The following is a 284,553-nucleotide window of genomic DNA, read 5'->3' on the forward strand; positions in this document are numbered from 1 at the left end:
CTGGAGATCTGGGAAGGAGTGGCATGGTCCTGACCCAAGGGAAGACCTATTTCTTTTATGGTATTTGTTATGCACTTACTATGTACCAAGGACGGTACTAAGCGCTGGGATAGATACAAGCTAATCAGGTTGGACACAATCCATGTCCCTCACAGGGCTCACAGTCTTAATCCCCATTTTACAGATGAAGGGAACTGAGGCATAGAGAAGTGAAGCGATTTGGTTAAATTCACACCACAGACTCTTGGCGGAGCTGGGATTAGAACTCAGGTCCTCAGATTCCCAGGCCTGTGCTCTTTCCACTAGGCCACGCTCTTTCTCTAGCTTGAGAAAGGCACTTAACTTCTCAGTGCCTTAGTTACCTCATCTGCAAAATGGGGATTGAGACTGTGAAGCTCCATGAAGTACAGGGACTGTGTCCAACCTGGTTAGCTTGTATCTACCCCAGCGCTTAATACAGTGCCTGGCACATAGAAAGAGCTTAACAAATACCATAAAAGAGGAGTGCTTTGGAGATCCAAATCAGAGGTGGAAGGTCAGACCCCCTGACCCCAACTTAACCTGGCCCATCCGGATTTGGCAAGACCTCTGTGGAGATATGGACCACTGGGTATTTGCATTTGGAGTTCAGGTCTCCCCGGACTATTCCTGTCTCTGCTGTGCAACGGTGGGCAAGCCCCTTGCCCTCTCTGGGCCACAGTAGTGCCCCATCTGGGTATTTGCATTTGGAGTTCAGGTCTCCCCAGACTATTCCTGTCTCTGCTGTGCAATGTTGGGCAAGCCCCTTGCCCTCTCTGGGCCACAGTAGTGCCCCATCTGTAGAGTGGGTTTGATGATCCTTGCTGCACCCTGAGTGAGTGACGGGAGATAGTCAGTCCATCAGTCAGTCAGTATTTATTGAGCACTTACTGGGTGCAGAGCACTGAACTAAGCACTTGGGAGAGTATAATGTAACAATATAACAGACACCTTCCCTACCCACAATGAACTTACAGTCTAGAGTGAGAGACAGACATTAATATGTTCTCTCCCAAGTGCTTTGTCCAGGGATCTGCACAGAGTAAGCGTTCAATAAATACGACTGATTGGATGATGGGAAGGAGGTGAGCACCTGGATCCCAGCAGAGGTGGGATAGGGCTGCAGGGTCTTGGCTAGAGTGGTCTAGGGTAGTCCTGTGCCCACCCACCCACCCACCCAGCCACTTCTGCTTTCCCGTCCCCGGGGAGGAAGCGGCACGGTTCCGAGCCTGATGGGTAATTCCTCTTTACCAGGAAGAACAGAGAAACTATGCAACCAGAGGGTCCCCACCCTGCCCCCCCACGTCTGTCTGGACCCCCTCCTCCTTCCCCTTGGCCACCCCACCTGCCGACAGACAGAGCTGAAGCTCCCTGTTTCCAGAGAATTGCCCAGGAAGACGGGGTCGACCAAAGGTCGTCTCATCCATCCCTCTGTCCCCAAGCAGGACCACCCTTCCCCCCGGATAGATGGGAGGGGAGTCCCTCACGCAGAGAGAGCCCCTGGAAGGTGACTCTGTCAGCTTTCTCAGTTACCTGTTTTTGTCACAATTGGAAAGTTCTTCCTGGCCTCTAACCTCAACCTTTCCTGCTTCAACATCCATCTTCTACTGCTCTCTCTGGCCACAGCAGAGATTCTAAGAAAGAAAATGGTCTTTAGACATGATGTGGCTTTGGATGCCTTCGCTGCGTCGTTTCCCCACGGGGAAGGAGGTTGGGGGGTGTTGAGGGGGTCGGGGAGAAAAAGCTTGGGCAAACTTTGGATGACCTTCCTGGAAGCAGTGAGGCCTTGGGAGGGATTGAGGGGAGAGGAGGCTGTTCCTGGCATTTTGGGGTGGTGGGGAGGATGAGGGGAAGGGGAGGGGATGAGGGAGAAGAAGAAGGGAAGGAAAGGGCCCAAGAGGGGTAGTGACCTCAGGGGGCAGAGGATTCAGGAATGAAAGTCACCCTTGCCCCTTCCCTTCTGATTCCTGTCAGTCCACCCCTTTCCCCTGCTCCCTCCCCCACCCACCCCACCAGAGGGGAAAGCAGTGAGGTAGCCCGTGACTCAGAGCTTGGGGGCTGGACAAGGAAGGGAGGAATGAGGGCCACAGTTAGGAGCATTGGGAGGCACTCAAACTGGGAAAGTCTCAGCCTCTGAATCGCTGGGAAGGACCGGGTGGGGGGGGCGGGGGGAGTGTTTCTCCCAGAAGAGCCCTAGGCCCCAGGAAGAGCAAAGACCTCCATCCTACCTGGAGCTCCCTCCCTCCCTCCTTCACATCCAATACACCACCATCCTCAAAGTCCTACTAAATTCACACCTCCACCTGGGAGCCTTCCCTGATGAAAGTCATCTTTCCACCCAATTTTCCCTCACTCCTGTATTACCATGGTATTTGAATTCATATCCCCTAAGCACTTGGGTACTACTTATCCTACCAAGCTTCCCCAGTGCTATGTATATAACCCCTACCCTCAGTTGCCTCTCTGTCCTGTAATTTATGGTCATGTCTATCTCCCCCACTAGACTGTAAACTCCTCAACAACAACAATTATGCTTACCAAATATCACTATACTCTCCCAAGTGTGTGGCCTAGTGAATAGAGCCCAGGCCTGGGATTCAGAAGAACCTGGGTTCTAATCCTGGCTCCGCCACCTGTCCGCTAAGTGATCTTGTGCTGGTCATTTCACTTCTCTGGGCCTCAGTTACCTCATCTGGAAAATGGGGATTAAGACTGTGAGGCCCCCAAGGGACATAGGCTGTGTACGATCTGAGTAGTTTGTATCTACCCCAGCACTTAGGACAGTGCCTGGCACGTGGCAAATGCTAAACAGATAGCATAAAAAAAAAGTTTGGCACAGTGTTCTGCATATAGTAAGCACTCAGTGAATACCATTGACCGATTGATCTGGGAGTTGTGCAGTAGAAATAGTAGTTGTTGTAGCAGCAGCAAGGTATTTACTGAGCAACTACTGTGGCACACTGTACTAAGCATTTGGGAGAGTACAAGAGAAGTGCAAAGCCTGCCCACAAGGAGCTTATACTTTATAATAATAATGATGGCATTTATTAAGCGCTTACTATGTGCAAAGCAGTGTTCTTAGCGCTGGGGTGGTTACAAGGTGATCAGGTCCCACTTTGGGCTCACAGTCTTAATCCCCATTTTACAGATAAGGTAACTGAGGCCCAGAGAAGTGAAGTGACTTGCCCAAAGTCACACAGCTGACAATTGGTGGAGCCGGGATTTGAACCCATGACCTCTGACTCCAAAGCACACTCTTTCCACTGAGCCACGCTGCTTCTCATGTGGGAAGCATGGGCATAGAACTATTTACAAATGGTGGGAGCAGAATGCAGAATGCCACTCACTCCCGGAATCCCCAATCCGGGCTGGAAAATCAGGCAAATTGTTCAGAAAGTTTGGACTAATTGCAAAATCATCTCCAATCAATCAATGGTACTTATTCAGGGCTTACTGTGTGCAGAGCACTGTACTAAGCATTTAGGAGAATACAAGAGAGTTAGTAGGGTTATGCCCTGCCTACAATGAGCTTATGGTATAGAGGTGGAAAAGGACATTAATATAAACAAATGGTTTAAAATGTATAATTTAGGGACCTGCATATAAGTGCTGTGGGACTGAGAGCAAGGCAAAAATCAAATGTCCAGAGGTCTCCAGTGCGAAGCTCGTTGTGGGCAGGGAATGTGTCTGTTTATTGATATACCATACAAGTGCTTAGTACTGTGCTCTGCGCACAGTAAACGCTCAGTAAACACTATTGATTGAATGAAGGAAGGAAGGAAGGAGGTGTGTCAGTCATTCATTCATTCAATCGTATTTATTGAGTGCTTACTGTGTGCAGAGCACTGCCCAAGTCGGCAACATATAGAGACAGTCCCTACCCAACAACGGGCTCACAGTCTAGAAGGGGGAGACAGATAACAAAACAAAACATGTGGACAGGTGTCAAGTCATCAGAATAAATAAAAATAAAGCTAGATGCACATCATTAACAAAATAAATAGAATAGTAAATTTGTACAAGTAAAATAAATGGAGTAATAAATCTGTACAAACTTATATACAGGTGCTGTGGGGAGGGGAAGGAGGTAGGGCGGGGGGAGGGGAGGAGGAGAGGAAAAAGGGGGCTCAGTCTGGGAAAAAGGGGGCTTACTCTGGCCTTAGTGCCTGAAGGCCTTCTCCACAGCCTCTATAAAACCCACCTCATCCAAAACTGACCATTTCCGGCCTCCCGCTGGGCATTTAGGAATGTTTAATGAGTTTCGATCATTTGGGGGGTTTTGGCGGGGGGGTTCTCACGTCCTGTTGAAAAGCTGTCAGAACGATTTAGGTTCATTCAAATCTCCCAGAGTTGAGCTTAATGAACAGAAAGAAGGTTGTCTCATGCCCTTTGGTCTGGCTATTCAAGATTGGGCTGCGGTTTCTGCTGATTATCTTGGTTAACCTCAGTCCAGATAACTGGTCATTGAGAGAACAGAAGCTCGACCACTAACTTTCTGCCGTACGTGTTTCTGATGGGTGTGTGGGAGTAATCTTACTTAACGTATCTGAGTATGCTTGGCCACCATGCCCATTTAACTACCAGCTTCTGGGAGGGCAGGGCCAGGGTCTTCTCCTTCTTCCATCCCTGTTACAGTGCCCCTTTTTTTCAATGGTATTTGTTAAGTGCTTACTGTATGTCAAACATCGTTCTAAGCACTGGGGTAAGTACAAGTTAAGTCAGACACGGTCCCTGTCCTGCATGGGGCTCACAGTCTCAGTAGGAGGGAGAACAGGTATCTAATCCCCATTTTGCAGATGTGGGAACTGAGGCACAGAGAAGTGAAGTGACTCGCCCAAGATCACACAGCAAGTAATTGGCAGAGCCACGATTAGAATCCAGATCCTCTGACTCTCAGGCCTGGGTTCTTTCTACTAGGTCACACTGCTTTAACCTCTCCCCCTCTCCACAGCAACCAGAAACCCTGAGATCGTCCACCCCCCGGGTCTTAGCCGCAGCCAGCAATCACCCTCGGCCCAGCCTCGTCCCGTTGCGGGACGAAGGACCAGGGGGCAGCCGCCCTGAGGTCTCTCCATCCTCAGGGTTCCCAACAGTACCCACAGGGGTCCACCATGGCCACCCAGAAACCCCTGGCTTCCCCTTTCCCCACTCCTCCCACCCCCTGGCCTCTATCCTTCACTGAAACTAGCCTTGGCTGGCCCAGAGAAGAGAAGCACCAGTCCCCAAGGTGGGGCGTGCCCTGTGCCCCCCTGAAAACCTTTAATCCAACCCTGGGCAGAAATCCAGGCCAAAACGAAAAGGCAGAGAGGATGGATGGAGCCAGGATGGACAAACAGGCTGGCAACGTGTCCCCCACCTCCCAGCCCTCCAGCTGGCAGAGGCCTCCTTCAGAATAATAATAATAATGATGGCACTTGTTAAGCACTTACTATATGCCAGGCACTGTACAAAGATCTGGGGTAGATAATAATGAAAATAATGGCATTTATTAAGCGCTTACTATGTGCAAAGCACTGTTCTAAGCGCTGGGGAGGTTACAAGGTGATCAGGTTGTCCCCCAGGGGGCTCACAGTCTTAATGAGAAGCAGCATGGCTCAGTGGAAAGAGCCCGAGCTTTGGAGTCAGAGGTCATGGGTTCAAATCCTGGCTCTGCCACTTGTCAGCTGTGTGACTTTGGGCAAGTCACTTCACTTCTCTGGGCCTCAGTTACCTCATCTGTAAAATGAGGACTGTGAGCCCCCTGTGGGACAACCTGATCACCTTGTAACCTCCCCAGTGCTTAGAACAGTGCTTTACACATAGTAAGTGCTTAATAAATGCCATCATTATTATTATTATTATTAATCTCCATTTTCCAGATGAGGTAACTGAGGCACAGAGAAGTGAAGTGACTTGCCCAAAGTCACACATCTGACAATTGGCATAGCCGGGATTTGAACCCAGGAACTCTGACTCCAAAGCCTGGGCTCTTTCCACTGAGCCACTCTGCTTCTCTAATACAAGGTTGGACACAGTTCAGGTCACATGTGGGGCTCACAGTCTCAATTCCCATTTTACAGATGAGGTCACTGAGGCACAGAGAAGCGACTTGCTCGAGGTCACACGGGAGACAAGCGGTGGAGCCGGGATCAGAACCTTCTGACTCCCAAGCCTGTGCTCTTTCCACTAGGCCGTGCTGCTTCAGCTCTCGGGCCGGTCCCCCTCCACTCTCCCGTCCCCCAGGGTGGCAGGAGAAGGAGCCGGGCAGGCTGGACTTGGTAAACAGCGGGCAGGCCTCTGGACGGGCAGCCGGGTGGGCAGTGTGGTCAAGTCTTGGGGTTGCTACATCCAAAGAGATGTTGCAAGCTCGGGGCCGCCTCCTGCCCAGGCATTTATCTGTGGGAAAGTACCCAGGGTCAGCCCTGTGGGAAGGGAGGGGCTGGAGAAGAGGGAGGGGAGAGAGGAAGCTCATCTTCTAGTCTGTAAGCTTGTTGTGGGCAGGGAACGTGTCTGTTTATTCTTATATTGTACTTTCCCAAGTGCTTCGTAGAGTGCTCTGCACACAGTAAGTGCTCAATAAATGCCATTGAATGAAGTGAATGAATGAGAGAGGAGGGAGGAGGGAAGGAGAGGGAGAGAGGGATGGGAAGGACAGCAGCCCTATAAGCTCCTTTCATTCATTCGTTCATTCAGTCCTATTTATTGAGCCCTTACTATGTGCAAAGCAATCAATCAATCAATCAGCCAATCATATTTATTGAGCGCTTACTGTGTGCAGAGCACTGTATTAAGCGCTTGGGAAGTACAAGTTGGCAACACATAGAGACAGTCCCTACCCAACAGTGGACTCACAGTCTTAAAGGGGGAGACAGAGAACAAAACCAAACATACTAACAAAATAAAATAAATAGAATAGATATGTACAAGTAAACTAAATAGAGTAATAAATATGTACAAACATATATACATATATGTTTGTATATATACAATACTTATATTGTACTTTCCCAAGTGCTTCGTAGAATGCTCTGCACACAGTAAGTGCTCAATAAATGCGATTGAATGAAGTGAATGAATGGGAGAGAAGGGAGGAGGGAAAGAGAGGGAGAGAGGGATGGGAAGGACAGCAGCCCTATAAGCTCCTTTCATTCATTCATTCAGTCCTATTTATTGAGCCCTTGCTATGTGCAAAGCACTGTACTAAGCGCTTGGGAGAGTACACTATAACAACAGACACATTCCTACACCTACTCCTTTGTATTGTGCTCTCCCAATCGCTTAATACAGTGCCCTGCACACAGTGAGCACTCAATAAATACCCTTCATTGATTGATTATGGGTAGATTTGCCAGCTGGAAGAACTTCAGAACTACACAGGGGAATGAACAAAATCTAGAGATCCAGATGCTGTATGAGTCGAATCAAAACTACTACACAGCGGCCTCAAGGCTCTCCAACCCTCCAACTGTGCAAATTGCTCTGGTCCCCCCCACCACCCTGCCAGCATCCCCAACTCCAGTCAGACCCCACCTCGCTCTGGATCCCCTGCTCCAGCCCTCCCAACACTTCTTCAACAACCACATCTCTCCCCGCCTTCACAGCTCTGCTAAAAAACTACCTCCTTCGCCGACTCTTTGGGGGCAACTTCTCATTCCAGCAACTCAAATTACTCCAAGCTACTCTAAATGATAATGTTATTTATTCGTGCTTACCAGGTATGAAAGCATCAGATCAGGTGCAGATCTAAGATGTAAGGGGGAGCAGGGATCTTAACCCCATTTTACAGATGAGGAAACTGAGACCCAGAGAGAGCGACTGGCCCAAAATCATTCATTCATTCATTCATTCAGTCATATTTATTGAGTGCTTACTGTGTGCAGAACACTGTACAAAGTGCTTGGGAAGTACAAGTTGGCAACCTATAGAGACGGTTCCTACCCAACAGTGGGCTCACAGTCTAGAAGGGGGAGACAGACAACAAAGCAAAACGTATTAACAAAATAAAATAATTAGAATAAATATGTACAAATAAAATAAATAAATAAATAGAGTAATAAATACGTACAAGCATATATACATATATACAGGCATACACAGTGATGCTCCAGATTTCTGGGGCCGTGTTCTTTCCGCTAGACCAGGGTGATGAATTGAACTGAAATTGAACCAGGGAAAGTGGAGGCCACAGCTATGGCTGTCAACTTTCCACTGTGAGGGCCCGGGAGAAAAGGGGATGGGGATTTTAGTGGGAAGGAGACTGTTCTCTCCCCTTCTAGACTGTAAGCTCTTTGTGGGTAGGGAATGTGTCTACTGACTCTGTTATATTGTTGTACTCTCCCAAGCACGTTGAACAGGAATCTCAATCAGTCTACAGAGTTGGTAGACATGTTCCTTGCCCACAACGAGCTTATAGTCTAGAGGGGGAGACAGACTCGCTACATTGCTTTCCCAGTCTGTTCCCGGGACCACCTCCTCCCCCATCTATAGATATAATCGACCTCTTGCCCCCAGCCCAGGGTCGGAAGGGGGTCCTGGGGGCAAGAGAATTGGAGAATTGGAGGGTTGGAGAATTCCAAGGGCTGCAGAGAGGAACTGCCCCAATCACAGAGAGGTGGAAAGGGAGGAAGATGGGGTTTCCTCTTGGGGGAGATAAGGTGGCTATGAGGTGAGGGCCCTTTTTTTTTAAGCGTCATTTATTAAGTACTTAACTATGTGTCGAACACTGTCCCAAGTGCTGGGGTAGATCCAAGTGAATCAGATTGGACACAATCCCTGCCATGAATGGGGCTTACAGTCTAAAAAGGAGGGAGAGGCTTGGACTAGCCCAAGGCCACCCAGCAGATTAGTGGCAGAGCTGGGATTAACTAATACTCTAATTAATAATAATTAGAACCCAGGTCTTCTGAATCCCAGGCCCGTGTTCTTTCCACTAGGCCAGTGTGCTTCTCATGCTTCTCTGGTAGTTCACGGCCCTTATCTCTGGCTCTCAGCCTCCTGAGACTGCCCTGCCTGTGGAGGAAAGGCAGAGAGGAGAGAAAGCAAAGCCCCTGCCACCCTGGCAATGGCTACTTCTTCTTCTCCTCGTCCACGATCCAAGGGGGGCTTGCTCTCCCTCCCCAGGTCAGAGTGGGGAGAGCCACTGTTTGGAGACGAGGCAAGACGTGGAGAGCTAGCCCTAAATTCCCGAAAATAATCTCATCATTGGGGCAGAGCTCCAGTTCCCTCAAGGAAGACCCCTTGGTGAGCCCCAGACCCCCCATCCCCACCACTCAGCCAATCAGTCAGTGGTTTCTACTGAGAACCTTCTTTATGCAGAGTGCTGGACCAATCACTAGGGAGAGTACAATATAATAATAATAATAATAATAACTGTGGCATTTATTAAGTGCTTACTATACTCCAAGCATTCTTCTAAGCACTGGGGTAGATACAAGGTAATCATATCAGATACAGTCCCTGTCCCACGTGGGGCTCACAGTCTTAATCCCCATTTTGCAGATGAGGTAACTGAGGCACAGACAAATGAAGTGACTAGCCCAAAGTCATATAGCAGACAAGTGGTGAAGCCCAGATTAGAATCCATGAACTTCTAACTCTCAAGGCAGGGCTTGTATCCACTATGCCATGCTGCTTTCGCCACTTGTCTGCTGTGTAACCTTGGGCGAGTCACTTCACTTCTCTGGGCCTCAGGTCCCTCATCTGTCAAATGGGGATGAAGACTGTGAGCCCCATGTGGGACAGGGACTGTGCCCAACCTGATTACCTTGTAACTCCCCTAGTGCTCAGAACAGTGCTTGGCACATAGTAAGCGCTTAACAAATTGCCTTGTCTGGTCTTATGCTGTCTAGTCGTCTCCAACCCATAGGAACTCCATAGACACACCTGTCCCAGAAAGTCCCACTCTCCATCTGCAATCGTTCTGGTAGTGGATCCATAGGATATCATTATTATTACTATTATTACTTTATTCCAGCCCTAAATGAACAATGGGGATCATTTTGTAGACAAGACCATGGACAGTTTTAAAGACAGGCCAGGAGCGCAACTTTGGAGCCAGAGGTCATGGGTTCAAATCCCAGCTCCGCCAATTGTCAGCTGTGTGACTTTGGGCAAGTCACTTCACTTCTCTGGGCCTCAGTTACCTCATCTGTAAAATAGGGATTAAGACTGTGAGCCCCTCCGTGGGACAACCTGATCACCTTGTAACCTCCCCAGCACTTAGAACAGTGCTGTGCACATAGTAAGTGCTTAATAAATGCCATCATCATTATTATTATGTCAATAAGTCAGCAGCATGGGGCACTTTCTGTAAGTCTACCACCCAGCTCAGCCACGCCACCCCCCCCACTCTCCCCTTTTGACCCCCCTCAATCCTGTAAACACCTGTTTGCTCAATCCGCTCATCACTACTGGAGGGCCCTTGTGCAATTACCTGTTTGCGCAATGACTACAGAGAAAATCATGTTCCAGCCATGACGGGCCAGAGCTTCCTAGCAGCCGCTCAGCCGGCTAGGGCGACAACCGTCTCTGACCCCGCCTTTCTCCCAACCCCAATCTCCCTCCTGGGTTCTCAGGGCCTCCCATCACCAGGGGGCCTGAAGCCTCATCTCCTGTCAAGCCTGCTGTGTGATCTTGGGCAAGTCACTTAACGTCTCTGCACCTCAGTTCCCTCATCTGTAAAACGGGGATTACGGCTGTGAGCTCCATGTGGGACAGGGACTACATCCAACCCGATTATCTTGTATCTACCCGTGCTTGCCACATAGTAAGCGCTTAACAAATACCACAATTATTATTATTATTCCCCTGCACGAACCCGGGGGGGTCTCTCAACCTCACTCTACCGGCCCGCTTTCTGCCTCCTCCGTGCCAGATTTTGTCTTCCCCAGGAGAAAGGTTGAATTCCCTGGTGCTCAGAAATCCCCCAGGGGGCTTGGGTGGGGCAGAGGTTCAGGCCTGCAAGACCAGTTCCCCATATTGTGGACATCCAACCAGATTGTAGCCTTGAGTTTTCTCTTTCTTCATAGAGAATGAAAGGTGCCAGGGCAGCTCTGATTCCCTGGGGCTATGTAGCTGGAGGGGACCCTCCAGTTTGGGGGTGAGGCAGAGGGAAAGCCCTTTGGCTAGCTCGTCTCTTCCCGGTCCGGTGGCCAGAGGGACACATCTACAGTGGCCCAGTTCTTGGATTTTATTCCAGGCAGGCCAGTTCTCAGCTAGTCTGCTCCGTCCAGAACAGGAGATCATGAAGGGGTGTCTGGTTTTCTTGGGCAATTGGTGCTCCCTGCTAAGCCCATCTCCTCCAGGAAATCTTTCCAGATTAACTGGGGTGTCATTTTCATCTCGCACTTGGACCCCATTTGACTAAGGACTTGTTCCATGTCCCAGGTGGCCCAGCATCTTTCCCCTGAAATGTACTGACATGTGTGTCCTGGACTGACCACCTGTGGCCTGAATCTCTTTCTGTCTGACAGTCATCCGCTTGAAGGCAGGCATAGTGACTTTTCACTGCACCTGTCTCAGGGCCCAGTATCCCAGAAAGCACTCAATATGGCGTATCCAGACTATTCGGCTGAATAATAATAATAATAATGACTAACAACTGCAGTATTTGTTAAGCACTATGTGTCAAGCACCGTGTTTAGCCCTGGGGTGGTCCCTGCCCCACACACGGATGACAGTCAAAGAGGGAAGAAGAACAGGTATTTCATCCCCATTTTGCAGATGAGGAAACTAAGGCACAGAGCGGTTCAGTGACTTGCCCAGGGCCACAAGGCAGGCAAGTGGCAGAGCTGAGATCAGGACCTAAATTTCCTAACTCCTAGCCTCTTGAGTTTGTCCTATTAGGCTGTGCTGCTTCTCAACAGTTGAATAATCTAGATGATCAAAGTGAGCAGCTTATCAATCAAGTAGGCGGTATTTATTGAACGCTTACTGTAGGCAGAGCTCTGAAGACCCCTGCCCCTCCCTCTCCCTGTCCCTTCTCCTCTAAGGAATGGGCAGAAGGGACGCAGCTACGAACTCACCCCAATCAGAACCTACTTAAGCCTCGAAAAGCTCACCAACCGTAGGCCTGAAGCCAGAGGATTTAGTCGCCGAGGTAACTGACTCCCTGAGGAAGGAACTACGGTGCTATGACTTTGCAGGGAAAGACAGGGATTAGAGCTGACGGCACCGTGGCCACCCCATCCCTTCAGGTCAACCTCGAGGACCAGAGGGGACAGAGGCCAGAGCCCCAGGGACTCAAAGTGAAGAGACAGAAGAAAACTGTGGTCCTCTGTGAGCCCTGAGCCTTCGGGGCCTAGCGTCTGGGACAGCAGGAAATCCGGGGGAACTGCTTGGGGTTGCGACACCCCAAGGTTGACGCCTTTAAACCCTGGTGGGGGGACAGGAAGAGGGGCCAGAGCTGCAGCCCCCTCGCCGGCTAGAGGGACCGCGAGCGTTTCTCTCTCCCGGGACCGCCTTCCTGTGATCGAGGGGCACAGATAAAGGCTCCAGGGAAGTGTTGCAATCCTCGATGTTCAGAAAGTCAGAGCAATTAACGACACGGTGTGTGTGTGTGTGTGTGTCCCACTCTCGGTTTCTTTTGCCCTTTTTTTTTCCTGTTTGAGGAACTATGCTGGGGGCCGGGTTGGGACCCAGGCTCAGTCCACCGACGGAGCAGAGCGGCCGGGGGGCCGGGGGCCTGAGGCCTGGCCATCCATGAGGTGAGTCCTGGGACCCCAACAGAGAAGCCGGTCTCTCTTCCCAGGTCCCCTGAGGGGACTACCCAGGCCTAGGGCTGGGAGAGGGTGAGAGGGAAGGGGATGTTGGCAATTCTTCTGACCTTCTGAATCAGGCCCCCAGATGCTTGGGCTGGAGCCAGAAGGAAGGGAAAGGGAAGAGGGGGAGAAAGACACATACTCTACTAAGAGAGAGAGATAGAAACAAAGAGGCAGAGAAAGACAGAGAGATAGACAGAAAGACAGACAGAAAGAGAGACAGAGAGGGACAGAGAGTCACGGAGCCTGGGGCGGAAAACAAAATAGGTAAGGGAAATCAAAGGCCCCACTTTGTGAGAGAAACTGGGTTCTAGTTTGGACTTAAGGACCGAGAACCATAGCTGAACTGCAGGGGCAGAGCTGAATGAGTCGAGAGCGAGAGAGCAGTGTCCGGAACACAGCAGAGGGCCCGGAGATGCTTCAGACTTAGGTCAATCAATCAATCAATCAATGGTATTTATTTTCAGGTGTTCAATCAATCAGTGGTATTTAGGTCAACTCTTGGGGTGCAGGACTCATCCTCCGGTTTTGTCTCCACCAATTAGAAGACCCATCAGACTTGGAGAATTGGGCACCTGGGAGCTGGAGAGGCTGGAGGAGGAGGAGGAGGAAGAGGGAGAACACAGGAGGAGATGTAGTTTAGAGATGTCCTTTGAGCTCTGGAAACATACTTGTGAAAGAGCAGATTGATGCAGAGGTCTAGGTGCACAAATTAATAGGCAGAAGCACAGACAGGCAGTCAGACAGGTAATTTATAGAGAAGCAGTGTTGCCTAGTGGAAAGACCAGAGTCCTTGGAGTCCGAGGACCTGGGTTCTAATTCCTGCTCTGCTACTTGCTTGCTGTGTGACTGGGCAGGTCATTTCAGTTCTCTGTGCCCCAGTTTGCTCAGCTATCAAATGGGGAGTCAATAACTGTTCTCCCTGCCCCTTAATCTGTAAATCGTATTTATCGAGTGCTTATTGTGTGCAGAGCACTGTACAAAGAGCTTGGGAGAGTACAGTAGAACAGACACATGAGCCATATAGAATAGGAGTTGCGTCCAATCTACTTATGTTGTATCTTCCCCAGTGCTAAGTACAATGTGTGGCACATAGTAAGTGTCTGACAAATCAGTCAATCAATCAATCAATCAAAGACCACAGTTATTATTATTAGATAGGGACAAAGACAGAGCTATAGATTCACGGACAGAATCACCAACATTCAGGCAGAGCTCTGGAGCTCTGGATACCCACAAGTGGTACGGACACTTCGGATTCAAAGGGAGAAGCTACCTGCCAGACGGTCAGGTTGTGGGGGGTGGAAGGAGGGAAGAGTCTACCCAGCTATTCCTCCAGCCCTCCACCCTCACCGTCTCGCCTTCCGGGAGTGAGCAGGAAGGTGATCCTGAGGAGAACATGGAAGTCTGAGCCCAAGCTGGGAGCCCCTGGGAGGTGTTGGTGCCGGGGGGGAGCAACGGCAGAAGCCGGGGTCAGAGGAAACCCATGGGAGTCGGAAGCTTGGCCGATCCTGAAAGCCCTCTGACCCCGTGGCATTTGGGCTGCCACCCGGCTAGTATCACGTGGAATACCTCCATGGCAGCAAGACCCAGAAAGAGAGGGGAAGAGAGAGGTGATAATGAGTGGAGGACGGTGGATGCGTGGATGTCACTACTGGAGGTACGATCGAGCGTGTGTTGCGGGTGTGCTTGTGAGCGTACCGCACCGCATTTAGTACGTAGATTGATTTGTGGGCAACACTGTGGTTGGATAAAAGTGTGTGTGTTTGGGTGAATATGTCCGTGGGGGTGCGATGCTGGGACGATCTAGATCGACAGAACGCTGTGTGTCTAACACTCGTGCGTGTGTATGTGTGTACGTGTGTGTGTTCCAGGTGAGTGGGAGAGTCCGGGCCATGGCCTTGGGCCCTGTCATAGGCCCCGCTCTGCTGATCCTTCTGCTCCCAGCAGGTAACGGGGCCGGTTCCTGAGGAGGGGTCTTGGGGGAGCGGGGGGCAAGAGGGAGTCAACCAGTCCCAGACCAATCAGCGGGAGGCATCGGGGGCAGATCCCAGACTCCCAGGAAAAACTCGGGGATGAAGACAGGGAGGCCTGGGGGTCGCCAGGGGGTCGGACCTAATGGGGAAGCCCCTCTAACCGTCACCAGCCTGTGCCACACATCCCTGGAGTGAAACGAGGGAGCCTGGGGAAAGAGAAGGCACCGTCTCAGCCCTTTGGGGAACTCGAGTCCGCGGGGGAAGACAGGGCAGACCCAGAGATACAGCCCAGCGAAGAGGCCCGAAGTCCATGAGATGGAGACAAAAGCAGAAAAGGAAGAGTCCAAAGCCCAACTGTCATTCCAGGCGAAGGCAGGAGATCCTAGGGAGGATCTGACACTGTGGGAGTGGCCAGAGGCAGGTGGATTTCAGCTGGGAAGCCTTGCTGATGGCTTCTTGGCAGTTTCAAAGGAAGGGGGGGAAGAGGTGACCAGGTGAAGAGGAGAAGGGGGGAATTCCAGATGGGGCGGGGGGACGACGTGAGCGGAGGCATCAAGACAGGAGCCCCCCCCCCCCCACCGAGTCGGATGCAGTTAGATGGGCAAGGAAGAGGGGCCCCCTCTGACCCCCCGACTCTCCCACAGGCCCACAGGCTTGCGGCCACATCTCAGTGGAGGCCCTGATCGTTCCCCTGGGCTCCCCCGTCCACGCGTCTTGCACCATCCCCAACAACTGCAGCCTCCACAAGGGGGATGGGGCAACTCAGATCGTGTGGAAACTTGAGCGCGAGTACCAGGCGGGGGACAGACAGTGGCGGCGACCCGATGGGACCCGGGAGTCCACGCTCACCATTGCCCAGTTCAATTATTCTGAGGCTTCGCTCTTCTGCGGGGTGCTCTGGGCCGGAATCCCGCAGATCATGGCCCACGTGGACCTCCAGGCGGGATGTAAGTGACCCCTCCCCAGCTCTGGCCCGGGGGGATGGGGGGCGGTAGGGTATCGCAGAGCAGGCATGGCTCAAGGTGGTCAGGGTAGGGCCAACCCTCCCACAGAGAGAGGAGACGGGCGTCCTTATGACCCCTTCTAAGAAAGTTTCTCGGCAGACAGAGGAGGTACGTTCTACATGAGCGAGAGGCCCGTCTGTCTACATTTTGGCGAAATCATCTCACTTTCTCATCCCCCTCCATCCTTGCAGTCGATCAGTCGACTGTAAGGAGCACTAGCAAGATGCCCTTGTGGAAAGAGTGCGGAATAATAACATAGGGATGAAACGTCCACTTGCCCTCCCCTTTAGACCATGAGCCCTACGTGGGAGAGGGTCGGCATCTGATCTGACTTCAACGTTTCCACCCTAATGCTTAGCACGAGGACTGCGTCCCATCTGATTGTACTGCTTTTACCCCAGCCTTTAGCACAATTCTTAGCCCACGATAAGCATTTAACAAATACTGTACGATTGGAACAGGCCCTTAGTAGCAGGAATGAGGATTCTTTCTCTTCCCAACCTCCCAAGGTCAACATTCAGGGTGTTAAGATCTCCTCTCTCCTCCCTGCCGCCTCACAGACTTACCCTTCCGCCCCAGCAATCTGTCCTGCATCATGAACCTGACTACCGCCAACCTCACCTGTTGGTGGGACCCGGGGCCAGAAACCTTCCTGCCAACCAACTTCACCCTGAAGAGCTTCAGGTGAGTGGCACCCACCCTCCCCCTCCCCAGCAGTACTCAGGCCTGCGTCTTTATCCTCTGTTGCTTCTGGTACCTGTCATTCAAGCGCTTAGTGCAGTACTTTGCACGTAGCGCTCAATAAATACAATGGAATGGATTCATTTTAATGTCTGTTCCTAGGTCGTAGAGCTAGAGCTAGATCGTAAGCTCCTCGAAGCAGGGATCATTTCTATTTATGTTATCGTATCAAGCAATCAGTGGTATTTATCGCACACTCACTGTGTGCACAGCACTGGGCTGAGCGCCTGGGAGAGTACCCTCCAACAATCCCTGCCCACAAGGAGCTTGTATTCTCCCAAACCCTTACTACAATGCTTTGTACATGGCAGACTAATGTTCCTTGAGGGCAGGGATCTCCTCTGCTTACTCCTTTGGACTCTCCCAAGTGCTTAGTACAGTGTTCTGCACACAGTAGACTGTAAGCTGATTAAGAGCAATCATTGAGGGTAGGGATCATGTTTGCTTACTCTTTTGTTCTCACTGAAACACTTAGTACAGGGCTTCTCACACAGATTGTCATTATTAATAAAAACAATAATAATCTCATTCATGCATTCATTCAATCATATTTATTGAGCACTTACTGTGTGCAGAACACTGTACTGTGATCTGTCAAGTACTCAAGTTAGTGCTCAGTACACACCTTTAATTGATTAGTGTGGGGAAGTCAGGGTTCAACAGGGCCAACTCAGAACTGGGTGTAAGCTCCTTGTGGGCAGGGACTGGGTCTACTTGCTATAGCTTTAATTCTATTCGGTCTGATGATTATGACACCGGTCTCCATGTTTTGTTTTGTTGTCTGTCTCCCCCTTCTAGACTGTGAGCCCGTTGTTGGGTAGGGACCGTCTCTCTATGTTGCCGACTTGGACTTCCCAAATGCTTAGTGCAGTGCTCTGCACACAGTAAGAGCTCAATAAGTACGACTGAATGAATATTATGCATAGTACAGTGCTGTGCACACAATAGCTGCTGAAAAAATACCTCTGATGGATTGACTGGGCAGCAACTCCTGCCCTCTCCCTGTCCCCCAGGCCCTCATGGCAATCCCCCCAAGATGCCCCACTGACCTCAGCACTGATGTCAGAAGCAGCGTGGCTCAGTGGAAAGAGCCCGGGCTTTGGAATCTGAGGTCAGGGGTTCAAATCCTGGCTCCACAAATTGTCAGCTGGGTGACTTTGAGCAAGTCACTTCACTTCTCTGGGCCTCAGTTCCCTCTTCTGTAAAATGGGAGTGAAGACTGTGAGCCCCCCGTGGGACAACCTGATCACCTTGTAAACTCCCCAGTGCTTAGAACAGTGCTTTGCACATAGTAAGCACTTAGTAAATACCATCATTATTGTTATTATGGTTGGGGGAAGGGAGGGTGCTTTCTGTGGAAAGAGGGGAGCTATTTGCAGGGGGAGGAGATAAGTTCTGTGGGAGGAGACCTCACCAGTGTTCCCCAGCCTCCCACCTGGTCTGGTCTCTCCCTCGTCGTTCCAGGAGCCGCGACCAGTGCCGTTCCCAGGAGGAGCCGGTCCCCGACTGCATCCCCGAGGCCGGGCTGCAGCGTTGTGCCATCCCCCGCCGGCACCTGCAGATGTATCAGAAGATGGAGCTTTGGGTACTGGCGCAGAACGTGCTGGGAGCTGCCGAGTCTTCGCACCTGTGCATCGATCCCGCCGACCTGGGTGGGTCAACGGGGGGCTCCGGGCGAGCTGGGGGGACGTCGGAGCCAGGGGCAGGGGAAGGGGATGGAGCCCGAGGGCCCTTCCAGAAGAGGGGGAGACACACACACAGAGAAGACGGGGGGTAGAGAGCCCCCGCACCCGTGGGCCTGGGCCTCTGGGCTCCTGCTTCCCCAGCAAGGCTGTCCTCCACCCACGAGGCTAAGGGGCCTTCTCTGTCCACAGTGAAGCCTGACCCACCGAGCCTCAGGAAGGCCATCTCCATCATGCAGCGCCCCGGCTGCCTGCGCCTCGACTGGAGGGGTCACAAGGCCACCGACCACATGGAGCAGGTCTGCGAGCTCCGCCATCGCACCCACGGGGCTCCCGCCTGGACCGTGGTGAGAGCTCTCCCTCTGGCCTGGGGCCGGGACCAGGCAAGGCGACCCCAGGGAGGGAACCCAAAGATGCCCAGTCACTGGGACCAGGTGCCCGGTGGGGCCTGCGTGGCAGGCAGGGACTCTGACAGATCCAGGGGACTGCCAGCCCTGACCTCTGCCCGCACCCCATCGCTCTCAGGTGTCACCCTTTCTCACCCACGGCCCCCCCAGCGATCCCTGTGGCTTCCTCCCCTTCACCACTTACCTGCTGCAGATGCGCTGTCGGAGGAGCCAAGAGAGCCAGGGGGGCTACTGGAGCGACTGGAGCCAGGGGCTGTGGGTCACCACTGCCCAACAGGGTGAGTGGGTGAGTTCCCCGGGAAGGGCTGGAGCGGGGTGGGAAGTTGGGGGCTGGGGCAAGGGAAATGCAGGAGAAGAAGTGGGTTCCCATCCCGGCTCTGCCACTTAATAATAATAATAATAATGGTACTTGTTAAGCACTTACTAAGCACTGGGGTGGATACAAGCAAATCAGGTTGGACACAGCCCCTGTCCCACGTGGGACTCCCAGCCTCAACCCCCATTTTATAGATGATGAAACTGAGGCACAGTGAAGTGACTTGCCCAAGGTCACCCAGAAGACAAGTGGAGGAGCCAGGATTAGAACCCATGGCCTACTGAGACCCAGGCCCGTGCTCTTCCCACTAGTCCACACTCTTGAGAAGCCGCACATTTAGGAGCACCCGCAGTAGAGTGCTCACTTGTCTGCTGTGTGACCTTGGACAAGTCACTTCACTTCTCTTTTCCCAGTCCTGTTTGTGTCACCCTGACTTGCTCCCTTTATTTGCCACCCACCTGCCCCCCAACGCCATACACTTATGCACACTGACATAATTCACTTATTTATATTAATGTCTGTCTTCCCTTTTAGACTGTAAGCCCTTTGGGGGCAGAGAATATGTCTGTTATACTGTTGTGTTGTAATTAATTAATTAATTAATGATGGCATTTGTTAAGCGCTTACTATGTGCAAGCACTGTTCTAAGCGCTGAACTTAGCTCATTGGGGGCAGGGAATGTGTCTGTTAAACTGTTGTGCTGCAATTAATTAATTAATGATGGCATTTGTTAAGCGCTTACTATGTGCAAGCACTGTTCTAATCGCTGAACTTAGCTCATTGGGGGCAGGGAATGTGTCTGTTAAACTGTTGTGTTATAATTAATTATGGCATTTGTTAAGCGCTATGTGCAAAGCACTGTTCTAAGCACTGAACTTAGCTCATTGGAGGCAGGGAATGTGTCTATTATACTGTTGTGTTATAATCACTTAATTAATGATGGCATTTGTTAAGCGCTTACTATGTGCAAAGCACTGTTCTTAGCGCTGAACTTAGCTCATTGGAGGCAGGAAATGTGTCTGTTATACTGTTGTGTTATAATTAATTAATTAATGATGGCATTTATTAAGCGCTTACTATGTGCAAGCACTGCTCTAAGCGCTGAATTTAGCTCATTGGGGGCAGGGAATGTGTCTGTTAAACTGTTGTGTTGTAATTAATTATGGCATTTGTTAAGCGCTTACTATGTGCAAAACACTGTTCTAAGCACTGAACTTAGCTCACTGGGGGTAGGGAATGTGTCTGTTATACTGTTGTGTTATAATTAATTAATTAATGATGGCATTTGTTAAGCACTTACTATGTGCAAAGCACTGTTCTCAGCGCTGAACTTAGCTCACTGGGGGCAGGGAATGTGTCTATTATACTGTTGTGTTGTAATAAATTAATTAATGATGGCATATGTTAAGTGCTTACTATGTGCAAAGCACCGTTCTCAGTGCTAAACTTGGACTTAGTATTATGTTGTACTCTCCCAAGCATTTAGTACAATACCCTGCCCACAGTAAGTGCTCAGTAAATACTGTTGACTGATACTCTGTGCCTCAGTTAACTCATCTGTTAAGTGGGGTTTCAGACTGAGCCCAATGTGGGACAGAGACTGTGTCCCACAATCAATCAATCAATCAATCAATTGTATTTATTGAGCACTTACTGTGTGTGGAGCACTGTACTAAGCGCTTGGGAAGTACAAGTTGGCAACACATAGAGACGGTCCCTGCCCAACAGTGGGCTCACAGTCTAGAAGGGGGAGATAGAGAACAAAACAAAACATATTAGCAAAATAGAATAAATAGAGAGAGCTGAGACAGAGACCACAGAGACCTGACAACTTCGTATCTACCCCAGGGTTTAGTATAGTGCTTGGTACATAGTAAGCGCTTAACAAATACCATTTAAAAAAAGGGGGCAGGTAGACAGAGGTCTTGGGAAAGTTGAAGATTGGGGGCTCTTGGAATCCGACCTCAGATTTCTTCCCAGCCCATCTTTTTCTGTTCTTCCCTCTCTTGTCCTCCAGCCCCCACGGGGCAACTGGATGCCTGGTGGAAACTGACACCTCTGAGCCATGAGATGTTAGATATTCAGCTGCTCTGGAAGGTAACCTGTCCCCAGGGTCAATCCACCAGGCCCACCTGCTCCTAAAGCCTCCGTCCTGGCAGAGAATCCGAGAATCTCTGGGATGGGCACGACTCACATCCAACCCGCTCCTTCCGGGTAGATCAGCACCCCCATCCAGGCTGGGAGACGCTAGGATTTGGAGGAGGGTGGGCAATGGAGTTGTACATCCCAGCCCGCCCAAGCTCCTGCTCTCAGGACGTCACCCCTGCCCGGCCTGGGGAGACAAGCCGAGCTGAACTCCCCTCTCTCCGTTCCGGGGCAGCCGATGCAGACGAAAGAAACTCACGGCTGGATCTTGGGGTACCGGGTCTCCCGGAGGCTCCGGGAGCCAGCTGGGGACACTGAGACCCTCTGCAATACCACCGAACTGGGCTGCCACTTCTCCCTGCCCGCGGGGGTCAGGGACGTCTTCATCACGGCCTTCAACGCCGCTGGAGATTCTCCCCCGACCCACGTCACCTTCTGGGAGGTGCAAGGTGAGGCCTGGACCCCTCCACCCTTCCCTGGGGACTTGCCCTCCCTGGGAGCCAACCCTGCCCTCTCCCCAAATCCCTCCCTATGATTCTTCCCCTACCACCTTAAGTAACCTTTGCCGCTAACAACCCACCTCACTGCCAGGACCGCTGCTCCCAAGCCCCCGGCTGAGAACTTGGAAGATGGGGAGAAGTTAAAGGCTGCCCGGGCTGACTGTCTGTGGGCAGGAGGGGCCGGGAGGGCCAGGAAAGAGCTGTCTGTCCTGCTCTGTGTTCTCAGGTCCACCCCTGTTGGGCCTCCACGCCTCCCCTCGGGACCCCCACAGCCTCTGGGTCCGGTGGGAGCCCCCCCGGGCCCCCACCCACGGATACGTGCTTGAGTGGTGCCCGGCAGTGGCGGTGCCCTCCCCCCTGAGCTGCAACACCAGCTGGAGGATCGAGCGGGATGGGAGCAGCAACCAGGTTCTGCTGGACGGTGGGTACCCGGGGTCACAGGATGGGAGGGTAGAGGAGAAGGAGTTGACCTTTGACCTCCAGGACACGCCTGCACACTCCCCTCCCCCCCCCACACACATCCCTTAATTGGGATGTCAAGATCTTCGGTTCATAATTCCTCCAGGACATCAGGGACTCCAGGGGTGCATTTCTCTCCAAGTCACAGGGCCGCCCACGTCACCTTGTCCATTCCAGGCTTCTCAGCCCAGGCAATCTGGGTTCTCTCCTGTCTTTAGAGGCACGCGAGGAAGGGAATTCCACAGTGTTCCTCTCTCCAGCACTCCAGTCTCACATCCCTGCCAGAGAAAGTTCTTATTGCAATCTAATCTTGCTCCCGCCCACTGCTGCTTTAGTACGGTTTTTTCCAGGGACCCCGCCGGGGCCAGGAGTGGGAGGAAGGGCGGGCAGAAGGCCCCGTTGTATGTCGACCACAGATTTTCTCACCTCCTGACCTCCGGCCTGCCTGGTTTCTCTATCCAGAAAACATCGAGCCATTTCAGCTGTATGAGATCTCCGTGTTCCCCCTCTATGTCGGGGGGATGGGGCCGCCCCAGCAAACCCAGGCCTATTCCCAAGAGAAAGGTACGTGATCGCTGCCCTGACCAGCCCTCGGTGTGCAGTGGCAGGGGGCGGATAGGGAACGAGGCCATTCCATAATTCAATAGATTTTTGCAGAACCCTTCCCTCTACCCGCCACCTTCAGCCAAATGGACCCAAATCCAGATTCCACCCCTGGCAGACAGATCCGTGGCTCAGTGGAAAAGAACATGGGCTCCGGAGTCAGAGGTCATGGGTTCAAACCCCGGCTCTGCCAACTGTCAGCTGTGTGACTTTGGACAAGTCACTTCACTTCTCTGTGCCTCAGTTACCTCATCTGTAAAATGGCGATTAAGACTGTGAGCCCCAGGTGGGACAACCTGATCACCTTGTAACCTCCCCAGCGCTTAGAACAGTGCTTTGCACATAGTAAGCACTTAATAAATGCCATTATTATTATTATTATTAATTCCCCACCGGTCTGAATTCAGACATTCCCACCAGCAGGGGGGTTTTCTAGGAACAATAATAACAATTGTAATATTGAAGTAGTTATTTTGGGCTAAGCGCTGAGGTAGACACAATCAGATCAGTCACAATCCCTGTCCCTCACAGGGCTCACGATCTAGGGAAGCGGGAAAACAGGTCTTGAATCCCCATTTTCCAGATGAGTTACCTGAAACCCAGAGAAGTGAAGTGACTTCCCCAAGGTCACACAGCAGGCGAGTGGCAGAGCAGGGATTAGAACCCAGGTTCTGTGACTCCCAGGGCCGGGCTCTTTCCACTAGGCCATGTTGCTTCTCTGGAGCAGATGTAGCACTGGGGTCCCAGGAGCCTCCAGGGATGGATCCAAGGATCCATCCTTGGCTGCATCAATCGCTCCCCACCCCAGGCCCCCATCTTATGCCCCAAAGCTGTGTCCCCCTACCTCCTGACCACCCCTTCTCCTACCCACAGCCCCGTCCTGTGCCCCAAAACCACAGCTCAGAGAGATTGGGGAGTCCTGGGCTGAGCTGATGTGGGAGCCAGTGCCCCTGAGGCTGAGGAATGGGATCCTAACCCATTACACCATCTTCTGGACCGACACGCATGACCACGTGGCCTGTGAGTGACCGACCGGCTCTGCGGTCCTTCATTCCCTAAAGAGACGCAGCTCTGACAAGAGTGCAGGGAGAGAAGCTCAGATCCTCAGGGTAACGTGAGGGTCCCACATCTCCCGCAGGACCCGGAACCAGGTTTGGGGAAATCCGAATCAATCCATAGTAGTTATTGAGCACTTCCTGTATGAAGAGCACTGTGCTAAGCGCTTGGCGAGGAGAGGAGAGTTAGTCGGCATGATCCCTGCCCTTGAGGAGGTTATTATTAGCTATGATAACAATTGCGATATTTTTTTTAATGTGCTAAGCAATGGGATCGATATAATCACATCAAAGTCCCTATCCTCCATGGGGCTCACAGTCTAAGTGGAGAAAAAGGAATGAATGAATCCCCATTTTACAGATGAAGAAACCGAAGTCCAGAGAAGTGAAGTGATTTGTCCCAGGTCACACTGCAGGCAATGTTTGTACAGATTTATTACTCTATTTATTTTACTTGTACATATTTACTATTCTATTTATTTTGTTAATTATGTGCATTTAGCTTCAGTTCTATTTGTTCTGATGACTTGACACCTGTCCACATGTTTTGTTTTGTTGTCTGTCTCCCCCTTCTAATGATGGCATTTATTAAGCACTTACTGTGTGCAAAGCACTGTTCTAAGAGCTGGGGAGGTTACAAAAGTGGTCAGGTTGTCCCACGGGGAGCTCACAGTCTTCATCCCCATTTGACAGATAAGGGCACTGAGGCACAGAGAAGTTAAGTCACTTGCCCGAAGTCACACAGCTGACAAGTGGCGGAGCCGGGATTTGAACCCATGACCTCTGACTCCAAAGCCCGGGCTCTTTCCACTGAGCCACCCTGCTCCTAGACTATGAGCCTGTTGTTGGTCTCTAGATGTTGCCAACTTGTACTTCCCAAGCTCTTAGTACAGTGCTCTGCACACAGTAAGCGCTCAATAAATACGATTGAATGAATGAATGAGTGAAGTGGCAGGGCTAAGATTAGAACCCAGGTCCTGTGCCTCTTAGGTCTAGGCTCTTTCCACTAGGCTATGCTGATTCTCTCAGTATAGTGAGCTCCCCCAGCACTCCTTCCCCACCCCTGACCCCCTGTCTCTTTTCCCAGACATGGTTTTGAACGCCTCTTCCCGGACCTGCGTCCTCAATGGCTTGGAGCCCGGCAGCTTGTACAGGGTGCACATGATGGCTTCCACGGCCGCCGGCAGTGTCAACAGCACCGACCTCACCCTGGCCACCGTGGCCCTCAGTAAGAGTGACCCGGGGGTGGGGGGCCGGGAGGGGGACGGGAGGTCCACCAGGCCGGGGGAGGGATCCATTAAGTCATGAGGTCAGGGGAGCGGAAAGGGGACGAAGTCTGGCCTGTAATACTTGTTCCTATCCCTGTGCTTAGCACAACGCTTTTTTTTTGCATTTGTTAAGCGCTTACTATGTGCAAAGCACTGTACTAAGCGCTGGGGAGGATATAAGGTGATCAGGTTGTCCCACGTGGGGCTCACAATCTTAATCCCCATTTTACAGATAATAACAATAATAATGACAGCATTTGTTAAGCGCTTACTATGTGCAAAGCACTATTCTAAGCGCTGGGGGGTATACAAGGTGATTAAGTTGTCCCACGTGGGGCTCACAGTCTTAATCCCCATTTTACAGATGAGGTAACTGAGGCTCAGAGAAGTTAAGTGACTTGCCCAAGGTTACACAGCAGACGTGGTGGAGCCGGGATTTGAACCCATGACCTCTGACTCCAAAGCCCGGGCTCTTTCCACTGAGCCATGCTGCTTCCCAGAGAATGCGAATTTGCTAAATGCCCAAACTAACTGAAGGGGCTAGGAGGTCAAAAGGAGCGTCTGAGGAGATGAACTGTATCATTCGCAGGTGGGAGAGAAGGTCAGGAAGCATGCTTCAGCACCTGGAGATGGGAAGGGTGTCTGCCTGGGAAAGAGTAGTGTTCCGGAGATATAATAATAACGATGGCATTTATTAAGCACTTACTATGTGCCAGGCACTGTTCTAAGCACTGGTGAGGTTACAAGGTGATCAGGTTGTCCCATGGGGGGCTCACAGTCTTAATCCCCATTTTGCAGATGAGGTAATTTAGGCACAGAGAAGTTAAGTGACTTGCCCAAAGTCACACAGTTGACATATCTGTCAGGTGGAAGGTTTTATTGGGGAAGAGCTCTGTTCTAAAGGGATTAATAGGGAAGATGGACAGGGAAGAGGTCTGTCAGGTGGGAAGCTCTTTTGGGGAAGGGGTCTTTCAGGTGGGAAGTTCTCTGGAGGAAGGGGTCTGTCAGGAGGGAAGCTCCTTTGGAGAAGGGGTCTGTCAAGCAGAAGGAGTCTGTAGGAGGGGAGAATCTGTCAGGGAAGAGGTCTGTCAGTCAGGAGGATGGATCTGTGGGTGAAGAGGACTGTCAGGTAGATGGAAGGATCCATTGGGGAAGAGGTCTACCAGGGAATCAGAAAGATTGCCTGGGGAGAGGTGAGGCAGGTGGAAGGACCTGTTAGGGAAGAGGAAGGATCTATTGGGGAAGAAATCCGGGAGGTAGAAGGATCTGTTAGGGAAGAGGTCTAGTCAGGCAGGTGGAAGGATGCATCGGGGAAGGAGACCTCCAAACCCATCTACTCCACAATGAGGTTCATTCATTCATTCATCCATTCAATCATATTTATTGAGCGCTTACTGTGTGCAGAGCACTGGACTAAGTGCTTGGGAAGTACAAGTTGGCAACATATAGAGATGGTCCCTATCCAACAACGGGCTCAGAGTCTAGAGGGGGGAGATGGGCAACAAAACAAAACATGTGGACAGGTGTCAAGCCATCAGAATAAAGAGAAGTAAAGCTAGATGCACATCATTAACAAAATAAATAAAATAGTAAATATATCCAAGTAAAATAGAGTAATAAATCTGTACAAACATATATACAGGTGCTGTGGGGAAGGGAAGGAGGTAGGGCCGGGGGGATGGAGAGGGGGAGAAGAAAGAGGGGGCTCAGTCTGAGTTGAGGTTAAGGTTAGGGTTAGGGGTGGCCCTTGTCATGTCGTGCCCTTTGTGGGACCAGTGAAGCTGTCTAATCATCAACCCCTCACACCAGGGCCAACCAACGGCCAAATCCAGCGCCAAGTAGCTACCCCGCAGGCCTTCCCGACATGGAGGGACTGCCGGGGGCAGACAGCCTCCCCTGACCCCCACAACCTGGTGTTCTCTGCAGATGAGAAGGGGATGCACATCCTGTTCATTTTGTTCTGCCTGTTCTTCCCCCTGCTCGTCTGTATCACCGCTACCTGCTTCCGGGAGAGCAAGAAGTGAGTGTCTAGCTGGCAGAGGGCAAGGGCTGCTCCCTCTCTTCCCCGCCAGACCCAGCTCCACTTTAGCCCCTGAACTTCCCCAGGGTAGAGACGGCAGCAGCCACTCAGGCAGCTCTTCCTCGGCTCCAACTCTTCGCTGCAAGTTGGCATTCAGGACGAGGGATGGGTGTTGTTGATCCCGAGGGACCACTTGATAGGGGTCTCTGGAGCAGTTTCCCATCCCAAATCGCTTGACAGGTCTTAGGCCTCATTAGAGGGTTTAACAGAGGAGCAAATTTCCAGAAGCTAAGGCTGGGGATGGGAAGGATAAAGGCAGCCTTGGAGCGGCCAGCAGGTGGGCGGAGGGAGAAAAGGGAGAGGAGGATCCCCTGGAAAGCCTCTAAGAAGCTTGTTTTGTCCTTTTCCCCCCAGCCCCTTTGGGTCCCCCAGCCCTTCCTCCCTGTTGCCACCTCCAAAGCAAAGCGAGGCAGTCAGAAGCCATGGCAGGCAGAGGGCATCTGAGGAGGTGGGGGAGGTGAGGAGGGGTTCCTTCCTTCCAAGCTCCTTCCATCCCAGTCCAGGCCCTCACTCCACCTTCTCCTTCAGAATGAAGAATCAGTTGTGGCCGAACGTCCCGGACCCAGCCCGCAGCAGCCTGAGGGGCTGGCTGCCCCAGAGCCCGGAGGAGGTAAGAAGGACAGAGGCCAAGGGCAGGGGAGTTGGGAAAGGGAAGGGCAGAGCGGGAAGTGGAGGAAGGCGGATCAGGAAATGGAGGTTGTCCCCCAGGCGGCAGGCTGCCAGAGCTCACCAAGTCTCAGGTCAGGCCTGGGTTTAGGGTGAGTCTGGGGGCTCACCTGCCCTCCCCCGCTCTCTTCCCCAGCAGGAGAATATCCAGCTGCCCAATCTGCGTGACTCCGGCCCCCTGCCCATCTCTAGCCTCACGGTCCTGGAGAAGGAGACGGAAAAGAAGCCGTCTCCCTGGGGGACGATGGAGGGGGCGGGCATCCCAGCCAGGGATCTCCCAGCCCCGGCCCGGGCTTACCTGCTCCAAGCTGAGCCCCTGGCAGCCAGCGCCCTGCCAGGGGAGACTCAGTCCTGCCCCTACATGAACGAAGTCCAGTACGCCAAGGTGTTGGACGCCTCTAACTCCCGGGGCCAGGCGAAGACTCCAGCACCTCTCTACCTGCGCTCTGACTCCAGCCAGCCTCTCCTGGGGAATCTGACCCCCAGCCCCAAGCCCTACGAGAATCTGTGGTTCCAGAGTGGTTCTCCCAGCAGCGAGGGAGACCCTGGACCCTTCTCCTTCCGGGAAGCGCCGGCCTCTCTCGGAGGCCTCGAGGAGCCACTCGTGGACTTTCCCTTCCTGCGGGGCCTGCAGCTCGGAGGGGCTGACGGACTCGGGGGCTTCTAAAGCTCCCTGGTTTTCCGGGTTGGGGAGAGTCAGAGTCAGGCCTGCCCCCCGCTCACTCTCTCCCTCCTTCTGTCCCACCTCCTCGGACCCTGCCCACCCAGGGTCCAGGGAGGGGCTCCAGTCCTGAACGTTGGAGTAGGAAGGGTCCTCAGGTTGACCTCAGAGGTGAAGCAGGACTCTCCAGAGGGGAGGGGTCATTCAGCCTCCATCCTGACTCCTGCCCCCTCCCCAGCTCTGAACTGAAGGGGAGAGGCAACTGGACATCGCTGCCCTGCAGGACCTTGTGGGGGGGGGGGGGGCAGCGGGAGCACCCCAAGAGCATCTCCAGCCTGCAGCGATTCCCCTGGATTTCTGCAGTGGCTTATTCTCTCCATCTATTCTCTGAGGCTTCTCCCCCAGGGCAGCCACCCCCTCCCCTCACCAACCCTCCCCACCACCACCCTACCTCTCTGGGCTGCATCCAGGCAGCCGCCCCTTTGGGGCACCGTGCACACTTTATATACCAAAAGGTCTTCCCATCCCCTCTTTTGTACATGCTACAATCGGCTTCCATTTCCTTAAAATGGTTTTCCCAAGAGAGTGCTGTGGCTGGGACCAATGTCTTTACTCTCGCTAGGAAGTCCAGTGGAAGAGGTAATCGGGAGGTGCGAGGGGCTGGGGCTTAAGGATTCAGAGGGCATGTCAAGAGAGGGGTTGCCAAATTACCAAAGAAATAAGGAGAGCATCACAAGCAACGGGAAGAACACAACAGGAAGGGGAGAGTGGAGGGATTCAGATGGTGAATCAGCAGCAAGCCTTGTTCTAATCCTGGGGGGGCAGGTGAGGAGGCAGTGCCACAGAGTTAGAACAAGATACAGCTCTTGAGGGACTGGCTTAAGGGAAGGCAGGATAGACACACACGCAACATATATGCAGCTCTAAAAGGGGCACCTATTTAGCAGGCAAAGAGCAGAAACAACAGGGACGTTAAGCATCCTCATAGCCGTGAGCATCTGCCCACTGAGGTCCATCATAAAAAGGGACGGGATCCTGAAGGGAGAAGGGAAGAAACCCCAAGTCACGGGCAGAGTTTAAGGACGCGGCGGGGACAGCGGAAGATGGAGGCATCCGGGAGAGGTTGAAGTCAGGCGTGGAGGCATCCAGTAGCTCTGGGAGGAGAGAGGTCCTGAACCCAAAGCGGTGAATGGAGGATGGGCCCAGAAAGGTCAAGTGACTCGTCCAAGGTCATACAGCAGTCTAGAGACTGAGCTGGAACCAGAAACCAGGTTTTCTGACTTCCCAAGCCATACTCTCAAGATTACACCATACTTGCCCCGAGGAGATGGCAGCAAGGAAGAGGTAAGATTCACAGCTGCCCGAAGGCAAAGCACAGTGCGGGTCAGTTCTAGTGGAACTGGAAACAGATATGGAGGGGGAGAGGGAAACAGAGCAATGGGAATAGGGAGGAGCAGGAGGAAGAGAGGAGAGGTACAAAGAAATAAGAAACATGGTAACAGAAGGAGAACGGCAGGGGACAACACTCCATACAGTGAGCAGCACATAGCTGGTGCTCAAAAAAAGTGATCAATTGACTGATTGAGAGAAAATGAAGAAAACAGAGGGAAAGATGAGACCTGACTGAAAAACTGAAAGGAGTCAAGTAAGGCGAAAGGGAGAATACAGGCCAGGAAAGGATGGAGAGAGAATGGAAGTCTGAAAAATGTCAGGGATCTCAGCTGGAACCAGATATTGATCATCCCGAGGCAGACATCAATGGCTCCCCTAATGGGGTCTGGGAATGTTGAGGGAGGGAAGGTAATACAACTTGCACAGGACACATTATATAATAATGATGGCATTTATTAAGCGCTAACTATGTGCAAAGCACTGTACTAAGCGCTGGGGAGGTTACAAGGTAATCAGGTTGTCCCATGGGGGGGGTCACAGTCTTCATCCCCATTTTACAGATGAGGTAACTGAGGCCCAGAGAAGCGAAGTGACTCGCCCAAAGTCACACAGCTGACAATTGGTGGAACCGGGATTTGAAGCCATGACCTCTGACTTATATGAATGCAAAGAGGGTCTGACCCTTTGAGGTGGCCAACACAACCCATTCAACATAAATATTTCCCAAAGAAATGGGGGGAGGGCTCATCTGGGCACCGGAATCATGGCGTGGGGGAAGGAGAAGGAGGAGGTTCATCCTGCTCTTGGATTCCATTGTGGGCAGAGGCTTCCTAAATAAATGATAAAAGGGTGCTGTGGCCCTTGGGGGACTTCACAGCCTTTAGAGGAGTCCAACAGCAGTCCTCCTCTCCTCCTCTGCAGCTTCTCTGCTCCGGCAGCCCTGGGAGTTAGGTGCATTCATTCATTCATTCATTCAATCGTATTTATTAAGCGCTTCCTGTGTGCAGAGCACTGTACTAAGTGCTTGGGAAGTACAAGTTGATGCTTCTAGGAAGGGCAAAAATTGGTCTTTGCGGGCAGGAAGCCAAAGCTTCCCCTGGCCCGGCCCCACCAGACCCTGGCATTGTGAGTGGGCATCGTGAGGAGTGACTGACTGCCAAAGAGAGTGAGCGGCCGGCTTGGCATTTGGCATAGACTGTGAGCCCACTGTTGGGTAGGGACTGTCTCTATATGTTGCCAATTTGTACTTCCCAAGCGCTTAGTACAGTGCTCTGCACATAGTAAGTGCTCAATAAATACGATTGATGATTTGGCAACGAGCATGCGGGACTATGGATCAAGAGGTCAGAACCGTAACACGGCCCCCCAAATATCCGCTCATGGCCTAGTGACCAACAGCACGGCTTAGGACTCAAAGGTTGTGGGTTCTAATCCCAGCTCTGCCACTTGTCTGCTGTGTGACCTTGGGCAAGTTACTTAACTTCTCCATGTCTCAGTTACCTCATCTGTAAAAAAAAAAAAAATGGGGATTGAGACTGTGAGCCCCAAGTGGGACAACCTTATTACCTTATATCTACCCCAGTTTTTAGAATAGTGCTTGGCACGGAGTAAGCGCTTCACAAATGCCGTAATTATGAGAAGCAGCTTGGCTTTGTGGCGAGAGCACGGGCTTGGGAGTCAGAGGGCATGGGTTCTAATCCCTACTCGGCCACTTGTCTGCTGTGTGACGTGGGGCAAGTCACTTCACGTCTCTGAGACGTGACATAGAGGGCCTCAAAAATGTTCAGGACATGTCACTACCTCCTCAGAAAACTCCTGTTATTGCCCATCCACCTCTGTATTAATCAAAAAACTCCTCACCACTGCCTTTAAAGCACTCCATCATCTAGCCACTTCCTACCAGGAGAAGCAGCGTGGCTTAGTGGAAAGACCACAGGCTTTGGAGTCAAACGTCATGGGTTCGAATCCCGGCTCTGCCAATTGTCAGCTGTGTGACTTTGTGCAAGTTACTTAACTTCTCTAGGCCTCGGTTACCTCATCTGTAAAATGAGGATTAAGACTGTGAGCTCCCTGTGGGACAACCTGATCACCTTGTAACCTCCCCAGCGCTTAGAACAGTGCTTTGCACATAGTAAGTGCTTAATAAATACCATTATTATTATTATTATAATGTCTCTGGGGCTCAGTGGAAAGAACAGGGGCTTTGGAGTCAGAGGTCATGGGTTCAAATCTCGACTCTGCCAATTCATTCATTCATTCATTCAATCATATTTATTGAGCGCTTACTGTTTGCAGAGCACTGTACTAAGCGCTTGGGAAGTACAAGTTGGCAACATATAGAGACGGTCCCTACCCAACAACGGGCTCACAGTCCACAAGGGGGAAGCCAATTATCAGCTGTGTGACTTTGGGCAAGTCACTTAACCTTCTCTGGGCCTCAGTGACCTCATCTGTAAAATGGGGATGAAGACTGTGAGCCCCCATTGGGACAGCCTGATCACCTTGAAGCAGCATGGCTCGGTGGAAAGAGCCCGGGCTTTGGAGTCAGAGGTCATGGGTTCAAATTCCGGCTCCGCCACTTATCAGCTGTGTGACTTTGGGCAGGTCACTTAAACTTCTCTGGGCTTCAGTGACCTCATCTGTAAATTGGGGATGAAGACTGTGAGCCCCCCGTGGGACAACCTGATCACCTTGTTAACCTCCCCAACGCTTAGAATGGTGCTTTGCACATAGTAAGTGGTTAATAAATGCCATCATCATCATCATTATTATTATTATTCACTCATCTGGAAAGTGGGGGTGAAGACTGGGAGCCCCACATGGGGCAAACTGATCACCTTGTAACCTCCCCGGTGCTTAGAACGGTGCTTTGCACATAGCAAGTGCTTAATAAATGCCATCATTATTATTATTATTATTCCCTCATCTGAAAAAGTGGGGGTGAAGACTGGGACAACCTGATTAGCTGGTTAGCTGATTCAAAGCCCTACTGAGAGCTCACCTCCTCCAGGAGGCCTTCCCAGATTGAGCCCCCTCCTTCTTCTCCCCCTCCCCCCACCTTACCTCCTTCCCCTCCCCACAGCACCCATATATGTGTACTTATGTTTGTATGTATTTATTACTCTATTTATTTATTTATTTTATTTGTACATATTTATTCTATTTATTTTATTTTGTTAATATGTTTTGTTTTGTTGTCTGTCTCCCCCACGTAGACTGTGAGACCGCTGTTGGGTAGGGACCATCTCTCTATGTTGCCAACTTGTACTTCCCAAGCGCTCAGTACGGTGCTTTGCACACAGTAAGCACTCAATAAATACGATTGAATGAATGAATGAATAAATACGAGTGAATGAATGAATGGTATCCATCCCGTCGTTTAAGAAATCCCATCATTACTGTCTCCCCCTTCTCGACTGTGAGCCTGCCGTTGGGTAGGGACTGTCTCTATATGTTGCCAACTTGGACTTCCCAACGCTTAGTACAATGCTCTGCACACAGTAAGCGCTCAATAAATACGGTTGAATGAATGACTCTGCACACAGTAAGCGCTCAATAAATACGGATGAATGAATGAATGAATGGTATCCATCTCAGCGTTTAAGAAATCCCATCATTACTGTCTCCCCCTCTCAACTGTGAGCCCGCTGTTGGGTAGGGACCGTCTCTATGTGTTGCCAACTTGTACTTCCCAAATGCTCAGTACAGTGCTCTGCACACAGTAAGCGCTCAATAAATACGATTGAATGAATGAATGCCATCATTATTATTATTGTTATTAGGACACTGTCCTGCACACAGTCAGGGCTCTCGCTGTTGGGTAGGGACCATCTCTCTATGCTGCCAACTTGGACTTCCCAAGCGCTCAGTCCAGTGGTCTGCACACAGTAAGCGCTCAGTAAATACAATTGAATGAATGAATGCCATCATTATTATTATTGTTATTAGGACAGTGCCCTGCACACAGTCAGGGCTCCCGCTATTGGGTAGGGACCACCTCTCTATGTTGCCAACTTGGACTTCCCAAGCTCTCAGTCCAGTGGCCTGCACACAGTAAGTGTTCAATAAATACGATTGAATGAATGAATGCCATCATTATTATTATTAGAACAGTGCCCTGCACACAATCAATCAATCGTATTTACTGAGCGCTTACTGTGTGCAGAGCACTGTACTAAGCGCTTGGGAAGTACAAGTTGGCAACCTATAGAGACGGTCCCTACCCAACAGTGGGCTCACAGTCTAGAAGGACTAGACTGTCACAGTCACGGCTCCCGCTGTTGGGTAGGGACCGTCTCTCTATGTTGCCAACTTGGCCTTCCCAAGCGCTCAGTACAGCAGTCTGCACACAGTGCGACTGAATGTATGAATCTATTATTCTAACTCTAGTCAGGCTCGATGGGCGGGGGCTTTGGGCTATTCTATTTATTTTATTTTGTTAGTATGTTTGGTTTTGTTCTCTGTCTCCCCCTTTTAGACTGTGAGCCCACTGTTGGGTAGGGACTGTCTCTAGATGTTGCCAACTTGGACTTCCCAAGCGCTTAGTACAGTGCTCTGCACACAGTAAGTGCTCAATAAATACGATTGATTGATACGTATGTACCTGCATATATGTATATATGTTTGTACATATTTATTACTTTATTTATTTTACTTGTACATATCTATTCTATTTATTTTATTTTGTTAGTATGTTTGGTTTTGTTCTCCGTCACCCCCTTTTAGACTGTGAGCCCACTGTTGGGTAGGGACTGTCTCTAGATGTTGCCAACTTGGACTTCCCAAGCGCTTAGTCCAGTGCTTTGCACACAGTAAGCGCTCAGTAAATACGATTGATTGATATGTATATACCTGTATATATGTATATATGTTTGTACATATTTATTACTTCATTTATTTTACTTGTACATATCTATTCTATTTATTTTATTTTGTTAGTATGTTTGGTTTTGTTCTCCGTCACCCCCTTTTAGACTGTGAGCCCACTGTTGGGTAGGGACTGTCTCTAGATGTTGCCAACTTGTACTTCCCAAGCGCTTAGTCCAGTGCTCTGCACACAGTAAGCACTCAATAAATATGATTGATTGATACGTATGTACCTGCATATATGTATATATGTTTCTACATATCTATTACTTTATTTATTTTACTTGTACATATCTATTCTATTTATTTTATTTTGTGAGTATGTTTGGTTTTGTTCTCCGTCTCCCCCTTTTAGACTGTGAGCCCGCTGTTGGGTAGGGACCGTCTCTAGATGTTGCCAACTTGGACTTCCCAAGCGCTTAGTCCAGTGCTCTGCACACAGTAAGCGCTCAATAAATACGATTGATGATGATGATGTTGCCAACTTGGACTTCCCAAGCGCTTAGTCCAGTGCTCTGCACACAGTAAGCGCTCAATAAATACGATTGATGATGATGATGTTGCCAACTTGGACTTCCCAAGCGCTTAGTCCAGTGCTCTGCACACAATAAGCGCTCAATAAATACGATTGAGTGAATGAATGAATGAATGAATGAATGAATGAATGAATGAATGAATGAATGAATGAATGAATGAATGAATGAATGTATTATTCTAACTCTAGTCAGGCTCTACGGGCGGGGGTTTTGGGCGCAGGCCGGGCGGCTTCCGGCCGAGCCGCTCGGCGTTCGGCAGGCTCGGCCCCGAGGCGGCGCCCCATTGGTCGAGGCGGGGCCGGCGGGCCGCGATCGATCCTCTCGGCGTTCGGCGCTCGCCCCGAGGCCGCTCTCCATTGGTCGGGGCCTGGCCAAGATGGCGGCGCCCATGCGGGCGCTGGGGGCGGACATGTTGCGGGCGCTGGGGGCGGACATGTTGCGGCGGGCGGCGCGGCCGGTCCTGAGCGCGGTGCTGGGCCGCGGCCTGCCCGGAGGAGGAGGTGCGGGGGGCAGGAGGGAAGATCTGCCGCAGGGGGATGGATCCTTTGAGGAGCTGCTTGGCTCGAGAGCCACAGGTTCTGGGTTCTAATCCCGCCTCCCCCACGTGTCTGCTGTGTCACCTTGGGCATCTCACTTCTCTGAGCCTCAATCAATCAATCAGTTGTATTTATTGAGCGCTTACTGTGTGCAGAGCACTGGACTAAGCGCTTGGGAAGTCCAAGTTGGCAACACATAGAGACGGTCCCACCCCACAGTGGGCTCACAGTCTAGAAGACTGTGTGCAGGGCACTGTCCTAATAATAATAATAGTGATGGTATTTATTCATTCAGTCGTATTTACTGAGTGCTTACTGTGTGCTGAGCACTGGACTAAGCGCTTGGGAAGTCCAAGTTGGCAACACATAGAGACGGTCCCTACCCCACAGTGGGCTCTCAGTCTAGAAGACTGTGGAGCCCTGACTGTGTGCAGGGTACTGTCCTAATAACAATAATAATAATGATGGCATTTATTCATTCAATCGTATTTACTGAGCGCTTACTGTGCGCAGAGCACTGGACTAGGCGCTTGGGAAGTCCCAAGTTGGCAACACATAGAGACGGGCCCTACCCCACAGTGGGCTCACAGTCTAGAAGACTGTGGAGCCCTGACTGTGTGCAGGGCACTGTCCTAATAACAATAATAATAATGATGGCATTTATTCATTCAATCGTATTTATTGAGCGCTTACTGTGTGCAGAGCACTGGACTAAGCGCTTGGGAAGTCCAAGTTGGCAACACATAGAGACGGGCCTTACCCCACAGTGGGCTCACAGTCTAGATGACTGTGGAGCCCTGACTGTGGGCAGGGCACTGTCCTAATAACAATAATAATAATGATGGCATTTATTCATTCAATCGTATTTATTGAGCGCTTACTATGTGCTGAGCACTGGACTAAGCGCTTGGGAAGTCCAAGTTGGCAACACATAGAGATGGTCCCTACCCCACAGTGGGCTCACAGTCTAGAAGACTGGAGCCCTGACTGTGTGCAGGGCACTGTCCTAATAACAATAATAATAATGATGGCATTTATTAATTCAATCGTATTTATTGAGCGCTTACTGTGTGCTGAGCACTGGACTAAGCGCTTGGGAAGTCCAAAATGGCAACACATAGAGACGGTCCCTACCCTACAGTGGGCTCACAGTCTAGAAGACTGTGGAGCCCCTACTGTGTGCAGGGCACTGTCCTAATAACAGTAATAATAATGATGGCATTTATTCATTCAATCGTATTTATTGAGCGCTTACTGTGTGCAGAGCACTGGACTAAGCGCTTGGGAAGTCCAAGTTGGCAACACATAGAGACGGGCCCTACCCCACAGTGGGCTCACAGTCTAGACGACTGTGGAGCCCTGACTGTGGGCAGGGCACTGTCCTAATAACAATAATAATAATGATGGCATTTATTCATTCAATCGTATTTATTGAGCGCTTACTGTGTGCAGAGCACTGTACTAAGCGCCTGGGAAGTCCAAGTTGGCAACACATAGAGATGGTCCCTACCCAACAGTGGGCTCACAGTCTAGACGACTGTGGAGTTCTGACTGTGTGCAGGGCACTGTCCTAATAACAATAATAATAATGATGGCATTTATTCATTCAATCGTATTTATTGAGCGCTTACTGTGTGCAGAGCACTGGACTAAGCGCTTGGGAAGTCCAAGTTGGCAACACATAGAGACGGGCCTTACCCCACAGTGGGCTCACAGTCTAGATGACTGTGGAGCCCTGACTGTGGGCAGGGCACTGTCCTAATAACAATAATAATAATGATGGCATTTATTCATTCAATCGTATTTATTGAGCGCTTACTATGTGCTGAGCACTGGACTAAGCGCTTGGGAAGTCCAAGTTGGCAACACATAGAGATGGTCCCTACCCCACAGTGGGCTCACAGTCTAGAAGACTGGAGCCCTGACTGTGTGCAGGGCACTGTCCTAATAACAATAATAATAATGATGGCATTTATTAATTCAATCGTATTTATTGAGCGCTTACTGTGTGCTGAGCACTGGACTAAGCGCTTGGGAAGTCCAAAATGGCAACACATAGAGACGGTCCCTACCCTACAGTGGGCTCACAGTCTAGAAGACTGTGGAGCCCCTACTGTGTGCAGGGCACTGTCCTAATAACAGTAATAATAATGATGGCATTTATTCATTCAATCGTATTTATTGAGCGCTTACTGTGTGCAGAGCACTGGACTAAGCGCTTGGGAAGTCCAAGTTGGCAACACATAGAGACGGGCCCTACCCCACAGTGGGCTCACAGTCTAGACGACTGTGGAGCCCTGACTGTGGGCAGGGCACTGTCCTAATAACAATAATAATAATGATGGCATTTATTCATTCAATCGTATTTATTGAGCGCTTACTGTGTGCAGAGCACTGGACTAAGCGCTTGGGAAGTCCAAGATGGCAACACATAGAGACGGTCCCTACCCCACAGTGGGCTCACAGTCTAGACGACTGTGGAGCCCTGACTGTGGGCAGGGCACTGTCCTAATAACAATAATAATAATGATGGCATTTATTCATTCAATCGTATTTATTGAGATCTTACAGTGTGCAGAGCACTGGACTAAGCGCTTGGGAAGTCCAAGTTGGCAACACATAGAGACGGTCCCACCCCACAGTGGGCTCACAGTCTAGAAGACTGTGTGCAGGGCACTGTCCTAATAATAATAATAGTGATGGCATTTATCCATTCAATCGTATTTATTGAGCGCTTACTGTGTGCAGAGCACTGGACTAAGCGCTTGGGAAGTCCAAGTTGGCAACACATAGAGACGGTCCCTACCCCACAGCGGGCTCACAGTCTAGAAGACTGTGGAGCCCTGACTGTGTGCAGGGCACTGTCCTAATAACAATAATAATGATGATGGCATTTATTCATTCAATCGTATTTATTGAGCGCTTACTGTGTGCAGAGCACTGGACTAAGCGCTTGGGAAGTCCAAGTTGGCAACACATAGAGACGGTCCCTACCCCACAGCGGGCTCACAGTCTAGAAGACTGTGGAGCCCTGACTGTGTGCAGGGCACTGTCCTAATAACAATAATAATGATGATGGCATTTATTCATTCGATCGTATTTATTGAGCGCTTACTGTGTGCAGAGCACTGGACTAAGCGCTTGGGAAGTCCAAGTTGGCAACACATAGAGACGGTCCCTACCCTACAGTGGGCTCACAGTCTAGAAGGGGGAGACAGAGAACAAAACAAAACATATTCATATGTTTGTACGGATTTATTACCCTATTTATTTTACTTGTACATATTTATTCTATTTATCATGTTTTGTTTTGCTGTCTACAGACTGTGAGCCCACTGTTGGGTAGGGACCATCTCTATATAATAATAATAATAATGATGGCATTTGTTAAGCGCTTACTCTGTGCAGAGCACTGTTCTTCAAGGTGATCAAGTTGTCCCACGTGGGGCTCACAGTCTTAATCCCCATTTTACAGATGAGGGAACTGAGGCTCAGAGAATAATAGTAATGATGATGGCATTTGTTAAGCGCTTACTCTGTGCAGAGCACTGTTCTGCAAGGTGATCAAGTTATCCCACGTGGGGCTCACAGTCTTAATCCCCATTTTACAGATGAGGGAACTGAGGCACAGAGAATAATAATGATGGCATTTGTTCAGTGCTTACTATGTGCAGAGCACTGTTCTAAGCACTGAGGGGGATACGAGGTGATCAAGTTGTCCCATGTGGGGCTCACAGTCCTAATCCCCATTTTACAGATGAGGGAACTGAGGCACAGAGAATAATAATAATAATGATGGCATTTGTTAAGCGCTTACTATGTGCATTCATTCATTCATTCAATAGCATTTATTGAGCACTTACTGTGTGCAGAGCACTGTACTAAGCGCTTGGGAAGTACAAGTTGGTAACAAACAGAAACGGTCCCTACCCAGAGCACTGGGGATACAAGGTGATCAAGTTGTCCCACGTGGGGCTCACAGTCTGAATCCCCATTTTACAGGTGAGGGAACTGAGGCCCAGAGAAGTGAAGTGACTTGCCCAAAGTCACACAGCTGACAAGTGGAGGAGCCGGGATTTGAACCGATGACCTCTGTCTCCAAAGCCCGGGCTCTTTCCACTGAGCCACGCTGCTTCTGCCCAAAGTCCCACAGCGGACATTTGGCGGAGCCGGGATTTGAACCCATGACCTCCGACTCCAGAGCCCGCGCGCTTTTCCACTGACCCACGTTGGTTCTCGTAATAATAATGGTATTTGTTAAACACCTTGGGGGCAGGCCAAAACGCTGGGTTTGGAAGGGAGGCCTCTAATTCCTGCCTTTCTGACTCTTCCAGGAGGCCACCTCCTCCGCCAGGCAGTCCGGAATTTCGCAGCCAAGAAACAAGGTAAGGACCCCGGGACCTGTCCTCCCAGTAGGAAAAGAAGCCCAGTTGGTTGTTAAGTTCTTACTATGTGCCAAGAACTGTCTAATCATCATCATCATCATCATCACAATGGTATTTGAGTGCATAGTATGTACCAGAAGCTGCCTAATAGACTGTGAGCCCGCTGTTGGGTAGGGACTGTCTCTAGATGTTGCAAACTTGTACTTCCCAAGCGCTTAGTACAGTGCTCTGCACACAGTAAGCGCTCAATAAATACGATTGAATAATAATAATAATAATGATATTTGTTAAGCCCTTACTATGTCCCAGGAACTGCCAAATCATCATAATAATAATAATGACTGAGCCCCCTCCTTCCTCTCCCCCTCCCCGTCCCCCCTTCCCCTCCCCACAGCACTTGTATATATGTTTGTACGGATTTATTACTCTATTTATTTATTTTATTTGTACATATTTATTCTATTTATTTTATTTTGTTAGTATGTTTTGTTTTGTTGTCTGCCTCCCCCTCCTAGACTGTGAGCCCGCTGTTGGGCAGGGACCGTCTCTATATGTTGCCAACTTGGACTTCCCAAGCGCTTAGTCCAGTGCTCTGCACACAGTAAGCGCTCAATAAATACGATTGAATGAATGAATGAATGAAAGTACCAGGAACTCCAAATCATAACAATAATAATGACTGAGCCCCCTCCTTCCTCTCCCCCTCCTCCCCACCCCTCTGCCTTACCTCCTTCCCTTCCCCACAGCACCTGTATATGTTTATATATGTTTGTACTGATTTATTACTCTATTTATTTTATTTGTACATATTTCTTCTATTTTATTTTGTTAATATGTTTTGTTTTGTTGTCTGCCTCCCACTTCTAGACTGTGAGCCCACCATTGGGTAGGGACCATCTCTATATGTTGTCAACTTGTACTTCCCAAGCGCTTAGTACAGTGCTGTGCACACAGTAAGCGCTCAGTAAATATGATTGAATGAATGAATGAAAATACCAGGGAACTGCCAAATCATCATAATAATAATAATAATGACTGAGCCCCCTCCTTCCTCGCCCCCTCCTCCCCACCCCTCCGCCTTACCTCCTTCCCCTCCCCACAGCACCTGTATATGTGTATATATGTTTGTACGGATTTATTACTCTATTTTATTTGTACATATTTCTTCTGTTTTATTTTGTTAATATGTTTTGTTTTGTTGTCTGCCTCCCCCTTCTAGACTGTGAGCCTGCCATTGGGTAGGGACCATCTCTATATGTTGACAACTTGGACTTCCCAAGTGCTTAGTCCAGTGCTCTGCACACAGTAAGCGCTCAATAAATACGATTGAATGAATGAATGAATATCCACCATTTTCTATTGCAGTCTATTTTTAAAAGTAGCTGCAGAATTTGATTATGTGCTACCTCCTTCCCCTCCCCACAGCACCTGTATATATATATATATTTGTACAAATGTATTACTGTATTTATTTTACTTGTACATGTTTACTATTCTATTTATTTTGTTAATGATGTGCACATAGCTTTAATTCCATTTGTTCTGTCGATTTTGACACCTGTCTACATGTTTCGTTTTGTTATCTGTGTCCCCCTTCTAGACTGTGAGCCCATTGTTGGGTAGGGACCGTCTCTCTATGTTGCCGACTTGTACTTCCCAAGCGCTTAGTACAGTGCTCTGCACACAGTAAGCGCTCAATAAATACTGTTGAATGAATGAATTATGTCTGTGGCTACAGTTTAAATCAGTAATTTGTGAAGTGTCCAAAGTTTGCAGTACTGAGGTTACAACTGGTGTTGACCTCAAGGAACCTGCAGTCTGAGAGAATTGAGGAGAGGCCACGCTTCAAAGAAACACTCAATTTTAAAAACGAATATACGATGCATAGGATCTCGTCAAATAAGTCTGTGATCAGTACCAGTCATGATTAGTGCAGACGTGGTTAAATCGTCGTTTAGACCAAGGTTCAGGGATATCAGGCTTTTTGAAAATCTGTAAAAGCTGACAACTTCTGTTTTCCTCTAGTACTTCCCAGTCAAGTGGACGATCTTCCTTCCTCCATGCTGCGGCAGGATTTCCGCAACGTCCCAGGAATCGACAAGTACGTGGAGAGGAAGAGGGACGTGGGAGAGTGGAGGGGACTCAATAGTGGGAAGGGATCCGTTTCCCTAAAACAAAACCAAAAAAAAAAAAAACCATATACACACAGGATGACCCAACCAATCCATGAGTCATTAGCCAAGCACTGTTTTCAGCACTTGGGAGAGTACAGCAGAATAATTTTACGTGATCACTGCTCCCAAGGAGCTCCAAATCCGACAAACCCAAGCTGGAGAGAGCTCAGTCTGGATCAAAGAAGTTGAGGCCACGGGAGCAAGAGAAGCAACGTGGCCTAGTGGCTAGAGCACAGGCTTGGGAGTCGGAAAGATGTGGGTTCAAATCCCTGCTCCGCCACTTGCATCCTGGGTGACCGTGGGCAAGTCACTTCACTTCTCTGGGCCACTGTTCCCTCATCTGTAAAATGGGGATTAAGTCTGTGAGCCCCACGTGGGACGGTCCAAACTGATGATCTTGTATCTACCCCTGTGCTGAGTACAGTGCCTGACACGTAGTAAGTGCTTAAGAAAGGCCATTAAAAAATAAAATGCTGTTCCTTTTACGTCCACAGAAGGTATTGTTGTTAGAGGCGGTCGAGGAAGGGATTGGGCATACACCTGGAATTTGGCCTCCAGCTTCTGCTGAAGTCCCCTGACAAATACTGATAAGTAATTCTGAGAGGAAGGGGCTCCAGATAGTCTTTCTCCTCAACCCTCCCCTTCTCTCCTTTCAACCTTTTAGCCTCCCTCAACTTACAGTTCTTCTAAACTGTGAGCCCGCTGTTGGGTAGGGACCGTCTCTATATGTTGCCAACTTGGACTTCCCAAGCTCTGCACACAGTAAGCGCTGAATAAGTACGATTGAATGAACGAATGAACTCCCTCAACCCCACAGCACACCTCTTTACGTTATATAGTATAAATCATCGTTTATATAATGTCTAGTCCTACGAGGGGAAATCTGAAACAATGGAAGCCCAGCAAAGAGCAACTACAACAGACCAGCGAAGAACCCCTTCGACAAGAGTACCAAGTAGAAGAAACGGCAAGTGGAATCGGGTTCTTGTCAGCTATCTGCTGTAGCTTGGCTAAGATTCCCTGTGAGCATCATCTCTGACCACAAAGGAAGATGGGGTATATGTCCTTTAATCTTTTGGAAACAGATCTCTCTCCTCCAGGGACACTCTGTTTTCAAAATAATCCGTTGCACCTTAGAAGTCAAAGCAGGTGGAATTGGGTTCTTGTCAGCTATCTGCTGTAGCTTGGCTAAGATTCCCTGTGAGCATCATCTCTGACCACAAAGGAAGATGGGGTATATGTCCTTTAATCTCTTGGAAACCGATCTCTGTCCTCCAGGGACACTCTGTTTTCAGAATAATCCGTTGCATCTTATAAGTCAAAGCACAAAGCTGGGATTCCTCCCCTCAACTTTGGTGTTCCCCACGGTAATCTCTCCCTTGTCCGCAGGGTCGATGACCTCGTGAAGAGAGTGTTGTCTTTGGAGATGGCCCCCATGGTGAGTTGGCCTCTTTCTTGCTGGGATCTCTGGGGAAGCCCGCAAACGTACCCCAGAGGCGTTGTCTCAGTACACAACTACCACCTGCTGGAGTTTTCTCCTGTTTTGGCCTTTGCCCTCCTGGAGTTTATAACCAGCCCTCAGATCTAGAAGCGATAGTATTTAGCCAGTCAGTCCGTCGTATTTATCGAGAGCTTGCTGTGGGCAGAGCACTGTACTAAACGCTTGGGAGAGTGCAGTGTAAGAATATAACAGACACATTCCCTGCCCTCAACAAGCTTATTTATTAAGCGCTCACTGTGTGCAGAGCACTGTACTGCGTGCTCGGAAAAAACCCATCATCAGGCAGGGGTTAGACGAAGTCCCTGGCCCTTGAGGGGTTCACACTGTAAGTATAAGATGTGCATGGCCTAGTGGAAAGAGCTTGGGCCTGGGAATCAGAGAACTTGGGTTCTAATTCTGCCTTCCACTTTTTTTTAATGCTATTTGGTAAGCGCTTACTATGTGCGGGCACTGTTCAAAAGTGCTGGGGTAGATTGGTTGGACATGGCACGTGTTCCCACATGGGGCTCACAACCTTAACCCTCATTTTACAGATGAGGTAACTGAGGCACAGAGAAGTTGTTTGCTGGGTGGCCTTGGGCAGGTCACGTACCTTCTCCGTGCCTCACTTTACCTCATCTGGGAAATGGAGAAGAAGACTGGGAGCCCCAGGCGGGACACAGGCTGGCAGGCGGCAGCGCCGGGATTAGGACACAGGTCGGGCCTTGTACTGGTTTTTGTACACAGGGTAGCCAGCCCTGTCAATCAGTAGTATTTATCAATCAATCAATCGTATTTATTGAGCGCTTACTGTGTGCAGAGCACTGTACTAAGCGCTTGGGAAGTACAAGTTGGCAACATATAGAGACAGTCCCTACCCAACAGTGGGCTCACAGTCTAAAAGGGGGAGACAGAGAACAAAACCAAACATACTAACAAAATAAAATAAATAGAATAGATATGTACAAGTAAAATAAATAAATAAATGGAGTAATAAATATGTACAAGCATATACATATATACAAATGCTGTGGGGAAGGGAAGGAGGTAAGATGAGGGGGATGGAGAGGGGGGCGAGGGGGAGAGGAAGGAAGGGGTTCAATCTGGGAAGGCCTCCTGGAGGAGGTGAGCTGTGTATTCAAGAGGAGGCCAGGGCAAGTGGTGATGATTGAAGTTTGGGGTGACTCTGGGTTGAAGGAGACCGCCACCCACCCCCAAAATCCTCATTTGTTTCCTCCTTTCCTCCTTACAGAAGGAGAAGCTCAAGATAAAGAAAGAGCAGATGGTAAGCAAGGTCTCAGCCAATCCAGAAGACACGAGTTCCCTCGAAGCCCGAGGTCAGTTAGAAGATGAACAAAGGGTAGATTTGCATGGGGTACTGAATTTTATGGCATTGCCGGGCGTGGGTGAGAAGCAGCGTGGCGTGGACCTGGGCATCAGTAGGATCTGGGGTCTAATCCCAGCTTTCCCAATTGCCTGCTGTGTGAACTTGGGCAAGTCACTCACTTCTCTGTGCCTCAGTTTCCTCAACTGTAAAATAGGGATACCTGTTCTCCCTCATATTCATTCACTCGATCGTATTTATTGAGCGCTTACTGTGTGCAGAGCACTGTACTAAGTGCTTGGGAAGTCCAAGTTGGCAACACATAGAGACGGTCCCTACCCAACAGCGGGCTCACAGTCTAGAAGGGGGAGACAGAGAACAAAACAAAACATATTAACAAAATAAAATAATTAGAATAAACATGTACAAATAAATACTTAGACTGTGAGCCCCATGTGTCTGACCTAATTAACTCGTACCTACCCAAGTGCTTACAACAGTGTTTGACACATGGTAAGCACTTAACAGATACCATTAAAAAAAAAAATCCAGAGCTGCCAAGGGAGGGCAGAACCCAGTTATATTTCAGTGATTGGAGTTCCGTTTGGAAGTGGAAACTAGAGATGCACCCTCAAGACTGGGAAATCTCAGGACCCTAGGCAAGTCCAAATTCCTTTCAACAGGGGCCCCATAGTAATAATAATTCAGTCGTATTTATTGAGCGCTTACTGTGTGCAGAGCACTGTACTAAGTGCTTGGGAAGTACAAGTCGGCAACATATAGAGACAGTCCCTACCCAACAATGGGCTCACAGTCTAGAAAGGGGAGACAGACAACAAAACAAGTAGACAGGTGTCAAAACCATCAGAATAATAATAATAACTGTCAAGCACTTAGTAATAATAATAATAATAATGGCATTTATTAAGCACTTACTATGTGCAAAGCAGTGTTCTAAGCGCTGAGGAGGTTACAAGGTGATCAGGTTGTCCCACGGGGGGCTCATGGTCTTAATCCCCATTTTACAGGTGAGGTAACTGAGGCACAGAGAAGTTAAGTGACTTGCCCAAAATCACACAGCTGACAATCGGCAGAGCTGGGATTTGAACCCATGACCTCTGACTCCAAAGCCCGGGCTCTTTCCACTGAGCCACGCTAGTGCAGTGCCTGGCACATAGTAAGCACTTACTAAGTGTCAGGCACTGAACTAAGCACTGAGACTGATAAAAAGTGCTCAGCGCTTAGAACAGTGCTTTGCACATAGTAAGCGCTTAATAAATGCCATTATTATTATTATTATAAAAGATAATAATTATGGTATTTGTTAACCACTTACTATGTGCCAAGCACCGTTCTAAGCTCTGGGGTAGATACAGGGTAATAAGGTTGCCCCACATGGGGCTCACACTTTTAGTCCCCATTTTACAGATGAGGTAACCGAAGCCCAGAGAAGTGAAGTGACTTGCCAAGGTCGCACAGTAGACCAGTGGCGGTGTAGGGATTAGAACCCACGTCCTCTGACTCCCAAGCCCGTGCTCTCTCCACTAAGCCACGCTGCTTCCCTATCAGGTCCCACGTGGGACTCACAGTCTAAGTCAGAGGGAGAACAAGTATTGAACAAATGTCGTCCCCCTCTCCATCCCCCCCCATCTTACCTCCTTCCCTACAGCACCTGTATATATGTATATATGTTTGTACATATTTATTACTCTATTTATTTATCTTGTACATATCTATTCTATTTATTTTATTTTGTTAGTATGTTTGGTTTTGTTCTCTGTCTCCCCATTCTAGACTGTGAGCCCGCTGTTGGGTAGGGACTGTCTCTATGTGTTGCCGACTTGTACTTCCCAAGCGCTTAGTACAGTGCTCTGCACACAGTAAGCGCTCAATAAATACGATTGATTGACTGAATCCCCATCTTGCAGATGAAGAAACTGAGACGCCGAGAAGTTCTCCTCTTCAACTGGGCTCTTTCCAGTTGGCCAGGCTGCTTCTTTTACTTGTACATATCTATTCTATTTATGTTATTTTGTGAGTATGTTTGGTTTTGTTCTCTGTCTCCCCCTTTTAGACTGTGATCCCACTGTTGGGTAGGGACTGTCTCTATGTGTTGCCAACTTGTACTTCCCAAGCGCTTAGTACAGTGCTCTGCACACAGTAAGCGCTCAATAAATACGATTGATGATGATGATGATGACTTCATTTCTCAGGCTCCTCTTCATCTTTCCTATCTACGTCCCCAGCCTCAGGCGAAATCTGGTGACTGAGAGAATGAGACCCAAGGTTCAGGACGAGACCTCATAGGGGCACGTGCTTAAGGGAAAGATGACACCCCAAACCCACCCGTCCCTTCTTTAAGAAGTCGCGCTCGGACCGTTCTAGGCTTCAGGACGGGGAGGGAGGGGGCAGGAAACACATCGCTTGAGCTGACCAGAGGCCAGTCACTCTCTTCTTTTGCCCCAAGGGTTGTAAAAGCCACATGAGCCTGTTTGAGATAGTTTCCGCCTCTGGGTTGACCGGGAAGCTGAATCGGCATACAACTTCTCAGAACCCAAACATTGCATGTCCTGTGCCTCGAAACTACTACCCTCCTTGCCGTTTTCAGAGTACAGAAAGGCCTATAACCTTCATCTTCTGCTTCCTTTTCCCCACTTCCTTTCCTCCTCCCCCACCCCAACCTCCCTCCATCGCAACAATAACTGTACGGGGTGAAGCAAGAGCTTGACATTCCCGCAGAGAGGGGCCTTGTGGATTCAGATGTCCGAAATGAAAACAAAGAGCCCCAAACTAGCTTGAGACATACTCCAGGGTGGACTTGAGATTAATCGGTTCATTAAGCCTTCGTTAATTTAGTGGCCAGTTACCTCATGGTGTATTTTTAAATGAAGGACTGTAAATAAGTGCTTAATAAATGCCATTATTATTATTATTACTGAGCACTTGGCAGTTATTATTATTATTATTCTGACGGTTTTGACACCTGTCTACTTGTTTTGTTGTCTGTCTCCCCCTTCTAGACTGTGAGCCCACTGTTGAGTAGGGACTGTCTCAATATGTTGCCAACTTGTACTTCCCAAGCACTTAATACAGTGCTGTGCACACAGTAAGCACTCAATAAATACGATTGATCAACTCGTGGGCAGGGAATGTGTCTGTCGTACCGTTATATTGTACTCTCCCAAGCGCTTAGTACGGTGCTCTGCACACAGTAGATGCTCAGTAAATGTGACTGATTGATTGATTGAAGGTTGCCAAAGGTCTCCTGAACCCCTTTGCTGCCCTAACAACCATATGGTTTGATTTTGCAGTTGCTGCCTTGACCGTCAAAATCCGCAGCTATGAAGAACACATGCAGAAGCACCACAAGGTGAGCCGTTTTTATTCCTTCCTCCCGCCCTTTGAGAAAGGTCACCTTCCCCAGGGAGAGCAGGGCAAAGCTGTTTCTTGTCCAGCTCTGAGGACTCGGTAGAACCGAGGCTCAGACACGACCGCATGCCAGCAGAAAACGGGGAGTCAGCCGCCGAGGGCAGACCTGCAGGATGCACTTCGCCAAGGAGGGAGTCGCCCTCTTTGAGGAAATCTTTGGGTGGAAAGAGACGAGGAGAAAACAGCACCAGGTGCTACAGACATCTGGGTTCTCGTCCCGGCTCTGCCACTTGTCTGCTGCTTCACCTTGGGCAAGTCACTTACTCCTCTGTGCCTCTGTTCCCTCATCTGTGAAATGGGGATTAAGAGTGAGAGCCCTCTGTGAGAAGCACATACGAGAAGCAGCGTGGCTCAGTGGAAAGAGCACAGGCTTTGGAGTCAGAGGTCATGAGTTCAAATCCGGGCTCCGCCAATTGTCAGCTGGGTGACTCTGGGCAAGTCACTTCTCTGTGTCTCAGTTCCCTCATCTGGAAAATGGGGGTTAAAACTGTGAGCCCCCCCGTGGGACAACCTTATCACCTTGTAACCTCCCCAGCGCTTAGAACAGTGCTTTGCACATAGTAAGCGCTTAACAAATACCATCGTCATCGTCATGTGGGACACGGACTGTGTCCAACCTGATTGGCTTGTATCTACCCCAGTGACTGGCACGTACTAAGTGTTTAACAAATGCCGTAAAAAAGTAAAAGAGAATACCTCTTCTCCGTCCTGTTGAGACTGTGGGAACCGATTATCTTGTGTCTATCCCAGCGCCTACCACATAGTAAGCACTTAAATACCACCATTATTATCATCGTGATTCCTGCAGGATAAAGCTCACAAGCGCTACCTGTTGATGTCTATCGACCAGCGAAAGAAAATGCTCAAAAACCTGCGACAGACCAACTACGAGGCCTTTGAGAAGACGTGCAAGGAACTGGGGATTGAGTACACCTTTCCTCCCCTATATTACCGGACCGCCACACGTCGCTGGGTGGCCAAGAAGGCTTTGTGCCTCAGGGTGAGGAGTTAGCGTTCGGCCTCATAGAAGGAGAGGAGAGGGAGGGGAGAGGATGGAGCACTGGGGATTAAGGTCCAGATGATCGTGCCGTCCCTTGTGCGCTGTGACAGTGGGGACATCTGAAGGTCTTCCGGGTCGAGTGGTGGTTTCACCACGTCCGAAGTTGGAAAGTTGGTGCTGGGTTGAGGGGGTGAGCCAGGCATCTAGATTCAAGGCCTGTGGGGCTCCCAGTGTCAACTTGGCCCCTCAACACCCTTCTGGTGTTTTCACCTGAAGAAAGAGAAGCGGCATGGCCCCGTGGGCAGAGCACGGGCCTAGGATTCAGAAGAACCTGGACTCTAATTCATTCAATCGTATGTATTGAGCGCTTACTGTGTGCAGAGCACTCCGCCACTTATCTGCCGGGTGACCTGGGGTAAGTCACTTCTCTGGGCCTAAGCTGGAAAATGGGGATTAAGGCTGTGAGGAAACTCCCTCTCAAACTCTGGCAGATTTTCTTCTCTTTCTAGTAAACAAGAAAGGACTTCAGACTGCGAGCCCACTGTTGGGTAGGGACTGTCTCTATATGTTGCCAACTTGTACTTCCCAAGCGCATAGTACAGTGTTCTGCACAAAGTAAGCGCTCAATAAATACGATTGATTGATTGATTATTTCTATGGATTTGTCAAAGGCTTACCGAATGCCAGACACTGTGGAACATACAATATCTGCACATCAGACTCAGTCCCTGCCTCATAAAGTGGAGGAAACTGAGACAGAGAGAAGTGAGTCACCTAAGTCACACTGTAGGGAAGGGGCAGGGCTGGGACTGGAACCCAGGCCTTCCGGATTCCCAAATCCATGCTTTTTCCTATGAGGGTAAACTGCTTTCTTTTGTGTCCTGCAATGGGATAATAATACTTGTTCACCGCCGTGTACTTCCCAAGCGCTTAGTACAGTGCTCTGCACACAGTAAGCGCTCAATAAATACGATTGAATGAATGAATGTGGGACAGGGACTGTGTCCAACCTGATTAGTTTGCATCTACTCCAGTGCTCAGTACAGTATCCGGCATATAGTAAGCCCTTAACAAATACCATTAAAAAAAAAAAAGAACAGGTCTGAGAGCCTTCTGAATAGTCTCTGTCAGAAAATAGGGGAGCGAGATATCTAATGCAGTGGTCTTTGGGAGAGTTAATTGCAAGAATAAAAATGTATTTTCTGTCTTGTCTCTTTCTCTTATCCCACACCGTGTAGGTTTACCAAGAAACACAGAAGTTGAAGAAACTGAAAAAGCAAGAAGCGACGTTAAAAGCTGCCAAGTCTGAAGTGTCAGAAACCCCAGTTTAACATGGCCCCGATACTTTCCTAAACCGATCTGTGTTCAACGTTGAATTCATATGAAGAGCTGCCTCTTTTTGCAGAAATTGAATAAATTGTTTTAAAACCCCTACACCTTGTGTCAGGGGAAGGGCACTGCCCCAGGAGAAGTGTGAAGAACGGAAGAAAGAAATCTCTGGCCAGTTTTTTCTCAGCGGCCAGTGTGGGGTGGTTTCCATTCGCATGAGGTGGTTTCCAATTGCATAATGTCGCACCATAATCTGAATGATGTGGTGCTCTTTTTATGTTTATTAAGTTTCCAAGAGAGTACAGTGCTCTGTATACTGTGAACCCTTTGGGCCTCTGCAAAACAAGTTTGTACATCCATTAAAAAACATTATCATAGAGTTCTAAATTCTCTAAGTTACTGGAACTGGGAAAATGCTATTACATTTAGGGTTTATTGTAAATGGGCTTGTTAAAAAATACAGTTTAATATAATTCTGTGTGAAATGCCTTAACTTAAGGCAGATGGAAGGTAAAAAAAGGCCCTCTATTTTTTCCCAGACAGGTTTTCCCAGCTATTAATAGTTTGTTCTAGATTCCATCCCTCAGGGAAAAGGAAAGTAGTCCTTGGGAGAAACAGAAAGTCCCCATTTCTCAATTTATCATCAGGGAATAATTCATTCTATTTTCCTATCTATGGAATAGGAAATTATTGAGTCTTGAGGGAGGCATTCATTCATTCAATCATATTTATTGAGTACTTACTGTGTGCAGAGCACTGTACTAAGCGCTTGGGAAGTACAAGTTGGCAACATATAGAGACGGATTCTAATCCCACTTGAGCCACTTGTCTACCGTCACCTTAGTGCCTCTGTTTTCTCATCTGTAAAATGGGGATTAAATGCTATTCCTATTTAGACTGAATGTCCCATATTGGACAGGGAATGCGTCCAATTCGATTAACTCTCTATCTATTACCAATGCTCAGTATAGTTCCTGGTACATTCATTCATTCAATCATATTCATTCATTCATTCAATCGTATTTATTGAGCGTTTACTGCGTGCAGAGCACTGGACTAAGCGCTTGGGAAGTCCAAGTTGGCAACATAGACGGTCCCTACCCAACAGTGGGCTCACAGTCTAAAAGGGGGAGACAGACAACAAAACAAAACATATTAACAGAATAAAATAAATAGAATAAATATGTACAAGTAAAATAAATCAATAAGTAGAGTAATAAATATGTACAGTAATAAATAAATATAAAGTATTTAAAGTAATATATATAATATATATTATACTATAATATATTATACTAATATAATATACTAATATATAATAAAATATATATTTTTATGCATTATTATATGTTAGTATTATATATTCGTATGATAATATAGAATGTAATATATATTATATGGTAGTATATAAAGTAATATATATTATATAGTATATAAAGTAATATTTTAAGTATATAACGTAATGATAAATTAAATGAATAAATATAGATAAACATAAAAGTAAATATTTATATAAATATAAATATAACTTTATAAGTAATAAATATATACAGGTGCTGTGGGAGAGGGAAGGAGGTAAGGTGGGGGGGATAGAGAGGAAGGAGGGGGCTCAGTCTGGGATTTATTGAGCGCTTACTGTGTGCATCGCACTGTACTAAGCGCTTGGGAAGTACAAGTTGGGTACATAGTAAGCGCTGAACAAATACCATTTTTAAAAAAGGGGAAAGAAAACCCTCAGTCCTTAGACGTAGTGGCCGGAAGGTGGGGGTTGCCATGGAAACCAGACAGGCCCAATGCTTTGCTTCCCCGCCGGGGGTCGCTCCACTCCCCGCCCGCTCCGCAAAGCGGTTTGTTTTTTTTCTGTCGGCCAAAAAGGGTCCTCGGCCGCCGCCTTTAAGGCCCCCCCGACCTCCCAACAAGCGGCTCGTTGATTGGCTCCGGCTCCTCTCCCCCGCCGTTGCCTTAGCAACCGAGGCGTCGGCCGGCGGCTGTGTGGTCCAGGCCGGGCCCCGGGCCCCCGGCATCCCGAGCATCATGTCGGTCCGGACGTTGCCTCTGCTCTTCCTAAACCTGGGAGGGGAGATGCTGTACATCCTGGACCAGCGGCTGCGGGCCCAGAGCATCCCCGCCGACAAAGCCCGCAAAGGTGAGCCGGCAATCCATCAATCAATCCATCCATCAATCAACGGAGCGCTTACTGTGTGCAGAGCGCTGTACTAAGCGCCTGGGAGGGGACAGTGCAACAATAGACACATTCCCTGCCCACAACGAGCTATAGTATGGGAGTGGAGGAGACAGACATCAATACATCAATCAATCACTATGATCAATCAATGGAGCGCGTACTGTGTGCAGAAAGCTGTACTAAGCGCTTGGGAGGGGACAGTGCAACAATAGACACATTCCCTGCCCACAACGAGCTATAGTATGGGAGTGGAGGAGACAGACATCAATACATCAATCAATCACTATGATCAATCAATGGAGCGCGTACTGTGTGCAGAAAGCTGTACTAAGCGCTTGGGAGGGGACAGTGCAACAATAGACACATTCCCTGCCCGCAACGAGCTATAGTATGGGAGTGGAGGAGACAGACATCAATACATCAATCAATCACTATGATCAATCAATGGAGCGCTTACTGTGTGCAGAAAGCTGTACTAAGCGCTTGGGAGGGGACAGTGCAACAATAGACACATTTCCTGCCCGCAACGAGCTATAGTCTGGGGGTGGGGGAGACAGACATCAATGCATCAATCAATCACTACGATCAATCAATCAGTGGAGCACTTACTGTGTGCAGAGCGCTGTACTAAGCGCTTGGGAGGGGACAGTGCAACAATAGACACACTCCCTGCCCGCAATGAGCTCCAGTCTGGGGGTGGGGGAGACAGACATCAATACATCAATCAATCAGTATGATCAATCAATCAGTGGAGTGCTTACTGTGTGCAGAGCGCTGTACTAAGCGCTTGGGAGAGAACAGTGCAACAATAGACACATTCCCTGCCCGCAACGAGCTACAGTCTGGGGGTGGGGGAGACATTCATCAATACATCAATCAATCAATATGATCAATCAATCAGTGGAGCGCTTACTGTGTGCAGAGCGCTGTACTAAGCGCTTGGGAGAGAACAGTGCAACAATAGACACATTCCCTGCCCGCAACGAGCTACAGTCTGGGGGTGGGGGAGACATTCATCAATACATCAATCAATCAATATGATCAATCAATCAGTGGAGCGCTTACTGTGTGCAGAGCGCTGTACTAAGCATTTGGGAGGGGACAGTGCAACAAGAGACACATTCCCTGCCCGCAACGAGCTACAGTCTGGGGGTGGGGGAGACAGACATCAATATATCAATCAGTCAATACAATCAATCAATCAGTGGAGCGCTTACTGTGTGCAGAGCGCTGTACTGAGCACTTGGGAGGGGACACTGCAACAATAGACACATTCCCTGCCCGCAACAAGCTATAGTCTGGGGGTGGGGGAGACAGACATCAATATATCAAACAATCAATGGAGCACTTACTGTGTGCAGAGCGCTGTACTAAGCTCTTGGGAGAGGACAGTGCAACAGCAGACACATTCCCTACCCGCAACGAGCTATAGTCTGGGGGTGGGGGAGACAGACATCAATACATCAAACAATCAATGGAGCACTTACTGTGTGCAGAGCGCTGTACTAAGCGCTTGGGAGAGGACAGTGCAACAATAGACACATTCCCTGCCTGCAGTGAGCTACAGTCTGGGGGTGGGAGAGACAGACATCAGTACATCAATCAATCAATCAATGGAGCGCTTACTGTGTGCAGAGCGCTGTACTAAGCACCTGGGAGAGGACAGTGCAACAATAGACACATTCCCTTCCCGCAACGAACTACAGTCTGGGGGTGGGGGAGACATCAATACATCAATCAATCAATCAATGGAGCGCTTACTGTGTGCAGAGTGCTGTACTAAGCGCTTGAGAGAGGACAGTGCACACAGTAAGCGATCAATAAATGCGATTGAATAATAATAATGATGGCATTTGTTAAGCGCTTACTATGTGCCAAGCACTGTTCTAAACACTGGAGGGTGGTACAAGCTAATCTGATTGTCCCACATGGGGCTAACAGTCTTAATCCCCATTTTATAGGTGAGGTAACTGAGGCACAGTGAAGTTAAGTGACTTGCCCAAAGTCACACAGCAGACAAGTGGCAGAGCCTACAATAGAGTTGAAAGTCATGATCCCAGCTCACAAGGAGCTAAGTCTACAGGTAACGATAGTCATTACCACATTCACTACCATTTTCAACGAAGACTTCCGATTTTTCACTCAGATGTCCAGTCTAAAAGACGAGCAGCAGTGTGGCTCAGTGGAAAGAGCCTGGGCTATGAAGTCAGAGGTCATGGGTTCAAATCCCAGCACTGCCAGTTGTCAGCGGTGTGGCTTTGGGCAAGTCACTTCACTTTTCTGTGCCGCAGCTACCTCATCTGTAAAATGGGGATTACGACTGTGAGTCCCCCGTGGGACAACCTGATCACCTTACCTCCCCCGCGCTTAGAACAGTGCTTTGCACATAGTAAGTGCTTAATAAATGTCATTGTTATTATTATTATTATTATTATTATTAAAAAGTTAGCTAGTCTCAGAAGCAGCCCCACTAAAGTATCATTGAATGGTGTCTGCCAACTTGACTGGGCTCTCCCAACCGGTTAATACAGTGTTCTGTCTGCACAAACCGAGCATTCAGTAAATACCACTGACTGATTGACAACCTCGTCTCTAAACTATAAACTCGTTATGGTCAGGGAGCGTTTCCACTAGTTCAGTTGAATTGTACTCTCCCAAGCGCTTAGTACCGTGCCCTGCACATAGTAAGTACTCAATATATACCATTTATTGATTGACTGAGAGCTCTACTCTCTCCCCCTCCTCCCCCCACCTTACCTCCTTCCCCTCCCCACAGCACCTGTATATATGTATATATGTTTGTACGTATTTATTACTCTATTTATTGATTTATTTTACTTGTACATATCTATTCTATTTATTTTATTTTGTTAATATGTTCGGTTTTGTTCTCTGTCTCCCCCTTCTAGACAGTGAGCCCACTGTTGGGTAGGGACCGTCTCTATGTGTTGCCAACTTGTACTTCCCAAGCGCATAGTACAGTGCTCTGCACCCAGTAAGCGCTCAATAAATACGATTGATTGATTGATTGATTGATCTACTGTCTCTTAGCATTATTCCAAGATTTGAATTGCAAATAGAATGGGCCTTTTTTAGGCATATTTGCATCGGTGGATTTTTTTTTATTATTATTCAAACACGTTTCACATATTGGAAGTCAGGTGGCCTCGGAATGGAATCTCAGACCTGGAAAGTTGGTTTCTTCCAGGTTTTGAGATTGGAGTTCTGGGTGTAGAGCAGCCTTCCTGGGCAAGTCACTTTCCGCCTCTGTCTCGATTTCTTTTTAAATAGCGTTTGAGTCACAGTACTCTACTACTTCCCAGGAATGTCTTTGCTCCGGCCAAGCAGAGCGCCCTTGGTTATCGAATACCCCTGGAATATTAAATATTAAATAGTAAATCCCCGTCTGTAAATTGGGGATTAAGAATGTGAGCCCCATGTGGGACAGGGACTGTATCCAACCTATTAGCTTGTATCTACCCCAGGACTTAGAAAAGTGCCTGGTACATAGTAAGCACTTGACAAATACCATAAAAAACAAAAATCGAGGGACCTGTCATTTAGAGCCAGTGAGTGAGACTAACTGGGCCCATCAGACTTTGACAAGATAACGGAATAAGGGCTGGGGAGCAATGAGGGAGCTGGAAAAATGTTAATTTTGTAGCTCTGAAATGAGAAAGCCAAATTAATATCCAAACTGTAGCTGAAGTGGCACTCTGGGGAACTTGAGTGCTAAGAGCAGAACAGAAAAGCATCAACCATTTTGTCTCTTCCGATCTTTGTGTTGGCTGCCTTCTCCCCTTATGGAGTACGTCCTGTATATACCGTGTTTAATTCCCACTTGTGTATTCTCTCCCAGCACTCAATACAGTGCTCTGCACACGGTAAGCATTTAATAAATGCCATTATTATTACTGGTTTATTATTACTTATAAAATTATTACTAAGTAATAAAATTATTACTTATTTTGCTTGTACATATTTATTCTATTTATTTTATTTTGTTAATATGTTTTGTTTTGTTCTCTGTCTCCCCCTTCTAGACTGTGAGCCCACTGTTGGGTAGGGACCGTCTCTATATGTTGCCAACTTGTACTTCCCAAGCGCTTAGTACAGTGCTCTGCACACAGTAAGCGCTCAATAAATACGATTGAATGAATACTGGTCATTTGTGCTCACTGGCCAGTGCTCACCCTGAGTTCCCCTTTGGCTAAAAACCCAGAGCTTGGAGCGTACTTTCCCCAGAGCAGAGATCTCCACTTTTTCCTTTGCCAGAAGAGTTAACACGTCACCTCAGGTATCCGTTTCCTCCCGTTGGGTTGCTTTGTTCTTGGATCCAGGCTATTTCTCTGAGTTCTCGCTAAAGATTCAGACCCAGGAGGAACAAAAATAACATAAGGTTGGCTGCCAGTTATTCGGAAGGATCAAAGGAAGCATCTTTGAACTTTTTCAGATGAATACATTATGCTTTCTAGCATCCTTCTAAAGAGTAGCATATTGATTAAGAGAGCTTCTGGGCATTTTCTTTTGGCACAACTAACGTGAGGCGTTCTGCCTTAATCTTTCCCACTAGGACTTCTTTACATCATTCATTCATTCAGTCGTATTTATTGAGCGCTTACTGTGTGCAGAGCACTGTACTAAGCGCTTGGGAAGTACAAGTCGGCAACATATAGACGGTCCCTACCCAACAACGGGCTCACAGTCTAGAAGGGGGAGACAGACAACAAAACAAAACATGTGGACGGGTGTCAAGTCATCAGAATAAATAGAAGTAAATAGAAGTAAAGCTAGATGCACATCATTAACAAAATAAATAGAATAGTAAGTATGTACAAGTAAAATAAATAGAGTAATAAATCTGTACAAACATATATACAGGTGCTGTGGGGAGGGGAAGGAGGTAGGTCAGGGGGATGGGAAGGGGGAGAGGAAAGAGGGGGCTCAGTCTGGGAATGCCTACATCATCTGAAGTTGGAGGAGAAATGCTGAGGTCAGATTTTGTTTCCGATCAGGCATTTGCTTGTTTTTTTATTATTTCTGTCCAGCGTTTAGGTAAGGAGGAAGCCGTCCGTGTACGTGGACACTAAAACCAACAGATATAGGAAAACTCGAAAAGAACAAGTTCTAAGCTGGGGAGGGCCGGGAGGGTGGGGTGGATTTAGGTTGCATTGCAATGAGGGTGGAAAGAGACATTTTAAAGAAGGGAATCTTGGTTGGGGGAGAATTCAACCAAAGGAATAAGGTGGCAGCTGCCAGTTTTTCGGACTGTGAGCCCCATGTGGGACCATGGACTGTGTCCAATGTGATCATCTGGTGCCTACCCTGGGGCTCAATACAGTGCCTGGCACATAGTATGTACTTTAAGAAATACCATTTAAAAAACAAAAAAAGAAAAAAAAAATTACTCCCCTGCGATCTGGTGTTTTGGTCCCTGAAATTCCTCGGGGCCTATGAATAACTGCAGGTGCTTGCCCTCCCCTGAGTATACGGTACCTCACCCTCCGGAGAGAGCTGGCCTTTAATCATTCAGAACATGGAAAGCCGAATAACAGTGGTGCTCATTCAAAGAGAGGAAAAAAGCAACACCCTCCCCTCAGGCCCGAGCTGTCCATAAAAGACATCTTAACCCACATTTTTGACAACGATGAAGGCTTTCTAGATCTCTACCGGAGCCACCCCTGCACAGCACAACCACAACCCAGGCCTTCCATCCTCAGAGGGAAACAGGAGAGAGAGTGTCCTGAATGGAGTTCCTCGGGCCGGCCATTCAGCCAGATCCTGTTCCTTTGTCTTTACAGTGATGAATGATATCATCACAACTATGTTCAATAAAAAATTTATGGAGGAACTCTTCAAGCCCCAAGAGCTGTACTCCAAGAAGGCGCTGAGAACCGTCTATGACCGCCTGGCTCACGCTTCCATTATGAGGCTAAACCAGGCCAGCATGGATAAGGTAAGCAGGATGGTAATCGGGGGCCCTGTTTCAGCATTGCAGTTCCCCCCCAACCCCAGTCGACATCCCGCTGCCCCCAATCCCTCCGCACCTTCCCGGGGCCTGCCTGAATGGGCAGCCGGTTTTCACGGAGCCTCTGGGCATATCACAAAGCACTGGCTCATCCTTTCCAAATCTGACCTCACCGGGGAACCGCCACATTGCAGGAAGCAGGACATCTGGAAAAAAACTCGGAAAGGAAAACAAAGTTAAACCCACTCGTTTCTGCCCGGTCACGTGGAAACACTGAGTTTTCAGGAGTACGTCGAAGGGAAGAATGGTCTGATTCTGTTTTTTGTGGGTGGTTTGGCGGAGAGTCATTTTTAAAGGCATAAGAATAGCCTGTGGGGATGTCGTGTTCTCCAGACAGATATTTCCTGGTTTCAGGTAAGAAAGCATATGATTTCCAGGCTTCCTCCCACACTCCATGTTTTGTGGCCTTTTGGGGCCTCGGTCCAGTCTCTAGGCTTTGATTCTACGTGATAGAAGCAAGGTGGCTTGAACCTCTGCTCTGTCTTTGCCTCTTTTTGGTGTCCTGTGGGTGTGCAGCTGTATGACCTGATGACCATGGCTTTCAAATACCAAGTCTTGCTGTGTCCCCGGCCCAAGGACATATTGCTGGTCACCTTCAATCACTTGGACGCCATCAAGGGATTCATCCGGGATTCCCCCTCCATCCTGAACCAAGTGGACGAGACCTTCCGGCAACTGATCGACGTAAGGACCCGTGGCCCTGCTCCTTCTCGTTTTTGTGTATGGACCACATGGCTCGAGGAAGTGGAAAGGAAAGGCTGCCAGTCTCCCCGCTGATTCTCAGGAGCGGAGGAGAACCAAGCTGAGAAGCAGCTTGACCTAGTGGAAAGAGCACGGAGCTGGGAGTCAGAAGGACCTGGGTTCTAATCCCGGCTCCAGAATTTTTTATGGCATTTATTAAGCGCTTACTATGTGCAAAGCACTGTTCTAAGCGCTGGGGAGGTTACAAGGTGATCAGGTTGTCCCACAGCGGGCTCACAGTCTTAATTCCCATTTTACAGATGAGGTAACTGAGGCACAGAGAAGTTAAGTGACTTGCCCAAAGTCACACAGCTGACAATTGGCGGAAGCGGGATTTGAACCCATGACCTCTGACTCCAAAGCCCGGGCTCTTTCCACTGAGCCACGCTGCTTCTCTATTTCCCTACATTTACCTATTTGCCTACATTTATGTATTTGGCTACATTTACCATTTGCCTACAGGGCAATCTTGGGAAAGTCACTTCACCTTCCTGTGCCTCAGTTTCCTCATCTGTAAAATGGGGATTAAGACTGAGAACCCCATGTGGGGCAGGGACTATGTCCACGCTGATTATCTTATATCTGTCTTAGCACTTAGTACAGCACTTTGAACATAATAAGTGCTCAACAAATGCCACTAAAAAAAAGTTAATTTGGGAAAATTTAGGATTTTGAGACCCTTGCTGTGCTGTGGCTGTGGGCATCAAGAGACCATTTTCCCAGAGCCTGGCAAATGTTTGTGTTGGTAAAAGCACAAGGTTTAGTGGATTCATTCAATCGTATTTATTGAGCGCATACTGTGTGCAGAGCACTGTACTAAGCGCTTGGGAAGTACAAGTCGGCAACATATAGAGACGGTCCCTACCCAACAACGGGCTCACAGTCTAGAAGGGGGAGACAGACAACAAAACAAAGCATGTGGACAGGTGTCAAGTCATCAGAATAAATAGAAGTAAAAATAAATAAAGAATAAAGAGAAGCAGCGTTGCTTAGTGGAAAGAGCATGAGCTTTGGAGTCAGAGGTCATGGGTTCAAATTCCGGCTCTGCCACTTGTCAGCTGTGTGACTTTGGGCAAGTCACTTCACTTCTCTAGGCCTCAGTTACCTCATCTGTCAAATGGGGATGAAGACTGTGAGCCCCCCGTGGGACAACCTGATCACCTTGTAACCTCCCCAGCGCTTAGAACAATGCTTTGCCCATAGTAAGTGCTTAATAAATACCATCATTATTATTGTTATTATTATTAAAGCTAGCTGCACATCATTAACAAAATAAATAGAATAGTAAATATGTACAAGTAAAATAAATAGAGTAATAAATCTGTACAAACATATATACAGGGGCTGTGGGGAGGGGAAGGGGGTAGGGCGGAGGGGATGGGGGGGGAGAGGAAGGAGAGGGCTTAGTCTGGGAAGGCCTCCTGGAGGAGGTGAGCTCTCAGTAGGGCTTTGAAGGGAGGAGAGAGCTAGCTTGGCGGATGTGCGGAGGAAGGGCATTCCAGGCCAGGGGGGGACGTGGGCCGGGGGTCGACGGCGGGACAGGCGAGAACGAGGCCTAACGGTGAGGAGATTAGCGGCAGAGGAGCGGAGGGTGCGGGCTGGGCTGGAGAAGGAAAGAAGGGACCTGGGTTCAAAGCTGGGCTCTGCCACTTGCCTGCTGTGTGACCGTGGGTGAGTCCGTTCATTCGTTCAGGTGTATTTATTGAACACTTACTGTGTTCAGAGCATTATACTAACAGCTTGGGAGAATACAGAATACCAATAAACAGACGTATTCCCTACCCACAACGAGCTTACAGTCTAGAGGAGGAGACGGGCATTAATATAAAGAAAAAAATTACAGATATGGACATAAGTGCCCTGGGGCTGGGAGGGTGGATGAATAAAGGGAATAAGTCAGGGCGACACAGGAGGGAGTGGGAGAAGAGGAAAGGAGAGCTTAGTTAGGGAAGGCCCTTGGAGAGGTCAATTTACTTCTCTGTGCCTCAGTTACCTCATCTGTAAAAATGGATATTGAATCCCCCTCCTTTCAATTTAGACTGTGAGCCCTAGGTGGGACCGGGACTATGTCCAACCTTAATATCTGCCCCAGATTTTAGTACAATGCCTGTTACGTAGCAGATGCTTAACAACTACAATTAAAAAAAAAACGGCAGGTGACTGTGTAGGGTAAGCCCTTTGTTGAAAGCTCCCAGGGAAATCTGGCCTCTGTCCTTTTTTGCAGATGTACGGTAGTCTCTCTGCTGGAGAATTTCAGCTGATCCGCCATACGCTGCTCATCTTCTTTCAGGACCTACATATTCGGGTAAGTCTGCTGCCTCCGGAACAATGACAAAGCCTAGCAAGTAGCCCGAATGGCCCCCGGGGCAAGGAAGCTGGGGGGCTTTCTGGTCCCTTTCGGGGAAGAGGCCCAGCTGCCTAGGGTACAGTCAATCAGTCGATCGATCAGTGGTATTTACTGAGCACTTACTGTGTGCAAAGCTCTGAACTAAGCGCTTGGGAGAGTATGGTATAACAGAGTAGCCTAGAGAAGCAGCATGGCCTAATAGATGGAGTGTGGGCTTGGGAATCAGAAGGACCTGGGTTCTAATCCAAGCTCTGCCACTTGTCTGCCATGTGACTATTTATTCTGATGACTTGACACCTGTCCACATGTTTTGTTTTGTTGTCTATCTCCCCCTTCTAGACTGTGAGCCCGTTGTTGGGTAGGGACCATCTCTATATGTCGCCAACTTGTACTTCCCAAGTGCTTAGTACGGTGCTCTGCACACAGTAAGCGCTCAAAAAATACAATTGAATGAATGAAAGCGTGACCTTAGGAGAGTCATTTAACTTCACTGTGCCTCAGTTACCTCATCTGTAAAATGGGGATTAAGATTGTGTGCCCCAGGTGGGACCTGGACTGTGTCCATCCTAATCAGCCTCTAGACTGTGAGCCCATTGTTGGGTAGGGACCGTCTCTATATGTTGCCAACTTGTACTTCCCAAGTGCTTAGTACAGTGCTCTGCACACAGTAAGCGCTCAATAAATATGATTGAATGAATGAATGAATTAGCTTGTATCTACCCCAGCACTTACTACAGTGCCTGGCACATAGTAAGCACTTAACAAATACCATTTTAAAAATGAGGCTTTCTAAGACTGCTCGTTGGAAGACCGTGGGTGGGTGTACTGTCATTTTAAAGGTAACTCGGGAGAGGCCACGAGCAAAACTCCCTTTGCTGCTTCCAGAAAGAAGCATTAGTGGTTAGATTGTTCTTTTGTAATTTGATATTTATTAAATGCTTACCATGCACCAAAGCACTGTGCTGGAGGAAGATCAGTCAGTCAGTGCCTCTTATTGAACACCTACTGAGTACAGAACACAGTAGTAAGCACTTGGAAGAGTACAATACAGTAGAGTTGGTCAAAATGTTCCCTTCCCACAACCGCTTACAGTCTAGATACTGTCTGGGTATAAGGCAGTCGATAAGACACAGTCCCTCTTTCCATACGGAGCCTGTAACCTAAGGGTTTGTTCTTGGTCTTTGGGATGAGACAGGCGTTAAAGTGATTAACTCAGCAGGCTTTTTCTGAATGTTTTCTTAATCCCCCAAACCCAGCCCAGTTGAGACATGCCAATGGCAGTTGAAAGCCCCCGAGCCCTTGCTCTCTTCAGATATGGCATCAAAAGGTTAGAATTTTCCATGTGCCTTTTGGCTCCGACACCAGAGATAATCCGTACTCCACTGTGTTTTTCCGCTGCAGGTCTCAATCTTTCTAAAGGATAAAGTACAAAATTCCAACGGCCGTTTTGTGCTGCCAATAACCGGTCCTGTTCCGTGGGGAACCAAAGTCCCCGGACTCATCAGGTAAATGGGAACGACGCTCTTCTGTCGGTCCCAGAGTTCTTCGACGCCGAGAACCCAGGATCTCCTGGATGTGGTATCCTGTGGTTGTCCATGCCCTCCTCCGACCCTCTCCCTTCTTTATCTGCCCATCATCCTTTTTTTGTTTTATTTTGTTTAATGGTATTTGTTAAGCACTTACTGTGTGTCAAATTCCGTTCTGAACACTGAGGGTAGATACAAGTTAATCCTTCAACTGGGAAATGTAATTAAGACGGAGAGCCCCGTGTGGGAAATGGACTGTGTCCAACCTGATTAGCCTGTATCTACCCCAGGATTTAGAACAGTGCCTGGTACTAGCTTACTAGTGCTTAACAAAATCCATTAAAAAGATTCCCTAACAGTTAACATTCCCAATACACATAGTGAACCCATGTGCTAAGTGTGAACTGAGGTTTTTTTTCCCGGTATTTGTAAAGCGCTTACAATGTGCCAGACGCTGTACTAAGCACTGGGGTATATACAAGATTGGACACCATGGCTCAGTGGAAAGAGGACGGGCTTTGGAGTCAGAGGTCATGGGTTTGAATCCCAGCTCCTCCACGTGTCTGCTGTGTGACCTTGGGCAAGTCACTTCTCTGCGCCTCAGTTACCTCATCTGTAAAATGGGGATTAAGACTGTGAGCCCCCCGTGGGACAACCTGATCACCTTGCATCCCCCCAGCACTTAGAACAGTGCTTTGCCCTTAGTAAGCGCTTAACAAATGCCATCATCATTATTATTATAATTATTATTATTATTATTGTGTCCCTCAGGCGGCTCACAGTCTTATTCCCCATTTCACAGATGAGGTAAGTGTGGGCGTGGAGAAGAGAAGTGACTTGCCCAAGGTCACACAGCGGACAAATGGCAGAGAAGGGATTAGAACCCAAGTCCTTCTGACTCCCAAGCTTATGTTTTACTTATGAGGCCACACAGCTTCTCACCTCTGACCCTTTTCCCATGGCTACGACTGAAAGCCCTGACAGAGTCCAGACTCTTCCTTCCCTCAACCTCCTACTCACCCAAGCTCCTCAACTACGAGCCAAATCGCACCCTTGTTCACCCCATTAATCCCTGCGCCAAAGGAGATGGGAATCCGCCGAGCTATACTTTATGCCGTCCGTGGGAGATAGAAAGAGGCAAGGGCTATCTCCATTTTACAGATGAGGAAACTGAGGCACAGAGGTTTGAAATGACTTGCCTGAGGACAAGTGGTAAGGCCAGGCCTGGAGCCCAGGTCTTCTGACTTCCCTACAGGGAAACAGTGTGACTCAGTGAAAAGAGCCCGAGCTTGGGAGTCAGAGGTCGTGGGTTCAAATCCCGGCTCTGCCACTTAATAATAATAATAACAATAATGGTATTTGTTAAGCACTTACTATGTGCAAAGCACTGTTCTAAGCGCTGGGGGGGATACAAGGTGATCAACTTGTCCCACGTGGGGCTCACAGTTAATCCCCATTTTACAGATGAGGTAACTGAGGCTCAGAGAAGTTAAGTGACTTGCCCGAGGTCACACAGCAGACATGTGGCGGAGCTGGGATTCGAACCCATGACCTCTGACTCCAAAGCCCGAGCTCTTTCCACTGACTTGTCAGCTGTGTGACTTTGGGCAAGTCACTTAACTTCCTTGGGCCTCAGTTCCGTCATCTGTAAAATGGGGATGAAGACTGGGAGCCCCCCTTGGGACAACCTGATTACCTTGTATATACCCCAGCGCTTAGAGCAGTGCTTGGCACATAGTAAGCGCTTAACAAATTCCATTATTATTATTATTAGTAGTAGTAGTAGTAGTAGTAGTAGTAGTAGTAGTAGTATTACCCTTCTCTTTCAACTAAACCACGCTGGCCAAATGAGGTTGTCACAAGTTGATTCTGGCACCCTGAAGCCAGCATTCTTCAGTGACATAGAAAGGACTGCTTTATTCCTTTTATTGTGCAAGAAGGTTCCTTGGCGCCTTAGAATAAAGAGATCTCATTGTGTTGTAGAACGTTTAATAGCAAAGGAGACGAAATCAAGAGGGTCGAATTCACTCACGGGGGAAATTACGTCAGCGCACAGAGAGAAGGCTCTTTTGATCTTTATGGAGACCGGGTCCTCAAACTAGGGATGAACATGTAAGTAAATTTCCCATTTCCTGAAAGAATTTCATCCATCAATCAATCAGTAGCACTTATGGAGCGCTTACTGCGTGCAGACGGCTGTACTTAATGCTTGGTAAAATATAGTGCAATCAGTCAGTGATATTCATTGAGCATTTCCTATGTGGAAAGCATTGCACTAAACATTTGAGAGATTAAAATGCAGCAGACTTTGGCAGACATTCATTCATTTACGCCCACCAGTCTAGTAGGGGGAGACCGACATGAAAATAAATCACAGTTAATGTACAGAAGTGCTGCGGGGCTGAGGGTGGGGTGAATATCAAGTAAGATCCTTTGATGAAAAACATGCTTGAGGTCTGTAGTGAAAACATCTCCTGAAGGGACAGTAACTGCTACAAAACGTCTGCAGAGTTCTGACATTTTCAAAAGCCAGAGAGGAAATGAAAACTAGAAGCTGTTACCGCAGGTCAACGAAAAGATAGAAATAGCCCCAAACCTCTGTTCTTGCACTTAGCAGGCAGGCAACAAAGAGCTGAAAATCTTGAGGCATTTTTCTCAATTGTGGGTAATTATCGTGTTGCGCTCCATCCGGGAAACACTTGAGAAATCGTACGAGGAGTTCCTTCCTGACGGCTTCTTCCACAGAGTCTGTTGCTTGCGGGCTGGGCAATGAGAACACAGAGTCCTTGACACCCAGTTTCTCCTATTTTGGGATTCCCAGCAACTTTCCCATATTTACGCATCCCACCCCGCCGCCGCCGCCAGTCCAACCGCACAGTGTTTCCACAGGAGAGAAGTCAGCATGCTACTTAGCTCTGTCTTTGTTCGGTAACGTATTTGTTGTTTTGTTTTTTCCCAACCTTTCCAGGTACAGTGCAAGTCGGCCGGTGGAAACACACATGTCTGGAACATCAAAGAGTTTAGCATCACACACCAAGGTCAGAGAGCCTCTGCATTTGGGAGCTATTGGGTGGAGATTTCATTTTCTTTCTTCACTGGCCTCTGGGAATGCAACCAGCTGCAATTATGCTTAGAACAGTGTCTGGCGTATAGTAAGCACTTAACAAATACCTTAAAAGAAAAAAAGAAAAATTGAGGTGGGGAAAGGGAATGGTTCAGGAGCAGATCTTAATTTATCCCAATGCACATAACTATCTCATCTCTATCTGAGGCTCAAGTAATAATAATAATAATTGTAGTATTTGGTAAGCACTTACTACGTGCCAAGCACCATACTAAGCACTGAGGAAGATATGGGATAATCTGGTCAAACACAGGCCCTGTCCCACGTGGGGTTCACTAAGTGGGAGAGACACAATAGGCAGATGAGGAAACCGAGCCACAGAGCCATTCAGTGACTTGCCCAAGGTCACCCAGAAGGCAAGGGGAAGAGCTAGGATTATAACCCAGGTTCTCTGACACATGTTTTAGAGCCAGCTCTGCATTTCTCGTGCAGCTTTCTTGAAATCTGAATGAGGTCATTTAGGTCTTGGTTTGGCCACACTAATTAAGTAAGGATACACAGTAGAGCTTGGGAAGTGGCCTTGTGCAGCCAACAGAATTAGACTCGCCTAGCTACTGCCGCATTCCAGTCCTGGAGAGCACAGTGGAGATTATGGTATTCGTATTTGTTGTTAAGCGCTTACTATGTGTCAAACACTGTTCCAAGCACTGGAGTGGATTTAAGGTAGTCAGGTTGGACATACTCCCTTTCCCACCTGGAACTCACTGTCTAAATTAGAGGGGGGAGGATTAAATCCCCATTTTACAGATGAGTTAACTGAGGCACAGAGAAGTGAAGTGACTTGCCCAAGATCACACAGTGGACAAATGGTGGAGCTGAGATTAGGACCTAGGTCCTCTGATTCCCAGTCCCGTGTTCATTCCACTAGGCCAAGCTGCTTCTCTTCTTTTTTGAAGACTCTCTTTGTGTTTTTTTGCTTTTTGTATGGTTCACCACTCCATGATGTGTTTTGTTTTTTATGTTAATGGCATTTGGTAAGGCCCTACTATGTGCCAGGCACTGTACTAAGCGCTGGGGTAGTTACAAGCCAACAGATTGGACACACTTCACATCCCACATGGGGCTCACAGTCTTCATCCCCATTTTACTGATGAAGGAACTGAGGCCCAGAGAAGTGAAAGGACTTGCCCGAGGTCACCTAGCAGACAAGTGGCAGAGCTAGGATTAGAACCCAGTTCCTTCAGACTCCTAGGCCCGTGTTGTAGCCACTAGGCCACGCTGCTTCCTGAGTTCCAAGCCAAGGTTCACATTATGGGAATCCTAATAGTCAGTTAGGCGGTGGACGGGGTGGAAAGAGAGGATCATTGCTCTCTCTGTCTCCAGTCTCTTAGTGGGGGCCCACTGAATGAGTGGAAATCGACCCAGGACCTGCAGGGAACGGGGCCAACAGGCTTCTTCCTTGTTGGCTGTCTTGCCCCAAGGAAGGAAGAGCTGCCTTGCCTGCCTTGGAAATCAGGACAACAATCCCTGGGGGCTTCGTTCCAGCTCCTGGCATCCCCCCATATTGAATACATTTAAACTCATTAAAATCTGGATTTCCGTTTTGATGGAGTCCTTCCTTTGGCTGGGACCATCCTTTCATAAGGCCAGGAATTTACTTCTGGAGGCAATTAGAAGGTTGGTTAAGATGATTTTTTCCAGATTTCTAGTGATCCTGACATCCATTCTGCTGCACTTTAATTTAAACTACTATATACAAATAGTAATATATATATAATATATATATATTTACACATACATACTAATATATACATATATATATATATATATCTTTGCCAGGCACTATACTGAGCACTGGCATAAATAAAAGTTAATCAGGTTGGACACAGTCCCTGTCCCGTACAGGGCTCACAGTCTTAACCCCCATTTTACACATGAGGTAACTGAGGCACAGGGAAGTGAAGTGACTTGCCTCAGGTCACACAGCAGTCAAGTGGCAGAGCTGGCATTAGAACTCAGGTCCTTCTGACTCCTAGGCCTGTGTTTTATCTACAAGGTCCCGCTGCTACTCTTATCTTTCCTTGCTGGAAATATCCTAAATCTATATCCTCATGAACTCTGGCATTGGCCAGGAATTGGGAGCACTGAAGTGTGGCTAAAAAAGTAAAACCACTCTTTCTTCAATAGGAGAACACTGCTCCAAACCCTCTTGCCAAAGAAGAACTGAATTTGTTAGCCAGGCTGATGGGAGGATTGGAGATGAAGCAGTCCAGCGGGCCGGAGGCTGGATTCCGAATAAATCTGTTTACCACCGACGAGGAAGAGGAGTATGTTTTATTCTCACTCTCCCAGTCAGGCAGTCAGTAGTATTTATTGAGCACCTACTGTGTGCACAGCACTGTACTAAACCCTTGGGAGGAGCGCAATAGAATTGGAAGACATAATCCCTGCCCTCAAGGATCTAACAGACTAATGGAACAGGACAGACAGATAGATGGACAGGTTTACAGAGAGAAGCAGAGGAAGGAAAATTAGGTAGGTAGATAGGGGGGTGCTTAAATAGCAAGGTGTATGTAAGTTGATATGTACAGACAGGTGCGAGTGTGTGAATGCATAATTGTCACAGGAGCGTGAGGCAGTAGCTGGGGGAAAGTATGACCTGAGGAGAAGAAATTCATCATAACTTTAATTATTTGACAGACTTTCAGTTGGTTACAGTGCTCCATTCTGCATGAACACTCTGCTCCCTCCAAAATAAAGAAATAAACGGTTCCCCTGACAGACTGTAGTTATCCACGAAGTGCTGTTGAGTGCGAGGATCAGTTATGTGATGAAAAATTTGTGGGAAATAAAAGGAACAAAAGTAGATTTTAAGCTTGTTGATAGAGGTTTAAATCACATTAAGAGATACCGTTTATCTCATGTTAAATCTAGAGATTTTTTTTTTAACCGTGGATTTGTTTTACCTCCCAATCCAGGCAAGCGGCACTAACCAGACCCGAAGAATTATCGTACAAAGTTATCAACATTCAAGCAACACAGGTACCTAGAAGGCATTGATTGGAGTTTGGCTCAGACATTTTCATTCATGCGTTTATCAGCATTTATTGAGCACCTCTTGTGCTCAGAGCACTGAACTAGGCGCTGGGGAAGAGAGCAAGAGGGGTCAGACGGGTAGCTCCTTGCGGGCAGGGAAAATGCCTACCACCTCTATTATACTGTACTCTACCAAGCACTTAGCTGCATACAGAAAGCACTCAATAAATACCAATGATTGATTGATTAGTTTTCATTGTTTAGCATCTTGAGCTCCTGGGCTGGAGCCAGTGAAACCGCAGGGCCCTCAGACTGGGAATAAGAGAATGTAACAGACCAATCTATCAGTCAGTGGTATTTATTGAGCACTCACTATGTGCAGAGCACTGTACTAAATGCTTGGGAGAGTACAACAGAATTAGCAGATAAGTCCCCTGCCCATAACGAGTTTACGGACACAGAGATAGGTACAGAAGATTGGGGAGGGAAATGGGGTTTATACCAGTGAGCATCCTGACTCGGAACCCACTGAATCAGCAGAAGCTAGGCCTCACCCAAGCCCACTCCATGACACCTCCCAAGTGATTCAAAGCTTTCTTCTCTTTTTTTTCCCCCACAGGACCAGCTAAGAAACGAAGAGTTGGCTCGAATCATGGGAGAGTTTGAGATGACAGATCAACAGAGAGAGAGCTCAAGCAAAGGGGATGATTTACTGGCTATGATGGATGACCTGTGACAGGCTGCTCCCCCCGCCCCCTCCGCGCTCCACCCACGGGATGTCAATCATGGCTCGACCCTGATCAAAACGTGGCCGCCTAGTTTTCTATCCAGTCGAGTCTTCACCGGTAGTTTCCGTTTGTGTCGTGACCTCCGCCCCTGGACAGAACTCACACGCCCATTTCGCACTGTACGAGGGAGGTTCCAACTTGACCTCTCTCGAGTTTCCTCTTTGGGCATTTTGGTAACGTCCCAAACAATAAAGAGCCCCAAATGGGGGCCCTTTATTTAGCTGCTATTAATCTGTCCCGGGGAGGTGGGGGAGAGGGAGGTCTGGAGCCGGGAGCTGGGCGAGAATCAACACGCTTAGCCTTTTAGGTGGGTTTGGAGAAGGTGGGACTACGTCTGATGAGGAGAACAGAGCTATCTGTTATCAAGTACTCAACTCCTACCCCTAGAAGAGGTCAAGTCATCAGGCTTGTGTCTCAAACAGTGGTTGGGGTGGTTGGGCTTGTATGTAAGAAGCAGTGTGGCCTAGTGGAAAGAGCCCAGGCCTGAGACTCAGAGGACCTGGATTCTAATCTCTGCTCTGCCATGTACCTGCCTGTGACCTTGGACAAGTCAACTCACTCTCTGAGCCTCAGTTTCATTGTCTGTAAATTGGGGAACCAAGACCTATTCTCTCTCCTATTTAGTCTGTGAGCCCCATGTGGAACCTGATTATTTTATATCTATCCTGATGCTTAGTACAGTGCTTGGCACCTAGGAAGCACTTCAATACTGTTATTATTATTATTGTCATTACTTAAACTGTGAGCCCTTGCGTCTAACTCAATCATCTAGTATCCCAGCTTAGTACAGTGCTCGGTACGTAGTAAGCACTTACCCAATATCATATTTGTCATTATTATGCTCTTTAGCATGGCTGTTGTTCCTCTCCTAGACCCCTCCTTCACCTCCTTCACAACCTAGCCTTTTCCATCCTGAAATCCCAGAGGACACCGATGTTGGTCTAATTCCCTTTTAATGTAATATTCCTGTCACTAAATGGCCCCTGGACGGGTATTAGGTTGTGGAATTCCTTCTGCCAGGTATGGTGTCTGCCTCCCATCTAAGTTTCGGAGCCAAATTAAGGCCAATTTAAAGGATCTGCTGCACCCACTGTATTCTCAAAACGTAGTTCCGTTTCCAGAGCCTGTGTTCTCTCAGATGAGAAACTGGTTGGTTTGAGGGCAGCAAAATGTCTCCAGCCATCTTAAGGCCATCAGTTTTCTTCCGAGGAGAAGTCAGATGGACCAAGCAGGAAACCGTTGAAGAACCCCATCATGTGTGATGCAAGCGTTGGAAATCTCGGGCCCAGGGGCACCAAGCAGCTTCCTGACTTTGCCTGTCCTAAATCGGAACGTCAACCCCAAGTGCTACAGAAGCTGGTGGGAAAGAGAACTCCGCTCAACCCCTCCGAGAGACAGGGACCATGTCTAATTCCCACTTGTGTATTCCCTCCCAGTACTTAGTACAGTGCTCTGCTCACAGTAAGCGCTTAATTTTTCTTAGGGTATTTGGTAAGTGTTTACTTTGTGTCAAGCACTGTTCTGAGCACTGGGGTCGATGCAAGTTAATCAGGCCAGATGCAATCCCTGTCCAAATATGGGGCTAGGGTTAGGGTTAGGGTTAGGGCTCAAGGAAGGGGAAGTGACTTGCTCAGAAAAGTGAAGTAACTTGCCCGAGGTCACACAGCAGACAAGTGATGGAGCTGGGATTAGAATTCAGGTCTTCAATTCAAGTTCAAGTGCTCCTGCGTGGTTCTCCCAGCATTGTATACAAGCCAGAAAAGTGCCCTTTCCAAACCCCAGCGAGCTCTGCTGACCTTTCTGAAAAGGACCTTCTAGGCCTTGGAATTGAGGAGAAAAAAAAAATCTGAGCCCAGTTCAGAGTTCTGCACAGATTGGCCGCTCATGAAATAGGAAAGAATGAGAAGAGGCTGCCCAGCCTATATCAGAGCACTGCCAGAGATTCAGGTGCATATGTACTCTTTTAAAAAACAAAAAACAAAAAGCTTTTCATGTTAAATAAATGTATCATTAAAGAGGTACTTCATTCCTCGGGGAAAATAAAATTCCTTTGCACAGTAATGGAAAGGGAACAGAGAGATGCAGAAATAATAACAATGGTGAGGTCAGGGAGGGCCCTGGGGAGGGGAGTATCACCTCCACTCTGCCTGCCTAGAACCGTGGGGAATATTTTCTGAACCCCAACTTTGGGCTGTGGGGTCCTTTTAAAGAAAACTAAGAGACTCTATACAGCAGGGCCCCTTCCTCGAGCCCCCCGGCTCTTTTTCGGGTTGGTTTTGAACAGTCGGTGATAGTGCAGTCCCCAAATCTCACAAGTAATAAATTCTAAATAATGACCTACGTCCCATGAGGCGTCCCATGTAGCCCCAAAATATTATGGGATCACCAGCATTGCAGGACTCATACCTTTAATGCATACTTTCTGTGTTACAGCTATTGCATTACAGAAAAAGGCCAGCAGAACTGAATTTAGAACTTACATGTGCCAAAATCCTGATTTCTTCCCTTTGGATTCTGCTGCCTCTTAAAAGTTCAGTAAAAATGATTATATATCGTATTGCCCTGGAAACTCCACCCTGGAAAAGCTCACATGTAACCCAGGGAGAGAGGTTACGTGAGAGAAATCTAAGGGAGAGGTTCCCGGGCACAAATTTGGCAAGAAAAGATCAAAACAGTGCTATTTTTCCAAGCACGTTAAAGGGCAAGGGCAGAATAAGGCCAGCTTCCCCAGGGAAGAGATTCAAGCAGAAATACTAATTAAAAGGAATAGGTGAAGAGAAGGCAGGAAAAGGATGAGAAGCAGTGTGGCCTAATGGATAGAGCAAGGAATCAAAAGGACCTGAGTTCTAATTCCAGCTCTGTCTCTTGTCTGCTGTGTGACCTTGGGCATGTCACTTCGCTTCTCTGGACCTCAGTTCCCTCATCTGTAAAATGGGAATTAGGACTGTGAGCCCCGTGTGGAACAGGGGCTGTGTCCAACCTAATCACCTTGTATCTATCCCAGTGCTTAGAGCAATGCCTGGCACATAATAAACACTTAACAAATACTATTTTTAAAAAGGGATGTTGTTCGATTGTCCTATTCTTCTTCTGGTTATTAGGAGGAGCCAATAGCTAAAAGGTTAATATCTGGAAAACACAGAGTTGCTATTCTTTTGAGTCCACAGAAGACACGACTCAGTGGAAAGAGCACAGGCTTGGGAGTCAGAGGTCATGGGTTCTAATCCCGGCTCTGCCACTTCTCTGCTGTGTGACTTTGGGCAAGACACTTAACTCCTCTGGGCCTCAGTTGCCTCATCTGTAAAATGGGGATTAAGACTGTGAGCCCCATGTGGGACAACCAGATTACCTTGTATCCCCCCCAGTGCTTGGCACATAGTAAGTGCTTAACAAAAGCCATCATTATTATTATTATTATTATTATAAATTGAGAAAACTGTAGTAAAGGAAGACATTGATGGTGGCAAGTAACCAAGGGAGGTGGGAGAGTGTCCCTTCATGGAGATTTTCATAAGCGATTTCCTTGGAGGTGTGGAACCAAATAACCTTTTGCACTCCTTCACAGTTGGATGAGAGAAGCAGCATGGCTCAGTGGAAAGAGTACGGGCTTTGGAGTCAGAGGTCATGGGTTCAAATCCCGACACCACCAACTGCCAGCTGTGTGACTTTGGGCAAGACACTTAACTTCTCTGTGCCTCAGTTCCCTCATCCCTACAATGGGGATGAAGACTATGAGCCCCACGTGGGACAACCTGATCGCCTTGCATCCCCCCAGCGCCTGGAACAGTGCTTTGCACATAGTAAGCGCTTAACAAATGCCATGATTATTATTATTCAATGAAAACCCCGCAATTTCCCTCAGCCATGTGGGGAAGCAGCGTGGCTTGGTGAAAAGAGCACGGCTTTGGAGTCAGAGGTCATTGGTTCAAACCCCGGCTCCGCCACTTGTCAGCTGTGTGACTTTGGGCAAGTCACTTCACTTCTCTATGCCTCAGTTACCTCATCTGTAAAGTGGGGATTAAGACTGTGAGCCCCATGTAGGACAACCTGATCACCTTGTAAATGCCTCAGCGCTTAGAACAGTGCTTTGTGCATAGTAAGCTCTTAATAAATGCCATTATCATTATTATTATTATTATTATTATTCTCTATGCCTCAGTTACCTCATCTGTAAAATGGGGATTAAGACTATGAGCCCTACGTGGGACAACCTGATCACCTTGTAATCACCTTGTATCCCCCCCAGCACTTAGAACAGTACTTTGCACATAGTAAGCACTTAACAAATGCCATCATCATTATTATTATTATCATTATTATTCTCTATGCCTCAGTTACCTCATCTGTAAAATGGGGATTAAGACTGTGAGCCCCACGTGGGACAACCTGATCACCTTGTAAATGCCCCAGCGCTTAGAACAGTGCTTTGCACATAGTAAGTGCTTAATAAATGTCATAATAATAATGATAATGATGATAATAATAATAATAATTATTATTATTATTATTATCATTATTATTATTATCTATGCCTCAGTTACTTCATCTAAGTGGGTACTAAGACTGAGCCCCACGTGGGACAACCTGATCACCTTGAAAACGCCCCAGCACTTAGAACAGTGCTTTGCACATAGTAAGCGTTTAATACATGCTATTATTATTATTATTATTATTATTATTATTATTATTATTATTATTACTACAGCAGTTGCTCGCAAAGCAGTCTGGGACTTGTAGTTTCCTGCGGGGGGGCACGCACCCGGACGAAGCGCCCATGTCACGTGACCTGACGTCATCAGCCCCCCCTGTGGTAACTCTATGACCCTGGAGGACCAAAGAGCGCGTCGAATGTAGCGCCTCTAATGGCAGAGAAGCCGAGCCTAGACGGCCGGGTTCGGGCAGCGGCCGTTCTAGCCTGTGCTGTGTCTCTATGGGCCTTGGAGGCCGGGGAGGGAGGAAGGAAGGCAGAAAAGGGACCAACGTGGTGGGCCCAGCGTGGTGGGTCTATCAGGGGGAGGAAAGGTATGGGAGACGAGCAGGAGGACACTAGGGAAAACTGGGGAGCATCCTGCAGTGGGTTGAGGGGACGAGGGACAGAAGCCGGGCTTGGAAAGGGAAAAGAATGGAGCCACTGAGAGGCTGCTTGGGGGTGGAGAGCAGAGCCAGGGCTGAGGCGGCCCCCATCCCCTCAGAAGGCAGGGAGCAGACCTAAAAAGGGGCTCCCACAGATCGACCACCTTTAAAGACACCACCCCCAGCCTTGCCTCTATATCCGTGCCTCAGGCTGCCCTCTCCTAGCAAGGACCAACAGGCCTTCGGACTCAGGAAACTGGTGGGGAGGAGGAGTGGGCAGAGTTGGGTTCCATCATCGTGTCGGGGGGATGCGTTGTAACTATGTCCCAAATGCCCCCAGCAACGGCTGGGCACGCCTCTGTCCTGTGAGAATCACTTACAAATCTGGTGTTGGTCAGAGAGACTAGCCTGACTTCAGCCCGTCCCTTACTGCGGCAGGAAAGTTGCAGAGAAAGTTCCTGAAGTAGAAGCAGCTGAGGAATTCATGCTGTTGCTAGAGAGGTGGTGCAAGATGCCTTTAAAAAAAAAATGGTATTTGTTGCGTGCTTACTATGGGTCAAACACTAAGCACTGGGGCAAGAACAGTTTAATTAGGTTGGACACAGTCTCTGTTCCACCTGGGGCTCACACTCTAAATAGGGAGGACAGGTACCTCCATTTTACAGGTGGGAACTCTGAGGTGTAGAGAAGTTAAGTGACTTGCCCAAGGTCCCACAGCAAACAGTTGGCCCAGCCGGGATTAGAAGCAGTTTTGAACTGGATGGGCGACCTAGAAATAATCTTGAGCAACTCACTGCCTCCCAGAAAGATGTGCCTGTCCTGGTCTCTTAGGTCCCTCCCCAATTCCCATGCCTTAACCCTCTCAATCAGGTCCTCCCGTTGTCTATCTTCAGTCCCGCCTGCTGCAACGTTAACCCATCCCCTTCTCTTCTCAGAATCAAGACCCTGCGGTCTGCGAGAAGACACTGCCTAAAGGACCCCCCCGTCCAGTCCCAGTGAGATGGAGGTCAGCCACTCCATCAAGGAGCGCACCATCGCCGAGAACAGCCTTGTCATCCTGCTGCAGGGCTTGGTTGGCCAGGTGACCACGGTGGACATGCGGGACGAGAGCCTGGCCCGGGGCCGCGTGGCCAACGTGGACGCCTTCATGAACATCCGCCTGGACCAGGTGACCTATACGGACCGGTGGGGGCGAGAGGCGCAGCTGGACGACCTGTTCGTGGCGGGCCGCAGCGTGCGTTACGTCCACATCCCGGACGGGGTGGACATCGCCGCCACCATCGAGCGGCAGCTGCAGGCTATCCGCCGGGTGCGCAACTTCGGCAGTGAGGGCAAGGGCAGGCGGGAGTTTGCCACCAAGAAGGGCAAGTGAACTCCCCTCCAGGCCCCCAGAGTCCTTGCCAGCCGCCATGACCTCTTCCCACCCCCTCCCCAGGACTCCCTCCTAGCCCCAGCTGACCGAGCTGCCTCCTCTGGCACAGGAGGCCAATGTGAATGACCTAAAAGCTACCAGCCAGCCACATCTCCCTTTCTCGAGCCCCAGACCTGACCTTTGAACCCAAAAATCTGTCCGCGGGTCAGAGTCTGGAAGTCTCCTTAGGTTAGGTCCCTGGAAGTCCAGATTTTTCCACCGATCAAACCCCTGTGTGAGAATCCTGAAGCTCCCCAAATCTTCTCTTCGGTTTTGAAGTTCATCCTCACCAAGGCCCCAGTTTCGTGGCACCGTTGATACTCCCAGCCGATCCGTGTGTCCTCTCGGCGTCTTCTTGGGAAGCCGAACCCTTCGGCCCCTGGCGATTTCTTCAACTCCGGAGTTTCGGTTCCTCCATCCCGACAGACCGTAGGATTGGTCGGGGCAGATCTGCTGTTCTCGGGTGATTAACTGAGGTGGCTACCGGTGTATTTCCTCTGCTTCTCCCTCCCCTCTTTGGGAGCCAACCCAGAAACCACATGGACAGTGATGAGGTGAAATACAGGGGTGGGTGGATTGTCTGTGCCCTCTGATGTGCCCGTGGAGAAGAAAGCAGCTCACCCGGGGTCAGCTCATTAGATCTGTGGCCCAAACGCAGCTGGGGCACTGCTGAGAGGGGAAATGGGCCTGATAGAGAGGAAAGCTGGACCCAGCTGCAACAAACAAAAGCTGCTGAGCTGGGCTGCCTTAGAAGCGTGTGCCGGGGCGGGGAGGGTGCGGTGTCACTCTGCCCCTACATCCACCCCAGCCGAGAGAGGAAGAAGCCACAGCTGGAGAGCAGGCGGGCCCGGTTGGGGCCGGACTACACAGACCCCTGAAACAACCACTTGGTCGCCATTTCCACAGCTGGCTGGGAGAGGGGCCGGGAGGAAACGGATGCTCCAGGATCAAAGCACCAACAGGAAACTACTCCAAAGCAGAGAGAGGGTGCGTTATTTTTGCTCACTGTTTTGGGGCAGCCCTCTGGAGAGCTTGATCCTTGGCACAGGAAGGACCCAGCCCCCTGCCCTGACCGGAGCAGGAGCCTAGAATTAAAAGGGGTCATCTGTTCCAGCACCCTGCCCCTGAGTGGGAAATGCCCAGCTCCATGGGATAAAGTGACTCCTCTCCCTGGAAAGCGGCCCTTTCCTGTTGTCCAGTGGCTCTCCACCCCACCCCGACCGCCTGCTTAATCACAATTCTGGTCTCTGCGGCAGGTGGAAATTGTCCGGGAGGGTGAGTCAAGGTGACAAGCTGAAACGAAGAAGTTGCCTGGCCGTAGTCCGTACCACCACCCCCCATAAGCATACACGCACATAGAGGCAGGCCTCAGGGCTTACAAACAGAAAATGGCGGGAGAAGAGGAGGCCAGGGCTGAAGGCATTCTGGGGACATAGAGGCTGGAGGTTTGGACTTCTGGACCGTTCGGATTTTCCCCGGGCTTCCGAGGGTTGGCTTGGTCCCTCCTCTTTATGTCCCCGTCTGTGATGGGGTGATTAAGTCACCTGGGCTTGGGCAAGGGAGTGGCCGAAATCAGTGGTCTGGGAGGTGGGAGAATCAACTGACTTTTTGTATACTTCCCTCCCGAAATTAACCCTATTCATGGAAAAAACCCAGTTGGGGCTCTGAATTAATGCCGAGAAAATATTGAAAAGCCAAAGGAAATGACATAAAGCCATTAATGGGTTCCCAAGAGTCAAAAAGGACCAAAATAATGTGAATATATTTGTGGGTTTTTTTCAAAATAGTCAACATTGATTTATTAGAAATGTTGACATACAAATAATAAAAAAATGATTAATTTAAACAATTATTTGTGGTTATTCCTCATCCTTGAGAAACGATAATGGTGATAATAATGCTATTTAAGTCCTTACTATGTGCCAAGCATTATACTAAGCACTGGGAGACAAAAGTTAAATCAGGTCCCACATGGGGCTCGTGGTCTAAGTAGGAGGGAGAAGAGGAATTGAATTCCCACTTTTGCAGATGAAGGAAATGAGGCCCAGAGAAGTTAAGCGGCTTGATCCAGGTCACCCAGCAGGCATGTGATGGAGCAGGGATTAGAACCCAGGTCCTCACTCCCAAACCCGTGTTCTTTTCCACTAGGCCACGCTGCTCCTTAGAAGAAGACACCACTGATGGTGAACTACACCCATGGGTCCACGTGGGATTGAAAAGCAACTATGAAATCTTAAAACATACACATGAAAACGGCTGTCCTCACCCAAATTTATGCACATGTTCATTTGACCCTCAAAAAAGTATAGACACTTCAGCCCTGCTACCTTAATTGCTAAGCTCAATAAATAGCATTGATTGATAGACTTAAAGCAGCCTGTCATAGTGGATAAAGCACAGGCCTGCAGTCAGGAGGTCATGGATGCTAATCCTGACTCTGCCACTTCTCTGCTGGGTGACCCTGGATGAGTCACTTCACTTCTCTGGGCCTCAGTTACCTCATCTATAAAATGGGGATTGAGACTGTGAGCCCCACCTGAGACAGGGACTGTGTCCAACTTAATTTGCTTGCATCCACCAAGGCACTTAGTATGGTGCCTGGTACATAGTAAGGGCTTAACAAATACCATTATTATTATTATTAAAGCATCTAAAATGATTGCTACTTACAGCACTGGACACTGGTCCCAATTCCACCTGTTAACCTCTTGAGGGTCATTTCTTTCTCTTCCTACAGCCTCTCCTAAATAACCCTGTTGCTTCCAAGCCGATTGCTACCATTCTGGATCGAGTGTGGACCTGAGGGGAGGTTTGGGGTTCTTACTTTCTGCCCATTACCAACAGGGAACATCAGCCCAGAAGTCCAAGGATTCCAGACCCTTGCTCTGGGTTGAGCATTGAAGCTGCCTTAATTGAGTCCTGCAGATTAGCCCATGGACCATTCACTCATTCAGTCGTACTTATTGAGCGCTTACTGTGTGCAGAGCACTGTACTAAGCTCTTGGGAAGTACCAGTTGGCAACATATAGAGGACCAGGGGTCTGAAACACAGCAGGCTGTCGTGACACCAGACATCAATCAATCAATCATATTTATTGAGCGCTTACTGTGTGCAGAACACTGTACTAAGCGCTTGGGAAGTACAAGTCGGCAACATATAGAGACAGTCCTTACCCAACAGTGGGCTCACAGTCTAGAAGGGGGAGACAGAACAAAACCAAAAAGACTGTGAGCCCATTGTTGGGTAGGGACCGTCTCTGTATGTTGCCAACTTGTACTTCCCAAGCGCTTAGTACAGTGCTCTGCACACTGTAAGCGCTCAATAAATTGATTGATTGATAGGAGACAGAAAACAAAACTAAACATATTAATAAAATAAATAGAATAGACATCACGAAACAGCAGACCCTAGAGGAGAAAACACAGGCCTGAAAGTCAGAGGACCTGACTGCCACTTGCCTGTAAGTGTGACCTTGGATGAGTCGCTTCACTTCTCCGGGCCAATCTGTAGAATGGGGATTAAAATCTGGTCTCCCTTTTCTGAAGACTGTGAGCCCCATGTGGGACAAGGATGGGGTCCAACCTGATTAACTTGGATCCACCCCAGCACTTTAAACAGTGCTTGACGCAAGGTAAGTGCTTAACGAATACCATGATAATAAAATAATAATGATAAGCCACCATACATGCCACTAGAGGAAGTAGTCCTCTACCTTCTCACTGTCCCTGGCTGGACTCTCCTTGGTTCAACGGTCAGAACTTCTCCAATGCTCCCTAAGTGGAGGAGTAGCAGGGGAAGATTAGCTCACATTTTATCAGGGAGTTTAAGGTGCTGGCAGCCACAAGATTTGCTTGAGGTAGGAGGAGATAAGAGATAGCAGAAAAAGCTGCTTAGCCTAGTGGCTAGAGCACGGGCCTATGACCTGGGTTCTTACCCCAGCTCTGCCATTTTGCTGTGTGACCTTGAACAAGTCACTTCACTTCCTTGCTCCTTGGTTACTTCATCTGTCGTATAGGGATTAAGACTGTGAGCCTCATGTGGGACAGGGACTGTATCTAACCTGATAACCTTGTATCTGCCCCAGCACTTACTATGTTTCTGGCACACAGTAAGTGATTAACAAATACCATTAAAAAAAGTAATACGTCAAGGCCAGTGAGGTCGATTTTGGGCTGGGAGCTGCAACCACGCAAAAAGTTTAGTGTTGAGCGCCGTGAGGCCCGGAGACGAACCTCTCCCTGTGTTTGTAAGCTTGGAGTCCGCAAAATAGCCAGCTCCAGATATACGGCAGAGATCCTTGGGGTGATGAAGAGAAGCAATGGAACCTGCTAGAAAGACCACAGGGCCTGGAAACCAGGAGACCTGGGTTCTAATCCCAGTTTCACCACATGCCTTCTCTGTGACCTGGTGCAAATCATTCAACTTCTCTGGGTCTCAGTTTCCTAATCTGTAAAATGGGAAGAATAATAATATTTGTCAATCGCTTAGTCTGCGCCAAGCACTGTACTGAACGCTGGGGTAGATAGAAGCTAGTCAGGTTGGACGCAGTGCCTGTGCCGCTTGGAGCTCACCATCCAAGTAGGAGGAAGGAAACAGATATTGAATCACCAAGTCACAGGAGAGGAAACAGAGGTACAGAGAAGTGACTTGCCCAGGGTCACACAGCCAGCCAGGGGTGGAGCTGGGATTAGAACCCCGGTCCTCTGATTCCCAGGCCAGGGCTCTTTCCACTAGGCCACACTGCTTCCCTGTTCTCCCTCCGCCTTAGACTGGGAACCCCAGGTGACTTTGCGCTGTTTTACAGTTAATAACTAATAGGACTAATCATCAAAATATTTCTTTAAGAACCCCAAATGCTTTCCCTGCTCTAATCTCATTTAATGGTCATACCAGTCCTGTGAGGCAGCAATTACTATCTCCATGTTCAGAGGCCCAGAGAAGGCGAATGACTGTTTTTGATCTGATTTAGCCCAGTGCTTGTCACGTAGTAAGAGCTTAGTAAATACCACAATTACTTTTTGTTATTATTAAGAGTCTCAGCTGTCATCCCAACCTTCAGGATCCCAATCTGCTTCTACAGAAGCAGTGTGGCTTAGTGGAAAGAACACAGGCCTGGGGGTCAGAGGGCTTAGATTCTAATCCCGGCTTTGCCATTTGTCTGCTGTGTGACCTTGGTCAAATCACTTCACTTCTCTGTGCCTCGGTGACCTCGTCTGCAAAACGGGGATGAAAAGTGTAAGCCCGATCTGGGATAGGGACTGTGTCCTAACCCAATTATTTTGTACTACCCCAGTGCTTAGTGCAGGGCCTATCACGTAGTATGGGCTTAATAAATGGGGGAGCAGCATGGCACAGAGGACAGAGCACGGGCTTGGGAGTCAGAAGGTAATGGGTTCTAATCCCGGCTGAGTGACCCTGGGCAAGTCACTTCACTTCTCTGTACCTCAGTTACCTCCTCTGTAAAAATGAGGATTGAGACTGTGAGCCCCACACGGGACAGGAACTGTGTCCAATTTGATTTGCTTGCATCCATCCCAGCGCTTAGTAATAATAATCATAATAATAATGATGGCATTTGTTAAGCACTTACTATGTGCAAAGCACTGTTCTAAGCCCTGGGGAGGTTACAAGGTGATCAGGTTGTCCCCCGGGGGGCTCACAGTTTTCATCCCCATTTTACAGATGAGGCAACTGAGGCCCAGAGAAGTTAAGTGACCTGCCCAAAGTCACACAGCTGACAAGTGGCAGAGCCGGGATTCAAACCCATGACCTCTGACTCCAAAGCCCGGGCTCTTTCCACTGAGCCACGCTGCTTCTCTAAGTTCTCTTAGTACAGTGCCTGGCACATAGTAAGCGCTTAACAAAGACCATCATCAACAAATGCCACACCCAAGAAAATCTAGACTGTAATCTCCTTGTGGGCACGGAACGTGCCTACCAGCTCTGTTACAGCATACTCTCCCAAGTGCTTAGTACAGTGCTCTGCACTCGGTAAGCGCTCAATAAATACCGCCGATTGACTGACTGACTGATTGATTGAAAGGATTGTTCTCTGTCTCCCCCTTCCAGACTGTGAGCCCACTGTTGGGTAGGGACCATCTCTATATGTTGCCAACTTGGACTTCCCAAGCGCTTAGTACAGTGCTCTGCACACAGTAAGCGCTCAATAAATATGATTGATTGATTGATTGATTGATTGATTGGCAGCCCCTGGGCCGGCTTCCTCAGGAATCTGCTCTTCCTGGCGGTTCATCAGTTGGCAGTCACCGGGATCCAATAGGAGCTTCGTCAGAGTCAGCTAACCCCCTCACGCTGCTGTGACATTGTGACATCTGTTGTAACATTGTCACCTGCACCTTCCAGAGCCGGAGAGTCAGCGTGTGTACTTTTCTCACGTCGCACCCATTTCCCATGGCCCTGTCCCGGGTGACAGGCCTTCACTTCCTCCCTCCTCCGCCCCATCCTAGGCTACTTCACAGCTTTCCCTCCCACTTGCCCATTTATTCTCCTGGTCTCTATCTACCTCAAAATTGTCTTGAAATGAAGAGAATGAATCAACTGAGTGACATGGGTGGGGACTCATTAAGCCCAAAGGCATGTGATTCATTTAGTCAACGACCTGTTCCCTGGAAAACACCAGGATCCAGCCCTCAGCAGGAGCCAGGAAGATTGGAGTTCTCAGGGGCTTCCCACCTCCCCGCGGACATTTGCAAGACCAAACTGACTTCCTCAGGACAGGGATTATTATCTTCTTGTTCAGAGGCCTAGAAAAGGTGAGTGACTTGGCCACGGTCTCAGTGCATGTCAAATAAATAGTGGCCATGGGAGGGTTCAGGTCAAGTTTACCTAAAATACACCGGAGCACAAAGGGAGTCTGTGCAGCTGAGAGATCGGGTCTTTAATTCCTTGCACCTTATTCTCGGAAAACTTGGAGGTGTTAGATGGATTTTTTTTTTTAATGGCACTTGCTATGAGCTTATCACTGTACTAAATCCTGGAGTGATAATAGTGGCATTTGTGAAGCACCTGCTGTGTGCAAAGCACTGTTCTAAGCGCTAAGGAGGATACAAGGAGATCAGATTGTCCCACGTGGGACTCACAGTCTTCATCCCCATTTTACAGTTGAGGTACCTGAGCCACAGAGAAGTTAAGTGACTTGCCCGGAGTCACACAGGTGACAATTGGCGGAGCCAGGATTTGAACCCATGACCCCAGACTCCCAAGCCCGGGCTCTTTCCATTGAGCCATGCGGCTTCTACTAGCAGTGTGACCTAGTGGACAGAGCAGGGGCCTCGGAGTCAGAAGGACCTTGGTTCTAATCCTGGCCTGCCACTTGACTGCTGGATGACCTCGGGCAAGTCACTTCACCTCTCTGTGCCTCAGTTCCCCCATCTGTAAAAATGGACTGTGAGCCCCACGTGGATCAGGGACCCTGACCAACCTGATTAGCTTGTATCTACCCCAACGCTTAGTACAGTGCCTGGCACATAGCGCTTAACAATTACCATAATTATCATTAGAAGGCTCAAGAAAGTTTACATAGATTCATTGACAGTAGGTCCCAGATAGGTTATAAAGGGAAAAGTTAGGGATATGGGAAGAGACATTCCTAACCACGAGGTTGGGTATCAAACAGGAATCAACTGATCGATCGATCAATGTTATTTTCTGAGCAATTACTGTGTGCAGAGCACTGTACTAAGTGCTTGGGAAAGTACAATGTAAGAGTCGGTAGACATGATTCTTGCCCACAGGAAGCAGTGTGGCTTAGTGGATAGAGCATGGGCCTTGGCGTCCGAAGGATCTGGATTCGAATCCCAGCTCTGCCACTTGTCCGCTGTATGACCTTGAGCAAGTCACTTAACTTTTGTGTGCCTCAGTTACCTTATTTGTAAAATGGGGATTAAGACTTTGAGCCCCATGTTGGGCATGGACTGTGTCCAACCCGATTAGCCCGTACCTCCCCCAGGGCTTAGTAAAATGCCTGACACAAGCGTACAAATACCATTTAAAAAAAGGAGCTTAAAAGCTTCTTTGTACGATTCTTGGTGCCCCTGTCAAAAAAGAACAGTAGATTGGGTAGACCATATCTCTGCCTCTGAATGACATTGTTTGGGTTCTTTGTATGTATTTTAGGCCAACTTGGCTTGAATCCTTCTATTACCAATACTTACCGGACATGCTGTGTGACCTTGGGAAAGTCATTCACCTTCTCTGGGCCTCTGAATGTGGAGATAATAATCGCTGCCTCAGAGGACTGGTATGAACATTAAATAAGATTAGAGCAGGGAAAGCCTTTAGGGTTCTTACTGAAATATTTTATGATTTCTATTAGTTATTAACTGTAAAACAGTGGAAAGGATAGAAGCTGTAGCTCTCCCCTCCTCTCCAACCACTTTTTTCAGGGACACAAGCCTCTAAGGGAGACAGAGCCTGTGGGCATCCTTAGACTGTAAGCTAATTCAGTTGTATCGTACTCTCCCAAGCACTTAGTAGCTGACAGACTTTTTTTTTCCCTGGCGCTTCCTCTCCCTTTTTCCACATCTAGTCCTCCTCATAAAAAAAGGAACAACTGTAGAAGGCTTTTTAAACCAAAACCCCACAGCCTCCCTATTTTTAAAATGAAAATCACTCTCCCCAACTGGAGCCTGCAAGAGCAAACGCTTTGTTGGTGTGCCCGGCAGAACAAATCTGTTGATATGTGCCCACGATCGCAAAACCGATTTTCAGGTGGCTACAGGGTCCAAAAGGATTTCTGGTGCCCGTGGATACCCTAATGAGTGCTTTGGGCACCAAGGGGAGGAGTGAGCGTCGGTCGAGGGTATTGTCGATGCCCACACATGCCCCAAAGTGCTATTGGGGGCCACAAGTAAACCTTAAATAACAGTTGGGGGGGGGGCGCCTAAACAGGTTTTCGGTCCCCAGCGGAGCCCAAATTGAGTTTTGGCTGGTAATTTGGTTTTCCTGACGTTAGGATAAAGGATATCAATGTTCTGGATGTCCAGAGGTACTTTGATTTCCTTGAAAATTGATGGAGATCACTCTGGAAAATGGAACAGACTCGGGTGGGCTGCCCGGCTAGCCGTGTGTCCACCCCAGTGCTGGAAGGAAGGTGGATGTGCCGTTAAAAAAAATCTCCAAAACACGGAAAAAGTTTTGGGCCGGCAATTCCCTTTGTCCATCAATCAATCAATCAATCAATCAATCAATCAATCGTATTTATTGAGCGCTTACTGTGTGCAGAGCACTGTACTAAGTGCTTGGGAAGTACAAGTGGGCAACATCCTCTAAAGGAACCACCTCCCTTCCCGGGACACCATGGATATGAATAGTCAGATGATGCATTGGCTTTCTGACTCGCCCAAGGTCAAGCAGCAGACAAATGGCAGCAAACCTTCCAACTTGTACTTCCCAAGCGCTTAGTACAGTGCTCTGCACACAGTAAGCACTCAATAAATACGATTGATTGATTGATTCTGACTCCCAGGCCCGTGCTCTATCCCTATGCAGCAGACAAATGGCAGCAAAGCTTGTGACTCCCATCATCATCAATTGTATTTATTGAGCACTTACTGCGTGCAGAGCACTGTACTAAGTGCTTGGGAAGTACAAGTTGGCAACATATAGAGACAGTCCCTACCCAACAGTGGGCTCACAGTCTAAAAGAGTGGGCTCACAGTCTAAAAGTCTCCAAAACACGAAAAAAGTTTCGGGCCAGCAATTCCCTTTGTACATCAATCAATCAATCAATCAATCAATCGTATTTATTGAGCGCTTACTGTGTGTTGAGCACTGTACTAAGCGCTTGGGAAGTATGAGTTGGTAACATCCTCTAAAGGAACCACCTCCCTTCCCAGGACACCATGGATATGAATAGTAAGTTGATGCATTGGCTTTTGGACTGGCCCAAGGTCATGCAGCAGACAAATGGCAGCAAACCTTCCAACTTGTACTTCCCAAGCGCTTAGTACAGTGCTCTGCACACAGTAAGTGCTCAATAAATACGATTGATTGATTGATTCTGACTCCCAGGCCCGTGCCCTGTCCCTATGCAGCAGACAAATGGCAGCAAACCTTGTGACTTCCAGGTCCGTGTTCTAACCCTATGCAGCAGATAAATCAATCAATCATATTTATTGAGCGCTTACTGTGTGCAGAGCACTGTACTAAGCGCTTGGGAAGTACAAGTTGGCAACATCCTCTAAAGGAACCACCTCCCTTCCCGGGACACCATGGATATGAGTAGTCAGATAATGCATTGGCTTTTGGACGGGCCCATGGTCATGCAGCAGACAAATGGCAGCAAACCTTCCAACTTGTACTTCCCAAGCACTTAGTACAGTGCTCTGCACACAGTAACCGCTCAATAAATACGATTGATTGATTGATTCTGCCTCCCAGGCTCGTGCTCTATCCCTATGCAGCAGACAAATGGCAGCAAACCTTGTGACTTTCAGGCCCGTGCCCTAACCCTATGCAGCAGACAAATGGCAGCAAACCTTCTGACTCCCAGGCCCGTGCTCTAACCCTATGCAGCAGACAAATCAATCAATCGTATTTATTGAGCGCTTACTGTGTGCAGAGCACTGTACTAGGCTCTTGGGAAGTTCAAGTTGGCAACATCCTCTAAAGGAACCACCTCCCTTCCCGGGGCACCATGGATATTAATAGTCAGGTGATGTATTGGCTTTTGGACTGGCCCAAGGTCATGCAGCAGACAAATGGCAGCAAACCTTGTGATTCCCAGGCCCGTGCCCTAACCCCATGCAGCAGACAAAGGGCAGCAAACCTTGTGACTCCCAGGCCCGTGCCCTAACCCTATGCAGCAGACAAATGGCAGCAAACCTTGTGACTCCCAGGCCTGTGCCCTAACCCTATGCCATACTGCTTATCTATCGATGGTTATCTAATGATCTCTGGTATGTACTGAGCGCTCCCTTGCTTTGTGGAGAGCCCCGCCCAAAACGCTCGGGAGGGTACACTCCAACAGAGTTGGTAGATGGGACCCCTGCCCACAAGGAGTTTAGAGGAGGAGTTGGGCGTTAAAATCAGATTATTGGATTGGTTTCATCACACCCCGCAGACAAACGTTTTCAGTCAGTGCCTGCCAATGACAAAGGAAGAAATCATCCAAAGGAGGCGTGAAGATGGAGCCATCTAGTCTCGGCTTGCTCTAACCCTATTCAGCAGACAAATCAATCATCATCATCATCATCATCATCAATCGTATTTATTGAGCGCTTACTGTGTGCAGAGCACTGTACTAAGCGCTTGGGAAGTACAAGTTGGCAACATCCTCTAAAGGAACCACCTCCCTTACCGGGACACCATGGGTATGAATAGTCAGAAGATGCATTGGCTTTTGGACTGGCCCAAGGTCATGCAGCAGACAAACGGCAGCAAACCTTCTGCTTCCCAGGCCCGTGCTCTATCCCTATGCAGCAGACAAATGGCAGCAAACCTTGTGACTCCCAGGCCCGTGCTCTGTCCCTATGCAGCAGACAAACGGCAGGAAACCTTCTGACTCCCAGGCCGTTGCTCTATCCCTATGCAGCAGACAAATGGCAGCAAACCTTGTGGCAGCAAACCTTGTGACTACCAGGCCCATGCTCTACCCCTATGCCGCAGACAAATCAATCAATCGTATTTATTGAGCACTTACTGTGTGCAGAGCACTGTCTTAGCGCTTGGGAAGTACAAGTTGGCAACATCCTCTAAAGGAACCACCTCCCTTCCCGGGACACCATGGTTATGAATAGTCAGATGATGCATTGGCTTTTTGACTGGCCCAAGGTCATGCAGCAGACAAATGGCAGCAATCCTTCTGACTCCGAGGCCCGTGCTCTGTCCCTATGCAGTGGACAAATGGCAGCAAACCTTCTGACTCCCAGGCCCGTGCCCTAACCCTATGCAGCAGACAAATGGCAGCAAACCTTCTGTCTCCCAGGCCCGTGCTCTGTCCCTATGCAGCGGACAAATGGCAGCAAACCTACTGATTCCCAGGCCCGTGCCCTAACCCTATGCAGCAGACAAATGGCAGCAAACTTTCTGACTCCCAGGCCCGTGCTCTGTCCCTATGCAGCAGACAAATGGCAGCAAACCTTGTGACTCCCAGGCCTGTGCTCTAACCCTATGCAGCAGACAAATCAATCGTATTTATTGAGCGCTTACTGTGTGCAGAGCACTGTACTAAGCGCTTGGGAAGTACAAGTTGGCAACATCCTCTAAAGGAACCACCTCCCTTCCCGGGACACCATGGATATGAATAGTCAGATGATGCATTGGCTTTTGGACTGGCCCAAGGTCATGCAGCAGACAAATGGCAGCAATCCTTCTGACTCCGAGGCCCGTGCTCTGTCCCTATGCAGTGGACAAATGGCAGCAAACCTTCTGACTCCCAGGCCCGTGCCCTAACCCTATGCAGCAGACAAATGGCAGCAAACCTTCTGTCTCCCAGGCCCGTGCTCTGTCCCTATGCAGCGGACAAATGGCAGCAAACCTACTGATTCCCAGGCCCGTGCCCTAACCCTATGCAGCAGACAAATGGCAGCAAACTTTCTGACTCCCAGGCCCGTGCTCTGTCCCTATGCAGCAGACAAATGGCAGCAAACCTTGTGACTCCCAGGCCTGTGCTCTAACCCTATGCAGCAGACAAATCAATCAATCGTATTTATTGAGCGCTTACTGTGTGCAGAGCATTGTACTAAGCGCTTGGGAAGTACAAGTTGGCAACATCCTCTAAAGGAACCACCTCCCTTCCCGGGACACCATGGATATGAATAGTCAGATGATGCATTGGCTTTTGGACTGGCCCAAGGTTATGCAGCAGACAAATGGCAGCAAACCTTCCAACTTGTACTTCCCAAGCACTTAGTACAGTGCTCTGCACACAGTAAGCGCTCAATAAATGCGATCGATTGATTGATTCTGACTCCCAGGCCCGTGCTCTATCCCTATGCAGCAGACAAATGGCAGCAAACCTTGTGACTTCCAGGCCCGTGCCCTAACCCTATGCAGCAGACAAATGGCAGCAAACCTTCTGACTCCCAGGCCCGTGCCCTAATCAATCAATCAATCAATCAATCAATCAATCGCATTTACTGAGCGCTGACTGTGTGCAAAGCACTGTACTAAGTGCTTGGGAAGTACAAGTTGGCAACATCTAGAGACAGTCCCTACCCAACAGTGGGCTCACAGTCTAAAAGGGGAAGACAGAGAACAAAACCAAACACACTAACAAAATAAAATAAATAGAAGAGATATGTACAAGTAAAATAAATAAATAAATAAATAGAGTAATAAATATGTACAAACATATATACATATATACAGGTGCTGTGGGGAAGGGAAGGAGGTAAGATGGGGGGATGGAGAGGGGGGCGAGGGGGAGAGGAAGGAAGGGGCTCAGTCTGGGGGAGCCGGGGGACCGCCCCTGCCCCGCTGCCCCCCACCACCCCCGGCCCCGCGCCCCACGCCTCACGGAGAAGATGTGAGGGGGAGAGAGAGAGTGAGAACGGGGGGGCGAACCTTCCAACTTGTACTTCATCATCATCATCAATCGTATTTATTGAGCGCTTACTATGTGCAGAGCACTGTACTAAGCGCTTGGGAAGTACAAATTGGCAACATATGGAGACAGTCCCTACCCAACAGCGGGCTCACAGTCTAAAAACAGTGGGCTCACAGTCACAGTCACTTCCCAAGCGCTTAGTACAGTGCTCTGCACACAGTATGCGCTCAATAAATACGATTGATTGATTGATTCTGACTCCCAGGCCCGTGCTCTATCCCTATGCAGCAGACAAATGGCAGCAAACCTTGTGACTCCCAGGCCCGTGCTCTATCCCTATGCCATACTGCTTATGTATCGATGGTTATCTACTGATCTCTGGTATGTACTGAGCGCTCCCTTGCTTTGTGGAGAGCCCCGTACAAAATGCTCGGGAGGGTCCACTCCAACAGAGTTGGTAGATGGGACTCCTGCCCACAAGGAGTTTTGAGGAGGAGTTGGGTGTTAAAAACAGATTATTGGATTGGGTTCATCACATCCCACAGACAAACGTTTTCAGTCAATGCCTGCCAATGACAAAGGAAGAAATCATCTTTAGGAGGCGTGAAGGTGGAGCCATCTAGTCTCGGCTTGATACCGCTTCAGCAGTACCCTTTCATTCTTGCCTCGTGCTGGCTTCTGCTTAGTTACTCGGTTTTATGAAGAAAAATTTAATCTTGCACCTGCAGTATTGGGGAACATCCAGATCCTCAATTTTACTCGCTTTTGGCCCGCTACACATCCGCCATACACCCCCTGGCCCGGAATGCCCTCCCTCCCCACATCCGCCAAGCTAGCTCTCTTCCTCCCTTCAAGGCCCTACTGAGAGCTCACCTCCTCCAGGAGGCCTTCCCACACTGAGCCCCCTCCTTCCTCTCCCCCTCTCCATCCCCCCACCTTACCTCCTTCCCTTCCCCACAGCACCTGTATATTTGTATGTATGTTTGTACGTATTTATTACTCTATTCATTTATCTATTTTACTTGTACATATCTATTCTATTTATTTTATTTTGTTAATATGTTTGGTTTTGTTCTCTGTCTCCCCCTTCTAGACTGTGAGCCCATTGTTGGGTAGGGACCGTCCCTATGTGTGGCCAACTTGTACTTCCCAAGCACTTAGTACAGTGCTCTGCACACAGGAAGCGCTCAATAAATACGATTGATTGATTGATTGATTGATTAGTACAGTGCTCTGTACATAGTAAGTGCTCAGTAAATACCACTGATGGAATGATTGATCCGGCCGAGCTGCACACACGTGGTGGAAGTTGGGGAGGTGGACTGCCCCATGAGAGCTCTCATCTTTCGCTGCCAGCCCTGGCTCCTGACCCTTTTCTGCGTGGGACTGTCTCTATACGTCGCCAACTTGTACTTCCCAAGCGCTTAGTACAGTGCCCTGCACACAGTAAGCGCTCAATAAGAATGATTGAATGAATGAATGAATGTGTGCAGAGCACTATACGAAGTTTGGGAGAGTACAATGTAATAGAGCTGGTAGACCCGTTCCCTGCCCACGAGTGGAAGCATCGTGGCCTAACGGACGGAGCACAGGACCAGGAGTCACGAGGTCCCGGTTTCTCATCCCAGCTCCGCCACCGGTCTGCTGTGTGACCTTGGGCAAGTCACTTTGCTTCTCTCGGTTACCTCAGGGGATCAAGACTATGAGCCCCACGTGGGAGGTGGGCTGTGTCCAACCTGATTAGCTCGGCTCCCTTTTCCACCCAGCTCCATCCAGGCCTAGCCACCCCAAATGTCCCCATCTCTGCTTTCGCCCTCCCCTTCGGCCCTGCAGTTTCTCTCCCGCTCCTCGGTCCCCCGGGTAAGGGGGGCGGTCACCAACAATGGGGCTTCTCCCCCTTCTTTATTCTCCTTGAGCCACGACCTTGGAGGCAAGTTGGCTCACCGGCTCCTTCAGTCAGCTCCCTGCTGACTCAGCATCCTCTCCCTTCCTCCCACCCTGGGGTGCCCACCCTCGGACGCGGCCTACGCCCACCCCCCAGCCCTGGGAATGGAGCCGGGTGGCTGCCAAGTGTGCCCAGGGGCTGAGTCAGGGCCCACACAGCGGGGTGGGGAAGGAGGCAGGGAAGGGAGCCAGGCCTCTTTCTCTCTCTCTCTGCCTGTCAGCCCCTGGGCCGAGGCCTGAAAAGCCGGGGAACCGTGAGGGAGACATGTCGGCGAGGGGGAGCCTTCCCAGAAATAGCAGTGACGTCCTGGCAGGAAGCGGCTCCCGAGGCCGACCACACACCAGACACCCACATGGAGTCAGATGGAGAAGCAGCGTGGCTCAGTGGAAAGAGCCCGGGCTTTGGAGTCAGAGGTCATGGGTTCAAATCCCAGCTCTGCCACTTGTCTGCTCTATGACCTTGAGCGAGTCACTTAACTTTTGTGTGCCTCAGTTACCTTATTTGGAAAATGGGGATGAAGACTGTGAGCCCCATGTGGGACAACCTGATCACCTTGTAACCTCCCCAGCGCTTAGAACAGTGCTTTGCACATAGTGAGCGCTTAATAAATGCCCTCATCATCATCATGGAGGTACAGACTAAGAGGCAGACAAGGACACACACACATCCGCACACTACCACCTATTATGCTCTATTACGTTGTACTGCTTTGGAGAAGCAGCGTGGCTCAGTGGAAAGAGCCCGGGCTTTGGAGTCAGAGTTCATGAGTTCAAATCCCGGCTCCGTCACTGGTCAGCTGTGTGACTTTGGGCAAGTCACTTCACTTCTCAGGGCCTCTGTTACCTCATCTGTCAAATGGGGATGAAGACTGTGAGCCCCCTGTGGGACAACCTGATCACCTTGTAACCTCCCCAGTTGCACATAGTAAGCGCTTAATAAATCCATCATTAGTATTAGTACCACCACCTCCCCCCAAATAATAATAGCAATAATAATGATGGTATTTGTCAAGCACTTACTATGTGAAAAGCACTGTTCTAAGCTCTGGGGAGGTTGCAAGGTGATCAGGTTGTCCCACGGGGGGCTCACAGTTTTAATTCCCATTTTCCAGAAGAGGTAACTGAGGCACAGAGAAGTTAAGTGACTTACTCAAAGTCACACTGCTGACAGTTGACGGAGCCGGGATTTGAACCCATGACCTCTGACTCCAAAGCCCGGGCTCTTTCCACTGAGCCATGCTGCTTCTCATATCATCGCTCCTCCGGAGGGAATACAAACTGGGGGGGATACAAGCTGATTAGGTTGTCCCACATGGGGCTCACAGTCTTAATCCCCATTTTACAGATGAGGTAACTGAGGCTCAGAGAAGTTAAGTGACTTGCCCAAAGTCACCCACCTGACAATTGGCGGAGTTGGGATTTGAACCCATGACCTCTGACTCCAAAGCCCGGGCTCTTTCCACTGAGCCACGCTGCTTCCCAGTAAATAATAATAATACTGATGGCATTTATTAAGTGCTTACTATGCGCAAAGCACTATTCATTCAATCGTATTTATTGGACACTTACTGTTTGCAGAGCACTGTACTAAGCGCTGGGGAAGTTACAAGGTAATCAGGTTGTCCCACAGGGGGCTCCCAGTCTTCATCCCCATTTTCCAGATGAGGGAACTGAGGCCCAGAGAAGTGAAGTGACTTGCCCAAAGTCACCCAGCTGACAAGTGGCAGAGCTGGGATTTGAACTCATGACCTCTGACTCCAAAGCCTGGGCTCTTTCCACAGAGCCACACTGCTTCTCTAGAGTGCTTACTGTGTGCATAGCACTGTATTAAGCACTGGGGAGGTTACAGGGTGATCAGGTTGTCCCCCGGGGGGCTCCCAGTGTTCACCCCCATTTTCCAGATGAGAGAACTGAGGCCCAGAGAAGTGATTTGCCCAAAGTCACCCAGCTGATGAGTGGCAGAGCCGGGATTTGAACCCACGACCTCTTACTCCAAAGCCCGGGCTCTTTCCACTGAGCCATGCTGCTTCCCAGTAAATAATAATAATAATAATGAGGCATTTATTAAGCGCTTACCATGTGCAAAGCACTGTTCATTCATTCATTCATTCATTCAATCGTATTTATTGAGCGCTTACTGTATGCAAAGCACTGTACTAAGCGCTGGGGAGGTTACAAGGTAATCAGGTTGACCCCCGGTGGGGGGGCTCCCAGTCTTCATCTTCGAGAAGCAGCATGACTCAGTGGAAAGAGCCCGGGCTTTGGAGTCAGTGGTCATGGGTTCAAATCCCGGCTCCGCCAATTCTCAGCTGGATGACTTTGGGCAAGTCACTTCACTTCCCTGTGCCTCAGTTCCCTCATCTGTAAAATGGGGATTGACTGTGAGCCCCCCGTGGGACAACCTGCTCATCTTGTATCCCCCCAGTGCTTAGAACAGTGCTTTGTAAATAGTAAGCGCTTAACAAATGCCATTATCATTGTTATTATTATTCAGCCCCATTTTCCAGATGAGGGAACTGAGGCCCAGAGAAGTGACTTGCCCACAGTCACCCAGCTGACGAGTGGCGGAGCCGGGATTCAGCTTGTACTTCCCGAGCGCTTAGTCCAGTGCTCTGCGCACAGTAAGTGCTCAATGAATACAATTGATTGATTGATATTGATTGATTGCACACAGTAAGCGCTCATCACCCAGCTGACGAGTGGCGGAGCCGGGATTCAACTTGTACTTCCCGAGCGCTTAGTACAGTGCTCTGTGCACGGTAAGCGCTCAATAAATATGATTGATTGATTGATTGATTGCACACAGTAAGCGTTCAAGTCACCCAGCCGACGAGTGGTGGAGCTGGGATTCAACTTGTACTTCCCGAGCGCTTAGTCCAGTGCTCTGCGCACAGTAAGCGCTCAATAAATACGATTGATTGATTGATTGCACACAGTATGCACTCAAGTCACCCAGCCGAAGAGTGGCGGAGCCAGGATTCAGCTTGTACGTCCCGGGTGCTTAGTACAGTGCTCTGCACACAGTAAGCGCTCAATAAATACGATTGATTAGATTGCATACAGTAAGCGCTCAAGTCACCCAGCCGACGAGTGGCGGAGCCGGGATTCAACTTGTATGTCCCGGGCGCTTAGTACAGTCAGTGCTCTGCGCACAGTAAGTGCTCAATAAATATGATTGATTGATTGATTGCACACAGTAAGCACTCAACAAATATGATTGAATGAATGAGTGCATGCATGAGTGCATGAATGAATGAATGAATGAATAAGAATAATATTGATGGCATTTATTAAGCGCTTACTATGTGCAAAGCACTGTTCTAAGCGCTGGGGAGGTTACAAGGTGATCAGGTTGACCCACGGGTGGCTCACAATCTTAATCCCCATTTTACAGATGAGGGAACTGAGGCACAGAGAAGTCAAGTGACTGGCCCAAAGTCACACAATGGTTCAACTTGTACGTCCCGGGCGCTTACAGTAAGTGCTCAATAAATATGATTGATTGATGGCACACAGTAAGCGCTCAATAAATACGATTGAATGAATGAATGTATGAGTGCATGTGTGAATGAATGAATGAATGGATGAATGAATGAATGAATGAATGAATGGATGAATGAATGAATGAGTGCATTCGTGAGTGAGTGAATGAATGAATGAATGAATGAATGAATGATTCAACTTGTACGTCCCGGGCGCTTAGTACAGTGCTCTGCGCACAGTAAGTGCTCAATAAATATGATTGATTGATTGCACACAGTAAGCGCTCAATAAATGCGATTGAATGAATGAATGAGTGCATGCGTGAGTGAGTGAATGAATGAATGAATGAATCAATGAATCAATCGTATTTATTGAGCGCTTACTATGTGCAGAGCACTGTACTACTAATCAATGAATGAGTGCATGCGTGAATGAATGAGTGTATGCGTGAATGAATGAGTGCATGCGTGAATGAATGAATGAATGAATGACGACCTGTGACTCCAAAGCGCCCCCCCAGCCCAGGCGGTCCAACCTCCCCTCGCAACTGTCAAACGAACCCCCCCACACACAGGAAGGGGCGGATCCCCTTGGGCTCCCCGTCTTCCCGACCCCGGCTGGTGATTGGTTGCCTCCACGCCACTCATTCTCGACATCCAATCAGGAGCCGGATTTCTGTCCCCGCCCCCCGGCCCGGGCGCGGACGGCTTCCTCCCGGGACCAAGATGGCGGCGAGGCGGGGGCCAATCAGCGGGCGGCGGGGAGGGGGGAGCGGCGCGCTGATAGGGCGCGGGGAGGGGGCGCGTCACTTCCGGGGGCAGGTGGAGGCGCCGCGGCCATGGAGCGGGGGGGGAGGAGGAGGCGGCGGCCGCTCCGGCTGCTGCTGCTGCGGGCGGTGGCGGCGGCGGCGGTGGTAGAGACGCCCCCGAGCCCTCCCCGGGACCCCCGGGACGGACCCCCGAGCGGCCCCCCGCCTCCGGGGTGCGGACGATGGGCGAGGAGCGCTGAGCGCCGGCCGGAAGGTGAGGAGCGGCCGCTGAGGGAAGGGGGAGCGGGGGAGACACCCCCTGCTCTGGGAGGAAACTTTCGAGGGGCTTGCTGAGGGGGGGGGCGCATGCGCACGCCAGGCGGGGGGGGGGGGGCGCGCATGCGCACGCCAGGCGGGGGGGGCGCGCGCATGCGCACGCCCCCCACACACCTGTCAGCTCGAGCGCTCAGTAAAAATACTGCCCAAGCGCTTAGTCCAGTGCTCTCCACACAGTAAGCGCTCAATCAATAATAATAATAATAATAATAATAACGGTATTTGTTAAGCGCTTACTATGTGCAAAGCACTGTGCAAGCCGATCAGGTTGTCCCCCATGGGGCTCACAGTCTTCATCCCCATTTTACAGCTCAGGTAACTGAGGCCCGGTGAAGTGACTTGCCCGAAGTCACACAGCTGATAAATTGGCAGAGTCGGGATTTGAACCCACGACCTCGGACTCCAAAGCCCGGGCCCTTTCCACTGAGCCCCGCCGCTTCTCTGTCAATTCATTCAATACGGATGAATGAATGAATCAATCAATCAATCAATCGTATTTATTGAGCGCTTACTGTGTGCAGAGCACTGGACTAAGCGCTTGGGAAGGACAAATTGGCGACACATAGAGACAGTCCCTACCCAACAGTGGGCTCACAGTCTAAAAGGGGGAGACAGAGAACGGAACCAAACATACCAACAAAATGCGAATGAAATGCTATTGAGTGAATGAATGAATGGATGAAGGGTTTAGTCCAGCGGTGGGCACACTGGAGGCGCTCAATAAATACGATTGAACGAATGACTTGACGGGTGAAGGGTTTAGTCCAGCGGTCGGCACACTGGAGGCGCTCAGTAAATACGATGGGATGGATGACTTGATGGGTGAAGGGTTTAGTCCAGCGGTGGGCACACTGGAGGCGCTCAATAAATATGATTGAACGAATGACTTGATGGGTGAAGGGTTTAGTCCAGCGGTGGGCACACTGGAGGCGCTCAGTCAATACGATGGGGTGGATGAAGGGTTTAGTCCAGCGCTCGGCGCACTGGAGGCGCTCAATAAATACGATTGAGTGGATGAAGGGTTTAGTCCAGCGCTCGGCGCACTGGAGGCGCTCAGTAAATCCGATTGAGTGAGTGAATGGATGAAGGGTTTAGTCCAGCGGTGGGCACACTGGAGGTGCTCAGTCAGTACGATGGGATGGATGAAAGGTTTAGTCCAGCGGTCGGCCCACAGTAAGCGCTCAATAAATACGATTGAGTGGATGAAGGGTTTAATACAGCGCTCGGCGCACTGGAGACGCTCAATAAATCCGATTGAGTGAGTGAATGGGTGAAGGGTTTAGTCCAGCGGTCGGCACGCTGGAGGCGCTCAGTCAATACGATGGGTTGGATGAAGTGTTTAGTCCAGCGGTCGGCACACAGTAAGCGCTCAATAAATACGATTGAGTGGATGAAGGGTTTAATACAGCGCTCGGCGCACTGGAGACGCTCAATAAATCCGATTGAGTGAGTGAATGGATGAAGGGTTTAGTCCAGCGGTGGGCACACTGGAGGCGCTCAGTCAATACGATGGGATGGATGAAGTGTTTAGTCCAGCGGTCGGCACACAATAAGCGCTCAATAAATACGATTGAGTGGTTGAAGGGTTTAGTCCAGCGCTCGGCACACTGGAGGCGCTCAGTAAATCCGATTGAGTGATTGAATGGATGAAGGGTTTAGTCCAGCGGTCGGCACACTGGAGGCGCTCAGTAAATACGATGGAATGGATGAAGGGTTTAGTCCAGCGGTCGGCACACAGTAAGTGCTCAATGAATACGATTGAATGGATGAAGGGTTTAGTCCAGCGCTCGGCGCACTGGAGGCGCTCAATAAATACGATTGAGTGAGTGAATGGATGAAGGGTTTAGTCCAGCGGTGGGCACACTGGAGGCGCTAAGTAATACGATGGGATGGATGAAGGGTTTAGTCCAGCGGTCGGCACACAGTAAGCGCTCAATAAATACGATTGAGTGGATGAAGGGTTTAGTCCAGCGCTCGGCGCACGGGAGATGCTCAATAAATCCGACTGAGTGAGTGAATGGGTGAAGGGTTTAGTCCAGCGGTCGGCACACTGGAGGCGCTCAGTCAATACGATGGGATGGATGAAGGGTTTAGTCCAGCGGTCGGCGCACTGGAGGCGCTCAATAAATACGATTGAGTGGATGAAGGGTTTAGTCCAGCGCTCGGCGCACTGGAGGCGCTCAGTAAATCCGATTGAGTGAGTGAATGGATGAAGGGTTTAGTCCAGCGGTCGGCACACTGGAGGCGCTCAATAAATACGATTGAATGAAAGACTTGATGGGTGAAGGGTTTAGCCCAGCGCTCGGCGCATTGGAGGCGCTCAGTAAATATGATTGAATGGGTGAAGGGTTTAGTCCAGCGGTCGGCACACTGGAGGCGCTCAGTCAATACGATGGGATGGATGAAGTGTTTAGTCTAGCGGTCGGCACACAATAAGCGCTCAATAAATACGATTGAGTGGATGAAGGGTTTAGTCCAGTGCTCGGCACACTGGAGGCGCTCAATAAATCCGATTGAGTGAGTGAATGGATGAAGGGTTTAGTCCAGCGGTCGGCACACTGGAGGCGCTCAGTCAATACGATGGAATGGATGAAGTGTTTAGTCCAGAGGTCGGCCCACATTAAGCGCTCAATGAATACGATTGAATGGATAAAGGGTTTAGTCCAGCGCTCGGCGCACTGGAGGCGCTCAATAAATCCGATTGAGTGAGTGAATGGGTGAAGGGTTTAGTCCAGCGGTCGGCACGCTGGAGGCGCTCAGTCAATACGATGGGATGGATGAAGTGTTTAGTCCAGCGGTCGGCCCACAGTAAGCGCTCAATAAATACAATTGAACGGATGAAGGGTTTAATACAGCGCTCGGCGCACTGGAGGCGCTCAGTAAATCCGATTGAGTGAGTGAATGGATGAAGGGTTTAGTCCAGCGGTCGGCACACTGGAGGCGCTCAATAAATACGATTGAATGAATGACTTGATGGGTGAAGGGTTTAGTCCAGCGCTCAGCGCATTGGAGGCGCTCAATAAATATGATTGACTGAATGAATAGGTGAAGGGTTTAGTCCAGCGGTCGGCACACTGTAGGCGCTCAGTAAATACGATGGAATGGATGAAGTGTTTAGTCCAGCGCTCGGCGCGTTGGAGGCGCTCAATAAATATGATTGACTGAATGAATGGGTGAAGGGTTTAGTCCAGCGGTCGGCACACTGTAGGCGCTCAGTAAATACGATGGAATGGATGAAGTGTTTAGTCCAGCGGTCAGCACACAGTAAGCGCTCAATAAATACGATTGAATGGATGAAGGGTTTAGTCCAGCGCTCGGCGCACTGGAGGCGCTCAGTAAATCCGATTGAGTTAGTGAATGGATGAAGGGTTTAGTCCAGCGCTCTGCACGCTGTAGGTGCTCAATAAGTACGATTGAATGAATGACTGGATGGGTGAAGGGTTTAGTCCAGTGGTCGGCACACACTAAGCGCTCAGTAAAGACGATTGAATGAATGAATGGATGAAGTGTTTAGTCCAGCTGTCGGCACACTGTAGGCGCTCAATAAATACGATTGAATGAATGACTGAGTGGATGAAGTGTTTAGTCCAGCGCTCGGCACACTGTAGGCACTCCATAAATGCGAATGAATGAATGACTGGATGGGTGAAGTGTTTAGTCCAGCGGTCGGCACACTGTAGGCGCTCAATCAATACGATTGAATGAATGAATGGATGAAGGGTTTAGTCCAGCGGTCAGCACACTGTAGGAGCTCAATAAATACGATTGAATGAATGACTGGATGGATGAAGTGTTCAGTCCAGCGCTCGGCACACTGTAGGCGATCAGTAAATACGATTGAATGAATGACTGGATGGGTGAAGTGTTTAGTCCAGCGCTCGGTGCATTGTAGGCGCTCAATCAATACGATTGAATGAATGAATGGAATACGATTGAGTGAGTGAATGGATGAAGGGTTTAGTCCAGCGGTCGGCACACTGGAGGCGCTCAGTAAATGCAATTGAATGAATGACTGGATGGGTGAAGTGTTTAGTCCAGCGGTCGGCACACTGGAGAGCGCTCAATCAATATGATTGAATGAATGAATGGATGAAGGGTTTAGTCCAGCGGTCAGCACACTGTAGGCGCTCAGTAAATAGGATTGAATGAATGACTGGATGGATGAAGTGTTTAGTCCAGCGGTCGGCACACTGTAGGCGCTCAGTAAATACGATTGAATGAGTGAGTGGATGGATGAAGTCTTTAATCTAGCGCTTGGCACACTGTAGGTGCTCAATAAATGCGATTGAATGAATGACTGGATGGATGAAGTGTTTAGTCCAGCGGTTGGCACACTGGAGGCGCTCAATCAATACGATTGAATGAATGAATGAAGGGTTTAGTCCAGCGGTCAGCACACTGTAGGCGCTCAGTAAATACGATTGAATGAGTGAGTGGATGGATGAAGTGTTTAGTCCAGTGGTCAGCACAGTGGTCAGCACACTAGAGGCGCTCAGTAAATAAGATGGAATGGATGAAGTGCTAGTCCAGCGGTCGGCACACAGTAAGCGCTCAATTAATATGATTGAATGGATGAAGGGTTTAGTCCAGCGCTCGGCGCACTGTAGGCGCTCAATAAATACGATTGAGTGAGTGAATGGATGAAGGGTTTAGTCCAGCGGTCGGCACACTGTAGGTGCTCAATAAATACGATTGAATGAATGACTTGATGGGTGAAGGGTTTAGCCCAGCGCTCGGCGCACTGGAGGCGCTCAATAAATACGATTGAATGACTGAATGGGTGAAGTGTTTAGTCCAGCGCTTGGCACACAGTAACCGCTCAATAAAGACGATTGAATGGATGAAGTGTGTAGTCCAGCGCTCTGCACACTGTAGGCGCTCAATAAATACGACTGAATGAGTGAATGGATGAAGTGTTTAGTCCAGCGCTCGGCACACTGTAGGCGCTCAATAAATACGATTGAATGAATGACTGAATGGATGAGGTGTTTAGTCGGCACACTATGTGTCCTTTGCACATAGTAAGTGCTAAACCGATGCCATCATTATTAGTATTAGAACAGTGCTTGGCACATAGTAAGCGCTTAACCAGTGCTATCATTATTATTATTAGAACAGTGCTTGTCACATATAATAGTAATAATGATGGTATTCATTAAGCGCTTAGAACAGTGCTTTGCACATAGTAAGCGCTTAACCAGTGCCATCATGATTATTATTAGAACAGTGCTTGGCACATATAATAGTAATAATGATGGTATTTGTTATGTGCTTAGAACAGTGCTTCATATATAGTAAGTGCTTAACCAATGCCATCATTATTATTATTAGAACAGTGCTTGGCACTTAATAATAATGATGGTATTTGGTTAAGCGCTTAGAACAGTGCTTTGCACATAGTAAGCGCTTAACTGATTAGTATTAGAATAGTGCTTGGCACATAGTAAGCGCTTAACCAGTGCTATCATTATTATTATTAGAACAGTGTTTGGCACATATAATAGTAGTAATGATGGCATTTAAGTGCTTAGAACAGTGCTTCGCACATAGTAAGCACTTAACCGATGCCATCATTATTATTATTAGAACAGTGCTTGGCACATAGTAAGCGCTTAACCAGTGCTATCATTATTGTTATTATTAGAACAGTGCTTGGCACATATAATAGTAATAATGATGGTATTGGTTAAGCGCTTAGAACAGTGCTTTGCACATAGTAAGCGCTTAACCAATGCCATCATTATTATTATTAGAACAGTGCTTGGCACATATAATAATAATGATGGTATTTGTTAAGCGCTTAGAACAGTGCTTTGCACAAAGTAAGCGCTTAACAAATGCCATCATTGTTATTATTATAAGTGCCAAGCACTGTTCTAATAATAATAATGATGGCATTTATTAAGTGCTTACTATGTGCAAAGCACTATTCTAAGCGCTGGAGAGTATACAAGGTTATCAGGTTGTCCCACGGGGAGCTGCCAGTCTTCATCCCCATTTTACAGATAATAACAATAATAATAATAATAATAATAATAATAATGGCATTTATTAAGTGATTACTATGTGCAAAGCACTTTTCTAAGCACTGGGGAGGATACAAGGTGATCAGGTTGTCCCACGGGGGGCTCCCAGTCTTCATCCCCATTTACAGATGAGGGAACTGAGGCGCAGAGAAGTGAAGTGACTTGCCCAAAGTCACACAGCTGACAAGTGGCGGAGCCGGGATTTGAACCCATGACCTCTGACTCCCAAGCCCGGGCTCTTTCCACTGAGCCACGCTGCTTATTAGAACAGCGCTTGGCACACAGTAAGCGCTTACCCAATGCCATCATTATTATTATTAGAACAGTGCTTGGCACATATAATAGTAATAATGATGGTACTGGTTAAGCACTTAGAACAGTGCTTTGCACATAGTAAGCGCTTAATAAATGCCATAAAAAAACAGTGCTTCGCACATAGTAAGCGCTTAACCGATGCCATCATTATTAGTATTAGAACAGTGCTTGGCACATATAATTAATAATGATGGTATTGGTTAAGCACTTACAACAGTGCTTCGCACATAGTAAGCACTTAACCAATGCCGTCATAATTATTATTAGAATAGTGCTTAGCACATATAATAATAGTGACGGTATTTGTTAAGGGCTTAGAACAGTGCTTCACACATAGTAAGCGCTTAACCACTGCCATCATTATTATTATTAGAACAGTGCTTGGCACATATAATAATGGTATTTGTTAAGCGCTTAGAACAGTGCTTGGCACATAGTAAGCGCTTAACCAGTTCCATCATTATTATTATTAGAGCAGTGCTTGGCACATATAATAGTAATATTGATGGTATTGGTTAAGCGCTTAGGACAGTGCTTCGCACATAGTAAGTGCTTAACCAATGCCATCATTATTATTATTAGAACACTGCTTGGCACAGATAATAATAACAATAATAATAGTGATGGTATTTGTTAAACGCTTAGAACAGTGCTTGGCACATAGTAAGCGCTTAACCAGTGCTGTCATTATTATTATTATTATTAGAACAGTGCTTGGCACATATAATAATAATAATGATGGTATTTGTTAAGTGCTTACTATGTGCAAAGCCTGTTTTAAGCACTGGGGGGGATACAAGGTGATCGGGTTATCCCATGTGGGGCTCACAGTCTTAATCCCCATTTTCCAGATGAGGTCACTGAGGCCCAGAGAAGTTAAGTGGCTTCCCCAAGGTCAGACAGCGGACAAGTGGCAGAGAAGGGATTCGAACCCCTGACTCCCAAGTCCGGGCTCTTTCCACCGAGCCACACTGCTTCAGCCATCCTCTTTCACATAAGAGAAGTAGCATGGCTCAGTGGAAAGAGCCCGGGCTTTGGAGTCGGAAGTCATGGGTTCAAATCCCAGCACTGCCATTTGTCAGCTGTTTGACTTCGGGCAAGTCACTTAACTTCTCTGGGCCTCAGTTACCCCATCTGTACAGTTGGGATTAAGATGGTGAGCCTCCTGTGGGACAACTTGATCACCTTGTAACCTCCCCAACACTTAGAACAGTGCTTTGCTCATAGTAAGCGCTTAATAAATGCCATTATTAGTATTATTATTAGTAGTAAACACTTCACAAATACCGTAATTATCATTACTGCAGGGCGGTGGGCGGGGGCAGCGAAGAGGACTGACAGGCTGGAAGAAAGGATGGGAGCTTTTGCAAAAGGGGCAGTGAAGAGAAGGTGGCATTCTATTAATTTTGTTAATGATGTGCATATAGCTATAATTCTATTTGTTCAGACGATTTTGACACCTGTCTACATGTTTGGTTTTATTCCCTGTCTCCCCCTTCTAGACTGTGAGCCCGTTGTTGGGTAGGAGCTGTCTGTCTGTGTTGCCGACTTGTATTTCCCAAGTGCTTAGTACAGTGCTCTGCACACAGTAAGCGCTCAATAAATATGAATGAATGAAATAGGACAGGCTTGGGAGTCAGAGGATGTGGGTTCTAATCCCGCTTCGCTGCTGGGGGACCTTGTGCAAGTCACTTCACCTCTCCGGGCCTCGATTCCCTCATCTGGAAAATGGGGGTTAAGACTGCGAGCCCCACATGGGACAACCTGATGATCTTGTAACTCCCCCAGCGCTTAGGACGGTGCTTGGCACATAGTAAGCGTTTAACATTATTATTATTATTTTATTATTAGTCATTATTGTTATTTGGTGAGGATGCATTGGGGACGGGAGTAGCACAGAAGAGGAGAGTGGAATGGGACAAGGGACTGGAAAGTACACATATTTATTCTATTTATTTTATATTGTTAATATGTTTTGTTTTATTCCCTGTCTCCCCCTTCTATCATCATCACCATCATCAATCGTATTTATTGAGCACTTACTGTGTGCAGAGCACTGTACTAAGCGCTTGGGAAGTACAAGTTGGCAACGTAGAGACAGTCCCTACCCAACAGTGGGCTCACAGTCTGAAAGGGGGAGACAGAGAACAAAACCAAACATACTAACAAAATAAAATAAATAGAATAGATATGTACAAGTAAAATAAATAAATAAATAGAGTAAATCTAGACTGTGAGCCCACTGTTGGGTAGGGACCATCTCTATATGTTGCCAACTTGGACTTCTCAAGCGCTTAGTACAGTGCTCTGCACACAGTAAGCGCTCAATAAATACAATTGAATGAATGAATGAGAGATCATTAAACCAAGGGATCCACTTGTTGGGTGGGGGTGGGAGGGCCTCGTCCCTGAGGGGAAGGAGAAGGGGCGATCGTGGGCCAGGATGGATAAGGAGAACAGAAAGAAAAGCTCCTCAAGGGCAGGGATCGGGGCTGCTTCCCCTGGCGTACTCTCCCAAGTGTCTAGTACAGTGCCCTGCCCCCGGTAAGCACTCAGCAAATGCCATTGCTGGGCCAGGAGGCTCAGGATACATCCCGGGGGATACAAGAGGGCAGGGAGAGGAGGGTGAAGGTTGTCAGGAAAACGGAGGAATCGTTCCGGAGAGATTAGAGTCCTAAGCAAGTGGAGTTCTAGCCTGCTGCTGGGGGTAAGGGAGTGTTGAGTTACAGGTTTGGGGTGGGGGGGGGTGGTGGTGGGTGTGTGTGTGTGTGTGTGTGTGTGTGTGTGTGTGTGTGTGTGGCATCACAGAACCTCCATAATACCATCTGGCTTGCCCAGGACAGGTGCCCCCACCACCCCACTTGTCAGCTGGGTGACTTCAGGCAAGTCACTTCACTTCTCTGTGCCTCAGTTCCCTCTTCTGTGAAATGGGGATGAAGCCTGTGAGCCCCACGTGGGACAACCTGATCACCTTGTATCCACCCCAGTGCTTAGAACAGTGCTTGGCTCATAGTAAGCGCTTTACAAATACCGTCATCATCCTAGGTTCCCCCGTACTGTTGCGGGGGGGAGGTGGGGAATGGAATTGCCACCATCACCGTCGACCCCCGCCCACCCCGAGTGTCTTTGGAAGTTCCTGGGGAGGTCCTGGCAGCCAGCGGAGCCGTGACCCACCGTCCCGATCCCGACCGCTCCTCTGTCATCCGGGGATGGTCACCGATTCTTGCCCGGTCCCGGGACCTTCCCGGAAGACTCGTTCCACGGGAGACTCCCTAACAGGAGGCGGCCCTCCCACCCGCTCGTCCGACCTCTGCAGTTGGCCACTGTCGCTGACCAGATGCCGTCAGGTCCCAGGTGGTCTAGAGGTTTCACTTGGCTGTAATAACCCACTTCAGAGATCGCCGCCTCCTGCCCCAGCAGCTCCAGTTTCTGGGTCATGCTCCCTTTCCCATTCTTTGGCCCTCCCGAAATTTGAAATGTCCTTTTGCTTCCATGGAAAGGGTGATGGACTGCATGCTCTGCCAGGTTTAAAACTGAAAGGAGGAAGGAAAAACAAAACTGCTAGGTTTGGTAAGTGAGTGCTTCTCTTTAAGACCCGGGAAGGAAGAAGATATAATGTGTCTGGCTGGGAGGATTTTCCCCAAAGTTGAGTGGTTTCGCCTGAAATAAGGAAGAGTGAAATTTGTGGAAGTCTCCCTCATCGACTCTGGAAATGTAATTGTAGGTGAATGCACTAAACAATGAGGTTCTTTGTTTTTTCAACCCCTGAAACGTCCAGGATGTAGATTCAAGGGGGCCTTTCAACGAAGAGACGGTGATTCTTTAAAGGTTAGAGAGCTGAAAGAAGTCTTTGTGGGAGGTCTCTTTCCTAAGCTTGTGGTGAGCAGGCAGTGAGTGGGGTTAGCAGACTGCAGTTCCTACTTGTGAAATCTGACGTGAAAATCTGCAATCTCTTTGCACCTCTTCAGCTCTGTGCTCATTTGAGTAGCTCGCCCCAGGGATCCCAGTTTCGCGATGAAGGTCTCCCGACGAGTTGTCAGAATCAGAAGGTGTACTTGGGCAGTCGAATCACTAATGACCTTGCTCTTTGGAGGGGCAGAGTTTTTGTTTTCTTTTCCACTCTCTAGCATCGGTGTTTATTGAACTCTCCACTGCTTGGGGAAATCATTTCTGAGAATTGGTTGATGTAATTAGCGGCAGTTTTAACGGTGAAGTCGTCAGATGGGTTTCAGACTGCAGAATTTAGTGTTTCTTTCCAAAGGTGAGGTCTGCGAACAAGAATAGTGGTGTTTAAGTGCTTAGTATGTGCCAAGCACTGGGCTCAGCTTAGATCCAATTTGTCATGCAAAAAATTTAGTTGGGATGGGGCTTTTTGCTTTAGCCAGAAAACCTAGCCATTTTAAAGTTGGGACCTAAAGAAAAATTTTGATTTATTTCAGAGTAATCATTTCAACTAGGGGGGTGGTAGTGCGAGGGAAAGGCAGGCTGGGGAGAGAAGGTCTCCAGTTCCTTTAGCAAGCTTACTTTCCAGTGCCTTCAGTCAAGTTTTTAGGTTGGTTTAGAATGGAAGCAAATTACTCAGATGCCTGTCCCAAATGCGTGCATTCATTGTCGTATTTATTGAGCGCTTACTGTGTGCAGAACATCGAATGCAGAGATGAGCAGGCACTGCTCCCACACCACAGTGGGCTCTTGGAGAAGGGGTTTTTGTGAAGGTGTGAGTGTGGAAGCCAGGCTCTCCGTGGAGCTTCTTTCTCGAGGTTTTGTGTATTCATCGAGAAAGGCAGGGGCTAGAGGTAGTTTCTTCTGCTCGTGCCCACTGCCCAGAGAAAAATGATAGTGTGCCAGCTGCACCAATCCAGGCTTCCCCGGGACATTGCCTACATTTGGTCAGGGAGGTGAGCTTCTTCACTTTTCCAGGAGCTCAAATTGCCAAGTTTGCATAGCTGACATAGCTTCCCCAGCTCAAATGTACGATTTGTCTAGAAACAGCCCTTTTGGTCGGTGAGGTCGCAGAAAAGCTGCTTTGTAGCCACCAGAATGCGTTCTTTCAGTCAGTCGTATTTATTGAGCAATTACAGTGTGCAGACCACTGTATTAAGCGCTTGGGAGAGTACAACTTAGCAAGAGTTGGTAGACACATTCCCTGCGCACAGAGAGCTTACAGTCTAGAGGGACTTGCACTTCCAATGGCCAGTCTGGCCCACGGCCGAATGTCTCTGCCCTGGCGCTCTCTTGCAAAGGCTCAGCAAGACTGCAGTGGCAGGATGGGCCCTGCTATTTGGGGGGGGATCGTTACCTCCCTAGCCTGTTCCCGGTTTTCACTCTCTACAAACCTCAGTCCAAAGTCCAAGCAGCTCACCTATGGTTTCTGAAGGGCAGTCATTTCAGAACAACACCACTCATCGCTTGGATCCCAGCTCTTGGATCCTATCACTGTCCTTCAGAGTTTTACGAACCCAACTCCCTTCCTGCAGCCTTTCCGACTAGCAAGCCCATCCCGCCATCCTCCTCTCCCCCGCAGCCCAAGTTTGCTCCGTACTCGTGTTTGGAGCTGCAGGTTTGGTGCATTGGCTTTGCGTGCCCCTAGGAAAGGGTAAGCTCCTTAGAGGAAGGGACCGGGGGGTACCAGCTTTTCCATTTGAGTGTGGGGGCTGGGAGAAAAATGAGAGGCTCCGGGACCCAGCGGCACACCCTCACTCAGGGCTGGGGTCCTGGAGGAGTGGTCAAGGTTTGGTATTTGCAGGGGGCCTGTTCCCAGCTGAAACCGGGGCCAGAAGAACCCCGCTGCCCAGAGCTCTATCAAGGCTGTGGTTTTTCAGGGAGGGGCAGAGGGGATGTGTCACCCCTCTAGCCTGTGAACTCCCTCTAGACTGTTAGCTCGATATGGGCGTGGAGCATGTCTGCTAATTTTGTTGTACTCTCCCAGGCGCTTAGTGCTGTGCACATAGCAAGCACTCATAAATACCTTCCCCAGAATTAAAACCGCAGGAAGGCAGCCTATCTTAGAGTTATTCCCTTCGGAGTCAAATACGGCACACCGCAAAAAGGCAGCCCTCGATTTAACTGTGAGCTCCTCAAGGCCAGAGCCTGGGTCTTCTGCTTCAGTTGTACACGCCCAGGGGCCTAGTACAGTGCTCTTCTCAGTAGGTACTGAGGGTAATGACTAATAATAATAATAATAATGACATTTGTTAAGCACTTACTATGTGCAAAGCACTGTTCTAAGCGCTGGGGGGATACAAGATGATCAGGTTGACCCACGTGGGGCTCACAGTCGTCATCCCCCTTTTTACAGATGAGGTAACTGAGACTCTGAAAAGTTAAGTGACTTGCCCAAGGCCACACAGCAGACATGTGGCGGAGCTGGAATTTGAACCCATGACCTCTGACTCCAAAGCCCATGCTCTGTCCACCGAGCCACGCTGCTTCTCTAAGAAGCAGACTGAGCTGTTGTCGTTGAGATTCGCATTTACACACTCGAACTACTCGACTACTTACTGCTCCTCTACTCCAATACTACTAGAAAGTTGCATTTCCTTGGTGAACGCCTGTGCCTGTTAAAAGTTCTCCTAGAAGAGGCATGGCCTAGTGGAAAGAGCGTGGGGCTGGGAGTCGGGGGACCTGGGTTCTAATCCCAGCTCCGCCATTCGTCTGCCATGTGACCTTGGGCAACTCTGTGCCTCCATTACCTCATCTGCCAAATGGGGATTAAATCCTCCTCCCTCCAATTTAGACTGTGAGCCCCAGGTGGGACAGAGCCTGTGTTCAACCTGATTATCTTGTGTGTAACCCAGCGTGTAGAACAGTGCAATAGTAAGCACTTTACAGTACCACACACAAAAATGTATGCTGCATTTAAATGAAGCAGACAAAAACACCCAGTTTCACTTATGGCCCGTCTGGGTCCAGGCTGTGAGATTCTCTCTGGAATTCAACAGATCGGTTGCTACCAGTCCTTGAGATTGCCCTGCACTTTGTCCCGAATGACTATTCTCTCTTTGGCTGGGTCTTGCAGATGAAAGAGATAAGCAATCAGGTGTATCCTGATGTGTCAGGTGAACACGTGTCCTTGGCAGTGAAGATTTTCATGGGGGTTGCCTGACTTGCCCTACTTGTAGGTGGCAAAGGTAGGAAAGTGTTGGAGTTCATCGAGTGCCCCACTGGGTGCAACCCTCTGTATTAAATGTTTGGGAAAGCACCATGGAAACGCAAGACACGCTACCTGCCTACCAGGAGAGCTATCCCCATGGCAGATAGCAAGGAACCAGGTTTATTTGACCGTGGCTTGTCCCTTTCCCCGAATCCTCTTTTTTCCTCCTGAAATCTGTTACCAGTCATTAGGACGGAGCCATTATTTGTGTCTGAAAAACCTACAGAGATGCAGGTTTTTCTGACCGAAGACCGGTGTTTCCAATCGGTAATCTTTCAATCAATCAATCAATCGTATTTATTGAGCGCTTACTATGTGCAGAGCACTGTACTAAGCGCTTGGGAAGTACAAATTGGCAACATATAGAGACAGTCCCTACCCAATTTCTCCACTCAACAAATTCCTCTGCTTCGCCTGAGACCAAACTTCTCCGGAAGATTTTATTAACCAACTCCGCCGGCCAAAAGCAGGATCAGGTTTAAATTCTCTGTTCCCCAGGTGCTTATAACACTACGTTTGGCCCACCACGAGGGAACAGTTACTATCGGGGGGCGGGGGGAGAATGGAAATATTCCCAAGAATGAAATGGTGCAGAACCCCAGGATTTTGGTTCCTGGGAATCTGTTGGCATCTGAACCAACGAGCCGTTTAAAGCACAAGCACGAGCAGGTGCTGACCCTCCTTGGGCCACCAACTGGTTTTTGGAGTGTTTCTTCTTCCAGTCATGAAGGAAAGATATAACCCCATGGCCAGTCTTAGCTCTAACTAATTTGGGCTGTGGTGGGGGTTTAAAATGGGATTTGAATTTAGCTGCTGTGGTTGAGGTGGGTGGGGGTGAGGAATTGTGTTGGTCACACTTTCCTTTCCTGTGGCTTAATTTAAACCACTTCAGTTATGGTGTGGACAGGACTTTACAAGCCTTCCTTCCCACTGTGCTATTAGCCCATCCTCCCAGCCAGGCTCATCAAACACACAGGGGAATTGCCTTTTGTATTTGGTAATAAAGTTGGAGATAAGGCATTAACCTTTGCAAGTGTCTGCTTATGTGTGTAAATAATCTAGTTAGAGATAGCCCTGTGGTCCTTGAACTGACCGTCTTAATAGCCACTGTTAGTCCTCCGCTGGTCAGGGGTGGGTGAATGGTGTCGGGATTCCAGTATGGTATTTTGTGATTGTCCTTCTCCCCAGCTCCCCAGCAGAACAAGACTGAGCTAAGCTGTTCTCTGATGGAATTCTTGAAAAAGGGTGAGGGTCTCAGATCTGAGTTTTTAAACTGACCGATCTTAATCCGGGGGGATCTTTGCCCCCACTTAGCACCCAGGCTTTCGTGTGTGTGTGTGTGTGTGTGTGTGTGTGTCCCAAATGCTTTGGGAGCCAAGATTCATTTAAGGGTGAGGTCTCCTTAAAACTGGCATCACAAACTGTTCAGGCCTCCCCTCCAGAAAGGGCCAGGGCCGGCTCAGCCAGGCAGGGTGACTGTGAGCAGGGGGGCTAGGCCTGGGACCTGGGGCCCAAATAGCTCCTCAGCAGAATGGCATCTGGCTAAACATCACAGAAAGCAAACGAACCACCAGTTTGTCAGAGGTGCAGAACATTATATTTTGTTGCATCTTGTCAAGCATGGTACTGAAAGTCACCTGACTTTTCCCCCATCCCGGTGGCCCTTTTTTGACGTGGAGGCTGTTGTCACCTCAGACCTTTGGAAGATGTAGACAACATTCCAGGTCATGCCCACGGGGTACAACCCGATCCTGAGCCCCCACAGTTTATGGCCAAGAAGCAGCAAGGCCTAATGGCTAGAGCACCGGCCTGGTACACAGAGTACCTGGGTTCTAATCCCTGCCCCACCATTGGTCTGCTTTGTGACCCGAGGGCAAGTCTCTTCACTTCTCTGTGTTTCAGTTCCCTCATTTGTAAAGTGGGGATTAAGACTGTGAGCCTCAAGTGGAACATGGGCTGTGTCCAACCTGATTAGTTGGTGCCAACCCAAGTGCTTAACACAGTGCTCGGAACAAAGTAAGCACTTAACATATACCATTTAAAAAAAAATTCATTGAGCCCGTGGAACAGTTAGGTGGCCCCCAGAAACCTCCTCCCATCCCACACATCCTTTCAGTCCCCAATGGAGAGTTTCAGGGCCACTTTAAACCTCACTGTTTTTAGTAGCCCAAACCCCAGCCCTGCATTAGAATCTGTAATCGTACTTGCTTGCCCGCCGAGTCCCTGAGCAAAAGCCAGGCATTCACCCGGCTCCCGTACGAGGGTTCCTCAGGTATTTGATTGCTTTCCGCTTTTTAAGCCAACTCGTGGCTCCTGCTACCAGGAGGCTGCGCTCCTAACAAGAATGGAGATGGAACGGCCTCGGCCTGACCCGACTGAAGGGAAGCCACGCGTGTGTGTGTGTGTGTGTGTGTGTGTGTGTGTGTGTGTGTGTGTGTAGGCGAATTGGTGTGTGGAGAATTAGAGTGTTGTCATAACACATCGCAGAGGAGCTGAAGTGCAGAGAGATAGTGACTCGGCCAGCAGAAACCTCCCCGACCAAGCCCAGGCTGAGCTGGAAATGGGGCCTGTTTTAATCATGGAATTACACTCATCCAGAGTTGGCAGGGTGCTGTGGAATAGGAGGCCAGGGCAAGAGAATTTCGGTAAGGACTATATTGATGTGTGGGATTTTGTGTTGTTTTTTCTTTTTTTTCCCTTTCTACTGGAGCTTTTTCGGTGCCTGGGTTGAGGTAGTGGTGGAGCGGGAATTATGCTTTGTATAACTCTGAGCAGCTGTTGGTGAATCAGCCTGTTGAAGGTCAGATAACCCACCCAGTTTGAACACAGAGACCTGATGTCAGGCAACCTGACCTGATGTGCACAAAGATGTGATTTGCTCACCCTTTTGACCTTTACTAGAACGCTAGCCCTTAGGTGACGTCTTCCCAGCTTCCAACCAACCATCTTTTTTCATTGTTCTCCTCTGGTACACGTTGGCTCTCCCAATCACATTGTTAAAACAACCCTCACCTTCAGTGACTTTTCAATCTCTAGGAGCAGAGTCTCTACACCTATTAAAGATGAGGCAGAGAAGGACCTTACAGAGACCTCTCGCCAAGAATGACCCTTGTTGACTTCACCACATTGTTACCTAGCAGAGCACTCGCAGTGCCTTGCATTTGTAGAGGACTGGGAGAGGCATCTGAGGGTTTTCCACAAGGCACAACAGATTCGGATCCAGCCCTGAGTCTTTGTGGAACTTCGACCATCTCTTTTGTCCCGAAAGGAATTTTTTATCACTGAGAAATCCGGAACCAGCTTCAAAGCAACTGTGGCCCATCAGTATTGACGATCGGAAGGCCGACAAACCGAAGGAGGATGTTGACTGATGGTTAGAGCAGGAAGCAGGCTGGACTCCTGAGTTCTATTTCTGCTTGTCCCTCCCACTTCCCACTTCTCGGTGACCTTGAGTGGGTGAGTCACTTCCTCCCTGTCTGACAAATTGCTCTCCCCATTATTCAGATGTGTAAACTGGGTCCCATGCTCGGGCTTACCTCACAAATCTCTCGATGATCTGAGATTTCCCACTTGAAAGTCCTGATAGATTCAGGCATTACCTAGACGAGAAAATACATTTTCTCGACATGTCCGAGTCTGGCTGTATTGCATTTTTTATTGAGAAGCAAATCACCACTCAACTGTGGAAAAATAAGTGTCGGCGCTTGTGTGATTCACACTGGTAATACTCTGTGTATGCAGAGGGGAGCTTGCTGGGGGGCTCCAAGCACCCCTGCAAGCTCAAAACCACCCTGGCAAGAACGATTCCAGGTGAGGAACATTTCTCACTAGCTGTATAACAGGAGGGGGTCAGGCTTTTTTTTTCTTTTTACTGATCAGCTGTTCTTGAGAGTAAAGCAACAAAGAAGCTTTGCTAGAGAATGCTCGCTGTTTTTTTTTTTTAGTAGTATTCATTAAGCACTTAATGTGTGCCAGGCACTGTTCTAAGCGCTGGATTGACCTCAAGTCTCAGTGTCATAAGGATTTTCTTTTTGGCTCTCCCCTGCATGTTTGAATGCGTGACCTCTGAATTATTCTCAGAACACAGCACCGTTTTCAATGATGAGTTGGTCGGTGAATGCTTTCCTGTAGCCAACTCCCCCTTGAGGGTCTGAACCTGACTGGGATGGAAGGGAGCGATCTACCCAAGAGACCAACCCACACGGCCTTTCCCATATTTTCCGAGTTCCTTTTGGAAATCCCACTGCTGGCCGCGACCTTCCTCTCCCACTTCCAGTAGGAAGTCGATCAGTGCACCGTTGAACTCTGAGGTTGGTCGGCTCCTTTTTTTCTTTTTTTGAGGGTGATGTTGAGGGTCCCTGGCCCTCAGTGCCCAAGTGTGGCTTTTGTTAGAGACATCAGGCCAAGTTCACGGGTTCTGGGTGCGTGAGGGGGGTGACTAGCTGATGGTGTGAATCACCCGTCCTCCTGACATTCTGGACTCAGTTCCAGAAAGGCATCTTTTTGTAGACTTCTTCGCAGTACTGTTAAATTCCCAAGGGTATGACATTAAGTTTCTGTGAAAACCAAGAGGGTTTAGAAGTGGTGGGTTATGATCAGAAGACTTCCGTCTACTTGGGTGAGAGAGGTGCCTGGGTGATGTTTGTTTAGTGAGGTTTGAGCAACCCCAGGCTTTGCAATTGTCATTCTCTGGGCAATTATCCCATCACTGCTTGAACCCTTGCTCAGCCTGGGTGGGGCATTGCTCTTTCTTTGCCTCTTTCATGGCCTTGCCCAGTGACAGGCAGGCGTGGAGTCCCGTCTCCTAGTTTCGTTCTCCAGTAGGATTCTGGGAGATTCAATCAAGCACAAGATCACAGTCCCCCTTCTTCCCCTCTCTGGGTCATTTCTGGCATCCCGCCCCTACATCAGAGCCTCTTCCGTCCCCCTCTAAATCTTTTCCCTGGCAACTGGCCTTGTTCCCAAAAGGGGGTGAACCGTGGTTTCAGGGTGAAAGGCCGAACTCTTAAAGAGATCCCAGGTTCCCAACTTATCTGGAGTGCAGGGGAGCCCTCTGGGCAGCCCCAGCTGTGGTCTGAAAAGCTCTTGCCTGGATTTCAAGCCCATTACTAGAGCGGTTCAAGAAGGGGTGGGCTCCTGGCTCCTTAGGGAACGGCCAGGACCTTGTGGGGAATAGGAACGAAACCTTTTCAATTGAGGGTCTCCAGCGTACCCCTTCCTTAAATTAACGAGGAGCTCCTAGAGGGCCAGGGGGGTGTCCGTTACCCTGTCTGAGAATCAAATCGTGCTTGGTGTTTGATCTCCCTTGGGTCGGATTTTTTGTTCCTCTCTGACTACGACGTGCAACCTCAGGCGTAAGAGCTGTCATGTCTTTCTGTGGGAAAGAAAGCTTAAGTTGAAAGCCAGGGTCTCCCATCTCCCACCCTATCTAGGCAGCTCCAGATCGGTCAGTCCCTTTCCGGGGCAGCCGGGTGGGGAGGTGAGATGCAGCGTGTGACCTTTCGTGTCCAATTTGTTCCCTTTTAAAAGTAAAAATGACCAAGAGGCATGTGTTACGGGTTCAACTGAGGGGTGGTGAGAAGCAGATAGGAGGAAGCCAGCCAGAATGGTAATATTTATCCGGAGTAACACTTTCACACGTCATGGTGGGAATATCCACGGCGGAGTTACGGATTCTCCGGGGTTGCCCCGGGGATGTCGGCCGGCAGGGGACTAGGGAAGCGAAAGCCCTGGCCTCCCGAAAGCTGAGGTCCGCCTGACTCGGGCGCTCAAAGGGAGAGCACGGTGGCCGGGACTTAGAGGAGGGTGGTCCACGTGCCAGAGGAGGGGGCTTCTACTCCCTGCCAGGGTCTTGGGCCCTTGTCCACCTCCCTCCCCACGGCAGGGCTCCCACAAGGAAGCAGACCCTGAAGTGACCAAGCCCAGGGGTCGACCTCGTCCTTTTGAGAGCTATTTTCCCAGCAGTGAGGGGGCCCGCCCCGCCCCACCCCACCCGGCTCTGGCCTCCCCGTGGCGGAGCCGGCTGGCACAACCCACCGTGGAACTTTTCCCTGGCACCTCCAGCCTGATGACAAATTGTCACCGCCAGGAGTCCCCAGGGAGAAAGTGATTCATTTGGCCCCTGCCCATGTTTAATTCGGCAGCGGAGGAACCGCACTTGTAACTCTCCGGCTTGATTTGTTTTGCCTGCCGTGCTCCCAGTTTATCGGGAACACGAGCTGGAAGCCCCCTCCGCGGCTGCACGAAGAATCCCGTCAGGAAGATTGCTGACCGAGGAGGAGCATTCCCCAGACCGATTGGATTTGTTACCCCGGCAGCCGTTTGCTCGTCAAGGTGGCGTTCCACGGGCTACCCCCGTTGGCACCCTGCCACTCTCCCCGGTGACCAGCGATCCTAGCCCGGAGCGCAGACCTCCCTCCTCAGCAGGGAGGAGGAAGCCGAGCCCCTCCCGAGGGAGGAAGGCGATCCCATCTCCTCCTATCATCGAATCGGTTTTCCTTGGATCCTGCTGCCCCGGCTGAGGCCCGGAGTTCTGAGTAAGCGCCTTCTGTTTGTGTTAGAGGTGTAACTTAGTGACTGAGGACTCTGGATGCAAAACAAGACTTGCAACTTCTGCTTTGATGTTACCTCATAACTAACCTCCTCCCCCCCCCCCCCGCCCTCCCCCTGCCCATTCTCGGGTGACATTGTCTTTATCTTGGCATGAGCTGTTAGACTCCAGCGTGGCATAGCTGCTTTAATATCGAACAGGCTTAGAAGATGGAGAAATGTGTGTTAGATTTGGTGTTGTTAGCTTAGTGAGATGTGGCTTTCTCATAGTCCCACAGCACTGCTGTCCAGATCCTTATTCTCTGCTACTTCCCCTCTGCAACCTGTATTAAGGTCTGTCTCCCCAACTGAACACTAAGCTTCTTGAGGGCAAGATCGGGTGTACCAACCCTATTGTATTAGACCCTCCGAAGCACTCAGGGCAATGCAATAAGCACCCAATTCATTGATTGAAGATCAGAATCCAGTCAATCATATTTATTGAGCGCTTCCTGTGTGCTTGGGAGAGTACAATATAACAGACACGTTTCCTGCCCTCTTAAACGTAATGGCCTGTCCTCTCTAGCAAGGACCAACCGGTTGGAATGCCGCAGGCCGGAGCGTTTCCTCAGCGGCGCTGGAAGTGTCGCCTCCGGAGCATTTGGAAATGGTTTTTGTGTGGCAGGCACAGCTCTGGTCCCCAGTGCGGGCAGGAAGAATGCCCAGCCTGGGCCAGGGCCGGGAAACAGTGGGCAGCGGGTGAGTTTGGGACATTGGGATCGGCGGGTCGTGGTGTCTCCCTGCTGGACCCCCGAGACTCGGCCCCCTTCCCCCGTCTCTGCAAATAGATTGTGGCAGGTGGAGTGGGCTCTTGGAGTACCGCGTTTCCATCGTCCGTTCCTGCTCCGCGCCTTTCAGCTTCTGGGCCCGAGTCACTGGTCGCCAGTGCTGGTACACGTTCGGGGAAGGGAGCAGTCTCCCTGCCGCTTCCCTTACCAGCATCTCTATTTTCTTCCCCTCACGTCCGCTACCTTCCTTCTGTCTGACTGACTGACTGTACTTGGAACGAGGTCTCCCTTCCATTTCTTGAACTGAGTCCCGCGAGTGGGGGTGGCTCCACGCTGTCTGCGACGAAGGGGCTTCCAGGCAAACTGCCGTCTAGACCGGCTTTGCGTCTAAGGCAGCTCTTGGCCAGAAGCTCCAGGCCACCTCCCCCAACCCCGGGGGGCGGGGGGGCAGCCCAGGTGGGTGGCGCCGATGGGTTCAGTGCCCGGGACGCAGCGGGCCCCATATCGAAGACGCAGAAGCGTCCGACGGCCCTCGTAAGCGCCTGCTCTTCTCCGGAGAGTTTGGCCCCGCTGGGTTAGGCGATCCCGGAGATGGAGATGAAGCTGGCTTAGAGTCTGTAGGCATTTTTCCCCCAGTTCAGATGGGCTTCAATACTCCACATCATTTAGTTTTAATAGGATTTTAGGTAAGATTACAAGTCCCCCAGGCAGGGAACGTGTCTAATCCGAGGTTGAGGACCGCACTCAGACGCTCAATAAATACCATTAGTCCGTTTGGTTCCCGAGCCCTAATGAGGTGTAAACATTCCACTCTCTCCTCCATTAGTAAATCAGTAAAAAATGTAATTTCCACTGCAGTGAAAACACGTAGTCAGACCCCCAAATATCCAGCACACAGAACAGCCAGATCTCATTTCAGTTAAACCTTCCCCTCCCTCAAAGCCCATTTGGGGTTGGGGCAGCGAGGCAGAATGTCCTTCATTCAATGTAAATAATAGTTTAGATAGTCTCCTTCGGAAGGGAATAAGGAAGGCAGAAGGGAAATGTTTTTCAGGCCCAAGTGAAATCTCATTATTTTTTCTGAGGCAGGAGAGAGCCAGACTGAATGGAAAAGGAGAGAGCAAATGGAAAAGATTGATCTCTGTTCTGGACTTGGTATGAATCCGGCTCGAAGGGACAATCTGTTAGGAGCCCTTTGGTTCTGGCCGTTTCCCTTATCTGTCGTCCTTGTCGGTCAAAAAGAAGAGGTATAAAGGGGGGGGCCGCCGAGACCCGCCTCTGGAAGCCTTTCAGAGCTGCATATTTTAACGGGGAAAATGTTTTCCCTAGCAGTCTGGGGCGTTCTCAGCGACACAGCCTGTCTTCATGTAGGGTCCCATATGTCATGTGTAGGGGTCTGTGGGTGGTGACGGGGAAAGGTTCCGACTCTAGCTCTCTTCTGCAGTAGGTGCTGCGGAGAGCGGGCGTAAGAAAATCCCATCCTTTGTCGTCATTGCTCTTGTTGGGAAATGGGTGTTCATGTGTGTGTGAGTGTGCGCGTGCACAGCCAGTATTCATAGTAACTTTCTTTCCAAACCCTGTATTATCCATGAAAAGAAAGAAAAGTGTATTCCCATTTATTTCTTTAAGCTAAAAGAAACAACCTGGTGGGTTTCCCAGAGAAGTAATAGAACTGGAGAACTGGAGCTTGGGGGTGGGGTGTTTGCACGCGCACACACTCGAAACCAGCAACAGTAAGTGGTTGTCTCCCATGCGATCTATTTCTCCTGTGTCCCTTCGGAAAAAAAATTTTCCCCAAACTTAAATCCATGCAATTTTCCCTTTAAAGTCCGTGCTTGTCCCCATCCTTCCATATGCCTCCCATGTCCTATCCATCCTCTTCTATCTCCCTAGTCACAGTGACTCAGTTTTTAGTTTCCCGCTATCTGTATTGCTCTCCCTTCTCTGTGCCTCTCCTTATGTTTACCTTTATTTTTCTTTCTTGCAGCCACCCCTAGGGGCTTCTACTCAGTCCCTGGGCTGCCCCATCTGGGGCTCTCGTTATCCCGTGGCACTGACCATGCCATTTTTGGACATCTATGTTTTCCACCTCATGCTGGGCTGCCCTCCCGGTATCCCTGCTGTTCTGGCCTGACCTTCTGTCTACACCATCGCCCCTACCCCACTGGCTAAGTTCCCCTCGGCTTCCGCTTCCCCAGAGTGCCCATCTTCCTGGCTCGCAGCCATCCCAGGCCTCCCTCCTCTCATGGGTCTTTGGTGTGGGGCACGTTGGGGGGCCGGGCTCAGCCCCGTCCCTATCTCTGAGCCCTCCTTCAGGTCACAGAAACCCACCAGAGTGTTTGGAGCCAGGGTTCTCACGCCGTCTACAATCTGGAGACACCCGGGAACCAAGCCCCCCTAAATTAGCGTGTCCTTCTCAGAGTGCCTTTCCTCACAAATCCACCAGTCCCAGTGACCGAAGTCTGCGTGACTGCGTGTGTTTGGTTATAACGAGGAGCGGGTTTGGGTGTGTACACATCCCTGTGACCAACTGGGTACGCAGGTTTCCCCATTTGAGGAATTCCTTGTGTTGGCTCACAGCGGGCCTCCAGCACCCACAAAAGCACCCCGTCCTTTGGTCCCTCCCTGTCTGCATCTGTCCGACACCTGGGCTTCGAGGAACTTGGCACTCTGCCTCCGAGACCAGCGTATACATTCTTGAAGTCCATAAATCTTTAGGCCCTAATTAATCCAACAGTAAATGAGCCACAGCTCTTTGTCAGTGGGAACTGCCTCGACTTACACAAGGAGGTGGAGGCGTGATGCATCACCAAGTGAAAAGGTTTGCAGCACCAGGCAGGGGTTAGCAGACGGGAACTTGCTTTGTTACTCATCGTGGTGCAATTCGTTGCTTTCCCTTCCAGAGCCGAGGATGAAGCGGAGAGCATCGGATAGAGGAGCCGGGGAAACATCGGCCAGGGCGAAGGGTCTCGGAACTGGGATTTCTGGAAACAACGCAAAGAGAGCCGGACCATTTATCCTAGGTAAGCCCGCGCTGGCGGTTTTTCGGCATCTGGAGCGGAGCTGGGCAGGGCAGGCTCAAATCCCAAGGCTCTTCCGGGAGCAGATTGGACACAACGAGCAATGGACTGTGCAGCAGTGGTCGGGTGGGGCTTCGCCAGCTTCTACGGTCAACTGCCACTTGAGTCGCAGAACCCTCGAAACTCCCACGAGGGGCGTGTAAAACGAGAAATGGCTTTCATCTGGGGGGACTGGCTTAGGAAGTAGCAGACATCAGCAACTTGATCCTTCCCTTTTTGCCCTGGGAATCTTCACTTGGTTTCTCTCGTGGTTGTCCGAGGCACTGATGGCTTCCGCTTTCTCTCTGACTCCAACCCCAAACCAAGCTGCCCACGAAGGGGGCCGGGGGAGGGTGCGGGCCGGCTTTGTCCCAAAACGATGCTTTCCACTTTGGAATGCAGCAGAGACCACCCTGCTAGATGGGAGATGGCACCTGAAGAGCCCGTGAATAATTCCAGGGAGCATTTTGTAGGATTCCCCAGTTATCTTAGGGAGCCCAACTGCAAATCTTATAGTGGGCATGCAGCACAGGTTTCATCCCGGGACCACAAACCCAGGATGATGTGGGTGTTACCGTTTTGTGCCTTTTCGAGACGCGCTGACCAACCGGCGTGTGTACGGAAATCTGTCCTTTCACTGTATCTTCCTGAAGTCTGGATTGCTTTCACTTACCATTCTGCATCTGACAACTGTTCCCGGCATGGGCGTTGAGTTTGAATTGTATTGTGCTGCTAAACTCTCAGTCCGGCATCCTTAGGAATGTCTAAACCCTACCACCCCGTACAGATATGTAGCTCTGTATGTTCAACCGATACAGGCCAAACACACATTTGGGCAGAGCTCCCCCTCGTACGCAAAGGCAGTGGTGTTCAGCATTACCGTGAACCTCAACGATTTGATTGTTTTTTACGCTCAATACCGTTTATGGGAAAGGGCCGCCTGGTATGCCTTTCTTTATAAAGGAACCTGGTTTAAATTAATGTACGCTGCATGACGGCTGATTATTGACATAACACTGTATTAGTCATGGATTCTTAAAGGCAAACAAGTCTGTTCTGCTTTGTGCTGTTAGGTCCCCGTTTAGGTAACTCACCAGTGCCAAGTATTGTTCAGTGTTTGGCCAGGAAAGACGGGACAGATGACTTCTATCAGCTGAAGGTAGGTGGAATGCAACACAAGTTGAGACTAAGACCTTTCAACTCCCCCTTCCTCGAAAGGGCTGTGTACACATCACACCAGAGACCCTTTCAAATGCAGATAGCCCCCCCCCCCCCCTTTTTTTGAACCTGTGAAGCAATCAAGTTCACAGTATCTCACTCGGTAAAGATCCCAGTTTAGACAGATTTGTCTGTGCATAAATTAAGCCCTAATTCCCGTTAAGAAAAACCGTGGCACCTTCGATGTGTATCAGAAGTTGAACGGGCAGCTGCTGTACTGGAAGAACATTGTTCGTTTGGGTTTAAAGGCGATCCAATAAGGCATTCTTTTCCCCTTTCCTTAAGATCCTCACACTGGAGGAGAGGGGGGACAAAGGGATAGAGACCCAGGAGGAAAGGCAAGGCAAGATGCTGTTACACACCGAGTATTCTCTGCTTTCCCTCCTCCACAATCAGGACGGCGTAGTTCACCACCATGGGCTCTTCCAGGTAAATGACGAAAGGGGGTTGGGGTTTGCGAGGCTGCTTGCCGTCTCCCCGGGGGAGGCGGCGGCTAGCCCAGTCGGGGCTTGGCTTTCCTCTTTCGAGTGGCCTGGGGTTCTCTCATGGTTACCCGCATGCCCCGTGATTAATCAGGACTCCGGGAAAGCAGCGAGAGAAGAGGACAAATCTGGGGGGGCACCGGGCATGCTAGCATCCTTGCAAAAGGATTGGCGGTGGCTTGGGAATCTAGCAAAAGTGTAAACAGTGGGCATTTCACCTAGAGAACACCATGCGTTCTTGGAAAAGCAACTTCTAGTGCGGGGAGAAGGTAGAGAAACAATTCAGCCAGCGATCTTGGGGCTCTTCTGGAGATTCTTAGGGAAGGGACGTAGTGTGTGCGTCTCGTTGCTCTGCCCAGGGTTTACGCGGGCAGCCGATAGATATCGTGACGACTACTACTAGGACGAGCGGCTATGAACTTGGAATTGGCCCAGGTGGAGTGGAGGATGAAATGGAGGGAAGTTAGAGTCTTCTAAAGGTCCTCTTCGGGATAGGTTTCTCTGCCAATTAACGAAGTGCCCACTTCCAGCCTGGAGACTGGCTGCTCTGCTTTGGGTAATAGGTCTGTGTGTGCTATTGCAGGAGAAGAAAGTAAGCAGCAAGCTGCTGTTCCCACACTGAAATTCAATGTGCTAATTAATCAGCTGCCCCTAAATGAGCCAGTTGAAAGGTTGTTAACGCCTTCAAAACAATAAAAATTTCCCTCAAAATGAAGTAATTACCAGGGGAGAAGGGAGGCTTGGAAGAGCAAGTCATCAGCGTTCACAGCACCCCTTCTGAATGCAGATGAACTCGGAACCAAAGTAATCCAAACCCAAATCGATACTGATCAGGCAGAGCATAGTATTGTTGCCCTTCATTTTTATGGTATTTGTTAAGTGCTTACTATGTGCCGAGATTGTACTAGATACCGTGGAGGATACTAGATGGTCAGGTCAGACACAGTCCCTGTCCCACTTGGGGCTCATAGTCTAAATTGGAGGGAGTAGAATTTAATTCCCATTTGACAGATGAGGAAACTGAGGCACAGAGAATTGAAGCAACTTGCCCAAGGCCACACAGCAGGCAAGTGGCAGAGCAGAGATAAGAATCCAGGTCCTCTAACTCCAAGGCCCGTGTTCTTTCCACTAAACCATGTTGCTGCCCTTATTTTTTTTAAATGGCATTTGTTAAGCTCCTACTATGTGCCAGACATTCTACTAAGCACTAGGGTAGATAAAAGCTCATCAGGTTGGACACAGTTCATGCCTCGCATTGGGGCCCACAGTCTTAATCCCCATCGTGTGTTGAGATAGCCGAGGCACAGAGAAGCTAAGTGACTTGCCCAAAGTCATACAGCAGGTCCTTCTGACCCCCAGGCCCATGGCCTATCCACTAGGCCATGCAGCCCTTCTTGGTTTAGTCTTGAAAAATAGCTGCAGAATACTCACTTAATGTCCAGTGACTTGGATTTGTTTTGAGACATTGTGCCTCAGAGCCACAGGGAGTTAATGAAGCAAATTTCAGTTTTTCTTAACCAAGACGGTAACACGAAAGAATAATCCTTATCTGTCCTTAAAAACTCATAGCCAAGATTTTAATTTGGGGCAGTCTCATCCTCTCCCTCCCCCCTGCAAAAAACCCCCATAACTCTAGACTGTGAGCCCGTTGTTGGGTAGGGATTGTCTCCATCTGTTGCCGAATTGTACTTTCCAAGCGCTTAGTATAGTGCTCTGCACACAGTAAACGCTCAATAAATATAAATGAAGGAAGGAAGGAAGGGACAAAAATCCCAAATCTTAATTGCAGTTTCTGACCTTCCTTTAAAAGAAATAGGTTGGAGAAGAGGGAATCGGTTTAAAAACTTCGATGACGTTGCTGTTGAATGGGATTATGTGCAGCCCCAGAGCCTTTGCAGATCTCTCTCTCTTTCTCTCTCTCCCTCTCCCTCCCCTTCTCCCCCAGCTAATAGTCCTCCTCTTTCAATGGCTGTGACCCTGGCACACCGCCTCTTGCAAGGAGGGGAAGGCTTTGATGCTTGAGCAGGAGTGGGGAAAATGGCCAACAGTTGGCAGGCGTCCATTACATGCAGCCCCGGTATTCCATTCCTTTGGATTCCGACAAAGACAGCGAGGTTAAGGTTAATGAGCAACAGGCGGTGAATTTTAGTCAATCAATCCATCATTGATATTTGAACGCTTACTGTGTGCAGAGAGCACTGTACTAAGCACTTGGGCTTGTTATATTGAGTTATGGTATAGCAGAGTTGATGGTTCTTTATAACCAGTGTTGCTCTGTGGTGACTGGCTTCTCCTAGAGACCTGGCAGATGGAAACCATGGTTCTTCATCAGCCGGTGGCATTTTCCAGGCTGAATAATATTGACTGTCTCCATAGCTATTCGGTTAAAATCCCACCAGCAAACACCCCCCTTTTGCCTCCGTCTCCTGCTTGCCTGTACACATGCCAACTGGTTTTTTAAAGATCCTCTGTCCTGATCCTTTTGTTCGCCGCCTCTCTCCCAAGAAGAGGACAGTCCGTGACCCCGGCTTTGTCCCCAGTCAGCATGCAAAAGATGGCTGTGTATGTTTCCTTCCCAGGATCGAGCCTGTGAAGTCACCGAGGACTTGGAATCCACCCGGATGGTCCGGAAAATGAAGAAACGCATCTGCCTGGTCCTCGACTGCCTCTGCGCTCACGACTTCAGTGACAAAACGGCAGATCTGATCAACCTCCAGCATTACGTCATTAAAGAGAAGAGGCTCAGCGAGAGGGAAACGGTGGTGATATTCTATGACGTGGTACGAGTGGTCGAAGCATTACACAAGGTAAAAAAAAAAAAAAAAAGAGCCCTCCCTCCCCCCCGCCCCGGGTGGGTGAGCATTTTGCAGCTATGCCCCCGGTCTGGACGGGAAAGGATAGCCTCAGGAGAGCCCCCTTAATGCACGGCGGGGATTCTAGAAAAGGAACGCCTTAGCTGCCATCGTAATGAAAAGGTTTTCAAGCCTTCAGTTTTACATCAGCCTTTGCCTGCTGATTTTCATGGCCTGGCCAGGCTCCCCCACTCTGTCCACCAGCGGCTTGGCAACTACCAGTTCAGGAAAGAAAACCCTCGGACTTGCTCTTAAATCAAGTGAAGAGCCAAAGTCCCGAATCACCGAAAACTTTCCACGTTTGAGGCTGTTGAAGTGCAGGAGCGGGTCAGAGCAGGCCCCAGGAAAGAAGAGACAAGGGTAAATAGAATAAAATTGATCCTGATGTTGAAATAGCCTGTCCTTAACCTCAAAAATCAATCTCTGCAAAACCACTGGGCATAAAAATAGCTCACGTACCAAGGCCTGAAACCCGTTGGCTTTTTGAATGGGTGGACCAGCCCCTCCTAGGGGAGGCCCGCAGGGGTCCGGTCAGCCTGTGAGGCCTGAGACCGTTGCCCAGGCCTCAAAAAATCAAACACGGGTCCCACTCAAACGGGCAGCACCCTTCTCCCCGTCCATACTGGGCACCCATCCCCTCAGGGATGGAGGAAGGAGGCGAACATCTCCCTCCCGTCAAGTGCCACAGTGCTGGGCCACTGGAGATGTGCCGAAATTCCCATCGGTTTGCCAGGACTACAAGTCCCAGGAGCCCAGCCCCTCCCTGTCCCCGCCTATTTGAAGGTGCTCCAGTCTTACTTTTCTAGGTCTCAAGCCAGGCTGAGCCTCAACACTAGCTCAGATGGGTGTGTACCGCCCAAGACGTGAGATGTCCTTGAGAATTCTCTGGTGTTTCTGAAGTTTGGAAGCCTGAGTTTATATGGTCCCTTCCCTGGTCCAGCCAGGTCTGCCCACCCATCCTCACAGAGGAATCCCTGAAGCGTCGGTAGTGAACATGGGTTCCTGAGCAGTCCTGGGATCTCCCCCAGCAACCAGTCCATCAACGGCCCCAGCTTGTAAAGGGGGAGCCCAGGGTTTTTTTTTGTTGTCGTTGTGGGGTTTTTTTGGTTTTTTTATGGTATCCGTTAAGCTCTTACTATGTGCCAGGCACTGTATTAAGCACTGGGGGAGATTCAGGCTTATCAAGTTGGACAAAGTCCCTGTCCCACATGGGGTTCACAGTCTTAATCCCCATGTTACAGATGAGGTAACCGAGGCTCAGAGAAATTAAGTGACTTGCCCACGGTTACGCAGTAGACAGATGGTGGAATGGAATTTGAACCCAGGTCCTTGTGATTCCTAGGCCCACGCTCTATCCAATAGGCCACGCTACTTCTTCCCCATTCTCCCCCTCCCCCCCAGCAAGGGAGAAGACTGACCTTGTAAGTATTGTGGTGGAGCTAAAACTGGAAACCTCACCAGATTAAAAGTTAGGAAATGATGGAAGTGGCCCACCTCGTTTTGAGATTCTACACTTACCAAAGGACCGAAAGCGATCGTTGGCTTGCAGAAAAATTGTAACTGCAAAATGTTACCAAGAAGAAGCCTAAAACCACCCAAGAAATCCCAGTCTGTAAAGATTGAATGAACTCAGACCCTCGTGCTCCCTATTTAAAGTGTCCTTTGTTTTCCAGAAAAACATTGTGCACAGAGACCTGAAACTGGGAAACATGGTGCTAAGCAAAAGGTAAGTTAGCTGACTCTGTTCTCCTAACACAGTGCCCTGGGGCCCTGGTGGCCCTCTCAGCCATCTCCTACTGGATTCCAGTGGCAGATAAACCCAAATGCCTCCCATGCCCCCTCTCTGTAAACTCTCACCCGATCAATCTGGTGACTCACTGGGAATGTTGCAAATGATGTGGGGAGATTTGGACACTCTTGCCTGCTGTTGTAAACAGCTGCCAACCTGTCTGTGCTCTTAGGACTTTCCAGTCTGGAACTGCATTCAGAGAGCCTGCCATTAAAGCGCGTTTCATTTGGGGGAACAGGAAGGAAAAAGTGTGTTTTGGTGGGAGGGTTTGTTTTTTAGTTGAGCTTTGTGGCCAGGGTGAAGCATCTGTTCATCTATCATAATGATTGTTCCAGTACACCTCTCTCCTTTGGAAACTCTGGCTCAGATTTGGGGTACTAGTTCCAACCGTCCGACCCCACCCTTGGGGATGGAGGAGTCTGGCATGAAAAGAGAAAGCTCGTCCTCTGCCACCCCAGGGTCATCTGCACCCTTGGCTGAATTGAGAGCATATGCAGTCATAGGGGTGTCGGTGAGCGCTTTCCTCTCCCTCGCCAGACCACTTGGCCGTGGAATTGCCCGACGACAAAAGCACTGAGTGGAGGGAAATAGAAAGATGCCCTCCCCTCCGAGCCAGTTGGCCTCATGGCAAATATAGGGCAAACTGCCGCTCTGGCAGACAGTCAGGCACAGTCAGAGAGCCTCAGGGAGCCCCAGCCCCACAAATGTGCGGTGGAGAATCTCTGGGTCTACCCACCCCTGGGCTGTTAGCAGCCCTTTTCTGTCACTGCAGCGAGCACCACCTGGGAATCTGGAAATCCAGCTGCGATCTCATCTCACTTCTCCGGCTCATCTGCCGGGGTAGTCTCCAGCCTGAGTGAATTAGCATCCGTTCCAGACTTCTCCACCGCCCGGCTAACTTGCTCTAATTCTTGCAGTCTTTAAGCCGAACCTTTTTATGCAGTTTTCCTTCACACAATTGATTTAGCAAAATTGCTCAATCTCCCACTGTTGGCAAGGGAGGGGAGCTGAAGAAATCTAATGACTGCCATTAACTAATCAGTTCAGAGGCAGGAGAGCAAAGAACTCCCTTTTCATGTTGAAGGGAAACAAAAATGGAGGGGGGGGGGGGGTGTTTTGTAAGAAGCACTTGGGGACCGTGATCCTTTTCACCCCTTCTGTGAAAAAGTGAAAGGATGGAGTTTCAGGCAGGGTTACGTGAGGTTTTGTGAAAGGGGTATCTTTTCCCGGGGAGGTGGAGAAGAGGCAGGAGAACCCCATACTAAGTTCCTAGAAAAGGAAAAAACACAGTGGCAGCCAAAAGGTCCATAACTGGAGCGTGACTCACACAGAGCAAATAACGCTGACGCAAATCCCCACTCTCTCCACTCACTCGCTCCTGTTGGAATGGAATTCTGAACCGCCGGGGTCCCGGGAGGCCATGCTACGTCCGGTGCTGCTTAGAGAGGCCGTTCCTCCCGGAATAGGAAAGCCTCAGAGGAGGAGGAAGAGGCAGCCCTGAATTCACCCCCTCATGGGGCTCACCCAGGCCTGCAGCCTGCTCTCCAAGAGAATCCTCTGATCCAACCGAGGCTGGAACCTGCTGGGAGGAGAGAGTGGCTCTCAAGTCGCCATGGAGGGCCTGGGGGCTGTTTTGGGGGTTTTGGGGGTTTTTTTCGACTGGCTCCTTCCACGGCCATGGCCCCCAGCAGAGTTCTCTTGGGCGTTTGCCCGCTGAATCTTTACCCCGCACAGTGAGGCCCCTTTCCCCTTGAATGTCGACTCTGCCGGTTCCTGTCAGGGCCCCTGGGGAAGTTCCATTCCCGGCCCCCATCAGTTATGCTGAATTCCTGCAAAGTGATCAGGACTTGGGACTTCCAACCTGACCAAGGCCTGGCAAACATCATCAGGGCGGTCATTCCACCTTAAATAGCCACCAGGAGACCCGAACCGGGGACCACCCCATGTGAATCCACTCCGAAGAAGCACTAACTTTTATTTTCAAGGGAAAGGATTCGCTTTAAAATTTGGTTGGAGCACATTTTTTTCCAGAATAAATGAGCCACATGGTGTTTTTTTTTTTTCCATTCTGCCTGGTTGTCTTTAATCCAATTTCCCTGCTCACCTGACTCTTACCATCTGACAACTAGCATCCGCCTCTCTCCCAAGTGCCGGTGTCTAGTTTTTCAGGATGGAATGCAGAGCTGAAAGGCCTGTCTTTGTTTCTTGCCGTAAGGCCTGTGCCAGCCCCTGCTTCCAGTTATTTCTGAAGGGCTCACTCAGACGCGTGCACGTGGCTAAGATGAAATTTCATCCGCCTGGCAGCCAACCCCACCTCTGTCTTTCACTTGACCCTGTGGCCAGGGTGCTTTTTATAACATGCCGGGTTCATGCTCCTCCTTCCCCAGTGCCTTATTTGGTTGTAAGATCCCTGCCCGGGTTACACTTCCTCTACTATGTCAACTCCAGAAAGAGGCAGCAGTTCAGCCTGGCCCCAAAGTCCTTCACTCTTCCTAGGTCCCGGCGTCCCCCCTACCATCTCAGGTTACTTTCTGGAACGCTATGACTCCGTATTGCCAGTTTGATTTGGCGATGGGAGAGCGTGGGGATCCACGTGGGTCACTGCCAGCCTGCTCCTTGCAGTCCACTCCCTACAGGAAGCTTCGATTCATTTTTGGATCGATACGGTTCTGGAGCCTCCCCAGCGGGGATCTCCGGGCTTTTGGGAATACTGCAGGGAAACTGGGGAGTCACTGGGCATGACTGGTTGTTTCCAGAGGAAACCAAGGTTACCCATCAGTACATTCAAACTGAGCCAGCCCTGTGTCACTGGGTGAGTCATGGGAATCTGAACCATCAGGTGAGTTAAGGAATCAAGTTGCAGATCCACTTTAGCCCTGTCAGAAAAGGCCCTGGAATTATTTATCTTTATTTTTTAAAAAAAGTGGTATTAGTACTATGTGCCAGACACTGTACTAAGCACTGGGGTAGCTACAAACTAATCAGGGTGGGCACAGTCCCGGTCCCTCAGTCTAAATCCCCATTTTACAAATGAGGGAACTGAGGCACAGAGAAGTGACTTGCCCAAGGTCACGCAGTAGACAAGCGACAGAGATGGGATTAGAACCCAGGTCTTCCGATTCCCAGGACCTTGATCTTTCCACTGGGCCATACTGCTTCTCAGGAGAATCATTCTGAGGGAAATGACCAGCTGCGGCCCAGGTTTCAGGGAACGAATCTACCAACTATTACAGTCATACTCTCCCAAATTCTTAATACAGTGCTCTGCACACAGTAAGTACTCAAATGTGATCGAGTGGTTCAGTGGGACTCCCTCTTTCCCACCAAGGAGCGTGGCCACCCTCAGCTTTGAAGGAAAGTGTCTTTGGGAGCACATCTTGCCCCAGAATTTATGACTGTAACTTAAAGCCCAGGGCAACTCAAATGGCAAGAATTACCAAGGAAACCAGCTGCCATCCCCGCAGGTATTGGGAAACTGCCTAGAAATCATTTTCTTTAGCCCCCAAGCCATTTGGGGGCATTTTTTTCACATGCATTTTGCTAAATTTACCCGTGACACTTATGGTCTGGACTTGGTTTAATTAACAGGACTGTGAAATGCTATAGTGCAGTGTCTGCTGCAAAGTCGGCTTCCTTAAGTGTAGCCCCTTTAGTCGGCCTGATTTCTCTGGCCATGAAAACAATATAATTCCCATCAGTCGAATCAAAAGGAGATTGTTTTTCCTCATGTTTGTCTCTTTTTTAATACTCCAAAAAGAGATAGAGGAGCAAAACACTGTGGCCTTTCTAAGGGCTCAGTCTGGCAAGAAACGGGGATGGGCAGGTGGCCTGGCCTCAGTGGTCCTGGCAACAGCAGGGGGAGAAGACCCATCTGGCAAAGAGCCCTAAACCAGGCACTCCGATCGACAAAGACAACTCCCTCTGACCTCATTCAGGTTCGTCTGCAGCCTGCCTGATGGGGGACTCTTGACACATTTGCTTCCTGTCCTTTTCCTCCCTCACTTCTGGAAGCCTCTTCCCCCTCCCCCTCCTGACTTCCGGAAGACGCCAGGCCGAGATGGGCCATACTGGGAAAACCTGGCCCGAGCTGAGCCCTGGCACTGGTGCCCAGTGGGCCCCAGTCTCATTACCCAAAAGCAGCACTCCTTCTCCTTGGCACCTTCACTCATCTGCAGTTGTCCGGTGAGCTCCTCAGATCAACATCCACAAAGACTCTCTCATTTCCTGCCGGCCCCATATCGGACAAGCCCACCGGATGTTCACAATGTCATCTAGACCATTACAGCCCCTCTCCCCCCGCCCCTCCTGAGGAAGCATGGAGTTGCCAGGGACATCCTAGCTCAGCCCTCACCACATCCAGCCCGTCTTTAAAGGGGTTCAGCCTCCCCGCATCTCAGAGCCCTGATAGGAAGGGTGGAAAGATGCCAGATTCCACTAGTCTGCAGGATCTGCTGATGGCTTGCGTCTTTCAGCTTCTCTCGGTGGGCTTCAGAGCCAGCCCAACCCCCTGTCCAAAGTGTCGGCTTCCAGTGGTCGGGTCGAGGTGGGCGAAAGCGAATCCCTTATCAAGCGGCCTGCACGCTCCCTTTCCTCTCTGAGCTCAGCGACTTTCTCCGGGCTGGCTGGCTCTGACCCCTGGCCGGTGTCCCCCCCCAGTCGCCCCGGTACGATACCCCCTCTACCAGTTACTTTCTAGAAAAGCTGGAACGGCGGAGGACGGATCTCGGCTCCCGAAAATCTGTCTGCCTATTAAGGTCTCTCCCCAGCACAGCCCCTTGTGCTGACACTGTGCCAAAGCTGGATTCTATAATTACAAATGATATGTTAAGTGGTGACTGAATAATTCCAGGCAATCCCTAGCATTTGCGCGTCTGTTCGTCGACACACCGAGCGCTGAAATTACCAGCCAAGCAGGGGCCTTGGGGAGGGGGTGCGGGGGGAGCTGGGTCGTCGTCGCCTTCTCTCGTAAAAGGCGGTACCACCTCTCAACAGTGAAGATGAATGGAAGTCTCAGGCTCATGAATTCCTTTCTGAATTCTGGGGCCCAAACTCGGAGACTGGAGCAGTGGCATGTCCCCCTTCCCTCCACCCCCGGGTTGGCTTTTGGTTACCGGTCTGTGGTGCAACACTGTCGGATTGGGTCCGACCTAATTAGCTTCTACCCATCCCAGTGCTTAGAACAGTGTTTGACACAAAGGAAATGTAAGAAATGCCATTAAAAAAAAAAAAAGCCCCACCACTGATGAAATAAACTCTGCGTGCTCGGACTTGAAAATAGTGTTTCCAAGAGGCAGGAAAGGGCTCCGTTCCAGGTGACGAGGTGAATGATTTTGGGTAGTCCTTCCCCTGCTCCCCCCACCCCACCCCCCAACCCAATCTGGTTCTGTAGGTGAAGGGTGACTAAATCCTGCTCCGGTAGGGTGCAAGTTCACCAGGCACAGAGACTGCTAGTGGGAGTGTACGCTCCCCTCCAGAAAGTCTCTGGGTTCCTGTTTTGAGGAAAATTAAATTGCTCACCTAGGTCATGGCCAATACCTTTCTGCCAGGAAGAGAGCCTTGACTCTGGAGGAAGCGCCTCAAGGGAAAGGAATTCTTTTTTTTTTTTTTTTGCTGCTCTTGTTTCTGGGCCCTGACTAAGTTTTTATCTCTTCTGACTCAGGTCTGGTGGTAGGATTAAGAAAATTGCCATTAAGTTCGCGCATTTAAAACCTGAATGTCTTTCGGAACTGTGGGCTTTTATCTGAGAGCAGAGCCTGGGGCCCATGGGCTAACTCTCAGCAGGTGTTCTGCCACTACCCCTGCGACACCCCCCGCTCCAACCTATCCCCCCTCAAATCGGACAGATACGTTTTGTGAAGGAAGGTTTGGCCCAGTCGACAGCAGAGCGGCAATGAGTCAGGTGCGTGCTGGGCGAGAGGTTGGAAGTGGCCCAGTCAGCCAGAATTCCACAGAAGCTGCAAGTCTTTGCTCAGAACAGCCCGGTCTGTCCCTTCTTAGCCCGAGCCCGGGTCAAGCCGAGCTCTGGGACAAAGCTGCATTTGAATCTAGCAGCCTTGGATATGTAGTCACTCTGCCACACGAGCCCAGTGAGTTTGCCTGTGGGTGTGGTCCTCTCTCCCATGCAAGGAGCTTCTGGGGGTTGTGATGCCAGCAGCCACGGAGGCCACCGAGCGCACGTGTATGCTAATGCGTGGCCCCAAACCTAGCCCCAAACTGGGGGTGCAGGGTTTCTGGCACCACCCAGATGCTGGAAAAGATCCAGCCAGCCTTAGACTTGGCAGGCCCAAGGACACTGATGAGCCCTGCTAGAGCCGCCCCTCAGCCGGAGTGAATAATAGACGCCTCTCAGCCTGTTAGAAAGCATGCTGCTGTCGGTGCCGTTCCCAGCTGAGTGACTCTTCCCCGCCTCCCCGTGAGGCTAGCGCCGACTGACGTCTGCCCCATACCCGAGCCTTTCCCGAAACGGATTGCGACACGATTCCTGGTGGGCGTTTCTCCAGAAGACATTCGATGGGTGTTGGCAAAGGTGCCGATAGCCTCCTAACCCTCCTGCTCCTCCCCTCAGGACTCACAGGATAACCATCACCAACTTCTGTCTCGGAAAGCACCTGGTGAGCGAGGACGACTTGCTGAAAGATCAGAGAGGGAGCCCGGCCTACATCAGCCCAGACGTCCTCAGCGGTACGTGTCCGCCGCGGACCTTGGGACGCATGGGGGTGCCAAGCTGTGAGTCAGAAAGTGAACTGCCTGCTGAGTCTGAATAGATGCCACCGCAGGGATGGCAGGCTTCGCCTCGGACTTCCCCGCCTTACCAGTGAGGAGAGAGACCTGTCCCATGCCAGGCTGTGACCCCTAGTAGGTGGAGGAGAAGGGAATCTGAGCCCAACCAGAAGCAGGGCCCCAGCCGGCTTCTACAAATGTTCAGGTGCCCTTGGGGCTCCTGGGAGTTGTAATAATCAGTTAATCAGTGGTATTTATTGAGTGCATACTGTGTGCAGAGCACTGTTCTAAGCGCTTGGGAGAGTACAACACAACAAAGTCGGTAGGCGTGTTTCCTACCCCCAAGAAGTAGTAATAATCGTGGTATTTGTAAAGGGCTTACCATATGTCCAACATTGATGTAGGCACAGAGTGTTTCATCTCAAACACAGTCCCCATCCCTTGTGTGGCTCACGGTTTAAGGCTGTAGCCTCAGTCGGTCGCCCCTCCGAGCCACCCGGCCCCGAGGGGGCTGGAAACGGGTTTGTTGGGGTGGAGGAACCACTGCTGTTGATCTGACCTGATCTGACCCAATGAGATTTAATCTGGTGCTAGTGCAGGGTACGCTTGTGGTCTTGGGTCTCCCAGGCAGGGTTCAAGTCTCGGTGGCTTGTTCAAAAAACCCATTCCTTCACCTCAGCCCAGGAAATCTCCAATCCAGAACATTATTCTTCTCCAGCCGCTGGACCCTATAGTATTTACCAAGTGGTTACTGTATGCCAGAGCACTAGGCTGAGCACTGGTTTAGATACGAAATAATCAGACCAGACACAGTCCCTGTTCCTCTCAGAGCTCCCAGTCAGTTGAGGCCCAGAGAAGTTAAGGGACTTGCCTAAGGTCACCCAGCAGGCTACTGGCAGAGTTGGGACTAGAACATGGGTTTCCTGAATCCCAGCATCCTGTTCTTTCCATTAGACTACACTACCAGGGAGGGCTTTCCAGCCCCCTAACTGTGCAGAGAGAGCAGGAGGAAACCCAGGTATCCTGGCCACCAATTGGGTTTTGGATAAAGTTCTCTCCCACCGGGCCCTGTGGCTTGCCACCTGGATCACCCCTCCAACTTGCCTCATGTCTCTGGGTTGTGGGGCAGGTCATAAGGGTGAAACCGGGTCTCTCCTGGGACTCAGAGCCATCCGGAGCAGGACAGCTCCAAGACTTTTCTTGTCCTGCCACTCCCACTGTCTTTCTGGACTAGTTGATCTCTCTCTTTTTTTTTTTTTTTTAACGGTATTGGTTAAGCGCTTACTATGTGCCAGCCCCTGAACTAAGCACCGAGGTAGATGCAAGCTAATCAGGTTGGACACATTCCACCTCCCGCCTGGGGCTCACAGTCTTAATCCCCATTTTGCAAATGGGAGAACTGAGGCCCAAAGAAGTGAGGTGCCCAAGGTCACACCCAGACTAGTGGCAGAGCCGGAATTATAACCCAGGTCCTTCTGACTCCCACTACACAATGCTGCTTCCTCTTCTCGTCTCCTCTCCCGGGAGCCTGTCCTAGGTTCTGACCTTCTCTTGGCCTCGCCAGCTCCTGAGAGAGGAAACAGCAGCCATCTCCAAGCCCCTTGGGGTTACTAGAAGAGGGAATACTACTAGAGGGACAGGAAGGCCGGCTGGAGGGATCGCTTTTCCAGAAGTCTGCTTTCAGGGCTGGAGGTGGCGAGCTGCATGAGGAAACCGTCCTCAGCCGCCGCTCCTCCCCGCTCAGGCCAGCCCACCCTTCCGGGGAAGGGCCACAGTGTCACGAGGGCAGGGAAAATGGGTATCGGGAAAGAGCGGTGGAATGTCCCCAAATCTTTCCCCTGAGCCCCAGAGGCTCGACTCAGAGTTTCAGGTTGCCCAAGTGACCCACCGGGAGGAAGCCCAGGTATCTGGGGGGGCCCCGCGGGCAGGGGCAGGCGGCAGGGGAGCCAGCCAGAACCTGCGAGGATCAGCCGGAACACGTCCCAGGCCGGCGGCCCCAGAGCTGAGCCCCAGCCACCACCTCGAGAGGCACGTGCACAACTTCAGACCGGTGCCAGAGATTGATTGGCAGTCCGGGCAGGAACAGGTGGCCTCGTTTGAGAGTAGCAGAAGCTGTTTGGATCTCCCTGCTGTCGTCTCCAGCCTCCCCCTCTGTCTCCGCTAGCCTCCCCGGTTGCCAGAAAGAGGGGGCGGGTGGGGTTGAGCGGGAGGGGTGAAGTTAAGGTGACTGCGCTAACAGAATCCAGGGCTAATGGCTCTCCCGCTCCCCGTTATCGGGGGGGAAATGGCTCCCACCTCTTGCAGGGACTAGCCAGTGGGAGAATCTCCCTGAACGAGCCCACCCAATCTTGGCTCTCTTTGGGTGGGGGTAGGTCAGTGCAGTGGAAACTGCCCGGCTTCACAGGGGAAACAGATCTCTGTTCCCGTTAGTCTGGGGCCTATCCGGGCTGTCTGCGTTGGAAGGGCGTTGGAAGTGGTGGCAGCTCCGTGATCTCTTCTTTCCTCCTCTGTAAGTCACTTAAAAGCCGGCACCCCAGGCTACCTCTGGGCCTGGAACCGGAGGCGGAGGAAGCCCACGAGGGGCCAGAATCATCAGCTTTTGCCCACCGGCTGGCCACTGAGACCCTTCTCCTCCGGGCCTCTGTGGGGAAGACTTGTCCCCACCCCCATCAGAAAAGAGGTCTCAAGATCGAAAATAGTCTTCCTTTGTTTAAAGAGAATTTGCTCCGTCGTCACAGGCAGCCTGAGCTGAGGGAAAGAGAAAAGAGAAAGAGCTCCCTAATCTCCACTGTCGGGGAGAGGGGGCGGGAGAGGAAGCTGGACTTGTCTGTTTTTTAGGTATCTTGGGGAGGAACAGTCTGCTCGCCTAGCATGTGACATGAATTTTAGAGCTGCTAGAAGTGTCTCTTCAGAGAATGCCTGCCCAAGTGGGAGGGAAAAGGAAGAGGGGAGGCTAGAATGCCTTTCTTTTTTTTTTGCCGGGGCTGGGGGGACGGGACGGTGGTTGGGAGAGCTACACAAAGCTAAGAATAATTAGTACAAATAATGAATACTGCAGTGGTGACTCATGGAGTGAGTCACAGAGGAAATTGTACACTTAATCCCGTTTTGTGGTACAGCAGTGGTGATCTGAATTTTCGACCTTCATGCGACTGTGTTATTGGTGATGTGACTGAAATCGTGATTCCCAAACCGTTTTTCATCCAGCGCAGCTGAGGGAGCCGTGGGAATGGGGGAAGCCGGGGAACTGGCCTGGGGGAATGCCTGTGGGGGTGGGAAAGGCGGTCGCCAAAGAGCCATTTACGGTTAAAACCAAAATGCCAAAAAGAAAAACAAAAACCAAACCACCCCCAAAGGAAACCCAAAAATCTCAAGCAACCGTGTATCTGCAGTGGCAGGAAAAGCCGAGGATCCTAATCCTGTCAATTACCAGGGCTCTCTAGAGCTATGGTCCGGTGGCTCTAGAGTCCACAGTGTCCAGCCCTCCTTCCCCCCCATACCCCGCTTTATCGATAAAGCTGTGTACCCTCCGACCTCTCACTCCAGGGCTCAACGCCCTCAGTTGGGGCGGCTGCCCGGAGTGAACTGGATGGGTCACTGCCCTGCAGGCCCAGCAGTGGGGGCAGGCTGACCCAGAGTGGACGCCGAGTGCCGCCTCCGCCCCCAAACAGCTCTCCGCTGACCAAGCCAAAGCCCTTCCACCTCTCCCCACGCCCCCCTCATTCGTACAGCCAGCTCACCGACCAGTTCCCTGGTTTCTCCTGTGATTGGAGAAACCCCATCCTGTTGGCCCAGAAGATTAGGAAGCTTTCTGTTGGTCTGGGCAGCCAGAAATGGAGACAGAGAGAAACCGGGTAGCGGATGAAGAGGGATTCTGAGTCCTCCAAAACGGAAGCGCTTGGTCCTTCCTCCTTCAGGATTCTGATGGACTCTGCCCTCGGAAGCGTGATCCTTGGGGCATTCCCGGGGGAAGCGGAGGGCCGGCGGGGAGTTGGGCCGGCTCTCCCGGGCACAGCTGCGAGGAGGCTCGTGGCGGGGCCGAGGTTGGCCAGGGGCCTTGTGGGGCAGGGCAGACATTGGGTTTGGGCCCCGAGTCGCGGCTAACGAGATGTGTTTTCCGTCCTTCCTGGCAGGCCGGCCGTACCGGGGGAAGCCGAGCGACATGTGGGCGTTGGGGGTGGTGCTGTTCACCATGCTGTACGGACAGTTCCCCTTCTACGACAGCATTCCTCAGGAGCTCTTCCGCAAGATCAAAGCTGCAGAGTACATGATCCCCGAGTGAGTCCCCCAAGACCCCCAGACAAGCACCTCCCGACACACACACACCTGTAGATGTCTGTCCGTCCCACTCTTACTGCTGCCCAAGCCCTTGAGGTGCCACGACCTGAGCAGAGTCACCCCAGGGATCTTCTCCCCACCAAAACGGTGCCCAAGGGGCAGGGGGAGCATCCCAGGACACTGGTAGCGACGAGAGGGAAGCTCACTCCCTCCAGCTGCTGAGAGGGCTTCCTTCGAGAAACAGCGTGGCTCAGTGGAAAGAGCAAGGGCTTTGGAGTTAGGGGTCATGGGTTAGAATCCCAGATCTGCCAATTGTCAGCTGTGTGACTTAGGGCAAGTCACTTAATTTCTCTGGGCCTCAGTTCCCTCACCTATAAAATGGGGATTAAGACTGTGAGCCCCCCGTGGGACAACCTGATCTCCTTGTAACCTCCCCAGCTCTCTGAACAGTGCTTTGCACATAGTAAGCGCTTAATAAATGCCATCATTATTATTATTATTATCTGGAGGAGGAGGAAGAGGGAGGACCCTCTGAATGGGAACTGAAGTTAAGGAGGAGGGATGTGATTTTCAGTTTATTGAGGCCTCTGGTGAAGCCCTATTGCTTCCCCTCTCTTCACCATCCTGTCCCACCTTCCCACACTGCAGAACGAGGGGCCCCCCACTCGCCCGCTTTCCATATGTCTGTCCCTGACTCAGCCTTCTGAAAACTGCTCTCCTCTCTGTCCCCTCTCCCCCGGTGGCAGAGATGGGCGGGTTTCTGAGAACACCGTGTGTCTCATCCGGAAACTGCTGGTCCTCGATCCCCAGCAACGCTTGGCAGCCTCCGAGGTCCTGGATTCCCTCAGCTCCATCATCGCGTCATGGTGAGTGGCCGGGCGGGCTGAGAGTGCCCCCCCGCCCCCCTTCCCGGGAGTCCCCAGCTGGCTCGACCCCCGGCACCCTGGCACCCGGCCGGGTCTCGGCCACCAGCGAGGAGCGTGACGTGAACGAGGCTCCGGGCCAGGCGGAGGCGGCCGGCCCCCGCGTCCTGGAGTCGGGGGCGGGAGGGGAGGCTAGGACCCGGTGCTGGCTTTGCCGATTCCCGGGCCAGGAATCCCGATCCAGTGGGAAGCTCCGTTCTGCCTGGAAGATTCCGCCTGCCCAGCGTCCTCCCCCAACACACCCAGGGGGTCCCTGCGTCTGCCCCCGGCCACTCTGATCTCCTCCAGGCAGGACCCGAGCCCTCTGACGGCACGTCCCAGCAGGCGGCCCCCAGCACGCACTCAACTGTTTGGGAGCTATTGCCTGCCCCTGACTTGAAGGGCCCAGCCAAGACCTCCCGAGGTTGGTGACTCTGTCTCCCCCGGGGGCATCCTGGCTCTGCCTTGCCCCTGCTGGGGCCCGGGCTCCCTAACCACCCCTTCCAGGAGCTGCAGCGCCAGGTGGGCACGGCGGGTGAGGGCCGCGAGGAGCCGGGTGAGCCGCAGAGAGGGCCGGGCATCCCCATGGTGCTGAAGGGCCGGGTGCGCTCTCTGTCCCCCCACAGGCAGTCCATGTCCTCCCTCAGCGGTCCGCTGCAGGTGGTTCCCGATATCGACGACCAGATGAACGGCTCGGAGAGCGCCCAAGAGGTGAGAGGACGGCCGGGCCCGGGCCCAGGGGCCCCTCCTGGAAAACCGTGGGAGTGTGTCTGGGCCATGTGGGGGTCGGGGGCTGGAGGAGACAGACAGACAGACACACACACTCCCCGCACTCCCCTGCCGGGCCAGGTAGTGCCATGGATCCCGAGAGAAGATAGGACTATTTTTAAAAGTAAGCCCCTGGTTTTGCACCTCTGCCCAGCCCCCCGGCCGCCCCCAGACTCCATCCAAATGTGAGAGCCGGGTCGCCCCGCTCCAAGCCGCCAAAACCAAACTCTCTCAAGCTTGTCTCATAGCCGCGGTGGAAGGAGGCCGTCGGTTTCATCCCCCTCATCTCCCCCTCCACCCCCAGAAAGGAAGCAGCAGGGTCCCCGGTGATGCCACAAGCAGCCCAGCCCCTCTCCACCAAAGCTGGGTTCCCAGTCAGCCCTAGCGGTCCTCCTCACGCCGTCCCTCTTGCGTCTTCGGTTTAAGTTCCCCTCGACACGTCGTTTCTCTGCCTCTTTCTGACTCATCCGGTTTCTCTCAGCCTTTCCTGCTTTTCGGTTTTCTGATGACTCATTCTGTCCCTTTTCGTTCCCTCCATGTTGGCTTCCCCCCACCCCACCCGCCCCGCTTCCTCCCTCCCCCGCGCCTCCCGGGGTGTGTTGTTTTGTTGAGGGAGTTTCGAATCTGCCTTCGGTGTGGGCAGCCGGCGGCCGGGTCAGCCGGGGACGGCTCTCGCCCGTGGGATGCCACCCGGCAAGGCGGGAGGCTACGGAGATCTGAGGGTCCTTGCTGCCGTAGCTCCTCGGGTGGACCTCGGACTTGAGCGACCCTCACCGGCCCATGGGTAGAGAGAGAGATGGTAGAGGCTGGGCCTAGGCTGGACAAAATGTCCACCATATCCAACCCTTTTGGTCCGTCGGTCTCTCCCTCTCTTTCTCGCTCTCTCTCGCCCGGGAAATGACAGCTGAAAACTTCCTATGAGGAAGGTCAGACATGCCCAATGAACCCAGGGCCCAAGAGGGTGAGGAGCTGTCCCCAGCAAAATCAAATACCCTAGCCTTTAGCCCCATCTACCCAGCCTCTCATCCTGCCTCTTGGGTCTTTGAGAATAACTGCTGTAGTCAAGGAAGCGGTTGGACTTACTTCAGGATAGTCCCCCTGCATGCTCATTTCCCAGTGAAGGCTCAGAAAGAAAAGTTGTTCAGCTGTACTACTGCTGCTGCTGCTCCAGTATTGCTGACCCTCTCCCCACCCCTCCAGCCCAGGCCTCAGGGGGCAGATCCAGTTGCCCCCTCCCCACATATCTCGGTTTCCTTTCACACCCTCGACCCTGCCTAGTCCCCAGAGCAGCCCTGGGGAGGGTGGCCTCGGTGGGTCTCCAACCTCACCTCCTTGAAGGCAGAGGCCCTGGGCAGGGCCAGGTGAGGGCCAGACTCCCAAGTGAGTTTTGCCCGTCAGTCAACCCTGAGGTCTCGTGGCTCAGGCGGGATGTCGCCGGCCGGCTGCCGGGCCCTGGGAACCAGGAAGTGGCCAGCGGGTTTTGGTCGTGCCGGGCAAGTGAGCATCCTGCCTTTAGTCAGCCAGTTTGGGGCAGGGCGGGCGGTGGCTTCTCCCACGGTGGCTGGGGATAGGAGCAGGCACCCAGATCCCACCCTCCCTCGCCCTCCGTGGTGCTTGGCTGAGCCAGGGCCAAGGCGCCCGGGGAAAATCTGACAGACAGCGAAGGCCCAAGGCTGGGGGATTCCACCAAGCCCTGCCCCACATCCTCCCGGCCAGAGAGGCGGTGGCGGTGGCCAGCTGGGGAGAGGTCACGAGTCGGTGGCCCGGCTCTGATCCGCTCTACCTGCACGGTGGGGATTGGGCCACCTCAAGCCTGCCCCTCCTCCTTGGCTGTGTGTGTGGGAGTCCCGTGGGTGCCGCACTGGCTTGGGCATTGGGGGGCTCAGGGCTCTCCTTGAGTAGTGACCCTCGCCAGCCCCATGGGGGGCACTGACTCTGCTCAAGAGAAGGCAACAGTGCCTCAGGACAGGATGAGACCCCCCTGGCCAGGTTTCTGGGTTTTGGGGGTGGGAGTGGGATCTGGGGCTCCTGGGTTCTGGTCCGTGTTAGTGTGGCGCAGGTGGCTGATGGCTCCCGGGGGAGAGGGCGTGGCCCCTCCCTCACCCGCTCTCACCCCCAGGCCAAAGTGACAGAAGAGTGTTCCCAGTACGAGTTCGAGAACTACATGCGGCAGCAGCTGCTGCTGGCGGAGGAGAAGAACTCACTGCCTGAGGCCAAGGGCTTTCTGCAGAAGCGCCAGTTCGGGAACATCCCGCCCGTGCGGCGTCTGGGCCACGACGCCCAGCCCATGAACCCGCTGGACGCCGCCATCCTCGCCCAGCGATACCTTCGGAAGTAGCCCGCCGAAACCCCGGGCCCCCACGCAGCACAAGCGCCGGCCGCCTCCCGGACTCAAGAACAACAGCAATAGCGGGGGCCGCCCCCGCCCCGAGAGAAATGTAGCAGTTTGACCTAAGCTCCGGGCCGGGCCCACGTTCCCTCATGGCTGTGGGGAGAGAGAGAGAGAAAGAGAGCGGGAGAGAAAGAGGACTCCAGAACGCATTTCGGAAGCAACCCTCGCACTCACACTCTGCTGTCTCCTGGAATGATTTTTTTTTTAATCCGAAAGCCTAGACAACTAATCTGCTTTTAATCATGACTTTTTAATCTACCTCTGTCTTTTTAACCGTGCCGTTCTGTGGATCAAATAGAACGGAAGAGCAAGGAGCCCTCAGAAACCACCATCGGCAACTTAGCACGAGCCTTGGCTCGCAAGGCCCTCAAGCCTGGGGCGATGCCCCTGCCAGGGGGCGGGCCGGGGGACAGCTGGGGTGACCGGGCCACCTGGCTGGAATAAGCTTGTCGTCATTTCTGGGTTTTAGGCAAGCCTACCCATTTCTGAAAACCTCTCCCTTCCCCGCCTGTCCGTGTCTCTCCCCCACGGAACCCCCGTCACTCCCTCCCACTTGGACAAACCTTCGTCTCGTCTTAAGCCTGGTTCAAATATATTTATTTTTGATAAACGTGGTTGCTCTCCAGTTTCTAAGTAGCACTGCCCTGGGCCGTGTCCCCGAGCAGCAAAAAGACCAGGGCGGGGGTCGTCCCCGGTGGGCAAGGCAGGCCGGGGGGCCAAGAGGTCGATTGGCCTTGGAGATGGTCTCTGAGGAGGCCCCCGCCCCGTCCCCCCCAGGAGCCGACAAAGGTTTGCAGATGCCTCAAGCCCTGGACTTGACTTCGCTCTTAATTTCCGGTGATTTTTTTTTTTTCATCTTTTAAAGGATATATTATTTGATCTCTTTCATTAGCTAGCTAATGTGCAGTAAATGTGCATTCATTCTTATTTTAACTTCTTCGCACTTCGTCGAGGTACAGATATAATATATGACTTATAATGTGAAAAAGTTCCCCAGAATAGGCAGGCTGAATGGGCTTGTGGAGAGGGGGAGGGGTGTGTGAGGGTGTGGGTGTGGTTTTGTTTTAGCTCCGATTGCTGTGTGGTGTCAGACATTTCTACTGTAACTTACTCCCCTGTTGTCGTCCCGACTCTCGCGTCGTACAGCCGTGCGCGGCTCACACGGTTGTGCGGTGTCTCTGTCTCTCTGTGCCTCTCCCCGGGCCGGGCCCGGAAGAGGAAGCGATTGGTGTGGAGCAGGTTCTGGTGTGAGAAGGCACTCGTCCTCTTCCTTCCTGAGCCTAGTTTTTGTGAACCAGATGCCTGTCTTGCCACATGGACGTTCTCTCCCAAAAGCCTGCCCAACCAACGCTGCTCGGTCCGTCCCGGTCTCTTCCGCCGGACAGATCCGCCCGGGCCCATTTTGGAGGCCTGGCCCAAACCGGCTGCTGCTTCTGCCTTCCCCCGCACCCAGGGAGCCTCATTCCCGTCGGACCCTGCCCGCAGGATCCCCAAGCCCAGGCAGAGAGGCCAAAAATGCCCTCGGTCTGGGCGACCGAGGTCCCCAGAGGCGGGGGCAGGCTTTCTGCCGGGCACCCCCCGGGACGGGCCCACTGAGGGACCACCAAATCTCAGGATGCTCCCGGAGCAACTCACCCAGGGCCTCTGCCTTCAGCCCCCGGGACCATCCCCCCCTCCCCTAAAGCCGGCTGAGGAGACGTGCGAGGCGACGACGTTTTTCAGACACATGGGATGAGAGATCAGTTGAGTGTGATGATCTGGGAGCTAGCAGAGCCTCGCCCGCTTTCTTCAAACGGTTCTGTTGGTGCTCTTTTGGTGGAATGGATGGAGGGAGCTTCATGAAGGATAGGTAGGGATGTCCAGAGCCCCTGCCTGGGCGGGCTTGTGTTGTGTGAGGGAGGGAGGGAGGAGGGCTTTCTCCACTCAGACGGAAGCCCAAGGCCAGTCTTGGAACCCCCCCTCCCTGGCTCTGCCACGGCAATTTGCTCCTCAAGGAAGGCAGTCGGAGCTTAGCAATTTGCTCTTTAAGGAGGGCAGTCGGAAATTAAGAGGGGCTCTGCCTGGATGCAGGTTTGATTCATTATCACCCTCCCTGCTGAGAGAAGCCTCACCCTGCCTGCCTTTAGAAAGCAAAACCAAAAAGTCCCCAGGTAACGGACACCCCAGCCCACCCCCGACCCTCGACACCTCCCCCCCACAGCTGAGATTTAGAGATGGGCCACCCGTTGGCACGCCGAAGGGCAGTGCCAGGGGGCCTGGGCACGGGGCTGGCTCACCTTCTGAACGTCGCTTGGGCCTGAGGCCTAGAATCGCAGTTTGGCCTAGTGGAAAGAGCCGGACCCCGGGACTCAAAAGACCTGGATTTTAACACCGGCTCCACTACATACCTGCTGTGTGACCTTGGGCAAGTCACTTCACTTCTCTGTGCCTCAGTTCCCTCATCTGCAAAATGGGGATTCAATACCTGTTCTCCCTCCTACTTAGACTGTGAGCCCCACGCGGGGCCCGATTCTCTTGTCTCTACCCCCAGCACTTAGTACGGTGCTAGGCACGTCGTAAGCACTTAAAAAATACCACAATTATTGGGCCTGAAATGTCAGACCAAGGGGAGAGCCTGGGGCCCCAAGGTCTCCGCACAAAACAGGCCCAGCTCAAGGCTATGACCCGGCAACGTGGCGGACATCAAACCTCGTCCTCCCCTTTTTTGGCTTCTCCGTTTGTCCTCCTTTCTGGATGTTTGCAGAGAGAGTGGGTGAGTGAGTGAATGAGTGAATGAGTCCTTTTTAAACGTGAAAGCAATATTCTGGGGAATCCACAGCGTTGTATCATAGGGACTATTCCTTTCCATGGTTTATCGCCAGATAATTATCATGTGTTCATATTAAAGCAAACGAGGAGGGGGGTGGGAGGGGCGGGGAAACTGGAAAAAGCCAGCAGGTGCATGGTGAGATGTCTGTTTCAGAGCTGCTTGATTTGGCTTCAGTGGAGATGAGATGCTGAAGAGAAGAAGCCCTATTGTTTTTAAAAAAAAAAAGAAAGAAAAAAAGAAATAAAACTTTAAAAAGTTACAAAAAAATTTGTATAAAGACATATTTTTGTACAAACATCGAAACTATTCCTGCATGACAGCAATAAAATTTCATAACGTAGAACTGACACTGAGTGGCTCTTCTCTCCGACTCCAGTGTCTTGCCCCGTTTTGTTGCAGCTGGGCCCAGGAAAAAAGCAGGGTGTGGGGGGTGTGGGAGGGAAAAAGCACTTGAGTTCAGTACTCTGCATACAGTAAGTGCTCGATAAATACGATTTGAATGAATGAAAGAGCCCCAGAAAGTAACTCCTAGAATGTGTGGGTCTCCTGTTCCTCAAAGCAGTTTATTTTCCATTTATCTTACCTAACCTATCCACCCCAATCAATCCATTAATGGCATTTGAGGGCTTATTGTGAGTAGATTACTGAACTAAGTACTTGGGAAAGTACCAGAAATGATGATCCTTCTAGACTGCAAGCTCTTAGGCAGGGTACATATCTACCAACTCGGTTATACTGGACTCTCCCAAGCACTTAGGGCAGTACTCTGCCCGCAGTCAGCTCTCAATAAATACAATTGAGTGATTTCTGCCCTCGAGACTCTTACAAATTAGTCGGAGAGGCAGTCATTAATCAACCAATCATATTTATTGAGTGCTTACAGCTTGCAAACCACTGTACTAAGCGCTTGGGAGAATGCACTGTAAGCATAAACAGTCCCTGCCCTCAGTGAGTTCACAGTCTAGAGGATTAGACCCCAGAGCCGATTCCAGTCCCAGTGAGATTTACTGAGTGTTCACTGGATACAGGGCACTGAAGTCAGAGCTTGGTGTGTGGCACGTAGTAAGCACTTAAATACCATAATTATTATTAAAGTAGTTAGTAGACACCATCCCTGCCTTCACGGAGCGTACAGTCCAGCAAGGGAGACTGACCTCCTGCGTTCCTTCCACTATCCATTCATTCAATCGTATTTATTGAGGGCTTCCTGTGTGCAGAGCACTGTACTAAGCACTTGGAAAGGATAATTCAGCAACAAATAGAGACGATCCCTACCCGACAAAGGGCTCGCAGTGTAGACGCGCTTCCTCTCCAGCAAATTCTGACGACGTGACTGTGGTCCAGGGCCGTTCACGAACTGGCCCGAGGTCGTCCAGCCGGGGCAGTGATCTGGGCAGCAGGACTAGAAGGCGGGTGTCCTGGCTCCCAGGCCAACTTGTACTCCCCAAGCGCTTAGTACAGTGCTCTGCACACAGTAAGCGCTCAATAAATATGATTGATGATTGATTGATCCTCACCGAGACCAGGCTGTTGTCCGGGGGATCTGGCAGGAGGGGAGCGGGACCCAGGAGGCCTCCTCCTCCCTCCCTGGGCCTCCTCCTGCACTGTAGTGTCCAGGGCAGGGCAACAGCGTGAAGCAGAGAAGCAGCGTGGCTCGGTGGAAGAGAGCCCGGGCTCTGGAGTCAGAGGTCACGGGTTCAAATCCCGGCTCCGCCAACTGTCAGCTGTGTGACTTTCGGCAAGTCACTTAACTTCTCTGTGCCTCAGTTACCTCATCTGTAAAACGGGGATGAAGACTGTGAGCCCCACATGGGACAATCTGATCACCTTGTAACCTCCCCAGCGCTTAGAACAGTGCTTTGCACATAGTAAGCGCTTAATAAATGCCGTCATTATTATTATTATTAACAGAAGGCAGCCAGGGCAGGCCGCAGCCCTGAATCTCATGACCCTCTAGCCAGCCGGGCCCTCACTTAAACCGTGGGAGGGATGGGGCGGCTCAGGATCCCCAGAATCGGTCAGCTACATTCATTTATTCAATCGAATTTAGTCAGCACTTACTGTGTGCACAGCACTGTACTAAGCGCTTGTACTAAGCACTACAAGCTACCTAAGGGCGGTGGAGAACGCAAGCACTGGTTTGGAGGCAAGAAGCAGCGTGGCTCAGTGGAAAGAGCCTGGGCTTTGGAGTCAGAGGTCATGGGTTCAAATCCCGGCTCCGCCAACTGTCAGCTGTGTGGCTTTGGGCAAGTCACTTCACTTCTCTGGGCCTCGGTTACCTCATCTGTAAAATGGGGATTAAAACTGTGAGCCCCATGTGGGACAACCTGATCACCCTGTATCTCCCCCAGCACTTAGAACAGTGCTTTGCACATAGTAAGCGCTAAGCTTACTATGTTAAACAAATAACTATGTTAAACAAACAGCTTACTATGTTATATGTCTCCCCCTCTCCCCCTCGCCCCCTCTCCATCCCCCCATCTTACCTCCTTCCCTTCCCCACAGCACCTGTATATATGTATATATGGTTGTACATATTTACTACTCTATTTATTTTACTTGTACATTTCTATCCTATTTATTTTATTTTGTTGATATGTTTGGTTTTGTTCTCTGTCTCCCCCTTTTAGACTGTGAGCCCACTGTTGGGTAGGGACTGTCTCTATGTGTTGCCAATCTGTACTTCCCAAGCGCTTAGTACAGTGCTCTGCACATAGTAAGCGCTCAATAAATACGATTGATTGATTGATTGATTAAACAAACAGCTTACTATGTTAAACAAATACCATCATCATCATCATCATAGATTTCTCATTCTATCCTGACTGGATTTCTGCATCAGCCTCCTCTCCTCTCTCTGCCCTACACCTAGACAGTCAATCAGTGGTATTTACTGAGTGCTTTTGATTGACTGTGATTGATCTGCTTACTTTGCATTTACTCCTGTGCTTAGCACATAGTAAGCACTGTAAGAATTCACTGAGGACAGGGACCAGGTCTAATTCCCACCAGTCAAGTCTTTCCCAATGCTCAGTACTCTCTCCCCCTCTAGATTGTAAACTCGTAGTCAGGGAACAAGTCTACCAACTCTGTTTTATTGTAGAGAAGCAGTGTGGCTCAGTGGAAAGAGCCCGGGCTTTGGAGTCAGAAGTCATGGGTTCACATCCCGACTCCGCCAATTGCCCGCTGTGTGACTTTGGGCAAGTCACTTAACTTCTCTGGGCCTCAGTTACCTCATCTGTAAAACGGGGATTAAGACTGCGAGCCCCCCGTGGGACAACCTGATCACTTTGTAACCTCCCCAGTGCTTAGAACAGTGCTTTGCACATAGTAAGCGCTTAACAAATGCTATTATTATTATTATTACTCTCCCAAGCGCACACAGCAAGTGCTCAATAAATTCCACTGATTGTTTAGTACAATATTCTGCACACAGTAAGCAGTCAACAAATACCATTGATTGATTAGTACAGTGCTCTGTAATAATAATAATAATAATAATAATGGCATTTGTTAAGCGCTTACTATGTGCAAAGCACTGTTCTAAGCGCTGGGGGGGATACAAGGCGATGAGGTTGTCCCACATGGGGCTCACAGTTTTAATCCCCATTTTACAAATGAGGTAACTGAGGCTCAGAAAAGTTAAGTGACTTGCCCAAGGTCACACAGCAGACATGTGGTGGAGCCGGGATTCGAACCCATGACCTCTGACTCCAATGCCCGGGCTCTTTCCACTGAGCCACGCTGCTTCTCCACAGTAAATGCTTAATAAATACTATTACTACTATCACTGAACAATTATTAAAATAATTATCAATCAATCAATCGTATTTATTGAGCGCTTACTGTGTGCAGAGCAATGTACTCAGCGCTTGGGAAGTACAAGTTGGCAACATATAGGGACGGTCCCTACCCAACAGTGGGCTCACGGTCTAGAAGGGGGAGACAGAGAACAAAACATATTAACAAAATAAAATAAATAGAATAGATATGTACAAGCAAAATAAATAATGAATTATTATTACTATTGCCAACCTGTGTGACTTTGGGCAAGTCACTTAACTCCTCTGTGCCTCAGTTACCTCATCTGTAAAAAGAGGATGAAGACCCGTGAGCCCCACGTGGGACAACCTGATGACCTTGTATCCCCCCCCCCAGCACTTAGAACAGTGCTTTGCGCATAGTCAGTGCTTCATAAAAGCCATTATTAAATCATAAATTCTGTAAAAATGAGCAGAAATGCGTAAAAAGTAGCTGGGTGTCTCTGAATTCAAGCCACTTGGGGGCAGCAGCAGGAGGGATTTGGGAGACAGAGGGACGCTGCTCTGCTCTGCGCTCCTCCTCCCTCGTCCCCCTCTCCATCCCCCCCATCTTACCTCCTTCCCTTCCCCACAGCACCTGTATATATGTATATATGTTTGTACATATTTATTACTCTATTTATTTATTTATTTATTTTACTTGTACCTATCTATTCTATTTATTTTATTTTGTTAGTATGTTTGGTTTCGTCCTCTGTCTCCCCCTTCTAGACTGTGAGCCCACTGTTGGGTAGGGACCGTCTCTATATGTTGCCAACTTGGACTTCCCAAGCGCTTAGTACAGTGCTCTGCACACAGTAAGCGCTCAGTAAATACGATTGATTGATTGACATGGCAAGCAGGGCCAGTTGAGGGTTGCGGGGGGCTACAAGGGGGGAACTTGCCCGCTGCTCCCCCAGGAACCGGTTCCTCCTCTGATCCACTTGGGATGCCCACGGAAAGGCTGGAGTGCCTGTCATTTTGGCTTTCATTCATTCACTCGTTCATTCAGTAGTATTTATTGAGCGCTTACTGTGTGCAGAGCGCTCCTCTGCCGCTAATCTCCTCACCGTACCTCGTTCTCGCCTGTCCCGCCATCGACCCCCGGCCCACGTTATCCCCCGGGCCTGGAATGCCCTCCCTCTGCCCATCCGCCAAGCTAGCTCTCTTCCTCCCTTCAAGGCCCTGCTGAGAGCTCACCTCCTCCAGGAGGCCTTCCCAGACTGAGCCCCTTCCTTCCTCTCCCCCTCGCCCCCCTCTCCATCCCCCCATCTTACCTCCTTCCCTTCCCCACAGCACCTGTATATATGTATATATGTTTGTACAGATTTATTACTCTATTTATTTATTGTACTTGTACCTATCTATTCCATTTATTTTATTTTGTTAGTATGTTTGGTTTTGTTCTCTGTCTCCCCCTTCTCAACTGTGAGCCCACTGTTGGGTAGGGACTGTCTCTATAGGTTGCCAACTTGGACTTCCCAAGCGCTTAGTACAGTGCTCTGCACACAGTAAGCGCTCAATAAATACGATTAATTGATTGATTGACACGGCAAGAAGGGCCAGTTGAGGGTTGGGGGGGGCTACAAGGGGGGAACTTGCCTGCTGCTCCCCCAGGAACCGGTTCTGCCTCTGATCCACTTGGGATGACCACGGAAAGGGCGGAGTGCCTGACATTTTGGCTTTCATTCATTCACTCGTTCATTCAGTCGTATTTATTGAGCGCTTACTGTGTGCGGAGCACTGGACTCGGCGCTGGGGAAGTCCAAGTTGGCAGCCTATAGAGACTGTCCCTACCCAACAGCGGGCTCACAGTCGAGAAGTGGGAGACAGACAACAAAACAAAACATATCAACCAAATAAAAGTAGAATAAATATGTACAAATAAAATAGAGTGATAAATATATACAAACATATATGCATATAGACGGGGCTGTGGGGAAGGGAAGGAGGTAAGATGGGCGGATGGAGAGGGGGACGAGGGGGAGAGGAAGGAAGGGGCTCAGTCTGGGGCTTATCCTGTTTGTAACAACACTCCTCTGCTGTTAGCCACCCAACAGTGCCGAGGGCATGGACCTCTCTCTCCCCTGCTCTTGGGAACTCTCAGAAAGTGATTCCTACTTGGACTGTGTCCAACCTAATTCACTTGGGTCTACCCCAGCGCTTAGAACAGTGTTCGACACATAGTAAGCGCACAGCAAATCGTGGCCTAGTGGATTAGAGTATCGGCCTGGGAGTCAGAAGGACCTGGGTCCTAATCGCGGCTCTGCCACTTAATAATAATAATAATGATGGCATTTATTAAGCGCTTACTACATGCAAAGCACTGTTCTAAGCGCTGGGGAGGTTACAAGGTGGTCAGGTTGCCCCACGGGGGCTCACAGTCTTAATCCCCATTTAACAGATGAGGTAACTGAGGCCCAGAGAATCAATCAATCAATCGTATTTATTGAGCGCTTACTGTGTGCAGAGCACTGTACTAAGCGCTTGGGAAGTACAAGTTGGCAACATATAGAGACAGTCCCTACCCAACAGTGGTCTCACAGTCTAGAAGAGAGGTGAAATGACTTGCCCAAAGTCACACAGCTGACAATTGGCAGAGCTGGGATTTGAACCCATGACCTCTGACTCCAAAGCCCGGGCTCTTTCCACTGAGCCACGCTGCTTCTCACTTGTCTGCTGTGTGATCTTGGGCAAGTTTGCTTCACTTCTCTGTGCCTCAGTTACCTTATCTGTCAAATGAGAATTAAGACTGTGAGCCCCATGTGAGAGAGGGACTGTGTCCAACCTGGTTAGCTTGTATCTACCCCAGTGCTTAGAAAGGTGCCTGGCACATAGTGCTTAACAAATACCATTTAAAAAACCCCAAAAACCTCCTACTCAGCCAGTTGGCCAGCAAGAAAGCGCTAGGAACAAAGGTCAAGGTGCAGCTGGGAGACACAACGAAGTCCTTCGGAAGACCTGTCACTCACACAACACACACACAAGAAGAGGCTTCCACTTCGAATCATAGCAACGGAGCCATGGATCAGCAAAGCTCTCGAGAAATCTGCAGTACCATCATCATCATCATCATCAACATCAATCGTATTTATTGAGCGCTTACTGTGTGCAGAGCACTGTACTAAGCGCTTGGGAAGTACAAGTTGGCAACATATAGAGACAGTCCCTACCCAACAGTGGGCTCTCAAACCCCCTGAGAAGGGCTACCTGGGAAGAAAGCCAGGGTCAAAGATCAGTGACCTAATGTTGGGGTGACCGGTGAGAATTCCCCACTTCCCCCAGCGACTTTACCTCTGCACAGCAATGGAAAAGGGCTGTTACAATTCCACGCGGTACCACCCTCCAGCAGCAAAATAACAATAACAACAATAATAGTGGTGTTTGATTAGTGTTTCCTTTGCGCCCGGCGCTGGACCCAAGAAACAGAAATGTGAAAAGAATCTGGGCAAAGACTTCTTCTTTGGGCCTGAAGCTTCGTGCCGCCCCTCCCAGGCCCCGTGAGGGCAAAGAGAGATTGAGGCTGAGCCCAGAGTTGGAAAGGGGAGGGGGAAGGTGGTGCCCTCTCCACCCTCGGGACCCAGGCCCGGGGGCCCTACAGGAGTTGCTATGCACCAGGCCTTGCCCTTCAGCCAGTCCATCTACCAACGCTGACCTCTGCCCACGATTGCTTTAACCCCAGGGCATAAGGAGCCACTGTCTGACCGCCCGCCCAACCCCCAGGCCACCACATCACCATGGGGGAAGCGGCCTCCCCACCTCCAATTCCTCCCTCTCGCCTCTCCCTGACCACCGCAAGGGAGCAGTTGGCCACAGAGGAGTTGAGGAGGGGCCCTGGTGCGATCCACAAAGTGGGGTGAACTCTGACCCGGGACCCAGTGGACTAGGTCAACCCCAGGCCACCAAAACTCGCATGTAGCCCTGCCACTGGCCACTCTTTCCCCTCTCCAACAGGCCCCTCGTGGGAGGCTCCATGCCTGCTGAGGTTTGGAATGAGGTCTCCGAGTCCCTGGCTGGGGCGGGGGGCTAGGGAGAGGCAGAGGGGCCTCTCCCGGCCTGGCTCCTGGGTAGCATGGCTGGTGACAGGCTCTGCTGGGCCTCTAGGAGGGTTGCCGGGGGGAGAGGATGGAGAAGAGGGCGGGCAGCGGGAGGAAGCAGTGGAAGCCAGGCCGCCGGCTGGAGCCGGAGGAAGGAAGCCGGGACCAGGCCTGGAGCGTGGCCCATCCCCATCTCTACTGGGCATGGGATTCCCCACAGGCCCGGACCGAGGAGAGGGCGGGGGCTCCTCTCCATCCTCTCCCTCCCCCTCAGCCTCCAGCTTGGCCCCAGGTCCTGCGCCTCCCTCCCTCCCCTAGGCCTCAGCTGTCCTGCCGGCCCTGCTCTCCTCCCATGTGGAGGGGCCCAGCCTGCTGCGGGGGCGGGAGACACATCCCAGAGCTGCTGCAGCTGGAAAACCGCTTAGCTCCACCCCGCCCCCCAAATCCCCGGCCCCACTAGCTGTCCGGCTGCCCAGCTGTCTGGCCCCTAGATTCCCCTCTCTGTCTCCTGTGGGGGCAGGACAGCCGGGGCCGAGCGATGCCCCTCTCCTTCCGCATCCCCACCTCAGGCCCGGCCCACGGGAAGAAGCTACTTGGGGAGGGGGAGTCTGGCTGGGTCAGGGGTTAGGATCTCTTCCTGCTGACCCCCATCACTCCCCATCTCCTATCCTCCCTCCCCTGCCTGGCCCAACACAAGCCTGACCCGAGCCCGGCCTCCTTCCTTCCTTCCTCCCCCTAAATTTAGCTTCAGCGGGCACACTGAACAGGCCCAAGCTGACAGGGCTGGAGCAGACCCGGCCCCTTCCCCAGCACAGAGGTGGACACACACATACTCCCACAAACATACACTCACAAGGAAATATACGCACACTGACCCACAGACATTTTACACACACTGACCAGAAACAGTGTTTGCAAGCACAAACACACCCCTCTCTTCCTTTCCTCCTTGTCCTCAATCAGACCACCACGCTCCCTCCCTGGAACCCACGTCCAGCACTCCTCCATATCACGGAGGACCCTCCACCCTGCCTCCCCGCCTCCCACCACTTCAGAAGATGGAGAGAAGCATCCAGAGTCACAGCCGCCTCTACAAACCTTGGGAAGACTGAGCCGCTGCTGCTGCTGCATCTGTTGTGGTCGCAATGGTGACTCTGGACTCTGTCAACTTACCCTTTTAAGCACTCAGAACAGTGCACTGCACGTAGGAAGTGCTCAATAAATACCATAGACTGAGTGACTGTGTCACTAGGAGCTTGAAATTCTGCCCTTCTAGCCACAGACTGCGTGTCTAGCTACTGATCTCGGGGTTTGTCCTCCTGTTGTCTCAGCGTTCTTGTATCTTCTCTCTTTATGTGTATGTCTCCAATCCCCTCCCCATTTTTTATTATTAGATTTTGGAGCCCCATGAAGTCCAGAGATCATACCCAGTGCTTAGAACAGTGCCTGGCATACAGTAAGCGCTTACCAAATACCATCTTTTTTATTATTATATCTAATTCTCACCCTGGTATTCTCTCCTAGCACTCGGTACAGTGCTCAACACACAATAAGGGCTTAATAAATACAGTTATTATTACTGTTACATACACGTTAACCCGAAGACATAACTTTTATACACACACACACACACACACACACACACACACACAGAGGAAAATGTATACGGTAATCCACACAGCCTTTACACAAACACACAAGAATTAATCCTGACACACAAAATGATTCTGCTCCTTGACTTTCGGGGTGACCTTGCTTGCCCTCTGGCTGTCTGCATGCAGGGCTAAAGGAGCAGGGAAGAGTCTGAGACCAACAGGTGGTCACGAGCCTCTCCCCCTCCACATCCCCAGGAAGGCAGGCCCTCCTTGTGTGGGTCCAGCTGCTGTTGTCACGGGCTCTGTCTAAAAAGTCTCCCTCTCCTCCCACCGCGGCCCCCCTCAGCCTTTGACCCTGACCTTCATCTGTCCAGCCCTGTTGTTTTTTAACGGTTCTCAGCTTGCTCACACAGTCTGAAATTGGGCCCTTACTTCTCCTCCGGCTGTCCAACCACACGCTCAGGGCTCCCACCATCCCCTGCTCCAGCTTATTTATTTATTTTACTTGTACATTTCTATCCCATTTATTTTATTTTGTTGGTATGTTTGGTTCTGTTCTCTGTCTCCCCCTTTTAGACTGTGAGCCCACTGTTGGGTAGGGACTGTCTCTGTGTGTTGCCAATTTGTACTTCCCAAGCGCTTAGTACAGTGCTCTGCACATAGTAAGCGCTCAATAAATACGATTGATTGATTGATTGATTGGTACGCAGCAGCCTGAGGTCTGCTCAGCGCTTTGGAAGACTTGGGAGAGCAGGGACTAGAATAATAATAATAATTGAGGTATTTGTTAAGCTCTATGTGCCAGACACTGTACTAAGCACGGGGGTGGACATAAGTAAATCTGGTTGGTCACGGTCCCTGCCCCACATGGGGCTCACGGTCTCAATCCCCATTTGACATATGAGGTTACTGAGGCCCAGAGAAGTGAAGCGACTTGCCCGAGGTCACACAGCAAGAGACAGGATTAAAACCCATGACCACGGGACTCCCAGGACCAAGCTCAATCCACTATGCCATGCTGTTCCTCTGAGAAGCCCCAAACCTTGCCCTTCTAACCCCAGTGCTAATCAATCACTCAATCAATCAATTGATGGTATTTATTAACTATAGACTGTAAACTCGTCTCTAGACTGTAAGCTTTTTGTGGGCAGGGAATGTGTCTATTTATTGTTATATTGTACTCACTGTATTTTCCTAAACACTTGGTACAGTGCTCTGCACACAGTAAACACCCAATCAATGTGACTGACTGAATGAGTGAATGAATGAATGAATGAATTGAGAGCTTACTGTACGCAGAACACTGTGGGTGGGGGTCAGAAGGACCTGGGTTCTAATCCTGGCTCTCCCACATAATAATAATGTTAATAATAATAATAATAATAATAATAATGGCATTTGTTAAGCGCTTACTATGTGCAAAGCACTGTTCTAAGCACTGGTGGGGGGGGATACAAGGTAATCGGGTTGTCCCACGTGGGGCTCACAGTCTTAATCCCCATTTTACAGATGAGGGAACTGAGGCTCAGAGAAGTTAAGTGACTTGCCCAAGGTCACACAGCAGACATGTGGTGGAGCAGGGATTCGAACCCATGACCTCTGACTCCAAAGCCCGTGCTCTTTCCACTGAGCTAAGCTGCTCCTCTTGTCTCTTGTGTGACCCTGGGCAAGTCACTTCACTCTCTGTTCCTCAATTACCTCATTTGTAAAATGGGGATTAAGACTGAGCCCTATGTGAGACAGGGACTGTGTCAAACTAACCTGTATAATAACAATTATAATGTTGGTATTTGTTAAGCACTTATTTTGTTCCAGGAACTGTACTAAGTGCTGGGATAGATACAAGCAAATCAAGTTGGACACAGTCCCTGTCCCCCGTGGGGTTTACAATCTCAATCCCCATTTTACAGATGAGATAACTGAGGCACCAAGAAGTAAAGAGACATGCCCACGGCCACACAGCAGACAAGCGGCGGGGCTGGGATTTAGAACCCGTGACCCTCTGACTCTCTGAGTGCTTAGAACAGTACTCGGCCCATAGTAAGCACTTAACAAATACCACAATTATCATTATTATTTTGACAATACAAGGTGCCGTAAGCAAGTGCAGAGCTCTTGAGAAAGTACTACATAAACTACATAATAGAGTAAGTAAATGCAATCCCTGACCAGAAGGAGTTTGCAGTCTACAGGGGGAGACAGACATTTAAATAAATTATAGATAAGAGAAATAGTAGATTATATAAGTGCTGTAGGGCTTAAGTGAGTATCAAAGTGCTTAAAGGGTAATCGACCGAGTGCCGTTGAAACAGAGGAGGGGCATTTTGTTAATGATGTGCATACAGCTATAATTCTATTTATTCTGACGATTTTGACACCTGTCTACATGTTTTGTTTTGTTGTCTGTCTCCCCCTTCTAGACTGTGAGCCCGTTGTTGGGTAGGGACTGTCTCCATATGTTGCCGACTCCTACTTCCCAAGTGCTTAGTACAGTGCTCTGCACACAGTAAGCGCTCAATAAATATGACTGAATGAATGAGTGAGGATTTAGGAAAGGGCTCTTGGAGGAGATGTGATTCCATTAAATTCATTATCAAAATTATCTCCTCTTGTATCATTTGCATCTTTCCTTCTGTCACCAACACCCCACACGTACTCAACGGCCAGGGACTGTAACTACTTTTCATCCCTGTATTTTACCCAATGCTTAGTACAGTGCTCTGCCCGCAAAAGGTACTTGGTAAATCAATCAGTGGTATTTTTTGAGCGCCATGTGCATAGCACCGTACTAAGTGCTTGGAAAAGGACAGCTTGACAGAGTTGGTAGATATGATCCCTGCCCACAAGGCCATCTCAGTCTGGTACTGTTCCTAAAATATTCCTTCTGCCCATCAGGCCTCCCGGTCATCTTGTGGCAATCTTCGGGTTTCCTGCGCTCATCCCCTCCCCTCTACAGCTCTCGGAGGAGAGCTGTGCCCAGTGGGCACTGTTCCGACGCTGGTGGCCCTGGATGAAGTCCAGTACTCAGGGTTAGTGATCTTGTCCTGCCATCTGAGGTCAAATGCCCAGAACAGTGCCCGCAGCCTCCCAGCTGGCCTGGAGTTGAATGCCACATTGGCACTCACTCAGTCCCTGGTTTTCTGGGCCTCTAAAGCTTTTGGGGAGGTGTAAGAGAAGTGCCCTTCTGCTCAGGGTGAGGATGGGTATCCTTACTCTGGCACAGGACTCTAGTCTTTTTTTTTTTTATGGTATTTGGTAAACAGTTACTATGTGCCAGGCACCAGTCTAAGCGCTGCGGTAGAGACAAGCTCATCAGGTTGGATACAGTCCACGTCCCACATGGAGCTCACAGTCTTCATCATCATCATCAATCGTATTTATTGAGCGCTTACTGTGTGCAGAGCACTGTACTAAGCGCTTGGGAAGTACAAGTTGGCAACATCTAGAGACAGTCCCTACCCAACAGGGGGCTCACAGTCTAAAAGGGGGAGACAGAGAACAAAGCCAAACATACTAACAAAATAAAATAAATAGAATAGATATGTACAAGTAAAATAAATAGAGTAACAAATATGTACAAACATATATACATATATACAAGTGCTGTGGGGAAGGGAAGGAGGTAAGATGGGGGGATGGAGAGGGGGATGAGGGGGAGAGGAAGGAAGGGGCTCAGTGTGGGAAGGCCTCCTGGAGGAGGTGAGCTCTCAGTAGGGCCTTGAAGGGAAGAAGAGAGCTTTTGGGGAGGTGTAAGAGAAGTGACCTTCTGCTCAGGGTGAGGATGGGTATCCTTACTCTGGCACAGGACTCTAGTCTTTTTTTTTATGGTATTTACTAAACAGTTACTATGTGCCAGGCACCATTCTAAGTGCTGGAGTAGAGACAAGCTCATCAGGTTGGATACAGTCCACGTCCCACATGGAGCTCACAGTCTTAATCCCCATTCCTTACAGAGGAGGGAACTGAGGCACAGAGAAAGAAAGTGACTTGCCCAAGGTCACACAGCAGACAAGTGGCAGAGCCCAGACTAGAACCCAGGTCCCTCTGACTCCCAGCCCCGAGCTCTGTCTACTAGGCCAAGCTGCTTCTCCTAGCCTTCATCATTGTCATCATCTAGGGAAGCAGCGTGGCTCAGTGGAAAGAGCCCGGGCTTGGGATTCAGAGGCCATGGGTTCTAATCCCGGCTCCACCGCTTGTCAGCTGTGTGACTTTGGGCAAGTCACTTAACTTCTCTGGGCCTTGGTCACCTCATCTGTAAAATGGGGATTAAGACTGTGAGCCCCACGTGGGACAACCTGATCACCTTGTATCCTGCCCAGTGCTTAGAACAGTGCTTTGCACATAGTAAGCGCTTAACAAACGCCATCATTATTATTATTATTATCATCATCAACAGTATTTACAGAGCATCTACTCTACAGAAGGTACAGATCACTGTACCTTCCCCTTCACTGTTCTCCCCCTTTTAGACTGTGAGCCCACTGTTGGGTAGGGACTGCCTCTATATGTTGCCAATTTGTACTTCCCAAGCGCTTAGTACAGTGCTCTGCACACAGTAAGCGCTCAATAAATACGATTGATGATGATGATCACTGTACTATGCCCTTGGGGATATATCCCAGTCAACCAATCAATCAGTGATCTCAATTAGAGCACTTACTGTGCAGCCCTGTTCTAAGCCCTTTGGGACATATCCCAATTCATTCATTCATTCAATCGTATTTATTGCGCGCTTACTGTGTGCAGAGCACTGTACTAAGCGCTTGGGAAGTACAAGCTCAGCGCTTAGAACAGTGCTCTGCGCATAGTAAGTGCTTAACAAATGCCACCATTATTATTACTACAAGTCAGCAACATATAGAGACGGTCCCTACCCAACAATGGGCTCACAGTCTAGAAGGGGGAGACAGATGACAAAACAAAACATGTAGACAGGTGTCAAAATCGTCAGAACAAATAGAATTAAAGCTATATGCACATCATTAACAAAATAAATAGTAAATATGTACAAGTAAAATAAATAGAATAATAAATTAGTACAAATATATATATATATAGGTGCTGAGGGGAGGGGAAGGAGGTAGGGCGGGGGGGGGTGGGGAGGAGGAGAGGAAAAAGGGGGCTCAGTCTGGGTCAAACAGTCAACCAAGAAGCAGGTCAGCTTAGTGGAAAGATCATGGAACTGGGAGTCGGAGGACCTGGGTTCTAATTCCAGCTCTACTTCTTGTGCACTGTGTGAACTTGGGCAAGTCACTTCACTTCTCTTTGCCTCAGTTACCTCATCTGTAAAATGGGGATTAAGACTGGGAGCCCTTTGTGGGACTTTTATTCAACTTATATCTGCCCCAGTGCTTAGTAGAGTGCCTGGCATACAGTAAATACTTAACAAATGCCGGTTTGTTTTGTTTTTTAAAAAAAGCAATCATTGGTATTGATTGGAGCACTTACTCTTGGTAGAGCACTGTACTAAACTCTTGGGAACACATCCCAATCTATGGTATTTATTGAGCACATAGACCTTGGGAGCATATCCCCATCAGTAAATACAACCATGGTATGTATTGAGTACTAATTGTTTGTAAACACTGTACTAAACACTGTATTAAAATCTGCCCTTTCCTCTCCACCCAAACTGCTATCACGCTAATACTACAATCACTTATCCTCTTCCGTCTTGATTACTCTATCAGCCTCCTTGCTGACCTCCCAGCCTCTTATCTCTCCCCACTCCAGTCCACACTGCACTTTGCTGCCCGCATCATTTTTCTACGAAAACATTCAGGATGTGTTTCCTCACTCCTCAAGAAACTCCAGTGGCTGCCCAGCCACCTCCACAACAAACAAAAACTCCTCACCCTTGACTTTAAGGCACTCAATCACTTTGCCCCCTCCTACCTCACCTTCCTATTCCCCTACTACAACCCAACCCATATATTGATGATGATGATATATTTCATTCCTCTAATGCAAACCTACTCACTGTATCTTGATCATGTCTATCTCCCCACCGACCCCTCGCCCACATCCTGCCTCTAGCCTGGAACACCCTCCCTCCTCATTTCTGACAAACAACGATTCTCCCCTACTTCAAAGCCTTATTGAAGGCCCATCTCCTCCAAGAGGTCTTCCCTGACTAAGCCTCCCTTTCCTCTTCTCCCACTCCCTTCTACGTCACCCTGACTTGCTCCCTTTATTCATTCTCCCTCCCAGCCCCACACTTATGTACATATCTGTAATTTCTTTATATTACGGCTGTCTCCCCTTTAGACTGTAAGCTTGTTGTGGGCAGGGAATGTGTCTGTTTATTGTTATATTGTACTCTCCCAAGCACTTAGTACGGTGCTTTGCATATAGCAAGCGTTTAATAAATACGATTGAATGAATGAAATGAGTGAATACTAAGCTCTGGGGAGAGTAAAATCGAGTTGGTAGGCACAATCCCAAATCTTGAGGAGTTTACGGTCTAGAGAAGCAGCGTGGCTCAGTGGAAAGAGCACGGGCTTTGGAGTCGAGGGTCATGGGTTCGAATCCCGGCTCTGCCAATTGCCAGCTGTGTGACCTTGGGCAAGTCACTTAACTTCTCTGGGCCTCAGTCCCTTCATCTGTAAAACGGGGATTAAGACTGTGAGCCCCCTGTGGGACAACCTGATCTCCTTGTAACCTCCACAGTGCTTAGAACAGTGCTTTGCACATAGTAAGCGCTTAATAAATGCCATCATCATCATTATTATTATTATTATTAGTGGGGGAGGCTGACACTAAAAGAAATTATAGGCAGGGGAAGGATGGAATTCCTGCCCTTGAGGAGCGCTTGGTTTCCTGGGGGAAGCAGGAGAGATAAATAAATGAATGTACAATAGTTAGGGATGAGAGAGTGGGTCTAAATGATAGGCCGTGAGTGACCAGGCCTTTCCCCTTTGCCCACAGTTCCTCCTCTCCTGGAAGTCTGGTGCAGCCTCTTCAATGATTAAGGCCCAGTGTTTTAGGCCCTGGACTGCTCAGGGTCTGGAACTCCCTGCCTTCAGCAGGCCCTGCACCCTAACTTTTCTGCCCCAACGCTGGACTATCAAAGGCAGTTAACAGGCCCCAGGCCTGGTCAGACTTCTGCGGGGGCCGTGTCTCCAGGGATCTCTCTTGCACCACCCCCAGGGGACTTAAGCGCTTAGTACAGTGCTCTGCACACAGTAAGCGCTCAATAAATACGATTGATTGATTGAGGTTGTGGGGGACGGGGGACAGCGAGCCCCTCCCGGAGGCCGTCAGGGAAGGCCGGGTCCCGAGGAGACAACCAGTTCCTATGTCCCCGGAGCGGCTGTCTGGTCTCCCTGTGTCTGCCAGCCTCAGCTGTTGGGGATCCTAATTCCTGATCCTGCCCTTCCCCGGAGCAAAGCCCCTCAGCTGTTAACACACCGGCGGTTGGCAACAGCCGGAAACGGCTTTGTGCACACAGACACAACACACAAGTCCACATCTGGGGCCTGGGACGGGGAGCCAAGCCTTGTAAACACGGCCACCGTCCAAACCCTCCAGCTGTTCTCCCCAAAACTGTGCCCCTACCCTACAGGTCTGTCTCTCCCATAGCTAACAATGCACCTCACCCCCTGGTCCCCTACTACCTCAAGGCCTTGGCTGTCCACAGGTCCGCTCCCCACCCTCCAGCCAGGCTTGGGAGGGCCCCCTATTCCTCCCCAATACCCAGGGAATTAATTCCTTGTGATGCAGAGGACAGGGGCAGAACTGAACAGAGAGCTCCGGGCTGGATGGGAGGAAGCTAAAAGCCCAAGTTCTTAGGGCTGCAGGGATGAAGAACTCTACCCACTTTCTCCTCTGGGTGTTCCCATTTTGCAGATGGGGAAAGTGACGCCTGGGGAAGGGGAGGGGCTGACCGCAGAGGGAGACCAGTCTGGTTCTCCCTGCTTCCTGGGAGACTCAGACTGGACCACACTGCCTTGTGGGGAGGGGTGAACCCTAGACAAGTCAAGAGGCATTCAGGCTGCACCCTTCTCCCCAGTATCCCCCGGGCACTGGGTCCGGGGGGGGATGTTTGGGCCTGGTGGGGCCAGTGGGGCCACTAAGAGGCTGCCGGCAGACCCAGGCCAGGGTCCATGGGGCCGGAGAGGGGGCCGCGGAGCCGCTGCAGCCTCAGCTATGTCAACAATTTCCTCTCTTCTCCTCCTTTCCCTCCAACAGACCCAGCAGCCTCAGCCTCAGTCCCGCAGGGGCGGGCCCACGGTCTCCCACCGCCCACTCGTCCCAGGCCCGGGGACCCGGCCAGGCCCGAGCCAGGCCCAGGCCCGAGCCAGGCCCAGGCCCGAATTCACAGTCCTCACCGAATTCGTGCAGAAAACTCCGAGGTGCAGCACGTGTGCCCAAGGATCAGACAGCTCACTCGTGGAACTGGACATTGGCCGCTCAAGCAGGCTGGCGTGGCCACCTAGGCCCAAGTCAGGCCGAAGCCATTGCCCACACACGTTGCTCATCCCGTCGTGAAAACGGCCCCGCGTTCCCCTCTGCATACACTCAGGTGAGCACATACACACCTATATGAATCCCTGACCCCACCAGCCCTTGTCGGGGCAGGGGAAGCCACAGTACAGGGGTCAGACCGTGATGGGCCAGGGGAGAGAGGAGGGTCCTGGGCATAGGGATGCCCAGGGAGGGGGGCGTGGGTCCGAGTAGCCCTGGCAGCAGAGCCTCCCACCACGCCCCCAACCAACCCTCCAGGGTCATCCCCGGCAGCGTGGCTTTATGGGTTTGGGAGTCAGAGGTCGTGGGTTCTAATTCCGACCACTAACCAGCTGTGTGACTTTGGTCAAGTCACTTCACTTCTCTGTGCCTCAGTTCCCTCATCTGTAAAATGGGGATTAAGCCAGTGAGCCCCACGTGGGACAACCTGATTACCTTGTATCCCCCCTAGAGCTTAGAACAGTGCTCAGCACATAGTAAGCGCTTCACAAATACCATCATTATTATTCTCCCCGGGCCTGGCCGAGGGGCCATGCTCAGTCCTGGCCCGAGCCTGGCGATCCTTAGCTCAGCCCAGCCGGGCTGGACGCCCCCCGCGGGACCACCCCCGGTCCCTCAGTTACCTCCGCTGTAAAAACGGGGATTAAAAGTGGGGGCCCCCCGCCTGTATCTACCCCAGCGCTTAGAACAGTGCCTGGCACATAGTAAGCGCTGCCAAACTACCATCATAATAATAATTAATAATCAACCTCCTCTCGGCCTGGAGCCCCCAGGCCTCTTGGGCCAAGGGAGGGGGGGGGGGTAACCGTGGGTGGCGGGTGGGGCGGGGTCTCCCTCTCCCGGCGCCTGAGTTTTCCGAAGGCTCCCGTTTCCTGTAGGGGGGCGGGACGGGACGGGGAAGGGAAAGGAAGGGAAGGGAGAGGAGGGGGCGCTTTCCTCCGCCCCTCCCTCGGCCCCTCCCTCCCTCCTTCCTTCGTCCAAGGAAACTTTCCTCCCGGCCCCAGCTCTGCGGTGGCCAGTGGACCGTCAGGACCGGCTCCCACCATGGCCCAGGACAGGCCGGGGGGCGGCCCCTGAGCCGGACCCCCCATCCCTCCCGGACAGGTAAGAGGGGAAAGAGGGGAGGGGTCCCGTGGGGGGCTTCAGGACCCCCGCCTGTCCGTCCCTCCGGCTTCGCAGCCCCAGAGGCAGCGCTCGGACGCCTGGCTCCGGAGGAAGGCAAGGCCCTGCTGAGAGCTCACCTCCTCCAGGAGGCCTTCCCAGACTGAACCCCTTCCTTCCTCTCCCCCTCGTCCCCCTCTCCATCCCCCCATCTTACCTCCTTCCCTTCCCCACAGCACCTGTATATATGTTTGTACAGATTTATTACTCTATTTATTTATTTATTTATTTTACTTGTACATATCTATCCTATTTATTTTATTTTGTTAGTATGTTTGGTTTTGTTCTCTGTCTCCCCCTTTTAGACTGTGAGCCCACTGTTGGGTAGGGACTGTCTCTATAGGTTGCCAATTTGTACTTCCCAAGCGCTTAGTACAGTGCTCTGCACATAGTAAGCGCTCAATAAATAAGATTGATGATGATGATGATGAAGGCAAGGCCTGGGGGGATTTGGAGGTGAACCCCAGGGTGCGGGCCGGGCCATGGGACTGCCCCTCCTCATCTCTCCTCTCCCCTTCGGGACCCTCCCACCTCCCACCCGGCCCCTGGGGGTCGATCCTACCCCTGCATGGTGGACAAGAAGGCCAGGGCGCAGAGGAGAGACGAGGCCAGCCCAGATGAACCTCTCTGAGACATCGCATTGCCCCCTCCCCAGCCATCAACGCGCCCTAGCATTAGGCACGGATACCCCAATCAAGAGGGGAAGGGTATATCCATTCAGTCGTATTTATTGATCACTTACTGTGTGCAGAGCACTGGACTAAGCGCTTGGGAAGTCCAAGTCGGCAACATGGAGAGATGGTCCCTACCCAACAGCGGGCTCGCAGTCTAGAAGGGGGAGACAGACGACAAAACCAAACATGTAGACAGGTGTCAAAATCGTCAGAATCAATAGAATTGTAGCTTATATGCACATCATTAACAAAATAAATAGAATAGTAAATATGTACAAGTAAAATAAATAGAGTAATGAATCTGTACAAATATATACAGGTGCTGTGGGGAGGGTATATCTGTTCCTTCTCCCCGTCTCCCCATTTTAGACTGTGAGCCCACTGTTGGGTAGGGACTGTCTCCATATGTTGCCAATTTGTACTTCCCAAGCGCTTAGTACAGTGCTCTGCACACAGTAAGCGCTCAATAAATACGATTGATGATGATCTATTGCTGCTCCCCTTCTCCTCACCCCTCGAAGGTCAGGAGAGAGGGCGATGAGGGCCCTGATGGAAGGAACGGGTACAGACCGGCCCGGAATGACTTCAGGTGTGCGTGTGGCCTGTTGCCATGGTGACATTGTGCCGTCTCCTCTACCTGATGCCCTTCACAGCTGACATCCTCCTGCAGGGCAGACCAAGAAGGCTAGGGAAAAGGCCTGGAATGTGGAGGCCGAAAGTGTGGAGGGGGGAGGGAGGAGAGTCCTGCCCCATTCCTGCCCCACTGAGGGGTGGTCCAGCCCTAGACCCCGTTCTAGGTGCCTGGGAGCTGGGGGTGAGGGTGGGGGCGTAGAGTAGCCAAAGGGGTCAGTGGGTGGTAACTTCCCAGCATTGCTAATTGAGAAGACAAGGGAACTTCTAGGCCCAGGAAGGAAGACCAGGGAATCTGGAATTGGGGGTTGGGGGTTAAGGAGACACACACACCCCCAGGAGGGATTGGGTGGGGCAGGGGTTTTCAACCTATTGGATTGAGATATTAGGAATCAGGTCAAGGCAGAGGGGCTGAAGCTCTGCCTCAGGAGGAGGAGAAGGTGAAGGTGATGAAGGAAAGAGTCCCAGAATGGACACCTGGAGGCCTGAATTCCAGGATTCCAGCCCCAGCTCTGCCCCGACCCATCCCTTCACAGGTGGAGCCCCAGGTTGGCCGCAGAGAGAGCATCATGGAGGCCCGAAAACGGGACATGGAACTGCTTAGCAACAGTTTAGCAGCCTACGCCCACATCCGAGGTGATTGGTGGGTGGGTCTGGAGTTGGATGGTTGCATGGGTAGGTGGGTGGTCGGAGGAAAAACTGAGAAGCAGAATGGCCTAGCGGATAGAGCACAGGCCTGGGAGTCAGAAGGACCTGGGTTCTAATCCTGACTCTGCCCCTTGTTTGCCGTATGACTTTGGGCAAATCACTTCTCTGTGCCTCAGTTACCTCATCTGCAAAATGGGGATTAAGACCATGAACTCTATGTGGGACACAGACTGTGTCCGACCTGATTAACTTGTGTCTACCCCAGTGCTTAGTACAGTCCCTAGCACATAGTAAATGCTTAACAAATACAATTGGAAAAAAAAATGGAGAGGAGGGAGGGAAAGATGGAGAGGCTGCCCATGGGGGGCAGAAAGAAGGGAATGGGGGGGGGCCTGAAGGGGGACCCTCTCTCTCCTCCACCCCCGCTGACCCTTCCACGTCCCAACTCCAGATCACCCAGAGAGCTTCGGTCTCTACTTTGTCCTGGGCGTCTGCTTTGGCCTATTGCTGACCCTCTGCCTGCTGGTCATCCGTATATCCTGCCACCCCTACACCCGCCCCCAGCCCCCAGCCCGCCGGGACCCCCGCGCCGTCCCCCGGGCCCAGCAGCGGCAGGAGGACGACGACGACGACGAGGAAGAAGAGGAGGAGGAGGACACGCTGACCCGTCTGGGACCGGATGAGACTCTGCCCATCACAGAGCTGACCCCGGAGTCCGGCCCGGACGGGGGGCTCAGTGTGAACGTTTTCGCCTCGGCAGAGGAGCTGGAACGGGCCCAGCGGCTGGAAGAGCGAGAACGGATCCTCCGGGAGATCTGGCGGACTGGGCAGCCGGACCTCCTGGGCACGGGCACGGGCACCATCGGACGCGTCCACTATTACTGATCGCCCGTCCAGCCATGCCCGCTGGGAGCTCGTGTGCAAGGGAGTGCTCAGCTGGGGCACAGGGAGCTGGCAAGTGGCAGCTCTTGGGGTCCCCCTTTCTCCTTGACCCTAAATTGACTCATAAAGGGGGGAGCTGCTGACTAAGGCATCGACCCTTTACATGGTGCTACTATCTCCCCCCTCCCCAAACTCCCGTTCCATGACTCGGACGATGGGGCAAGGACCTGGGCCTGCCTTGGACCTCCTCTGGTGCTCTCTGCCCTGTGTTTCCCCAGGTCTTGGGTCTCTCACCCCTTGGGGGCAGAACCAGGGGTAGGGGCTTGGGGACAGGGAAGGACCCCCCCCCCCCCCCCCCCCGCCAGGTGGGGAGAGGATAGGTGTTAAGAGGCAAGTAGTCAATCAAAATGACATAGAGAGTTGTCTGCTGCCACTTCTGTGTCTTAACTGTCCTAGCCCCACTTCCTCGGCCATCAGAGTTTCTCTCCACAGAACCAGGGTGAAGGAAAACTTCCTCCAAGGGTTCCCTCCCTGGCTGATGGCTGGCCCTGCTTCACAGGGAGGGGGCTGCCCGGCTTGGGGAAAGACCACAGAATGGGTGGGAATGATTCACGGGGGCTGGGAGAAGGGGCTGCCGGGACAATCCATCACTCAGTCGTATTTATTGAGCACTGACTATGTGCAGAGCATTGTACCTAAGTGCTTCAGAGAGTACAATACCAGAGTTAGCAGACCCGATCCTTGCTCCTAATGAGCTTACGATCTAGAGGGGGAGACAGACAATTGAAAGGGCTGTTCGAGTAAGAGCTGGTGGGACAAGAGGTTGCTGGGAGTAGGAACTGCTGAGAGGAGGGGCTGCTGGGACAAATAACTGCCGAGAGAACAGGCTGCTTAGACTGTAAGCTAGTTGTGGGCAGGGAATGTGCATATTTATGGTTATATTTTACTCTCCCAAGTGCTTCGTTATGGTGCTGTGCGTACAGTGAGTGCTCAATAAATACGATTAAATGAATGAACGAATAGGAGCTGCTGGGCTCGTTGGAGAAAGCAACCTCCCCCCAACCAACACACACACACACACACACACACACACACACACATCCCTCTCCCCCACCTCGAATTCATTTGGCACCCCAACCCCCCAGTAATGGAAACTGGAGAAATGGTGGAGCCACTTTCTTAGGTCCCAACTCCTTGGCAGCAACCCTCCCTCCCACCCCAACAACACACAGAAAGTTTCCATCCTGAGCTGCTCCTCCTCCGTCCTTCTCCTCCCCAGCCTCCCTTCCCCTCCACCATTTCCGGCCCCATTTCCCAGGCTCCAGCCGGTCACCGACCCGCTGGGGGCCCCTGTGTTTGTGTAACTGTATTTGTGAGGGAGAGACTCTGTGAGGCTCGTTTGAGAGAGTGTGTGCTGGGTCTGTGTGCAGCGTGGTGTGGGCCTGGATGTGGAGTGTTGGCGAAAACACTGTAACTCACTGAATCTGGACTGCGCAGAGGGAAGCGGAAAGTTAATGTCATATATACTTCATGGTGAGAGCCCAAAGGGAAAATTGAGATTCCAGGAATCTGAGGGCTTAGTCAATCAGGACTGTTCTTCTGTATGGCTCTGATCAATTGGATAAGCAATTATTGAAGGTGTGTGAGTGCGTGCCTGTGTCTCTGCATCTCCGAGCCTTCCCTCTTTGGTCTCGGGCCGCTCCTACGCTCTGGGACGGGCTGGGCCGGACTGGGCCAAGGGAGGTAAGGACGAGATTGGGTGAGCCTGTTTCTCCTGGGCTCACAGTAACCCCACCGATGCATCCCTCAAGCTCTGGATTTGTTTTTCTGTTTCAAATTCCTCACTTGGGTCTCAGACAGGCCAAAGGATCCACTTCCCTGCCGCCCTCCCCCAGCTCCGGCCTTAGGGCCGTCCCCCCATCCTCTCCATCCCCCCCCATTCCAGGCTGATAAAAATAGCCCCGTTCCCAGGGAACCGCTGCGGCCTCCAGCGCTAATAGGAGCCAGATGTTTGCCAGATGTGCGCCCGCCAACCCCCCCGCCCCGCGGGCCCCAGGCCACCCCTGTCAGGAATGCAGACGGGGCTTGTAGGGGCCCGAAGGAGTTGGGGTTGGGGAAGGGAGAGAGGAGCCGGGAGGGGGAAAGAAGAGAGGGAGAAGGGGGAGCTTGGGGGGCGGTGAGAGGGAAGGTGACCCTGTCCCATTCAGGAGCTTCTAGAGGCCCAGGCCCGAGGCTGGGGGTGGGAGGTGGGGAAGGGGAATAGCCAAGGAGAGGCATGGATGGGGGGCAAAGGTGAGAGGGGTCTGGAGCAGGGCCCAGCCCAACCCCCTCCCCACTTCCCTCATTTCCTGCCCCTCTCCCCCCATGATATGTGGCTCTATATTCTTCCTCCCATCCCTCCCTGCCCCCCTCTATTTCCCCTTCCATCATTCTCTCCTCTCCTCCTCTCCCGTCTCCCCCGCATCCAACCAGGCCAGCCAAACACCTGGTAGAAACAGAATTTATTTCTCTCCCAAACCAGAGCCAGAAGCTCGGAAAGGTGGGGGGAGGAGGGGTGAAGGAGGAAGAGGAGGAGAAAGAGAAAGGAAAAAAGAAGGACGAGGAAGAGAAGGGAGAAAGAGGAGGGAAGGAGGAAGAGGTGAGGGTGGTGGCCTCAGCTGCAATCTCCCACCCTTCAGGATTTGTTGACCCCTGAACTGCAGGCTCTGGGGAGCAGTGTGGAGGTTTCTGGGCCCTAGGCTCCGGGTCCATGCCCTTTGACCCCAGGAACTCTCCCCCTCCCCCCAACACTGCTTTTCCCTCTGGGAGACTGCGCTTCTGCTCCCCAAGTGGTCCCAGGAGACAGAGCCCCCTCTCCTAGACTGGGGATGATGGTGGGGGCACAGGGGGGCGGCGGAGGAGAGGAGGGGGTTGTTGCTCCTCTCCCGGCCAGGGTCTGGCTCCAGGGTCGTGGTCACAGCATGGTCTCCTTCACCCTCTGGACCTGGGCCTGGGAGCGAGGGGAAGGTGGGGGGGGCGGGTGTGGACGGAAAGTTAGGGGGAGGGTCCGGGGAAGAGCCCGGGGGCTTCCGTTCCCAAACTCTGGGCCAGAGAGAGGGACGATGAAAGAGTGACCCCAGGACCTGGGAAACCCAAGAACTGAGGCTAAGAGCCACGGGAGATGTGGCGGGGGGGAGTGTCCCAATTCCAGGGGGCAGGAGGCAGTGAGGAATAGGGTGACACGGTGGGGGTTCGCTCTAGGGTACCGAGGCACAAGAGTGGCTCTCCCCCTCCCGCTCCCTGTAAAGGCCTGCCCCCACCAAACACCTCAGCTCAGCCCCTCCCCATCACCTCCAGCGCCAGTCTCTTCTCCCGCTCGTTGATCATCTCCGATCGGACCTCCTCCATGTCTCGCCTGAAGGGCAGGCCGGGTCACATCCGGGAGTGGGGGGCAAGCCTAGCCCACCTCTGGCTCCCAGCAGCTGGGATGGGGGGTCTTGACTGTGCCCATCGACCCCTTGGGTCTCTCCCTGGCCCCCACTCCATTGTCCTGCTCAACAGCTGGCCATGGGGGGGTGGGGGGAGGATGTCCCCAGACCCCCCAAGAGGCCAAGACCAAGGCAGCTCCCCCTTCCCCACGGCCCCATCCTCCTGTCTGGGCCTCAACCCTTCAGCCCCCACCCCTGGCCCCGTACCATCCCACACTCACTCATGCCTCGTTTGCAACAAGTCCAGCAGGTTCCGCAGAGAGGCCAGCTCTGCCCTCAGCTCTGCGAGCAGTCCAGGTTCCTCCAGCTCTGAGCCTGGGTTCGGGATGCAGGCCTGGGGAGTCTCGCTGTGGGGGCTGGAGCGGGGGGTGTGGTTGGGTGGGGACGGGGGCTTGGGCGGGCTGGGCTGCCCGGCCCCTGGCTCCTGGGGTAAAAAGGGGAGGGGAAGTCAGATTTGGGGGAGAAGGGTCGGCCCTGAGCCCTTGGACGAGTTCCTTCATTTCTCTGTGCCTCGGTTACCTCATCATCTCCTACCGCTGCACTGTGTCCACCCTCACCAACTCTGTGATCCCTCTCTCTGATCATAATCTTCTCACCTGCCTCCTCACTCACACTCCTTTCCCCTGTAAATCCGTATTACTCCCTCACAGAGATCTCTGCTCTCTGGACCCCACCCATCTTTCGGAGCGCCTCACACCCCACCTCGCCACCCTCTCCTCTCTACCCAGTCTTGATGATCAGATTACTGCTCTCAACTCTACCCTTTCTACTCAGCTAGACTCGCTCACTCCCCTTTCCCTTCGCCGCTCTCGCACCACTAACCCACAGCCCTGGATCACTGCCACTGTCCGCCTCCTTCGCTCTTATGCTCGAGCTGCTGAACGCTGCTGGCGAAAGTCTAAACACCATGCCAACCTCGTTCACTTCAAGTTTATCCTTTCCTGCCTTAACTCAGCCCTCTCTTCTGCCAGACAAAACTATTTCTCCTCCCTTATTGACACCCATGCCCATCACCCCCGCCAGCTCTTCCATACATTCAACTCCCTTCTCAGGCCCCCGGTTCCTCCCCCTCCTCCTTCCCTCACCCCCAACGATCTGGCCTCCTACTTCATTAACAAAATTAAATCCATCAGGTCCGACCTCCCCAAAGTCTCTTCCCCCCCTTTCTCCAACCCCCCGGCTCTCAACACTCTCTGCTACTCTCCCATCCTTCCCAGCGGTATCCTCAGAGGAACTCTCCTCCCTCCTCTCAAGTGCTACTCCGGCCACCTGTGCTTCTGACCCCATTCCCTCTCATCTTATGAAATCTCTCGCTCCATCCCTTCTCCCCTCCTTAACTTCCATCTTCAACCGCTCACTCTCCACTGGTTCCTTCCCCTCTGCCTTCAAACATGCCCATGTCTCTCCCATCCTAAAAAAACCCTCTCTTGACCCCACCTCACCTTCTAGTTATCGTCCCATATCCCTCCTACCATTCCTTTCCAAACTCCTTGAACGAGTTGTCTACACGCGCTGCCTAGAATTCCTCAACAACAACTCTCTCCTCGACCCCCTCCAGTCTGGCTTCCGTCCCCTTCATTCCACGGAAACTGCGCTCTCAAAGGTCACCAATGACCTCCTGCTTGCCAAATCCAACGGCTCATACTCTGTCCTAATCCTCCTCGACCTCTCAGCTGCCTTTGACACTGTGGACCACCCCCTTCTCCTCAACACGTTATCTGACCTTGGCTTCACAGACTCCGTCCTCTCCTGGTTCTCCTCTTATCTCTCCGGTCGTTCTTTCTCAGTCTCTTTTGCAGGCTCCTCCTCCCCCTCCCATCCTCTTACTGTGGGGGTTCCCCAAGGTTCAGTGCTTGGACCCCTTCTGTTCTCAATATACACTCACTCCCTTGGTGACCTCATTCGCTCCCACGGCTTCAACTATCATCTCTACGCTGATGACACCCAGATCTACATCTCTGCCCCTGCTCTCTCCCCTTCCCTCCAGGCTCGCATCTCCTCCTGCCTTCAGGACATCTCCATCTGGATGTCCGCCCGCCACCTAAAGCTCAACATGTCGAAGACTGAGCTCCTTGTCTTCCCTCCCAAACCTTGTCCTCTCCCTGACTTTCCCATCTCTGTTGACGGCACTACCATCCTTCCCGTCTCACAAGCCCGCAACCTTGGTGTCATCCTCGACTCCGCTCTCTCATTCACCCCTCACATCCAAGCCGTCACCAAAACCTGCCGGTCTCAGCTCCGCAACATTGCCAAGATCCGCCCTTTCCTCTCCATCCAAACCGCTACCCTGCTAATTCAAGCTCTCATCCTATCCCGTCTGGACTACTGCACTAGCCTTCTCTCTGATCTCCCATCCTCGTGTCTCTCTCCACTTCAATCCATACTTCATGCTGCTGCCCGGATTATCTTTGTCCAGAAACGCTCTGGACATATTACTCCCCTCCTCAAAAACCTCCAATGGCTACCGATCAATCTGCACATCAAGCAGAAACTCCTCACCCTGGGCTTCAAGGCTCTCCATCACCTCGCCCCCTCCTACCTCACCTCCCTTCTCTCCTTCTACTGCCCAGCCCGCACCCTCCGCTCCTCCACCACTAATCTCCTCACTGTACCTCGCTCTCGCCTGTCCCGCCATCGACCCCCGGCCCACGTCATCCCCCGGGCCTGGAATGCCCTCCCTCTGCCCATCCGCCAAGCTAGCTCTCTTCCTCCCTTCAAGGCCCTGCTGAGAGCTCACCTCCTCCAGGAGGCCTTCCCAGACTGAGCCCCTTCTTTCCTCTCCCCCTCGTCCCCCTCTCCATCCTCCCGTCTTACCTCCTTCCCTTCCCCACAGCACCTGTATATATGTATATATGGTTGTACATATTTATTACTCTATTTATCTATTTATTTATTTATTTTACTTGTACATTTCTATCCTACTTATTGTATTTTGTTAGTATGTTTGGTTCTCTTCTCTGTCTCCCCCTTTTAGACTGTGAGCCCACTGTTGGGTAGGGACTGTCTCTATGTGATGCCAATTTGTACTTCCCAAGCGCTTAGTACAGTGCTCTGCACATAGTAAGCGCTCAATAAATACGATTGATTGATTGATTGATCTGTAAAATGGAGATTCCCATGTGGGACCGAGACTGTGTCCAACCCGATTTGCTTGTAATAATAATAATGATGGCATTTATTAGCGCTTACTATGTGCAAAGCACTGTTCTAAGCGCTGGGGAGGTTACAAGGTGATCAGGTTATCCCACGGGGGGCTCACAGTCTTAATCCCCATTTTACAGGTGAGGGAACTGAGACACAGAGAAGTGAAGTGACTTGCCCAAAGTCACACAGCTGACAATTGGAGGGGCCGGGATTCGAACCCACGACCTCTGACTCCAAAGCCCGGGCTCTTTCCACTGAACCACGCTGCTTCTCCCCACCCCAGCGCTTAGAACAGTGCCTGGCACACAGTAAGCGCTTAAATACCACAATTATTATCATTATTATTATTAAGCGGGCATCGATCACCCCCAAACAGACGTCCGAGTGATGGGAGCTCTGAGGCCTGGTGGATGCTCTGCTCCACCCTGGATGGCCACAGCGGGGGCTGCTGGACGCTGCTGGGCCCCAACCTTCAGAGGTGTCCAGCTCAGTCTCCCAAGTAGAGCTGCTCTGTTTCCCCTCGCCCACCGAGGCCCCAGAACAGCCAGCCCTGCCCCTGGCAGGGGGACGGCCAACACTCACAGGGGTCGGAGCGTGCGCTGCAGGGTAGGACGGTGGACGGCGACCCTGGAGCTTGGGCCGTTTGCTGGTGGGATGGCTGAGTTTCGTGTCAGTCACCGGGATGGCATCGAAGCTGCCGGCGTTGCCATCTGTGAAGTCAGAGTGTGGAGAGAGGGCGCGTGGGAGCCGGGAGCCCTGCTGCGGTGCCCCTCAGGATGCTTACACCCTTGCTGAGGTGGGGAACGTGTCTATCGACTGTTGTATTGTACTCTTCCAAGGCTTCCTCTCCCCCTCTCCGTCCCCCCATCTTACCTCCTTCCCTTCCCCACAGCACCTGTATATATGTATATACGTTTGTACATATTTATTACTCTATTTATCTTACTTGTACATATCTATTCTATTTATTTTATTTTCTAAGTGTGTTTGGTTTTGTTCTCTGTCTCCCCCTTCTAGACTGTGAGCCCGCTGTTGGGTAGGGACTGTCTCTATATGTTGCCAACTTGTCCTTCCCAAGCGCTTAGTACAGTGCTCTGCACACAGTAAGTGCTCAATAAATACGATTGATGATTGATGAAATACTATTGACTGATCGACTGGCTCTTGTCACCAGCCTGCCCTCGCCTCACAAGCCCCGTTTCTTGAAGTTCTGGGACTGGGGAGTCACAGTCCACCCCCCTTCCCCCCGAGACGGTCTCCATCCTTGCACATCCGCCATTCACAATGCACACACTCTCACATTTCATATGCTCACTCTGAACACGCAGAGAGAACCCAGAGTGAAACACAAAGCCAAGAATGCAGTTGTCCTTGGGGCTCCTCAACTACAGCCCCCAACCTGCCTCCCTCTCAGGATGGTTCTTTGGGGAGGGGCACTTACCTGAGTCCCTAGCTCTCTGCCTCTCTCCAGTCGCCGGCCTGGTCCCAGAAGGCCTGGAACACAAATCCGACCCTCTAAACTTAGTCCCTCAGTACCCCTCCCTCTCCTCACCCCAGCCCTCCATTCCCCCGGAATCTAGAGGTTCGGAAGCCTGAACCCTCCTCTTTCCCACACCGGGCTCTAGGGTCTCAGCCCCCGTTCCCCACCTCCTCTTCTCTTGCCCCACGCTCCCTCATACTTGCTGGGCAGGGGGTGACCAGGGGGTCTGGTCTTGGCTGGTACAGGAGGGCCGGGGGCTGGCTTCTTGACTGGGGGAAGGGGAGCCTTGGGTTCCATCTTCTTGGGCTCTTTGGCTTCTCCGGTCGTAGGGGCATAGGGCGGGTGCAAGGGAAGAACAGCAAGGAAATAGAAGATGGAAAGAACTCACCCACCCCGGGGAGAGGAGAGAAGGGAGAGGGGGCTCAGCGGAGGGGACCCTGCATCCCTGGCACCTCCGTGGGCGGGCACCGGGTAGCACATGGGGCCCGCCATTTTAGCCCACCCCAAGTCAGGAAGCGAAGGGCACAGGTGAGGGTGAGTGGAGGGGACCAACACCTCCCCTGAGGACCCCAGCTCTCTCCCCAGGCAGCCTCCCGGCCTCCCCCGACTCACCTTTCGGCTTGAGTCCCAACGTGCTCTCCCCCTTGCCTGGGTGGGGGACTCGCTTCTCTGGCTTCTGCACTGGTGGGGTGGGAGGGGAAGGGGTCACAGGGGACCGGAGCAAGCTCAAGGCCTTGGATTCCATGCCGCTCTCCTCCCCTTCCCCACTCCCCTCCCCGGCCGTGCCCAGGAGGGGTGGGCAGGATGGCCCCCGGGCCCTGGCGCCTCCCGCCTCTGCCCTCCACCCCTCCAGAGCCCTCAGTACCCGCAACCTGGTCAGGAGGGGTTAAAGGTCAGTCTGAAGCAGCAAGGAGGCGGGGATGCTTTTAGGTTGAGACAGGCTGTGCCCGGCTTCTGTTCCCGACACCCACCGGCTGCTCTGAGCTCCTGCCTGCTAGGGCCTCCCTTCCTCCACGCCCCCCCCCCCCCCCCCCCCCCGCACCCAGCACACACATACACCCGCCACCCCTCCGCTCCCTGTTGCACACAGGAAGCCAGCCCAGGGAGAGGAAATGAGGGGGTGAGGCCCACCAAGGGGCCCGGCACGACCGCCCCAGTCTCAGCCCCTAAGGGGACAAGAACTACCCGGGGAAGTTAGGGCTAACTCTTTGGGCAACCCCCGACCTTCCTCCATCTCCAACCCCTTTATATCTCTTCAGCACTCTCTACCCACTCCCTTTCTCCTCATCAGCCTCTCATTCTCCCCAGCTCGCCGCCTCAGTGCTTAGTGCAGTATCTGACACACGATAAACGCTTAACTACTATCATCATCATCCCCTTCCCTTTTCCTCCAGGACTCACATGGTTCCCGGGGAGACAGCCGTGTGGGCCGGAGTTGCTTGACCTGCAAAAGAAATGGGGGTTAGGGGACAGAAGGGTTTGGGGGAGGGAGGGGTTTGGGGGTGAAGGAGCTTGGAGACAGGGTTGGGGATGAAGGAGATTGGTGATGGAGAAGGCTGGGGGATGGAGGGAGATGGAGAAAGGAGGGGTTTGGGATGGAGGGAATTGGGGAATGAAAGGTGTTGGAGTCAAGGGGTTGGTGACTGAGGAGGCTGGGCGATGGAGGAAGGAGAGGGCTGGCTTGGATTGGTGGAGGGAAGGTGAGGGGATGGAGGGAGTGGGCAGGGGGTGAATAAGTGAAGGATTGGGGTGGTTAGGGTTTGGGCAGACAAGCTACGGGAGCTAGGGATTCCAGGAGAGGAAGAGGGTTAGTGGTTGCAGAGAGAGAGGTCAGATGGGGATAATCAATGTTGGAAACAGATGGACGAGATCAAGGATGATGATGGTGATGCTGAAGAGTCACCCTGTAGGAGGATTTAAGCTTCCAGAGCCAACGGACTTTGGGACTAATAACCCCAGTGACCTCAGCTGGCTTCAGCACCCCAGGAGACACGGGGAGACGGAGGTGGGCACAGAGGGGGACGGGGCAGCTGTCTCTGGGAACCCCGAGGGCTGGCCTCGGCAGACGTAGGAGAGGGGGCCGGAAGCACTCACGGGCAACAGCAGCAGGACGAAGTTGTCGGGGAAGACGCCGCGGCGACCCTCGTGCTCCCCTTCCCACCAGCCCTCGTCCTCGGTGTCCTGGGAAAGGCCAGACACGAGGAAGGGGACAAAAGGGGGGAATCCCACTGTCCCGGGCAGCCTCCGCCTCAGTCTCCAGCCTCCTCTGCCCCTTTCTGTGCCACTCCAGCCCGCCCCCCCTCCTGACCCTCTTGCCCCCACAACCTTCAGGTGCCCCCTACCCAGTGACCCTACCCACCTTCCTCAGCACCCGGATCAGATCCCCCCGGTGCAGGGCAAGTTCATCGGGGGCCTCAGGTTCGTAGTCAAACATCACCCGGCAGATCTCCGGGGTCCACTCTGGGGTGAGGGGAGACCCTGGATCGGTCACCCCCTGAGGAGCCCGTACAGATGGGGAATTGTCCCCGGCCCCTCCCACACCGGGTTGCCCCCTCCCAGGGTTTCCCTCCGTCATACTGACCGCCCCCCAGGGGGAGGGTACCGCAGGTGGGCAAGTAGGGGCAGGGCCTCCTCCCTCTTGACCACAAGCTCATTGTGAGCAGGGAATGTGTTTACCAACTCTGTTACATTGTCCTCTCCCCAGGGTTTAGTACAGTGCTCAGCGCACGGTAAGTGCTCAATAAATACCATCGATTAATTGACTGATTGGACTAGCCGGAGGTGGGGGAAGTGATGGGGCTGGGGAGATTACTGGGGTGGGAGCTGGGAAGTTGGGAGGGAGTGTGTTTGAGGGGATTCACTCACCTGATTGCGTGATGGGAGGGGTTTTCTCTGCTCCCTGTGGGATCTGGGACACAGAAGGAGGACTTGGGGGAGGGATCCGGGGGTGGGGGGAGACACTCGCGACCCTCGTCACCCGGTAGCTCCGGCATAGGAATGCCCCTTCCCCACCTGCTGCCCTCTCCCCATCCCCACAAGCCCTCCCTCTCCCCCCACCAGCCCACCTTCTTCACAAATGTCTCCTCCGTGATCTTGGGGTGCGGCCGGGATCCCCCATTGGCCTTGGGAACCACATCGGGGATGAGGGCTTCTGGGGGAATAAATACGTGATCAGTTTGGAGGGACTCCTGGGGGAGGGGGGACAGAGGGGCAAGAGACATCTGAATACCTCAGTTTCTTCATCTATAAAATGGGGATTCAACACCTGTTCTCCCATCTGCTTGGACTGTGAGCTCCATGTGGGACAGGGGTTGGGTCCTAACTATCTTGTATCTACCCTAGCGCTTAGCACAGTGAGCCCACTCTAGACTTTGAGCCCACTGTTGGGTAGGGACCGTCTCTATATGTTGCCAACTTGTACTTCCCAAGCGCTTAGTACAGTGCTCTGCACACAGTAAGCGCTCAATAAATACAATTGAATGAATGAATGAAAGTAAACGCTTAACCCATTCTGCAGGTGTTGTGATAACTATGGCTGAGGGGGGTAGGGGAGGCCTCCGAGGGGAGTTGTGGAGGGGTGAAGAAGCTGGGAAGGGGAGGGTAATCCAGCGCTTAGAACAGTGCTTGGCACATAGTAAGCGCTTAACAAATATTTTTATTATTAAACCTAATTCTATTGATTCTGACGATTTTGACACCCGTCTCCATGTTTTGTTGTGTTGTCTGCCTCCCGCTTCTAACCCGTGACCCCGTTGTTGGGGAGGGACCGTCTCTATATGTTGCCGACTTGTACTTCCCAAATGCTTAGTCCAGCGCCCTGCACACAGTCAGCGCTCAATAAATACGACTGAATGAATAAACCTGACCCGTTGGTCCCGGGGTGACCTCCTGCACGAAATTGGAGGGGAAGGCGCCGAGCTGTCCATTTTTCTTCCCCAGCCACCAGCCGTCTTCGATCTGGAGGGGACCGCAAGGGGGGAGTTAGAGGCCTGAGAGGCCTGGGACCACCCTGCCTGAGTCCCTCCTCCAGGAAACTCGCATCTGCGCCCCCCGGCCCCCAATTCCTGTCCCTTCCCCCGCCCCCCTACCCTCCTCACCTCCTGTAGCACCCGCACTAGCTCTCCGGCCTGCAGCGCTAACTCGTCCGGACGCTCCGGCCTGTAGTCGAAGCTCACTTTACACCATCGTTCAGGGGGCGGATGGCCTGGAAGAGAGGGACCCCAGGGGTGGGGGGGGGGAGGTGGGGGGTCCGCCCCCCCCCCAAAGGCCAACCCCAATCCTAACCCCCGGCATGGTCCCCTCCTCCCCCCAAAATCATCCCCCTTCTAGACTGTGAGCCCACTGTTGGGTAGGGACCGTCTCTATATATTGCCAACTTGTACTTCCCAAGCGCTTAGTACAGTGCTCTGCACACAGTACGCACTCAATAAATACGATTGATTGATTGATTGATATTGATTGATTGATCCCCCTGCCCTCCCCACTGGCTGGGAGACCCAGCCCCAGTTGAGCCGAGCCGAGGCCGCACCGAAGTGGGATTGGGGTGGTGGGAAGAACAACGGCAGCCGCTACTCATTAATGGGACCCAGAAATACAGGCTCCCAATGGAGGGCCAGGGCACGGAGGGTGCTGCCAGCGCAGGTCAGGCAGAAGCAGAGTTATAATAATAATACTAACAGTGCTCAGTGCTTAGAACATTGCTTTGCACATAGTAAGCGCTTAACAAATGCCATTATCATTATTAATAACAATAGCATTTGCTAAGCGCTTACTATGTGCAAAGCATTAAGCACTTACTATGTGCAAAGCACTGTTCTAAGCGCTGGGGAGGATACAAGGTGATCAGGCTGTCCCACAGGGGGCTCACGGTCTTCATCCCCATTTTACAGATGAGGTCACTGAGGCCCAGAGAAGTTAAATGACTTGCCCAAAGTCACACAGCGGACAAGTGGCGGTGCCTGGATTTGAACGCATGACATCTGACTCCCAAGCCTGGGCTCTTTCCACTGAGCCACGCTGCTTCTCGCCCTAGGGCCCCAGATCCCTCACCCACTCACCTTGGCGCACGGAGCGGGGCCGCCTTTTCTCCCCGCTGTCGCGGAGACTCTCCGGGATCTCCTGAAGCCGGAGGAGGGATGAGGGTGGAGGAGAATCGGAGGGGGAAGAAGGAATAGAGGGAATAATAATAACGATGTTACTTGCTAAACACCTACTATGTGCCAAGCACTGTTCTAAGCACTGGGGTAGATCCAAGGTGATCAGGTTGGACACGGTCCCTGTCCCACATAGAGATTCTTAATCCCCGTTGTCCGGATGAAGTCACTTACTATGTGCCAAGCACTGTTCTAAGCGCTGGGGTAGATCCAAGGTAATCAGGTTGGACACGGTCCCTGTCCCACATAGAGATTCTTAATTCCCGTTGTCTGGATGAAGTCACTTACTATGTGTCAAGCACTGTTCTAAGCACTGGGGTAGATCCAAGGTGATCAGGTTGGACACGGTCCCTGTCCCACATAGAGATTCTTAATCCCCGTTGTCCGGATGAAGTCACTTACAATGTGCCAAGCACTGTTCTAAGCACTGGGGTAGATCCAAGGTAATCAGGTTGGACACGGTCCCTGTCCCACATAGAGATTCTTAATCCCCGCTGTCCGGATGAAGTCACTTACAATGTGCCAAGCACTGTTCTAAGCACTGGGGTAGATCCAAGGTGATCAGGTTGGACACGGTCCCTGTCCCACATAGAGATTCTTAATCCCCGTTGTCCGGATGAAGTCGCTTACTATGTGCCAAGCTCTGTTCTAAACACTGGGGTAGATCCAAGGTGATCAGGCTGGACACGGTCCCTGTCCCCCATAGAGATTCTTAATCCCCGTTGTCCGGATGAAGTCACTTACAATGTGCCAAGCACTGTTCTAAGCACTGGGGTAGATCCAAGGTGATCAGGTTGGACACGGTCCCTGTCCCACATTGAGATTCTTAATCCCCGTTGTCCGGGTGAAGTCACTGAGGCCCAGAGAAGTGAAGTGACTTGTCCAGGGTCACACGGCAGATATGTGGCGGAGTGGGGATTGGAACTCAGGCCCTTGCTGTAGCCACTAAGCCACACTGGCCTTCGACGGAGGAGGGAAAGGGGAGAGACGGATCGGGAAGGGAGCTAAGGGGGGTGGGGGCCTCATTGGGGGTCTGAGGGTCGGCCCCCACCAGCCCTCATTCCAGCGGCCGCCCAGGGAGCTGGAGGGGGAGGTGCCGGGCCGGGGTCCCGGGGGTCCCGGGGGTCCCGAGGGTCCCGGGGGTCCTTGACCTACCTGGACGCAGGGCTCCGGGAAGAGTCCGGCTTGGCCGTGCAGGTGCCCTCGCAGCCACCCGTGCCGGGGGCCCCGCCGCACGGCCCGCACCACGTCTCCGGCCGCCAGGCTCAGCTCCTCCCGCCGCCGCGCCCGGTAACCCCACACGACCAGCACCTCTGGGGGCGGGGGACCGCGGGACCACGAGGAGGACGGACGGACGACGACGACGACGACGACGACGAGGACCAGGGGGAGGGAGGGAGGAAGGACCGCGAGGTGAGAGGACCGGAGGGGAGGAGGAGGACCGGCCGCCCCGGGCCCTCGAGGGGCCGACGGCCAGCTCCCCGCTGGGCCGGCGCCCAAGCTCTCTGCCCCGGGAAGGGCACACTCACACACACACACACAAACACAGGTACCCTCACGCACGCAGGAATATACACAGACACACACAAACACAGAGCCAGGTACCCTCACGCACACAGGTACGTATACACACACACACACACCCAGGCACCCTCACGCACACAGGTACGTGTACACACACATACATACACACACACACACAGAGGTACCCTCACGAACACAGGTACACACACACACACACAAACTCCCAGGTACCCTCACGCACACAGGTGAGTGCATACACACACACACACACACACACACACACACACACAGAGGTACCCTCACGCACACAGGTACACATACACACACACACACACACACACACACACTCCCAGGCACCCTCACACACACAGGTGAATGTATACACACACACACACACACACAAACTCCCAGATACCCTCACGCACACAGGTGAGTGTATACACACACACACACAGCGGTACCCTCACGCACACAGGTATACACGCACACACACACACACACACACACACACAAACTCCCAGGCACCCTCACGCACACAGGTGAATGCATACGCGCACACACACACGGAGGTACCCTCACGCATACATATACACACACACAAACTCCCAGGTTACCCTCACGCACACAGGTGAGTGTATAGGCGCACACACACACACACACGGAGGTACCCTCACGCACACAGGTATACACACACACACACACACACACACACACAGAGAAACCCCCAGGCACCCTCACACACACACACACAGGTGAGTGTATACATACACTCAGTCAGTCACCCAAGGCAGACCCCAGGGTCCGGGGGTCCTCCCTTCCTCCCTCCCCCCCCCTCCCTCCCTCCCTCCCTTCTTGGTCCGGTCCGGTCCGGTCCGGTCCGGTCCGGTCCGGTCCGGTCCGGTCGGGCCCGGTCGCCGCCCTACCCATGGTGTCCGGGCCTCTCGGCTGAGCGCTCGCCGGGCCGGGCCGGGGTGTGGCGACAGGTGCAGCCGCGAGGGGGCGCGCGCGCGCGCGGAGGGGGGCGGGGTGTGGCGCCAGGTGCAGCCGCGAGGGGGCGTAGAGGAGCGACGCGATCCGACCCCGCCACCCCCCAGGACACCTTTGCGAGAAGCAGAGAAACAGCAGCGTGGCACGGTGGGAGTCGGAGGTCACGGGTTCAAATCCCGCCTCCGCCAATTTCCGGACCGTGAGCCCACTGTTGGGTAGGGACCGTCTCTAGATGTTGCCGACTTGGACTTCCCAAGCGCTTAGTACAGTGCTCTGCACCCAGTAAGCGCTCAGTAAATACGATCGATTGATTGTCAGCTGGGCGACTTTGGGCAAGTCACGTCACTTCTCTGGGCCTCATCTGGAAAACGGGGGTTCGTCCATTCATTCAACCGTATTTATTGAGCGCTTACTGTGTGCAGAGCACTGGACTAAGCACTTGGGAAGTACAAGTTGGTAACGTATAGAGACGGTCCCTACCCAATAGCGGGCTCACAATCTAGAAGGGGGAGTTGAAGACTGTGAGCCCCACATGGGACAACCTGATCACCTTGTAACCTCCCGAGCGCTTAGAACAGGGCTTTGCACATAGTAAGCGCTTAATAAATGCCATCATTATTATTATTTGCCCCCACTGTGCCAGTAGTTGACATCACGGAGCCCTATTTGGTGGCCAGGCCGGAGCCCCGACGACCCCAAGGCCAAGCTTGGGCACCCACAAAACCACTGCCCTCATCCGCAGCCCGGGGATACCGACTCCTCTCACGTGGAGTTGGCCACGGCCGACCAAGCCGGGACAGACAAGATGGACGGATGGGCAACCTCTCCCCTCCGCACACACCAATTATGGCTCAAGCCGTGTTGACCCCTAAGGAAACCTGGCACTGTTATTGCTGGAACTCACTTGGTTAGGAGGGGCAGAGTTCACGGCAGGCCTCCCAAACTGTCCTCTCAGCCCCGTGGGTCCTCCCCAAGAAGAGCAGGCGCTTCGTAGGTCCCAGAGACTATTTAGAAAACAAACACGAGAGTCCAACTGGCCCTACGGCTTTGTTTCCCAGCCACCCGCGTGGATGGGTTGGCCCAGAGGCCTTCCAACCCAGATAGCCATCCTGGCCTCTTGACTTTGATTTCCTTTCATCTCTGAAGAAACCACCCAACTAGACTTTTAGACCGTGAGCCCGCTGTTGGGTAGGGACCATCTCTGTATGTTGCCGACTTGTACTTCCCAAACACTTAGTACAGTGCTCTGCACACAGTAAGTGCTCAATAAGTACGACTGAACGAATGAATGGACCAAGTGGGGCCCACAACCTGCAGAGTGGCCAAGTTCTGCTGGAATATTTGTGGGGTGGGGCTGCTGTTTTTTCCACCACCTGCCTGGAGAGAAAAGTCAGCGGGGCCGGCGAGGCCCTGGGCCCGATAAAGACACCAACTGAAGCATGTGTACATCTACAGCTCATTTTATTTTTTTTTTATTTGCAGGAGTGAAACAATCTTCAGGGTTTTTTCCCCCCTCTAAACATGAATTGTCCAAGTAAAACAAACTGAACTATAGAAATTTAGCAAATCGGGGAAAAAAAAAAGGAGCACAACAAATCTGGAGAGGGAGGGAGAGAAGTTGCGGGGTGGGGGGGGGAATAGGGCAGGGAGAGGGAGAAGAACTGAGGAGCCTGGGGAAGGCGTGGTAGGGGGAGAGTGTCTTTTTACAACATATGCATAACTCCATGTGATTCACCTGCATGGGAATCAGACTACAGGTCAGGTGAGCCCAAGGACTAGTCACAAGAGAGAACTTTTTTTTTAACCCCCGCCCCCCCCGCCCCACCAAACATCTTCAAGAAAATTTCAATTTAAAGCTCAAGGTAAAAAAAGTAAGAGAAACAAAAACCCAAGCCTCAACCACCTTCCAATAACCAATCATAGGAGTTTCTTTTTGTTTTATAAAAAGATTAATAAAAATATTGAAAAAATTATGTTATCTCCTTTCATATTTGATTACGCTAGTAGCATTCCGAAGTTGCTTAGAAAACACACCGGAAACTGCCCTCGAGTTGATGTCCCGGGGCCCAAGAGGATACACACAGTTCTGAAATCGCTTTGGGATTGGAGCGCAGACGGCCAGCGGCGGGCCTGAGCTGGAATCCGGACAGCAGGGGAAGGAGGGGCCGAGACTTTACAATACAAAACCTGGTTAACTTCCAACATCAAAGGAAAACACAAGGTGGTTAAAAAAAAAAAAAAATGAAAAGAAAGAAAGAAAAAAAGAAAAGAGAAGAGAAGGCCCTTACTCACCCACTCCATACAAAAATCAGTGGTTCAAAAAAAAAAAACAAAACCATCATTGCTGTTTGGTCCCAGCTTCATTTTGACATTTCGATGTTCACTCACTCGCACTGCTGTTTTTCCAAAGAATCAAAAACGCTTTTTCCCAAATTATAAGCCTCTAATTGGTTTTAACTCTGCACACCTCAGCCTAAAAGGAGGGTAGTAGGACTTTTTGAGAAAACCAGGTGATGGTGGTGGGGAGAGGGAGAATGGAGGATTTGGGGGGGGGGGGGGGTAGAAAGAGGTAAGAAAACTGAAAACGGCCAGATTAAGTGCCCACTTCTCGCAGCTCAAAATGAAAAGGAATTGAGGTGGTCGGTTCGGAATGGGGCAAATCAAATTCAGATAATGGTGTTCTGCGCCTGTTACTAAAAACAAAATAAAAGCAGGAGACCGCACACAACAAAACCCCCACCTAGGCTGAGGTCAGAGAGCCAGAGGCCACCCCCCACCCCCCAGGTGCCCGACCTCTTCCTAGCCAGACAGAACCCGCAAGTGGACGGACCAAAACGCAACCAGTCAATCTGATCGGCTCCGGTCTGGGGCGGCGGTCCGGTCCGGTCCGGGGGCTCGGTGTGGAAATGCTGCCGTGAGTTTGGTGGGATTTTCGTTGGATTTTGCAGGATCCTCTGTTCGGCGATTTGGTGTTCCCCGGGTGCCTCTCTCCTCCGGGGCCTCAGGCTCTCTCCACGGGGAGACTCGGCGCTCTACTCGGCGGGGGCCTGCAAGTTGTCCTTCTCCTCCCGGTTCTCGGTCCCGCTCTCGTCGTCTTCGATCTCGCCCTCTTCCCCGCTGAACTTGTCGTGGGCCCACTTGGGGCTCGTGCTGGACTTCCGGAACATGAACCGGCCCCTCCCCCGAGGGAAGGCCCCCCGGCCCCGACCTCTGTTCACCCACTTCTCGCCGCCTTCACCCTCTCGGTCGTCGTGCTGCCGGGAGACAGACCCTTCCCCTTAGTCCCGGGTGCTTCCCGACCCACGGGAGCGGGAGAAGCTGCCGGTGCCTCCCACGGCCCCCGCCCATCCCCAGACCACCCCCTGGGGCGGAGGAAGGGAAAGGGAATAGGGAGATAGGGAAGTTCTCAGGTAGCTTGCTGTGGACATTCTCTGTCACTGTGAGACACACACACGGACGCACACACAGCTCTCCTCCTCTGCCCCGCCAACTCAGAGCACCTACCTAGCCTTGCCAGCCTCTGATCCCAGCTGCAGGGACTCCCACCCCCCCACTCCCTTTTGATCCAAAATGAAATCAACTCAGCTCTGGTCACTCCAACCACTCCAGTAACCCCAGAGCCCTGGCTTTCTGCTCTGAAAGGCAGGCTCGGGTTGCTCTCGAGTTTGGGAGGTTCACGTGTTTGTAACTTGGATTTAACATTTGTTAGAGAGTGCCTGCCCTGCGTCCCTCTTCCCCCAACCCAGAAGAGATGGGCTCTTCCCTCCCTCGGGCACCTGGGATTCTGCTGCCTCTGCGGGCCTCCTCTAGGGAACCTCTGGGTTCCCAGACCAGGGGCACTGAGGTTCAATCAAGGGTTGTACCTCCCTGGGGAGGGTTCTAGCTGTGCCCAGTTACCCGGTGGGGACGGGTAGCGGGGTCCAATCGATTGTCCCAGGTCATGTCCCAGGAGGAGGAGGAGGGGGTGGGGTGAGGTCATCCAACGTGGCCCTCCCCTGGCTCCTCCCGACACCTACCAGGTAATACTTTTTGCTTTTGGGTGTGTACTCTGGGTCCCATTCCTCCTCTCGGTTCCGCTTCTGGAAGTCATTGTTGCTACTGTTGTTGTTGTTTCCAGAGTAGTTGCCTCGGCCCCAGCCTCTTCCGCGGGCTCGGAACTGCTATGGGGATAAACAGCAAAGTGGAGACAAAGGGAGCATGAGGGCACAGACACCCGCCTCTTCTCCAAGACATCCCTAGGACTCCCGGGGTTTGGACAGCATCACCAGCTGGGGCAGGCGGGCCAGACCTTGGCTCTCTGGCCACAGGACTGGCCTCCCGTTGGTCAGTCTGGCCTGCCCCTCAGGAGCATAACGAAAGTGACGGCCAAAACTCTGGAGACCCCAAAGTCAGTGCAGCCCGGCAGCAGGTGGCTGAGGCTGGGAGGAAGGGTGGCCGGCTGTCAGGCCGTCAGAAACACTCCACCTTAAACCCCGGCTGAGCCTCAGGGCACAAAGCACAAAGCATCCTGGACTCAAGCTGGACTCCAGTCTATCTGAGGAGCGACAAGGCTGGGGTGTTGCTCACAACCCCTGAGACCAAACAACCGCGGGCAGAAGGAACGAAGTGGGATTTTCACAGGCCTAGCTCACCTGAATGGGGGAAGGAAGGACAGAGAGGGGAGGAAAAGGGGAGAGGCCAAACCTGGTTTGACCTGTCAGGCTTGACAGCAGAGGTGAAAAGAGGGCAGAAATCAGAAGGCCAGCCCAGGGTTTGGGCCACAGGTGACTTACAAAGGCCCCTCGGGCTCTTCCTCCTCTCTCGCTCGGGCCCACAAAGTCCTTGGTCCCCAGGCGCGATTTGTCGAAGCCCGTGGTGCTCTCCTCCCGCTCCTCCGGCTCCTCGGGGTACTCCTCTGCCTTGTACGAGTGGGACGACTGGGAGGTCGAGGAAGATGAGCGGGACCGATCTCGGGTTCGTCTGTGTTTCCTGTCGAGGAGAGAAGACCCCCCCGCGCCACTCACCGTCAGCCCTGGGGGAATCGCTCCTCCCCTCCATTTCCTCCACCCACCCCTGGCATAGTGGCCTCTCAACAGGAGGTGGATGGGGAGAAGGGGCAGTGCCTTAAGCGGACGGATAAGCCCATTCGGGGTCTGAGGATTGGCCTGTCCACCTCCTTCGGCTAGGGCAGCAGGCTAGGAGAGGGGGGTGGTCACACACAGAGGGTTTGCTGCCTGGGGGAGCAGAAAAGCAAATCTTCCTCTACCACTGAAGGAAGCACCAAACCACGTGGGGAGCTGACGACCCACCCTTTCTTTCCCGGGCTAGGCTCGGTGTCCAGGGTCAACACTGGCACCAATAGGGCTCAGCTTCCTCGACCTGAGATTGCCGGCTGGAAAATCCGGCAAGGTCAGCTCAGGGGGGCTCTTCCCTGGTGCTTTAGGCTCTGGGCTCCCATCACCCTCTGGGGTACCCAAGTTGCTTTGGCCATTGACCAGGGTTTTCCAGACTGTTGCTCCAACTCAGAATATCCTCTAGACTATAAGCTCGAACGTGTCTCCCAAACGCTTACTTACAGTGCTCTGCACATAGGAAGTGCTCAAATACCATTTATCGATTACTTAATAATGATGGCATTTGTTAAGCGCTTACTATGTGCAAAGCACTGTTCTAAGCACTGGGGAGGATACGAGGTGATCAGGTTGTCCCATGTGGGGCTCACAATCTTAATCCCCATTTTACAGATGAGGTAACTGAGGCACAGAGAAGTTGTGACATGCCCAAAGTCACCCAGCTGACAAGTGGTGGAGCCTGGATTTGAACCCATGACCTCTGACTCGAAAGCCCGCGCTCTTCTCACTGAGCCACGCTGCTTCTCGATTAATTGATCCCGCCAGTTGGCAATGCTGCTCTGGAGTGCTTTCATCTCCACCCCACTCCATTATCAAATCAGGATCCCTGGAGGGGACGAACGTTTGGTTCAAGGTGGGTACCAGAACAGTCCCGGTCACACATTCGGATTCAACCTACCACCTTCCTTCCTTTCCCCGGTCAGCCTGACGGCTCCACCCCAGTTCCGACACTGGAGACACTGGGTGACCTGGCAGTCACCTGTGATTAGTCCACATCTCTCTGGCTGACCATATGGCAGGCAAAAAAAGCGCTCCTTCCCTCCCCCAACACTTGAGAAAAAAGGAGGCAGCCACCTGGGAAGTCAGCCAGGAGGTCCGGAGACCATCTGATTGAATGGGGCTCTTGGTTCTCAACAGATGGGGCACAGGAGTGTGTTGGGGAGAAGATACGAAGCCAGAACCTCCACTCTTCAGACCCCACCTGGCACCCACTGTCAAGGGAAGAGAGGAACTGACTGGCCGAAGGACACAGAAGCTTCTCAGGAGTGGCAGGGAGTTTTCTCTTTAGGAGGCTGAGGGGGCTTCATTTAAGGCCTGGGAAATTCTCCTACAGACCGCTTAACTGTGTACCACGGCCCCGTGGGAAGGGCACAAAAGCCAGCGGAACCCAAGGGAGCCAGCGGCATCCGTCGGCCCAGCTCTGGGAAGGCTACGTACTTCTGCTTCTTGGACCCCTTATGGGTTTTCTCCGTTTTCTCAGCTGACCGCTCTCTCGAGGGGCTCGAGTCCCGGGAGTCCACGGATTCTCTCGATTTGTCCCGTTTAAGATCTCTCTCCTTATGTTTTTTACGACGCTCAATATCAAGACGGAGATCAACAGGGTCGTCTTTGAATTTCCCTTCAGCCTGCAGAGACAGAAAGGGGAGAGAGGTCATCTCCCTGGGAAGGGGAGGCTCTCAGCGCGGCCGCCACCCATAAACTGTGGTTTCCACGCCGAGGCCGGCATTTCGGCAGCGCCAGGGGGTGGAGGCAGCGAGGCTGCTGGCAGACCCATCCGAGAGGTGGGAAGCACACGGGTGGTCCTCAAGCCGACATTCACCCAGAGGCCAGGGCGAGGCCCATCTTTCCGAGACTTACTGACCCCCAGCTCGCTGTCTGCATCCCTACTGCGAGCTCACGGACTAGGGGACTTGACTGGTTCCTGGCCAACGAGGAGCCCCCTGAGGGAGGCTGAGCGCCTGGAGGGCCCTGCTGGACCTGGGGGACGACAGTTTATTTGGAGGCTGCAGGATATGGACGTCGGGCTGATTTGGAGGGTAGTACCGCTTCTTTGACGAATACTCAGCCTCCCTCCACTCTAGCTAGCTGACCATTCTCCCCTCTTCCCTCCTCCTCCTCCTTTCCTGGCCCCACCCCTCAGTTCTGAGCAGACCCCAAAACCTCCCTCCACAAGTGCCTCTCACTATCGCTAACCCGGGTGACCCAAGGTGGGCACTTCCTCAAGAGCCAGTCACACAATACAGGTAGCAGTGCCACACACACAAAAAAAACCCACTGGGTGTCGACCACCGGACGGTGCGGATAAGAAAAACTGGCATCTGAAAATAGAAGTCAAAAAACCGCTTCCCTGGGGTTTCCCCAGCAAGGCACCCCACACCGATGCCACGCTGATCCTGCCTGCTGACGGCTGCATTTCAGCAGCCGAGGCAGTGATGCAGCTGACGGGTTCCGGGGGGGGAAGGGTCCACTCGGTGAGTCGGCCCCGGAGATGGAGCTCAGATTCCCCTCCTGTCAACAGTGGGAAGGGGGAGCCTTAGATATCACACGCAACAGACTCCTCCCTCGAGAAGTAACCAAAGAGGGATTAGTAGTTCTCTTCCTAGGAAAGCCAGAAGGACAAGAATCTCTAAATCGCTATCTGGTGTAAGTAAAGGTTAACTTACTCTACCAGCAGGAGTGGGAGTTGGTGGTTTTTTTGTGGTGTTTTTGGGGGGGCTGTGGGGACGGGGCTCTTCAAAGAGCTTTAGTTTCTACCCCGAGAGGCCGGTATGAGGTCACCGGCTCCGCCGTCGGCCGCCCCTTTGGGTGGGGCGCCTACAACTACCTGGCCGGTTGCCCTGTTTGCCGCGGGCCCGTCTGGCTCACAGAGGGCCGACGAGGACGCTTGCGCCGTTTCAAAACCTCGGGTTTCAGATCCAACGCACTGCTGGTGCTCCAGGGCAGAGGGTGCGAGAGACACAGAGACAGAGAGGGGGAAGGAGGAGAGGGAGGGGGCGCGTGGGCTAGCTCATCAAATCCATCTGACCGTCTACGACGACACGTCACCGGTTAGTTTGGAACGGAGCACGACTACACGAAACGAGGTTTTGGCAGGATGGGTGAGAATTCTGAATGGAGGTCAACAGGTATCCAGACTTCGAAACAAAACAAAACAACATATACACACAAACACACAAATCCAATCTCACATTTTGGGGTCAGCCAGTTCCGTTCAGCCTCATTTTATTGCCCGATGACACTTCTCTTCCCTGCAAAGGTCGCAGGCTTACTCAAACAGGTGCCCAGGGTTAACAGAACAGCAATCGACAGATGGCATGGTACGATGTTAGAACAGACTGATCTAAGTGCTTTAGTGATAGTTTACCCAGATACTCAGATATGGACAGAGTCTGACTCTCTTCTCTTTCTGACATGCATGTCTTTTGGAAATCATGGTTGGAAATAGCGCATGTATACAATTGATTTGAGAATACTTACAAGCAGAAAAATATCACAAAAAGTTTCTTCTCTCATCATGGGCACTTGTTCCAAAACTCCTCTCTTTTTTTTCTCTCAAGCTCACCTCAATAGACTTTGGGGTCATTTACCATATTCTAACCACTTCACAAAGGTTGTTGATACATTTAATAAAAATTAACCCTTTGTAGTTCATTTTTAGAATTATGCCCATCCTTGAAAGAAAAACACAAACTTAAGTAGAGAGTAATTTAAACAAAAAACATTTCTGTTAAGTTCATGCCCAACGCACTCATTTTGTCAAATTTAGGCGACCAAAGCAACAGTTCACCTTGTAGCCGGGTTCTCGGGGGCTTTTCATCTCTTCGTGAGTCAAACCATGCTTTCTGAATGTACTGGGAGAAATATCTATCCTCCTGCGGAGAGAGGAAGACAACAGAACCCGTCACCTCCGGCCGGTGGGTCCGATGCAACCCGGTGAGCCCCCTCCCCGCCCCTGACCGTCGCCCGGAACATGCCAGATCAAGACCCGTGGAGTCTGGCTACCACGTGCTCCCGGGGAGAGGCAACAGTCAGTTCGTCAGGAGTATTTATGCAGCGCTAACTTTGTGCAGAGCACTGCACTAAGCGCTGGGGAGAGTACAATATAACAGACACGTTCCCCTCCCACAAGAGCTCCTGGACCCTACCCATTTCAAGGTGCACTTTTCATTTGGGGTGGGGAGGGCGTGCCATCGGCAGTCACGGTTATCAGGCGAGGCTTCGACCCGCGTGGAGGGGAACGGGCCTCCATGCACCGACCACAACAAACGCAACCGGCTGTGCCGCTGGGCCCTGTGGCCCTAGGGACCTGTCAGGGACCGATCGCTATCTTGCCCGAGATTGGCCCGGCTTAGGTTTCCAGACCAGAAAGGCAGCACATTCTCGCTCTGCAGACTCCCACGGTAGACCACGATACATGGCAGCCTGACAAGTGGGGAGCGGCCGCCTTTCAAGCCATTATGCAAGGCCAGGCCTCCTCTTCCCCCACAGCCGACTTAAACCCCCATCAACTTCCTCCAAAGGAAGAGATGAGGCCTAGGCTGTAAACCAGTGTATTTAGAGGCAAGGGAGAGAGCACAGTGAAAGCCCCAGAGGAAAAACCCACTGACACTTCCGTGCCCTGATTTCCGGCCTCTGATACAAAGGCGTTTGCTCTTGTCCCGGGCTCCAAGGCTCACGGGAGCGCTGCCCCATTTCTGCTGCAGGGTCAGAGCAACGAGCCGGCTCACAGTTACCCCTAACTGCCCCCCAGCTGCTGCCAGGCTGGCCAGGCACCTTACCTGTGAATCTCGGGGCTTTTCTTGTTTTTGGCCGCATCTTGCTCAGTTCCTCTCTTTAGGTATTTCGTAAAGCGTTCATTCAACGTCATTCCCGAAGATCCAAAGTGATGCTCTGCGGGGTGGAGGGAGGGTTCAGAGAACAGACCGTATGAGCACTACAGCGTACGTCCCTGAGAGAGACAGGCCGGGCTGCCCGACCAGAAGCCCAGAGACAAGGGCGGCCAGACACCGCAGGCCCAGACAACAGTCTAGTGGAAGAGGGCTAGTCAGGGGACTCCCGTGGCCACAGAGACTCGAGCCTCTTCCGGGATCCGAGTCCACAGAAACAGATGGCCATTTCCCTGCCCCTGTCGTGATCACCAGCCTCGGCAGTCAGCTGTCAACTCTCCCGCCGGTCAAAATCCAAAATGAATGGGGATTTGGCCGCAGTCTAACTCCAGCCTCACCGGCCAACCTACCATCAGCGTACGCTTTCCCTGGGGAAGACCACCCACCCACCCACATGAATCCACCTCTCGGACACAGAGACTTAGCATCACGGGCTTTGCGGAGGGGGCTCATTTTAGGACGCTGGCAGGTTCATTCCAGCACATGGCTCTCTGGGGCATCATTCTCCGCCTAGACCTACGGAAGCAGTATGGCCTAGTGGAGAGAACACAGGCCTAGGAGTCAGAAGGACCTGGGTTCGAATCCCAGTCCACCACTTGTTTGCTCTAAGAGCTTGGGCAAGTCACTTAACTTCTCTGTGCTTCAGTTACCTCACCTGTAAAATGGGGATTAAGACTGTGAGCCCCATGTGAGACAGGGACTGCGTCCAACCTGATTAGTTTTTACCTACTCCAGCGCTTATGACAGTGCTTAAATACCATCATCATCATCATTATTACCACTCAAGACTGAAGGGGCTGTGGAGTCCATTGGAGAAGCCCTCTTACGCCCTCATGCTTCGTTTAACCATTCGCATGAACCCCTGATGGTTAGCCTGTGAAAGGCAACCGCTGCAACATTATAATTTGCTATCTGTGAAGATGTCCCCCTGCAGCAGGGCAATTCCCTCACAGCACAAGCTTCAAAGGGCCTGCGATGGGATCACTGAACCCTTACCCTGCCACCAACTAGCCCGGGGCTGGGAGCCACTCCCCTCCGGAGCCAGTCCTGCGGCTTGTGGGATAAGCTGCTCTCCCGCCCCCTCAGCCTGGCAGGGATTTGCGGTGGGCAGGGGGGGAGGTGGAATAGGGGAGCTGGGCCAGGGGTCCGGACTCTCACCTTTCACGTGGTGGACTATGGTCACGATGTGCTGGGCGAACAGCTCCGAGGGGCTGCGCTGGGACTGAGCAGACTGTATGTGCTGGAATATGGAGCGGAACTCCTGCTCTTTTTTGTTGCTGTGGACCAGATCGCGACAGAGCTTGCGTTCCTGAGCCAACAAGCCACTCGGGCTGCAAGAGAAAGACAAGGGGGAGGCAGGGATGGATGAGGAAGGTTTCAACAGAGTGGAAAAGCCCAAGAGTTCCCTTTAATCATCATCATCCGTAGTAATCACTGAGCATTTTCTGTGTGCAGAACACTGTACTAAGTGCTTAGGAGAGTACAACAGAGTTGGTTAGACATGGGGGAAGACCCAGGCCCTCAGGCAGCAATCAAATGCAGCGTGAAAGAGGGGCCAGCTCCATGGTGCAATGCCCTCAGGGAGTGGAGACCATCACATCTCCTCCTTATAAAAAGCCCCTTCTCTTTCCTACTGATTTCTTTCCACAGCAACCTGGCTGAGACGTTCGGCCACGGAGCTACAAAGAGCTGCTCTGGTCTGGGTCTCTCTCCATCTCCAAAGGGCACTATTAAAGTGCGTTTGTGTGTGTGCGGTGGGGGGAGAAGATGGATGGGGTAGGTGGGCAGTCAATTGAGGGCAGAGATGGGATCTTTCGCTTCTGGTGTAGTCTCCCAAGTGCTCAATATGGTGCTCTTCTGACAGAAGACCCTCAACAAATACCACTACTGACAAAGATATGGAAGCTGACACCTAGGTGCCCGGAACGGTCTGGTTCTGGGGCGGACTAGAAAGCCACCAGTGGCTTGTTGCCACTGCTCCCCACCTCCTAGGCTTAGAGTTGGCTTTCCTCAGCTTGGGGTGGGGGTATCAGGTTGAAGCTGCTCAGGCGGAGTTATTTAACTCGGCAAGCATCAACAAGCATCTCCTCCCCAGCCTGGTCGAGGATGTGTAGACCATCAGTCCCCCGAGGGACGGGGACAGGGTTCAGGTTTAATTCCCAACCGTGTATTCTTTCCCTGCTCTTAGTACAGTGCTCTGCACCAGTAGGCTCTTAAAAATAATTTCTATCGCTACTGCTGTGACCTCCAACCCCCAACCTTTAAGAGAGGCATGAGAAGCAGCGCGGCTTAGTGGAAAGAGCACGGGCTTGGGAGCCAGAGGTCGTGGGTTCTAATCCCAGCTCCGCCGCTTGTTTGCTGTCTGACTTTGGGCAAGTCACTTAACTTCTCTGGGCCTCAGTTCCCTCATCTGTAAAATAGTGGCTAAAGACTGAGCCCCATGTGGGACAACCTGATGACCTGAGAAGCAGCGAGGCTCAGTGGAAAGAGCCTGGGCTTTGGAGTCAGAGGTCATGGGTTCAAATCCCCGCTCCACCAAATGTCAGCTGTGTGACTTTGGGCAAGTCACTTCACTCCTCTAGGCCTCAGTTACCTCATCTGTAAAATGGGGATTAAGACTGCGAGCCCCCCGTGGGGCAACTTGAACACCTTGTATCTACCCCAGCGTTTAGAACAGTGCTTTGAACATAGTAAGTGCTTAATAAATGCCATCATCATCATTATTATCATTATCTACCCCAGCGCTTAGAACAGTGCTTGGCACATAGTAAGCGCTTCAATACCAACATTATTATTATTATTATTATTAAGTCACATCATTCCCATTTCTCCGGCAGCTTTGGAGGCTCACCACAGCCCTGGTCCAATCGGCTTATCGGGCACGGAAACCGATCATCAGGAGATTCCCATGCACGCCACAGAGTGTGTTGAGGGGGGGTCGGGCGGTGGCTCAGTGGGCACATTACAACATAAACCCTGAGCTCTTGGGACAGGCGGGAAAGGGTCCTGGGGGCCCCGGCAACACAAGGAGGAAGCAGACTGCTGCCCTTCCCGTGGTCCCGCTCACACTTTCCTAGCAGCCATCTTATCGCGTCGTCGTCTCCTCCTCCTCCTCCTCCTCCTCCTCCTCCTCCTCCCCCCCCCCGCCAATTTGCTGCTGACAGCGCCCCCTAGTGGCCCTGAAGAAGAACTGGCAGTCAGAAACCCGCCTCTGAAGACGCCGGGAGCCCCCAAGACAGGACAGTAACCTCCGAAGCAGAGGAAGCCCAAGATTCCCCCAAAACTCTAAGCTCCCCGAGGGCAAGAGCCGTGTCTACAGGCTCCACCGCCCTCTCCCAGGCCCTGAGTCCAGTGTTCCTCACACAGGAAGCCCTCCAACAGAGTCTACCGGATTTGTCCTCGTCCTCACCGAAACCGAAGGACGCACCGCAGGCCTGATCCTCGTCCAGGCCGGCTGAGGTTCGTGGGGTGTCTAGGACGACCAAAGGGGTGCTCTGGGGACAAGAGACCGGGGGCAGAGAGAAGGGGGCCGGAGAAATGGGAATGATGTGATAATGATAATAATAATGTTGGTATTTGTTAAGCGCTTACTATGTTGCCAACTTGAACATCCCAAGCGCTTAGCACAGTGCTCTGAACACCGTAAGCACTCAATAAATACGATTGATTGACGAGGTGGGCCTTACCGTGCCAGGTCCTCGTCAAACGAGTCCATGCGGACGTTGACCTGGGCCTCCCGGGTGATGGAGAAGGAGGACTTGCCCAGAGGCAGATTGTCCCCTCGGGCCCCCGGCTTCTCTCTGCTGTCAGAGGCCTTCCTCGGGGGCGGGGACGAGCCCTTCTCCTGGACCGCCTTGTAGGCGGTCACCCGGAAGTTCTTCTCGGGCACAAAGCCCCGGTGCCCGGCTTCGGCCCTCTTGCCCGTGCTCCGCTCCTCCTTTTTCGCCCGCTCCGCGTAGGAGTCCTCCTCTGGTTCCTCTGTTTTCCTCGGCTTTTCCTTGCCGCCTGGCAGATAGACTAGGCCTTCCCACTTCCCGGGCCTGTCCTCCTCCTGGTTCTTGCTGGAGCCGGCCAGGACTTTCGACATGAATTTGGGCTCGTCGTCGAACTCGGACTCCTTCCGGCCCTTGGCCTTGTCCTTCTTGTCCTGCTCATCCATCTCCTCCTTGTGGAACTCGGCCAGCTTCTTCTCAAAGTCATCTCGGAGCTTATATCTCTTGGGCGACTGGCTGCTCCGGAAGGGCTTCTCCGCATCAGGCTTGGGAGCAAATGGCTCAGATTTCATCTTGGCGTCGCCCAGACCCAACTCTGAGAAGCTCCCTTTCTCTTTCATTTTTTCTTTATCGACATTGGTTAGTTTCTGTTCCTTGTCTTTCCCATTCTCCGCCTTCTGCTCATCCAAATACCTGTGGACAAAGACACACAAGGGCGCCTTGAGGGTCACGCACAGGTCTGTGAGAAACTTAAGGCAAAGCCCAACAGACGGGCCTTGGTGATTCCCAGTTTACAGAGGGAAAACTCCACTGGAGAGCTGAGTGTCCATTCGGTTACTTTCTCTGTGTTTCCGGGCTAGCTCAGATACCTGGGCGACTTCTGGGATACCCTGACTCGGAGGCCACAATGGGCGGGAAACCCAGCAAAGGATACGGTTTGGAAGCAAAAAGGACCGACTCACCTGAATACTTTCATCTGGGAGAGAAAGTTCTTACCCAACCAACCTGTTCAGTTCAGTCACTCACAACATAAACCTGCTTTCCTCAAGAGTTAATGCACCAGAAATGCTCATATTTGCACTGTTTTGCTTTTTACACAACACACACTGGAAATAAAAGTCTCAAAAGTGACTTCAAATTTTTGATCCAAGTGGCCTAGAAGTCCTAAACATTTCATTTACTGTGAATACAAATGGAAAAAACAAAAACAAAATAAGCCACATTAACCAGGGTAAATGTATGCTGGTGAGAAGAGCTACTCATTTCTTCAAACGAGACGGGCCATCCTGAAGCAGGGTGAGGGACAGTGTGCACACACACGTGCGGATAATATATACACACACCTACACCTGGAAGGTCTCTGTTGCGTGGCTTCCAAAATGCAATCGCAAAGGGTGGCAAACATCTCCCAAGCGCTTAGTACAGCACTCGGCAGATAGTCAGGGTTCAAAAATACGACTGACTGATTCCTTGGGGGTGGCTGAGGACCAAGGAGACGGCCACGCGAAGAGAAGCAGCCCATGCAGAGGAGCACAGGAGAAAAAACTAACCCCTCTGCAAAGACGGGAGAACAGTCCGTGCAAGCTGTTGTGGAACCACTGTGTCTTCTGGCCAGCCCATCTTTCCGACACACTTCTCCACAGACTCTAGTTCCACTCACCACATCCCACTGGGTAATCGGACCAACACCCTCTGACAGACCTGTCGGAATGGTATGGCTTCTACTGGGACAAAGACACCTTGTGGTTTTAAACCCAAACTCTCCAACTGCGTGTCCCGTCCTGGCTGGGCCTCCCGAATCAGAGTTATGAGCTTGCGGCGCTTCATCCTAGCAGATGCTGGGTCTTAGCAGGTCGATTTTTAACAGCTCCAAAGGCCGTTTAACTTTGGCAAAAGACTGGGCTTTTTTCAATGACTGACCCACACAGCGTTAAGACACTTGCAGAATCCAAGAGAAATCTTAAGTGGGGAAACGTTGGGGCAGAGGAGTCTAACTTGGTACTGCAATAAAAATTCAGGAAGGTAGGAAATGTGCAGTTAAGCTAGAGGGTCGTTAAGGTGGGGGTGGGGGCTATTGGCGGGGAAGGAAAGGAAAGGGGAATCCTGGAAAACTGGGACTACCTCAGTGGCAGCAACTAGCAACGCAGCCTGAGTGAACAAGCGAATGGCTTCCTCCGGCTCGGAACCCAGCAACTGACTCCACACCCGCAACCGGCCCAAGTTACAACCAAACAGCCAAACGGCACCGGCCCGGACCCGAGCCCAACTGGACAGAGGAAGAGGTAGGACTTACCTTTTGGAATATGCCGCTCCGCCCGGGGCAGCCCCCTCCTCCTTCTGGGATGAGCCGTACACGGAGCTGAGGGCCGGGGGGCTCTTGCACACGGGGCTCTTCCTGGTCGGGCTCAGGCCCCCAGCGCCGTGGTCAAACGGACCCTGGTGTGACCCGGCCTGGAACCCGGGGCCGCTCTGCAGGGCCGAACCCAGCTGGGAGGTGCCGGAGAGGGGCGGGCTCGGCTTCTGCCCGGGACCGGGCCGGGGAGATCGCCGCCTCACCACCACCGACTGGAGGGGGCTTTTGAGGGCGGGGCTGCGCTCCCGGGGGCTCAGCTCCGCCGAGGCCGAGGCCCTCGAGCCCGAGCCGGCCCCGTAGGCGGTGGACTCGGGCCATGGCTTTGAGCCCTCGGATGGCTTGGCGTCTTGGGCGGCCGCCCCGGAGAACGGCTGCTCCTTGGGGTCGTCGCCCTGGTTGTCCCCGGTCCCCTGGGAGGACCGAGCGTCCTTGGACGAGGACTTTTTATCCTTTCCCGATCTGCGCTTGGAAGACTCCACCCGGCTGTGGTTGGAGGAGGAGCGGGAGGACGAGGAGCGCCTCGACCTGTCGGAGGAAGATTTATCGGAATTTCTGGAATGGCTCCGGGACCTCGGCGACGGAGACCTCCTCTTGGGGGAGCGGGAGCGGGAGCGGCCCCGGCGGGGGCTGTACGCCTGGCGGTAATTCTGCCAGTTTGAACGGTAGTTTCCATAGCCCCCGCGGTTATACTGGCCCCACGGGTAGAAGCCTCGGTTGCGCCCACGGAAATAATAGGGCCGCCTGTAGCCTCGGTTGTGGCCTCGGAAGTCCCGGTTCTGATACACTCTCGGGTGGTTCCTTTCTCGGTTATGAGCCGGGGAATACGATCGGGAGCGGGACCTAGAACTGAGACGGGCGAGAAGAAAGACAAGAAATGGTTCTCCTTAGATCCAAGCGCTTCTTTTTCGGGTCACAGAAAACCCCCTGCCGTTCCCCAAGCCGTCGCTGGTTATGCTCAACTTCGATGACGTGATGCCCCTTAGATGTTTTGCTCGGTCACCAAGGCAGACACCCAACGTGAAACATCCCAGGTCTCAGAAACGTGGACTCTGACCCCAAAAAAGGGGCCAAGAACTGGACAGTGTGGCAAGCCAGCGGCTGCGTCCACCTGCTGTGAGTCCACAAGAAGGGGTTCTCACACCATCAACTTGCCACTAAAGCTGACAGTGGTGTTGAGTAAATGGAGGGACCCCTAAAAATCCAGTAGGATTTACCTGACGGCATTCCCAAGTGGGCTGAAATTTCCTGGAGGCTGGGTGCGTCCGACGGATCCAATGCACCCAGCAGCCCAGCGGGGTCTAAGTGTAGGGTTTCCATTTACCACGGGGTCGGGGGACGGGTGGGCGATTTGCTGGCAAAACCCAACACATAAAGTCCTCAGGGAGGTCGGCAAACAACAGGCGTTAGGGTGGCCAGGGAGAAGGCTGTGGCCACCGGGAAACAACCAGGTTTGCAGGTTTCATGCCAAGGTAAGACCACTAACTTCAGCAGTCCTATTAACTAGAGTTTGGTGGGCTAATTAGCTCAAAGGCACAGCAATTTAGCACATCCCGGAGAGTTTTTCCAAGTTTTTTGGTTGATTTGAGAATACGCACCCCCCGAAAAAACTATTTTGATTAATCTTCTGAAAGGCTGGCAAGCCTCCTACGGTTAGCTTAGTAAAGTCTGGTTGCCTTGCTGAGTTACTGTTTTGTTGCTTGCTGTAGAAGAATGTTAAGCAATTGTTCCTAAGTGCTTTCAAAATTACCCAACACATTCCCCTGTGCTCACATTTATTACCAAAATTCAAGCATCTAACTCTACCAGATTTCACCAGTACACTCTTATAACACTATTGTGCTCTCCCGAGCACTAGTTCAGTGGTCTGCACCCAGAATGGGCTAAAGACTACTGACTGACTGACGTTTCCATCCACGGTGTTAAATACTCTTTGTCAAATGGCCACCGTTTTAATGCAATAAAATGACTTACCTCAGTTTCTCATTCAAAAACAGTGACAACAAAGTAAGAAAGAAAGAGGGAGAGGCAGGCATGGCTATGAAACGTGACCTGCTTACAAGGCTAGGCTTGGAGGGAGGTGATCCACCAAAAGTACTAAGTAAGGTCTAATTCACGCTCTCATCCTCAGCAGGCTATTGGGTTTCTGTGACCAATGACTAGTGAGGGGCCTGTAGCACACTGCATCCAAAACCCGCTCTGTCATCATGCAGATGTACGAACGTGAGTCTCTGCAGGTTGCAAAATGAAGTTATTTTACGAGACATTCCGACGGATAAAGCCTGCGAAATACAAGGAAATAATCGGCTGTCTCCCATTCTGAAGTAGCCAGCCGTTCGTTAAAGGCTCGTTCTCTCAAACTCTACTGATTACACCTCTCTTGTAATAGGAGAAAACAGAAACAAAAAACAGGAAGTGGCAAAAGCATCAGACAGCTGAGTTCTCCAATTAGCCCATCTAAGGGGTTACAATGAACTAATATTAAAAGAGAATCTGATTTTAAAGCAGAGAAGTCAAAGGAGAAGCCCGATACCCACTGCTCTCTCTTTCGAAAGAGGAAATGTGTGAAATGTGTGTCTCTAAGAGGAGCTAGAGCCACCTCTATGTTCGTGTCTCAGTCCATGTATTTGCCAAGGCTATTGCATTGTACTCTCCAAAACACTTAGTACAGTGCTCTGCACAGAGTAAGTGCTCGATAAATACCACCGATGATACGGTCATCTCCCTCCCCACTCCTACTTCCCATGTTTCTAATCTGATCTGTCCATAACCATCTGGAGTGTATCACTACCCTCATCCAATCCTTTCTCCGCAGGTGAAGGACTTGCTAGTTTCCAACACGTCCTTCCCCTTCCATGAACCAACTCAACTTGTCTTGGTGCTTTTCAGTTCCTTCCTAGCCAAGTGAAATGATGCCAGTTTAATGGGACGGGGTTGAAAGAAATGAAGCTAGTGAAATAGCAGTCCCCATCAGACCCAGGTCCAGACTTTCACCCAAGCTCTGAGATGGAATCTGAGAGCGACGCCCAAACGTCCCATTTTTAGGTGTTGATCACCAGGAGTGGCCCTTGCAGGCCTCGGCTCCAGGAGGCAGATGAGAGGAGGCTTAAATAACCTGATCTTTAACTTTGAGTGGACCTCCTCATAAGAGCCTTGAACGGAGAGCCCAGCATGGAACAGGCACTTGACAAATGCTGTCGGTGATGATGATCAGAGTAACTGAATTGTAGATTGGCGTAATCCGCTAGACTATAAACTAGTTGTGGGCAGAGAACATGTGTACTTGTTGTATTGTACTCCCCCAAGAGCTTAGTACAGTGCTCTGCACACAGTAAGCACTAAACAAATTACTGAATGACTGACAATGAATAACTGTCCAGGTTAGACCCTATGCTGGGACGTATCACATAGTGGGTAACCTCAAATCTGCATTTTCCTCTAATTCTGAAGAAAAGAACAGCCTTTATTATCAATAATACTAATGGTAATAATAGTAATGATAATCACGGTATTTGTTAAGCACTTACTATGTGCCAGGCCCTGTACTAAGCATTGGGGTGGATACAAACAAATCAGGTTGGACACAGTCCCTGTCCGACATGGAGCTCACAGTCTCAATCCCCATTTTATAGATGAGGTAACTGAGGCACAGAAGTGAAGTGACTTGCCCAAAGTCACACAGTAGACAAGTGACGGAGCCGGGATTAGAACCCATGACCTTCTGACTCCCAGCCAAGGCTCTATCCACTATGCCATACTGCTTTCCCAATTTACCATCTGGTTTTACTCCAGAGGCCCCAACTTATTTTACCAAATGCAGGGCCTAAGCCTGGAATTGGAGGAAAATTCTTAAGGACTTTTGAGATGGGCGGAAAAATCCTCAAGATGCATATCCACTGCTGCTTCCTTACCTATGAAAGCACACTGGGAGGTAAGCCTGGGAAGAGGAGGAGAAGACCATGGAGAAATATAAGACTTTTTCCTCAGTTATTTTTGCCCAGGGAATTCAACCCTCCAAAAGAAAGCGGATTCTCCAGTGCTCTCTACTTCGGAATAATCCTCCTTGCCCTACCTTACCTTGCAAGCCCCAAATGGGAGAGGAACTGTGTCTGATCCAAATATCATGCACCAACCCCAGCGCCTAGCACATAGGGAGCACTAAACAGCTATCATTTAAACAAAACAAGAGACCTTATGCTAATAACCATATCCCTGCTTCGTCTCCAAATCATCAGCACTGCCAAACAGTACAAAAATCCCGGAAAAGCGAATTGTGGCTCTTTTGCTTTCAGACCTTCAAAACATCAGTTCATCTCCAGAAAGCGGGAGATTTTTTTCTTATTTTTTTTGAATGTGGGTAAGGGGCTTGATCCATGCCCTGAATTCAAATAAGTTGGCCCTGCACCGGAAGCCTAGGACAGATTTTCTTTTTTCAACGGGAACTACTCAAAAGAGGCTCTTCTACCTAGCCGTGGAGGGGAGGGAATTTGCATATTTCTGAATGAATAAAAGTGAACAACCTCACAATGCAGATATATGTAGATCTAAAAGCCCTGACAGCTGGTTTATGACAACGTGAATATTCCCTCTAAAGTCAAAACCAACCAGGATAAAGAACGGGACCAAACACCTCAATTAAACTGTCTAACAGATATGCATCACTGCCAGAGCAACACTTTCACAATTGCCAAAATGGAATCACGAGGGATAAAGCTTGACGCTCACTGCAGACGCCCCCTCCATTCCCCCCTACACCTACCCTGCCAAATGACTGCGGGCACGCTGTCTGCGTTGCTACCCCGTAGGTCGCAGATACAGACGACCCCACGCTGCCTCCTTACCTCAGCCGTCGCTTTCTCGAGCGGGACACGGACCGGGAGCGGGAGCGCGACTTCGAAAACGAACGCGAGCGAGATCGCGATCCAGATCTCGAGCGAGAGGACCGCGACCCGGACTTGGATTTGTTTGTTTTCGACATCGCTGCAGGAAGTGCAAGGGATCACCTTCCAAATGCAACTAATTGGAGAAAAAAAAAGACAAAAAGAACAACCATCATGGGAGGGTCTCGGAAGTCCTGGTCTTCTTCTCTGGCCCCACGTACGTGTTCTCAAAGATATGGGGGACGCTGCCATCCTCGGATTTAAAAACAGCATGAAACGCAAAAATGAAGCAAGTGAGCAGTGCGGGGGAAAAAATCTGGCCTGCAATCTTAAAATTCAGGATTGCCAGTGAAAGCTTGCAAAGATAAAGAGCGAACTCTCAGAGATCCGGGGCGTGTGTCACCGCTTACCAAGGAAGGGAGTTGCGGGGGGATGGAGGGGACGGGGGCGGGTGGAAGGGTGGGGGGACACAAAGGGCAGGAGACACAAGGCCAGAGGAAGAGGGCAGCTGCAGCTGGTAGTCAGAGCTTACCTCTTTGTCAAGCAGAGACCCCGTAACTGATGGGCTCAGCCCACAGAAGTCTCCTAGCAATGCAGTGCATCCAATTTATCACCCAGGTATATTGGTCACCAGAGAACTCTCTTCCGGCCAAGACCGATTCGGGAATTGCTCTAAATATTGGTCTTAGAGATTCTTGGATTGATAAGACACATCTATATCCGCCATCATTTCTCTGGCGAGTCCATTTACTTGGGATTATTTCGGGAATGCATCCACTCAAGCAAAGCCTACAGATCAGAGCGATCCAATCCACAGCACGTGAGCTACATCTTTTCACTTTAGAAGAGCCAGCTGTTTCGTTCGCCTCCCCTCATTCACTGCTTTCTGAGCTGGACAAAAACCACCAGATCTTTGCATAAACACCAATGATTTACTAATGAAAAAAAACAAACAACCAAACATGTGATTTCAGGAAATAGGATATTCTGGCAGCAAGACTGGACATTTGAAAGCCCCGATTCTTCGGAACTCTCCAGAGCTGGAAGAACGGCTGGCCCAATCCTCTGCTGCTTCTCCTAGTAATGGAAATTCCTACAATTCCAATTCGCCCCAAATTCAAGATCCCCGACTTGTTCTGACTCAATGAAGGACCCCCCCAAAGCCGGGAAAACCGCCCCTCAACCATATCCACTCATGGCAATTAACTCTATGGCATCACTGTTTTGCGGTCAAGTTGGAGCAGGGTGATGAGATTTCTACATCCTGCCTGTGTGCAGGGGAATACCCAAATGAATACACAGCTTCCAGGATGCCAAGCTGGACCAATCCACAAGCCTAACACGAGGTACTCATTTCCTGGGGTGGGGATGGGGGATGAGGGGGAAGATTGCAGCCCGGGACCCATGTTTCAGCCAAGCAAACCAGGGTGCCCACTCCCATCTCTTCTTACGTCCACGTTCCGGGGCTTTTCTTCCCCCAAAAGGCTGTGAGCCCACTGTTGGGTAGGGCCTGTCTCTATATGTTGCCAATTTGTACTTCCCAAGCGCTTAGTACAGTGCTCTGCACATAGTAAGCGCTCAATAAATACGATTGATGATGATGATGACCCCTTTATAATCTCTACCACAAGTAATTATCCAGGTTTCATCTATGCAAACAAGGGTGGCACAGATAGAAAACCAGCAGAAAGTGCCCTTCTGCTGCCAAGAGCAGCAACGGATGTTTCTCCCAAATAAGATAGGGGTAAAGGGAGGTGGGGGAAAGGGTACAAGACTACAATTCTCATTATCTAGGGACAATTCCTATTTGTTTTGAAACTCTCCCCTTAGTCAGAAAATAGTTGTTTAAGGAAAAGAATCATTTCCTCACTCTGTTTCCCAACCTTTGGCCCTTTAAAGGAGGACTGCCTCCTTCTCTATAACATTCCCCCTGCTCATTTTCTAGGGAAGTTCGGCTTTGCCCAAAAGAATGACCCATCCGAGCGGCCAGATTAGAAATCTTACTAAATTTCCCTTCAGCTGCAGCTGATCTTGACTTTAATACGTCTCCGCAAATTCAGATTCTGGGTGCACCAACAGAAAATGCAAACCCACAAGTATATTTCAGGTATATGACGCCCCAACCCTTCACCACTCTTATGTCAGGATTTAATTTGAGTTCAGCGACCCAACAACCCGAGATGCAACAAGAGAACCGTGGAGGTCTTCATATTAACTAATCTGCAAGTGAAACTTTAGCCTGCGAGGATCTCCTCAACAAAATGAAGGCAGCATCGGAGCCTGCCAATACGGTTTTATAAGGAAACCTGACCTTAATTTCAATCACCTATGTGTTGGAGAGGTGCTTGGTCTGGTTGGTTTTCACCTTATTTTAGGACGCAACCTAAATCTCCATGCTTTCCTTCAGGGGCTGGGCTGATTGGGGGATCACCCCAAGCAGGGTGACATTCTTGCACTGCACAGCGTTTCCCACCTGTTACCCATCCTGCAACTGCAGCCACTGCAGTAAAATCTACGCCACCTATTCCCAACCCAAACGCCCAACAGCCGTGGGGTCTCTCGGGCAGCAGGCGGGAAAGATGGACTTCCAAAAGGAAACAAGACACATGGCCGAAGTTCAAAAGTACATGTCTTCTCCGTTATGGAACTAGGGTTCGTTCTACATTTTAGAACATCCCATCCCAAGCTAGTTTACTAACCTGAAGGAGGAAAATTGAATGTTCTCAAAGGCAAATAGAGCTAGGCTGATGAGATGCTACAGACGGATCAACTCTTTTCAAGCTTAAGTGACGAGGAAACTTCAAAATCCATTTGAGGCCCAGCACTGACAGTCACTAATTATTGTTTTTCGGGCCCAAAACATACATTTTGTAGTTCACCACTTTTGTATTACTCATAAGTCTAAAATAACTCCATCCAACTGTTCCAGAGATATACGTGTTCTGTAGTCACAGTTGTGCATTTTTTTAATTCTCTCCTTGCTCATGCTCTTGCGTCACGACTTGTTCTTTGGCAAATCAGACAAAGGTCCATCGTCAGATGAGGGTTCACCAGGGGACTTAGACAGTTTCAGGCCTTGAACATTTTGAGTAAAAGTGTGGGCATTTGCCTGGCATCCAAGGACACAAGTGGATTAGTGTTCCTTAAAAAGGGGGGGAGGAAATGTAACTGAAAGGTTACAGAAGTTACTCAAAGCCACACCTGTGGCAGATTCTCAGTCCTAACCCACAACCCCTGGTTTCCAGCCTCAACTCAGAGCCAAGAGCCTCGCTGATATGCCGAGTACTTTCAGGTGTTTTTTCAATCTCAATCTCCCGGCTCACCCTTCCCCAGTTCACCCCTGCCCCTTTTAATTGTAACAGAAAAGTACAAGATAACTCAGACTGGAGCAGTGCTGAAGTGAGCCACACTGTAGTCCTGCAGCAAAATATCCAAATCAATACTGGATGACCAGACTGCACCCTCACCCACAGAGAACATCGACAGTCTGCTCAGAAAAGCTCAGGGGAAATGCAGAGAGGAAGCCATTTTCGTTCTCAAGCAATGAACCACCTTTCATATCACCCAGTCAGATCACTCCTGATTACCAAACCGAACACACACTACCACCTGCCCTGGGAGCAGATCACGAATGCAAATATCACAGTGCCAGGCAAAATGGCACCATCAATCTACTCAGGAACCCCAGCCCAGCTTCATTAATAAGCCCTCGCCACACTTGGCAGGGGACTAAATTCCAGAGCCAAGATGGGACCCCTGGGGTGCCACTGGATAGAGATCTAGGGTTCTGCCTGCCCAAAGCCCCGTGCCACAATTTTGCTTTCTGGAATGAGGTTTGGCTAAATTGCATTCTCCCCCCACTTCCATCTCCCTATTTTCTACTGCAGCTGAGAAAGGCTGGGACTGTTCCAAACCCAAAGGCCTGGGATTGGAGCAATTTTGGGTATCAAATCCCCTTTCAAGGGCCCAAAGAGTGTACCCCAAAGGTAAGGTGGCACCCCTCCCGTGGCAACAGGCCCACATTCCTGCCACGGCTTTGGAACACCAAGAATCCTTTATCTCGCTGCTATCCGGCTGCTAGAATTCACTGAGCTCATACAGCCTCCAGGACCAGGTCCCAGAAGTGGGCGACTGCCATGTTTGTGTGTGCACATGCCCACTGTGTGCTCGAAAGCCCACAGACTGGATGCGTTTTATCTCAGTTACTGCTATCACCCTTTCTTCTACAGGAAAGTAGGAGTAATGTTGAGAGAGGCTAGACCCAATGTAAAAGCAAAAACAGGTGAGCAAAGAGAGGTGAGAAAGCAATAAAGGCTCCAAAAGGGGTAATTCACAAGTCCATTTTGGCTACTCAGATCCGAGCATCTCATACATAGTCTTGGAGCCTCCTGTTTCCCAAGTGCGTCCAGAAAGGGGGAAAATTGGGGGTTTGGATGCAAGCCATGATTTTTCCCCACTGGGAGCTACCCCTAATGGCCAATATTCACACCAGTTCTCAAAACTAAAAATGTCATCGGGGTGTGAAGGGACTGCCCACTTTTCTCCCATCCTTCACTTCCACCAAGCCACGAAAGGGAGAGGCAGCACGTTCCATCGGCAGGTGCCATTTTTAGAACTGGTTTGCCTGCTGGTAGCCACATTGGAGGTGGGAGGCGGTCACAAGCTACCAGGGCAACCGCTGATTGTATTCCTGATCTATGGCATCTTGGTCCCAAGGATTGGGAGAGTAGAGGGGATAGAAAAGCTTGGAAGTGAGCAACTTCTGACGTCCAGGTCACAAGCCAGAAGATCGGCTTTCTGGGTGAAGCCACTTACCACGGTGGGGAGGACAGCTGCCTGGTAACTTTGATATAAAAAGCACACAAACACTTGGAATTTCTATAAATGTCCCTGGGTCTATCCCGGGGCGTTCAGTTTCCAGAATCGTCATTGGCCCGGAGATGACAGCTGAATCTCTGGAGAGGCTGGCGTCATCGGTTCACTTCATTTACCGTGAACAAGTATGGAAACAATGGCTGGGTAACTCGATCTGGTGGACTGGGGGTGGGGTGGGGTGGGAGGAGAAGGATTTCTCCTTTAAATGCCTGCTGAAACAGCCCCACTGACCTCAATTTTGGGCAATGAAGTTTAAGCCTCTCCCCCTTGACCAGAAAGGGGATCGCCTCACCTACCCAGCAGAGAAGCTAGTAGGCTACCGGGAGATGGCGAGGACCAGGATTCAGACAACGCTTTGCGGAGATACACCTCAAGCTTCCAAGGGGACCACGGAGCGTGAGGGACAGAGTGGGGGTTCCTGTACCCATCACGGGCACCACCCAGAGCTGCTTCCCCGACTTTGACTTCTCCCCAACAGGCGGGCTACAGGACTTCTGGAGCTGGTGAGGGACCTGCCCGTCCAAACAGAATCATTCATTCCGGGCCAGATCCACAGTGGAACCTACGGTGACTCCAGCTCCTTCAGTAGTAATAATAATCATCACAACAATGGTATTTGTTAAGCCCTTACTGTATGCCAGGCACTATTCTACGCACTTTAATAATAATGATGATGGCATTTGTTAAGTGCAAAGCACTGTTCTAAGCGCTGGGGAGGATACAAGGTGATCAGGTTGTCCCATGAGGGGCTCACCACCTTAATCCGCATTTTACAGATAACAGGTACAGAGAAGTTAAGTGACTTGCCCAGAGTCACACAGCTGAATAGCAGTGGAGCTGGGATTTGAACCCATGACCTCTGACTCCCGTGCGCTATCCACTGAGCCATGCTGCTTTAACCCTTCCCCTGCCAAGTTCTGGCCCCCAAAAAAACAGAAATGGAGGAAGAAGGGGAGTGGAGAACATCAGATATTACAAGCTGAGAGGGAGAACTATCAGGTTGCACAGAGAGACCCGGCCACCATGTTAACCCCCTCCCTGCTCCCCAGTCCGTTCCAATTCTCTCCTGGGGCCACAAAGTTGTGTGAATATGATCTCATAAAAATGCAGTTCACTGGAAGAGTCAGTACAAGGGATTGGCTGGGAGGGTGGGGGAGACTCTAGGCAGGCTCCCGAAACCCCCAAGATGCAATCGATTGGAACAGCTAATGCTCCCTTAAAGCAAAAGAACAGGGGAACAGGAAATGCTGAGAACTACGAGGGCTCAAATGAAGGTGCTAGGGGGAAATTCCTAGCATCAGACTTGATGAGCGAGAATGGTCGTGAACAGAGCTTCACTAATACAGCACAGCAGACCCCAGGTGAGAGGTTTCAACTTGTTTATAGACTCAAAACCCTCGAGACTCTCCAAGGTGGAGAGATGGGGCTTTGGGATGTCCCTGGGCTTTAGTTCTTTCTGGCCAAAGGTGACAGGTGGTTAAAAACATAGGCTTAAACACACCCACCCAGATCACTGAAGAAAAAGGATGACGATCAAAATGGCTTGTGATTCTTAATCAGCCCAATACAACTGGTTTCCAAAGTTTAGGTTTAGAAGACATTCAATTCCTTCGTAAATAGAACAAAACTGAGTTTTATTTAAATCACCTCGACTCTGATTACTTACATCAGAGCACACATAATTAGTAGACTTCTGGGCATCCTGTAGGACTTACAGAAGACAAAACTCCAGAATTAAAACCGACTTTCACCAAGCAATCTAGCTTTACTAGAAAAAACAGTTTTTAAACATTTGGTGCATGCTCTCACAAAAATCTTATTACGAAAGATTCTTAAGCAGAAGGTGTAGGCTTAAAAGACTGAATTGGATCACAGAGTCCTGTGATGGTATTAGAAATCTCAAAAATGCCCCGTCTGTGAAATGGGTATGTCTGCTTCCTACCTAAATCTCAGAGTTATTCTGAAGACGGAATCAAATCAATCTCCTCTTTTTGAAGAAACTACCTGCAAAATTTATTATATATGCAACCAACCACTGTGGCAAAGACGGAGATAAAAAGGATGATTTTAAATAATTTCCCTATTATTATTATTATTAACTGTGGTAGTTGTTACACATTTACTATGCTCAAGCCCAGTACTAAATGCAGGGGTAGATAGACAAAGGGTGTAAAGGGTGATCTGATCGGACACAATCCCTGCCCTACCCCAGGCTCAGTCTAAGGGGGAAGGAAAACGGGTATTTAATTTAAACAGTGACACATAGAAGGCAATGACTTGCCCTAGGTCACACAGCAGGCAAGTGGCAGAGCTGGGATTAGGCTGTGAGCCCCATGTGGGACAGGGACTATATACAACCCGATGATCTCATATCTACCCCAGTATTCATTGATTCATTCAATCGTATTTATCGAGCGCTTACTGTGTGCAGAGCACTGTACTAAGTGCTTGGGAAAGTACAATATAGCAATAAAGTACTTAGTCCAGTGCTTGACACTTCATCATCATCATAATTATGGTGTTTATTAAGCACTTAATATGTGCCAGGCACTGTTCTAAACGCTGGGGTAGATAAAAGGTAATCAGATTGTCCCATGTGAGGCTCACATCAATCCCCATTTTACAGATGAGGTAACTGAAGCACAGACAAGTGAAGTGGCTTGCCCAGGGTCACAAGGCTGACAAGTGGCGGAGTCAGAATTAGAACACATGTCCTCTGACTCCCAAGCCCCTGCGCTCTTTGCACTAAGCAAGTAACTACCATTATTGTTATAACCCAGAACTCCTGACACCTAGGTCTGGCCTCTTTCCACCAGACTACGCTCCTCTCCCCACTCTAGGGGTGCTGTGCATTAGACAATCATTAATCAAAAATTAAAAAAAAAATCACTCTGCTCTCCCTTCTAACATGTGTCGCTTCAAACTCCCAAGGGCAGTCTTTAAATGCCACCCCCTCCCACTACATTTACGAATTACGGTCCTTGATAGGGATAAATCCAAAACACCCTTTGACCGAGAGTTGTTTCATCAACTGTTTTCAAAAATACCTTTTCTCCTTCCTCAAACTGTGAGCCTGGAGTAGGGCAGGTACTATGTCCGATCCGATTATCCTGTATCTACCCCTGCACTTAGTACTGTACTTGGTGCTTAGTAAATAATAGTAATAATAATAATGATTGTGGTATTTGGTAAGTGCTTACTAAGTGCCGGGTACTGTACTAAGTACTGAGGTGGATACAAGCAAATCGGGCTGGACACAGTCCGTCTCTCATGGGGCTCACACTTTCAATTCCCATTTTACAGATGAGGTAACTGAGGCAAAGAAAGTGAAGTTACTTGCCCAAGACCACACAGCAGGCAAGTGGCGGAGCCAGGATTGGAACCCATGACCTTTGACTCCAATGCTCTATCCACTGTGCCAACTACCACAATTATTATTATTAGAAGGGAAATTATTTAAAGTTATCCCTTTTCTGTCAGTCTTTGCCACAGTGGTTGGATGCATCGGTAATATATAAATTTTGCCCTCCCTCAGTGACCAATTACTAACAGGAAGAAAGTTGCAGGGGACAGGGTGGGGTGGAGGGCTGAGGATGCATGCATGGGTGTCTAATTTAGGACCAATACTCAGTTACTAATCTGCTTAAATATAGTGAGGCTGAGACACCTGTCTATAGCTCAGGAGGACCCTATTTCTTACCCGACTATGCGGTGACCATGTCAACATTTGACCTCCCGTTTCAAAACCGATAAACCCAATCTCTCGGCAAGGGGCTGTGTACTTGCCACACCTGGGTGAAGGGGGGCTCATGCTGTAGCCTTCCCCATGCCTGGAGCCACACAAATACACCCAGACCATTTCTCCCGATTCCCGCACCACACTCTTCAAACAGGCTCGCCTTATCGGACATACATTTCCCAATTCCCGCAGTCCTCTGGCGAAAGAGCATAGTGAAAACCCACACTGTGGCTGAACTGAATGCATGCTTTTCTTAAACTCTGTCCCCCGCCACCTCCCCGCCCGTCTTACGCCATCGAGTCGTCTCCAACCCATTACCTTTCCTGAGAAGACCTTGAAGTAGGCAAAATATAGCTTTATCAATGCATCCTAATGAACTAAAAGAATCACTCCCAAAATGTTGCAATCATTCTCTTTTCACATTTGCCTTGCAAATGAATCCAAGAGTGCGATATCAGGACTAAGCTGTGGGTGGTCCTGCAACAGACAATAGGAAAAATCCAGGGCCTGGTTGAGAGCAGCAGGTCATTATGTCAGGATACTGAAGAGTGCTCCAATTGGACAGAGGCCTTAACCCTCCAAATCGATACCCCAGCTCCTGGGGGAAGGGGAGGAGAGAAATACGACCCGCCCATCAAAACCCTTTGTCTTGGCAACAACGGAGACAAAAAGCCCAAAGCCCGCTATTGTGCCTGCAGTGTGCAATCCTAAACTCATAGATGATGTGCCTGGGCTCAGCTGTAACATCACTGAAAAACAAAGTCTGGGGCAAAATGGAGGCCCCAGAATGCCGGGTGGCATAAAGGAAAAGGCAGCGTGTGTTTGTCTGGCTTCTTTACCAATTGGAAGCTTGCTGTGGACTTGCACCACCCTAAGAAGCCTAACTGGAACCAAGGCCTCCTCCGGAGAATCCAAAACTCCAAAGTTCAATTTCTGCCCCTTCTACTTCCCATCAACAAGCGGCTCTCTAAGGGCGGCATGTCCAGGCTGGCTCAATGATGGTGTTTGGATTTAAGATTTCCAACTTCTCTTTTACTTCTTCATAATTTCCTATTTGGTTTGTGGACATACACAGAACCTTATGCTCATTTGGTGGGGAACCAATTTGCCTCTATGAGCCAAACTCCATCTAATACCCAACAAGGGGTAGATGTCCTCAAGCTTAGCTACTGCTATATACCTTTCCCTCTCCCCCACAAAAATCGACATCCTACAGGCCCTGTGGTAAACAGTAGAACAGAAGAACTTTTCATCGATAAGATTTCCCCTCCGCCCAGACATTCAATCAGGAGGCTGGGAGAGACAAGAGGATCCAGAAGCACTGTGGTGCTGCCTCCTCTAAATTCCTCACCGAAAATGATTTTCTTTCCTCCTTCTCTGACTTGGGCACTGCCCAGGATCACACCTTTATACCCCTGTCCGCTAAAAGCAATAAAAGCAGGTCGAACAAACACGAGCAACACAACTGAACTGAAACTCAAGCCTCAAATGATTGTAAATTGTGCAGGGCCCGTACCTCCAGCTCCCCAGGGTAAAGTTGAGAGCAATGACTTGGAAGACATTAATAATCTGTTCACTGTAGTTGCCTTAGATCTTTACACTAACCCACGGCCCTCTTAAAAGAGGAAAGCCATTTTTTCTTTTCCATCCTCTTCGAAGAAGCCTGGCTCTCCGCTTCTCTCTCACTGCCCCACTGCCAAGACGTCGCTCGTTTCAGTTCCAACGCAGAATCATCTGCAAATGGGAGCGTTCGCCAACGGCAGGCCGGAGTCCCTCGCTTACCTTAAGTCCACAGTTTTTACTGGGATTTGGGGTGGTCTGCTCTCCGGAAATTAGTCCGGGGCTTGGTTGGCCCAGGAAAGGCGTGCTTTTAGGAAAAGATCGTGGCTAGACTGGAGAAATGCGCCCCAGAGAGGGGACACGGCTCGCTGTGGCAAAAAGGCACTCTGTCCTGAAAGTTATGAACAGCTTCTTCCCAGCACTCAGCCTGCAAGGGGTCACATTTCCTTTCTGCTTTTAACTACTGAACAGGTTTCATGTCCTTATGACACGACAAAACTCCACCCCTCTACTTTTAAAGGGGCAGCACCACTCTCCCGCGCCTGGAGGGAGGTGACCTGAAGGCTACTCAGCTCCGAACGGTGCCTTCTTGGATTTCTTCTGGCCGGGGGATATTTTGTGAAGTTACCCTCTTTCACCAGTACGGGCTCCGACATTTGTGGGGTTTTGCTGTTCTATCTGAAAGGTTCAATTTGCTCAATGCTGGCTCTGGTCCTTGAGACGACGCACCTGACACTCATCTCTGCATCACAGCTGGTGTCTCAGCCCCATCAGGCCCTGAGAGGCACTCTGGTTGTCTATCTGTACCCACGCAGAACCCTGAAGTGGATGGTTATTCTATTATGGTATTTGTTAAGTGCTTACTTACCTCGTGCCCAGCACTGTACTGACCACTCGGGTAGATACCAGACAATCGGATCAGATACACTCTCTGTTCCAAATGGAGCTTTCAGTCTGAGTAAGAGGGAGACCAAGGAATGAATCCCTATTTTACAAGTGAGGAAACTGAAGCCCAGGGAAATGAAGTGACTTGACCAAAGTCATAGACCAGACAAGGGGCAGAGCCGAGACTAGAACCCAGGTCCTTTGAATCCCAGGCCTGGCCTCTTTCCACTAGAACATACTGCTTCTCTTATCACCCATTCACACAGCTGAGGAGCCCACTCCTTCCAGTGCTTTCACAACCAAACAGGTAAAAGAGCCCTGTTTTCATTCTTCCTACCCTGTGACCACTTTTACTACTAAACCAACAGAATCTGACAGACATTTAACTCCAGGAAACAACCAACCAGGTTTTTAACACTCTGTCTTGTCCAGGTGCTAGCAAATAACATTCTAAGAGACTGTGTATCTGTTCATTTTTTTTTCCTTTATGGCATTTATTCAGCACAACGTGCCAGGCACTTCTTCCTTTAACAATTCCCCTTGGAATAGGTGTGTGTATTTGGGGGAGGGGGCAAACTAGGGAATGAAACAGCTAGCATTTTTAAAAATTGGATTGGCCTCAGGCCTGGTTCTATTCAAAGCCTATTTCTCAAATACACAGATAATGCTAAATTGTATGGGGTTGCTAACTCTTTGGAAGACAGGAATGGTGCAAAGTGCCTTAGATACATTGGAAAAATGGTCTTGGAAAAAATAATCAAATTCCATAAGGACAAGTACAAGGAACTGCATAGTAAGGATAGAAAAAAAATCAAAATTTGAGTTGGTGGGAAAATGGTTAGGCAAGAACTCTTTGGGATTGGAAGTTCCTTGAGGGCAGGAATTGTGTCTTTTTACTTAGACTCTCCCAAGGGTTTAATACAGTGCTCTGTTCACAAAGCCTGCTCAAATAAATACCACTATTAATCATAGTTGGCTAAAGCTGAATGAGTTCCATCAATGGCATTTAGTTGACACCTGTTATGTACAGAACACTGAACTAAATGCTTGGGGAACACAGTACAGTACAATAGATACAAACCTTGCCCACAAGCAGCTTAGAGTTTAGTAGGTTGCCAATGAAATGTGCTATTTAAAAAAAAATCACCTTGGCAATACGAGGAATCACTGCAAGCATGAAATGCAAGAGGCAGGAACTCACCCTTCTGCTTTAGCTGCACTAGATATAACATACATTAGAATATTAAATTTCATTTTTAACACACCAAAAAATAGAACAAGTACTAAGAGTGACAAAAATGATTCAAAGGATAGAAAACCACTCCCTCAAACGAAGGTTAAGGAAATCAGGTTTTCTAGCTTTGTGAAGATAGTCTGGCAATTCATTCATTTCATTCAATCGTATTTATTGAACGCTTACTGTGTGCAGAGCACTGCACTATGCAATTGGGAAGTGCAAATCGGCAACATATAGAGACGGTCCCCACCCAACAACGGGCTCACAACTGGCACTCAACTGTCTTTAAGAAAATAGGTGCTTATCTGTCGCAGCTGGTTTCATTATTCACCACGCTTGGGTCAGAGTTCTTTAGGGTCCCTGTCACTCTCAAATTCTAGGGGCTCAGACAAGACTATCTCCAGGGTCTTCAAACTTGGTCAGACCAATCTTGAGTGGTACAATAAATTGCAGGCAGCTTCACATGAAGGGTTAATGCCTTAAGGAGCTAGCTTGCAGAGGGAAACCTGGCAGATTGTTTACAGACACAAATGAGGATGGAACCTCAAGGGTGACTGCACCCAACCTGATGCCCTGAAATGAGAAGGGCATTAGAGCAACCAGATCCTACAATTAAAATGACAAAGTATTTTTTTTTAAATCATTATGGTGGCAGCTTGCACACTCCCTAATCACCAAAGGAGCTCTTTAGCCCATCAGTAAAACTCAAGACTGGGGAACTCACTCAAAGACCACCAAAGACATTTGATAAAATTGGCTAGGAGCCCTCAAAGTCTATTTTTAATGGTATTTGTTATGCACTTACTACATGCCAGGCACTGTACTACATGCTGGGGTAGATACACACTACTCAGGTTGGACAAAATCCATGTCCCATATGGGACTCACAATCTTAATCCTCATTTTGCAGAGGAGGTAACAGGCACAGAGAGGTTAAATAACTTGCCCAAGGTCACACAGAAAACAAGTGGTAGACCTGGCAATTGAACCCAGGTCCCATTGACTATCACAGTTAAGAAAATTCTCCAATTTCTTATATTCAGTACCAAGGTTATCTAGTCATTATTTGATTATATAGTATCACATTCTTCCAGTTTGAGGGGCAAGCATTACTCGGGTTGCTATTCTTAACCTCGAAGGTTCAAAATTGGGACTGTCTGGCCATTTGGGAAGGGAGAAAGAGTGTTAGTCTGTGGGCCAGTGGAAAAATTTCCCTTGCCCCCCTCCCTCTACCCATGGACAGGGCAATCCCGAAAAAAAAAAAAAAAAAAAAGAACCACCCGGTTGACATGTGAAATGACTCTAAAAGGAAAGACTTTGGGAAACTGCTTTTTGACAGACGGGTGTCCTTCTTCCTACCCTTCTGGCCTTATTTCACGTTGATCCAAATCACATTTACAGACTGACACCAGGTGGTTAACACGATGTCCAGGAATGGTCAGGCAGAAACATTATTTCATAGGGCTGAAAGTTTTGGCTGGGGGAGATAGGAGGCATGTCCCAGTTTCTAAGAGGACTAAGGAGCTGCTAATAATAATAATAATAACAATAACATTTATCAAACATTTTCTATGTACTGGGGTAGATATAAGGTTGTCTGATCAGATATAATATTCCCCCCTTTTTACAGATGAGGAAACTGAGGCCCAGAAACAAGCAACTTGTCCAGAGTCACAAGTCCAGTGTTGGAGCTGGTACGCAATCCCAGGTCTCTTGACGCACAGTCCCCACGCTCTTTCCACTAGGCCAATCTAACCGGTAGGTGAAGTACCAACCCCCAGTACTCCAACAAGAATGAGGTTCAAAAAGTTTCAAGCTGAATTTTCCTGGGGGGAAAAAGGGGAAAATCTGAAGAAAGGAACTGATGAAAGCAGAGTTAACCAATACTCAATTTTTGCCTTCAGCTAATTGAGGTTTCTGGGTTAAAAAGCTCTCTTGCCCCACATCGAGACCCGTTTAGACACAACAGCCTCAAAGCCAGATTCCTCCTCCAACAACAGCAGGCTCTGGTGCTCAACCTGCACATCTGGGAAGAATAAGTTCTCAGCTTGTCAAACGGCAAAAGTGGGAAATTCCACTTTCAGTTTGCGTACTGGCATCAACTTGAGCAATACCCAGGTCTTACTTTGCTTTAGAAAGCCTAGGCTCCAGGAGGCTCCTCGGAGCTTGGTGTGAATACTGTATTCTTTCCTTATTCCCATTAACGAAAAGGCCTGGACTGGGCACTTTCTGAAGGAGAGAACACAAAGGAACCTTGAGAGGATTCATTCCTGGAAATCAGGAGAGGGGCCAGTTCAGTGGGAATTAAGGAGCTGGGGTTTTGGAGGAACGCAAGCTCCGCGTTATAAGAACTGGGTGGGGTTAAGAGCAGAATGTACTAAAAAGGGGCACTGTAACTGCCGCTTGCACGTTTCTATCAAGAAGCCGTGTGGCCTCGTGTTCGGCCACAGACCTGGGCTCTAATGCCAGCTCCGCCACTTTCATTCATTCATTCAATCGTATTTATTGAGTGCTTACTGTGTGCAGAGCACTGTACTAAGCGCTTGGGAAGTACAAGTTGGCAACATCTAGAGACGGTCACAACTACTGGGCCTCAGTTCCCTCAACTGCAAAAAAGGGGGACCTGTTCTCCCTCCTATTTAGACTGAGTCCCACGTGGGACAGCGCCTGTGTCTCACTGATCATCTTGTATTTACCTCGGTGCTTACTACAGTGCTTGGCCCATAGTGAGTATTTAATATAATAACATTATTATATTACTATTCTACCTGTGGATGCACATTTAGAAACCTGCATGGCCACAATTCACTTGACTCATCCTGCAGGTACCTGCAGAACATTTACAGGTTAGGGAGGAGGCAGGGAGGAGCAGGTGTGGGCTAAATTCTGTTTACAGAACCTATAGTTGCCACTGCCTCTGAGGTGCTCAGGGTAAAAGAGCCCGGCACATCTTAAGGCTACTGCCATCCCCTCCTCTTTTCTCTTTCTTTCTGGCCCAGATCACTCTGCCCCAGGAGGATGTCAGCTGATGGCCACCTTCGTACGTGGTCTGGATGTGCATTTGGTCTGCCACAGAGACCTGAAAAATCAAGCACTTATATTTACTGAGTGCAGAGCACTGTCCTGACCACCTGGAAAAGAATAACAAATTCTTTTGTTGCTGCCCACCATGGGCTTCTGGTCACCTAGCTGCAATTTACCTGGCCCAACTCAGGGGTACTGACAACATTCACGGGTCTGTTAAGTGAGCTTTCTTGAGGGTTTAGGCGGGGCATAGGTGAATAACTAAGGGTAGGTGTAAAATACAGTACCTGTGTAGGTGACTAATATAAATGTCCCCCTGCAACAGTCCAGGTGGCTGTTTCCAGGTTAAGTATAAGCACAGTCTCAGATACTGCAACATAGCAGGGGGATGACACTGTAGCAGAATGACCAGCCCAGCAGGAGCGACTGGGGATTACTCTCCTCAAACAAAGGCTTTGCAATGGTCAAGAGACGGAGAGGCAGTAAACAGTCTGGCCCTGATGAGGACAAACCCATCAGTGCAGCAAAGAAATATCCGTACGTGGAAAAAAAGGCAGAAAGTTGTGTTGGGGGGGTGGGGGGGAGAAGAGGATGAGATCGACAGACCTAAAATGTTCAGGTCTCCCTTCAGTTTTGATTGTTAAGCCTTTCTTCCTTCTATCAAATGTATGAAATTGTCCTTTGTAAAACTTTTGCCCTTTGCTCATTTGCACCTGGCTGAGTGGTTTTGAGGAATTCTGTGCCCTTTCCATTACAGAGGAGCCATTTGGGAGGGGAGAAAACTGCTCAGGGCACCCTGAAAGTGAAGAAAGGACCCCAGCTTGCTTTTCACTAATAATCTTAGCCCACCAGTCCAACTAATAGAGCGGCTTTGTGGAGAAATCTCCTTAGGGAATATATTCAATAGGTTCCTACTAAATCTTGACTATTCTAGCCAATTACAGCTCAGCTTCTTTCACCCTCCTCCTTCTCAAAACAGAATGAACAGCAAATTGAGAGGGTGAACAAACCTCAACCTCACCGAGGGAGCCCCTGTCGGGTCTTGGTGTCATTTGTGCTTGCACCCAATCGACAGACACACTTGCAGTTTGGGGAGGAGGGATTTCTTCTCATCACTTTGACTCTCAATTTCCCAACCTTAAAGACAGACATTGCTACCCCTCATAACACTCCCTCCCCAACACGTGTCGTATTCAGGCAGTGACTGTGACCGTGCTCTCTAATTTTGTTTGGTGGTCAACCACCACAACAATTAACTTGATGTTCACCGAAATACCAATCAAGTGCCTTTTTGACCTAAGATTGGACCCGTAACAGATTTGCATGGCAACCGGCTTTCCCAGTCCCATTAGAAAGCACTCTAGCCCTGGATCTTCCAAGAACTCCGCCAAACCCCATTTTCCTCCCCGACCTTCCCAATCACACCATCACATCATTCACTGGGGCGCTCATGCATACATTTGTTATTTCCTTAATTTACTCACCTGGGTTTCTCATGTCTATCTAATTTCTCACCCTTTCACCTATGGTATCTTCGGCAATTTGCATCCACTTGCCTCTTTTCTCAGACTAAGTTTCTCAAAGGCATTGACATGTTTTTGACTCTTTGACTGCTTCCTAAGCACCTAAATACAGTGCTCTGCACACAGTATGTGCTCAACAGATGCTGCTGCTGGTTTCACCACTTTTGGCTCCTTTTTCAAAAGTCTTGATGTTAACCCTTTGTTATATTTCAATCACGTGCACTTCGAGATTTGTTCTCACCCACCAAGGGCTCCAAAAAACAGGAATGTACATTTCGCAATTAACGCACGAAAAAAATCCCAAAAAACTCAAACGTGAAATTTGATCTTGTCCATGTCCAATAAGAGTTTTAAGTGACATCGATGAACCTCCTTCTGGTACGTTTTCCTTGGTTCTTGTTAACATTTTTCCCCAGTAATATACAATACGACAGCATCTTTGGCTGAAGACAGGTGAATCCAGACAGATTGTAGTCTGCATTCAATTTCTATGCATCTGCTTTGTGTAGTTTTCAAAACTGGATGAACTGAGCAACAAAGCACTTGAGTCGAGTCAAACTGGATCTGTTATCAGGTCCTGCTGAAAGCACGGCTGGGCATAAAATGGCCATGGCCTCCCAGTTGGCATCATTCACTTCCCCAACAGAGGCTGTCAGGCGCCTTAGATTGGAGTTTGGGATTTGACATCTTTTTGGGCCTCGTTTCTTCCTCTCCTGCCACCCCCTTCGCCCTTCCCAGGTAAACAGAGCTTCTGAGTAACAGTGCAACATGCCAACCCAAATCTTAATTTTCCTTCACGATTCAACAATGCTTCTGAATTAAAAGAGTTTTATATTAAGTATGAAACATAGCATCTAGATTCATGTTAATATTTTCTAAGTTTTGACCTTGGACACAGAAAACCCAGAAGCCTGATGTTTGTTATAAGAGTGATAAAAATCAAAACACCCCAAGAGACTTACCTTCACAACATGGCCTTTGGTGTAATTTTTTTTCAAAACTGACATGGTGGTAGAAACATGGTGTAAAATATCCTAACTGTCGAGCAGCCATTTTAATGGTTCAAGCACAATGTCCCTCCTTTTAAAATAAGCCTTTCTTCAGGAGCGAGTTAAGACTATTAAAACTGTAATCTATTCCACTGCAATTTTCTATACAAGAAAGAAAAAGTAATTGGCGTGTAGGAGTAAAGTCATTCGTGAAACAAACTCTTGTCAGAGCTCCACAAGTTTTGGATTTTAGGCACCCAGATTTTCTTGCCATGAGTTCCCTCAAGTAGCTGAACCTGACTTGTAAAGGGTTTCCCTCCGGTCAAATGGACAGAATCCAGGAATCCAGGATGTTAAGCAATGTAAACAGACTTCAACCTCCACACCACTGGGCCTCTTCACTTTAACTGGGCAGACATGCTGTACCAGATCTGGTTTTTTCACTCCTTCACTTGTTAATTGCAAAATTTCAAACCTGTTAAGTACTATCTGGTGTACTTCTGGATGGACAAAGGTTAACCATTTCATTTGATAAAATAAGGAAATGAGGGACTTGGAAGGGGAATCATTTCTGAAAAGCTCGCAATTCGCAAATTCACCTATTCGGAGCAGTGCAATTGTTTTTAAAAAGGGAATTTCAGCTCTTCGTAGGAGAGCATTAAAATACTGCATTGGCATTTTGCTTGTAAAAAGTTGAAATCAAACCCCAAGAAGAACGGAAGACACCCGAACCATCTAAGAAGTGAGATCCGATTACCAGATGAGTTGCAAAGCTCTGGTTTTATGTGGAATTTGGAAGAGAATACAGTGGATGGAGTTTGGTCTTTACTGTTATGATTCACTATCTTGGACAGTGAAGGAGGCACCTTAAACAAGCAACTAGCTGAAGCTGCAATTATGAATTAGCAACCCCTAAAGCTCTCCTCTTTGTTAAGAGTCTTGTTGTAACTCCTCTTTTTTTTCTGGACGAGGTCATGAGCTCCTGCTGCTCCAGGGCACCTACCTTATTTGAGCAATGACTCAATTTGCACTCGATTCCCAGAACGTCACCTTCTCAACGGGAGTACTGAAACCGTCTTTGCTTCTCCAGTTACATACGGATACAAATCTGGAATGACAAAATATTGCACTGAGAGGCTGGGGGAGGGCCATAAAGTTGGCTGCTTATGTTTTACTCCATATCTGACATCTAGGAGTAAGGCTACTTCCACTCAAATGCAACCCAGGCAATCTTCACAAGGAAGACCACTTCTGCTAACCACCATCCTCACTACCGCAAACTCTCTCTCTCTCTCTCTCCTCCTCCCCCCCACCCCACAGTCACACAATAATTCTGTGATTTGGACAACCATTATGGCTAAGGCCTAATTCTGTATTCGACCGCATGAGAATTTTGTCTTTGATGGTATGAGAATGAGCCTTTCAATAACTATATGCAGTGCCCAAGTACATAATTCAGCTTAGAAACTATGCAAGATGTTTGAAGAATATTATTTTCACAGTGAAGAATCATGTTCTAATATGTAGCCATTTAAAAGTCTGGGGTCCAGCTCAACACAAACACAAAAACTTAGATTGAGAGACACCCCGCAAAATATCCTTTCCCCTTTGAGTATGTATCTGGCTCTTCCTCCCAACATAAAACACTATATAATTACATTACCTATTGAAGATTTAAACACCTCTCCCCCAAGCTAAGGCCAGAGGGGGTTCGGTCTTCTCTCCAAAGCCAAGGGGAAACCACTTGTTGCCCTAGTTCAGTTAGGGTCAAGAGTCACAATTATTCCCCCAGCCCACTAACAACTGATACAAAAGCTTCAGGCCCAGCCAGCCTGGAGTAAAGAAGCAGTTAAATCCTGAGTGAACTAAAGGATTGGGTTTTTCAGACTTAACTCTGCTTCACGACATGCTGGACTGCAAGCTAGGCAAAGCCCCACAGCACTTGTGTACATATCTGTAATTTATTATTTCCAGTAATGTTGGTCTCCCTCTGTAGACTGTAAGCTCGCTGTGGGCAGGGAATGTGGTATATTGTTATAGTGTACTCTCCCAAATGCTTAGTACAGTGCTCTGCACACACTGAATGCTCAGTAAATATGACTGACTTACTGACTAAAAGGGGTGAGCAGTGAGTCTCACACATTCAATTACAGATTTCCTGTTTGTCTCAGGACTGCTCCTGGATCAGTGGGGATAATTCCCCCAGATTCATCAAGAGTTGTTCTCAGGGCTTCACTGAGCTTACTTCCTTAACGACATCCTATTCTCCACTGCAAAGGAAGCCACCACTGATGCCACCAGGAAAACAACAGACAAAAACATCGTGAGGGCCTTGTGAAATACAACCACAGAGTCTATCATTACCTGAGAATTAAGAATATAAACCAAAAAAAAAAACCCACAAAGGGTAGCAAATTTTTAATTACAAGTAACAGGGATCTAATCAACCCCAACTTCTCCTTTCAAAACCATTAAAACCTAAAAAACGTAGCCGACGGACCCGTTACATATTCTGAAAGCCACTCATTTACAAACTACAATACTGGGCTAAATTAAACGTTTTTAACTTTCATTCTTACCTTGGCATTTACAAGTCTGTCAGGGATGATCTGAAACACCGAGGGGTACCTGATTCCACATAAACTAAAGACAATAGCAAGCCCTAAAAACTAACCATGAGAGAAAAATAAATGTTCCAATTAAACTCGGATCAATTTTAGAAACAAAAATTTGGGAGTCAATATTCACAGGAACAGAACGATTATAGGCAAATCTCTCAAATGCCTGGCAAAAATCAGGCATTTTTTTAGTTATGTGAAAGAATGTTCTAAATATGACTCAAAGGTAAAAACTACCAGGAAAATGCTTTTAAGTAGAAGGGAGGTCTTTATGCCAGAAATATCTTTAAAGTCTCCTCTCTCCTCACCCAGGGAGTCCCAACATCCTAGCTTAAATACTAAAGGAAAAGGTACATTTATATTTTACAATAAAGCATTAAGCCCCTAGATTCTGTAATGGAAATAATGATAAGCTACGGTTCCTCCGGCCCGTCTAAAAGATGATTTACATCACGTTTCCTGCTTATCTGCAAAGTAAGAATAATCCTTTCCCAGGAAAAGAGAGTCAGAATGGAAAAAAAGACATTATCCCGCAGTCACATGAAAGCCTGGACAAGGGGGGGACAGGTACTTATCCAATCAAAGGTATTTACTGAGTGCTTATTGTGTGTACAGCACCGTACTAAACACTTTGAAGAGTACAATTAGAGAAGCAGCATGGTGTAGTGGATAGAGCATGGGCTTGGAGACAGAAGGATCTGGGCTCTAATCCCGGCTCTGCCACTTGTCTGCTGTGTGACCTTGGGTAAGGCACTTCACTTCTCTGTGCCTCAGTTACCTCATCTACAAAATGGGAATTAAGACTGTGAGACCTATGTGGGACATGGACTGTGACCAACCTGATTATCTTGTATCTACTCCAGGGCTTCGGCACCTAACAAATACCATAAAAAAATTAATTCATCCTTCAATCATAAAGGAGCACACACAAGCTGATGAGGTCAGTCCAAGATGGAGGAAAATTATCTGAACATTTCGCTTAAAAAAAGCCACGATCTGAACTGATGTTAGGGCATACAAACTTATTATATATATATATATATGTATATATATATATATACACATATATATATATATATTTTTTTTTTTTAGGAATTAAAATAGGTCCACTCCAAGCTGTGGAACTAAACTCAGTTCATGTAACTGACTACATTTTTATTGACTACATTCTGATGAAATCTCGTTAAGAGGGACAGAAACTTGTTCAGTGGTCCAAAAGAGTTTTGCTTTACAGAGCTCTTTCTATACAAAGTGCCACAAGCCTGCCTGGGGCAATGACTTCAAACTCCTTGTAGGCAGGATCGCTGTCTACCAACTCTACGTATTGTCCTCTCCCAAGCTCTTAGAACAGTGCTCTGCACACCATAAGCGCTCAAAAAATACCACTGATGATTTAATGTCCAGGACTCTAGTTTCCCCTTGCTGAGACTCTTGTTATAAGCCATACTTGTGATAGCAAGGATCCTCTATACATATTTAATGCTTCATCAGCAGAAATCAATGAGAGTAAGAACTGTTCAGGCTATTTCTGAAAGAGATTAATTTCAACTCCCTTTAAAGGCTCGCCTGGGTCTTTTGGATTGTCTGGTTTTCGTTAAGCTAGTCATTACCAAAGGGGCTCCACTGGCAACGTGCAGGAGCGGGAGGGACGGCCACATTGAACAGTAGGGCACTGGGGCAGGAGGAATAGGTCCGGCCCAGCGCTTAGCCACTGAGGAGACCAAACTGGCCCCCGGGGCATCTTTCCACCGAGTCCCAAAATAGAAGGGAAGTTGCCCGAAAAGCCCTGCAAACCTTACCCTGGTAGTGTCTCCTCAGAGACCACATCCTCTCCCCACCGAAGTGATCATTTCCACCAGAGCGGCAGGAAAACCTGGGGCTGGGGAGAGACACTCTTGGGTCAGGTTTGAGGCTGCCAGGCCACCACAGGCTCCGCAGGACTCTTCACACAGCCCGCTCTCCCTAACGAGGCCTCGCCAGGCTTCAACACTTTTTTGGGTAGCAACAGCCTGACCTGTCACTCAAGCAAGTGAGGAGGCTTTCCTGGTCTCAGACTCCTCTAATCCCCCTCATCACCCAGGGCTGGGCTAGCTGCCAGATTATCACCTAGGAAATCCGGCCCATGGCAGCAGCCCGGTGGGGCAACATCTGCCAGAAACTCCCTATGTGCACACAGTACAATGCAGGATTTGAAAGCTTGGCCTTTTCCCATCTGACTTAGCTGAAAGGGGGTCATCTGCTCTTAGGTATCCGCTCCTTGGCCTCACCCGTGCCCAAGTTTCCCAGGGAGTGTTTTAAAACAATTATTTACCACGGTCCTTTACAGTGGACCACCCAGATTCAGGGAAGGATCTAAAACTCATTTTTTGGAAGCACCAGAGAAGCAACATGGCCTATTAGTAAGACTGCAGACTGAGGAGAGGACCTGGGTTCTTATCCTGGCTCCGCCACCTGTCTGATGTATGACCTTGTGCTACTCACAACTTCTCTGAGCCTCAGTTTCCTAATCTGTAGTGGGGGTTAAATCCTACTCCCTCCTACTTCGACTGTGAGCCCCATGTGGGACACGGGACCGTGTCCAACCTGATTGTGTTGTATCTACCCCAAAGCTTAGTACAGTGCATAGCACATAATGAGCCTCTAACAGGCATCATAATTACTAATTATTATTGCCACCTTGAGAACATCACCCAGATCTGAACATGAACTTCACAACTTTTTCAAAATAATCAACTTCTCCCTTTATTGTACTGTCGGGTTTTGCTCTTTCTGTTATTCTTAAAGTTTCAAGAGCTTTGGGACACCACGCCCTTACAGTTTTTTCTCCCGTGGGTTTTCACATTTTGTTGGGGTTCTAAACTCCCCCTCTAGACTGGAACTCCCTTTGGGTAGGGACCGTGTTTACCAACTATACTGTATAATATGCCCCCCATGTGCAAAGTACAATGCTCTCTATACTGTAGACCCTCAATAAATACCATCAATTGATGATTTTTCCAACACACGTCCATCAGGATAGAAAACGGTTATAAAGCCGGAAAAGATGGTGATGTTCAAGGTGTATGGTGTTTAACTTGAGTCTTCCTTAATTTGGGGTTCCTCAAAAACATAATCCTTGAGTTATTGAAGTGACTCTAGACTATGAGCTCATCATGGGCAGGGACTGTAACTGTTTATTGTTGTACTGTACTTTTCCAAGAGCTTAATGCAGTGCTCTGCACACAGTAAGCGCTTAATACGACTGAGTGAATGAATGACTCTGCGTTGTGCATGTGTTGTGTGCAAAGTGCACTAGCACACACAAACACACAACACTAAAAGGGCAAGCCAGTCTACACCGTGGTAAAAGAGTACCATTTTTCATGCAAAGCATTGGTCTCCTCACACTTTTCAATGGATTTTTATACAACTGAGTCAGCCACAAGACCCTTTCAAGCTGGTCTGATGATAACATCACTCTTTTCTCCAGCTGTTTGAAATCACAAAGAGAAACCTTGTCTCAGTTTCAACTCAAAGAAACCTACCAAGGGCGGCCACGGGACAGGTTTCAGGACTCTGCGGCGCAGTGACGTTGTGGGCAGGGCAGCGGTGGCATCGACTTGAATGCTTCCATGGATGTCTGTGGACCCTCCTCCCCAGAACCTGGGCATCACTGCACATGTTGCCCTCAATTCAACAGGGTTCTGGAACACACCTAGGCCCCCATTTCTCAGGTGCCACCAGCCACAGGATCTGAGTCTGGGAAGGGCTCTCCCACAGGTTAGAAAAGGGGGTGGGGGGAAAAAGCAAGGAGTTGGGAGCCAGCAGACCTCAGGTTCTTGGCCCAGTTCTGTCGCTGGCCTGCTTGGGAGACCTTGGGTAAGTCACTTACCCTCTCTAGGCAACTGTATAAGGGGCACATTCATCTCCCCCTCCCTCCAGTCCCCCTTCCTTTTAGTATTCAGAACTTCAGAAGCAGACAGTATGTTTTCAGATGCAAATAACTGGTGTGTAAATGCAAATCAGGCCCACCTTTAATCATCTACAAACAACCTGAATTCACTCACAACATGACCCCCTCAAATTTAAATCCAAAGCTGTGAGGGCTGCTCCTACTCTAAGCAGCTAAGTGAATTGAGCAAATCTGGGCTCGTTTGGGTTCTAATGACAGACCGTGTTACAGAACTCACAGCCACCAGGTAGACTGTATGGGTAAACAAAACCTAAGTTGTGACGTCAAAATTTGTAGCCTCTGCTCCTGTGGACCCGAGCCCAACCAGGCCTTCCAACCACCGGAGAACAATCTGCTTATATCTGGAGGTTAAATATATCAGGGCTTCAGCAGCATGATGACATCAATGACCATCAAATTGCATCGGGTACCTCTTGAACCACTTACTCTTAATGGTATGACGTTCTGGGCTGAATGCCTTTTATTATTATTAATGATAATAATAATAATGGCATTTGTTAAGTGATTACTGTATGCCAACACTGTTCTAAGCACTGGGGTAGATACAACATGAGTTTGGATGCAGTCCGTGTCCCACATAGGGCTCATAGTCTTAATCCCCATTTTACAGATGAGGTAAATGAGGCACAGAAGTGAGGGGACTTTCCCAAGGTCACACAGCATCCAAGTGGCGGGATTAGAACACAGGTCCTTCTGACTCCCGGGCCTGGGCTCTATCTGCTGGGCCATGCTGCTTCCCCAACTGTCAACGTTCGGTTATTCCGCTGAGAGGCCGTATTCCCTCTCTGTTAGAAAAAGGCCATGGGCACCCACCTTGATGGGAGCATGCGGGTGGACAGACCTTAGCTCTTTAGTCGACGGGCAGAAAGGTCCTAGGAACTGTCCTGAAGCCTCTCCAAGAAGAGTCTGGGAGAAAGGGTCGGGTGGGATCTGAACTAACAACTTCTAAGAGCTGAACTTCCCAAATGGGCCATAAGTCCATGGGTTTAGGGACCACTTGCTGAACACGTCAGAGGGCCAGGTGGAAGGGTCACCACAATAAGAATTTATCTTAGCCAACGCAAGACAAGTACACGAGAATCCCAGACTGGTCCACGGGGTATTTTCAATGTACTTGTGCTAATTTAGTTCAGGTCAAAATGTACCTGCTGAAAAGGGTCTCCACTAACTCATCCAACACACAGCTGACGAAGGGGAATGCTGAACCATCTAGGGTTTTCTCTCAACTGGCCCAGGGTCTCCACCCACAAGCCATGAAGTGCGTCCCGCTGATGTAACTGGAAATCCAGCTGCTAAGAAGCTGCCTTGTCGCTCTGGTGAATGAGGGACATCATCCACCCAAAGTTCCCATTTTTAGGAAACCTAATTGGGCAGAAGGCCCTGGACAATGCATAAACTTGAGAAGCGGTGTGGAATCAGGAGACTGTGGAGTTCTAATGCCAGCTCCGCCACTAGCCTGCTGTGAGTGACCTCTGGCATGGTCACCTACATGCACAGTTGGTTCAGCTCTGGCTTCAGGGGCTCAAAAAATTGAGGCTTCCCAAGACCAGGCCAACCCCTGCCCCCGCCACTGATGCAGACCCTCGCCAAGCCTCCTGAAGCATCTCTGGCAGATGCCGGCAAGAGGAGGCTCGACTGGGCCACACATACCTGCGGAGAAAGAGGCTCAGCCTTACAAGGGTCTTCTGCCTAATGCCCATTTTCAATGGGCAATGGGGCTCGCAACAGCTTGGGCCCGGGCCTCGTATAAGGCCCTGAATCCCCACAGAGCCTTGAAAGACTATCTTAAGTAATCAACTGAGACAGAATCAATCAGGGCCAGGAAGACAAACACAGTGATTTCAAAAAACCACATCTGTCCAAACGCCTAAAATAGCTCATCCTGGGCCAGCACACTCCATTCCAGCCTGGGCCAAATTCTCTTCGACAACAAGTCTCCAACCATCTGATCAAAGCAATATGTTAGCCCGCTACAGCACTGCTCGCCCCCGCCATCGCCCCAGCAAGTTTCAGGCAATTCTCTCAATTTCACATTTTTCAGAGTTGCTTCAGAAAGATTACTGGTTGTTAAAAAAAAAAAGAAAGTAAAGAAGAAAGAAAATTGGCACAATAAAAGAGGAAGAGTGTTGTCTGATCAGATGACCTGGTGCTTGATCTGGGGGACGAGAGGGTCCGTTTTGCTTTGGCTGACAGATTTTTGGACGGTGTTTCAACAGTGCCGCGGCAGGGGGTCCCAATTCCGGGCCATTAACGGCATTCTGTGGGGCACCAACCACCCTCAGGGCCCCCAAGCGAACATATAACCAGAACAAGGAATTAAGCCGCTTACTCCACCAGAACAAAGACAATCAGCTCACCTTCCATGTAGCCTCCCCATAGAGGAGTCTAACAAACTGAGTGAGAACATCCTCGCAATTAAGATCCACAGCCGGATGCACTCCCGCTGCCCAGAAGACCTGGGGTCTAACCCCAGCTCTGCCGGTTGCTAGCTGCTTGCTAGCTGTGTGACCTTGGGCAAGTCATTTAACTGTAAAATGGGGATTCGATGCCCGTTCTCCCTCACACTGAAGACTGTGAACCCCATGCAGGACAGGGACTGTGTCCGAACTGACTTGTAATAATAATAATGATGGCATTTGTTAAGCGCCATGTGCCAAACACTGTTCTAAGCACTGGCCTTGTATTCATTCATTCAATCACATTTATTGAGCACTTACTGTGTATGTTTTAAGCGCTTACCAGAGTACGATACAACAAGCAGACACATTCCTTGCCTACGAGCTTACAGTCTACAGCTTAGTCTCCTTGTACCTACCCCAGCGCTTAGAGCAAACAGTGTTTCACACATAGTGACTAACGAGTACCATAAAGCAAACAGATCATCAGCGTAGGACTGCCCAGCACCTAGTTATCCAAACCGCTGAGCACTGCTTCCTTTGACAAACGATGAGACAGCCTTCCGCACAAAACTGATGAGGAACAGCCTTGAGCGGGGCCTCTGGATCCAATCCAAAAGGCCTTGCCATGGAAAAGATCTATTTTGCTCTGCTTGCTTCTGGATGTTATAGGGGAAAGAGCTCCCCAAACAACTGGGCCAGAGAAGCAGGAATGAAGTAATAGGAGGAATAGTTTCCCCTGCGATTTCACATTTTTAAACTGACCGGCTGGCTTTTTTGTCCAACAGGCCAATGTTGCCGGACCCGGTGGGGTGGCGGGTGTCTGGACCGCCAGAGGAAAACGATCCTCTTTAAAGCACAGCTGGTATCGCACAAATATAACATATACAGGTATACCAGTTGTCACAGAAACGGTCCCAGATACTAGAGCAAACTTGCCCTTCCTGCTCAGAGCAGACAAGATGTGGAGCACACACATGCTCCAATGAGAACAGCACACAAGGTCCTACCACATACCAGTGGCTTGTCAGGGCTTGATACGTTCCAGCTGAAACACCGAAGACTTAAATCTGCTTCTGATGGCCCCATGGAAAGAGCACGGGCCTGAAAGTCAGAGGGCCTGGGTTCTAATCCTGCTCATTCATTCAATCGTATTTACTGAGCGCTTACTATGTGCAGAGCACTGGACTAAGCGCTTGGGAAGTACAAGTTGGCAACATATAGAGATGGCCCCTACCCAACAACAGGCTCACAGTCTAGAAGGGGGAGACAGACAACAAAACAAGACATGTCCCAGGTCTGCTGCTTGCTTGCTGTGTGACCTTGGGCAAGTCACGACTCTCTGTGCCTCGGTTTCTTCATCTGAAAAATGGGAATTCCCTTCTACTTAGACTGTGGGCCTCATGCGGGACCAGGGACATGTCTGATGTGATCTTGTAGCTACCCCAGCGCTTAGTATAATGTTTGGCACATAAGCCCTTAACAAATACCACAATTATCATCACTCTTCATCTTATTACTATAATTATTATTTTCCTGCTTTCAACGCTAACCCAACCTCACTAAAAGTAAAATACTAAACCAATGCCACATTATAGCCAATGTTCTGGTGTCATAAACTAGAATTAGGAAGAGTGGAACAAGCCACACCTTGATGCCCAAGGAGCAGAGCATACTCAAAGCGGAATGATGTAACTTAAAACTGAAAATAATTACATCCATTCAGAGACCCGACTGCCAATGTCATGCTTCCAAAACAAATTTAATAGGCCTAACCATCACTTTCTAGCTGCCAGCCACATCCTGCTGGCTAAATAGATCTGCCTTTCGATGCACTGGCATGGCTTCTTGATCATAGGCATGCCATTAAAACCCTAGTAAGACAACCAAATTCTAAGATCTATGCACCGAAGTCCCCAGGCCTACTGGGTAACCCTTTCAGACAATAAACAGGGCGGAACCTTCTTTAAAAGTTTTCCTTCTCCCTGATCAACAACATCCAAATCTCCTGCTGTCTGTCCACTTCTGCACCTGACCTGCAGCGAAGACTTTATGCTGCACACTGCACTTTGAGGTCACACTGTGATTCCAAGAGTGTGCCATTAATGGCAGTCTTTAAACAGCCAGGCCAAAAGGCTTCTGGCTCAGATCTTGTCTGCAGCGAAGCACCTTGAAAATGCCTGCAACCCATGCTCTCTCTCCCTTTTCTTCTTAAAGATGAAGGGTGGCCTTTTTAACGTCCCGGGGTATTCCCTCTCCTCTTCAGCGCTTAGAACAGTGCTTTGCACAGAGTAAGCGCTTAATAAATGCCATTATTATTATTATTAGAATCTTTCATTCTATTCTGATACAATGGCATCTGTTTGAGTTTCAAGCAACCTGGCAATAATGGTAGCAAAAAATGATTTAGCCCATCAAGTTCAGATCCTCCCCACCTAGGGCTTTCAAATAAAATGATTTTGGACCTAATGTGTTTTCTAAAATTTAATCTTCACAAAAGTCAATGGCAGCACATGACAATGGTTGTCTTGGCATACTCTGGTAGGTAGACATCAAATGTGATTCGTGAAACAACAGTGAAGGAGTTGGAATGCTTTGTGGAAGCTGATCATTAAATTTATGTCTTTATTTATGGACAGTGTTCTCGGGGGGATGGTCTGTGTTAAGGACAGCGAATAAGCCCTCTCTAGACTCTAAACTCGATGTGGGCAAGGAATGTCTGTTCATTCATTCATTTATTGAGTGTTTACTGTGTGCAGAGCACTGTACTAAGCGCTTGGGAAGTACTGTATTGTACTCCCAAACACTTAGCACGGTGCTCTGCACAGACTAAGCTCTAGGTGGGGTGGTCCTGAACTCGATGGACAAAAATCATTTTTTGCTATCAATACTGCCAGGTTGCTTCAAACTTACAAACAGACACCAACGTATCAGAATAGAACAAAGGAGTCTACCTCCAGGAGAAGCTTACCAAAGCTTCCTGAATGATTTTTCCTAACTTTGAAAAGCCGCTTCAGTGGCAGATGGGAATTCCCCAAAACCACTAGAGCACTTCTGAGCTCCTCACAATTCTTCTAGACTGTGAGCCCACTGCTGGGCAGGGACCGTCTCTATATGCTGCCAACTTGTACTTCCCAAGCGCTTAGTACAGTGCTCTGCACACAGTAAGCGCTCAATAAATACTATTGAATGAATGAATGAATTCCCCCTGTTACCTCACTATTCCACAGGGATGTTTTTAACAGAGTGGGGATCTTCATACAAGAGGTTGTTTCCTAAGGTTCCCCTCTAAACTGTAAGCCCCCTCTAGAATCTAAGCTCGTTGTGGACAGGGAATGTGTCTACTGTTGTACTGTACTCTCCCATGCACTCAGTACAGTGCTCTGCACAGAGTAACAGCTCAAATATGACTGAACAAAACACTGATGAGGGGCACTGCCTGACTCCAATTAGCCTCTAACCCCACCAAAATTGAGAAAGAAAAGAAAATCACTATTGGGTTAACTGTAAACCTGACTGATTCTGAAAGTATCCCATCACCTGTCAAATTCCTAACTTCCTGATGCGGGTTTTCCTTTCGGGATCAAAAGTTCTCCCCTGAAACCATTGATGAGTTAAGACCCGCCACATTTCCGGCATCAGCAATCCTGCCTTCAACTTCCTGGAAACTATAGTTTCAGATTACATTCAATCTTTCCAGTCACTTGGGCAGACGAGGGCTGGGCCATCAGGCCGGAGCTCGACAATTCCGAGCTCCCCACGGCAGGTGGCAGGAAGGTACTTCGAGAGAAGCAGGGAAAACCGGAGGAACTCCCAGGCCGGCAAAGGAAGTCCAGCAGGCTTCCATCTTTCTTCTGTCCAGCAGGAATCTTGACTGTAGCCCGGCGTGAGGGGTCCCCAGAAGAAGTGGCACCCGCTCAAGAGCAGAGTGAAAGGGGAACCCTCATTCTTCAAACACCAGAGCCTCTGATCTAAGACTCCACTACTGAGATGCAGAGTCACTTCACGGTAACAGCATGGTCTGGGACAGCAGACGATCTAGGTTCTAATCCTGGCTCTGCCGTCTGTCTGCTGTGGGACCTTGGACAAGTCACTTTACTTCTCAAAGTCTCAGTTTCCTCCTCTGAAAGATGGGGATTTAATACCTGTTTTCTCCCTCTTAGAATGTGAGCCCTGTGTGGGTCGGGGACTGCGGCCAATCTGATGAAGTTGGGGCTTGATGCCACAATTATTATTTGAAAATAGGAAAAAACATCACGAAGCAAATGGACATCTTTCAAGAGCAGATGTCACAGCTTTGGAAAAAGGCAGAATTCCAGAAGGAAGAGATTTGGCCTTTTCTCCCAGAAATCAAATGGACAGCCCAAAGTCTAAACTCCGCAAGCTGTGGGCTGACTAAGTCTCTGGTCAACAGCGAGAGACTGCCAGGAATATTTTAAGCATTTAATACCCCTATGTCTCACTCAAAAATGGCAACCAATAATAATAATAATGATGGCATTTGTTAAGTGCTCACTGTGCAAAGAACTGTTCTAAGCACTGGGGGGGATACAAGGTGATCAGGTTGTCCCACGTGGGGCTCACAGTCGGAATCCCCATTTTACAGATGAGGTAACAGGCTCAGAAAGTGACTTGCCCAAGGTCACACAGCAGACATGTGGTGGAGCCGGCATTCGAACCCATGACCTCTGACTCCAAAGCCCATGCTCTTTCCACTGAGCCACAAACCAATCTAGTGATACCCTACTCCCAAACTGATAGTTTTTTGACAAGCTTTTTGGTTTATTTTTTAATGGTTCTGCTAATAATGATGGTATTTGTTAAGCGCTATGTGCCAGGCATTGTACTAAGCACTGGGATGGATACAATACGATCAGGTCAGACAGTCCCTGTCACAGTCTTAATCCCTATTTTACAGATGAGATAAATACAAAAGTGAAGTGACTTGCCCAAGGTCATACAGCAGACAAGTGGCAGAGCCTGAATTAGAACCCAGATCCTCCAACTCCCAGTCCCTTGCTCTATCCACCAGGCCATACTGATCTTAAGGTTAACAGTTCTTCCTCGAGGGAAACCCACCCACAACCCTCCCCAACAACTCCATCGCCTTCTCAAGAACATGATGGACCCCCCACAATACCACCAAGCGCCCGCTTGCCAAGGCATATCCTTGCAAACTCAGCTTTACCCACATGGTTTGTGAGGCACAGCATTATCGATCAAAATGACACAGAAGGAATCTTAACATTCCCTCACCTGCCCAAATCCCCAAACCTCTGGTGCTTCCTCAGTTTAGGGAGAAAGGGTGGGAAAATGAGTGCCCTTACTGGCAATATGAGAATGAAACCTCCTGGCCAAGAACTGACACTAACAAGGACGAAAAAAGTGGCCCTCAAAAGTCACTGGCTACAGATTCAGTTACCTAGTTCGGTGCCTACAGGGGCATTGCCCGCTTTGGAGGGAACAGACTGGCTAGCTTAAAGGCCTTCAAAGACCAAGACCAGTCTGCCAGTGCCAAGCTCTACGGGACCTGGAGTCCCTCTAAAAGGACTGACTGCATTTGATTTGCCCGGCTGCCATCTTGCCTCCTGACCCTTTTCCTCACATTTGTGATCAGACTGCAGGGACACAGTGATCCCATTACGGGCTCCAAGGGAGAACCCCTCGCTCCTCCTTTCCGTGGCGATGCCAGGGAGTTACTTGAGCAGGCTATGCACGGGCCAGGGCTATGTCTGACTGGGTGAGTCAGGCCTGAGGTGTTCCATGAGAGAAAGGAGGTGGAGGGGGGAGAGGAGGAGGGGAAGAGGGAAGTCACTAACAAGTCACTGTTTTGCTACAACTGTTCTAACTTGCTGCCTCGTGACTTCCTCTTAGCCTCCCTCAGGGTCTCACCATACCTAGCTCTTCATGACCCTCATGACACTGCTACTTAATGGGAAGAGATAGATTAGGGAAGAGATAGATTAGGCCTTCTACAGCCCAAAGCCACTTGTCTGCTGTGTGACCTTGGGCAAGGCACTCCACTTCCCTGTGCCTCAGTTCCCGCATCTGTAAAATGGGGATTAAGACTGTGAGCTCCACATGGGACAGGGGCTGTGTCCAACCATATTGGCTTGTATCTACCCCAGTGCTTAGTATAGTGCCAGGTTCATAATAAGCACTTAAATACCATTTTGTACAAAAAGTGCAAGGCCCTACAATCAAATGGTAAACTGGTCCGAATCTTGATCAAAGATACCCACCTTAGGAGAATTCTGATGGGGAGGAGTCAAATGGCCTTCCTACTACGGGCCCTCAGGAGGGCCCACAGCAGGGTGGGCCCGACGCAGCTCAGTGAAATTCCCAACGTGCCCTGTTGCCAACCACCGAGGCTGGAAAGGAAGGGCCACTATGCATCATCTGTTCTATCTAACCCAAAGGGGGAATACCAGAGTGCCACACATCAGCTTGTAAATTAGGAACTGAAAGGGGGTAACAGAAACCTTAAACCACAGAGAGGCAAGGGTAACGAAATGGGAACCGGAGACCTGAGATACCTGAAGGGTCCCTGGCAACCAGAGTTGGAGTGCCGGGAGGAAAGCTGACTCCCGCTTTAGTCCCAAAGCCCCAAAATTCACAGCAATCAATCAATCAATCAATCGTATTTATTGAGTGCTTACTGTGTGCAGAGCACTGTACTAAGCGCTTGGGAAGTACAAGTTGGCAACATATAGAGACAGTTCCTACCCAACAGTGGGCTCACAGTCTAGAAGGGGGAGACAGAGAACAAAACCAAACATATTAACAAAATAAAATGAATAGAATAGATATGTACAAGTAAATAAATAAATAGAGTAATAAATATGTACAAGCACAGCACCAGGGGAACGGGCTATAACTGGATAAGACAGGAAGAAGAAGGAGACTGACTGCTTGGCATACAATGGCAGCAGTAAGCATAAATGGTGGCCATCCCTCCCACCCCGACTTCCTCAGAGGCCCTCCTGGGAAAACTGTGACGGTCTCTGGTTATGCCGGAGCAATGCTGGACTCCTGAGGCGAGTGCCCAAGGAAGTGTCTCAGCATCACAAGCAGCCTGACCAAAATGATAATAATAATAATAATAATAACTGAGGTATTTAAGTGCCTGCTCCGTGCCAGGCACTGTATGAGCAAAGTGGGCTAGACAAAGTCCCTGTTCCACATGGGACTCAGTTTCAATCCCCATTTTACAGATGAGGGAACTGAGGGCCAGAGAAGTTAAGTGACTTGCCCAAAGTCATACAGCAGACAAGTGGCAGTCGGGATTAGAACCCAGGTCTTTCTGATTCCCAGGCCTAAGCTCTACCCATCAGGCCACGCTACTCTTAGCTATGCAAGGGCTAGCCCCAGTCCTACCATTACCTCAGAGACGGCAGGCCCATGTGGTGAAGAGCCATGGGGAAGATCAATCAATCAATCAATGGTATTTATTGAGCACCTTCTGTGTGCAAAGCACTGTACCGAGCACTTGGGAGAGTACAACAGAGTTGGACTGGCACTCTTGGCCCCTGCCCTCACTTTGCCCATTTCAGGCACTTCACTTCCAATCAATCAATGGCACTGACTGAGTGCTTACTGTGTGCACAGTACTAAGTGCTTCGGAAGTACAACTCAACAGAGTTAGTAGAGACAATCCTTGCCCATAAGGAGCTTACAGTCTAGAGGGGAAAGACCAGCATTTAAATATCTTAGATGGCAGCGTATAAGGACAAGCACATAAGTACTGGGGTGGGGTGAGTATGAAAGTCCTTAAGAGAGACCCACCCAAGAACACAGGTGAGGCAGAGGGAAGGGCTAATAGGCTGGGAAGATGAAGGCTTATTATTAGTAGTAGTAGTATTATTAGTATTATTATCCCTCTCCTTAGACAGGGAGCACTGCCTTCCAAGAAGGGCAGAATGTGCTCAACCACTGTAGGGTTCTTGTCAATCAGTGGTATTTATTTTTATTATTAATTATTACCATACCATACCATAATAAAGTTCTGCAATTACTAAACTGCTAACCCACTAAGGTTTCAAATGAAACCCACACTCCGACGCAACATAACCCTCTGAATACTGCATTTTGGAGAATCCAAGTGACATGGGGAGGGTCCAGGATTAAACATGATCATTCAGAGGCTAAAGCAAAGTCAAAATTCCTTCGGAAATCAGCTTCCCAATATACCCACCTTGCTGTCCACCACCTTAAGCAGCTGGACTTCATGAGGAAAGGACGTTGTTGTCTTTGATGATGCTAAGCATTCCACACTGATGGGAATTAGGAGGAAAAACACACACATTCCGGGTCACGAATTTTGCCACGGCTCCCTTGGCTTCTTGGGCTGCGGGGCACTGGCAACTTGGATCCATTTGGACTTGCCACCACATTTCTTAAGTCCATATGGCCCCACTGACACACGTGCAGCACAATTACAATAAACTGAGGCAACTGTCCTTGCAAAAAGCATTGTATATGCACACATCCTGACACCCCGACCCAGGGGGAAGCCCTGGGTCCTTGGGTTCCAACCAGAACCAGGTGTGGATGCCGAACTTTGGCCTGTGCAAAGCTTTTCACCTTGCCTACTGTCAGGGAGATTTTAATCAGGGGTAGGGGCAGGGGAAGAGATAGGAAGATCTATTGGGCAGCAGGGAGATGGTCAAGTCAAGGGAGAGCACAAGGACGGGAGAAACACATAAAAGGCAAGGAAGCCGCTGCGGCTGTCGGTAGAAGGGGACAGAAGAGGTGATCGAAAACAAACAAGATACGTTAGGTCACAAAACTATCTCAAGCCCAAGCAGCAAATATTCCAGCACAGGGCAAGAAGCATGGGCAAACACAGCCAAAAAGCCCGGGCTGCCCGGCACCGACTGAGCTGCCATGGCCTCAGTCACCATTCGGAGGCCTGGGTTTCTCTTTCCTAAGATGCAGTACGTCGTACATTCAAGGTCCCGCTTCTACAGCATTGCTCCTCTTCCCATTTTCTCCCTTGGTTCCTTGCCCCTCCCATTCCTTTCTTCCAAGGGTCCCTTTGTCTCCTCCTACTTGCTGCCGCGCAGCTGTTTTCCAGGCACAGAGCAGCTGCCGGCTTCCCGCCCCAGTACCCTCCCATGGTGACGCTCCCCCAGTGCTGCTGTCGGGGCAAGTTGAGTCCCCCCAACCCTTTGGGCACGGTGTTCTCTCCCTAATCATGTTTGCTTTATCTGCATCAAACTGGCTTGCTCCCCGTGGCAGGGACCCCCATCTGCTGTGTCTACCCTCAACCACCGTGTGAAGGCAAGCGAGCTGACCTTAGGCTCTGAGCACAGGGCTGGAGGCCGGGACCTTTCCGATTTACACCTAGCTGTGCGTCGCCTCAGCTGGCCTCGGCCAAGTCTCTTACCACCCTCCTTGCCTGCTTCCTCACCAAGTCACTCTGGCGCGGACTAATGACTTCGTCATCAGAGAGGGCTGGGAAAATGGGGCAGCTATGACAGGAGCATGGGAGCATTTCTTGGGAAAACTCTACCCACTTCAAGCTCTCCAGGTTGTGCACGTGGTGGAAGCTGCTGATTAAGACCCGGGGCACCCCCATTTCCTCTTTGACCTGGAAGGCAGGGAGAACGATCAGATACTCAGAATGATCTGACTCCCCTTTTTTTTGATGGTATATGAACGTTCACAAAGTGCCAGGCACTGTACGAAGCATTGGGGTAGATGCAAGATAATCAGGATGGACAGAGTCCCTTATCCCACATAGGACTCACGGTCTTAATCCCCATGTTGCAGATGAGAACTGAGGCACAGAGGAAGCCAAGTGACTGGCTCAAGGTCACACAGCACCTAAATGGCAGAGCCGGGATTAGAACTCAAGTCCTCTGACTCCCTTTCCGCTTAGCCATGCTGTTTCTTTTTTTTCCTCCCTAACCCATGATTCTTTTTGATGAATGCTGTGAAGGTTGCTCCCCTGAGGATGCCTCCCCCTTCCTGCGCCCATTCCAGAGCTCAGGGCTCCTGAAACTGTTACCTGGACAGAGAGAGCATGAGAGACAGAGAAAGGAAGGAAGGAGGGAGGGAGAGGAGGATGAGGCAGCAGCACCATGCAAGTTCTCACTGCGATTCGTGGAAATCTGACTAAACTACAGGGGTCTCTCATTTGTATAAATAACGTCATCTTCTCCGACTCTACAGCCTGGGTCAGACAGGAAGTGGAAGCAATCAGGTCTGGAGGTTCTTAAGCTCATCACAGGCAGAGAATATGTCTGCTAATTCAGTCATTCATTCCATCGTATTTATTGAGCGCTTATTGTGTGCAGAGCACTGTACTCTAATTGCTAATTCTGTTGTATTGTACTCTCCCAAACACTTAATACAGCGCTCTGCATATAGTAAGCATTCCATGAATACTATTGATTGACTGGAAAGAACACTGCTTGATCCATAGCCCTTAAAGAGAGTAATTTCCTCTCCTCTTGCAGCCTTAGGTTTAGGGTTTTACTCCAAGCAGGCCAGGAGCCCAGGCCCAAGCTTCTACAAAAAGAAGCGGAACAGTTCACAGGGAATGGATTTATCAATCGCCCAAACGAACCCAACAGAACTTTTGAAGGCCATGAAATGGTGAGTCACAGAGCCACACAGATGCACGGAAATGCGAGTCAACAACCATCTTTGGTCTCTCAGCTCCAGGCTTGGGGCCAAACACCTTCGAATTTGATCGTCAGAGCCTGGTCGTGGCTCAGCCCGCTGTTTCGGGAAGCTGGTGAACACATCCCCAGGAACCCCTCGAGGCCATGGGAAAAACCCCAATGAGGGCTTCCCTCCCAGGACTGTCCCACCAGTGAAAATCCCTCTTTAAGACAAGGCCAGCTGCACAAAAGCAGAGCTGTCCATTCCATGTCTAGAGGCCACGCTGTCAGTTCTGCTACTCAACCTGAAGGCTTCCCGCCACCACTTTGCCGCCTCCTCTCCAGACATGATGTTTGCTTCCCCAGGTTTAAAAGAAAGAAGGTGCACGGCCGGAGGCCCTAAAATAGGAGCCCCTTGAGGGACAGGGATGGTGTCTTATTCCCACTTTTTTGCTCTTTTCCAGTGCTCAATATTATGCTCTGCACACAGTAAGCCCTTAAAAAATACCTTTGCTACTTCCAGAATGCTGGTGGCCAAAGATATACAAGCCCTACGCTCTACAGAACAGAAGGCAAACCCTAGATCTATCAGTACATAGGCCCTGGGCATTACTGAAAAGAGCAAGTACTAAGTCAGATTCAGGAAATGAAAGGACCTTGGTTTCTCCTAAGGGGTACCTGTTGGATAGCTAACACCCCCCCTATAAGCACCCAAACTCAAAATCCTCCTGTGGTGCAGTGCCTATACCTGAAATCATGGTTTTAAGGGACTAAAGAACAATTAACAGTACAAAGTGCTTACTATGTGCCAGGCACTGTACTAAGCGCAGGGGCGGGTACAAGTTTATCAGGTTGTACACAGTCCCTGTCCCAAGTGGGGCTCAGTCTCAATCACCATGTTACAGACGAGGTAACTGAGGCACAAAGAAGTGAAGCCACTTGTCCGAAGTCTCAGACCAATCCAATGGTGGAGCCAGGATTAGAACCCATAACCTTCTACCAGGCCTGTTCTCTACTCCCTATGCCATGCTCTTGCAGACAATTACTTCCTTCTTTAGCAAAAATGTGCTTAATCTTTTTGCAGTGTGAGTCAGAGTGCTGCAGTGCAAGAAGTGCTGGAAAACTGGAAATATTTCCCCCAAACAGGAAACAAACTCTTCAACTGTCTGGTGCTACGGACATGAGCACGACCCTCTGGTCAATAGCAATCCAGGAAACTATTCTCAGGACAACTGCCCCAGGCCCCAGATTTCTGGGAAAATGCCACACTAGGCAAGGAGGGAGACAGAAGTGGATACTACCCAAGCCCCCAATGTCCCCATGCTCTCTGTTCTTCCGTATCTCAGCAGTTCTTGGGATGACTGCTTTCCAGGAGGGGAAGGGTCCTTATAGCCCCAAGGCCTGGACTCTTCCCAATTCCACTAGGTGTGAGTTTGGGGAGGTGGGGGAGCGGAAGTACCAGATTCTCTTATTCCCACTTTTTTGCTCTTTCCCAGTGCTCAGTATTATGCTGAGCTTCATGGCCATAATAGAGACAGCCCCGTGTCCCACTCCCCATGGAGCCCCAATTTTCTTTAGACAAGGAGTACAAGAAGGGCACCAAGGAATCAAGTTCCCTGCTGCTCAAAGGACATTGGGAGGGACCACCAGCTCTACTCTAAGTCCTGTAATGTCAAATGGGGAGTGAGTTCCTGCACTTTCCAGTCTCCCTCTTCCAGCTCCAGACTAGTTGCCCCCAGCTCCAGTCCCACCCCCACCCTTTGGAACAGCCCTGAACTGCCTTCTACTCTCCCAGGAAGCTACGGGGAAATTTTCTCTCTAAAACATGGGGCGGCAGGACATAGACAATTCCATGTGACACAGGTTCACATGAGTTTAATGAAGAAAATTATCCCTGGATGCACTACTAAAATTAACCTCCGTAAATGAAAACCCAAGTCATCTTCACCAATGTGCCACATCTTTTTAGTGGCCCTAAAATTATATCCTAAGAATCACTTCTTCCCCCTCATTGTCTCTGGCCCAGTGCAAACGAAAATATCAGCAGAGGAATAGTGGGATGATTTTTTTTTTTTTACCATACTAACTTTTCAGCACAGTGGGTTACTCTCCCATCATTCATTCATTACAAATATTTCTTCTGGAAGACCAGGGTGGGCTGGTTCGTACAGATCAGTGAGCACTGGCTGAGTAAGAGTGAGCAGGGACAGATGCAAGAGAGGGAGAAATTATTTTCTGTTGCTATTCAGACTGTACCTGGTTTACGAATCGATGACTTCAGTCGCCAAAGCAGTTGATTCAGTGCCTTTCACTGGTGCTAATTTTAATTTAAAATGGGGAGACAAAAAAAATTATAGTTTTTATTTTTTTTTAATAGAGGAAGAAAAGGCATGCATTAGCAGAATTCAGGTAGTGGAATTTTAAAACACAAAGACTCTCAAGACTGCAGAGTTGTCCCTGGGTCTGAGGACACATGTCGCTTATTCCCAATCTGATCCACTAGAACACATGCTCACCTGCCCCACCATGGACTTGTTGGGGGCAGCAGCCGTTTTGGCTCTTGACAAAAAGAGCAGGTCTGAACACAGACAGTGCTCAAGAAGTCACGCTTTCGGAGAATAGTACCAGGACAAATATGTCGTATAGCTGCTTCAGGCAAGCGGACACCAGGCGTGCTTGAGAAATATGAAACAGTGGGACACAACATGCCTGCCTTTCCCTTTTGGATTCACCCCCGCAGAAAGTTCCTTTTTACTCCTCTCAGGACCCTATAAATGCTCTCCCATGCCCTCATTTCCACCCCCACCTCCTTCTGCAGCCTGCTTCTTCCACATCCTTAGAGGTTTTTCCTTCCCCGCAATTATAATCTAAATCCCCTCCCACCTCCCTACACACAGGACACTGCATTCTTACTGATGCCTTCCAATTTTCAGATGCCAGTGCTGGCTGCCAGCTACTCTGGCCTGCCCAGTCTCCACACTTCAGTGGAGAGTGAGGGTGCAGAGAAGATGCTGGGGGAGGGGGGATACTAAAAGGCTTTCTGATCTGAAATGTCTTATGCGGGAGACCGTTTTCAGCTGTAATAATAATTGTGGTATTTGTTGGGCGCTTACTATGCTCGGTTGTGGGCAAAGAATGTGTCTGTTTATTGTACTCCCCCAAGCACTTAGTAATAATAATAATAATGATGGCATTTATTAAGCGTTCACTATGTGCAAAACACTGTTCTAAGCACTGAGGAGGTTACAAGGAGATCAGGTTGTCCCACCGGGGGCTCACAGTCTTAATCCCCATTTTACAGATGAGGGAACTGAGGCCCAGAGAAGTGAAGTGACTTGCCCAAAGTCACACAGCTGACAATTGGCAGAGTCGGGATTCGAACCCATGACCCCTGACTCCAAAGCCCGGGCTCTTTCCACTGAGCCACGCTGCCGTGCTCTGTGCACAATACGTGCTCAATAAACACGACTATGTGCCAAGCTCTGTGCTAAACTCTGGGAGTACACACGATTTGATCAGTCTCTGCCCAACATGGGTGCTCCTAATCTAAGCAGCGTGGCTTAGTGAAAAGAACCCGGGCTTGGGGGTCAAGAGGTCATGGGTTCTCATCCCGCCTCTTCCACTTCTCAGCTGTCAATCAATCCGTATTTATTGAGCGCTTACCGTGTGCAGAGCACTGTACTAAGCGCTTGGGAAGTACAAGTTGGCAACATATAGAGACAGTCCCTACCCAACAGTGGGCTCACAGTCTAAAAGGGGGAGACAGAGAACAAAACCAAACATACTAACAAAATAAAATAAATATAATAGATATGTACAAGTAAAATAAATAAATAGAGTAATAAATATGTACAAACATATATACATATATACAGGTGCTGTGGGAAAGGGAAGGAGGTAAGATGAGGGGGATGGAGAAGACGAGGGGGAGAGGAAGGAAGGGGCTCCGTCTGGGAAGGCCTCCTGGAGGAGGTGAGCTCTCAGTAGGGCCTTGAAGCTGTGTGACTCTGGGCCTCAGTGACCTCATCCGTAAAGTGGGGATGAAGCCCGTGAGCCCCACGTGGGACAACCTGGTTACCCTGCATCTACCCCCGTGCTTAGAACGGTGCTGGGCACATAGCAAGCGCTTAACAAATACCATCATTATTTTAGTTAGCATTTGATCCCCTTTTACGGATGAGGAAACTGAGGCCCCAAGAGTTAAATGACTTGCCCAAGGTCAGACGGGAAGCCGGGGGCAGGGCCGGGACTCTTGCTATGGGCTCTGCAGCACCTAGATCCAGGGGTTAGTCACCACGTTGGGGAGAAGGGGGCCTGAGGCTGGGGTTTTTTCGGGGAGAGGGGGGCGGTGGCCGAGGCGCTGACTGGAGGGAATCGGGGCGGGGATGAACGTGGGCCACGGTGGGGCTGACACGGGGCGGGGGGTATTGGGGGGCTATCTTCGCAGGCCAACGGGGCTAGAGGAGACAATCGATAGTGAGAAGCAGCGTGGCTCAGTGGAAAGAGTGCGGGCTTTGGAGTCAGAGGTCGTGGGTTCAAATCCCGGCTCCGCCACATGTCTGCTGTGTGACCTTGGGCAAGTCACTTCACTTCTCTGAGCCTCAGTTACCTCATCTGTAAAATGGGGATTAAGACTGTGAGCCCCACATGGGACAACCTGATCACTTTGTATCCCCCCAAGCGCTTATAACAGTGCTTTGCACATAGTAAGCGCTTAACAAATGCCAACATTATTATTATTATTATAGTGTGTCGTGTGCCCCCCCCCCCCCCCCCCACCACCTTGTTCCCCGCTGAGGGGGGGGTGATAACCACATAGTGGTTTAGCGCAAAAAGCCCGGGTTTGAGAGTCAAAAGTCTTGGGTTCTAATCCCGGCTCCACCACTTGACTGCTGGGTGACTTTGGGCAAGCCATTTAACTTCTCTCGGCCTGTTACCTCATCTGTAAAATGGGGATGAAGACTGTGAGCCCCACGTGGGACAACCTGATGACCTTGGATCCACCCCAGCGCTTAGCACATAGTAAGCGCTTAACAAATACCATCATTATTATTAGCGTGTCTGTGCCTCAGCTACTTTATCTGTAAAATGGGGATGAAGCCTGTGAGCCCCACGTGGGACAACCTGATGACCTTGGATCTACCCCAGCGCTTTAGCACATAGTAAGCGCTTAAATACCATCATTATTATTAACGTGTCTGTGCCTCAGCTACCTCATCTGTAAAATGGGGATGAAGCCTGTGAACCCCATGCGGGACAACCTGATAACCTTGGATCTACCCCAGTGCTTAGCCCATAGTAAGAGCTTAACAAATACCAACATTATTATTAACGTGTCTGTGCCTCAGCTACCTCATCTGTAAAATGGGGATGAAGCCTGTGAGCCCCATGTGGGACAAGCTGATAACCTTGTATCTACCCCTGCGCTTAGCACATAGCAAACACTTAACAAATACCACCATTATTATTAACGTCTCTGTGCCTCGGTTTCCTCATCTGTAAACTGGGTACGAAGCCTGTGAGCCCCAAGCGGGACAACCGGATAACCTTAAAACAGTGCTTTGCGCATAGTAAGCGCATAATAAATGCTATTATTATGAGTATTAACGCCTCTGTGCCTCGGTTCCCCCATTTGTAAAATGGGGATGAAGCCTGTGAGCCCCATGTGGGACAACCGGATAATCTCAGACTAGTGCTTTGCTCATAGTAAGCGCTTAATAAATACCACCATTAATATTATTATTATTGTACCTACCCCAGCGCTTAACACATAGTAAGCGCTTAACAAATACAATCATTATTATTAACATCTCTGTGCCTCGGTTCCCTCATCTGTAAAAGGGGGATGAAACCTGTGAGCGCCATGCGGAACAACCTGATAAACTTACAACAGTGCTTTGCCCATAGTAAGCACTTAATAAATGCTATTATTATTATTGTACCTACCCCAGCGCTTAGCATACAGCAAGTGCTTAATACCATCATTATTATTAACGTCTCTGCGCCTCGGTTCCCTCACCTGTAAAATGGGGAGGAAGGTGGGAACCCCAAGCGGGACAACTGGATAACCTTAGAACAGTGCCTTGCCCATAGGAAGCGCTTAATAAATGCTATTATTGTATCTACACCAGCGCTTAGCACATAGCAAGCACTTAACAAACACCATCATGATTATTAACGTCCCTGTGCCTCATCTGTATAATGGGGAGGAAGCCTGGGAACCCCAAGCGGGACAACTGGATAACCTTAGAACAGTGCCTTGCCTATAGGAAGCGCTTAATAAATGCTACTATTGTATCTACACCAGCGCCTAGCACATAGCAAGCGCTTAACAAGCACCATCATGATTATTAACGTCCCTCTGCCTCATCTGTAAAATGGGGAGGAAGCCTGGGAGCCCCAAGCGGGACAACTGGATCATCATCATCATCATCATCAATCGTATCTACTGAGCGCTTACTGTGTGCAGAGCACTGCACTAAGCGCTTGGGATGTACAAGTTGGCAACATATAGAGACAGTCCCTACCCAACAGTGGGCTCACAGTCTAAAAGGGGGAGACAGAGAACAAAACCAAACATACTAACAAAATAAATAGAATAGATATGTACAAGTAAAATAAATAAATAAGTAAAATAAATAAATAGATAATAAATAAATGGATAACCTTAAAACAGTGCTTTGCCCATAGTAAGCGCTTAATAAATGTTATTATTGCACCTACACCAGCGCTTAGCACATAGCAAGCGCTTAACAAGCACCATCATGATTATTAACGTCCCTGGACCTCATCTGTAAAATGGGGAGGAAGCCTGGGAGCCCCAAGCGGGACAACTGGATACCCTTAAAACAGTGCTTTGCCCATAATAAGCGCTTAATAAATGCTACTATTGTATCTACAAGCGCTTAATAAATGCTATTATTGTATCTACACCAGCGCTTAGCACATAGCAAGCGCTTAACAAGCACCATCGTGATTATTAACGTCCCTGGGCCTCATCTGTAAAATGGGGAGGAAGCCTGGGAGCCCCAAGCGGGACAACTGGATAACCTTAAAACAGTGCATTTGCCCATAGTAAGCGCTTAATAAATGCTATTATTGTATCTACACCAGCGCTCGGCACATAGCAAGCGCTTAATAAACAGCATCATGATTATTAACGTCCCTGGGCCTCATCTGTAAAATGGGGAGGAAGCCTGGGAGCCCCAAGCGGGACAACTGGATACCCTTAGAACAGTGCCTTGCCCATAGTAAGCGCTTAATAAATGCTACTATTGTATCTACACAAGCGCTTAGCACATAGCAAGCGCTTAACGATGAATGAATTAACAAGCACCATCATGATTATTAGCGTCTCCGTGCCTCATCCGTAAAATGGGGAGGAAGCCTGGGAATCCCAAGCGGGACAACTGGATAACCTTAAAACAGCGCTTTGCCCACTGGAAGCGCTTAATAAATGCTATTATTGTATCTACACCAGCGCCTAGCACATAGCAAGCGCTTAACAAGCACCATCGTGATTACTAACGTCCCTGGGCCTCATCTGTAAAATGGGGAGGAGGCCTGGGAGCCCCAAGCGGGACAACTGGATACCCTTAGAACAGTGCCTTGCCCATAGTAAGCGCTTAATAAATGATATTATTGTATCTACACAAGCGCTTAGCACATAGCAAGCGCTTAACGATGAATGAATTAACAAGCACCATCATGATTATTAACGTCTCCGTGCCTCATCTGTAAAATGGGGAGGAAGCCTGGGTAACCTAAAAACAGTGCTTTGCCCATAATAAGCGCTTAATAAATGCTATTGTATCTACAAGCGCTTAGTAAATGCTATTACTGTATCTACACCAGCGCCTAACACATAGCAAGCGCTTAACAAGCACCATCGTGATTATTAACGTCCCTGGGCCTCATCTGTAAAATAGGGCTGAAGCCTGTGAGCCCCAAGCGGGACAACTGGATAACCTTAGAACAGTGCCTTGCCTATAGGAAGCGCTTAATAAATGCTACTATTGTATCTACACCAGCGCTTAGCACATAGCAAGCGCTTAACGATGAATGAATTAACAAGCACCATCATGATTATTAACGTCTCCGTGCCTCATCTGTAAAATGGGGAGGAAGCCTGGGTAACCTAAAAACAGTGCTTTGCCCATAATAAGCGCTTAATAAATGCTATTGTATCTACAAGCGCTTAGTAAATGATATTATTGTATCTACACCAGCGCCTAGCACATAGCAAGCGCTTAACAAGCCCCATCGTGATTACTAACGTCCCTGGGCCTCATCTGTAAAATGGGGAGGAGGCCTGGGAGCGCCATGCGGGACAAGCGGATGACCTTGCATCCCCCTCCGCGGCGCTTACAACAGTGCTTGGCACATAGTAAGCGCTTCCCAACTACCGCCAGGATTATTGTAAGCCTGAGGAGGGCCGGGCCGGCGTCGTTGCGGCCTGCTGAGGGGAGGGGACGGGGGCGGGAAAGGCGTCGGGGTCGGGTAGGCCGCAGGCCCGAGGAGCGGCCCCGGGGGCGGGAAGGGGGCAATAAATAATCAATAAATACGATTGATGAAGATGAGGGAGCCCGGGACCCCCTCCCCGGACGGAGAAGATGGCGCTGAGCCCCCCCCCCTCCGCTCCCCCGCCTCACTCACCGAAGCCCTCGGCCGACACGACGGCAGCCACCTCGCAACGGCGAAACCGGGCCCGACCTCGCCAGCGCCTCAGCCTCCCCCCCCCTCCCTCCGACGTCCGCCACCGCCCCGCTCCCTGCTGGGACGTGTAGTCCGGGCACCGCCCCGCGACGGCCGGCCAGGCGAGGGGCGGAACTACAAGTCCCAGAAGCCCCCGCGGCCACCGCGGCCGCCGTTGGCGTCACGAGCTTGGCGGGCGTTGGTCACGTGGGCCGCCCGCTCGCGAAGCGGGGGAAGGAAGGTGGTGGGGGGGGCTGGGAGGAAAGGAAGGGCCTGAGGGGCCGAGGGAGCTGGGCCTGAGGGGTGAATTTCCACTGCTCCCAAGAAAAGGGGAAAATAAATGGAAAATCTCCCAAGAAAAGGGGAAAATAAATGGAAAATCCTCTGTAGGGAATAAAACTCTATAGTATGGGGGCAAGCTTCCGGTAGGGAGGACGTATCCCCTCTTAGACGTGAGGTTAGGCGTAGGCCTCAGGGAGGATCATCATGATGATGATGATGGCATTTATTAATCAATCAATCAATCAATCGTATTTATTGAGCGCTTACTATGTGCAGAGCACTGTACTAAGCGCTTGGGAAGTACAAATTGGCAACACATAGAGACAGTCCCTACCCAACAGTGGGTTCACAGTCTAAAAGGGGGAGACAGAGAACAGAACCAAACATACCAACAAAATAAAATAAATAGGATAGAAATGTACAAGTAAAATAAATAAATAAATAAATAAATAGAGTAATAAATATGTACAACCATATATACATATATACATTAAGCGCTTACTATGTGCAAAGCGCTGTTCTAAGAGCTGGGGAGGTTACAAGGTAATCAGATTGTCCCATGGGGGGCTCACAGTCTTCATCCCCATTTTACAGATGAGGGAACTGAGGCCCAGAGAAGTGAAGTGACTTGCCCAAGGTCACACAGCTGACAATGGGCGGTGCTGAGATTTGAACCCATGACCTCTGACTCCAAAGCCCAGGCTCTTTTCCACTGAGCCACGCTGCTTCTCTCATCATCATCATCAATCGTATTTATTGAGCGCTTACTGTGTGCAGAGCACTGTACTAAGCGCTTGGGAAGTACAAATTGGCAACATATAGAGACAGTCCCTACCCAACAGTGGGCTCACAGTCTAAAAGGGGGAGACAGGGAACAAAACCAAACATACTAACAAAATAAATAGAATAGATATGTACAAATAAAATAAGTAAATAAATAAATAGAGTAATAAATATGTACAAACATATATACATATATACAGGTGCTGTGGGGAAGGGAAGGAGGTAAGATGGGGGGATGGAGAAGGGGGAGAGGAAGGAAGGGGCTCAGTCTGGGAAGGCCTCCTGGAGGAGGTGAGCTCTGATAAATCAATCGTATTTATTGAGCGCTTACTATGTGCAGAGCACTGTACTAAGCGCTTGGGAAGTACTAATTGGCAACATCTAGAGACAGTCCCTACCCAACAGTGGGCTCACAGTCTAAAAGGGGGAGACAGAGAACAAAACCATACATACTAACAAAATAAAATAAATTATTTAGTTAGTTAATACTAACAAAATAAAATAAAATTCATCCTAAGGGAGGATGAATCCATAAGGGATCAATCCCTTATGTACTTGTACTTCTATCCCAACTTGTACTTCCCAAGCGCCTAGTACAGTGCTCTGCACACAGTAAGCGCTCAATAAATACGATTGATTGATTGATTGACGTGACTAGCCCAAAGTCGCCCAGCAGGCAGCAGAACAGGGATCGATCAATCAATCAATTGTATTTATTGAGCGCTTACGGTGTGCAGAGCACTGGACTACGCGCTTGGGAAGTACAAGTTGGCAACATAGAGAGACGGTCCCTACCTAACAGTGGGCTCACAGTCTAGAAGGGAAAGACAGAACGAAACCAAACACATTAACAAAATAAAATGAATAGATATGTACAAGTAAAATAAATAGAGTAATAAATATGTACAAACATATATACATAGATACAGGTGCTGTGGGGAAGGGAAGGAGGTAAGATGAGGGGGGATGGAGAGGGGGAGGGGGGTCTCCCCTTTATGGAGGCATGCACATAAAAATCAATAAATACGATTGATGATGGTGATGATAAAAATGGGGCGGGGGAAGGAGGCTGCAGAGATAGAATCTGTCTTCCCTAGATCCTCTCCCACCCTTGTGCGCCCCTCACATCTTCCCGTCCCCTGGGGTAGGCCTTAGGGAGGATGAAGAAATGTCTCCCCTTTATGGAGGTATCCACATAAAAATGGGGCGGGGGAAGGCGGCTGCAGAGACAGAATCTGTCTTCCCTAGATCCTCTCCCACCCTTGTGCACCCCTCACATCTTCCCGTCCCCTGGGGTAGGCCTTAGGGAGGATGAAGAAAAGCCTCCCCTTTATGGAGGCATCCACATAAAAATGGGGTGGGGGAAGGCGGCTGCAGAGATGTGCAAGTAAAATAAATAAATATAGTAATAAATATGTACAAACATATATACATATATACAGGTGCTGTGGGGAAGGGAAGGAGGTAAGATGGGGGGATGGAGAGGGGGAGAGGGGGTCTCCCCTTTATGGAGGCATCCACATAAAAATGGGGCCGGGGAAGGCGGCTGCAGAGATAGAATCTGTCTTCCCTAGATCCTCTCCCACCCTTGTGTGCCCCTCACATCTTCCCGTCCCCTGGGGTAGGCCTTAAGGAGAATGAAGAAATGTCTCCCCTTTATGGAGGTATCCACATAAAAATGGGGCGGGGGAAGGCGGCTGCAGAGATAGAATCTGTCTTCCCTAGATCCTCTCCCACCCTTGAGCACCCCTCACATCTTCCTGTCCCCTCTCAGTTCTCTAGGATCTCTTTGGGCCTTCAGGCTGCTTGTAGCTGGCCATTCATTCTTTCAAGAGTATTTATTGAGCACTTACTGTGTGCAGAGCACTGTACTAAGCGCTTGGGAAGTACAAGCTGGAAAATCTAAAGACAGACAACAAAACAAAACATATTCATTCATTTATCATCATCAATCGTATTTATTGAGCGCTTACTATGTGCAGAGCACTGTACTAAGCGCTTGGGAAGCACAAATTGGCAACATATAGAGACAGTCCCTACCCAACAGTGGGCTCACAGTCTAAAAGGGGGAGACAGAGAACAAAACCAAACATACTAACAAAATAAAATAGAATAGATATGTACAAGTAAAATAAATAGAGTAATAAATAGGTACAAACATATATACATATATACAGGTGAATGTATATTGTGAATGAAGTGAATGATGGGCCGGGGAGCGTGAAGCCCAGGAAGGGAAGAGAGATCGAGAAGGGGAAGTTGTTCGGTCTGGGATGAAGAAGGGTGTTTCCGCTAGCAAAGAGTCTGAACTACCGACTACGTTTTAGTAAAATTCTTTTACTTCCATAACTAACCGTGTCTTCCACAAGACGCTTCAAAACGTCTCCAAATAATCCCATTAGGCTCTTGAAAAATCTATTTTTTTATTATTATCGATAATATTATTATATATTAATTATATATTAATAGTATTGTATTGTATATAGCGCTCTAATTATAATATATAATATCATCATCAATCATCATCAATCGTATTCATTGAGCGCTTACTGTGTGCAGAGCACTGTACTAAGCGCTTGGGAAGTACAAGTTGGCAACATATAATATGTATATTATACATATACATATAATATACATACAATATGTATATTATACATATACATACAATATACATATAATATGTAGTATTATCATATTAATTATATGTTATAATTATAATATATGCTATTATAATATATAATATATTATTGCCGATAATAATAATTGTGGTATTTGTTATGCACTCACACGTCGTGGCGTTGTGGATAGAGCCCAGGCCTGGGAATCAGAAGGTCATGGGTTCCCATCCCGGCTCCACCACTCGTCTGCTGTGTGACCTTGGGCAAGTCACTCCACTCATCTGGGCCGCAGTTACCTCATCTCTAAAATCAATCAATCAATCAATCGTACTTATTGAGCGCCTACTGTGTGCAGAGCACTGTACCAAGCGCTTGGGAAGTACAAGTCGGCAACACATAGAGACAGTCCCAATGGGGACCGAGACTGTGAGCCCCACATGGGACAGGGACTGTGTCCGACCTAATTTGCCTGTACCCCCCCCCAGCGCTTAGTATTCATTCAATCATATTTATTGAGCGCTTACTGCGTGCAGAGCACTGTACTAAGCGCTTGGGAAGTGCAAGCTGGCAACATCTAGAGACAGACAACAAAACGAAACATAGTCATTCATTCAATCATATTTATTGAGCGCTTACTGTGTGCAGAGCACTGTACTAAGCGCTTGGGAAGTACAAGCTGGCAACATCTAGAGACAGACAACAAAACAAAACATATTCATTCATTCATTCAATCATATTTATTGAGCACTTACTGTACTAAGTGCTTGGGAAGTACAAATTGGCCATAAACTCTGTCTCCTGCAAAATCTGTTTTTATTTCTCAAGATGTGGGGCCAAACTGCAGTCCTGGATAAGCCCTGGGGCCTGCAAAAAAAAAAAAAAAACCTCCTGGTTGTAGTAGGGGCGGTCCTGCCCCAGAGCCCAGAGATTTAATTGCTAGATCTCTAGGTGATAGGGTTCTGCTGCCATGAAGAAAATGCTCAGGAAGTTTTGCAGACTAAAGAAAGTGTTGGTGATTGAGAGGGATTTTGAAATTTGTTCACCGGGCTATTTTGTGGACGGGGAAGGGTCACTCAGCGTGTTCAGGGATAGCCAAGATGTGGCTATAAATCAGACCATTATAGGCCTCCCTTGCACCATTCATTCATTCAGTCGTATTTATTGAGTGCTTACTGTGTGCAGAGCACGGTACTAAGCACTTGGGAAAGTACAACACACAAGAGATATTAGGAACGTTCCCCACCTACAATAAATTTACAGACTAGAGGAAGTTTACAGTCTAATCTAATAAATACTATTGGTAATCTGCAGCGGGACCTTGGGTAAATCATTTAACCTCTCTAGGCCTCAATTTCCTCATCTGTCAAATAGCAGTAAGATAGCTGCTGTCCCTTTAGATGGTGAACTCACTGTAATAATAATAATAATAATAATAATAATAATAATGGCATTTGTTAAGCACTTACTATGTGCAAAGCACTGTTCTAAGCGCTGGGGGGGATACAAGGTGATCAGGTTGTGACGTGGGGCTCATAGTCTTAATCCCCATTTTACAGAAAAGGTAACTGAGGCTCAGAGAAGTTAAATGACTTGCCCAAGGTCACACAGCAGACACATGACGGAGCCAGGATTCGAACCCATGAACTCTGACTCCAAAGCCCGGGCTCTTTCCACTGTCACGCTGCTTCTGTAGGGCATGGATTTACTCTAGTGCCTTGCTTGTATCCACCCCAGTGCTTAGTACAGTGCCTGTCACATAGTAAGCACTTAACAAATACTATCATTATCATTATTTCTAGTCCTCTAGACTGGAAGTTCATCGTGGGCAGAGGACACATTGAACATCTCTGTTGTACTGTACTCTACCAAGCACTTCATTCAGTCATTCAATCATATTTATTGAGCACATACTGTGTGCAGAGCACTGTACTAAGAGTTTGGGAAGTACAAACTGGTAACATAAGCACTTATGATAGTGCTCAGCCCACAGTAAGCACCTAATAAACACCTCTGATTGTTTGATTGACTGATAGATAGTAGGTGCTTAAGGATAACCCTAATTAAGAGACAACTGTCCTAGTGGTTAGAATATCAACTAATAGCCCTAATTCCCCCCTCTACATCACAAACATTTATCTAGAAACCCATCACACATGCTTCTTCATGGAGGCCTTCCCAGACTGAGCCCCTTCCTTCCTTTCCCCCTCGTCCCCCTCTCCATCCCCCCATCTTACCTCCTTCCCTTCCCCACAGCACCTGTATATATGTATATATGTTTGTACAGATTTATTACTCGATTTATTTATTTATTTTACTTGTACATATCTATCCTATTTATTTTATTTTGTTAGTATGTTTGGTTTTGTTCTCTTTCTCCCCCTTTTAGACTGTGAGCCCACTGTTGGGTAGGGACTGTCTCTATATGTTGCCAATTTGTACTTCCCAAGAGCTTAGTACAGTGCTCTGCACATAGTAAGCGCTCAATAAATACGATTGATGATGATGATTTATCCAAGCACCTCTTGCACCTAATGATATTTTAAGCTTGTCAACATCCTAGAGGAGGGAATTCCATATGTTTACTGATGATGATGGAGTGTCCTGTTGCAAATAATGGATGAGCTGCGATCTGGTCACTTGGACTTGCGGGAGCCCACTGTTGGGTAGGGACCGTCTCTATATGTTGCCAACTTGTACTTCCCAAGCGCTTAGTACAGTGCTCTGAACACAGTAAGAGCTCAATAAATACGACTGATTGATTGAATTGATTGTGATGCTGGTGGTTTCAGCCGTGTCCCTGCCAGCCACGTTCCCACGGGGCAGAGGAGGCAAGAAGCAAGGAGGAAAGTGGGGTGCAGCTGTTCATTATCTAATGGCTGAAGTTGGTTTTTTTCCATTTATTTGTTTAGCATTCAGTCAGCAGCGAACCAATGATATTTATTAGGTACTTACTCTGGGCACAGCAATAATAATAATGTAATTGAGGTATTTGTTAAGCACCCAACCCTGTGCCAAACAGCACTGCCGCATAATAATAATAACAATGGCATTTATTAAGTGCTTACTTTGTGCAAAGCACTGTTCTAAGCGCTGGAATGAGCACAGGCCTGGAAGTCAGAGGATCTGGGTTCTAATCCAGCTTTGCCACTCTCCTGCTGTGTGACGTTGGGCAAGGCACTTCACTTCTCTAGGCCTCAGTTTCCTGATCTGTAAAATGGGGATTCAATTCCCGTTCTCCCTCCTACTTGGACTGCGAGCCTCATGGGGGACAGGGACTGTGCCAATCTGATTAACTTGTATCTAACCCAGCACTTATAACAGTGTTTGATACATAAGTGCTTAACAAATACCATTTATAATTTTTTTAAAAAATCACTGCATTAAGCACTGGGGTAGATACAAAATAATCAAGTCAGAGACAGACCCTATCTCATACGGGGGTCCCAGTCTAAGGGGGAAGGAGAATAGGTCTGTAACCCCAATTTAGAGATAGGGAAACTGAGACACAGAGACGTGACCCACAGAACACAAGGTGAGAAGCAGCGTGGCTCAGTGGAAAGAGCACGAGCTTGGGAATCCGAGGTTATGGATTCTAATCCCAGCTCCCCCACATGTCTGCTATGTGACCTCGGGCAAGTCACTTAATTTCTCTGAGACTCAGTTACCTCATCTGTAAAATGGGGATTAATACTGTGAGCCCCACGTGGGACAACGTGATCACCTTGTATCCCCCCCCCAGCGCTTAGAACAGTGCTTTGCACATAGTAAGCGTTTAACAAATGCCATCATTATTATTATGGTCAAACAGCAAGCAAGTGGCAGAATCAAATTTAGAACTTGGGTCCTCTGACTCTCAGGCCTGTGCTCATTCTACTAGGCTGCGCTGCCCTTAGAGCACTATACTAAGCACTTGGGAGAGTACAATGGAATAAGTAGACCCAATCCCTGCTCTCAAGAAGCTTACAGGCTCTTGGGGAAGATACACAATAAAATAAATTACAAGTAAGGGAAGCAGTTGAGTATAAGGATTTGTACATAAGGGAGGGAGGGGGAAGATGAGTCCCTACGCATTTAGGGAGTGGGACTAAGTATACAGGTGAACCTGTATGCCTGCCCTCTGCTGCCCCTTCCGCAGTGATCCCAGGACCACCCAACACTCCCTTCATAGGGAGGCATTCCTCCAGCTGTTTGTCATTTGCAAAAAATCAGGGAAATGGGGTTGGAGCAGAGCCCAAGGAAAATAATAATAATAATAATGGCATTTATTAAGCACTTACTATGTACAAAGCACATGTTCCAAGTGCTGGGGAGGTTACAAGGTGATCAGGTTGTCCCATGGTGAGCTCACAGTCTTAATCCCCATTTTCCAGATGAGGTAACTGAGGCACAGAGAAGTTAAGTGATTTGCCCAAAGTCACACAGCTGACAATTGTTGGAACCGGGATTTGAACCCCTGCCCGCTGACTCCAAAGCCCGCGCTCTTTCAACTGAGCCACGCTGCTTCTCCGAAATAATCTTCCTACCAAATCAAGAGAAAGAATAGAAGCCCAGAGTAGACCCTGGGAGCAAGGAGCGGGAAGGATCAGAGGGAGGGAATTGATGGTATTGACACCTGCCTACTTGCCTTGTTTTGCTGCCTGTCTCCCCCTTCTAGACCGTGAGCCTCTTGTTGGGTAGGGACTGTCCCTATATGTTGCCGAATTGTACTTTCCAAGTGCTCAGTACAGTGCTCTGCACACAGTAGGCGCTCAATAAATACCAATGAATGAGGGAAAGGAGAAAGAGCGCAGGCATTGGAGAACAGCACCCATTTGGGAAAGAGGTGGGGCAAGATGGGATCGGGAGAGAGACTGTGGTGGTGGGGTGGGGAGGACGTGGGCGGAAGGACTCTTGAGAACTACTGGTATGGGTGGAGAATTTACTTTATGCGGGTTCTTCTGGCACAGGTTATTTCTTTGTTCTCTTCGCCCCTCTTTCCCTCTCCTCACCACCCCCGTCAACCTTCCGGCCCGTCAGCTAAACTGGGGCACTTTTTAAAGGGAGGAGAGTTCCTGAGTAATCCTGGATTCTTGCAGGGGAAGGTGCCAAGTGACAAGAGCCCCAGCATGGCCCAATCGATAGAGCATAGGCCTGGGATTCAGAAGGATCTGGGTTATAATCCTGACTCCGCCACTCGTCTGCGGTGTGAACTTGGACAAGTCACTTAACTTCTCTGTGCCTCAGTTACCTTATCTATCAAATGGGCATGGCTCAGTGGAAAGAGCACGGGCTTTGGAGTCAGAGGTCATGGGTTCGAATCCCGGCTCCACCACATGTCTGCTGTGTGACCTTGGGCAAGTCACTTAACTTCTCTGAGCCTCAGTTCCCTCATCTGTAAAATGGGGATTAAGACTGTGAACCCCACATGGGACAACCTGATCACTTTGTATCCCCCCCAGCGCTTAGAACAGTGCTTTGCACATAGTAAGCGCTTAACAAATGCCAACATTATTATTATTATTATTATTATGGGGAGAGCCCTATGAGGGAAATCGGCTCTGTCTGAACTGATTAGCTTAAATCTACTTCAGCACTTAATACAGTGCGCATAGTAAGCGCTTTACAAGTATCAAAAACAAAACAAAACAAAACCCCACCTCTATACTTGCATGTCGGTTTATCTGTTTAGTTCATTGCTTATTTAATTGTTTACTTGGGGGATTTTTTTGATTTTATTCTTTTACATGAAGTATATTAGACAATTTGTTCCCACATGTCTCTCATTAGAATATAAACACCTCAGTGGCACAAACCCAGGCCTTTGACATTTTTTTAATGGTACTGAAGCACTTATTATGTGCCAGGCACTGTATTAAGCACGAGGATACATACAAGATAATCAGCTGGACTCAGTCTGTGTCTCACATGGGGCTCACAGTCCTAATCCCCATTTCCTACATGAGGGAACTGAGGCACAGAGAAGTGAAGCGATTTGCACAAAGTCACACAGCAGAGAAGAGGCAGAGTAGAGATTAGAATCCAGGTTTTTGGATTGTCAGGCCCATGCTCTTTCCACTAGGCCATGCTTCTTCTATATTGTATGCTCCCAAGGGCTCAGTAAAGTGCTCTGCACATAGTAGGTGCTCAGTAAATATTGCAGCTGGGAGAATTGGTCCACCTTTCAGATGTTCCTCTGAACATTCTCACCCCCAGAAGCCATGTGTTGGGGAAATACATTCCTAGAGGGAATAGGGATATGCTTACCAATAAGGAAGCAGCATTGCACAGTGGCTAGAGCATGGGCCTGGGATGTCATGGGTTCTAATCCTGGCTCTGCCACTTGTCTCCTGTGTGGCCTTGGGCAAGTCCCTTCTCTGTGCCTCAGTGATCTCATCTGTAAAATGGGGATTAAGACTTTGAGCCCCATGCAGGACAGGGACTATGTCCAACCCGATTTCCCTGTATCCACCCCTGCGATTAGTACAGTGCCTGGCACGTAGCAAGCGCTTAGCAAATACCAGAATTATGATTATTATTACTTTAGTAATAATAGCATTTATTGAGTACTAGCTGAGTGAAGTGCACTGTACTAAGTGCTTGGGAAGTATGTGACAAAAAAGGGACATATTTCCTGCCCACAGGAAGCTTGCATTCTAATGGGGATGATTTTTATAACATCAGAATGTTGAGTAATGAGCTGCCTGAAGTAAAAAAGAGAAACTGTCCAGACCTCACTAATTTTGCCCTCCAATAAAAATGTTCTAATCCTGGCATCTCGGCTTACTGCTCTATGACCTTTCTTGGGCACGTCACTTAATGTCTCCACGGCTCAGTTTCCTCATCTATCAAATGGGGATTAAATTCCTCACTCCTCCCCTTTAGACTTTAAATCCTATGTGGCAAAAGGACTGCACTCGACTTGCATATCCTGTATTTACCCTAGTATACGGTGCGGTGTTCGACATTAAACAAGCACTTAACAAATATCACTATTACTATCATGATTATTATTGATGTTGCTCAGCAACGCACACAGAGGGAGATTTGACTGTATCCTAAGAGCAATGGAAAGAAGTAAATGCAATGTCCCACTTAGTGAACACTTTTCATGTGAAGGAATCAGGAACCATACAGGTGTTAAATGTGCATGATACAAACTACTTGGGAAGCAAACTGAAGATGTACTCTCCAAGTGGCTTGCAGGCTGGACAATTTATGGACCTCCTATCTAATAGACTGGGTCCAATATGTAAAAAAGAGGCAGCGTGGCCTAATGGATAGAGCACAGACCTATGTTCTAATCCCGACTCTGCCACTTCTCTGCCATGTGACCTTGGGCAAATTACTTAACTTTTCTGTGCCTCATTTACTTCATCCATAAAATGGGGATTAATACTGTGAGTCCCATGTGGGACAGGGACTGCGTCCAACCTGATTAGTTTGTACTTACCCCAACGTTTAGTACAGGGCCTGGCACATAGTAAGCATTTAGCAAATACTGTAGAAAAAGAGTCTAAAGAGCAAGAACACTCTAGGCAAATCCAATGATAAAATTGGTTGAGCGGAGATAGATGTAACCAGCTCAAAATAGAAGAGAATTGACCAACGGGGAAGCAATGTGGAAAAAGCACAGCTCAGGGAGCCAGAGGACCTGGGTTCCAAATCTGGCTCAACCAGTTGCCTGCTGTGAGACCTTGGGCAAGTCACTTAATTGCTCTGTGCCTCAGTTTCCTCAACTGTAAAATGGGGATTCAATCAGTCGGTCAATCATATTTATTGAGCACTTACTGGGTGTACAGCACTGTACACCCCACTTGGGAGAGTACAACAGAGTTGGTAGACACGTTCCCTGCTCACAACGCACTCACAATCTAGAGGGGGTGACAGTATAAATACATTACAGATATGTACATAAGTGCTGTGGGGCTGAGAGAGGGGTGGATAAAGGGTGCAAATCAGGGTGAAGCAGAAGGGATTGGGAAAAAAGGAAATGAGGGCTTAGTCAGAGAAGGCCCCTTGGAGATGTGCGTTCAATAAGGCTTTGAAGGTGGAGAGAGTAACTGTCTGGCAGATATGGAAAGGGAGAGCACTTCAGACATCTACAGAGGCAGAATGTGGACGAGAGGTTGGCGGTGAGATAGACAAGATCGAAATACAGTGAGTAGGTTGGCATTAGAGGAGTGAAGTGTTCAGGCTGGGTTATAATAGGAGAGCAGCGAGGTGAGGTAAGTGGTGGCAAGGGGATTGAGTGCTTTAAAGCAGATTCATGGTATAGGAATTTCTGTTTGATGAGGAGTTGAATGGGCAATCACTGGACGTAAAGAGTGGGGAAACATGGGCTGAAAGTTTTTGTAGAAAAATGATCTGGACAGCAGAATGAAATATGGACTAGAGTGGGGATAGATGGGAGGCAGGGAGGTCAGCAAGGAGGCTGATACGCTAATTGAGTGGGATAGGAAAAATGCTTGAATTAACGTGGCAGCAGTTTGAGTGAAAAGGGTGAATTTTAGCGATGTTGTGAAGGTTGGACCAACAGGATTTAGTAATAGATTGAACAGAGTGATTGAATACCTGTTTTCCCTCCTACTTAGACCGTGAGCTCTATGTGGGATGGGAACCTGATATTTATCTACTCTGGCACTTAGAACAGTGCTTGACACTTAGTAAACTCTAAGCAAATACAATAAAAAACTGTCATTTACAGTGGACATTATGGAATATGGGGATGTGGGAGGCATATACAATGAATATTGTGCTGGATGAATGGGGGGCTACGTATGATATTGTTGAACAGGGATATATATGCAACAGGGAAGAAATGTGGATATATAATATATGGGTGTTATGGAGGATATGTGAGTCATGGATATTGGAGATATATGAGACGTAAGAGATAAGGCTGTTACAGGGATAGAGAAGAACAGCCGGGCAAGCCAGGGAGAGGAGATCAAGGGGGCTTAAAAAAACGACAACTGGGAAACTGGATATCGGGCTGGAAGAGGGTGGAGGTGGGGGGAGGGAGTGGGGAGGTGTCTCAGCCTTCAGCAGCTGCAGGTAGCAACACATGGCCAAGCTCCAGCCAGCCCCCGCCTGGAACTGTAAAAATCATAAAAATAATAATTGTCACATTTGCTAAGCGCTTACTATGTGCCAGGCATTGTACTAAGTGCTAGGGTGGTTACAAGCAAATTGGGTTGGGGCTCACGGTCTCAAACCCCGTATTAGAGATGACGTAACAGGGAAGGGAAGCGACTTGTCCAAGGTCACATAGCAGACAAGTGACGGAGGCAGAATTAGAACCCGCAAACTTCTAACTCCCAGGCCCTTGCTCTATCCACTCTTGGGGGTTTCTGCTGCTTTTGCGGGACCTCCAGTGTGGGGAAAACATCAGGGAATCTGGCAGGGCTAAGTCAGGTGAGGGACTATTGGCTAGCAGGGACTGAAGGAATGAGGGGTTAGTGGATGAACAGTGTGGCCTAGTAAATTCCTTCATTCAATCGTACTTATTGAGCGTTTACTGTGTGTAGAGCACTGTACTAAGCACTTAGGAAGTACAACTCGGCAACACATAGAGACAGTCCCTACCCAATAGGCCCGGGAGTCAGAAGAACCTTGGTTCTAATTCCGGCTCTGCCACTTCAGTCAGTCAGTCAGTCAATCGTATTTATTGTCAGCTGTATGACTTTGGGCAAGTCATTTAATTTCTCTGTGCCTCCAAGAAGCTGCGTGGCTCAGTGGGAAAGAGCCCGGGCTTTGGAGTCAGAGGTCATGGGTTCAAATCCCAGCTCCGCCAATTGTCAGCTGTGTGACTTTGGGCAAGTCACTTAACTTCTCTGGGACTCAGTTCCCTCATCTGTAAAATGGGGATGAAGACTGTGAGCCCCCTGTGGGACAACCTGATCACCTTTTAACCTCCCCAGGGCTTAGAACAGTGCTTTGCACATAATAAGCGCTTAATAAATGCCATTATTATTATTATTAAAATGGCGATTAGTAATAATGACATTTATTAAGTGCTTACTATGTGCAAAGCACTGTTCTAAGCGAGCGCCATGTGGCACAGGGACTGGGTCCATCCTGACTGGTTTGTATTTGTGCAGGGGGTTCAAATCCGGGCTCTGCCAGTTGTCAGCTGTGTGACTTTGGGCAAGTCACTTAACTTCTCTGGGTCTCAGTTACCTCATCTGTAAAATGGGGATAAAGACTGTGAGCCCCCCGTGGGACAACCTGATTACCTTGTATCCCCACAGCGCTTAGAACAGTGCTTGGCACATAGTAAGTGCTTAATACCATTATTATTATTATTATTATTATTATTAAGTTTAATGATGGTATTTATTAAGCGCTTACTATGTGCCAAGCACTGTTCTAAGCTCTGGGGGGGATACAAGGTGATCAGGTTGACCCACGTGGGGCTCACAATCTTAATCCCCATTTTCCAGATGAGGGAACTGAGGCCCAGAGAAGTTAAGTGACTGGCCCAAAGTCACACAGCTGATAATTAGCGGAGCAGGGATTTGAACCCATGACCTCTGACTCCAAAGCCCGGGCTCTTTCCACTGAGCCACGCTTCTTCTCTGCCAACTCTATTAACAAAACAACAAAGAGGGGTTGACAGGGACCTTCGTCAGGGGGACTGAGGGGAGCGGAAGTGGGCCGGGAGGAGGCCGCCGACTACTGAGAAGACCGGGGAAACTGTTATGGGGGTGTGTGGGGGAAGGGCTCCATTTTTTTTTAATGGTATTTGTTAATCAATCGTATTTATTGAGCGCTTACTGTGTGCAGAGCACTGTACTAAGCGCTTGAGAAGTACAAGTTGGAAATATATAGACAGTCCCTACCCAACAGTGGGCTCAAAGCACTTACTATGTGCAAAGCACTGGGTCACCCCACCAGCCAGGGGCGGCTGCCTGGCTACGGCTGGCCATGCCTCAGAGTGTGGGGATCCCCACTGAGAAGCAGCGTGGCTCAATGGAAAGAGCCCAGGCTTTGGAGTCAGAGGTCATGGGTTCAAACCCCGACTCCATCACTTCTCAGCTATGTGACTTTGGGTAAGTCACTTGACTTCTCTGTGCCTCAGTTACCTCATCTGTAAATCAATCAATCGTATTGAGCGCTTACTGTGTGCAGAGCACTGTACTATGTACACTGTAAAATGGGGATTAAAACTGTGAGCCCCCCGTGGGACAGTCTGATCACCTTGTAACACCCCCCAGCGCTCAGAACAGTGCCTTGAACATCGTAAGCGCTTAATAAATGCCATTATTATTATTATTGAGGCCTCAGCCTCCTCCGCCCTGTCCCCATCCCAGAAGCCTCCGCGCGTCTTGCTCCAACCCGCGGCGGGCGGACGTGGGGGAAGCAGGCGCCCCACACTGCCACCTGCCGGGACGGACCGGAAACGCAACCTGTCGGCCGATGGCCCAATCATCAATCCGTGGGATTTATTCATTCATTCATTGAATCGTATTTCTTTCATTCATTCATTCATTCATTCGTATTTCTTTCATTCATTCATTCATTCAATCGTATTTATTGAGCGCTTACTGTGCGCAGAGCACTGTTCTAAGCGCTTGGGAAGTCCAAGTTGGCAACATATAGAGACGGTCCCTACCCAACAGCGGGCTCACAGTCTAGAGAAGCAGCGTGGCTCAGTGGAAAGAGCCCGGGCTTTGGAGTCGGAGGTCATGGGTTCAAATCCCGGCTCCGCCAATTGTCAGCTGCGTGACTTTGGGCAAGTCACCTCACTTCTCTGGGCCTCAGTTCCCTCATCTGTAAAATGGGGATTAAAAACTGTGAGCCCCCCGTGGGACAACCTGATCACCTTGTAATCGCCCCAGCGCTTAGAACAGTGCTTTGCACATAGTAAGCGCTTAAGAAATACCATCATTATTATTAGTAGTAGTAGTAGACTGTGGAGCCCTGACTATGTGCAGGGCCCTGTCTTAATAATAATAATGATGGCATTTATTCATTCAATCGTGTAGAACAGTGCTTTGCACATAGTAAGCGCTTAATAAATGCCATCCTTATTATTATTATGATTACTATTTATTGAGCGCTGAGTGCAGAGCACTGTACTAAGCGCTTGGGAAGTACAAGCTGGCAACATATAGAGATGGTCCCTACCCAACAGTGGGCTCACAGTCTAGTAGACTGTGGAACCCTGACAGTGTGGAGGGCACTGTCCTAATAACAAAAATAATGATGACAGAATTTATTCATTCAATAGCATTTATTGAGCGCTTACTGTGTGCAGAGCACTGTACTAAGCACTTGGGAAGTACAAGCTGGCAACATATAGAGACGATCCCTACCCAACAGCGGGCTCACAGTCTAGAAGACTGTGGAGCCCTGACTGTGTGCAGGGCACTGTCCTAATAACAATAATAATGATGACAGAATTTATTCATTCAATAGCATTTATTGAGCGCTTACTGTGTGCAGAGCACTGTACTAAGCACTTGGGAAGTACAAGCTGGCAACATATAGAGACGATCCCTACCCAACAGCGGGCTCACAGTCTAGAAGACTGTGGAGCCCTGACTGTGTGCAGGGCACTGTCCTAATAACAATAACAATAATGATGGCATTTATTCATTCAATCGTATTTACTGAGCGCTTACTGTGTACAGAGCACTGTACTAAGCATTTGGGAAGTACAAGTCGGCAACGTATAGAGACGATCCCTACCCAACAGCGGGCTCACAGTCTAGAAGACTGTGGAGCCCTGACTGTGTGTGGGGCACTGTCCTAATAACAATAATAATAATGATGGCATTTATGAAGCACTTACTATGTACAAAGCACTGTTCTAAGCGCTGGGGAGGTTACAAGGTGATCAGGTTGTCCCACGGGGGGCTCACAGTCTTCATCCCCATTTTCCAGATGAGGGAATGAGGCATAGAGAAGTTATGTGACTTGCCCAAAGTCACACAGCTGACACTTGGAGGAGCTGGGATTTGAACCCATAACCTCTGACTCCAAAGCCCGGGCTCAGTCCACTGAACCACGCTGCTTCTAGTACAGTGTTGCCCACAGTACGTTTACAGCATAGAGGTAATTGTAGTAATACTATTTATGAACCGCTTAATGTGTAGAGAGCACTGGGGACAGGCCTATATGTTCTGAACCTGGGGGCCCACTCATTCCAGGAACTGATGGCGGGGGGCTGAGTCAGAGAAGGGAGCACAAGGGAAGGGGGCCAGGAAGAAATCCTACTGGCAGTCTTGCTGCAGATAAACTATGTACTTTTAATTACCTAGGGTTTAGCATGCATACTGCCCTAAAACACAAGCCCTGATTCTGCAAAACTCTCTCTCTCTCTCTCACAGACCCTGGTCCCCAAATAAATAAGGGGTGGAGACACATAACAATGGATACATAAGGAGATGAAACAATACACACACACCCACACACACACACACACACACACCCCGCCCCCCCAACCAGAACTGCATTCTGATCCCGGGTGGGAGGGGGAGATGGAGGAGAAAGTGGGACAAAGGGGACAAGAGTAAGGTATTTATTTACCGTATTGTAAATATTTTTGTCTCCCTTGTAAACTCCTCGTGGGCAAGGAATAGGTCACCTCTTTACTCTGTTCTTCCCAAGGGCCTAATACCGTGTACCACACCAAGTGGGTGCTGAATAAATCTCCTCCTCCTCCGCCTGGCCTCTTGGGCTTCCAGACCCATCCCTGCTACGGAGCAGCTGGAGCCCCTATTTATTTATTTATTTTGCTTGTGCATATCTATTCTATTTATTTTATTTTGTTAGTATGTTTGGTTTTGTTCTCTGTCTCCCCCTTCTAGACTGTGAGCCCACTGTTGGGTAGGGACTGTCTCTATATGTTGCCGACTTGTACTTCCCAAGCGCTTAGTACAGTGCTCTGCACACAGTAAGCGCTCAATAAATACGATTGATGAGGAGGAGGAGGAGGAGGAGGAGGAGAGGACACAGAGGATGAACCAAGCCCTTACCTTCAGCACAAAACACTCTGGGCTTGGGCTAGAATCCCTGCCTTCCCCAGCCCCTGTCCCAGGTTCCTCAGCTTCAACACGGGATCCAGCCACGACTGGACCCCCACATGGCCCCTGTCTAGGATCTACTAGATCCTGTCCCTCCCCACCCCACCTCCCTTCTCCTTCCCTGCCCGCCCACTCCCCCCAACACTCCCAACTCCTCAGAAAGGAGAAGTAGCCACGGCTGATTCTCGCTTTATTTCTGGAGAAGTTTGTTCAGATGCAATAACACTGGCCCCCCCAGGGATGGGCAGGCAGGTGGGCAGCAGGAAGGGGCCTGGGTGCAGGGATCAATGGGTTCTAGCTCCCCCTCCTCGACTGGAGCAAGAATTGGGGGGGGGGGGGGGCCTCTCGGGTAAAGTTAAATTAGGTAGAAACAGCCCCACTGTGACATCCTGCTTCTGTCTTCTCGGATGTGGGGCCAAGAGAAAGGGGGCGGGTTGGGTTTGGGAAGGACAAGGGTCCTTGGCCAGGTAGAGGACGGGCTGCTATTTACATTATTCACATACATTGTACCCAGCAGTCGCTTCAAAGAGCAAAAGTTAAATAACTACAGTGGAGACCCCTGGGGTGGAGGGAACTAGAGGGGAGGGAAGGGCTCTCTCTCGGGGCAGAGGCTGAGGAGGTGGTCAGTCATATAAGGTGCAGATTAAAAACAACAGAAAGGATCGCCCCATCACCCAGCTCCTGTCGTCCCCTGCCCAGGCCTCTGGGTGGTTTCTGTTGCCTCCTCTTCCTCCTCCTCCTCCTCTTCCTCCTCCTGAGGTTGGCACTTGTTGGGGCCCGGGTGAGGGACGGACCCAGCAGGAGCCCAGCCTTCCCCCACCACGTACCTCCTCCCACCCCAAGCTTGAGTGAGAAGCACAGCACTCCAGAAGGCCGAGGGAGACTCTTCCTAGAGCACTCCTGGGGGAGAGAGAGGGGAGGAGAAGAGGGGAGGAGGTGAGAATCAGCAAGGGGCTGGATGGGGGAGGGTCGGGCGGAGAGGCCCACCCACTGAAGCCAAGATCCCTGACCTCGTCTACCTTGGTCCAGGGTGGATTTGGGAAGGGTGGGGGCTTTTGTCTACCACAGGATACAGTCCTAGACCTGAGTGATGGAAGAGCTTGGGAAGGATGAAGGGAGAAATTTGGCCCTTCTAATTGGCCAGAGGCAGGAGCGAATGGGAAAGGGACAGAGTCAGAAAAGATGATTAAGATTGATGGGCAGGGGCTGGGAGGGAGATACATGAGGAAAATCTTTCTCCCTGGGATCTTGAGTGGGGAGTCAGGCAGGGGATTTGGGGAGACCTTAGAGGGTCTGGAACTTGGGGTGATGGGTGAACTGAGGATCTGGTACCTGAGCCTCGGGGATAGAGGAGGAGGGGAAGAGGCTCAAGGGAGAGGGAGGGTCTCCAGTACCTGTGACCTTGTGGTGTAGGGGGGGTGATCAGGGTATATGGGGAGACCCTGGAGGGTCTGTAACTGGGATCGGGGATGGGCTGGGGATTGGGGAGGGGTAGGGGAGGGTCTCCAGTACCTGTGACCTGGGGAGGCTGCACCACGGGCTGCTTGAGGAAGGGCTCGGCCTCGGCGAAGGGCAGCAGAGGCTCCGGGGGGCGACTCATGCCCTTGTCTCCGGCCTCTCGGCCCAGGGTGGTACCCTTGGGTGAGAAGCCATTCTCCTGGTGGAGGTGGGAGGGCTGCAGGCCATTCACCAGTGGTCCCACCTCCTTGTTAGGGGCACTGCAAGGGGGGGTGGGCATAGCATTGGTCAGCCCCAGCCTCTAACCTCTGACCTCCCTTCCTCTCTGTGACTTCTCCAAGGGCCCGCTGCCTGAGCCCATTCTCTCAGACCCTAACCCTCTTACTGAAAAACACAATGACTCTCCACCTCAAACACACACACATACACACACCACACACTCACACCCACGTTCACCACCACTGTCTGTCTTCCAGCCTCTCCCAGCCTTCTCCACGAACCTCTACCCCTCGGCTCCTCTCCCCACCCCCATCCCTGGGGAAGGGTGAGGGTCCCACCTCCACTGCAGGTTTTCAGAGGAAGGCTCCTCTGGTATCATCTCCTTCTCCGAACCCTTGACTGGGGACTCGGCCACCTTCCCGGCCTCTGTGGATGAGACACGATGGAGGGGGTGGGGTTTTGGCAGGGGGAGAAAGAAGGATGGGGAAGGAGAGAAGAAGGGGAGGGACTTAGAAGGGGGAAGGGGAAGCCAAGCCTAGGGGAAAAGAGCACAGGATGAGGAGTCAAGAGACCTGGGTTTTAGTCCTCACACAGCGGCTTGCCAGCTGGGCAATGGGCAAATCACTATACTTCTTTATCTCCTCTGTTTCCCAGTCTACAAAATGGATATAAAAGCCCCGTTCTTCCTCTCTCAGACTGTGAGCCTCATGTGAGACAGGGGATGTATCTGATCTGATTATTCTGTATCTTCCCCAGTGCTTCATATACTAGAGAGAAGAGGTGGGAGACAAAGAGAATAAAGGCAAAGGAAGTTTGGGAGGGGAAGGCAGAGGGAGAGGGAAGAGGGGTCAGTGCAAGGGATAGTAGAGGAAAGGGGCACAGAGTTTGGGGAAGCAGTTTGCTGCCCAGGGAACGGGGAGGTACCTGGATTGGTGTCTGTCTCAGCTTTGGCCTCCTTCCCGTTGGGGATCTTCTGGTCCTCTTTCTTCTGGGGTTGGAGAGAGGAGGGTTACAGAAAGAGGGTGTTGGGTTGGCTAGGCTCCCTCCTCCAGACCCCCTGCCCTGTGCGAGTCTCAGGCCTGACTTGGGTGGGGCCCAGCCTCCCCAACCCGGCAGCCAAGGGTAAGGAGGTAACCGTGTCCTGACCTTGGTGTCAGCGGCATCTGATTTGCGAGTCCTCTTCATGATCTCTTCCAGCCGCTATGAGAAAGTCAGGGGGCGTGAAGGAGGGAAGAGTTCACACCCGATCCAGTCCTCCTTATTCCCCGTCCCCCCAAAACCTGCCCCCCGGATGGCATCCCCTTCCCCACTTCACCCAGTCTCCTCATCGGGGCCCCCCAACCCGGTCTCCCGCCTTCACCTTCTTCCTCTCCTGCCGCTCCTTTTCCTCTCTCTGGAAATGTTTCTCCCTCTCCAGCTTCTGCCGCTCTGCTTCCTCCCGGGCCCGGGTTTCGGCTTCTTCCTTCTGCAAAGCCCCCACCCCACAGTCGTCAGGTCTCTCACAGCTGAAGCCACTAGGGACCCCACACTCACTCGCTCGATCCATCATCAATCATTCAGTGGGATTTGGACACTTACTGTGTGCAGAGCGCTGCACTAAGCACTTGGCACAATACCACGGAAGTAAGAGATCCTGCCCATAAGGAACTTACACTCTAATCAGCCCCAGGCCTTGACAAGGGAGAGGAAGAGACCCCCGCTACACGCCAGTGGTGGAGGAAGGATGAGGGGGGTGGGAGAGGGTAGGGCCAGGGGAGTCAGTCCAGAAGGAAGCCCTGGAGATACTGGGATTTAAGGCAGGGCCACCGAGAGCCTGAACCCTGATTTAGCCCCTCCACCACCAGTCCACCCTACAACCTTCCCTCCCAGCTTGGCCGGCTCCCGCCTCCTCTCCGCCCTGCCCGGACCGGCCCCTCACACCTGTTTCTGCAGCCGCTCCAGCTCCTCCTGCTCCAGCCGGGCCTTCTCTTGGGCCTCCTGCTCATCCAGCTGCCTCCGCTCCTCCTCCCGCCGCTGCCGCTCCTCCTCCCGCCGCCTCGCAGCTGCCTCCCGCTCCGCCCGGGCCTCTGCCTCCCGTGCGGCCCGCTCCTCTCTCAGGCGCCTGGGAAAAGAGGGAGGGCGGCCCGGCCCTTCAGTCTCCTGCTCACCTCACTCCCGTTTCGGGGGCGGGCAGGGAGGGAGTGTCTGTGGCCATAGCTCCTGTTCCCCAGCAGCTGTGTCCCCATCCACACTCACTTCTCTCTCTCTTCCTGTTCTCGCCGCTCCTGCTCCTCACGCTCCCGCTGTTCCCGTGCCTGGCGCCGCTTCTCGGCCAGCAGCCGGGCGGCCTCCTCTGGGTCCGTGGTGCCGGCCATGGGCTTGCCAGGCGACGGGGAGGGAGAAGGAGATGGGGACGGTGAGGGGGAGGGAGAAGGAACTGAGGCCGGGGAGGGAACTGGGGCCGGGGATGAGGCCAGAACAGCCCCACCTGGAGAGAGAAACATGGGAGCCGGAGGTCAGGACGGCAACTCCCAGCCCTCGCCCGAGGCCTCTGACATCTCTTTTCCTGATTCTGCCCCCGGGCTCCAAGGAGATCCGTTCATGGCTCATAGGACGAGGCGGGTAACCGGAGCAAGTAGGACCTTCTAGAGTCCCTCTAGACTGTAAGCTTATTGTGGGCAAGGAATGTGTCTGTTTATTGTTATATTGTACTCTCCCAAGTGCTTAGTACAGTGCTCTGCCGTAGTGAGCTTTCAATAAATACCATTAAATGAATGAATAAATGAATGGGAAACAGGAAAGGGGCTGGAAGGGGAGCCAGCATGACAATTCCAACCCTCTGCCCTGACTGGTTTACTGCAGCTCCTTGGCCTGGTTCCGGCCATCCTCCCTAGGTGGTACGTCTGCCCACGCGGCTGGGCCACTGCCCAGCCCACAGCTGAGGCTGAGAGCCGCTCTGTGTTGGGCTGGCCCCAAAGTTCATTCATTCATTCAACCGTATTTACTGAGCACTTACTGTGTGCAGAGCACTGGACTAAGCGCTTGGGAAGTCCAAGTCGGCGACATATAGAGACGGTCCCTACCCAACAACGGGCTCACAGTCTAGAAGGGGGAGACGGACAACAAAACAAAACATGTGGACAGGTGTCAAGTCGTCAGAACAAATGGAATTAAAGCTAAACGCACATCATTAACAAAATAAACAGAACAGTAAATATGTACAAGTCAAACAAGTTGCTGCTGTGTGGTCGGTGAGTGCGCTAAAGGCATGGCAACTGAGGTGAAGTGCACCCTCTCCTTCCTCCGTCCCTCTCCCCTACTCCTGCTACAACCTCCTCTTCCTCCCGACCCCGCTCCCGGGATCCTCCAGCTCACACTCCAGACCAAACCACTCTCCTGGGGCTGTCCCGACTCAGCCCGACCCACCTTGTGGGGGTTCCGTGGTGGTCCTCAGGGGCTCAGGCCCCCGCTGCTCCTTGGCGGGCTCGGGTGAAACTTCAGGGGGAAGGCCCGGCTCCCTCTCCTTGTTTTTGTCCTTTTCTCGATCTCTGTCCTTCTTCTCCTCCCTGCCGTTGGCCCGGCCGGACCCCTCCCGTCCCTCCTCCTTCCTCCGGGCACGCACCTTGGGGGAAACCGTGGGGCCGCGGGGGGAGGGAGGTTTGGGGGACAAACCGGGGCTGGGGCTGGGGCAGGGGGTGGCCGGGCGGTGGCGAGGCGTGGAGGGTGAAGACGGGCGCGTCTTGGACTTTGGGCTGCTGGAGGTGGAGAGAAGGAAAGGTTAAATCCCAGGAACCTCTGAGGCCTGAGCCTGTGCCCACCCCGTGGCCCCTCCCAGCCCCACAAGTACTCCCTGTCTCTAACCCTCCCTTTCTGCTCCTGTCCCAACCCCCAGCCAGGGCACCTTCCACTGGCAACGGGGTGCCCCCGGCCCAGGGCAGCAAAGAGCTCCCACCAGCAGCGTCCCCTCAGTGCCAGAGCCCCACCTCAGGTTGGCTGCAGGCAGGAGCCGGCTGCGTGGGGCAGGCAGGGATTGGCGCTTCTTCAGGCTGCGTTCCCGGGCCAGTGCGCTTTTCTCCTTCTCGTTCTCCCGCTCCTTGTCCTTCTTCTCCTTCTTCTTCTGCTCCCAGGTGAAGGGGTGAGAGAGCGTCAGGGCCAGACCTAGCCCAAACCACCCCAGCCGACTTCCCCAAGTGGCCCCCTCTGCCCCACCTGGCCGAGGACTCCCTCCCCAACAAGTCTTGCCAAACCTCGTCCCTTCCTGCTTCAAAACCCTCCTTAAAAAGCAACTTCTCCGGGGAACCTTTTCTGATTACCCTCCTTTTCCAATCAAGCCATCCCTTCTGTTCCCATGAATTTATGTTTATTTACTTGTGGGTTATTCACGTGCATCTTTTATTGATTCCTTATCTCTCACTCTAAACTGAGAAGCAGCATGGCCTGGTGGAAAGAGCGCGGGACTGGGAGCCAGGAGACCTGGGTTCTAATCCCAGCTCCACCACTCGCCCGCTGCGTCAGCTTGGGCACGTCACTTGACTCCTCTGGGCCTCAGCTGCCTCATCTGTAAAATGGGGATTAAATCCCTGTTCTCTCTCCCCCTTAGACAGCGAGTCCCGTATGGGACAGGGACAGCATTTGACAGCATCATATCTCCCCCAGGGCTTGGCATGTAGTAAGCACTTAAATCTGATGATCAAATACTCATTTTAGGCCTGCCTGTCTCCACCTTTAGACTGTAAGCTCTTTGAAGGCAGGGATCACACATCTTTTACTTCTTCTGTGTGCTCCCCATGCACTCGACGCGCACACGGCAATCAATCCCATGGATGCTGCTGGGACACGGAGGGCCGGACTTACCGGGGAGGCCTCGGGCCGCCGGCGTGGCGTAATCTCGGGGCTGCCGGCCACTGGCTTCCTGCGGTCGGCGGCACAGCGATGCAGGGCCCGGGGTGCGCTACACGGTGTCAGGGGGCTGGCGGAGGCGGAGCGCGGACACACGGGGACCACTGCAGATGGTGGGGGGATATGGCGGGAGTCAGGGTAGCCGGGCGCTCCAGTGTGCGGAGGGACATACCCACCTCTCCCCACGGGAGAACCCAAAATGCCCGGCGCCCCCTCCCCCTGGCTCAGGCCCAGGCCCCGCTTACCCTGGTCCTTGCCGTTGCCAGGCAGGGTGACGGCACTTCTGCTGCGGGCAAGGAAGGACAACGTGGGCGTCATCAGCCGATCCACGATGCTGCTCTCCCAGGCGCTCAGCTGCAGGCTCCGCTCTGGGGTGGCCGGGAGGATTGTGGGAGGTGCAGGAGGGGAAGGTTAGGGGAGGGGGAAGCAGCAGGAAGGTTAGGGTTAAGTGGGGGGGGGGTGGGGGGCAGAGGGAAGCAGGAGGGTTAGGATTAGGGGAGAGGGAATGGGGTAGGAGCAGGAGGGTTAGGGTTAGTGGGGGGTGGCGAGGAAGGAACAGAAATAGTCAACTTTCAACTTCTGCTCCTTCCACTCACTCCAGCCTGGAGGCAGGGCCACCTCCATCACTGCATGGCCATGCGGAGGGCGCACGTGGACAGACCCCCACCCCACAGTCACACACAGAAGTCCCCGCGGGGTTACACGAGTGCACACGCTCCCCCCCCCGCCCCCGGCCCACTCCCACCAGCCCACCTGAGATTCAAGCAGCTGACTCGGTCACTGCTCCCATGAGCCTCTTATCCCCTGCCACAACCCATCCCCAAACACCCCTGACCGCTCCCCCCCGGCCACCCCCCAGCCCAGGGTCAGAAGCTCTGGAAGCCCCAGGCCCCTCCCTGTTCCCATCACACCCGTCCGGGAACCTGAGAGACTGCGTTGGGTAAAGGAAAGGGCCACGACCACCCTCTTCTCGCCTCATGGCTGCTGCTGCCACCGGGACGGAGGGACGGGTGGGGATGGTGCGGGGGGTTTTGTGAGAGACTCAGCTCCCCTTCCTTTCCCCCCAGCCCACGCAGGAGACCCCTGCCTTCCTCACCCTCCTGGACCAGCCCGCACCCCTAGGCGTGGCACCCTCCATGGCCAGGCCCTGCCCTCGGCCCAGCTGTCTGGCCAGCCTCCCTCCCCCCGACTCCCCTCGGCGTGCCCCCCCAACCACGTGTCAGGCCCATCAGCTGCTCCGTTATTTTTACCCCAACAGTGGGTCGGGCCAGGCCGTGCCTGATTGGGTCGCTAGGCAACTGAGCAACCAAACAGAGGCCGGAGGAGCTTATAAATAGCCCCTCCTTCACCCGGAGGGGAGGGACGAGGCGATGGTTATGGGACGGGGTGACGGAAGGGCCTGGGTCCTCACACCCTCATTAATGTCTCTCAGATGTGGCTCCTGGCTGGGGGCGGGGAGGGCAACCCATGGGTGCAGGTCAGAGAGCAGGGGGTCCTGGGGGCCGGAGACTGAGGGAGGGGAACCTGGAATCCTTGCACTGGTCATACCAACTGGTCCCTGGCTCCAAGTACTCAGAATCCCCGGGTAGCCTTCCTCTGCCGGGCAAGTCTGCTTCGTTAGCATAGCACTCCTACCCAGGCCTCAATCCCCCGACGCTTCCCCAGCCCGAGGTACCCCAGACGCGCAAAGATGCAGTTAGAGCGGGCAGTGCCAGGCTGCCCAGCCCCACATCCCCACCCAGCTCTGTCCAGACCTTAGTAGACAGGGCCCTGGGGGCCCCCTCTGACTCTGTTAAGAGACACTCTCAGCCTTGGGGGCCCAAGGAAGCATGGTCCCCCGGGGCCCCCCACACCACCGGCTGGCCGAGGGAGGCAGGCAGGATCCAGCCAAGTTAACGGCTGCCCTGGATCCCACGGTGAGCGCTGGTCATGCCCCCCGGTAGCCAGGTCTGGCTCTCGGGGCTCCACCTAAGCCCAACTGCTCTCTGCTCGGCACGACCCGGCCAGCGAGGAACAAGGCCCCTTGGCCTGTGTCCCCCAGGGGCTCTGGGGAGCCCACCAGGCCAGAACTGGGCCGAGGAGGTGCGGGGTGGGAGGGAAGTTGGGGTGGGGACGACCAAGGTGGAGGGACACAGGTGTCACCTCCCACCCGGTGGGGACAGGGAAAGAGGGGGTTGGAACTCCTCCCAGACTCCTAGGCCCGGCAGGCGAGGGCAAGGGTCTCTGGGGCGACTCTGGAAGGGTGGTCTTACTTCTACGGGGGGAGTTCCAGAGAGTGGCGGAGGACTTGGAGAGACGCTTGTTGATTATAGAGTCCACGTGTTTGGGCAGGTTTACTGCTGACACCGAGCACCTGCTCCCACCTGGGGGGAAAGACACACACACAGGGGGTTAGGGCCGGGGAGAGCCGGGCTCGGGGAGGGATGGAGGGGACCGGCTCAGGCCTTCCATGCAGGGTGCTCGGCAGGCAGGATGGAGAAGGAAGGAAGGGGGAGGGATGGACAGGAAGGGAAGGAGTGTCGGGCAGGCTCCTGCTGGGAGTGGGATGGGAAGAGAGGTTCCCCCCCACCCCAAGCCACCCCCCACACCCACTGACATCCAGGGAGGGGGATGGCACAGGGTGGCAGAGGCAGCCCTGTCCGGGTTAGCCCCAGCGGACACTGTCCACCCTTGTCCAAGGCCACATCCAAGGTCACGCCTGGCAGAGAGCAGACAGGAGCCAGGCTGGCACCGAGACCCTGACCCTCGCCGATTCTGTCCCTCGGCCAGCTGCCCCTCCCGGCCCGGCCCCGCTCCGGGAGCCCCTGTCCCTGGAAAGGTGGAGGACTCTACCCCGCTCCCCTTCCTTGCCCTGCCTCACTCCTTTTTCACGGTATTTGTTAAGCGCTTACTGTTTGTTAAACGCTGTTCTAAGCACCGGGGTAGAGATGAACTGGTTAGGTTGGATACAGTCCCTGGCCCGCACGGGGCTCACAGTCTAAGTAGGAGGGAGAACAGGTATGAATCACCATTCTGCTGGTGAGGAATCTGAGGCCCAAGAGAATGAAGTGACTTGCCCAAGGTCACACAGCAGAAAAGCGGCGGAGCCAGAATTAGTACCCAGATCCTCTAACTCCCAAGCCCACGCTCTATGCGCTAGGCCGCACTGCTTGGCCCTCACCAGCCCCCCTCACAACTCCATCCCTGGCCCGGGCTGCTCAGCTGGCTCCTTTCCGGACCCGCCGACACGCGACGGGACGTCCCCTCACGAAGCCACACCCCCGTTCTGACCCCCGGCACACGTGTTCCCCGGATGCCAGGGTTCCAGACTATCCACTGATCGGACATCACGTTGAGCCCCCCGCCCACTCCCCCGACGACTCCGGCCCCTCTACCCCCACCCCCAGCTGGTGGCGCAAGGACGACCGTGGCGGAGGCGGAGTTCGGCGCAGGCCCCGGGACACCCCGGCTCTCCCCAAGACCCCACTCACTGCTCTTGTGGGCCGGGGAGTTGGGGTGCAGGGCCCCGGCCCACGACCAGCGCTGCTGCCGGATCTCGGCCCACGTCTTCTTCACGGACCGCTGGATCGCTGCTTCGTAGCGCTCCTGGGGGGATGAGGGAAGTTGAGGCAGGGGTCAAGACCGGGCAGGGGTGACCTCCTCCCCTCTCCCCCCAAACCAGTCACACCCAGCGCCATCCTGGCTCCCCCATCCCCCAGCTACACCAACCCCACACCACTCAATTAATCCGTAGTTTCTACTGAGCACCTACTGTGTGCAGAGCACTGTACTGAGAGCTTGGGAGAGCACGATAGTGTTAGCACACACGATCCCTGCCCTCAAGGAGCTCACAGTATAGTGGGAGAGAAAGACCCAAAATAATTTACAGGTCAAAGAAGAGAAAGGAAAAATGGACATGTAGATGAAATTGCCAGAAACCCCCACCCCCTCTACCCTTACTCCCCAATCCAAGCCCACCACCCCCATGCTACCCCATCTCTCATCTCATCCTAACCACCAAAATCCATTAGATAGCTATGGGACTGAGTAGCACTTAATAATAATAATAACAGTGGCATTTATTAAGTTCTTACTATGTGCAAAGCACTGTTCTAAGCGCTGGGGAGGTAACAAGGTGATCAGGTTGTCCCACGGGGGGCTCACAGTCTTAATCCTCATTTTACAGATGAGGTAACTGAGGCACAGAGAAGTTAAGTGACTTGCCCAAAGACACACAGATGACAATTGGAGGGGCCGGAATTTGAACCCACGACCTCTGACTCCAAAGCCCGGGCTCTTTCCACTGAGCCACGCTGCTTCTCTTGTGCTTAATGTGTGCCAAGCCCTGTGCTCAGCACCCACGTAGGTACAAGAAAATCAGATCAGAGATGACCCCTGGCCCACACAATCTAAGCAAGAGGAAAATAAATATGTTATCCTCATTTTACAAAGGAGGCAACTGAGGCCCAGGGAGTTAAGTGACTCTTCCATGGTGCCACAGCAGTCCAAGGGCAGAGCTGGGGACAGAACCCAGGTCTCCTGCCTCCCAGCCACATGCTCTTTCCACCGGGTTTCAGCGTCTCCCCAGATATCCGCTTTCTTCTCTCCCTCTGAATTCCCTGGCCTCCCTCTGCTCCCCTTTGGCCAGGCCTCCCCTCCTCCCGATCTCCCCCTCAGCCAGGCCTCCCCACCGCCTCCTTCACCTTGTTTTTCTCCAGCTTCTGCCGCTGCCTCTCCTCCAGGGCCGACCTCCGTTTCTCGGCCTTCAGCCGCTGCTCTTCCAGCCTCCGCCGCCGCTCCTGCAGCTGCTTCTCCCGCAGAGCTGCGGCCTTCTCCTCCTTCTCCAGCCATACCGCCTTCTTGGCCGCTGCAAGGGGTGGGGAGAACCGGGGGAGGGTCGGGGGAGTCCCTCCGCAGGCCCGGGAAGGGGCCGGGGTGCCTCTGGTGCTGGGTTGAGCGCCAGGCCGAGGGCCGGGAGCCCAGCAGCCTCCTGGTCCCAGCGGAACTGCCCGGAAGGTTTGGGCTGGGCTTGAGCGAGGGAACCCATGCCAAACCTGGCATCAGGGTGGCCCATCCTGCTGGGACCGGGCTTCACCCCCTGTCTCAATGGGCAAATGGGGAGAGGGGGAGATGGGCTCCCAGGGCTGCCTGCAGCCTGGCTGATGAGCCCTTCAAATGGGCTGTTTGCCCCTCTTCTCTCTTACCCAGGTACTTGGCTCTCTCCTCCCTGCGCTCCTTTGCCAGCTTATGCCGCTCTCCTGCCTTCCGGACATCTGGAGGCCAATGAGGAAGAAAGGGGGTGAACGGAAGGACCCAGCAGGACTACCGAGCCTCCAGGACCCCAAGCCCACCCCGCTCCCTCCCTTTCTTCCTGCTCTCCCACCACTCCCTCCACTCCAACCATCCAGCTCCCTCTCTCCACATGCCCAGCTCTGGAGGGTGAAAGGGGGTTTCTAGGGGAGAGCTGCAGTCAGAACAAGAGGCCTCTAGGCCCGGAGGGAAGGGAGCCCTGCCCAACCCCAGTTGCCATCTTGAGCCCCTAGTTGGCTCGTTCCTCTGCACCCCAAAAAGTTATGGAAGAACCCTGGGTCCAGGCAGGCTGGGGAGAGAGGGACCCACCTTGTTTGGAGCGGGGGCTTGCGGAGGCGGGGGCAGTCATGGGAGAGGGTTGGCTGCTCCTGGGGGGGGTCTGGGCCTCCTGGGCGGCCCCCCCCAACAGGGGGGCCCAAATGCTCCCTGTCCTCTGCGTCGGGGGGGCTCCTCGTGGAGGAGTCCGGCGGGGGCGTAGCCTGCGACGTCAACGTCTCCGGCTCTGGAACAGTGGGGGAGGCAGATGGAGGCTGGTGGCCCACAGGGGGGCTCTCCATGCCTGGGGACGTCTCAGGAGTGGCGTCTGGGGTCAGCAGAGTGACCGGGGTCAGCGGAGCGGCCGGAGTCAGCGGGGCAGCCAGGGTCAGTGGGGTGGCTGGAGTCAGCGGGGTGGCCGAGTTCAGCGGGGTGGCCGAGTTCAGTGCAGCGGCAGGAGTCAGCGGGGCGGCCGTGGTCGGTGCGGCGGCTGTGGTCGGTGCGGCGGCCGTGGTCAGCGGAGTGGCCGGGGTCAGAGGGACAGCCGGAGTCAGTGGAACGACCGGGATCAGTGAGGGAGCCGGCGTCGGATCACTCTGAGGAGGAGGCTGGGGGACTGCAGGGGTATTTTCTGGAAGACATGAGCAGATGAGGACATCAGTGCCAACAGCTCCAGCCCCAAAGGTGGGTAAGGAAGGTGTAGGGGCACCTTGTGTAGGGGCAATCATATGGCCCCCTCCTCACTTTAGCCACTCAGTACCCTGTTCCACCACCCCACCTCTCCTCTCACGTATACCTTGAGGAAAACTGAGGCATCGAATGGTGCTGGGGAGCAGGGGGGAAGCAGTATGGATTTGAAATGGTAAACCCCTCGAGTAGAGGAATTGTGTCTACTAACCATATTGTATAGCCCTCTCTCAAGAGCTTAGTAGGGCTCTGAGCTCGGTAAGTACTTAGTAAACACCATTGCTTGATTGACTGATTGATTTGCGGAGGTGAGAAGGGAACCAGACGGGGCTGAAGGAGATGGGTGGGAAAGGGAAAGGAGGAGCCTTTGACTCAACTCCCGGGAGGGGCTCAGAGAGGGCCAGGCCAAGCCTGAGGAAAAGGGGAAGCATGATTCAGACTGGGGGTGGCAGCAAGGTGAGACTGAGCTGGGGCAGGGCTGGGGAGTGGGAGGAAGAGGGGAGCTTGCCTCCCATCCAGGCCTCCCCTCTTCTAACTCCATCCCCACTCCCAGTGGGCCCCACCCTGCCCCTCTGCCAGCACCCCCCCCGCCATCTCCAGGGACATGGCACACAAGGGATGAGCACTGCCCAGTCTGGGCAAAGCGGGGGCACCGCCTGGCCGTAACAGGGAGGTGGACGGGGACGCTGCCCGGCCTGGATGGGGGATGGAGGGGCAACTATCCGGCCCGGGCAGGAGGGTGGAGGGGGCACTGCCCAGCCTGGGTGGGCTGGGGTGCACAGGCGGCAAACTGAGCTCACGGGCTGGGAATGCAGCCTCACACAGAGGCACCCGCCTGGGCCAGCCAAGCTGCACCTCCACAGGAAGTGACGCCACCCACTTGCCCTCCCCACCACCCCCCAGGCTCCCAAGAGTGACGGCACCGGGATGAGGAGGAGCTTATCCCAGAGCAGCGGGTCAAAGCCGGGGCAGGGGCAGGGAATCCTGCCTACACTCTCCAATTAGCCCCATCCCCGTTGCCAGGGCCCACAGGGTTTCGGCACCATGGAAATTTCCCAGCTTTTCCCAAAGTCGCTCTGCCCGTGCAGGGGCGTTCCTCGCGGGGAGGAGGTGGCAGCGGGGCGCCGGCACCCAGGGAGACAAAGATACCCAGACTGGCACACGGACACACGCCCGCAGAACACACCCAGGCCCGGTCACCCGCCCTGCTCCCACAGGCGGGCACACACCTCCTCAACTCCAAACCAGTTCCTTGGGGTGGAACCCAGGCGGGCAAGAGAGGCCGATGGGGGTCCTTTCCCAAAGCCCCGCTTTCCATGTGCTGGTCCCCGGCCTGTCCCCCGGCGATCATCAATGGTACTTATTGAGCGCTTACTGAGTGCAGTGCACCAGACGAAGCGTCCCCAACATGCCCAGGGGCCTGAGGCAGCATCGTGGCTGGGTGCTCTCTTTATCAACACCAGCTAGGCGGGCTGAGCAAAACATGTCCATCATGCCGGTGCCGGGTAGTGGGAGCTGGGGCCGTGGGCCCATGACTGTCACCTGGGATTCAAGCCCAAGGAAGAGGCGGAGGAGCTGCCTGGCTGAGATGGAAGGACCGGCCTCAAGTCAATTGATCGCATCACCATGGAAGCAGAGGGAGCCCCAAAGCCAGAACCTCCCCTGGCCCAGACAGAGGGACAGAGCAGGGAGGGAGGGAGAGAGGGGGAGGGATCTGGCCCACCCTAATGGGAAGTCACAGAAATTCACAAGGTCCTAGGCAAACAGAAATCATAAAGGAACCTGGGCCGGTACAGAGACAGGAAGAGGAGAAGAGAGAAGCAGAAAACAAATTCCCCAAAACACAGGCTCCCCAGCAACTTTTGGAAAACGAGAACCAGAACCCATAGTCCATCCCGGCGGGTCCCCTGTCTTCCTGATAGGCCCCGCCCCCCCACCCCAGCCTGCCCCCCCATTGTTCGCTGCTCCAATCGGCAGCACCCACTTCCTGTTATTTCAGGCGGGAGGAAATGACTGCATCCCATCGGGCCTAGCCCAGCCCCCCGATATCCCCAACGCCCAGCTTCTTGGAGCCCGACTCCTTGACCCCCAGTGCCGGGTCCTCTTAGACCCCCGCTTCCCCTAGGGAATGGGGTGCTCCTTGGCCAGGGCTCTTCCTCTCTCTGTGTCTCCCACCCACCTCCCACAGTCCTCCATGGGCATCGCCACAGGCTGAACTGGGGCGGATTCAGGGGTCCGCCCACAGGGCCTGGGCCACAAGGACGGAGGCTGGAGATGTCACTGGAGATGCGATACGGACCAGCTGGGCTCCCTGAACAGGTGGCCACTATGGCCGCCACCATTCCAGTTTGACCTATCCCCAGTGACTGGCTGGCACCGCCTCTGGGCACCAACAGAGAGGCGAAGAGGCCCTAGAGGGATGCCCCTTGGGCCCGGGATGGGTGTGGAGGGGAGAGGAGGAGCCAGCCCCAGTTGAGGAAGGCAAAGAGGAGGGGTTTCCACAAGCAAGCCAAGAGAAGGGTCGGGGGACAGGCAGCTGTCCTAGTGACAACTCCCAACGGCCGTGCCCAGGGTGCCAGGCAGGGCTGCTATCCTGGGAACACAAAGTCACATTATACAGGCCCCGCCTGGCCGGCTCCTGCTCTCTGAGGCCCAGCTGGCTCCCACGGTCAACACCGCTTGTGGCCGCAGCTCCTTCCCCCACCAAAATACACACACACACACACAAAAAAAAACCCAGGCCTTCCTTAACGACCCCTCATCCCAACCCCCACCTCACATCACACCACCACTGGGTACTCTTCTCTTGAGTTCTTGACCACCCAAGTGCTAGTCTGTGGTCACCCAGGGGCTAACAGGAACTGGGGGGAGGGGGCAGAGAGGGGAAGAAAAGGGGACAGGGTCAGGAATGAGGGGCCAACTGGCTAGGTGCCCGGCCATTTCAGGACTGCAGACTGACACTCTGGGAGCCTCTCGCTCCCCACCCACCCCCACGCCATCAGGCACATTTATCTGCATATTCATGAAACTCATTAAGGACTCATTAGAGAAATGAGACACACCGTGGCCTAGTGGAAAGAGCATGGAGCCGGGAGCCAGAGGGCCTGGATTCTAGTCTGCTGTGTGACTTTGGGCAAGGCACTTAACTTCTCGGTGTCTCACTTACCTCATCAGTAAAATGGGGATTAAGACTGTGAGCCCTATGGGGGACAGGGTCTCGGTCCAACCCGACTATCTTGTATCTACCCCCTGCACTTAGTACAGTGCCTGGCAAATAATAAGCGCTTAACAAATACCATTAACAAAATGGTTGCTGGGTCCTGGGGGGAAAAGCTGGAGAGGAAGAAGAGATCCATAGGGACCTCCACACACATACAGACCAGTCTCCAAGACCAGACTCTCCCACAGTCAGACCACCATCTCCACTTGGAGAAGACAGAATTGACCAGACTCTAGGTCCTGGTCTCCCATCTATGTCCAGACCAGTCTCTTTTTCCCTGCTTTATATACCCTTACGCCCCTAACTCTCCCCTCTTTATAGATAACAAATTGGTCTCTAAGTCCCAGTCCCCATCTGTATACAGACCCATCTTACAGCTAGCTCACCCAGTCCATATATGAAACAGCCTCCACAATCCGCCCACTCAGTCGATCAATAATATTCATTGAGCTTCTTCTGTGTTTAGCGCACTGTACTAAGTGCTTGGGAGAGTAAAACAGAAATTAGTATACACTGTCCCTGCCATCAAGGAGGTTACAGTCTAGCAGAGTTTACAGTCTGCTAGAAAGTCAAATCCCTCTGTGTATAAATCAGTTTTCCAACCCCTGCCTTTGATAAACGAACTGGATTCTTCTCTAACCCAACCCTATCCCTATTCCCTGTCCCTCTATTGTTCAGAAGCTAGTCTTTCCATCCTAGCCCTTTTCTGTGTACATCAACCAGGAGACCAGTGGTTAGATCTAAGCTCTCAATGCTGATATCCATCAGTCAGTTGTATATATTGAGCGCTTACTGTGTGCAGAGCACTGTAATAAGCACTTGACCAATACGACTATGTCTGGGAGCCCTCTCTATACAGGCTAATATGTGGAAACAGCATGGCATGGTGGAAAGAGCACAGGCCTGAGAGTCAGAAGACCTGGGTTCTAATCCAGACTCCGCCACTTATCTGCTGTGTGACCTTGGGCAAGTCGCTTAGCTTCTCTATGCCTCAATTACCTCATCCGTAAAGTGGGGATTAAGACTGTGAGCCCCAGGTGGCACATGGTCTGTGTCCAACATGATTAGCCTGTATCTACCCCAGTGTTTAGTACAG

The 284,553-nt window shown here is 50.5% G+C and overlaps 8 protein-coding genes and 1 long non-coding RNA gene across 19 annotated transcripts in view; 6 read left to right on the plus strand and 3 right to left on the minus strand.

Moving 5' to 3' along the window:
- Positions 1-14,633: 14,633 nt before the first annotated feature.
- On the plus strand, positions 14,634-28,662 carry CSF3R (colony stimulating factor 3 receptor). The gene is made up of 15 exons (XM_038758390.1): positions 14,634-14,705; positions 15,376-15,678; positions 16,296-16,419; positions 17,941-18,128; positions 18,351-18,505; positions 18,684-18,843; positions 20,899-20,978; positions 21,262-21,475; positions 21,753-21,947; positions 22,448-22,549; positions 23,462-23,608; positions 24,731-24,871; positions 26,838-26,931; positions 27,520-27,601; positions 27,794-28,662. Exons 1-15 carry the CDS (start codon positions 14,651-14,653, stop codon positions 28,322-28,324), a joined length of 2,571 nt encoding a protein of 856 aa, XP_038614318.1. The 5' UTR covers positions 14,634-14,650; the 3' UTR covers positions 28,325-28,662.
- Positions 28,663-35,545: 6,883 nt separating this feature from the next.
- MRPS15 (mitochondrial ribosomal protein S15) lies at positions 35,546-51,151 on the plus strand. Its single transcript, XM_038758634.1, has 8 exons — positions 35,546-35,612; positions 39,983-40,033; positions 42,059-42,134; positions 43,597-43,645; positions 44,940-45,024; positions 48,323-48,381; positions 49,249-49,440; positions 50,679-51,151. Exons 1-8 carry the CDS (start codon positions 35,546-35,548, stop codon positions 50,769-50,771), a joined length of 672 nt encoding a protein of 223 aa, XP_038614562.1. The 3' UTR covers positions 50,772-51,151.
- A 1,599-nt stretch (positions 51,152-52,750) lies between these two features.
- Positions 52,751-70,700, plus strand: OSCP1 (organic solute carrier partner 1). The gene is made up of 10 exons (XM_038758056.1): positions 52,751-52,915; positions 58,756-58,910; positions 59,499-59,666; positions 61,948-62,028; positions 63,472-63,575; positions 65,580-65,708; positions 66,565-66,634; positions 68,848-68,987; positions 69,639-69,702; positions 70,316-70,700. The coding sequence occupies exons 1-10, from the start codon at positions 52,804-52,806 to the stop codon at positions 70,430-70,432; spliced, it is 1,140 nt and encodes a 379-aa protein (XP_038613984.1). The 5' UTR covers positions 52,751-52,803; the 3' UTR covers positions 70,433-70,700.
- A 4,712-nt stretch (positions 70,701-75,412) lies between these two features.
- Positions 75,413-78,806, plus strand: LSM10 (LSM10, U7 small nuclear RNA associated). Of its 3 annotated transcripts, none has more exons than XM_038757834.1 (2): positions 75,413-75,482; positions 76,493-78,806. In XM_038757834.1, the coding sequence occupies exon 2, from the start codon at positions 76,558-76,560 to the stop codon at positions 76,927-76,929; it is 372 nt and encodes a 123-aa protein (XP_038613762.1). In that variant the 5' UTR covers positions 75,413-75,482; positions 76,493-76,557; the 3' UTR covers positions 76,930-78,806. The 3 variants fall into 3 exon arrangements, with proteins under 3 accessions (XP_038613762.1, XP_038613761.1, XP_038613763.1); XM_038757833.1 differs by having other exon boundaries at positions 75,452-75,506; XM_038757835.1 differs by lacking the exon at positions 75,413-75,482 and adding an exon at positions 75,668-76,088.
- An 18,004-nt stretch (positions 78,807-96,810) lies between these two features.
- Positions 96,811-142,870, plus strand: STK40 (serine/threonine kinase 40). Of its 4 annotated transcripts, XM_038757764.1 has the most exons (12): positions 113,719-113,940; positions 116,686-117,020; positions 120,704-120,823; positions 121,933-122,018; positions 122,363-122,506; positions 125,139-125,366; positions 127,085-127,137; positions 133,766-133,881; positions 138,054-138,198; positions 138,945-139,064; positions 139,727-139,811; positions 141,988-142,870. In XM_038757764.1, the coding sequence occupies exons 3-12, from the start codon at positions 120,712-120,714 to the stop codon at positions 142,204-142,206; spliced, it is 1,308 nt and encodes a 435-aa protein (XP_038613692.1). In that variant the 5' UTR covers positions 113,719-113,940; positions 116,686-117,020; positions 120,704-120,711; the 3' UTR covers positions 142,207-142,870. The 4 variants fall into 4 exon arrangements, with proteins under 4 accessions (XP_038613694.1, XP_038613691.1, XP_038613692.1 ...); XM_038757766.1 differs by lacking the exons at positions 113,719-113,940; positions 116,686-117,020 and adding an exon at positions 96,811-96,928 and having other exon boundaries at positions 122,474-122,506; XM_038757763.1 differs by lacking the exons at positions 113,719-113,940; positions 116,686-117,020 and adding an exon at positions 96,814-96,928.
- A 21,113-nt stretch (positions 142,871-163,983) lies between these two features.
- On the plus strand, positions 163,984-167,301 carry EVA1B (eva-1 homolog B). 2 transcript variants are annotated; one of them, XM_038758235.1, is made up of 3 exons: positions 163,984-164,071; positions 165,969-166,068; positions 166,532-167,301. In XM_038758235.1, exons 2-3 carry the CDS (start codon positions 166,002-166,004, stop codon positions 166,963-166,965), a joined length of 501 nt encoding a protein of 166 aa, XP_038614163.1. In that variant the 5' UTR covers positions 163,984-164,071; positions 165,969-166,001; the 3' UTR covers positions 166,966-167,301. The 2 variants fall into 2 exon arrangements, with proteins under 2 accessions (XP_038614163.1, XP_038614162.1); XM_038758234.1 differs by lacking the exon at positions 163,984-164,071 and having other exon boundaries at positions 165,784-166,068.
- A 2,178-nt stretch (positions 167,302-169,479) lies between these two features.
- On the minus strand, positions 169,480-170,738 carry LOC119938792. The gene is made up of 3 exons (XR_005454509.1): positions 170,651-170,738; positions 170,293-170,356; positions 169,480-169,951 (listed from the first exon to the last, which is right to left on the minus strand). It is a non-coding gene; the product is annotated as an uncharacterized LOC119938792 (long non-coding RNA).
- A 13,423-nt stretch (positions 170,739-184,161) lies between these two features.
- On the minus strand, positions 184,162-249,803 carry THRAP3 (thyroid hormone receptor associated protein 3). Of its 5 annotated transcripts, XM_038758379.1 has the most exons (14): positions 249,721-249,803; positions 243,322-243,382; positions 222,493-222,597; positions 204,190-204,592; positions 203,619-203,793; positions 198,721-199,626; positions 196,401-197,120; positions 193,873-194,045; positions 192,607-192,718; positions 191,616-191,700; positions 189,266-189,453; positions 187,490-187,685; positions 186,734-186,877; positions 184,162-185,971 (listed from the first exon to the last, which is right to left on the minus strand). In XM_038758379.1, the coding sequence occupies exons 5-14, from the start codon at positions 203,753-203,755 to the stop codon at positions 185,750-185,752; spliced, it is 2,883 nt and encodes a 960-aa protein (XP_038614307.1). In that variant the 5' UTR covers positions 203,756-203,793; positions 204,190-204,592; positions 222,493-222,597; positions 243,322-243,382; positions 249,721-249,803; the 3' UTR covers positions 184,162-185,749. The 5 variants fall into 5 exon arrangements, with proteins under 5 accessions (XP_038614307.1, XP_038614310.1, XP_038614306.1 ...); XM_038758382.1 differs by lacking the exon at positions 204,190-204,592 and having other exon boundaries at positions 186,734-186,874; XM_038758378.1 differs by lacking the exon at positions 204,190-204,592.
- A 17,821-nt stretch (positions 249,804-267,624) lies between these two features.
- Positions 267,625-284,553, minus strand: part of MAP7D1 (MAP7 domain containing 1) — a 21,668-nt gene continuing 4,739 nt past the window's right edge. The window contains 18 exon segments of the mRNA XM_038758135.1: positions 267,625-268,351; positions 268,964-269,169; positions 269,467-269,554; positions 270,053-270,116; positions 270,275-270,328; positions 270,489-270,593; positions 271,049-271,229; positions 271,364-271,595; positions 272,534-272,862; positions 273,091-273,224; positions 273,962-274,110; positions 274,252-274,374; positions 276,259-276,369; positions 277,477-277,591; positions 278,689-278,852; positions 279,190-279,258; positions 279,605-279,698; positions 279,700-280,181. Of these exon segments, the coding sequence (XP_038614063.1) occupies positions 268,341-268,351; positions 268,964-269,169; positions 269,467-269,554; positions 270,053-270,116; positions 270,275-270,328; positions 270,489-270,593; positions 271,049-271,229; positions 271,364-271,595; positions 272,534-272,862; positions 273,091-273,224; positions 273,962-274,110; positions 274,252-274,374; positions 276,259-276,369; positions 277,477-277,591; positions 278,689-278,852; positions 279,190-279,258; positions 279,605-279,698; positions 279,700-280,181 (2,711 nt within the window). The 3' untranslated portion in view covers positions 267,625-268,340.

This window comes from Tachyglossus aculeatus, chromosome 16 (genome assembly GCF_015852505.1).
Source record: "Tachyglossus aculeatus isolate mTacAcu1 chromosome 16, mTacAcu1.pri, whole genome shotgun sequence".
Taxonomy (NCBI): Eukaryota; Metazoa; Chordata; class Mammalia; order Monotremata; family Tachyglossidae; genus Tachyglossus; species Tachyglossus aculeatus.

Bases quoted from the DNA above. Each gene is read 5' to 3' on its own strand.
- CSF3R (XM_038758390.1), top strand. From the start codon at position 14,651: ATGGCCTTGGGCCCTGTCATAGGCCCCGCTCTGCTGATCCTTCTGCTC. The intron at 18,129-18,350 runs GTGGGTCAACGG...CTCTGTCCACAG, and splicing joins CATCGATCCCGCCGACCTGG to TGAAGCCTGACCCACCGAGC. The intron at 24,872-26,837 runs GTAAGAGTGACC...TGTTCTCTGCAG, and splicing joins CCTGGCCACCGTGGCCCTCA to ATGAGAAGGGGATGCACATC.
- LSM10 (XM_038757834.1), top strand. From the start codon at position 76,558: ATGGAGGTCAGCCACTCCATCAAGGAGCGCACCATCGCCGAGAACAGC.
- OSCP1 (XM_038758056.1), top strand. From the start codon at position 52,804: ATGTCGGTCCGGACGTTGCCTCTGCTCTTCCTAAACCTGGGAGGGGAG. The intron at 65,709-66,564 runs GTAAGTAAATTT...CAACCTTTCCAG, and splicing joins CTCAAACTAGGGATGAACAT to GTACAGTGCAAGTCGGCCGG. The intron at 69,703-70,315 runs GTACCTAGAAGG...TTTCCCCCACAG, and splicing joins TCAACATTCAAGCAACACAG to GACCAGCTAAGAAACGAAGA.
- EVA1B (XM_038758234.1), top strand. From the start codon at position 165,882: ATGAAGGAAAGAGTCCCAGAATGGACACCTGGAGGCCTGAATTCCAGG. The intron at 166,069-166,531 runs GTGATTGGTGGG...TCCCAACTCCAG, and splicing joins AGCCTACGCCCACATCCGAG to ATCACCCAGAGAGCTTCGGT.
- STK40 (XM_038757763.1), top strand. From the start codon at position 120,712: ATGAAGCGGAGAGCATCGGATAGAGGAGCCGGGGAAACATCGGCCAGG. The intron at 120,824-121,932 runs GTAAGCCCGCGC...TTGTGCTGTTAG, and splicing joins AGCCGGACCATTTATCCTAG to GTCCCCGTTTAGGTAACTCA. The intron at 139,812-141,987 runs GTGAGAGGACGG...TCTCACCCCCAG, and splicing joins GCTCGGAGAGCGCCCAAGAG to GCCAAAGTGACAGAAGAGTG.
- MRPS15 (XM_038758634.1), top strand. From the start codon at position 35,546: ATGTTGCGGCGGGCGGCGCGGCCGGTCCTGAGCGCGGTGCTGGGCCGC. The intron at 42,135-43,596 runs GTACGTGGAGAG...CCTTGTCCGCAG, and splicing joins AACGTCCCAGGAATCGACAA to GGTCGATGACCTCGTGAAGA. The intron at 45,025-48,322 runs GTCAGTTAGAAG...TTGATTTTGCAG, and splicing joins GAGTTCCCTCGAAGCCCGAG to TTGCTGCCTTGACCGTCAAA.
- THRAP3 (XM_038758380.1), bottom strand. From the start codon at position 203,755: ATGTCGAAAACAAACAAATCCAAGTCCGGGTCGCGGTCCTCTCGCTCG. The intron at 194,046-196,400 runs GTAAGGCCCACC...TTTCTCTTGCAG, and splicing joins TTTGACGAGGACCTGGCACG to CCCGAGTGGCTTGTTGGCTC. The intron at 191,701-192,606 runs GTAAGGTGCCTG...CTCTCTCCGCAG, and splicing joins AAAAGCCCCGAGATTCACAG to GAGGATAGATATTTCTCCCA.